General features: G+C 39.5%; 1 protein-coding gene across 3 annotated transcripts; it reads right to left on the bottom strand.

The window, feature by feature from the left end:
* Positions 1-555: 555 nt before the first annotated feature.
* Positions 556-202,895, bottom strand: CHN1 (chimerin 1). 3 transcript variants are annotated; one of them, XM_019460115.2, is made up of 14 exons: positions 202,764-202,895; positions 202,436-202,631; positions 154,951-154,989; positions 151,967-152,022; positions 132,366-132,397; positions 129,952-130,065; positions 87,789-88,077; positions 48,416-48,493; positions 23,473-23,557; positions 13,068-13,241; positions 12,232-12,309; positions 9,217-9,354; positions 2,123-2,228; positions 556-746 (listed from the first exon to the last, which is right to left on the bottom strand). In XM_019460115.2, exons 2-14 carry the CDS (start codon positions 202,452-202,454, stop codon positions 575-577), a joined length of 1,380 nt encoding a protein of 459 aa, XP_019315660.1. In that variant the 5' UTR covers positions 202,455-202,631; positions 202,764-202,895; the 3' UTR covers positions 556-574. The 3 variants fall into 3 exon arrangements, with proteins under 3 accessions (XP_019315660.1, XP_019315677.1, XP_019315690.1); XM_019460132.2 differs by lacking the exons at positions 132,366-132,397; positions 151,967-152,022; positions 154,951-154,989; positions 202,436-202,631; positions 202,764-202,895 and adding an exon at positions 130,142-130,287; XM_019460145.2 differs by lacking the exons at positions 87,789-88,077; positions 129,952-130,065; positions 132,366-132,397; ... (2 more) ...; positions 202,436-202,631; positions 202,764-202,895 and adding an exon at positions 85,692-85,715.
* Between the last annotated feature and the right edge of the window lie 40,898 nt (positions 202,896-243,793).

The raw sequence follows: 243,793 nt of genomic DNA, 5'->3' as shown, positions 1-243,793 counted from the left end.
CTGAAAACACATTTTGCTTTTGCTGGAAAGAAAGGACTATGTCAGAGAAGAACAGAGAGAAACCACAAATAAAGCATCGGAGGAAAGGAGGCTTATGTTATAGTCTATGGCAATGTAGCAGTCAGAGGTGCTGTTTCATCCATTTGTGTGCGTGTTTATAGAAGCGTCAGTAAACCAATGACATAGAACCCAAAAGCGAAGTCACGACAGATTTACTCTGCGAAACATGCTGAATTACAACCACAGACTACCCGGGACGAAGAGGCGGGTGCAGGCTTGTTGTCTCCTTTGTATGGGGTTCCCTTGCCAAAGAGGGGGCTAATCATGCAATAGCTTGAGTTTCTCTTAACATGATAAACACCCGGGATTACTAGAACTGGAGAGCGTGTGTTCACTGTTTTACAAGGACAGCTGAGCAGTGCTACTAAAGCAACGGAAAGTTCCTTCATTTTAAGCTGGCTATCTGCCGTAACGTCTAACCGAGAAATAAGTCAGCTATAAGAGCCAATTAAATTACTATAAAACATTCCTTCATCTGTAAAACATTTCTTCCCCCCCCCCCGCAAACTAAAATTTAAAATAAAATGTCTTCGTTTTTGATAAGCAGCTCCACCACCAGTCTCTGGTATCGTATATCGTTCAATGCGGCCATCGCGTCTAGTTCTGGAGATCTCATAAGGGTCGGGCCGAAAACAATGCCGAGGTTCTCTGCATTCATAAGATTCTCCTTTTCGTGGAGGGTCACTCTGAAAAATACAAGCAAAGGCGCGTGCCTTCACGTAAGCCACGGCGTTCTGCGCTGTGCTCGAGCGCTACGACAAAACCCAGGTCCACTTATCAACTCGTCCGCTAGCTCCTCTCTCTGTACTCCTCAACCTCCAAGCATGGACTTTCCTCAAAGCCGATTATATTAATAAGTTAAACTTCCGGTGATGACCGAAGCTCAAGTCTGAGTTCGTGTGTCAGGCTGTGTGGGGTCAGTTCTATCTGCGGATTCTATTGCAACGGCCGGCTGCAAGGGCTGTGTTGGCGAGTAGTGGAGAAGGGGCTGGGTTGTCTTGATTATATCAGCCCTCCTTCCACACTGGCTGCCAGTCTGCTGAATTTGTGTAAGTTGAACAGTTTATTGAGTATCTGGGGAGAGTGGTGGCCACGGTATGAAGAGATGGCCGAGGGCATAGTATAAAGATTATCTGGTCGGCGAGAATTAGCATTCGCCTTCTCTTTACTGCTACAGCAAAGGCACAGACTATAATTTGGGAGCTATTCCTTTGCCTTAGCGTGAAGGCCTTAATTGCATCCATATATGAAGCAAACTTGAATTTGCAAGTGAAGTTGTAAGCATATTAAAAGTTTTAGCTCATGGTGCTTTCAAAGAGGGAAAACATGTAAATGTTAAAAGCACCATCAGTTACATATTCATTTCTGAGTAACTCATGCTGAGAGGCATACAAAATAGCGTCAAGTTCTGTCTTTTTTGTTTCTAATTAGTTTTATATTTTGAAACTCCAAAACCACTGAAACTTGGTCATATAATTTAAAACCGTTTGCTTCAACTGATAGAGATGGAGAGCGACAGAGCAGGGAAATGAAGTTCTATCACCATCAATGTATTTACAACATTAAACCAGACGTAACCAAAATATTTTATTTTCTATTCCTCCCTTTACCCCTTATTGTACTCCATCATTTTTTTATAGCAGTTTTCAGGGTTGGAGACCTCGATGCAATAGTCTAAAATCCTGTCACCAAGAGCGAAGTGCCTATTTTAGAGCAAGAAGGAAAGTGAGCCTTCTGGCGAGTTGCTTTGCTCTTTATTATGCTAATGCTAATGTCCTTACAGCTACAACCTTTTCTCTTTCCACACAAAAATCGCTGCATGTCCTTGGCAGAACACTAGTAGTTCTAACCTATTTGCAAACCTACACGGGAACTGCAAATCCGTTTATGTCAGAATCGAGTCTGCATTCAGCGCTGTAGCGCAGAACATTTTTAGCATTCCTTCCCAACCTGTGCATTTCTTTATTCATGCAACAATTTGTCCTTTCTTTCACCTTTGGTTTCACTTGATTCTTAACATTTAGATACAGTGCAAGTAGAAGCTTCAAAGTCTGTAACTTGCCTCTTTAGATGTGCCATGAGGTACCGCAGGGTTTCGCAGTGAGCGGGCGGCAGGAGCTTCAGTGCCTCGTGAAGGGTTTCTAATTGCTCATCGGGATCCATAATTTCTAAAATAGCAAGTTGAATACCAAGGAGAAGAACTTTAACGGACAACTGGTATAAATGGTTCACTGAATTCTATTCTTGTGGTGATCTTCTAAAACTGGTAAGAAAAGCTTTCTCACAGATCCTTGCCCACAGCTTTGGAAAATATTTTTAAGGTTCAAGTCTTGGATTTCCAAAAGGCTTAGTACCATTGTGGCAACACCATTTACTGGGACTTTTGGGGGCAGCACCCACTCGATTGTCTTAAGAGTCTGGTAACCGTGGAATTTGGACACTGGATAGATAGGATGTGACTATAAGGAACTCAGACACAGCAACAGATTAAAAACTCAGACATTTTGGGGCGCCCAGGTGGCTCAGTCGGTGGAGCGTCTGACTCTGGCTCAGGGCGTGATCTTGCGGTTCGTGAGTTTGAGCCCCGCGCCGGGCTCTGCGCTGACAGCTCGGAGCCTGGAGCCTGCTTTGGATTCTGTGTCTCCCTCTCTCTCTGCCCCTCCCCTGCTTGCGCGCTGTCTCCGTCTCTCAAAAATGAATAAATGTTTAAAAAAAAAAAAGAACTTAGACATTCAAATGAAGTCATCTTACAGCATTACAGACATTTTAAGGGATGCTAATTTACTCAAAATATTTTGAAAAACCCTGTTCAGCAACAGTACATAAGCCATGCCACCCCATTGCCCCTTGCAGCCTTTGCCAAAGTCTTAATTGATATTGTTTTCTTTTTAAATGAGGAATGTATCATCCAGTATTTATTTCCTTGGTTTTAATTTACTTTTCTATAAAAAAGTCAAATCTACCCTCAGAGCACAAATATATTCTACTTCGGACATTCAGGAGAATGAAATGCAGAATCTGAAGGCAATTCCAAATGTTTGGAGTGACAACAGGGTCCCTGAAGTAAATGTGGCTCTTCCAAAGGTGTAAACTTTAAAGGGAACAATCTTCATTTGGGCATTTTAGTTCCGCTGTGTTGGCCAAAAACCCAGCACACTCCTTTTGAGGTCGCAGATGGCGTGGAGTTCATCATTTCCATAATCAGAAACAACAGACATGTTTGTAATTCTGAGCTCTCAAAAAGAGCACCCTAGCACATTCCTGCTTCTCAAATGTCAGGAAGACAGGGTGCCCTTAAATGCTGGGTTGCAGGGCAACCGGAAGGGGACCCCAAACTGTTGCGTCTTAATCAGGATAGCAGCCTTGAAATTCTGGAAGGCTGCATCTGACCACCAGTATCATTCAAGACACAAAACTGGGATTTCTAGTTTTCTAACTCAAAAGACAAATCCAACTCGATGGCAATGCACTGGAGTCAGGTTAAAACTTGTATGGGGCACCTGGGCGGTGCGCTTGGTTGAGTGTCCGACTTTGGCTCAGGTCGTGATCTCACGGTTCGTGGGTTTGAGCCCTGCGGTGGGCTCCACACTCCTGGTGTGGAGCCTGCTTGGGATTGTCCCTCTCTGCCCCTCACCTACTCACACGCATGCACGCGCTCTCTCTCTCAAAAGTAAATAAACATTAAAAAGAGTGATATAAAATGAATGTGAAAAGTTCCTAGCATTGGTAGCACAGATCGATAAGCTTCAGAACATGAAGAGTGACTGAAACTTTTTAACTCAAAGAAACTTCGGCCATTTTAGAATTTCTGCCCCAAGCTTATCCAGGGTTCCTGATTCTTTTCTCAGTAATAAACAATGTATTATTTGCCAGGATAATTGATGCACGGTCTTTGAAACTTTGGATCTTTAAAGAGTGTCAACTGATAACAGCAATACTGTATCAGATACTGAAATTCAATCATTTAATTTCTAGAATTAAAATTCCGTTTACTATCAAACTATTAGTATTTACTTACAGTTTTTTTTTTTTTCTTTTTATCATAGGACTAATTAATTTGAAACTATACTGTTCTGGAAGTTGAAAAAAGACTAACATAGTTTCCTTTTAGTTTTCATAGTTAGTCCTTGTAGGGAGAATCTTGAGATGGCATGAAATTAAGGACTGTGTTGGTGGGCTAGCAACAAACAAGACTCCCCATTCGTGGAGACCTTACTTTCTCTCTCGGGGCGTGGCTGACAGTAAACAAGGAACATGTATCTTCTGGTTTATACTAGATTAGAACAAAGCCAGCGCTGTGGGGAAAAAAAACCGAGTAAGGAGCACTGCAGGTGCTGGGGGATGTGATTTTAGATGGGGTGGTCATGACAGACCTCATGAGAAAGATGGTCTTGAGGGAAGACTCTCAGGGCGTGGGGGAATGACCACACGGAGACCTAGGGGAAGGGGTGCCAGGCAGAGATGCAGCCGTGCAAGGGTCCCCAGGGGCCAGAATGCTTGCGATGTCTGAGTAAAGCGAGAAGCCAACTGTGGCTGTAGTGGAGTGAGCCAGAGGGGGATGGAAGGGAGTGAGGGCAGAGAGGTAACGGGGCACTGCATTGTGTCAGGGGCTGCAGGCTATTCCAGGGACTCGGCATTTACTGGCAGAAACGGGAAGGTTCTGAATGAGGCAGAGACGTGACCTGACAGGGCTCACAGTAGCTCTCCTCTGTCTGCCATGTGGGAAACAGACGATGGAAAGGCAAGAGTAAAAACAGACCATTCTGGTAACTATTACAAAAACCCAGGTGACGAATGACTCTAGCTTAGACCAGTGGTGGCAGTGAAGGTAACGAGAAGTTGCTGGAATCTGGGTCTATTTTAACGGTAGAGTCCATAGGATTTCCTGATGAGGGAGGTGTGAAAAGGAAAAGAATCAAGAATGAGCTAAGCTTTGGGCTTAGGCAACTGGGAAGATGGAGCCTCCATTAAGATTATGGATGGGAGGGGTTTTGTGGGAAAGGTCAAGGGCTCTACCTGAGGTGTCTCTCAGACATCTAAATGATCATCCTGACTGTGGATTAATCCGGTGCTCAGGGAGAGGTCCACACTGGAGATATAAATCTGGGGACATATGACAAACTGCATTTGAATATACTGACATCAAATCAACACAGGCTCTTCCCTGGAGTTCGTTTCTTTTTTTTTCTACTTAAAGGAGTATTACTCATAATTTTTTCAGAGAACACAAATCTTCTGCCCTACGAAGACCACAGCATAATTTAAGAGAAAGACAGACAAAATGGAACGTATTTAGAGACGAACAGCATCAGCTGTTTCAAATATGTGAAAGGCTTGCTTGTGGAAGAGGGTCACATCAGGACCATCGGCAGCGGGAGTCGAGGGTAGGCTGATTTCTGTTGTGCACAAGGAGGCCTTTACGACGGTTCTATCTGTCCACTGGCGGCTGCCTACCGAGAGAGGCAGTGATCTTGCAGTTACTGGGTATTTCAAAAAAAGAGTGTGTTGTAGAAGGAAATCTAGTTAACGTGACCCTTTAGAATATCTAAAAAGTCTAAGATTCTATGGTTCTCAATATAAAATTATGTTTACTCATTTAACAAGACTTTATTGAGCACCTGTGATGTAAATGAAAGGACTGTCACAGGTGCTACAGGAAAATAAAGCGACAGAACTGTCCCTTGTAATGGGGTTAATCTAATGGGGCGGACAAGACATGAATACAGCCTTCCATCATGACGGAAAGAGTCTGTGCCAAAGGGCCAGGCGAAGTGTGACGGGAACACAGAAGAGAAAGTTGGCCTGGGGGCTGAGCGGAACCGAGAAGAGAAGAAATGGCCTCTGAGGAGCGTTTGGAAATGTGGACGTTGTGAGGGCAGGAACTAATAAGCATCTGAACCTGTGTCGACATTTAGTTAAAAGCTCTTTTAAGTATGTACTGCCAGTTCCTTGTAGAGACGTTCAAGTACAAGAAGAAGAAGAAGACGACTCAGCCAAGCGTAAGGGGTGAATCAGAGGCAGAGCGGAGGGGAACACTCGGCGAGTTCTCATCCCAGACCTCCCTTCAGGACACTTGAAGTTACTTGGGACAAAGAGCCCTGGGTTTTATGGCCGAGTTCATCTGACTCACTCAAGACTACATGCTGACTGAGTCATCTTTTCTGAGATCTTCTGGGAACAGAGCTCAGAGAGTTCTCGGCCAGAGAAAGATTTCCACACCGAGTCCAACCAGGAGTTGGGTCCTGGCAGTGCTGTTTTCCTCGGGGTCAGGAAGTGTCCATGCATATGCTGGGTTACCGTGCAGCCTGGGAGAGGCACCTTCTACATACACCTTGTACTGTCTGTAGGGCAGCGATCCCTTCACTGGTGGGAAGAGGCAGGGAGGAAAAAGGGCTAGGCGGGTCCCAGACTTCCAGGTAGTTCAAGGGGTAGTTTCCAGGATATTATGAAGATCTTTAAGCCTTAAATGAGAGGCCCCAGCCTCTACCACCATTGTGTCCTTTGTTCATTCCCTGTAGCCACGCACCTCCAGCTTCCGGGGTGCAGGTTGTGTGAGGGAGGCTGCAAGAGTGGAGCTCAGACAGCTTTTGCAGGAGAAAGCTTTAATATGCACTCTGAGTTTCTGTTGGCAAGAGATGCTAATAAGTGCCGGGGAATCCTGAGACCTAAAGAACAGGCCCCAGGTTTTCTAAGGGACCCAGTGATAAAAAGGCTCAAGAGCAGGTGCACCGGGAAGGGTCAGCTAACACCATGCATCATTTGGGAGAGGTTCCTGCCCTCCTGCCTTCCCTCTCTGGGCAGGTCTTCTGCTCCTGTTCCACCAGTGGAGGCAGGCAGTGGGCTGCATGCAGAGAGCAAGGGCTGTGGCGTCAGACAGACGTAGCTTTGAATGCCAGTGCCACCTCCGCTAGTGACGAGACCTTGGACAATTCACTTATACCCTATAACATCTCCTTTCTGTTTTTTTTTTTTTTTTTTTGAAGTTTATCTATTTTGAGAGAGAGCAAGAGAGACCGCACATGTGAGTGGGGGATGGGCAGAGAAGAGAGAATCCCAAGCAGGCTCTATGCTATCGGCGAGGAGCCCTATACAGGGCTTGAACTCGTGAACAGGGAGATCGTGACCTGAGCCACAATCAAGGGCCGGATGCTTAACCGACGGAGCCACCCAGGTGCCCCACGACATCTCCTTTCTAAAATGACATCGTGGTGGGGCACCTGGCTGGCTCTGTGAAGAGCATGCGACTCTTGATCTTAGGGTCACGAATGAATTGGAACCCCACTGGGTGTAGAGATAAAAATTAAAATAAAATATCGTGGCTATAAAGTGTGCAATGTGATTCCTGGCACCCAGTATATGTTCTATAAATCTTAGTTTCTCTCATCTCCCTTATCTACCTATAAAGATAAGAGAATGGCTGTATCTCTGTGTCTAAAGAATGGAACAGACTCTACTGCTGGAAGAGACATGGACGAGGGCACAATATTCCATAAACAATCAGATCAACAGCAAACACGCACAATAAACATTTATATCGTGTATGAGTATTATGCCACGGTTTTGGTGTCATGGAAGTCACGCATCAAAATAGGTGACACTGTAAGAAGGAATTTCTACCTTGATTTAGGAAAGTTTCTATCTTGCGCTTTGAAGAGCTCTCTAAAGTAGAACAGGGGGTTTGCTGATGTCCGACGGGGGCTGTTTCAGACACAAACCTCAGAATGCTAACAAATGTTTTGGAAGAATAATAGAGGCAACTGACATGGGTGTGGGGAAAGAAGGTGAAATAATTTGGGAGTCTGGAGGGCAAAAGGCCTCAAAACCCAGTAAGGAAGGCTTGGATGTTTCTTCTAAGTAGATAAAGCGGCTGTGTAGAGTTCAGAATGCGGGTCTGAATTACCGCTTTGTCCTCTGCTATTGGGGTGGCTTGGGCACAGAAACCAAGTTTTAATTTTACTCCAAAGCGACACGGGGACAGGAAGTCTGTCCGCTTGAGCCCCCACTGTCCTGAGGATCAGAGCAAACTGGGGACGGAGCAGCCCTCGGTGATGCAAGTGTGTGTCAAGTGCTTTCGACAGGAGTGGCAATCAGACTTCTCTCTCTCGGGAGGAAGCATCTGCCCCACGAAACAAGAACCCATAAGCTCCCTCAGACGGTTTTCGTGATCAGCACTGAATACATCCCCAAATGAGAAGAGCTAAATTCCCACGGAGAGGATCTAGTCTTTCAGGCTCCTAACATGGAAATTTGTAAAAATCAGTGTAACTCTCATGGCTGTTCCCCGCAAGAAATCAGGTCTCCATGGAGCCAACCACAAAAATTCTCAACAAAAGCACTGAAGGGGAAAGTAAAAATTAGAACAAAGCAAGTCTGTACTTCACGAAATTTCAAAGTCAAAAAGTAAATCAGCGTTCTAAGAAAGTGATGTTATTATTTAAAGATCAAGACAACATATGGTTTTTAAGAGAGAAGAAAAAGGACAGAAATAGCCTATCTTTTCTTAAAAAATGGCAATGCCAACACTTAAAATCTGTTAAAAATTCCTTTCTTTAAAAAAAGGAAGTGTGAATTACAGGTATGATTTTTGCACCATAAATTTGGCAAATGAGCCTTTGCTTTTTCTCATTTGCATCTCAACTAGAACTTAAAAAATCACTTCTTGATCTAAAACAGTGCTCCTTAAAGTATGATCTACGGACCGGTGCCAGTTTACAAACTGTTTGTTAATGGTCTGTCACAGGATATGTATAGAAATTGAAAGTAAGAATTTGGAAACTTTTATGAGATCTGACAGAGTAACTTTTATGCTGAGCTGAATCTAATAACAAAATAGTTTGGTCCTGTTCTTCAATTTTATTTTCCTAGTTACTCATTTTTATTCTGCAGAAGCATTGGTGCATATCTAAGGGGCACTGGCATAAGCCTTACTTTGGTAAATGAGGGTTAGCACATTACAAAGAAGCTTCTGATGGCAGAAGTCATAAATAACCTACACTGGAGAGGAGTTCGAAATTTCTGTGAGTATATTAACCGAGGGGAGAGGCGAGGGGGAAATACGTAATATGCATTCAAGAAACTCAGCAGGAAAAGCAGGAGAAGTGATTACCGTGAGGAGGGAGTCTGTCAGGTTATTGGAATGCGTGCCTTCATACTTACTCGCGGACTCTATAAACTTAGGGTAGGCGTCGTATGTGATGAGCGGAATTGGTAGATCCCTGAAGTACAGTTTCAGCGCACCAGTGATAATGTTGATATCTTCATACATGTTCACAGAAATATCCGCTTTCTCGCCATCTTTGAAGGATGTTAAGAAGAAAAATACGAGTAACTATCTGGACACACAGCACTGTTTTAGTAACACATTTTGTGTTACGGTGTTTCGAGATCATCAATGCGTCGGTTTTTTTAATATCAAATTCAGTGTGCCGATATATACAAGTGATCAATTTTCTGTGAAAAGCCAAATCTGTTTTTCTGAATTTTCTTTTCTGAAGTTACTTAGCTTTCCAGGTCTAATTTGAAGGGGGGGGGGGGGGGGGGAGTAGGAGAGGGCTGAGATCAACAGCAGTATTCGTAAATAACACGAGTACTTGAGAGCTCCTAGGGGAGTAATGTGGGATTGCTTTCTCTTTCTTTTTAAAATAAACCTAGAGAATGTGAAAAATAACAACAGAGGCACTCCTAATGTACAAAAGGCCACCTTTGACTCACCCCAGGCTCCTGACACATGACGTCTGGATGTTGTCTGAGCCCTACGTGTAGGCACACAGTGAGAAGTATGAGAGTAAAACGAAACAAAACTTGAGAGTCTTGAAATAACAAGAGAAGAAGTTATAACACAGAGGAGTATTTTAGGGTTGCTGGGCCTTAAGACTTCTTTTACTCTCCTGCATTTAGTAACTGGTTAAAATATCTGAACGTTCATCTACTGAAGATTTAATTAGTGCCGACTCTGAGCTACATCTTATACTAGGCTTCTTTTATTCCATTTGGCTTATGAACGAGCGCTATCCATTAAAAAGCAGCCTCGCCCCTACACAGATATTAGAATGGCTAAAATGACAACTGATGACAAATGCTGGAGACGATGCAGGGGCCACAGGAACTCGACGTTGTTGCTGGTGGGAATGCAAATGGGACGGCCACCTGGGAGGAAAGGCAGTGTCTTACATGTAATCCAGCCATCACACTCCTAGGTATTTATCCAGAGGAGATGGAAACTACTTGCATCTACACAAATACGTGCACACAAATATTTAAGCCACTTTCATTCACGATTGCTAAAAACTTGGAAGTAATCAAGATGTCCTTCAATAGGTGAATAAACTGTGATATGCCCAGACAAAGGAATATTATTGAGCAACAACAAGAAATGAGCGATCAAGCCAGGAAAAGGCATGGGAGAACTTTCGATGCACATTGCTAAGTAAAGGAAATCAGCCAAAAAAGGCTACATATCTTATGATTCCAACTCTGACATTCTGGAAAAGGCAAAACTATGGAGTCTGTAAAAAGAACAGCGGTTGTCAGGGTTTCAGCGGGAGAAAGGGAGAACAGGTAAAGCACAGACGATTCTCAGGGTAGTGAAAGTGATACCTTATAGTGTGACACCATAAGGGTGGCTATATGACATTATGCATTTGCCAAAACCCACAGAACTGTACAACATGAAGACTGAACTTTAAACTACTGACTTTAGTTAACGTATCAGTGTTGGTTCATCAATTGTAACAAATGTACTATATTAATGCAAGATGTTAATAGGGGAAACTATGGGGGGGGGGGAGAGGAACGAGAGGAGAGGTTATATGGGAAATCTCTGCACTTTCTGTGAAATTTTGTTAACCTAGAACTAATGTTAACCTAAAACTGGAACCCTAAAACTACTTTAGCAAAGTGTATTTTTCTTTAAAGAAGCCTCTTTTAAATGTGAAATACCATGGCCTATCAGACATTCACACTCCAGTGTGAATTAGATCACCAGTATCTGTTTTTCAGACTTGTGTTGAAATCACATACAATGGCAGTGCAAATTGGGGGTAGAGTGCATTCTGGGAGGAAAAAGCAATTAGATCACTCCACTGGGGGATCTTGGGGAAGTGTACAGGTGCCTAAAGACCTGGGGAAAGGGAGAGGAGAACATGAAGGCAGAAGAATTATAAAGACAAGTTATCATCTCTATCAAAACTTTTACTCAGGAAAAAAAGAAAGAATGCTGGTATTCTCTCCTGCCACATGGTTCCTATTTCCACTATCTATTTTTTTTTTTTATGAAAATCCAAATTTCAGATGTCCTGTCTCATTATAGGGTACATGTCTAATTTTGGGTTTGGAAAATAAAGTCACCAATCTTATAGTTCAGCTACATGATGTGTTAAACTGAATTTGGAGGTTGATCTGAGAACCTTCTACCATTCAGCTAATTTTTTCTATAGTAAGATAGTGTATCCGTTGTATATTAGTCCACTCTCCTTTCAGTTCCTGCTCTCTAAGTCCTAGCACTTTTCAGGGACTCGACAAGGACAGGCCTCAGGACCTCTGCACAGACTCATCTGTTGCCAGGGTCTTTACATATCCTGTTTCTTTGCTATTCAACCATTATACGGCCAACTTCTGTACTTCTCTGGAAAGCCTCTTCTGATCTCCAGCATCCCCCAACCCCACAGACCAGGTTAAGTTCCATAGTTACTAATACTTTCCTTTATGGCATTTATTAAAATAAAATCAATAATGATTCTGTGGTGGGGGAATCTAAGTCATTACACTGGGTCTCCACTCCATCAAATATGGTGATGGAATGCATGGACGACAGGCAGTTAGGTGGGCCAACTCCAAACTGGGAAATCTGAGATCTGCAATCACTTAGATTCCCCCAACCACCCTGCCCTATTTTCTCCATGGTATCTGGTAAATTTAATTGCTCTGTATATATTTTGAGGAACATGGACCAGCCCTGGATGCTCAGATACTGGTAATATAGTTAAATTTTATGTTTCTTTCTCACCTTGAAGTGTAACAGTTTAATATAGTAATAAAGTAAAATTACACGCTTTTTATTTGGTATAATAACCGATGACTTAGACAAATAATGAACAGAATAACATAAGAAACTGTGCCTCCTTGGCAGAGAGCATTGTTGTCCTAAGTTAACGGACATGCTAAAGAACATACCTCTGTCAAAAGCCATCTTGACATCTTCAATTAAGTCACTGAATCCTGATACTCGATACAGACCTTCAGAATTAAGACCTGAAAAAACAGAGCAAGAGAGCTAATTAGTTTCTTTGGAAATTATGTCTTTCCTTCTTCAAGTTTTAACTTCTTCCCATACTTCAGGCCAGGCAAGTAATGTGTCAGAAAGAATGATTAAATGTACTTGTCTAGAAACCTCTTCGCATTTTCTCCTAAAATAAAACCATTTCACTCACAGACTTTAAACTGTGGCTTACTGTTGCCTGAATATCTGTAATCTGGCTCATCACTGTGTCTAATTAGATCAAATACGTTGAGTCTTCAGGGAAATCATTCATCACCTCAATTATACCATAAATTCTTTTACATAACAGAAGACTAAGATAAACCATATTAATAGGCCTGTACCAGTCTTTCCCAAATGGGAAAGAATAATTAGGGTGCAGTTCTGTTTTTTGGTTTGGGACGGTCTTAATAGAGCATTTACACCTTTGCTTCTTGGACCTAAGAAAAATGTAAAAAGTGAAAAATGAATTGGTATCTACATGTCAACTTTTATAGACAAGAAGCATCATCATTCATAAAAAAATATTTAAGCATATTTCCTAGAACTCGCTCAATGTACCTTAAAATCACGCTGGCGAATTATTTGTTAACTTAATTCATTTCGGACTTTCAGATCATTTGATGTCTGAAATCCTCTCCCTCTAAACTTACTGAAGAAAACTGGGTTATGCCATGAGGTACCCAGAAGGGCATCAGAACTTGCATTCATGGTGAATTATGAGTGTTGAACCACACCGGCGACGCCTCACCTCTGGATTCAATTTCCCTGATGCACATGTCCACCACCATTGGCCGCTTGGTGACACGGGCTTTCACGAGAGTGGTAAGGTCACAACTGTATACCTTCTTGACATGTTTCAAGTCTGGCTTACAGTCGTTTGGGACCATCTTGGAACACTGCTTATGAACATTCAAACCACAGTCTAAATGAAGAATATAGAAAGGAAAAATTCATCAATGTTTTCAGACTTTTGAGCATTCTGGAGTGTTTAGTTTAGCAAAAGACACTCCCACCATCCAGCTTGAGTTAGGCTTTGAAGGGGGCTAGCTCCCAACAGTTTCTGAAGAGTGGAAAAACACTCTTCCCATCTTTTCTCTTGGAAAATTTTGGTTTTAAGTCAGAAGACGAGAATTCTAGCTCGTGCTTCATCATTTATTTGCTGTGTGATCCCAGGAGAGAACCAATTCAGACAAAGTGAAATTAGTAAGTGTTTAGATATCTACAAAATGCAGGCGACTAAAAGTTATCCGTTTCTTTAAACTTACACAAAATTATATTTGATGTGGGATACAGAATTCCATTTTAATATATTTGGTATGAAGAGAAATCAGACCTCCAAAAGTAAGAGCATCCCAGGGCCCTCTTAAAATTGTGCTACTCATATTCGTATCTGTTCATAACCCTGTAAATAATAAATTTAGTGGCTAGAAATAGCCACAGTTATTATCTTAATATTAGCACCAGTTCACTGATGCCAAGCACTATTCCAAGTGCTTTACATTGTTTCCATCAAGCTCACAAAACTCTACGAAACAGGGATCGTCATTCTTCTCATTGTATAAACCTGATGAAACCAAGCACAGAGGTGTTATGCAATTTACCTACGGCCGTGCATTTGGCATGCAGCGGAGCTGAGATTTAAGCCTACGAAGGATTCAGGGTCCACGGGTTTAGCACCCATACCACGTTGCCTCTATTGAAGTTTGTCCTCTGCTTTGTAATTTTACTGGGTTATCGCGTCGAAGATGCCAGAACTCAAACATCTTCTAGTGAATATTTTGAGACCTTTGATTGTCAACAAGAAGAGCGCAGCGGAATTTGAGAAGGGACAGAGGAATACAAATATCTTGCCAAATTAGAACGAAGAGGGGTAAATCACAGCTGAGTAATTAAAAGAGATGCCATCTTTAAGTTTTTAAAAACATAACTCATTGGTGGTTTTCATAAGAACTTGATGCTGACCTCTTATAAATCTGATGCAATTATATCCAGGTCTTTATCCAATTGGTCTATATCCAATTTGAAAATCTTACAGTGACGTGACTGCTGCCTGCGGTCACCGGGCGAGCTTAGTTTTGCTTGCTCTCTTGACAGAGAGGGGAGCACCGCATTTACCTCGCAAAACTGTTAATGGGCCAATGCATTCAAGATGCTCTGCACGGTATAAACCATGAGACAAACGTTGGTGACTATCATCATCATAATGACTTGGTAAAGCCGCAACCTTGTTAGGTAATGGCAGGAACAATAAAAAGAGAGGTAAGGAACGTTAGCTGAAAAGTCATGCCCGGAATCGTTCTTTCGTTAACTATGCAGACACTGCCAAAGTGCAATGAGAACTCGAGGCCGGTGGTGACGCTGAGTCACTAAGGGAGTGCATCTCCACCTCCTATGTGCAACGTCAGGCTAGGTGTAGAAGGAAACTAAGTTTCTGCACAACTGTGTGTAAGGGGGCAGAACTAGAGACGGCATGGCCAGTGCCAACAGGTGCGTGAACATGATCATCACTAGAGAGTAACAGCTGCTTCTCTGAATACAGAAAGGCTTCCAGAGCAAAGAGTTTGATCTGTATTATCTGAGGAAATGACCGAACAACATTCTCCAATAGTTAGACAATGTCCAAATGACTGCACGACCCCAAACCCCAATTCCTCTTTATATCTGTTAGCCCCAGATAAGATTTCTGACTCAATCATAAGGCAAATCAATGGCAAAATGGCCACTGAAAAGACCTTCTTTCCCCTGAACGCTGTAATGTTTTATATAACCTCTAAAACTTAGAATTAGATCTATGATCTACTAGCTATGTGATTTCAAGTGAGTTACCTTTCCTGTGTGTCAGTTATGTAAAACAGGAATAATATTTATTATTAGCTCTATTATCCATTATTAGGTTCACGTAAGGCTCTCATATTAGTATATGTACTTTCTGACACGGAGTAGATTAGAAGTGTTTACCAGGACTGTGTTGTCGTTGTCATTATTTAGAAGAATGGAAGTTTTTGAGAGGCCCTTTCTACATAGCGCCCCAGGGTTTGCTACACGGTATTGTTACGATCAGCTTAAGGTCAGAAGCAAAGTTGAATTCTGGGCCGGTTCTGTTTGTCACATGTGAATGCCAGGTCCTGAAAAGGACCTGGGTGACTGGAGTTATAGCTGCTTCCTCATCTATACTGTTCGGATACATTTCATTACATAAAAATGTCTCCAAAGAAGTACTGAATTTTTCTCTGCTTTTACCAAATTTGAGGAGTTTTCAGCCACTAATTTTTCCAGTATTTTTTCAGTCTCTCTTTACCCTCTTCTGGGACTTCAACAACACAAATGTTAAATCTTTTGCTATTTGGCTACAGGTCTCTGGGGTTCAGTTCACTTTTTAAAGTCTATTTTCTTTCTCTTGTTTGCGTTGCATAATTTCTATTGATCTGTCTTCAGGCTCACCAATTCCTTCCTCTATCTCTGGTATTGAGCCCATCTGGTGAGTTTACTGGTAATAAAGTTTTCAGTTCTAAAATTTCCATTTACAGTAGTTACTTTTTTATCTTTATTTTCTATTTCCTATTTATCACTTGTTTCAAGAGTGTTTATAATTGCTTGTTGGAGCATTATTATGATAGCTAATTTCCTTGTCTAATAATTCCAACATCTATGTCATCTCAATATTGGTACATCTGCTGTCTTTTCTCATCCGAGTTGCGATTTGCCTGGTTCTTGGTATTAAGTGTAATTCTGAACTGAATCCTGGATATTTCGAGTCCTCCAGGACTCTGGTTCCTTCCATTTTAGCTGATAGTTAACCTCTTTAGATTTAGAATGCATGTCCTGGCTCATTTTTGTAGGCCAGGGTTCAAATATCAAACTAGTTCACAAAGCCTCTGTGATGCGACTGCAATGCTATTCTGCCTACCCTACTTGTACGTCACCCTAATGGCAGGACTTTACCCCACATTCTGGGGAGGGAGAGGGCAACCTCCTAGTTACTGCGGGGTGGAGACGGAAGCCAGGGTGTGCCCAGAAACCTGGTTGAGAAGGAATGCCGTAGGCATGGGAGACAAGAGCTCTGATCATGGTCTCAGCTGCCTCATTACTGTAGGTCAGGATGAAGACAGGGCTCTACCCACAGGCTTGGGCTGACAGGGTGCTGCTCTTACTACAGGGTGGGGATGAAAGTCCAGGTCCTACTCACAGGCTGAGCCAGGAGGGGTACCTTCTCTTCCTGCAAGGTGGTGCTGAAACATAGGGCTCCACTCACAGACTGCCAGTACCCCTGTTATTGTGGGGGCGGGGGTGAAAACAGGGTTCTGCCCATAGGCAACGGCTGCAGCAGCAGCACTGTGGCTTTTTCATGACGTTCACCTCGAGAAGGGCAGGAATGGCTAAAAGATGTCTGCCTTGGCTGGCCTACCCTTTTCCCAGGGCTTTGGCTAGGAAAAGCAGGCTTTACTTGGGATTATTTTGTGTCTGTGCTTGTTGGCATTTATGGGTTGTGAGCTTCTCTAGATACATGGGAGGTTAAAGAAAAACAAAGACCACCAGGAAACTTGCTGCTGGGTTCCTTGAGTTGGCCTGCCTGCTTTTCTCCACTTCCAGAGTCTTCTGATAGTTGAAGTGTATGTATTGTGTACAGGGTCTTTTGTAATTATTGCGAGGAATAAAACAAAACATATTTGTTCATCTTGTCCAGAAGCAAGTTCCGGAAGAACTCCTACATAGTATTTTAAATGTATAAAAGTCAGCAAAGCTTCATAATTTAATATTCACGTCAATGTGCCTCGTACTCTAAGTGTACAAAGAAGTGACAGATCCAGTTGGAAAGGGCTGTTGGTAACAACCTATCCCAGTGTCTTTACTGGACAGACAAAGGCAACAAAGGTCCAAGAGGCTAAATGACTTGTTCAGATTACTCAGCCAGAAAGTGGTAGAACTGAGATGCAACCTTGGCTTCCCGATTCCCAGCCCGCGCTGCTCCCACTGACTGATGGGTGCCACTTTTCACCAGCAGTATATCATGCATTCTGAGAGACGGTTTCAGCACTGAAGATGAATTTGCTATTTTCAATCTCTTATTCAATAATGTTTATTTTATCCATTATTTGTCGTATATACTTTTTAAAAGACGTTGTATTTTACTGTTATATATGTATATATATGTACATATATGGCAAGGACTTTTTAAATATCAGTGTACTTTTATTTAAGTTTTTATTTAAATTCTAGTTACTTAACATACAAGGTGACATAGTTTCAGGTATACTGTATAGGGATTCAGAGCCTGGAGCCTGCTTCAGATTCTGTGTCTCCCTCTCTCTCTACCCCATCCCCATTCATGCTCTCTCTCTGTCTTAAAAATAAATAAAACATTAAAAAAATTTTTTTTGAAAGCAGAGATAAAACCTACCCACTATACTTTGTTTTTGTCATATTCTCTTCCTATGTATACACTCTACATGGAAAACCATTAGAAAGCAAAACAGTAAAATTCTGATGCAGCTATACAATATCAAAACATGAATGGAACTAGTGGTCCGATATTAACACCAACTTTTTTCCTTTGAATATCTGGAGCTATCTACCACTTTTAAACATAAGGTTCCTAAGATGATTTGTGACTCATTGGAAAGTGCATCAAGTGATGATTGAGCTCAGATTTAGGAATTCAGGAAGAGGGAAATGTTTTGTAAATTGATATTCTTTCTTCCATTTGAATAAGATTAAACTATGGGACAACATATTCTGCCCAATTTTAGAAATAAATTTCAAAGGCCACATTTTTGGCAGGATTGGTTATGAAGTCCGTCAGATGACCGAAGGACAGGGCAAAGTCATGCAAATAAAGCCTCTTTATACCCTTAAGTCGTGGTGCAATATACCAGCTCTGAGCTTCCTCTGAAAATCCCTGCTGCAGGCACTGGCAGTATGTCAGTATTTCAGTTTGCCATTAAGACTTTATTTGGTTATCATACTTATTTATTAAAGTCATATAACTCCTATATAGTTCCATTTCTCCCAAGGAAGCTCTACACTATAAACAACAACAACAAAAGTCCATAAAAGATCGTTTCATTTGTCGCATCTCTTGGTTGAGTAGGTAATTTTTATGTTACAATTAAACCACATTTCCCCCTCCCAGTCCTTCCAGTTAATAAGCATACACTAAACCATATGAAGGAAAAAAAGATTCAAATCACATTTTATTCCGTCCTTTATAAATGCTCTATAAATTACTTAGACTACTAACTTTAAGCTACTCTCAGATTTCAGATTTCCTGGGGCTTGATTTCTCCAAAAGATATAACATGATTTATATCTAGAAGGCACAAAAATCTATCTTTTGAAATAAATAGCTGATATTATTTATATTGATAGGATTAAGGGGAAATGTTAATGTGTGTTTTGAAAGGAAAGATAACTTCTCATTCTTCGAGTGTTTGTATATTATTTATTTTAAAAATCTTTTTTTAAGTAATTTCTACACCCAACATGGGGCTCAAACTCACGACCCCAAGATCAGGAGTCATATGTTCTACTGACTGAGTGTTCATATTTTTAATAATTGCAAATAAAAGTTTTATTCTAAACCCTATCTCTTAGATGTCCCCCCTCCCTGACTCCCCATCTAGGAAAAGTGGGAATAGTCTAATATGTATCAGAAGTCATTATTTTAAAAATTTTTTTTATAATTAATTTTTAATTTACATCCAAGTTAGCATATAGTGCAACAGTGATTTCAGGAGTAGATTCCTTAATGCCCCTTACCCATTTAGCCCATCCCCCTTCCCATAGCCCCATCAGCAACCTGTTCTCTATATTTAAGAGTCTCTTATGTTTTGTCCCCCTCCCTGTTTCTATATTATTTTTGCTTCCCTTATGTTCATCTGTTTTGTATCTTAAATTTCTCATTTGAGTGAAGTCATCTGATATTTGTCTTTTTCTGACTAACAGAAGTCATTATTTTCATAAGCAAAATTAAGGAATACTTTGCTCTTTGGGATATTGTGAAAATATCGCTACGTGAAACTTCTAGGCAAGTCTAATCAATTTCTCACTAGCTTGTAAGGACAGACAGAACTTTTTAGGTGCAGCCAATCATAGGAGTAATTAAAATAAATTACTTCCACTGCTCTTCTTCAACCTAAAAGCTAAGGGCTTATATACTTTAAGCAACGGATACACTTTATTACTAGGAAAGAGCAATTGCCGTTCTCTGTTGGGGGTGACAGCAATGGCTATGACACACTGGAAAAACAGAGTCTCTTGAATAAAGAACCAATACTAAGTTGATGTGTGATTTACAACGATTATTATCTGGCTTAATTCTTAGAATATTCTGGCAAGGCTAAAGTGAAAACAATTCAGGAATGCTGGTGGAATAATCGTGATCTTTTTGGTGGGAGGGGTGTTTGGCAATCTGTGATTATATAACAATAGATTATTTTAACCTGTAAAGCTTACATTTCATAAAGAAAGGAAAAATGGCTTAGGGAAACTATTGTCTGAATGACAGTCCTTTGAACTTTGCTTTTAAATTTTTTTTTCAACGTTTTTTATTTATTTATTTTTGGGACAGAGAGAGACAGAGCATGAACGGGGGAGGGGCAGAGAGAGAGGGAGACACAGAATCGGAAACAGGCTCCAGGCTCCGAGCCATCAGCCCAGAGCCCGACGCGGGGCTCGAACTCACGGACCGCGAGATTGTGACCTGGCTGAAGTTGGACGCTTAACCGACTGCGCCACCCAGGCGCCCCTGAACTTTGCTTTTAAAAACTAGTGTGTTCATAAATATTTTAGTGAAAGGAGCACCACTCCCAAGCTGCAGTTCCATACTCCCCTGCAACATTACTTTACTCTCTATAAAGAATGTTGGAGGGAGGGAGACATTGCAGATGAAGAGGACATTTAATGCCTGCCACTGAATCTCGGTGCCAGCTTTTAGAAAGACCATGTCTGCCCTGACTGGCCCTTGCTTGTCCTCTTTGGCTGCAGCGTGCTTAGCAGTGAAGCCCAGAGCTTTCAGTTCTGAAGGGCCAACTTGCCCGTTATTAGCCGGATACAGTCCGATTGCTACACTAACTTTGCCAGGCTGGTGACTGGAACACCACCCAACGCTTTGCATGATGTTTCAAAAAAGCGTTGAGGGGGCGGTGCGGGATACAAAACTGATGCTTTTGGCAAACGCTCCCTTAAAAATTCCTGACAGGCTCTTCTGACTTGGTGGATTTTGTAAAAAGAAACCAGGACAAAATGAGCTCTTGCAAGAATCAAAAGCAGATAAGTAAATCTCTTTTCGGATGGGCAGTTCGCCTGCCCTTTTTCTTTGGGAGTCCTATCTTAAATGTTTAGTGGCTGGCGTTTTTGTGTCCAATTGCTGCTGTAACAAATTAACTCAGTGGCTTACAACACTAGGAGTTTACGTTATAGTTCTGGGGGTCAGAAGTCCAAAATCAGTTTCACTAGGCTGATACCAAGGTGTTAGCACGTCTGTACTCCTTCTGGAGGCTCCAGAGGAGAATGTTTTCTTTCCTTGCCTTTTCCAGCTTCTAGAGACTGTCTGCATTCCTTGGCTTGTGGCTGCCACCTTCTATCTACGAAGCGAGTGGCATAGCATCTTCTCTCTTTTCTGACCACTGCTCTGTCCCTTTTTCTGACTCTGCCTCCCTCTTATAAGGACCTTTATGACTGTGACTAAACTAGGTCCACCCCAACGATCCAGGGTTATCTCCCCATCTCGAAACCCTTAACTTTAATCACAGTCCCTTTTGCCATTAAAAAATGACATAGTCACAGGTTCCAGGAATCAGGAAGGACTTCTTTATTTAACCTATTAGAGTTCATTCTCTCTCTCTTTAAATTCTTAATTCTTTGTATTCTGTTTTAAAGTGGATGGCTCAAAGGTCAGGATGAGCCACTTTGGATCTAAGAATTGTCACAGAAAACAGAACTAATTCAAATGCTAACCTCCACATTTAAAAAAAAAAATGAGTTGTTCTTATTAAACGTTCATATGGCTCAAATCACACAGAATATAATGCTTTTAAGGACAAGACATAACATAAAAATGAAAAATCTCCTCAAGGCTTTTCTTTCAATTCCTGCCCTTTATGCACAACAAGATGTGGAGGCTACTAATGCGGGTAGGTAGGGGAGGGGACAAATGATTTTCTCTTTCCTTTTCCTTCGTATTATTACTGTCATAAAGGTTCCAAAACATTTCTTTCAGACATGATTTAGGACTGTAGCGTATCATCAAAGATTATCTCCATATGTGTACCGATTTTCTGCTTATATAGCAAACTCAGAATTCTTATGTAGATGGGCTTCACTATTTCAGAACATAAATGATACACATCACTTCTCTAAGTAAAAGAAAAGCTTTTAAGTCAGGGACAGTCACAAAGTGTTTTATGAAACTGCTGCAAAGTCTCGGCTGGTCCATCTGGGTCATAAAGGCAAAACGTGCTATTACTGAGACCAACATTCCTTGAGCCGGGGATTTATGCTCTGGAAACTCCTCCATTTACCTTTGAAAACTCACAGTGTAGATGGTCTTAACGACACTACTTTGTCAACACCTTAGGTGCTCCCCTCCAGTTCAGAGACTTAGCCACAGCCTTCCTAATGATGCTTTTTCATCCTGACTCCATAACCACCAATTGGAAGGATGACAGGGTTGTCCTCATTCATTCTCTGGGCAGAGACTTGCAAACGGGGTTGTCATCCCTCTAGGATAATGGGAGTCAGACTGGATCTGAGCTGAGACTCTCCTTGATGGACACCTGTGCACAGTTCAGAGTCAACACATGGGGAATTCTTATACCCCTGCGTGGCAGGGAGGTCCTTGGACAGATCTGGCTAGTGATGTATGCCTGAAACCTGATCGCGCCTTAGTAATGCCGACAGAATAGTAACTGACAGGAGAAGGGCTTGGAACATTAATGTGCAATGCATATTGTACCTTGCTATTAAAAAATGCAATTTAGAAGAAAAATCAGACCCTAGAAATTTGTGCACATAATGGGGGCAACAAAAATATTCCACGAAACATCATGCCGCAGGGGACTTCTGGGGAAGATGTCAGAGTAGCAGGATCCTAGTATACTTATTGTGATGAGCATTAAGTAATGTACAGAATTGCTGAATCACTGTATTGCACACCTGAAATTAATATAACACGTGTATGTTAATTATCCTGGAATTACAATTTTTAAAAATCATGCCACAAAAGAAATGTGGGTTTTTACAGTGATAAACTTGACAGAATTACTACAGTTACCATTTTGAAATACATTACTCTTAGTATACATTTTTAAGTGTTAAGCTTCATGCTAAAAGACATGTTAAGAATGTAGTTTTTAGTTTTACAATTTAAATGGCAGAAATGTCTTTTAAATGTTTATTTTTAAGTCTATGTCAGAATTTAAAGTAGTCTGAATAAATGGCCAATTCTTGGTATAGTTCTATACAAATGAATTTCACATGATGTGAATAACTTACTTTCATAAAGCATTTCAATAAATTCCAGAGTTGGTTCTTCATGTGTCAATCTTCAAAGTTTCTAAATTTATATCTAAAAATACTATGGTCATATTTTATAAAAAGGATTTGGCATATTCACAATTTCAAAATGTCACAAACAAAATATTACTGACTAAGTGGTTTTTCAGAATTTGGAAACCATCTTTGAAGATAAATTCACAGATTTTTAAAGCTTCAATTTGATTTTGCAAAAATGCAGTAAGGACAATCCAGCTTAACAAGTTATCCTTAAAATTCAGTTCCCAAGGCAACAATCATAGGTCCCTGTACACTGCTTAAAAAAAAATCATTTTATAAATTTAGTTACTGTATCATCAAAGGCAAGAGTTAAATATAACTGCCTTACTTTTATCTCCTTTTATCAGACCTTTTGAACAGGCCAACTTTTTTTTTTTTTTTAATGGACTAATACCGGATCCCTAGTCTGCTGTCCATTAAGCACAAGAAGGTTAAAGGCAGACAAACTTCCAATTTCCGAAGCGGCTGCCTGAGAATCTAGCCTACCGCATGTGTGTTAAAAGCAAACCAGGATCCAGCCCGCGTAACAGCAAATCTCCTTACAACTTATTCCTTCTAACTTTGTAACTTATGCAATAAAGCAAAAAGGAAAGAGCTCTTACCTGCACATTTCACTCCCTGAGCGATAAGACCCCACATGAAATTGGCACAGTATTCACACCAGTGTGGCCCTCTGAATGTATGGACCTGAAAAAGAGTAGTGCGTGACAAAGCGGCCAGAGGGGAAACACATGGACGAGGAGATTGTTTTCTGTCAAAGCACTCAAATACAAGCCATGGTTAGCACTGGAGAGGCACGTTACGGTTACATTTAGAAAACCCTTGAGTGGAACCTACAAACAGTTAAGATTTCTTTCAGAGCTTGATTTCCTCTTTGTTTAAGAAATGGTGACAAATCAGACCAATATTCTGTGATTTACTTTGGAAAACCATTTCTACTGCGGTTTTCCAAATGGTCCCCTTCAGCTGTAAGCTGCCTCATCTACGTGTTCTACAAATCCTGGCGCTTTCCAAGTGCTAATGCATGAAGGAGGATAAGGAACAACGTAGAGTGTGTTTGGGTCCCATAAGGATTTTGTCAGGTGACCCCCATTCCGTTATCTGTGACCACAGTTAGGGCCACAGATGGTGAAGGTGATACTGAATCATCAAAAAGGGCCAATTTCTGTTCAAAATGATTTGATATTTACTGTGTTAGTTAAGGGAAAAAACGTATTTTAGAAATTGCAGAAGCTACAGTTAATCAGAAACCCTGAGTATAGTAATTAGGCACGTGTCATTCCAGCCGCAAAAATGTTTTGCTGCATTTGATTCCTTTATCCTTAAGAAAGGAATCTCCAAAGAAAGGGTTTAAATGCTAAGATACTTCTAGACTTTATGTATAAGAGAAGCCATTCTAGCTTAACTCAGATGAAAACGTACTGGTAGAAAAGAGAAACAAGGACTCCAAACCCCAGAATAAGAGAAAACAAATCTGGAATATTATCAATAACACTCAGATTTCCGAGCACATATTGGCTGAAAATGCTCCCAAGAAATAAAAAAGAGGGAGAGGGAACAAGCAAGTCACTGATCTGTATTTCAAAGTACACTGACTTGAGATCATGTCTTACATGTATGAGTTCCTCCTGCAGAAGACAGGAATGTAAGAGGGTGAAAATCACTAAGGGTGATGATTTGGCTCCAACATAAATACCTATTGCAAATAACAAAACTCACCACTAAGATTGTCATTTTTGCTACTGTTCTATTAATGTATCAGATAGGTCTTAGAAACCAGGTAAATGATTTTTAAGATAATATATAGAACATTTCTTCAAATTTAAGATGCTATTGAATACAAGACTTATAATGAACATAAGGCACATATATTCCATTTAGAAAAACCAAGCCAAGTAAATTATGACAAACCATTGATTAGAAGATAAGTCCCAATTCCAGAGATGTTAAAATGGGAAAAAAAAAGCATATATCAGAATCGGAGAGAAAAGGTATATCAGAATTCAATAATACTGGCCAAAATAGCCATAAAGCTGTCATGGAAACTTGGTTTTGGTTCCTTCCAAGTAGGTATGTGCCTGTGAGTCTGGTCACCGCCACATGAGCTTGAGCACAGAACATGTTGATTTTGAAAAGCAGGCCATAATCTCGCCTATGTCTTTTAAGGAAAAGCATCAGGAATGCAGACACGGTTGCTTCTGGATTGCTAATGATGCTCAGTGCCTGTAAACTGAAAGCATTTCCTAGGGTTTCTGAAGCAGAGCCCAAGATCAACATTCAGATAGTCTGTGAGGTCTTTGTGTTCGTCTGTGTTCCTCCGAGTGAATAAAACCGGATAAAGGATGCAATCTTGCTTTGCTTTGAGGGGAAGGAGTGAAACAGCACTGATTTGTATTTAAAAAGTTGCATAATCATGAAATAGCTACAGAATCACGATGTTAGTTTTAGGGAAAGTCTTTGGGATACCAACTGGCTTAAATGTTCCTGGATCTCGGATACTCCAGTATCACTTGACTTGGTGAGGTTAATAAACATGGACTAGAAGTGTAGAGGAAGTAAGTTCCAGTCCTGTACTGCCAGTTATCTCATGATACAGGATCTCGAAGTTACATTTGGGAGAGCAAAAACAGAGTAGATGGTGGGAAATAACTTAAAATCGGGCTCATGGCAAACAGCACGGAATAATGACAGGTTATGGCACAACCAATTCTCTTCCTCACCGTCACAAAAGCAGCAGTGAAAGTGGCATCTGGAAAATCTTGGGACATTTCTTCACATTATATATTGAAGGATATATATTCTTCACTATATATAATGAAGGAAAGGTTCAAAATGTCTGAGCAGGCTGGCTCTCTAACTAAAGGACCACACTTATATCTCAGAAAGCAATCTTTAGGAAATTATTATTTACACATTTCCTTCTTGGATGGTGTTTTACAAAGGCATCCTGAGCCGCGTGGGGCTGGTGTTGTTTTCTTGTTGTTTAAACCACTTGGAAGGTAGCTTATACAGCTCTCCAGGTTCTAGAAAGAGCATGGAAGCACCAGAAGCTAACTAAACTTCTATTTGTGTAACAGGGTTGAACTGGACTTCCTTTTGAATATTTATATCTAAAATTCGTACATCTTAAATTTTGTTTTATGACCTCTAGGACTCCACGACAAGGGACTGTATCTGTAAAAATTGAAATATTACATCCTTTTTGTCTTTTTCATTCCCCTTAGAGGTCATCAAAACGGTCATTTTTATTCATTCATGAACATTTTTAAAGTGATGACATATACAAAGATAAAAAGGATACTGGCTCAAGGAATTCACTATAGGTTTCTCCCATTAAATACAGTGTGAAAATGCTCCAGAGAAAGTGCGAGGGAAGCTGGGGGAGGGGCACTGCTCAGGCTTAACGTGTTGGGTGACCTGTGGGGCAGGACTGGGGTGTTCGTGTTGGAGGGATTGCATTAGGAAATGTATTCCGGGGGCACCTGGGTGGCTCAGTTGGTTAAATGTCTGACTTCGGCTCAGGTCATGATCTCATGGTTCATGGGTTCAAGCCCCACGTCGGGCTCTGAGCTGACCGCTTGGAGCCTGCTTCAGATTCCATGTCCTCCTCTCTCTCTGTCCTCCCTCGCTTGTGCTATCTCTCTCAAAAATAGACATTAAAAAAAAAAAAAAAAAAAAGGTGTTCCAAGGAAATCAACGCCACCCAGCTTGAACCAAACAATGGGATGTTTAGAGAATTAAAAGGAAGTTCAGCATGGGCACAGGTGGGGATGACTGCATGGCAGGGTCGAGAGAGGCAGTCAGGGCCTTTTCCATGCCTACAGATTCATACTTTGCCCAGTGAGCCATGCAGGGCCACTGAAGATTTCGAAGGTGAGTGACACAGTGAGATGGGCAAGGCTGGCAGAAATCAGGTAGGAGGCTACATGTGGCAGTAGTCCAGGTGACAGATGGTGTGGGCTGGAACTCAGGCAGCGGTAAGAGAAAGGGGTGAAGGACTAATGTGGGAGGCAGAATCAACAGGCCTTGGTAACCAACTGAATCAGAGGCACAGGAGAGGGGAAGAGGGCGTTAACAGAGGGAAACAAAAGCAGAACAGGTTTGGAGATGAGGGGGGAGGGCAATGGCAGATTGAAGGCTTCTGGAAAAGAGGAGGCAGCTGACAGAGTAAGGATCCCGAAGGTATCAAATGGACGTAGGATCCAGGGCAGAGGGATTAGCTTTGAATAAGAGGAAAATTATTTTTCCCATCCTCTGAGTTGGGAAAAGGGAAGGAGGGCAGTGGAGGGCTGTGCAGGAGTGATGGGGCCTGAAAGCCAGAAGGCTAAGGGAGTTCACAGCCTATAGTCTCTGCATTAAAACAGAAGTTTAGTTACTGAGCAAATGAGGAGTTTGGTGGAAGGGGGGACAGGAACTGGATTTAGCCAGAAGTTCCGAGAAGCAAGTTCCTTTCCCGGATGACACTAAAGTCCCGGAGTAAATGTCAAGCACATTGAAGAAAAAGTGAGAAATATTTTTGCAAGGGTGAATGTGCTCTACAGGTTTTGCTTTTACATGAAGTTTCACATAATCAGTGACGTTTAATTTATATCCTAATTTTTTACCAATCCTTAAGAAAAAGATACCTTAAAAAACTAATTGCACAAGTTATGCAACTTAGAGTGGTATGACAAAGAGCTATTCCATCCAGCACAATGGAAGCGGGCTGTTCCTGCAGACAAGGCCCTAGGGTTCTGACACCTGCAGATGACTGTGTTCAATAGATACGGTTGTGTTATGATTACCTGCCTTAAAATGACTGAATCAGAATGTATTCAAAATACAATCATTAAAAGGTCAAAAGTTGCACCTTGGGGATTTTTTCTGCTTAGGAGGACACTAAGAAAGAAGTGGGACAGATCTGGGAGAAGGGAGGGCTGGACCAGTTCTCAAGGGGTCCAGGCGCTCGGCCCGAAGGCCCACATTATACCAGATGGCAACTTTTGTCTGGAATGCCCTATAATATAGAAGATACCGCTTAGGGATCAGCAGCTGGTCGGCATTTGGGGAATCAGAATTATTGATGTCTTTACAGCAGAAACCACTAGCAGACGATGATTAAGTGACGTTTTCATAGGATTTTTATTCTAAATGGCTCCAGATTCTTATATTTCCGAATGAGAAATGAGTTTGAGTTTCTTCTCATTCTCCAAGGCTGTTGTGTCAGCTCTTTCTCCTCCTCCTTGCCCCCCTCATCCCTTTTCCTATTTGCTGATTCTTAGCTGCGAATGGGGTAACCTGATGAGAACTTTGCTAGCACTGGATGTAAATCAAGAACATATGTCATCTATATTCCTTTTGAAGGCCTTTTATTTTTTTAAGCTTATTTCTTTTGAGAGAGAGTGCGAGAGAGAGAAAGAGGGAGACACCCAAGCCCTGACGTGGGGCTCAATCTCACAAACTGTGAGAACATGACCTGAGCTGAACTCAAGAGTTGGACGCTTCAGTGACTGAGTCGCCCAGGCATCCCTGAAGCCTTTTAAAAGAAAAACACAAACTTCTGGTTTCTTGTCTGTGTTTCTTGTAGGTTGATGGACAGTGGTCTTGAGATGAATGAGGTATTAATAGCGTCTTACTTTATTCTATGACATCCACTAATCTTTAGTTACTGTTTCTGCTGTTTACCCTGTGACCTTAATGACAAACACTGGCTTTATAAGATGGGAAACTGACCAGACTATTTCTTTCTTAGAGTTATTTGAACAAATCACTTATTATTTTCCAAAAAGAAAAAAGGATTCCTTTGGGGAGAGTGTTTTGGTAAAATAATCCAAGAGAGCAGTCAGCATCGGTGTGTAACATGATCAGGGAGGTCAAGGATGGTCCGGAGAAAAGCAACCTTGTGACACAGTACATGGCATGAATCATATCTTCATGAACAAAGGGCACTGCAACTAGTTTTAAGGTTCTTTTCTCTTCTGCAACTGGAAAAAAATGCAACTTTATGGCCATGACATTTGAGATTGCTTTTCACCTGTGAACAACTCCCTTCATGTTAACACCACTGACATCATTTAGAAACAGAGATGAAGGACCGAGTTAATTAGTGGATCCCAAAAGTCTGTCACAGAGAAGGCATGATCAGGACCAGGCTGAGAAGGGCAGACAGGAAGGGAGGGAGGTGGGTTACTGAGGGGCCCACGTGGCATAGGCTAAGGGTCGCGTGCCTCCTGGATACGGGCCTAGGTAAAAACTGAAGTTCTTCTCAATTGGGCCTACTGTTATACTGCCCACACCCCGGCTTCTGTAAGAAACCCAGCGCATGTTCTCCTCAGGTTTCCGACATTTGCATCCAATTTGAATGTCAGTAATAGAAAGAGAGGAAAAGAAATCTATGCTATGGGAAGAGACAGAAAATTTCAGCCTATCTTCATCACCCCTTCCAAGTCATAACACTCCCTCTAGAAATAAGCCTGAATGCAAACAGTCACCGAGTATGCCTGCAAAGCCTGCTGCAAATGTAAACTATGTTGGAGGCGATAAAAACATTTGGGGAAATGAAATTTTGCTTTGGGGGAAGGGGACTGACATTTGGGGAGGCTCTGGTGAGTCAGCTGTGCAGCCTGTACTGGGTGATGAAGGGAGAGAACAGATGATCAAAATCAAAACAAAAAGCAATGTAGGTAGATAGGCAGCTGAGCAGGAAAGGCTTTTTCTCCAACCCCCCACCCCCATTTTTATCTTTAGGGCAACCAGAACATAGTCTTTGAAGTAACCACTTTTAGCCTCACCAAGATGCCTTAATTTTGATCCTAATATTTGAAACTTAGAATTTTGATCCTCATTTTGCCACTTCAGTTAAAGTATTGTGATTTACACCATTAAGTCATGAGCAGAGCGTGTGTAGCATTGGCCATGAGCATTAGCAACAAATCTATAAAACTGTGTAGGGGCTCCCTGCAAAACAAAACAAAACGGAACAAAAAACAGTGGGGAGTGGGTACTCAAAACAGGAGTATCTTTAGTATCAAGGCAACACCTTCTTATCACCTCGTTAAATCTAGTCAGAACTACTAGTGGCCTCAAATTCTTTCGGAAAAGTCTGGAGCAGTAAGGTTTGGGCACCCACTGCCCACGGCAGGCAGATGCGCGGAGGCGCTGGACGACCTGTGAAGGGGCGCACGTGCTAACGGCTTCTGTAACTCGCTGACTGAGCGGCACACGCATAATCTCACAAGACTTAACACAGTCCGAAGCATCATTTTGGAGCAGATGACCCATGACAGAACATCAGTGACCTAATGTTTCAAGAGTGAAAAGACACTGTTCAAAATTGAGGGAGATACAAAGTCTGCTAGACCTACGCTGGCCAGACCACGAGTAAGTGATGTCCCCTTGAACATGAGGAATAAGAGTAGGAAAAACAGTGCTATACTGTCAGACTACAGTAATCTAGTCTTACTTTACTAGTAGGGCAATATGATAATGTGATAATAATATAATGGGTTCCTCATCATACAAAATATTATACAATAAAAATGGTTTTTATCGATTGGTGTCTAAAATGGCACCTTAAGTGTACAGAACAAGAACAAATTCTTATCAATTCCACTCATATAATCCATTTCCCCCCAATTCTACGCAGGCCTTCTTCCAAGGGTTTAGATTTCCTTATGGCTTCCTTAATGATCCACTAGTCCTCACCCCACCTCCCAAATCAACACTATCTCAGTGAGGGAGAAATATCTCTAAAACCATAGCTGAGTTAATTGTGGTGTAGACAAGTGAACTTACTTAGAATCACACACAACCATATTAAGGCTCGAACATACACACAGTGTCTTGTGTCCATGTTCTGTTCTCAGCTGCCAGAGAGGCTACTTAACACAGAGCCAACAATTTGAAACCTAGGAATCAGGCAGTAGAAATTATCAAAGCTGTCAACGCATTCCATTTATTTATTTACTTTTAGTAGGTTACAAGGTACAGAGTATGTAATAAATAACATAAAGATAAATACAACCAGTAATTTTAAAACACTTTGTTTCAAAATATGAGTGTTTAAGATATTAGAAAATCCATGATTTTAATGTAGACTTTTTTTTTTAAGTTTTAGAAGCCAATCTCTTTTTAATTTCTTTTTTTTCCCTCTTTCCATAGAAGCTTTAATGAGAACTCTACCTCTAAACTGAATCATGGTTAAAGTTTAAAACTGTCAAATGTCATAACCTAAAACACTTCACTTTTGAAGCTGAGTTTCATTCCTTGGATGAATAAGTTTGCATTCAAATATCAGTAGTAAAAAATCAACACTGTGAATCAGTACTTCAAAACATCAGTCTCCTAAAGTTATATGATGAAGGTTTGATAGGAAAATAAATACATTGGTTGTGCAATAAAAATCACTTACAATCCAGAGCCGAGTGACAGATAATCTCTACACACACATTTTAGATAGGTAAACTGAACACCAAGAGACAAAGTAGCCTCAGTCCAATCCACATTATCTTATGACCCACAATTCCTTGAAGCCAAGACTGTCCCGCATATAACCAGGTTTCAACTTCTCCTTGGCTTAGTTGTTAAGAATGTCATCTGAAGTTTACTGTTAACATACATTATATTATGAATGGAGGTATTCCTATCATATATCAGGAAAAAGGTTAGAATAAAATGCACAAGAAATTATTAAACTGTAGTTAAAAACTTTTTTAAAACTCTAGTGAAAGAGAGTCAAATGTTCTTCATTGTTTTTCTTCTATTTCATGGGTTACTGCTCTTTAATATTTCTTTCCTTCTATTACTTGGTTTAATTGGGTCTTTTTCTAGTTTTAGGCAAAAGCTTATTAATTCATTGATTTAAGGCCTTTCTTTCCTAAAATAAGCATTTAGTGGTACAGATTTCACTGTAAGCACTATTTTAGCTATATTCCACAAATTTTGATTTGCTGTATTTTTCTAACGTCTCTTCTGATTTAATTCATGAGTTATTTAGCAATAAACTGTTTAATTTCTAAACATGTGGGAAATTTTTCAGGTATCTGTTAGTTTGAATTTAATTCTGTTGTGGCAAAAGGATATACTTTGTATGATTTCAATCTATTTACATTTGCTGACACCTGTTTTATGGGCCAGAATATTGTCTATCTTGGTGAATCTTTCATGTTCACTTGAATAGTATATGCATTCTGTTGCTGAGTAGATAGAATATGTCTGTAAATATCAATTAGGCCAAACTGATACTGTTGTTCAAGCCTTCTATCTCATTAATTTTCTATTCTATATTCTATCATTAAGAAAGAAGTTTCTACCATTGAGAAATCCACAGTCTACAATTGCGGATTTGTCTATCTCACTTTTTAGTTGTTGCTTTATGTATTTTGAACTTCTGTTATTAGGTGAATATAAATTTTAAATTATGTTTTCTTGATGAATTTTACCCTCTCTACTCCCAATATTCCTTGTTCTGAAAACAACTATATTTATTTAACATAAATATAGCCACTCTAATTTTCCTTGAATTACTGTCTACACGGTATCTCTTTTTCTTTTGACCCTTCTGGGTCTTTATACTTAAAGTGGGTTTCTGTGGATAGCATATAGTTGGATTTTGCCTTTTTATCCAATCTGACAACCTCTGCCTTTTAGTGGAGTGTTTGGGCTATTTCCATTTAAGGGAACTGTCAATATGATCTGGTTTAAAATCTGCCATCTTGCTTGTGTTTTCTATATATTCCATTTGTTCTTTTGTTCCTTTTTCTCTCTTCTTCCATACTTTTGAATAAATTGTATATTTTTATGAATCCCTTTTATCTCCACTATTAGCTTATAATTTTATTTTTTAGAGTTTGCTCTAAGGTCTATAATACATCTTTAACTTCTCAGTCTACCTTCAAACAATATTAAACCACTTCATGTATAGCGTAAGAATCTTACAACATTAATTCCACTTTCCTCACCCTATATGTATGTTATGCTATTGTCGTCATTTATTTGTATAAACTACATAATATTATTATATATATATAATTATATATAATTATTATATATTATTGTTATATAATAATTATATATAATTATATAATATTATTATTATATATAATTATATTATTATATAATATATATATTGTTATATATATCTCAGTTATATATCTGTTATATATTATATATTGTTATATAATAATTATATATAATTATATTATTATTATATATAATTATATTATTATATAATAATATATAATATAATTATATTATTATATAATAATATATAATTATATATTATTATTACATAATTATTACAGTGTCTTTATCTTTAAATTTTTTTTTTTCAACGTTTTTTATTTATTTTTGGGACAGAGAGAGACAGAGCATGAATGGGGGAGGGGCAGAGAGAGAGGGAGACACAGAATCGGAAACAGGCTCCAGGCTCCGAGCCATCAGCCCAGAGCCTGATGCGGGGCTCGAACTCACGGACCGCGAGATCGTGACCTGGCTGAAGTCGGACGCTTAACCGACTGCGCCACCCAGGCGCCCCTACAGTGTCTTTATCTTAAAGACACTGAAAGGAAAAAAAACATCTTTTACATTTACCCACATGTTTACCACTTCTGGCATTCTTTTGTATTGATCTAATTTTCCACCTGGTATTATTTTCCTTTTGTCCTGAAGAACTTTTTTTTTTTAAATTTTTAATGTTTATTTATTTTTGAGATAGAGAGAGACAGAGCATGAACAGGGGAGGGTCAGAGAGAGAGGGAGACACAGAATCGGAAACAGGCTCCAGGCTCCGAGCCATCAGCCCAGAGCCTGACGCGGGGCTCGAACTCACGGACCGCGAGATCGTGACCTGGCTGAAGTCGGACGCTTAACCGACTGCGCCACCCAGGCGCCCCTACAGTGTCTTTATCTTAAAGACACTGAAAGGAAAAAAAACATCTTTTACATTTACCCACATGTTTACCACTTCTGGCATTCTTTTGTATTGATCTAATTTTCCACCTGGTATTATTTTCCTTTTGTCCTGAAGAACTTTTTTTTTTTTAATTTTTAATGTTTATTTATTTATTTATTTATTTTTTTTTTTTTAATTTTTTTTTTTTCAACGTTTTTTATTTATTTTTGGGACAGAGAGAGACAGAGCATGAACGGGGGAGGGGCAGAGAGAGAATGTTTATTTATTTTTGAGATAGAGAGAGACAGAGCATGAACAGGGGAGGGTCAGAGAGAGAGGGAGACACAGAATCTGAAATAGGCTCCAGGCTCCGAGCTGTCAGCACAGAGCCCGACGCAGGGCTCGAATTCACAGACCATGAGATCATGACCTGAGCCGAAGTCGGAAGCTCAACCGACTGAGCCACACAGGCGTCCCTGAAAAACTTCCTTTAATATTACTGCAGTACAGGTTTTCTGGTGATAAATTTACTCAGCTTTTCTTTGTTTAAAAAACAAATATTTTTATTTTGTCTTCATTTTTAAAAGGTATTTTGTGTTGGATATAGAGATCTGTATTTTTTTAGTTGTTGAGGACATTGAGGATGTCACTCTATTGTTTTGCATAGTTTCTGATGAGAACTCTGTTGTCACTATTTTGTCATTTATATGTAAAATGTATTTTCCTCCCCATCTCCCCTCCTGCCTTTTATAAAACTTTGTAAAATACGTAAGAGTACCAGTGACAAAGGAAAATAATTTGTTTCTTCTGTTGACATATTTCCTTACATTGAAATGACCTTTAAAGATGTTAATAAACAGCAGTGTAAAAATCATTTCTCTTCTTTTTTAAAAAAATGTACACTGGATTTCTGTGTATGAGTGTGCACATGTAAGATCCTATAAAGCCATAGAATTATAAACACATTATGAAGCTGGAATGTGAAAATAAAATTCAAGAGAAACTGAATACATGTTTAATTTCTAAACCCCAGAGACTTCCTTCCCCTACACATTTTGATATCATATGGGAGGGATGAACAGGCTGAGGTAGAGTGTCACTTTAGGAATAAAACTTTTCTTTCCCATAGCCTGTGTTTTCTCCTCTCTGCTGCTCTTACGATTTTCTCTTTAGCATTGGTTTTCAGCAATTTGATTATGATGCGCCATGGTGTTTTCTTCACATATTTTTTTCTATTTGTAGTTCACTTGTAGTCCTTGGGTTTTCATCAAAATTACTATATCTTCAAAATTATTATATCTTCAAATAATTGTACTGTCCCCTGGGCCCTCACCACTGTTCCTTCTGATTCTAATTACACTTTGAAGTTAGAAGGCTTGATATTGTCACTGATGCTATGTTATTTTATTTTATTATTATTTTTTTTAGTTCTTTCTGGGAGCACCTAGGTGGCTCAGTGGTTAAGCGTCCAACTTCTGCTCAGGTCACAGTCTTGTGGTTCGTGAGTTCGAGTCCCTGCATGGGACTTTGCACTGACAGTGCAGAGCCTGCTTGGGATTCTCTCTTTCTCTCTCTCTGCCCCTCCCCCACTTACACACACACACACTCACTCTCTCTCTCTCTCTCTCTCTCTCAAAATAAAGTTAAAAAGAAAGTATTCTTCCTGGGGCACCTAAGTGGCTCAGTCGGTTAAGCATCCGACTTCGGCTCAAGTCATCTCACAATTCATGGGTTCAAGCCCCGTATTGGGCTCTGTGCTGACAGCTCAGAACCTGGAGCCTGCTGCAGATTCTGTGACTCCCTCTCTCTCTGCCCCTCCCCAGCTCGCACTCTCTTTTTCTCTCAAAAATAAAATAAACATTAAAAAATTTTTTAAGAAAGTATTCTTCCTTATATAAAAATATTCTTTCTGCCCTTCATTGTGGGTATTTTCTTTTGGTTCACTATTTTTTTCTTCTTTGATGCCTAATATGCATTAATACCATCCAATATGTTTTTCATTTCAGACATTTTATATATATATATATATATATATATATATATATATGTATGTATATATATATGTGTATATATATGTACGTATAAATGTGTGTGTGTGTGTGTGTGTGTATATATATATATATATATATTTTTTTTTTTTTTTTTTTTTTTTTTTTTTAAGTAATTTCTACACCCAATGTGGGGCTTGAACTCACAACCCCGAGATCAAGAGTAGCATGCTTCATGGACTGAACCAGCCAGGTGCTCCCATTTCAGATACATTTTTAATCTCTAGCTTCAATTTCTTTCCTCACTGCTGCCTCTAGTCTATTGCTAATTCAGTCATGCTACTAAGATGATAATGCTTTGAGGACTTTTAAACGATGTCTCATGCATTACCATGTTTTTCTACTCCTGCTGCAGGACAAAACTCTTCTCAGCCCTGAGTGCATTTCAGAAATTGTCCAGCCTATTGCTTTCTGGTTTTGTTTTTAAATATTCTCCTCCTTTCACACATATGTAGATAAGTACTTGCGTTAAGAGTCGAGAAGATCCCAATGCAGATCCCTAGAGCCCTTATGTATAGCTCTGTAATTCCAGGTACAGTGCCCCCCAAATTTCAGCTGCTTTTTTGCCTCACCAAACTCCAATCTCTGTGTCTTCCACTTAGCTAGGCTCTCTTCAGATTCTCTCCCCAGGTGTTTGGCCAAGAAACTGCCTCCAAACAATAAATGAAAACAACCTTATGAGCCCTCTTGCTGAGTTCCTTTTTTCAGGTATCACAGTACTGTACTACCTGTTCAATATCTGACTGTTGTCTTAGATGTTTTTTTCTGGTTTGTTAGTTGTTTAAGATGGGAAGGCAAATCTAATTTCTCCATGGTGGCCAAAAGTGGAAGTTCAGATTATATACTTATTTCTAAAACTGATCTTTCATGTGAGCTTGAACCTGGGACTTCTCTGGGCTTCAGTTTCTGCACGTGCAAAATTAACTTTATCAGTAATTCTCAATGTCCCTTATAGAAGCTCAACTTCTTCAGGATTCTTTTGTCATCATGCTCTAAGAATAGGTCTCTCCCAGCAATGTGTTATACGGACACCGTCGTATTCAGTAGGTTGTGTACTAGGATTGTGGAATTAGTGACCTCATTCTGTAATTTAATGTTGATGTTGGCATTTCTTATTTTTTTAGCTACACAGAATAAATGTCTTCTCTTTGGATACCAGTTCTCAACCCATATGAATAGTTTGGAACTGACCCCAGTTCCAGGAGAGAGTATGTGACCTGGATCTAAGCCAATCAACACATTCTATTCTGCCCAGAGTTACTGGTTCAGAGATAAGCATATAAGATAATTGGGCCAATGTCTGCCAGGCCCGGACTTTTTTGTTCTGTCTCATTGTGAGCTGACTAGAGTCTGAGAATATTTAGAGCTGGAGCTTCCGCAGGCCATCGTGTCACAAGTGGGAGACTGCAAATGAATACAGAGCTGGGAGGCAGGGTTCTGGTGCCATTTTAAGCCCCTAAGTCAAAGGATACCAACCACCACCAGACTTTTCCTACTATAAAGGAAATAAAGCCAATTAATCCCCTTTCATTGGGCCTTAACAAGCATAAGAGTTGGGCTTTCTGACACTTGCCACAGAAAGTCTCCAACTGTCCCATCAAATGGTAAATATCAATCATGGGTTCCAAATAGGTTTTTAAAAAGACACTAATTGTGGAGTAATGAGCTATACTGGCAACCATCAAAACAAAATCTCATGCTTCCTAGAGATGGACCTTTTTTTTTTTAGGAACAAGGGCACTATACAAGCATGTCAGGCAGAGTCACAAGCAGTGGTCTGGGTGTGGCACATATAAGGGCTGGGGCTCTAAACAGAGGGAGTTCTATAAGAGAAAGGAGTGAACTTAACATTTTAGGCCTGATTTGGGCAAATCCGTTTGCACAGCTAGCCGAAACAGGTCATTTCTAATACAACAGACTGTAGGATATCACCTAATATGACAAGAATCCCTGGACACCCATGACCTTAAAATAAATACATTTTTTGGTGTTAATTTTTATGTCTGCATAACACTTAAAAAAATTCACCAACTCTATTTTTCACCCCTTTATGTTCATCCCCCAACATAAAAATATTTTTTAAATGAGCTCTTGATGATGTTTCAGTGTAATACCACTGGGCTATTTTTCCTTTCCTTTCTAGCTTTCCTATTTTGCACCCAGAAGAATCTTAAGATAATTTAAGAAGAGGGGTTAAGAAGCCTAAAAAACAAAACAAAACACTACCAGCATGATGTTTGTTGGAAAAATAATTTGTAGTGGTTTCTCAGATACCAGTAGTACTAATAAAATATTTATGAAAGAAAAATCAATATTTTCATGTATTCACTTAAAATAATCTTTCCTAGACTTCTCTTCCACTTATGCATGTATCTCTTCTCTCTGTCCTTTGGTCTCTTTGATGAAGGCAATGATATTTTTGTGTTATGTACTATTACATAAGAATACTGAATGCTGCCTAATCAGGACAGTAAGTGTGCTGAGATATAGGGAACTCAACAGTACAGATAGTTACTGAGTAAGATGTTATGACCTGTGCATATTCTTCAGACATCTGCTTTGACCATCTTATTAAAGCCATGGTAGCCTTCACTCCCAAGGAAGACGTTCCTCTGAGGAATGTTGACATAGGGGGTCACAAAGAAGATGAAGTACGACTGTGTAATTTGCTAATTAAACAAGGTTTAAAAATTAGAGACATAAAATATTACATCTGTGTCCTACTGGATTATAAAATAAACAGAATAGGGGCGCCGGGGTGGCTCAGTTGGTTGGGTGTCCGACTTTGGCTCAGGTCATGATCTCGTGGTTTAAGAGTTTGAGCCCCGTGTCGGGCTCTGTGCTGACAGCCTGGAGCCTGCTTTGGATTCTGTGTCTCCCTCTCTCTCTGCCCCTACCCACTCACGCTCTGTCTCTCTCTTTCAGATATAAATAAACATTAAAAAATTTAAAAATAAAATAAGCAAAATACAAGTAAGACTCAATCCTCAATTAAATCGAAGGGGAGAAGGGAAGTATGATACAAGTTACTGCAAAAAGTTGCCTTTAACATACCAATGTGACTCAGACGTGGGAAAAACTGATCCTTGAAAGTAAGATTATTATGTGGACACAAAAAACATTAAGAACAGAATTTTGGCAGAGGTGACGTCATCATTATCATCATTATTATTATTGTGTGTTCTTCCTATGGGTTTATATCCTTTCATTGTTATTGCAATGAGAGTCACATGCTGGGCTGATTCTCTGCTTTGAGATAAATTTTAGAGATGCCAATTTTTTTTTAATTGAAAAGTAACTGACATACAGTGTTCTTTAGTTTTAGGTATACAACCTAGTGATCCAGTATGTGTATATATTACAAAATGGCCACCACAATATGTCTAGGTGCCGTCTGCCACTACATAAAATTGTGACGATATTACTTTCTAGATTTCTTATGCTGCACCCTTCGTTCCCTTGTCTTATTTATTTTATAACTGGAAAGCCATACCTCTTAACTACCTTTATTTTGTTCATCTCCCCACCCCTCTACCCTGTAGCAGTTTATTCTCTGTATCTATGAGTTTCAGTTCTGTTTGTTCATTTGTTTTGACTTATTTTTTTGATGTCTGATCTTATGTGTTACTTTTAGAAAATCTCATTTTTGATGGGTCTCAGAGGAAGAAGCTCTGAGGACAGCCCCCATCTCTGGGAAATCTGTTCCTGGCATTTTTCTTTCTGGCTTCCTTCATTCTCTTGACCAAAGGTTTAGCATATTCTGCAGCCCCTTCCTTATTTTTTTTAGTGTGCTGTTTCTTTAGACTTCAGAGCAATATGTTGACTTGTGCATTGGAGGACACATGGAGTAACAAAGCGCCGAATCTTGGGTGCTTTGGTCCTAGGTTTCTTACCTTCTTTGTTTAGGGGATTTCTCACAACATACTGGCGGACATCATCTTTTTTAGGGAGACTGACAAGTCTGTCGATTCTGCTAGCTCTTTTGGGCCCCAGGCAATGAGGCACAGTAGTATCCGTGAATCCAGGAGTATCTTTCTCTCTCTCTTTTTTTAACAATGATCAAGTTGAAAACACTGAGGTTGGCATCCACAAGGCAACCCCCAACAGATCGGCACCTTCTTTCCTCAGACCGTAGCAGGCACATCCCTTACCCAGCAACAGGCAGACATGGCCATGGATCAAGACACCCTGCTTCATGGGGAAGCCTTCTCATTGCCACCACTGATCTGGACCATGTAACCCTTCCATTGTTCACTCAGAGCATCAGAAGCAACTTCCGTGGCTGTTCGCTTCTCATAAAATGTTTGAAGTTTGCGTTCATTGTCTACTTCAATGAGTTTCTGGCAGCCCGTAACTGGGAAAGAGCTGTTCAGCTTCACCCTAAAGCAGGCTACTGCTGCCGAAGTGCCATGAAAAAGAGCTATTTTGATTTGAGCTTCCACATATAACGAAATCATATAGTATGTGTTTCTCTGCCTTGACGGACTTCCTTTCTGTGACTGATGTAGCATAATAATTAATTCATTAATTAACCTCTAGATCTATCCATGTTGTTGCCAATGGCAAGATTTCATTTTTTTATGGCTAATGTTTTATTTTACACACACACACACACACACACACACACACACACACACACACACACTCCACCCCACATCTTCTTTAGCCATTCGTCTATTGATAACACATAACACATTTAGGCTGCCTCTATATCTTTGCTATTGTAAATAATGCTGCAATGAACTTGGGGGGAATATGTCTTTCTGAATGCGTGTTTTAATTTTCTTTGGATAAACACCTAGAAGCAGAAATACTTTATCGGAAGGTAGTTCCGTTTTTAATCTTTTTTTTTTTTTTTTTTAATTTTTTTTTTCAACGTTTTTTATTTATTTTTGGGACAGAGAGAGACAGAGCATGAACGGGGGAGGGACAGAGAGAGAGGGAGACACAGAATCGGAAACAGGCTCCAGGCTCCGAGCCATCAGCCCAGAGCCTGACGTGGGGCCCGAACTCACGGACCGCGAGATCGTGACCTGGCCGAAGTCGGACGCTCAACCGACTGCGCCACCCAGGCGCCCCCGTTTTTAATCTTTTGAGGAAACCCCTTACTTTTTCCCCAAAGTGGTCGCAACAATTTACATTGCCACCAACAGTGCATGAGGGTTCGTTTTTCTCCACATGCTCGCCAACACTTGTTACTTTTTCTTACTGATTCTAGCCATTCTGACAGGTGTGAGGTGATACCTCATCTCACTGTGGTTCTGATTTGCATAGAGATAGCAAATTTCTAAAACATTAAATCAGTAGGATGGACAACACTGGAAATAGTACAATGTCAGATGTAGTTTGTTGGAGGATCTCACATTAGGGTATTAGTTGGGAATATGAATCAGAACTGGTTTTGGGAGGCAGCCAGGCTCTCTCTTAAGACGTTTAAAAGTGACAACCCTACATTTTAATTTCAAGGCTGGCTTGGAGTTCCTTTTTTTTAATTGCTTTTTAATTACATTAAAAAAAAACCAGTGCACTTAGTTCCACCAACAGTCTCCTTGTGAGAAAGACAAACTTCAAATCTCTCTCCAAATTTTAAAGCAGCATAATCAAAAACAGACAACTGGGACCACATCTAATGATAAATCTAATGCACTGCAAAGGAAACAATCAACAAAGTGAAAAGGCAACCTATTGCTGGATCATAAGGTGGTTTTATTTTTATTTTGGGGGGAACCTCCATACTGTTTTTCATAATGGCTACACCAATTTACATTCATAAACCATGTACAAGGGTTCTTTCTCCACAGCCTCACCAACACTGGCCATGTTTTGTCTTTTTGATAATAGCCACTCTAACAGGTGTGAGCTGACATCTCACTGTGGTTTTGATTTGCATTTCCCTGATGGTTCATGATGTTGAGCATCCTTCCACATACCTGTTGGCCATCTGTGTACCTTTTGAGAAATAACTATTCAGGTCCTTTGCCTGTTTTTAACTAGGGCTGCTCTTTGCTATTGAGTTGTAGGAGTTCCTTATATATTTTGGATACTAACCTCTTATCAGGTGTATGGTTTGCAAATATTTTCTCCCATTCCATATGTGCATTTTCACCACGTTAATTATTTCCTTTGCTGTGCAGAAGCTTTGTATGTTTTTTTTATTTTTTGGGTAGACAAATTGTGTTTTATTCATTCAGTGACATACTATTTAGCAATGAACATGAATAAACAATTGACGCAACAATATGGGTGAAATCTCATAATGTCCAACAACAGACACAAGGACGTACACATTGTATGATTCTGTTTACACGAAGGTCAAAAACAGGCAAAACTGATACATGGTATTAGAAGGGGTACTTTTGAGGGGAGGGAGAAGAAGTGGCCAGGGCAGGAGGATGAACTTCCAGAGTCCTGGATGTACTACTGCAGAAGCTTTTTAGTTTAATACAATCCCACTTGTCTATTTTTATTTTTGTTGCCTGTGCTTTCAGTGTCCTATCTGAAAAATCACTGCCCACACCAATGTCAAGAAGCTTCTTTCCTACATTTTCTACTAGTAGTAGTGTTATGGTTTCAGGTCTTATATTTAAGTCTTTAATCCATTTTGAGTTGACTGTTGTATATGGTGTGAAATAAGGGACCAATTATTTATTTTTGCATATAGACATCCAGTTTTTCCAGCATCATTTATTGAAGAGACTATCCTATCCTTATTTAGTGTGCTTGGCACCCTTGTTGAAGATAAGTTGCCTGAAGACACATGGCTTTATTTCTGGGCTTTCTGCTCTATTTCATTGGTCTGTATGTCTGTTTTTATGCCAGTACCATACTGTTTTGATTACTGTAGCTTTGTAATATACTTTGAAATCAGAAAATACTGATGCCTCAAGCTTTCTTCTTGCTCAAGATTGCTTTGGTCTTTTGTGGTTCCATGCGAATCTTAGGATTTTTTCTATTTCTGGAAAGAATGCCATTGGGATTATGACAGGAATTGCATTGGCTCTGAAGATCACTTTGGGTAGTGTGGACATTTTAGCAATATTAATTCTTCCAGTATATAAAAGATTAACATTTTAAATTCCCTAGCCTCATAAAATGGCTATGGAGAAGTATAAGCAACGATGTGCAAAACTTGCGAAACGTCTCTTTTTGGATTATTTCGTGGTAGTAAGTAACCTTCCCCATGACCTTTTGCTCTGGCCTTGTACTTGAGGCGTCATAACCAGCTCCTCAGCCAGCATTACAAACTGTAAGAAAGATCCATGGGGCCGAGGCTGAAGAGGTTACAATGCTGGGGGCAACGTAGAAGCCTGGAAATGCATGAGTCTTTGCGGCCCTCCTCACCACCGTTAGGGACAGAAATAAAAAGCAGAGTAGTATGTGTTATTTTTGGCTTCTGTAGCATCTGATAAGTACTCTACCAAATAACAACTGAAACAGTGCCTACAGGGATCTTATCGATGGTCTTGTCCAACCTCCCACTTTCCCTCCACGACTGCCCTAAGGAGAGAGAGCCCTTGCTCTGCACTGAGCTTTGTTATTTTTATCTTCTCTTGCAAGTGACCCACATTAAGAACTGGGAATTTGTCTGTGTGGATTTACAGATACATGTATTTGTATAACCTAGAAATATGTATATATATATATACGTGTGTATATATGTATATGAAATTCAATTCAGTATTCTATTTGGAGGAAAACACTTATTCCTTTAAAATGTCTGTTAGACACTCCATGTCATACCTACAGGAGGAGCAATGATGTTTAACAAGGAGACATTCCAGGCTGCCTTTTACATCAGTCACACTGCATTTAATTTCTTTTATAAGGCTTTTATGACTCAAAATGATATTCAAATTTTTGACCACTTAAAACGTGAACACAGATTCTCCAAATATAAGACCGCATGATGATATCAGGAGTTTTCTTGCATTTAAACAACTCACATGAATCTGACTGAAAGATTGTACCAATACAGGTCTTAAAATCGTATAAGACGCATTTTTACATTGAAATGTCCTGCTGCCTAAGAGGTGATTTCAAAATAACAGCAATCACCACCACCACCCACCACAACAGTCCCTCCTGTCATACTGTGTGCCCATTTAGTCCTTCAGCAGATGTTTCTGCTAAAGAAATGGGGCTGGCGGTGGTGCGACTGCTGGTGGGGATAATACAACGGTGGCCACAGTCCTTGACTGTACAGCGGACTGTTAATATAACCGGTTTAAAAAACTATCCCTCCATGGGTGCCAGGGTGGAGCATCCGACTCTTGATCTCAGTTCAGGTTGTGATCTCGCAGTTCCAGGGGTCGAGCCCCATGACAGGCTCTGCCCTGACAGCATGGGGTCTGCTTGGGATTCTCTCTCTCCCTCTCAAATAAATAAACATTTAAAAAATAGATTCCTTCATATATAGGTTATTTTAATTCTTTTTAGAAATCAACATATTAAAATTCTGTCCTCATATGGGCCTTAATTATGGGCCTTAGTAAAGCTTTAACAGTGGAAAACAAAGTAATTATATTAATAAATCTAATGATCTCGGTATTTAATCAAGAGACTTTTAAAGATTTTTGCTTTTATTTTTAATTTCTATATCCACCATGGGGCTCGAACTCACAACTCCGAGATCAAGGGTCACACGCTCCACCGACTGAGCCAGCCAGGTGCCCAAAGAGAATTTCAGAGCTGTAAAAGACCTTCTAGATCATGTAGTTTAACCCCATGTTTCACACTAACTCTATTTTTATTTGCTGGTTCATTTTGCATCTATTCTCAACAGGTATCAAATGAAGACCACAGGGCTTGGACCTGTGTCCTTCAGAGGGAAGGAGAGACCACTTCCAGCAGGACAGCTGGCCATTTCGATCCTTCAGTTTGTCAAACAGCAGAATGTCTGGTCTGTGTGCCAGGACTGGAGGTCTTCAATCAGTAATTTTATTAAATATTATAAGGTGCATGCTATAGTCTTATTTAATTATAGTATCAGTTCACATTTCGGGATTCATTGCCTGCATACTATCCCGGCAACATTCAATCCATTGATATGTCACATCTTTCATTTATGTGCAGAATGCAAGTTATCTGAGACTCTAAAGTGAACCAGTCGCCACGTCAAGACTACCTTGAAAAAAAGGACTAAACTCCTATTTTACAGTGTCCTCTCACTATAATTCTTAATGTTCTTTTCTTTTAATTATTTCATTTGCCTAAGTAGCCAGGTGTCTGTGGTTGTTCGCATCCTATAGAAGCTTTATTTTAGAGAGCTATTTGGATTATACCAAACGAAACACCAAATAGTTAAATTTGGAGGGAGGAAGAGGCATACAGAGGATTTCACTGTAGTCGGTGGTGCATGAACATGCAACTGCTCTTACGTAACATCTAACTCTGCCTGGGAGCGAAGAGAGAAGCAAGAGCTTTCTTTAGCCCCACAGTCATGCTAGGGTTCTCAATTGTATCATGACCTAGGTACGTGGGCAAGAAAAAGTCCTGGTATGGCTTCAGAAAAAATGCCCACTCAGGGGGTCAGTTGTAACAAAGACAGGAGCTACCGTGTACCTCACGCATACCAGAAATTCAATTTTTCCGAAGTAGAAGCAGTGGTGGTTCCAAGAGAAAGCGGTGTGCCCAAGGTCATACAAATGATCAGCTCCGGAGGGTCAGGGCTGGGTCTCAGTCATCATTGTGTCCAGAGAGCCTCGGATGGAGGATGTAAGGATGTAGTCACTGCTGGTGGAGTGCCTGTGTTTTACTTTTAATGTCAGAGAATGTTTTGTTTAGTTTTTAGTTTTAAGTTTGCTCAAGAAATTAACACTTGTTTGTTTCATCTCTGTCTCTCTTCCTCCTGTGAGGATAGGGGCAGTTCTTAAAATGAGAGGTTTGTCCAGGAAAGGGTTAAAATTATTTTCGTCCTATGTTGACAAATTATAAAGTAATCCGTTTTAAAGGATGTGGTACATTTATTTTTTAAATGATGACCTCTCTAAGAGAGACAACTATGTTACCTGTGATTGATTCTTCAGCAAATCCTTATAAATAACAATAGAAAAAATTTAAAAGGCCATGTTACATAACAGTAAATGGGAAGTCTTCCTGCTTTGTTTCACTTTTTTCTATTAAAAAAACAAACTCAAAAAAACAAAACACCTGTCTGGAGTTGGGCCCGGTTGATTTTTTTTTTTTTTTTTTTGGTATCTCACCTCGGTGAGTTTCACCAAAGGTATAAGGCATTCTTGGCTTCACCTTCTGAAATGAGATTTGGCAGCTGGTCAACGCCACAGAGCAATGTTATATAACCAGGCAGTTCAAGCAAAAAAGAAAAGCACATTGAAATGAGGCTTTGGAGAGTGGGCTTGTGGTCAGCAGAATCCACTTTTACCAACACAGAAAATAGTCAATGGCAAGGCCGTGTGAACGACTATCGCCATATAAATGCTCAGAGTTCTTCCCATTATAAATGTCTGAAGTGCACAGACTTACGTATCACAAGCGGTGACCTTCTAAGTGAACATTTGTGTGGGAGAGAAGTGCTCCTGCCACAGAGTCTGAATTCTTTCGGGGATGTTCTCGGAAGTCAAGTATGACTACCCCTCCCACCTTTCTTTTCTCTTTTTTATAATGCCACCCCACAGAAACATTTTTTAAAGAACAAAGAGTAATTTCAATGGAAAGAATCAAATTGTGAGACTTCTGACCTTATTAGCAACTATAAAAAATGTGTAACACAACTTCACCAGTGTGAACTCTTTCCTGAGCATAACTTAAAAAAAAAAAAAACAAAAAACCACTCGATTTTAATTTTTCAGCTCCGGTGAAGGAAGCAGACTTCTTTTTAATGTGCCTTCTCCTCCCCGCCCCCACACAGTTTGGGTAACAAGCTAAGGGTCACAACTGGTCCCAGAGCCAGCACTTTCTGGCTGCTCAAAATTTGCTCATTAAAGCCATGTATTAAATTAAAATTGAGAAATTACTGGAAGATAAAAACCAAACAGAGAGAGAATGTGCTTGTTTATGCAAATCCCTGAACAGACTTACTATTTGCTTTTAATCAATGAACTTGACTTAGCACTAAAATGGCTTAATAGGTCAATCTGTTCCTGCTGAACACACCAGAGGGGGCATCTTTGGAGATACATTTTAAAATCTCAGCCATTTCTGAACAGTATGCATAGTTTCTTGCTTAGGAACTTCAATGGCTATTTTTACCTAACATGCACACAACTTGATATCTGCAAAAGAATTTACTTGGGGTCATGCTCTTCATAAAAACCCTGTAAGACCAGTTTGTCTGTCGTGCAAGAAGCAGCCGAGGCCTACTAACTTGCATGTAGTTTAGGTTCATAAATGGAAGATATGGTTGAGACTAGATACACATACTGAATGGTCTCAATTTCATTTAAAATCAAAGATACTAGTTGAAAGGTAAGTTCCCTAAGAATCTGTTTAAAGAGGGAGAAGAAAATGCTATTTGGTTTACCCTGAAATAGTAGCAGTCTTTATACAACCCAAACATTTTAGAATTTACCCTTTATCCTCAAATGATCGGAAGATCAAAAGAATCTATTCCTCACTAAAAAAGTAGAGCATATTGGGGGCTTGGTATGTAGCATCTGAGTAAAATAAATGCTAGCGTTAAAAATCAGGATGAATCGCAAATCTGAAATGAAATTTTCTACAGAGCCTGGTACCTTCCAAATGAATACATCTGCTGAATAAATGAGTAAATGGAAGATCAGGGTTTCTCAGCCTATCACCTTTCGAAACCGTATACCCTCTTGTATTAAAACGAGTGACATTCTGTCTACACTGAAAACAGAAAACTTCATCGTAAAGTTGTGTAACTACTGTGAAGTTACTCTAGCATTGCTGGTGCGTCCACCCATGGAGTGTCGCTGGCTGTTCTCGTGCACAGCCTCACACTAGGTTTTCCCAGCCAGGCTGCAAACGACTGAAGTTCAAGGCCTTCCATCATGCTACACACGCAGGCAACTTGAATCAACACACATACCGGCTTGACGAAAGATGACTATAGTTAGTAAAACACATTAACACAATAATTGAAAACACATACAAGGGAAAGCAGTACTCAAACAGTAAAGAGAAGCTGCTTGTACGAGCAGTGACAGCCCGATGGTGGCCACCCTCCTCTGCTCGTGGTCAGTGCATTAACAGAGGAGAAAAGACAGAAACCGTGGGAAATGCAGACCATCTGCTCCATCCAGATGCAAAAACACACGCCTCTTACAGCCAAAGCTTTTCACCAGAACCGGACGGAGATCAGATCTAATCCTCTCATGAAATATCCGACAAAGGTAGTTAGACAGATTTGCATCATAAAAATAGTGCCAAAATCATTACTGAATGAGACCTTTTAAATGTCAGTCAAGACTTTACCATTAACAGAATACTAAATCAGCATTAGAGAAAATGGAGTTGGATTCTATTAGCTTTAGTCAGCTATTCCTTAAATAAAATCATGCTTAAAACATCTTCATTCCTTAAATAGTAAGAATATTTCAGTCCAGTCATCCTAGTTTGAAAAAGACATCAAAAGATATTCCTTTAATATTCGAGTAATGTGCATTTCCTTTCTTCTAAGAAAAGGTTAAAAACAAATATTCTTACCTTGAAATTGTGAACCTTTTCATATTTTGGAATTTGCTCGTTTTCTTTCAGAGTTGCTCTTCTAACAAGTGATGTCAACTGCGAATAAGCAAAGAGTTTCAGAGGTTGCCAGATTGTCACAGACGACTTTTGAGAACCCAGTTTCATTCCCAAGGCTGCTATCAATAAATCTTGCTGACGGCCCTCTTGTTTTGATTTGTGAACTGCAGCTCTATTAGTTTTCCTACCCGACCAAGACTCTTTGGATGGCATTTTGGAATTCGCAGGAAAGAAATAAAACCTATATTGATCTATGTCTGTCGATGAACTCTATTCAGCTAACAAATGAGCATTCTGCCAGCCAGCACAGAACCCTAATCTACAGAGAGCTGCAGAGAAACATCGCGGAGAGGTGGAGGAGGATGATGAAGCACTTCTTAAAAAGAGGTCGACTAACCAGAAAAATTCTTCTTTCTTCCTTTTTTTTTTTTAAAGGGCTCTATATTTAAGCTTCTGAAAACTTAAGAGTCTGAACAGAAATAAAGAGTCGATGCTAACATACAAAGCATTCAGCATCTCTCTGTCCCTTTTTAAAAGCCATGCAATTTTGACAAATGATACATTTCTAAAAGCTTTCTTCTCTATTCACTATATTACTGTCCATTCTGAATGAAAGATGCCTACATACTGCCTGTAGTCAGTTTCTAGCAACAGACACCCTGTGAAGCCCTTAGCAGGGAGGGTGGGGAGGGAAGGGATTTGACAAGGAAGGCTGGATTAGACTGGTCACCGTAAGAAAGGAGATAACCAATGAAAATCAAGCAACAGTATTTAAGTGTTGTATTCCTCAACTCTGTCTCTTTTCCTCCCTCCTCTCATGTAAGATTTCTTGCTGGCTCAAGGCAGGAAAAAAAAAAAAAAATCAGTGGGAAGACAATGAGCAATGAATGAGTCATGCATTATTAAAATATGGAATATTTCATTTACCTATTAAAAGCAAAGGATGATTAACATACAGCACCAGAAGAATTTACCATCACTGCCTGGTAAATTTTGAGAGGCTAATCTATATCCTCCTTTGTGCTTATGGACTGAAGTTAACAAAAACCCAATTTTATTTAAGATGAGCAAAAGCTGGTATTTTGATGAAAAAGAAAAGGAGTTTAACTAGGTAGCATATTATTTTCATGCAGAACAAGGAGCGTGCATATAACACTGCTAACACACCCTGGAGTGGTCAGTTTAGTCTCCCTGCAAGGAGGAGTTTTGTTGTGAATCTGTACTTAAATGGATCCAATCGTTAATTATTAGTCTCAACGTTCTTACTTCAAAGAGCTTGAGGCCAGATCATCGTGGGAGACAGCTGGGAATAATTTCTCATGTACACAGGTCCCAGATGTAACTGTGCTTATAGGACCCATGGATACTTGTTTGCTGATATAAAAAGGTGGGAGGGGTGCTGGGTAAGAGACTCAAACCCAGCTCCATTTAAGAGAAGTACCTATACTTTTTTTTGCAAAACTGATATAAGAAGCTCACATTTTCCCATATTGGTTCCCTAAACATCTCCCATCTGTTTCCTCAGGTTACAGTAATTAAGTTGAACCCATTATGATTCTAATTGTTACACTGCATTTAAAGAATCAAAACCCATATTTAAATGAATTCAGTCCGTTTGCTTAGCACAGACTGTTTATCTCAGATTTCATAAGCGATAGAGGGTAGATGCCCAATGTGGATTATTAGGGCACGAAGTTGTCCTTAAACCATGCTGAAGATTAGAAATACTGAATGATTTTCTGAACATCCCCAAATATTTTTTTATTTACTTGAGTCTACAGTACCTTCTTTAAAAATGTCTTAACTCTTGGGGCACCTGGGTGGGTCAGTCAAACATCCGACTCTTGATTTTGGCTCAGGTTATGATCACACAGTTTGTGAGATTGAGCCCCACGACAGTCTCCATGCGCTAACAGCACGGAGCCTGCTTGGGATTCTCTCTCTCTCCCTCTCTCTCTCTGCCTCTCCCTTGCTTGTGTTCTTAAATACATACATACATACATACATATTTTTAAAATGTCTTAATCTTAAAAAAAAAAATTTCTAGGGCATCTGCCCGGCTCAGTTGGAAGAGCATGCGATTCTCGTTCTCCGGGTTGTGAATTTGAGCCCCATGTTAGGTGCAGAGATTACTAAAAAAATATATACTTAAGAAAAAAAAAAGTTAAAAAAATTTTTTCTAAGTGAATAAAAGGCAGAAGTTAATATTTACACCTATAGATGTTTCATTTCCATAAATTTATATCTTTATGTGATTAATAGAAGACAAAAAAAAAATGCCGTTCCAAGAGAAAATACAATGTAAAGAACTTTCCTTGCCTAACCTAAATTACTTTTCAGCTTAGACCTAGTTTGTCATGTGATGACTAAAAATATAAACGCCAGCCAACTCTTTAATCATGTACAATGCAAGGTGAAGTTTATCTGATTCTCAGTAGACCCCAGAAAAACAGATTTCAAGGGCAAATTGAACACTAATTTTTTTTTCTCTACAGTGTTTAACACTTCATGTTTACATTACTAAGTTAAAGCAAACAATCACCCATGTACCCAAAGTAGTTTTTTTTTTTTTTTTTTTTTAATTTTCCTGAGTATTTCTGATCAAGGTTCTTTATTGTAGACCATCCCCAGTCCTTCAGCTGTGGTAACCAGAGTTCAATCAAAGCATAAAGAGACTAATAATGGTAGAGAAAATTCTTGGCTGGGCAAGAGTGGACATTTGTCATTGTTCACTGAGTGAACATTTGACTTTGCACAGTCACACTGTTCTTCCCGAATAATTTTTGTGGCTCATTGGGACACACTGGGTTAACTGCAATTTGTGCAGCTACCTGGGGCAATAAGGAGATAGAAAACAACAGCTCAGGAAGAAGTTCTTAGCTACCCTCAAAGGGCTAGGGGTTTGGTCACTACTTGCCATAATGCAATTTCTGCATTAATTTTGCTGAACGAGCTCTCAAGTCATTAAGAACTGCTAATTCTAAAATTTAGAACTAATATCAATGCTCTGATGTCCCAAATATACACCAGTCACTTATATTTATCTGGTCACATTTAGATACTAGAGCATCTGTTAATTATGGTTGCCTTTTATTAAGTATCCATGTTCCAGGCACCTATCTAAGCTAAGCACTTTACATACAGAAGCCCATTAAATCCACCGAAAGATTCCCATGAGGCACATATTATCCTCACTTTACAGCTGAAAGAACTGAGGCCTCCAGCAGTTGGTAGAAAAGAGTCGGGCTCTTAAGCATTATGTATATCCATCCACCCAAATGAGAAAATGAGAGGAAATTTTAAAGTCTGGGTAGTTGTTTTCCTCGCAGATTCTCTTCAAGGTGGTTCCTCCAGTTATTTTCTCCTTTCGACTTTAAAGAGCGGCAATAGATGGTAAGACAGAGTAAGCAACGAGTAACAACGGATGGTAAGAAAAAGTAAAAGTAGCTAAGATCCCTAGATCTCAAGTTCAGTGTGCAGTGCATACAACAGGCAACGCAACCTGCAAGGCTCCGTCCACACACATCCTCCTTCACTGAACCTGTGATGATCACCAATTAGATGTGATTTTACCCCTCCGTGCGCCTCAGGGGCCTTCACTTGTTCGTTAATTATGAGATGTACCACATTCTACCTCCTATCACAGTTCCTGTGAAGCTACTCACATAGATTGGGTCTTCTACATCTTTGTATAAACCCTGAATTTAGCATAGTAGCGTGCACAAATAAAGGTCCGTTAAATACTTGGTTAAAAAAGCAAAACCAGATGAAGGGAGCCATTCTTATTGGCAGCCGGTACATTAGGGGGAAAAAAAGATAGGATTTGAAATCAGAAACACTATAGTTTAAATCCTGACCTTGGGAGATTTGCTTAGTGCCTTGGTTACCTTATTTACATACATACACTGGGCAGTTTACAAGAGATGACATAAAAGAGGAAAAGACTGCAGATAGTTAGAACTCACTAAGTGACGGTATTACAGGGGTGCCGGGCCAAATATGAGCTGCAGGTTATGCTGTGGAGTATAAGACATAGGTTCTCATCCTCGAGGAGTTGGTAGATTAATCTGCTTTTGGTTTATACCATATAGACATGCTTGGAAACTCCTGACCTTCCCTATGGATTATGGTCTTTACCAAATCTCCCAAATTCTAGTCCTAATCCTTTTTTTTTTTTTTTTTTTTTGAAAAAGAGAGAGAGAGAGAGAGAGAGGGAGAGAGAATATGAGAGAATCTCAAGCAGGCTCTACCCCTAGCATGAAGCCTGACGCAGGGCTCAATCCCATGACCCTGGGATAATGGCTGAAATCAAGAGTTGGACACTTAACCAGCTGAGCCACCCAGGCACCCCCCAATCCTATCTTTTAAAAGGGATCTGATAACATGGATATTAGCTGAGGGAGCAGGAATGGGGGGAAGCAGGGTGGAAAGTGTAAAAGATTATGAGCATTTGGTTAAGAAGTGAGGAGCACTGTTTCATATTTCATACTGTCCTATTTATTCGCAACAATCCCAGGAGTTTGTTGTATAATGAATATTTTATTGATAAGGAAATGCTCACGGTCATAGTCAAGAAGTCAAAACTTTGTTATGTGAATCCCTATGTTCGGTCTCCAAAGTCTGGAAGCTCTTTCTGCTAGCTTATAATGAGAGTGGGAGATAAATCCTAGGTGTTAGGGATACAGCCCCCTCACATTCTGGTTCGGTAAAGTGGCTTAGCTGGGTGGGGATCTAAACTGGCAGGGCACATCTCCCACAAGGTCATTCTTGCTGGAAACATCAGCAGTACTTAGCTTTTCATTTTGACTGCGACTCTTTGGCCTGCCTTAGACCTAACTCTGGCCATCATTGATACTGATACCACTTTTGTACATTCACCCGAATGAGGGAGACTAACCTGGAAAAAGAAACCGGCAACAGGCAGATTCCACAACCCTCTCTGTTTCTACCTCTGTCCATACCGTCTGTAATATGGAGAAGTGGACTACAAAAATGGCGTGTGTGGAGTGGGAGACAGTTGTGTGAGGAATAAGAAACAGAAGTGGGAAACAGGTGACCTTGGAAGGGAACACATTTGCTGTTTTTCAGAGAAATTTCCACCACTCACCCATCACACTGTTGTTTGTCTAGTAGTAATACTGAATTTATGCTAAACTAGTCTCTCATTTCCACCAAGTGTAGTACAACAGGATCAGGGAGGGGATCAGAGCCAGACAAATGTGCTGATCTTAACCCTGTCATTTACTGGCTGTGGCCTATCTTGGTCACATTACTGATTTCTTTCAGTCTTTGTTTCCTTATGTGTAAAACGGACTAAAAATACTTCCGGAATTATGTGAAATAATATATGGGAAGCATTTTGCATTATTCCTGGCACAGACAGCGATCGATAAATAGAAGTTTCCCTCCTTTCTTTGTATCTAGGGACTTTTATCTCCAAGATCGGGATTAGTCTACTGGGACTCTGAGACACACAAAAGGGCCAAGGCCACTGGCCTAAGCAATGTGAACTTCAGGTCAAATTGTAACGAGATGCTTTAAGGACACATCATAGGCATCACCATTCTGCAATCCTTACACCTTATCCTGTCTTGGCAATCTCAACCCCCGGGCTCAAACTCTGAGTAATCCCTGTTCTCTCCGCCTTCCCACCTCAAAACCTGCTTACAGGGAAGAGACTTATCAACTTATTCACACTAAAGTACAAATGACAGATTATACTTCTTTTTCCACAAATACCTGGTTTTTAATATGGGACCCACACTTATGCCAAAGGAATAAATCTGTAATTACTGAACGTCAGAACTCACTAAGAGTGTTCTCTAGCAAACTGGTAGGACCTCACACAGCCACCTCCTCTGTAACATCACTATGATACCACAGACCCATGAACACAACGTTCTAGTTAACTAAGTCAGCATTCCATCAGAAAAGCACCATAAAGAAATGTTCTAGCTGGCATGGCCCAGAAGCTTGGAAAGGTGAGGAGGAACTGGATTAACTATTTGGTAATCCTGGTTCAGGTTTAGCAAGATTCTGCAAGTTCTATACAATGGTAACATTCAGATACTAAAAGCACAGCTTTGGATTTTGGGGTCCAGAATGGTAACATAGGAAGGCCCTGAATGCACCTCATCCATGGACACGCCACATCTACACTTATTTATAGAGTAATTCCTCCTGAAGGACTGTGGACTGACCGAACAGCTTCAGCACAACAAAAGACCGCATGGAGAATAGCAAGAAAGACAGACAGACAGTGACGACGGAAACTGCTACCTCTGAAACTGTGTACTGCAGTGGGAAGGGACAGCACCAGGGACTGTGAGCAGGCTGGGGTTTAAAAACACACAACTAAAATAGCCCCAGGACTCAACTAAATGGCCAGGGAGCAGACAGAACCCTCTGAGTGGAAGGGGCTGGTGAGAGCGTCCACAGTTTACATTCCCCCTCCACCTCGTAGCACAGACAGGAGCGTAGCTGACCTGCCATCTCAGCGATGAGACTGGGCCCGTCTCACACCAGCCCAAGCTGTGCCATCAAGGTCCAGCAGGGTGTACCCCAGGCTACCCCTGGTCAGCGTTCACTACAGCTGTAGCTGTCTTACCAAGGTGACACAAGCAGAGAGCACCCTGGAGCACACCAGGCCTGCACCACTTCAGCTCCAGATGACCTGTTAGAGCAACGCCAGTGGAGAGTGCTCGGGCACCTCCTGGCTCCCGCCTCCATTGGCTTCAACTGCCCTGCCAGGGTGCCCTCTGTACTGGGCACCCCAGGACACCCCAGGCTGCACCTACTTCAGCTTAGCTGTCCTGCCAGGCTGCCCTTCGCACAGTGAGCCCCAGGACAGTCCTGGTCTACGCTCACTTCGGCATTAGGTGTCTTGCCACGGCATCCTCTGTGCAGAGAGCCCCAGGACCTCCTGGCTTACACCTACCTCAGCTTCAGCTGTCCTATCGGGAGCCCTCTGTGCTGACAGCTCTGGGGCTGCCGCAGCCCACTCCCTCTTCAGTTCCAGCCATCCCACCGGGGAAGCCCCAGCATGAAGTATCCCAGGACCTACAACCCATGGCAATCACAGATCTAGCCAGCCAGCCAGTCACCAGGCACACACAGTATACACAGGGGGTGACCACACACAAGACCATTCCTGTGAGTTTAGAAATAGTTGTGCTGCCTAATTCATGGAAACAAAAGAAGTCCAGCAAAATGAGAAGACAGAGGAAGACGCTCGGAATGAAAGAACAAGATAAAATATTAGAAAAAGAACTAAATGAAACAGAGATAAGCAAATATGCCTGATAAAAAGTTTAAGTAATGATCATAAAGATGCCCAAGGATCAGAGAGAAGGGTAGAAGAACTCAGTGAGAACTTCAACAAGAGAAAGAAAATATTAAAAAGAGCCAATCAGAGTTGAAGAATACAACAACTAAAATGAAAAATACACTAGAGGGAATCACCGGTAGGTTAGCAGATGAAGAACAGATCAGCAATGTGGAATACTGGATAATGGAAAGCACGCAAGCTGAATAGTAGAAAGAAAAAAAGAATTAAAAAAAACGAGGATACGTTAAGGGGATCTCTTAGACAACATCAACTGAACAAACATTCACATTACAGAGGTCCCAGAAGGAAAAGAGAGGGAGAAAGGAGGAGAAAACTTACCTGAAGAAATGATAACTGGAAACTTCCCTAACCTGGGGAAGGAAACAGCCAGGTTCAAGAAACAAAGAGAATTCCAAACAAGATGAACACAAGGATGTCCACACCATGACAAATAATAACTTAAATGTTAAAGATTAAAGATAAAGAGAGAATTTTAAAAGCAGTAAGGGAGAAGGAAACAGTTACATATAGGAGAACCCCATAAAGCTATCAGATGGTTTTCCAGGAGAAACTGTGCAGGCCAGAAGGGAGTGGCATGATACATACAAAGAACCGAAAGAAAAAGCCTACAACCAAGAATATTCTACCCAGCAAGGTTATCATTCACAACAGAAGGAGACAGACTGAGTTTCCCAACACAAACAAAAGTTAAAGGAGTTCATCACCACTAAACTGGCCTTGTAAGAAATGTTCAGGGAACTTCTTAAAGTGGAAAAGAAAAGGAAATAATTAGAAAAAACTTATAAATGAGAAGATGTAAAATAGGGATATATATACACATAAAATGTGGCAGAGAGAATATAATAGAAGTTTTTATGTGTTTAGTTGAAACTTAAAGTGACTATCAACTTAATATAAACTAATATATACTGAGGACGTTAACTACGAACCTTACGGTAACCACAAACCCAAAACCTATAATAGCTACACAAAAAATAGAAAGGTAAGAATAACAGTAAAGACAGGCATCAATCAAAAGGAAAGAGAGCAAGAAGAAAGGAGCAAGAAGAGCTACAAAAACAACCAGAAAGCAATGAATAAGAGGGCAATATATATTTAGCTATTAATAATTACTTTAAATGTAAATGGTCTAAATGTTGCAATTAAAAGACATAGGGAGGGGATGCCTGGGTGGCTCAGCCAGTTAAACGTCTGACTTCAGCTCAGGTCATGATCTTGCGGTTCGTGAATTCAAGCCCCGTGTTGGATTCTGTGCTGACAGCTCAGAGCCTAGAACCTGCTTCAGATTCTGTGTCTCCCTCGCTCTCTGCTCCTCCTCACTTACACTCTGTCTCTCTCAAAAATGAACATTTAAAAAATTAAAAAAAAAGGACACAGGGTGGCGAAATGGATAAAAAACAAGACTCATCTATAGGCTGTCTATAAGAGACTCACTTCAGTCCCAAACACACATACAGACTGAAAAGTGAAAGGAAGGAAAAAGATATATCGTGCAAATGAAAGTGAAAAAATAAAGCTGAGGTAGCAAAACTCAGACAAAGGAGACTTTATAAAATAAAGACTGTAACAAGACAAAGAAGGGCATGAAAGAATGATAAAGAGGTCAGTCCAACAAGAGGATATAACAATTGTAAACATCTATGTACCCAACATTGAAGCACCTAAATACATAAAGCAAATAGTAACAGACATAAAGGGAGAAATTGAGAGTAGTACAATAATAGTACAGGACTTTAACATCCCAGTTACCTCAATGGATAGATCATCCAGGCATAAAATCAATAAGGAAACAGCATCTTTGAATAACACATTAGACCAGATAGACTTAACAGATATAGAAAGACCATTCCATCCCCAAACAATAGAATAACATTCTTTTCAAGTGCACATGGAACATTCTCCAAGATAGATCATATGTCAGGCTGAAAAACAAGTCTCAATAAATTTAAGAAGACTGAAGTCATACCATGCATCTTTTCTGACTATAAAGCTGTGAAACTAGAAATCACAAGTAAAAAAACTAGAAAACACTCACAAACATGTAGAAGCTAAACAACATGTTACTCAAAGACCAACAGGTCAATGAAGAAATACAAAATACATGGAAACAAATGAAAATAAAACACAATGGTCCAAAATCTTTGGGACACAGGGAAAGCAGTTCAAAGAGGGAAATTTATACTATTACAGGCCTACCTTAAGAAACAAGAAAAAGCTCCAATAAAAAAAATCTAATCTTATACCTAAAGGAAGTAGAAAAAGAAACAACAAAGTCCACAGTTAGTAGAAGGAAGGCAATAATGAGGATCAGAGCAGAAATAAATAGAGCCCAAAATGCAATAGAAAAGATCAAAAAAATAAAGAGCTAGTTCTTTGAAAAGAAACAAAAATGATGAACCTTTAGGCATCAAGAATAAGAAGGAGAAGACCCAAATAAGTAAAATCAGAAATCAAAGAGGAAAAGTAACAAGGAACATCACAGAAATACAAAGGATTCTAAGAGGATACTATGAAAAATTATATGCCAACCAATTGGACAACATAGAAGAAATGGATAAATTCCTAGAAACATACAAACAAAAGTGATCATGAAGAAATAGAAAATCTGAACATACCAATTACTAGTAATGAAAGAGAATTGGTAGTTAAAAAACTCCCAACAAACAAAAGTCCAGGATCAGATGGATTCACAGGTAAATTCTACCAAACATTTAAAGAAGAATTAATATCTATTCTCCATAAACTATTCCAAAAAATAGAGGAGAAAGTTTCCAAATATGTTCTATGAGGTCAGCATTACTCTGATTTCAAAGCCAGACAAAAGCACCACACACATACACACACAAATTATCGGCCAATATCCCCGACATAAAACATCCCTGAACATGAAAGCAAAAGTCCTCAACAAAGTATTAGCAAACCACATTATTCAATACATTAAAAGGATCAGTCATCACAATCAATTGGGATTTATTCTAGGGATGCAAGGATGGTTATATATTCACAAATCAATCAGCATAATACGCCATGTTAACAAAATGAAGGATAAAAATATGATCATCTCAACAGATGCAGAAAAAGCATTTGACAGAGTGTAATATCTATTCATGATAAAAACCCTGAACAAAATCGGTTTAGAAGGAACATACCTCTAAACACAATGAAGGATATAAAAAACTCACAACTAACATTATACTCAGTGGTGAAAAACTGAGGTCTCCTAAGACCAAGAACAAGACAAGGATATCCACTCTCACCCCTTTTATTCAACACTGTAGTGGACGTCCTAGCCACAGCAGACAAAGAAAAGAAATAAAAGGCATCTAAGTTGATAAGGACGAAGTTAAACTGTCACTATTTGCAGATGACATAATACTATACATAGAAAACCCTAAAGACTCCACCGAAAACCTATCAGAAGTAATAAACGAATTCAGTAAAGTCACATGATACAAAATCAATATACAGAAATCAGTTGTGTTTCCACATACTAACAACAAAATATCAGAAAGAGAAATTAAGAAAACAATTCCACTTAAAGTCGTACCAAAAAAAAAATAATTAGGAATAAACTTAACCAAGGAGGTGAAAGATCTACACTCTGAAAACTATAAAACGCTGATGAAAGAAACTGAGGACGATACAAACAAATGGAACAATATTCCATGCTCATGAACTGGAAGAATTAGGATTGTTAAAATATCCATATTCCCAAAGCAATCTACAGATTCACTTCAATCCCTATCAAAATAACAACAGCATTTTTCATAGGACTAGAACAAATAATCCTAAAATTTGTATGGAACCATAAATGACCCCAAATAGCCAAAGCAATCTTGTGAAGGAACAACACTGGAGGTATCACAGTCCTAGATTTCAAGGTATACTACAAATCTGTAGTAATCAAAAGAGTACAGGACTGGCACAAAAACAGACACACAAATCAATGGAACAGAATGGAGAACCCAGAAATAAACCCATGCTTAAATTGTCCATTAATCTATGACAAAGGAGACAAGAATATACACTGGGGCAAAGACAGTCTCTTCAACAAATGGTGCTGGGAAAACCGGACAGCTACATGTAAAAGAATGAAACTGGACCCCTTTCTCACATCACACACAAAAATAAACTCAAAATGGATTAAAGATCTAAATATGAGATCTGGGGGGCACCTCAGTGGCTCAGTCAGTTAAGTGCCTGACTCTTGCTTTTGGCTCCGGTCATGATCTCATGGTTCATGGGTTTGAGCCCCATGTCCAACGCTACACTGGCAGCATGGAGCCTGCTTGGGATTCTCTCTCTCTCTCTCTCTCTCTCTCTCTGCTCCTCCCAGTTCACATGCGTGCACATGCATGCTCTCTCTCAAAATAAATACATAAACATTTAAATGTGAAGTCTGAAACCACAAAACTCCTAAAAGAAAACATAGGCAATAATCTCTGTGACATCCGCCTTAGCAACATTTTTCTAGAAATGTCTCCACGACAAGGTAAACAAAAGCAAAAACAAACTACTGGGACTATACCAAAATAAAAAGCTTTTGCACAGCAAAGGAAACCATTAACAAAATAAAAAGGCAACCTACTGAATGGGATAAGATATTTGCAGTTGACATTTCTGATGGGTTAGTATCTAAAATATATAAAGAACGGATACAACTCAACAGCCAAAAGCCAAATAATCTGATTAAAAATGGGCAGAGGACCTAAATAGACATTTTTCCAAAGAAGATAACAGATGGCCAACAGACACATGAAAAGATGTTCAATATCACTAAATCATTAGGGAAATGCAAATCAAAACCACAATATTACCTTGCACCTGTCAGAATGACTAGAATCAAAAAGACAAGAAATAACAAATGTTGGTGAGAATGTGGAGGAAAAGGAATCTTCATGCTCTCTTGGTGGGAATGTAAATTGGTGCAGCTACCCTGAAAAATAGTATGGAAGTTCTTCAAAAAATTAAAAATATAAATACCATATGATCCAGAAATTCCACTACTGGGTATTTATCCCCAAAGATGAAAACATCTAATTTGAAAAGATACATGCACCCCTATGTTTACTGTAGCATTATTTACAATACCCAAGCTGTGGAAGCAACCCAAATGTCATACATAGATGAATGGACAAAGAAGATGTCACACACACACACACACACACACACACACACACACACACACACTGAAGTATTACTCAGCCATAAAAAAGAATGAGACCTTGCCATTTGCAACAACATGGATGGACCTACAAGGTATTAGGTAAAATGAGTCAGGTAAAATGATTTCGATGACATGTAGAATCTAAAAAACAAAACAAAACAAAACAAACAAAAGCAGAAACAGACCATAAATACAGAGAACTGACAGACGCTAGAAAGGGAGGGGATGGGCAAAGTGTGTGAAGGGGAGCGGGAGATACAGGCATCCAGTTATGGAATGACTAAGTCACAGGACAGCATGTCAATGGTGTTGTAATACAGTTGTATGGTGACAGACGGTAGCTACACTTGTGTCGAGTACAGCATGACATATAGCGCTGTAGAATCGCTATGCTGTATACCTGAAGCTACTGTCACACTGTAACTATACTTCAGTAAAAAGCAGAACAAAAGCAGCTTTCCTAAAACTTCCAATATCAAGTTATATTGGAAGAAGATTTGTGGATCCAAGCAAAGCTCACCCTAGATAAACAGATTATTCATACCTTTCCCCTGAATTATAATTTATAATCTAATTTCTCTCCATTAGAGACAAGAATGGAATATATTCCGAGGTGCTTGGCAATAATATGTCACCTTACATTTACTAACTGACAACTGCATGGCTCTACAGTAGGAAATGGTTTACATGGATGATGTAGTTGTTAAAACATTCAATAAGGTAGGGGCACCTGGGTGGCTCAGTCAGTTAGAGCGTCTGACTCTTGATTTCTGCTCAGGTCATGATCTCGGAGTCATGAGATAGAGCCCCATGTCGGGCTCCACGCTGGGTGTGGAACCTTTTTAAGATTCTCTCTCTCTTGGGGCCTGGGTGGCTCAGTCGGTTAAGCGGCCGACTTCAGCTCAGGTCATGATCTCACGGTCCGTGGGTTCGAGCCCCGTGTCGGGCTCTGTGCTGACAGCTCAGAGCCTGGAGCCTGTTTCAGATTCTGTGTCTCCCTCTCTCTGACCCTCCCCCATTCATGCTCTGTCTCTCTCTGTCTCAAAAATAAATAAACATTAAAAAAAACAATTAAAAAAAAAAAAAAGATTCTCTCTCTCTTCATCTCTCTCTGCCCCTCCCCTGCACACACATGCTCTCTCTCCCAAAATAAACAAACATTAAAAAAACAATCAACAAGCTATATATTATAATTCTTACTTTGCAGATGATGGAACAAAAGCTTTGAGAGGTTAAGTACCTTGCCCAAGGTCACTCAAAATGTGGCGGCAACAGGATTTGAACCAGGTCTATATGACTTCAAATTCTGTGTCTTTCCTCTAGAATGTCTTGCTTCCCATATCATCTATTGTTAACATGCAATTCTGAAAGGCTATCATTGGAATAAATTTCTACATCATTTAAATTCTAATACCCTTCAGATCACGAGCCATTTTAGTACTGCTTATATTTGAATTTATAGTAGCTACCATATTCATCACTTAATCAAAATTTTCAAATGCATTTTAGGTCAGGCAGTAACGACATCTATACAGAATTCTATAAATTCCTTAAGTTACATTGGGATAAATAACGTTTTATGTTGCAACGGGAAACTCTTACATTCTTCTAAGGCTGTACATTTTTATGCATCAGTCACGTCATAATTCCTAACTCGGTCTTCATTACATAGCTTTTCTAGCGTTAACATAATATCCAGCTAAACAGATAATGAAGCACATCAATGCATTCATCTCCGTGTCTAACAAATTTAAATCACACTATACTAACACCGACACCACCAAACTCTGTACACTCTCTAACAGGTTCCCTGACTGACTCGTATGCAGTAATTTTAAACGTAAGGCATTTGGAAACATAATGCAAACAAAAAAAGGACAGCCTTGCATTCCTTAGAAACAACAGAAATGATCAAATTTTCCAGGCACCAGTTCTGAGGGAGTGTTTTGCACTCTGCACGAAGAGCACCAGGCCCCGAGAGGGGGTGGAGTGCTGCACAGCCTGGTTTCCAAGCCTGGCTCTGACTGATACCAGCCAACTCACTGAACTTTTCTAAGCCTTCGACTAAACGAACTCCATGGCGTTCTCTAGATTTGTAATGGAAAGCCAAGGAAAGATGAAGGTTCGTACTCCTTCAGAACACAGGGATATGAAGACTTGGTTGTGTCGATTGGGAAAGACCAGGTTGGCCATCTCCAGTGAGTCCCCACAAGGCAGCCCTGGCTAATTTGGTACAGGCTTTTGTCTGGTACCTAGTCTTGTAGGCTCAGAAACTCAAGGTGATCATATATATTTCTCAAGAGTGACATTATAATACCAAGTTCATAAAACTGATGGATAAAAGCAGACTGACAACAGTCTATAGTAAGTATGAGATATAATGATCGTAGAGTAGGTGATCAACATTCTCTTTTCTGGTAACATACCTATACTGGAAACGAAACATAATTAGGATGCTGATGAGAAAGAAACCGGAACAAGTGGAGCGGGTTAGGTGAACGGAGTACTGAATGCAGAGTTAAGCCATTTGTTGAATCCTCTACAATTAAGATGGCCCTGCTAATTGACAAGAACATTAAATGTCTAGTTAGTGGGAGCCCCCCTCATTTCAAACCAGTGCTTAGATGGACCTGAGCAACTTCCACCTCTTTGAGTCTTTTTCCAGGTGTCTGTCTGTCTGTTTCTCTGTCAGAGGGAAGAAAAGTGAGTGAGCTAGTGAGCAGAGGGAGAGACAATCTTTTTTTTTTTTTAATTTTTTTTTACGTTTATTTATTTTTGAGACAGAGAGAGACAGAGCATGAACAGGGGAGGGTCAGAGAGAGAGGGAGACACAGAATCTGAAACAGGCTCCAGGCTCTGAGCTGTCAGCACAGAGCCCGACGCGGGGCTTGAACTCACGGACCATGAGATCATGACCTGAGCCGGAGTCAGCCGCCCAACCGACTGAGCCACCCAGGCGCCCCGAGACAGAGAGAATCTTAAGCAGGCTCTATGCTCAGTGCTGAGCCAGATGCAGGACTCAATCTCACAACCCTGGGATCATGACCTGAGGTGAAATCAAGAGTCAGATGCTCAGCCAACTGAGCCAGGTGTCTCTTTTTGAAGGTTTTGCATATTTCTGTTCAGATATAAATGGTGATTTTAAAGTCACTTCCTAAGACACAGTCTTATGTTTTCATTTACAAGTTCTTAAAGGATACTAGATTACAGCCCCAGTATACTGATAACAATTTATATAATAGGTGCTTTGGGAAGATAAAATAAATGGGAAGATGTTTCCTGTCCTGAGTTATGGAACTACAAAGTAATATATACATGTAATATACATAAAATTACACAATAAAGCATTCTAGTCTGACACTCTCCAATATTCAGCCATTGGCAATGATTGGTTAGATGGTAATGATTGTAACAACAGTCTTTCTTGATTCTTCCTAATCAAAAGCTGTATCGGCCCCCATGGGAAATTCTCAAAATGTTCTCCCTCAATAAACCTGAGGGGCTAATAGGAAATGTATCATTGGCATTTTGATTTTTTTAACCCATATTTTTGGCACTTATTACCTGCAAGACTTAAAGAAACACTATTATTGTTCTGTAACAGAGGAGATGAAATTAGAGGAACTCTAACACCTTGTGAACAATTAGGGATTTTTAAATCTACTGCAAAACTCTGGAATCACAGACATTTCACTTTTTCAGAAAGCTTTTAGTTAGAATGTATATTTGGAAAATACAACTAAAATGCCAACTCACAATGATATTAATAGTATTTTCAGATTTTAAACTGCCATGTGAGGTTATTTCAAGCTATTATAGTCCAGCGAACATTTTGCAATCACCAATTTAACAGAGGCAAGCCAGTGTATCACAATAAAAGCTAAGCATGATATTTTTAGCTTCCTCATTCTTCCAGTGACTTCTATGGATTAGGCTGGGATGAAGTCTGTGTGTTTTGGTTCTTTTAACAAGGGCCTGTTACCAACTTACTTAAATTTAAGTTATAAACGCTTATTTCCTATATGTGTAATTGGATGAAAATATTCAAATTGTGATTTATTTTAATACTGTTTTTAAGCCTCGGGGCACCTGGATGGCTCAGTTGGTTGAGCACCCAACTCTTGATATTGGCTCAGGTCATGATCCCAAGGTTGTGGGATCGAGCCCCACATTGGGCTTGGTGACGAGCATGGAACCTGCTTAACTTTCTCTCTCTCTCTCTCTCTCTCTCTCTCTCTCTCTCCTCTGTCCCTCTTTCCAACTTGTGTGGTCTCTCTAAAATAAAAAGAAAAATGTCTTTTTAAGCCTCAACAAAGATAAATGTTGATTCATGGTATAAAGTATACTTGTGAAGTTCAAGCATACCTATTTTGAAAACCTGTTTTTATTATTTGAAAATGGTAATAGTGGCCTGAAGGCAAAAAATTTAACTTTCATAGCAATTACCTTGAGAAGAAGTATAAACATGAGCATAATTTATAACCTCACTGTTAGACACTAACTTGTGTTTTCTTGTAACGACACTGCCATGTGGCATGTTTTACATCAAGACAATGATGTTAAAAAAGTAAAAATAGCCTGTATCTGGGCACTTTCTAAAATCAACTTTTTATATCATGTCCATAGTATTTCATTTTCTGAAATTCCTGTTAGTTCACAAGATCCTAAGGAAATTAAGAGAGAACTTTAACAACCCCTAACTTATAAAAGATATATATATATATATATGTGTGTGTGTGTGTATACACGTATATATACATATGTGTATATATATACATATACATGTGTGTATATATATACACACATACATGTATATATATATGAAGTTTGACATCTTAAGAGTAATTTGAAGCATCTGGACGAGGCCCAGAAATTATCAGTACATTAGTCAGTAAGACACAGAAAGTCAGACTACAATCAACTTCCTGTGAGCAGGAAGAAGAAAAGATTAAAAAGGATAACTTAACATCTATCTTTCAGTGACATTTTAATATACTGGGAAGGATCCACCCTGCCGCTTTCCTCTTCTTCAAAGGATAGGATAATGTGGGATAATTTAAGTGAAGATCTTCAGTTGGTAAGGTCAAATGTTATTTAAGGCTCTCCAGTGAGCTTAGGCTAGAGCTTTACTACCTTTTCCACTAAAATGTCCCCAAGAGCAACCAACAGTAAGCAGGGGTGGAAGCCACCCAGGGGTGGCTAAGCTCCCCCATAATGCACCCACATAAACATGTTTAATATAAAAATGTTTTCAGTCATTACTACTGGGTAAAGGTGATGTTCTAGGAAGATGTTTAGCATATTCCTGTCTTGTTTCAGGAAAGCAGGCCTGGGTGACCGAGGGAGATCCCTTCCAGCAGCAGGACTGGTTCTATAGCCGTGTGACACAGCACAAAGTAATCTGTGAGGTAACTGGCTTAATGATCCTATTCTAGCCTTACTTTACAAGAACTTTCATTACCGTATTCTTCTGCATATTTTGGTTAAAAAAAAATCCAAGTCTGGCTCTTATGCACTTTAGCACTTACACAGAGCTTTGGATTCTACAAAGCGTTCTGTCACACACACTACTGCATGGCATCCCAACAATCCTGTTTTTCGGAAAGAAAATTCTGTGATGTTCAAGTATTTGCAGATAATCGGTAAGCAAAGGAGCCAAGATGGAGACCCAAGACTCCTAACTTCACTCCATTTCTCTCTACTCCGCTCTGCTTCCCTGGGACCAGGCATAGGATCGCTTAACATGTGATGAGACTGACTCTGACCTTAGGAAAGCCCAGGGTTACGAAGACCCAGAACCAACAGCAAGCAGAAATGTGGACAGGTGAACATGGCCACCCCCAGTTCAGTTCTAAACCTGACAAATGGTTTACCGAGAAGGTCAGCTTTGGTGATTAATTTCTGGCAATTTAAAAGCTTTCTTGATTATTTTGATGGCGGTGAGTGCAGTGATGTGTTGCTTTTAATTAGGTGTATGCAGAACCTCTGTCCAATGTCTACCAAGCCTGCAATGAGAGTTACGGAGCAGCTTGCCTTTTTATTTTTATTTTTGTTTTGGCATTGGCTTTTCGTGTTCCTTAAATAAAAACAAATCAACAAAAGCACCCTCCAAACCAATGGATTGAGAGAGTAGTCAGTCTCCTGAGCAACTAATTAAGCTGTCTTTAGAAAGAGGTAATTAAACTTTCCATTAAAATTCACCAAACAGACATACATAATTTATAAGGTGGCAAGCCATTCCAATCTCATGGGTAAATAATTAACTAAGTCTTATATTTATAACAGAGATTCCACAAGCAGGCTAATGCAGGAATTTCATAATTAGATGCATTTTATCTTTAAAAGAATATAGTATAAATAACTAAGAATTTGGAGTTTTTGACATGTGGCCCAAGAGTGTATAAATACTTCATACAGCCCACTAATTCATTAAAAGAAAATACAGAAATGGTCAAAGTATATATGTACAATACGCAGTTCTAAATAGTCTTCATTCAAAAGATATTTTATTGACGGACGCCTGGGTGGCTCAGTCGGTTAAGCATCCGACTTTTGATCTAAGCTCAGGTCTCGATCTCAGGGTCATGAGTTCAACCTCTGTGTTGGGCTCCATGCTGGGCATGAAGCCTACTTAAAAATATATATACAAATAAATAGAAATAAATGAATAAGTAAAGAAGTATTTTATTGAATATCTACTATGTTCTAGGCATTAGTGAAACTGGTGAGTACCAGAGAATAGAGCCCTAGCTATTTTCATAAGGACCTGATATTAAACAAATAAATATATATTTAATGAACCAATTATAACTGGGGTAAGTACTGGATGGGTAATGGCTTTATTCCATCCTGTGTGAATCCCAAAAATTGTATTTTCTAACAAAAGTTGTGTTTACTCATGAAATCTACGTCCATGTCCTCCTTCCAAGCTTCTTCCTCCTTTTATGAGAGGGTGACTTCTACATGTCTTTCCATCCCAGATCTCTTTCTTCTCCCAACCTGGAGGTACCTTCAGCAGCTTCTAACAACCAAACCACAAGGCAGTTTGCTGACCACCTCGTAACAGTCCTCTGATTGTCAATAACAGGCAGGGAGCTGCCGCTTATAAACCTTCCTCCTCAATCTGCCTAAAAGAGTTAAACAGGGATTCCTGGGTGGCTCAGTTGGTTAAGCATCTGACTCTTGGTTTCGCCTCAGGTCATGAACTCATAGTTTGATGAGTTTGAGCCCCACATCGGGCTCCTTGCTGACACTGTGGAGCCTGCTTGGGATTCTCTGTTTCTCCCTCTCTCTCTGCCCCTCCCCTGCTAGCCCCCCTCTTCAAAATAAATAATAAAAGAATAAACATTAAAAAAATAAAGAGCTAGCAAAACAAATTTTAACTGAAATCCAGTGTTATCTACAGTTGAATAGCTAAAAGCTTGGCTCTTGAATAAAGACTATCTGTAAAAGACCTCAGGTCCACCTGCTATCGTTATGGGACCTCAGGGGAAATTTCAGTTTCTTCAGTGTAAAATTGAAATGATGACAGTATCTTAGCATTGTTGGGAGGACAAGATGAGGTGAGATCACGTAGCAGAATGCATGGAATGAGGACACAGCACGCATTCTCAGCACCTAGCATGCAGAGAGCTCCCCGAGACTAGGTGTCGGTGGTTATACCGATATCTACTATCATTGGCCATCAGTCTTATCACCTAACAGTGTTTGGAACCCAGCAGGTGCTAAATGTTGAAAGCATGACCGTAAATAAGGAGATAAATGTTGAAAAAAGGCGCACACAAAGTTCATGGCGTATTTGCAAGCCTCAGTGAATTCTTCAGACTCCTAAATGAATGCCTGTCTGAAGGATTCTAGCCTCCTGTCCTTATGATACTGTCAGAATATATTTGACACAAAAACAAAAAAACAAAAAACAAAAAACAACCGTTTTCTTCTAATGACCATTCCTTAAAATATCTTATATCATGTGTTTTAAAAAAGGAACCGTCGGCCAGGGGTGCAAAGAAGGGCAGTTTAAATGCTGTTTCCTCATGTGACAGCCAAACTGTATGCAAATGTGAACTGAAAACATGTTGGGAAATTTGTGACAACATAGGTATCTTAGCAACCATAGCTGACTAAAGGATGAGACTGCATGAAAACCACAGGTTGTGTGAGGAGAAGAGGTGCCAGCTGAAACAGAAAGGATGCTCGGGATTCATGGACTGCAGTTTTCAACTCTCAAGATGGCTGAAGCGCTGTGGTCTAAATGATATGCAGGAACAAAACAATTAGTATTGAGGAACAAAGTGCAGTGAATATTTCTGGATTAATAAAACCCTTCCGTAATGATGTTAGAAAGAAAAGGGAATTTGGACAGCATCTACCACTAGTAAACCTGGTTTAAAGTTTGATTATTTTCTTCCCAAGAACTCAAACCCACAATTTGCCATAAAACTGTAAGATGAAACTATTTTCAAATGCATGTCTTAATAAGGAAGACATTAAAATAAGAAGTATGATGTTAAAAAAAAAAATAACTTGCCTAAAAATATCTCCTCCTGCGGGATCAGCTGTAGATTTTTTGCCTTTGGATGCCTTTGTTACATTTTTCACTGTTAGAAATATCAAACCATGTCATCAGTTGAATAATGTTTCCTTGTTTCCATTTTTAAAAGAACCAACTCTCTGAGATACTAAGTACAGCATTTAATGCAGTCTTTTATACCAAAGGTACTGGTTTTAATGAACAATAGCGTGTTAAATTAGTTATTGTGGGTCATACATTTAGATTTTTTCTCTCCCCCCCCCCCCCCGTGCCAACTCTGTCTCTTCTGTTGTTTCTGTGGTAGATTACATTTAGAGTTTTACACCTCAGTATTTTTAAAAAACTCTCCAAAAGAGAGTCTGCTTCACACAAAACGATGTAAAAGATATGTGGGTCCCTTTTAGGGATGGTTTTCTTGAGGAAAAGTATTGTTGGAGTTGCAAGCTGAGCTAGCTGCTTTTTCCACAGAACAGCATTTTTCACTTGGAAGAATGATTAACATAAATATTAGTTATTCAGACTTGGCATTTTCTCAAAAATGAAAAAAATGAGCCAGCCACCTCAAGGAAAACAACTGACTGTCAATGATAAAATTCAAACTGTCAAGTGAAAATAAGAATTTTGGAAATTTTATATCTGCCATCCTGAACATATTACCAGCTTCCCACCACTTAAATGACTCTTCTGATAAGTCAATGATGATATTAACAAATGTGATTTTTTGATATCGTATAAAGAAATGTGTCAATGTTTAGAAAACCTGTATAACTCTGTGAACCAGTATTTTCCAAATGGCCAACGCATGATACTATAGAATTAGGCACAGTTGCAAGATCCATTTGGAGTTCAAAACAGATCAAGGGATTTTAGTGTAACAGAATATAAATGCTTATTGTGAAGGTTTCAGATAATACCACTGCACGTTAACCGTTAAGAAACTACTACTTATCTAGGTGGACACACACACGTATACACACACACACACACACACACACACACACACACACACACATCTGTATACACACATACACAAGCACTTTAATATATATATTATATATATATAATATATATATGGAATATTAGTCATAAGAAAAGAATGAAATCCTGCCATTTGCGACAACATGGATGGACCTAGAGGGTATTATGCTAAGTGAAAGAAGTCAGAGAGACAAATACCATGATTTCAGTTATATCTGGAATCTAAAAAAAGAAAATAAATGAGCAAACAAAACAAAAGAGAAACAGATTCATAAATACAGAGAACTGGTGGTTGTCACAGGGGAGGGGGTGGAGAGATGGACAAAACGGGTGAGGGGAATTAAGTGGTATAAACTTCCAGTTATAAAATAAATAAGTCAAAGTAAACATAGGGAATATAGTCAATAATATTGCATTAACTTTGTATAGTGACAGATGGTGACTAGACTTCTCATGGTGATCATTTTGTAATGTATATAAATGTTGAATCACTATGTTGTATACTTGAAATGAATATTATTATATGCTAACTATACTTCAATTAAAAAAAAATTACCATTTATCTAGTTTTGGTGAGGTACCAAAGACAAATATCCACAACTATCTAAAAAGGCTATCCAAATACTCCTTTCTTTTCCAAATGCATATTATTTCTATGAGGTCAGGTTCTCTTCATATGCTTCAACTAAAATAACATATCACCACAGATTGAACACAGAAACATTTATGGGAATCCGGCTGTTTCCTAAACATTAAGACATTAAAAAAAATTTTTTTTAGTGTTCATTTGTATTTGAGAGAGACAGCCAGAGCATGAGTGGGGGAGGGGCAGAGAGAGAGGGAGACACAGAATCCAAAGCAAGCTCCAGGCTCTGAGCTGTCAGCACACAGCCCAACGTGGGGCTTGACCTCATGAACTGGGAGATCGTGACCTGAGCCAGAGTCAGACACTTAACTGACTGAGCCACCCAGGCACTCCAATATTAAGTAAGACATTAAGGAGAATAAGAGAAATGCAAAAAATGCCACTCTTCTAACTAAAGTTGTTCAACAAAACATGATCTTAATAATGCTATTACATTAATATGTATTGGGCTTACTGTTTTTTAAATGAATTAGCAGCATTGAAAAAATCTGTTTTAATTTCCAGTATAGTAAATATCAATAGCTATGATTCATATAAATAAAAACTCTTTAGCGCTTCAACAATGTTCAAAGTGTAAAGAGCTCCTCAGTCCAAAATGTTTGAGAACCACTAATCGAATCCATTCGCTGTAATCTTTACTGTGCAAAAGGATCTGTGAGCTCCATGCATGCAGCTTCTCTCTTTCTCACTTGCTCCCTCTCATATATTAATGGGTGTCTGGGCCCCACACTGAATCTACTAAATCAAAATTTCTGTAGCCACTCTATTGCATATAAAGTGTCACTGATGAGAACTTTGATCTAATTTGACTATTTAACTTATTATTGTTTTTTAATATAATTTATTGTCAAATTGGCTAACATACAGCGTGTAAAGCGTGCTCTTGGTTTCTGGGGTAAATTCCCGTGGCGAATTTGACTTTTTAATCAAAAACTCTTTATGATTTTGGGGCGCCTGGGTGGCCTGGTCAGTTGAGCATCCGACTTTGCTCAGGTCATGATCTCACAGTTTGTGGGTTTGAGCCCCACAATGGGCTCTCTGCTGTCAGCACAGAGCCTGCTTTAGATCCTCTGTTCCCTTCTCTCTCTCTGTCCCTCCCCAGCTTGTCCTCTCTCTCAAATAAATACTTAAAAACAAAACTACTTATGACTGCGTATTTTAGAACTTCCCCCAAAGTTTTATTTTATTTTATTTTTTCAATATATGAAGTTTATTGTCAAATTGGTTTCCATACAACACCCAGTGCTCATCCCAAAAGGTGCCCTCCTCAATACCCATCCCCCACCCTCCTCTCCCTCCCACCCCCCATCAACCCTCAGTTTGTTCTCAGTTTTTAAGAGTCTCTTATGCTTTGGCTCTCTTCCACTCTAACCTCTTTTTTTCCCCAAAGTTTATTTTATATTAAAGATTTTTTCACTTTCTTTATTACTTTCTCAGAAGTATGATCATTAGCAATAATATCTTTTTATCTTTTATAGTCACGAATGCTAAACCTTATTCATTGTTACTGATTTCCCTGTTTCTGAGAGATAAGACAGAAAATGACAAATTGTCAAACTGTGTTAAGAAGACGAGAGGGTTTTGGTTTTTGTTTGTTTTTCTTTTTTTGCTTCTAAATTATAATAAACTCTCTATAGTAAGTTTTACATATGGTCTCTAGAGTATTGATTTGAAAAACACTTCAACTGCCTTCACAATCTTATTTATTTAGGAGGTGACTGTCAACTCAAAGGTCTTTTGTCAGTTACAAAGAGCTAAGTAAGCTTCAACTTTGACAAGGAAATGCTAATAAGCACTTTGAACACTGAAATGATGGAAACCTCAAGATGTCAACGTGAGTCTTCGTCAACTGTTGAAAATGGAAAAGTGTACAGACTTTTCTTAAATATAATAAATACAAATGCTTTTCATAAATCTTAGTTGCAAGTATATTTCATTAATATACAAATAAGCTATGTTAATCATTTAATATAGTTCGATAATAAAAACTTTAAAGAAATTTATGCAGAGCTCATTCTATTAAGTACACTGTGATTTAAAATTCACATGTTGAATTGTTGACAGCTTTGCACATTTATGTATAATTTACACTATCACCTAAGTATAAAATCCTTTCTTACTTATTTTTGTTGTTTTTTCTATGAAAGGAACAAGCCTATTTGGATTTGTACATTTTTTGTGATGTAAAGAAAGGAGGTAGCATTTGACACAAGCAGCCCTCAGAGAAGTAAGCTACAATACAGGGAAGACTATTTTGTTTCATGTTTTTTATACTTAAAAACTCAATAGTTACAGGTTTCTTATTCTGTAAATTGGAAGCTTTTTAGTCTTTTAACATTGATAAGAGTTTCTTTAAAAACAGAACAAACAAACAAACAAACAAACAAAACAAAACCTAAACCTAAGCACTATAGTTCTAGCATAACATGCCTCAGTGGGTGAAGGGCCCATCTAGACCGAGCTTCAACTATCTCTGGGCAGGTTCCAAGGTGTTTTAATTTCTTCATTTTAAAAAACATTTTTTTAATGTTTTTATTTCTTTTTGAGAGAGAGAGAGTAAGCAGGGGAGGGGCAGAGAGAGAGAGGGAGATACAGAATCTGAAGCAGGCTCTAGGCTCCGAGCGTCAGCACAGAGCCTGACATGAGACTCGAACTCACGAACAGCGTGTGATACCGTGACCTGAGCCGGAGTCGTGGGACGCTTAACCTACTGAGCCACCCAGGCGCCTGTAATTTCTTCCTTTTTGAGTAATCCAATTACTCACAATAAAGTGATCTACCTACTTTAAATACGAACACAGTCTATGGTTCCATCACTATGATGACACCAAAGGACATTTGGTGGATCTGGTTGTCCTTTGTGATTTCATTCTTAAAAATAAAGCATGCACTATTAAAACATGCCCCCCAGAATCCCTTTGATAACTCCCCATACACCTATCATCCCTAAAGATACCCATGTTATTATAATCCCTACCTTCAAAAGAATTGCTGTGAAAATCAGAGCAGATCCTCTGGTGAAACACCCAGCACACTTTCTGACGTAGAAAGGCTCAATAAATGTTAGTTATGTTTATTATTATTTGTAGTCTTACAACCCTTAGACATGGTTTATTGGGGAGCTACAAAAGACCTTCAATTTCCTGAGGCCAAAGGAAATTATGTCACTGGCTCGACAACTTACAATCCTAGTTAGTATGAGTCAAGCCTGTACTGAAATGTGCATGTTTTCAGCCTGTCTTCTTAACATAGTAAGTTCTCAGAAGTACAGAATCTTAAGTCTGAAAAATCTCTTGAGGGTTACAAAGAGAACTTATTAGTTGTGAATCATGACTGCTAGAAAGGACCTGAATGGCATCTAATGAAGCGGAAGCTGAGTTCTTCAACTCAGTCCTGAAGAGGTTAATGATGTGCTTAAAGTGACATCATTAAAGTCATAAGACGAACAGATATCCTGGCCCAAGGGGATGTCTAATAAAAAAATTGTTTTGAGTGTGTCAGAATGTCTGGATAAGTAGAAGATAATATGATAATTAAAGCTCCCTTTGAAATGCTTTTGTTTGAGGAGCAAAGGTACATCTTCCTGGAAAACAAATCTCAAAAAATAAGAAATTAAAGAAAGAAATAGAACAGATTCTAAATAAAGAGAACATTTGAACCAGATGCTGTGGACTTCTCCAAAGCTATGATCAAACACTAGCATACATGGCTACAGAAATTCTTTGATGAGTCTTAACATCAGATCAGATGCTAAAGATCCATTACCATTTAAGTTCTGTCTTGAAAAAATAAATAAATTTAGCTTAAAAGTTTAGGGGCGCCTGGGTGGCTCAGTCGGTTAAGTGTCCGACTTCGGCTCAGGTCATGATCTCGTGGTCCGTGAGTTCGAGCCCTGCGTCGGGCTCTGTGCTGACAGCTTGGAGCCTGAAGTCTGTTTCAGATTCTATGTCTCCCTCTCTCTCTGACCCTCCCCCATTCGTGCTCTGTCTCTGTCTCAAAAATAAATAAACGTTAAAAATTTTTTTTTTTTAAAAGCTTAGAATATTTTTTGTATGAAACCAAAAGTGAAATATTCCAAACACTTGTTTATAATCTAATATCACTATGAATTAAAAATATATATGAAAAACTTACCCCCTCCTCAGGAACAATAAACAGTTTCCAAATAAAAGTATTTGTCACATTTACTAAGTAGGCAGGGGCATTTTGGGGGGCTTTGTCCCCCAAAGATGAGTAATTGGATTGGATTACTCAAAGATGAAGGGAATTCACTATTCACATTTGAAATATACGGTAATTAGAATGTTACGTCCACAAGATATCAAAATAGTTCTTTCTGACTTAAATAATAGTTTTAGCTAATCTCACTTCCCCATCCTCCGGTGCACACTGCAGATATAAGTTATGGACATCCTTTCCCCTCAAATTGCTTCATTAATTTAGAACCAAGGAACTTCAAAGAGCAGACAAGTGTGGCTGTGATTACATACGAAGCTAAGATGCAACTCTCCATATTCAACAAGTGGAGAAATATGCTTTTCACATGAAAGTCTTCTCCATTTTATTTATTTACTTATTTTTTGCACGTAGATTTTTTTAAATTTTATTTTTAATTTTTTTTTAATTTACATCCAAATTAGCATATAGTGAAACAATGATTTCAGGTCTTCTCCATTTTAAAGATAAAGACTATTCCAACTGTGTATGTTTTTTTAAGTTACCCCCCAAATAACTTATAAATTTAAATTTTTTGGTTAGTTATCATTATTCCTGAAGAAATACTGATTTTTAGAGCATTAAATATTCTGGGGAAAAAAATCTCATATTTGAAGGGGAAAAGCCATTTACAAGAATAAACAAAAATCTAAATTAGAAAATCTATTAAAATGACTAGTATAATCTAAATTATGCTAATCTGAATAAGCAAAGGAACCATTTTTATTTAATATTTTTAAAAAATACTTAAGGAAGATTCATTATTATAAAAACATAGCATGCAGGAAAAAAACCACTGGTTACCAATCACTTAACAACAAAATTTCCTGGCCAGAAGAATTTTCCTCTCTGAACCAACATATCATCATTTAAAACATGAGGATAATCTTCAAGTTTCTTTTTAATACTCTCGGTGTATAAGACAGAAAATTAGCTTCATGAGAAGATCCAAAGTTGTCTTGATTGGTATTGGGCACGGTAGCCCAAATGAGCTGTATTCAATAAATATTCATAAAATGAGTGAATGAAAAATACATTAAGAGATTGGTTGAATAATTACTGCATATAAACACAATGTAATGTTACACAGGGGCGCCTGGGTGGCTCAGTCAGTCAAGCGTCCGACTCTTGATTTTGGCTCAGGTCATGATCTCGTGCTTCGTGAGTTTAAGTCCCACATCAGACTCTGCTCTGGCAGCGTGGAGCCTACTTGGGATTCTGTCTCCCTCTTTTTTTGCCCCTCCCCCACTGGCTCTCTACCTCTTTCTCTCTAAAAAAATAAACATTAAAATAAAGGAATGTTATGTAGACATTTAAAACAATTGAGCATTATTCGCATGGAAAGATTTTTCATAACCTAATAGTAAAGCAAATTACAAAGGAGTTTATATAGAAGAAACATGTTTTCTCTCTCTCCTCTCTCCTTTCCTCTCTCTCATACAGACACACACACACACTCTAGAAGAATAAACAGAATATTGTTGGTTATGTTATCCATCAATAATGGGATTTGGTGTGAATTTAATGCTAGTTTTTAAATGTTTTTTTTTTTAATTTTTGTAGGAAATGAACAAGGATTACTTGTACAATAAAAATATAAAAATTTAAAATAATCTGTGCACAGGAAGGCTTGAAGGAAATCTATCAAAATGTTGACATACACTGTGGATGGTGAGGCTATGAATAATCCTCTTTTCTTTTTAGTTCCTATTTTTCAGATTTTTTATAAAGAACGTGTATTTCCTTAAAAGTAGGGGAGTAAACGCTCTTAAATTCATTAATTAGATACATCAACACATGATTCTTTTTTTTGAAATTTAAGGACAGTTTTAGGTCACATGAGTGGACTGGTTCACAAATACCACATATACATATACAGGCATAACATGGTATACTAGTCAGTGTACATAACACATTTCTACAATTCTTCTCTACTCTGCTTCTATTCAGAAGTAGAAGCATAAGCAGAACTCTAGTGCTCTTCCCCCTCCACCACTATACCCAGTCCTCCCAGCCTTAAGAAGCAGCAGACCTCAAGAAGGTGGCCAACAAACCATGCCGAATTCTAAAAGAGGGTCACAAGGTTTTTGAGTTCCTGAGGCTTCGAGAACAGTTCTGGTTCACTGGAGAGCCTACTCTAGTCAAACTGCATTGCAAGAGATTACTAAAATTCCTATGTAAATTCTTAAATCTACTTTTAAGGAATTAGGGTGGAGTCAAGGTTCTGCATCTATTAACATTCCCCCCATTCACTCATATTCCAATAGTTTTGTCTGAGGGTGCCAGGAGAAAACTTAAAATCATTTCTCCAGGATTTTATACAACCCACAGTCCACACACAGGAGTTTGTCAGACAAGAGATTATCACTCTTCACCTGGGAACGAGAAGAGCAGAACTCCAGTCTTCAGGATTCTTGGGTGGGTTGTACCTGCAAGCTTTCAAGGATCATAGGGAGACATGTCTAAATGCTCTAGTGGTCTCAATAAAGCTGGGGAAAAAAAGCTTCAGCGGTATTCCATAGGGAATTCTGAAATCATACCACTGCCACAAAGAACGCCTTTTCCCATCTGAGCAAACTGCAAAGAGGAAGCAGAAATGGTAGTTTTTCTCATTGTGATACTTGGTACCATGTGGTACGCTTCCCACTCAGAGAGTCGGGGACGCTGTACTTCCTATCAACTGTGACTGTGACTAGCATCTGCCATGGGACCTATTCCCGAGAGGAAGGGCCAAGAGATGGCAGTGATTAAAGGAGAGCTGGCTGAGTGCTTCTGTCTCAGGTCCAAGATCCCAACAGAGCAGAGAAGACCTTCCTCCCTAAGAATCCTCTCTCATTGTGTTCCCACATTTTTGAAGTTCTTATCATAGATGAAAAAGTGAAAAGCCCATAATGATAGGAGTGAAACCATCAACAAGTCACAGTGCCTTGCGATCGGTACTAAACATCCGTCATTCTTTTGTTGCCCATATTTCTCTAAAATAATATGACTTGAGAAATTTTACATCTAAAATCAAGATAAGAAGGTAGGTATTTACGGGCACCTGGGTGGCTTAGTCAGTTAAGTGTCCAACTCCTGATTTCGGCTCAGGTCATGATCACGCGGTTCATGGGATCGAGCCCCACAGTGAGCTCCACACTGATAGGGCAGAGCCTGCTTGGGATTCTTTCTCTCTCTCTCTCCAAAAAAAAAAATAAATAAATAAACTTAAAAAAAAGGTAAGTAAGATGATGTACTTATAATAAATAGAAAATGAAGGTAAAAAGTGCCATACATGTGGAAAACTAAAACATTAAAAAGAATGCCACCTTCATATCAATACTTATAAAAATAAGTTCTTGTCCTGATAGAGATCTAATCAGTGGTTGCACTAGGACCAGGGGTGGAGGTGCGATTTTCTACAAAGAGACACTAGGGGAACTTCATGGAGTAATGGCATGTTCTATATTTGATTGCAGTGGTGGTTACATAGGTATGTGTATTTGTCAAAGCTCATCAAACTAGACACATAACTGTGTGCATTTTATTGCATATAAATTATACTGCAATAAAGTTGACTTACAAAAAATTCTTAGAAAATAAGCCTATAAAGAGATATGGGCTTGTTCATTTGCAGTTTCCCCATTGCGAGGAAAAACAGAACTTTCTCCAGGGATAGGGGAACTATATAGTTTTTTTTTCCTGACTATGAACTTGAGCAGCAACCCCAAGTCATTCTAAAGTTATTAAGCAAACTATACCCATGACGAGGATCTCCTTCTGCTGAGTGGGTGAAAGAAAGAAAGGTGTAAATCTCTTAGATGGTGCTACATAATCTGCAATTCATATAAAAACTTCTGCTTTTGGAGAGGAATTTTATACTAAAGGTGGTTTGTTTGTTTTTAATCAAACAATGTTGGTCAATAAGTACAAACTGGACTAATTTAGAAATTATCAAAGATGACCCTCATGCACTGTTGGTGGGAATGCACACTGCTACAGCCACTGTGGAAAATGGTGTGGAGGTGCCTCAAACAGTTAAACATAGAACTACTCTATGACCCAGTAATCACACTACCGGATATTTACCCAAAGAATACAAAAACACTAATTCGAAAAGATATACGCACCCCTATGTTCACTGCGGCGTTATTTGCAATAGCCAAATTATGGAAGCAGCCCAAGTGTCCACTGATAGATGAATGCATAAAGAAGATGTAGTGTACACACACACACACACACACACACACACACACACACACTGGAATATGATTCAGCCATAAAAAAGAATGAAATCTTGCTAATTGCAGTGATGTGGATGAAGCTAGAGGGCATAATGCTGAGTGAAATTAGAGAAAGATAAATACCATATGATTTCACTGATATGTGGAATTTAAAAAAACAAATGAAGAAAAAAAAAACAAAGCAAAAACCTATAGAGAAACTATCTTTTAACTGTATACAACAAACAGATGTTTACGGGGGGGGGGGGTAAAGGGGGGGGAAACGGGTGAAACAGGTGATGGGGATTAAGAGTACACTTATCATGATGAGCACTGAGTGATGTATAGAATTATTGAATCACTATATTGTACACCTGAAACTAACATAACACTGTATGTAACTACACTGGAATTAAAATTTGAAAAATAAAACCAAAAATAAAAGAGCTTCTTAAAACAGGAAAAGAAAGAAATTACCAAAAATAATGTTTAAGTTGTAAAATTTTAGTTCATCAGCAAACCTACAGCATTTAGTGAATTTTCACTGGATGTCTTTAGAACCTGAGGAAACAGAGGATAATAGAGCTGATTCATTCAAGTTACTGAGCAAAACAATGAAATAACATAGCAGCACACTCAAAAGGAATCACATAAACAAGGGCACGATCAGTTGATTATAGAGGTCTAGAACGTCTTACTGAAAGAATCTATTTTTGCAATATAATGCTCAGGTTTGAGCATTTTTGACCAGGTGCAGTAACTCAAAGGAGACCCAAGAAGAGTTAAGGACTAACTTATGAGGCCATTTAAAACAATTAAGGTCTCACAACTCGGGTAAGGAAAGGCTCAGGGCATGATCTGTGAGTCTCTGAGAGGTCTAAATATTAGGGAAAGAGAAAGTACGCCAAGGATAAAGGGAAATAGGATGGAGCAAAAGGCCCAAGAAAAAATTACAGATTTTTCTGTAATCCTAAAAATTACATTTAGGATGAGATCTAATGTAAGGATTTATTGAAATGAGGGGCACCTGGGTGGCTCAGTCGGTTGAGTGTCGGACTTCAGCTCAGGTGATGAATTCACAGTTTGTGAGTTTGAACCCCCGTCAGGATCTGTGCTGACAGCTCGGAGACTGGAGCCTGCTTTGGATCCTGTGCCTCCCTCGCTTTCTGTACCTTTCCCGCTTATGCTCTCTCTGTCTCTCTGTCTCTCTCAAAAACAAATAAACATTAAAAATTTTTAAAAAAAAGCATTTATTGAAACTGGAAAGTTTTATTTTAGAATTGCCCAGAGAATTGGTTTGTGGGCAACATGGGAAAGCCAGATGATTGCTTGATAGTCTCACTCACTTTGTACCCAAATGCTATCACTCCTAAAGCCACCAGAGCTGATTTCTGTTTCAGAGTTAAATGGAGAGGCCACCAATGATTCTTTCCTCACGAAAATGCTGGAGACTCTGAAATAGCAATTGTGAAACAATCTCTAACAGCTTCCTTTTCCAACCCTCAAGCCAGTAATTTAAGACTTATTTTATTTGTTAAATTGGCTCATATACAGAGATCTTCCAAAACTGCAGCTGGCTTGGTAAATTACAATTTGGTCTTCCGTTGGCCTGGTTTTTGGAGCTGAAGATTTGATGTTTACTTCCGTTTTCATCTTTCCATCTGGTTTTCCCTAATGGCTTTTAATTACTAATCCTTTCTGTGGGTGATAAGATGGAGGAACAGAGGAGATTCATGCAACAAATGTCCGGGGCCCCCTTTGAGTTTTCTTTAATCATTATAAGTATGAGATTCTCTGGTGGGGTCCACACTGTCCCAACACATGACTGATATAACCATGAGTTTGGGGAGATGCCACTTCTCTAACCATCTTGGCTTCTTGGCACATATCCCCGAAGACGTGCATCTAGCCACATTTCACAAACTATTTCATATCACAATTTTTCTGTTCCTCAGATGCTCTAGCTATGGAATAAGGAATGGCCATCCCTACCTCACAGAGACATCCTAAGGATTCTGAGTTCTTAAAGGAAAAATAATATAAAGTATCAAATCAACTTGAGTGACTATATTTTTCTTTCTCGGATTTGGCTGAATTCATAAAATACACTCATTTGTTCATGTAGTCAGTCAACAACCATTAATATAAAATCCAAAGTGCTGAACGAGAAGTGTAACAACACGGGGGGTTTAAAGCCTTGAAACTGGAGTGGAATGCCAGAATGTCCTATTAATTTCTGATCTATGATTCTGAAAAAGTAGTGTTCTTGTCTACAAAAGTGTTTTCTGTGATCTGCTGGGCTATTAGAGAAGCAAACTCACATCAGAGCAAGTCCAACTTAATACTTACTGAACTGCAGTACTCTTCAGATGATATAGGCAGGTAGCCTCTTGCTATCAAGATGCCTAATTGCTAATTAATTAGGGTGGAAACAATGAAAACATTAACATATAAGGCAGGGTTTCTTTGAGGCAGGGCTTCTATCTTGTACATCTTTTATCCCTTCCAGAGTCTAGCCTGTTTCCTTACAAACAGGAGGCATGCAATAGATGTTGAATTAAATGCAATTAATTTTCATAGGAGATGAGTCAGTGTTCATGGATACTGAAGAAGACATGGGGATGATATTTTTGCAATGCTCTTTACTTATTTATGTTCCAAGATTACTCTTGAGTAAAACCACAAATCTATTTAGATAGATAGCTCATAGAAGACTATCTAGAAAGTGAAACGTGAAGATGTTAAGGCCAAGGAAGGAGAGGGTTTGCCTAGCTGGAGTTAGGAGAATAATCAGAAGTTCGGGGAAATTTGAGAGATGCTTGCTAATGGACTCAACATGGGATGCACCTTCAATAAAAGTTCACTGACAGGCAGAGAAGCAGAAGACTTTAATTGTCTTACATTCAGGGAAAGTAGAGTTAAAATACTGGTCAATACTAAAATGCAAATACCATAAAAAATAACATATTCTAGCCTTAAAAATCCTTAGCATATTATTGGGCAAAGACATGCTTCCTGTTTAGACACAATTAGAGGCATCCTAGTATTACTAAAAGAGAAACTCCACTGTTGGATGAAGCAATTTGGAGCTGTTTGATGTTATGTTGTGAACAAGGAGGGCACTTCAAGCAATGAAAAGATGGATCCTGAAGAGAAACCTGAACATGCTGTTTCCAGCAAAGGCTGGGGGAACAGTACTCAGACCCACAAATGGGCATCTGGTTGGTGATGGCTCTGATCCCAAAGTCAATAATGCATTACATACGAGGAAGGCCACTTTATAAAATTTCATGAATATTCATAACCACCAGTATAACGGAATCCATAATCCTCATTTTAGAGACCGAGGCAAATTGAGACCCAGGGAGACTTAGGGCTTGCTCAAAACCACACAGACAAATATATACTTATATACTGACTATGTAGGATTTTTAACTCTACTTGATTCTTAAGAAGGATACTTAGAGAAGAGAAACCCACTATTAGACGTTCTGTAGGGCAACTATAGTCTTTCTCACAAATGACTAAATTGGCTTCTTTATACAAATAGGTGACCCTGGGCAAATCTGGCAGTTCTCCGAGTGCCTGTTCTCCCCTGGAACAACTCATCCTAACCTTCAGCCACAATGGAAGTGTGAACATGTAAATATGACCAGGGGAGAGAGGAATGGATATGGATAAAGGCAGGGTTAGGAAGCAGATGAACAACAGGAGCACAGGTTGGGGAAGAATAAGGACGAAGAAGCAAAAGACAGGCTTTATTTTTTTTAATGTTTACTTATTTTTGAGAGAGAGAGAGACGGAGAGAGAGAGAGAACGAGCAGGAGAGTGGAAGAGAGAGAAAAAGGGAAATACAGAATTGGAAGCAGGATCCAGGCTCTGAGCTGTCGGCCCAGAGCCTGACGCGGGGCTCAAACCCACGAACTGTGAGATCATGACCTGAGCCGAAGTCGGTCTCTCAACCAACTGTGCCACCCAGGTGCCCCGGAAAAGATAGGCTTTAAAAAGTGGTAAGGTATAAAGTCAAAGAACAGTTTTCTGTAGATTGCTTCATGGTACTCCCTCCTCTGATATGGTTACTTTCGCAATGATTAAGTATGGCTTTCCCCGCTGATTTCTACACTGAGATTATAGGGATACAAATAATGTGCTAGCTACATATTTTTTAAGCAAAGTAAAAACATTTAGGAGAGCTGTTTCGTGGGAGAATAAGACAATTAGCAGACCAGACTGCCTGGGCCCCTTTTGCCATTCCCAGGGACAAAGACTCCTATCATTTTATGGAGATGCCAAAAGAAGTCCAGTAGTTATAGCAGTTTTTTGGCAGGGCCCTGATTACATTTAAACTTCAAACTTCACAAGGTTTTTCAGTACATATGCAGTCTGGTGATTCCCAAAGAAGTCTTTAAAAAGTGGAATTTAAATGTAAAAGAAATTCCTGAAGAATAAAATAATATGACAGTATGCCAAGCATTGCAATCATTCCAAACTTCCAGGGGAAGAAAAAAACACATATATACACACACAGACACATATAGGTTATTTGGCTTGGTGAAGTTCCATAAAACCAACAAATGGATTTTGCAGCCCCTTGCCATCACAGGTCACTCTTACATGTGAGGCAGGTTTGGGGCTTAGAAGACTAGATTCTAAAGAAATGAGGTCCTGGCTAGATTCTGAGTTCTGACTCCTAGCACAGTTTCTGAAATGCAAATTAATATATTTTATTTGGCAGTTTATATTATTAACAGCTATGAGACATGTTCTAAAGCAGGGCTTTGGAGAATTTGAAATTACATTATTAATAAGTATAAAATTATCATAAAAATTGTTGCATTCAACCATTGGTCCAATATCTGTTGAAGCAAACATATGACATTTACTACTTGGAGAAAGAAACTATTCAAATACAGTTCCAAGATAAATTTTGAAAAAGTAACTAATAAAAGCTGGGTTCATGGCCAGTGTGGATACTACAGTTAAGCCATTTTAGAAGAGAAGGAACTCTGGCTTTTCAACAGGCTACCACTTCATGACTAAACTTCTCTTAATACTTTTTGAAAAGAAATTCAAGTTTCTGATTGGTATTTCAAGCTGGAGAAGGAATTGGAGAGTTAATGAAAAAATGACACAGATGTCACTTGGAAAAAAAATCTCCGCCCTCAGAATATGCCACGAGCTTTCCTAGGGACAGCTAGGGACCTTCAGGATTCACTTCCTGTAGCAAAAAACTTTAAGGCCATCAAACCATCCTGATAACCTTCCACAAAGCTCAGATGCTCAACTTACACTTAAGGACTGAAAAATAAAACATGCATGGCATTCTCCTCCTTTAATTTTAGAAGGAGGAAAGACCTTAAGAGATATCTGATTCAGAATTTCCCCAAGTGGATTTCGTGAAATATTATTTTCCTGAATAATTTTCTGAAGAGTGGCGAGGCGCTTCAGGGAAGTCTGGGAACACTCTTGGAGAGTCATAACACATATTATTAGGTCATTAGCGAAACTGAGAAGACTACAGAAAAGAAATAGGTAAGTTAAAAAAATTTTTTTTTCAGCAAGCCTATTTGAGCACAGAGCCCTTTTTGCAGTAAGCAAAATTGTAACAATTGTAAAATTACTGTTTTAGAGAAAAACCCTTATCTGTGAAGAATCTGAAGTCCAGACAGGCTAGGGGATTGTCCCAAAGTCACACAATTAGTTGGTAGATAAGCTAAAAATAGATCTCACCTTTCAAGACCAGACTTCGGTGCTATTTCTGTCCTATGTTCTCTGCCTCTTACAACACCTCCACTCCTTGAAGGATCACAGACTATAACAAGAACCACATCTTGGAGATCATCTGGCCCAAAGCCCTCTTATTAAAGGCGGGGAAACACAGTCTCAGAGAAGTGAAGCAGTCTGTCCAAAGTGACACATGAAATCAATTCCTGTAGCAGAACTGGAACCTAGCTCTGAACTCCAATACCAGCAACCTTTCCACACCAGCATCCTAACTCCTGCGAAATCACCACTTTTGCCTCTGAGGAAAAGGTAAGCCCCTCCCGGACAAGAGGGACTTTAGCTATTCAGGATCCAGTAAAATACTTATTAAATCATACTTGTGTCAAGCGATATTTGAAATCAATGAAACACGATTGTCTTTACTTACAAATGTCATCAACTGTGACAGGGAATCAATGTTTCAAGCTCCTGAACAGGTCATCATCCCTGTCCTGTTGGATGACACCTATAAATAAAATAAATCTATTTTTGAGTGAGTAGATTTTAAGCCAACTAGATTTAAGATGCATGCAGTTTAAAGCAAAGAGAAATTTTTTTTTTTTTTTTCCATGATCCTTAACTATGTACCGCTGGAGAGAAATACTTTCCGGTGCTAGCTACCTCACTCTATGTGGCCATCAGTGGCCATCAGCAGCAGGCAATCCAGACCATGTACCATCACAGGTGCTGCTGCCAGAATACATGGGGAATCACGGATCCTAGAGCTAAAAGGGTCCTCCAGACATCGTCTACCTCAGTCTCTTTCCTCTGTGAATGCTACTTTCACTTTGTAGGAGGGACAACCAAGACTCTAGGAGGTGAAACGACTAGCCCACTGGGAAACAGCTGTGTCTTTAGTTCGAGTCTCTTGATTTTGAAAAGTATATCCAGAACACATTAGCAAAGGTAATCATTTGGCCGATCAACTCTAAAAACCTCACATGGACACATTTTAAACACATTCACAAATGCTGACTTAGAATATTCTATCACATCTGCATAAAATGCATTGTCAGTATTAGAGATACTTAAATACGAGCATGACTGAAAAATACCATGAATAGAAAATAACCAAAAGTGAGAAAATGGGAACTAGAGAGTGAAAAGAACAATATTAAATATGGCAAGCAATCAGGATTCTACATTCTGGTTACTTCCAAAAAAGATTAGGGTTCCTAACAAACACGAATACATGAAAAACCTTTTTCTACAAATTTTCTACAGTCTGTAATTTAAAATGTTGGGTTCGCTGTAGCCGCAAAATGCTACTTTGAGTTAGATTTGCCAGAAACTAAAATTTAGGCTAGACAATGAACATTTTAAATTTCCATTCTGTGCCTAAATACTTCAAGATAACTGCAAGTATTTTAGGATACCGCCTTGAGGTAATATAGCTGTCACAGTAACGTCACCACCAAACTCATGAGTGCTTACTGTGTGCCTGTCGCTGTTTGACTATTTTGCACATACTATCTCCTTCAATCAATCCTCACAACAGTTTGATTATAATTTTACAAATGAGAACATCAAAGCACAGAGAAATTCAGTGACACGAAGTAAGTTCACACAACTGGTAAAATGGTAGAATTTGTGCACAAATCTATTTGGTGACACAATCCAAGCTCAAATCACTATATAATACTGCATTTCTTTAATATGGCCGCGGGAGAGCCTCAAGAATATTAGAGTGAATAACACAATTCCAATTAGAATACATAAAATTCTCCCAACTAAATCCCATACAATGTAAAACATCAAGAAATTCTCTCACTCTTTTTCTGAGGGATAAAGAGGCAGCTAGGGATCATTTTCCAAAGCAAATAGTAATGCCAAGGAATTGAAACTTCTGATGTTAACTTTAAACATATTACAACTAAAATGTGACAAAGGAAAAACTTAAATTGTCTCTTGTAATTAAAATAAATCTTTCTGATTCAATTAATTCTTAAGGGTCCCGAAGGAGATAAACACTCCTGTTACTCAAGACTGACTGATTCCCAAAATAGTAAAAGTTATCGATAGACTGAATTTAATCCTATGTACTTTAAAGCATGGCTATATATCATTTTGCTAAAGAACGGAACTATTTATAACGGGAATAAAAAAGTAGTTTTGATAGATTATGCGACCCCCTCAATTTCTCATGTAATACAGCTCTCTTTTCTTGACCGTAGTCATGCTTCTGACCCAAAGCCCTGAGCTTTTTTTTTTTTTTTTTTTAATCAGGGGACATTTTTTTTTCAACATAGTTTTAAAACCATGAAACTGATAAAATAGGAAATAATACGGAGCACAAATATATACCTGACATAACTGAACAAGAATTAGATATATGCAAAGTTCAGCACCACAGAAACCAGTGACATTAGGGAAACGCACATCTTTTTCAAAGCTCTGTGGAGAAGTCAATCTCTTCTGGCAATAATGGCTTTTTTATACGGACCCCAAACAGAAGAAGATAAAGTGTGGTTTCATGGTAGCTTACCCTTTTCTCTGACACCCCATCCTGGCCTGTAGAATCTCTCTCATCATGTGTCTCTTTCAGGACTGGCATATGTTTTTGGTATGCTGGCTCTCTGTTTAAGGTTGTGTATCCTATGTGCTCATAAATTGGGTTTATCGTCATCTTGGCAATGTATTCTGCTGCCTTGGTTTCAATATAGAGAGTAATCAATCCATCAGTCACCAGATCGTGGATGGACTCAAAGCGCTTCTCCCCAACGAAGTGCTTTCCATCGTAGTAGAGCCTGAAGTTTCTGGTTTGACTTCCAAATCTGCCTCAATGAAATGGGAAAGATGTTTTTAAGAAAAGTAAGCAAGTGAATTCTTTCTGAAAAAAAAAAAAAAAAGAGAAAGAGCAAAAAAAAACTATTGCTTTGTGTGTGTCTTCTTTGTTAAATAAACTGTGGCTAATCTCTATGAATCGTCTGGAATACAGAAAATAAAACTTGTGAACACAAAGAATAAACTTGCAACAACTAGGGATAACTAGCTAAAAGCATGCCTACTCTAGAGGGGAAACAATGTTCTTGTTTATCTTTTTAAACCACTTCATTAACCTGTAGGAAAAGTGAAGGAAAATAAAGCTTATATCCTATTAGAGCACATTCTATATTCAATTAGTCAACTCCATAATAGATGAAATTTCTTTAACATGTTCTCTTCAAGTCGATCAATAAAAATATTCAACATGCTTTAGACCCAGCATTCATGTCTTTTAATGAGAAAGCCCCATTTAATGGGCTCACGTAAGTACAATGCCAGCAATCATTTAAAGCACAGCTGAGTCCAGAACCTGAACCACACAGTAAGGCAGGATGGCAACAGAAACATACTTCTGCGATTTCTAGCCATGAGTCAATGACTTGCTCTTTCCTTTTATATAGTCATTTTTCTGTGTCTGCATGTTGAGTCGAGGCAAGAAACGTCAGCAATATATATAGGGCACAGAAGTCATAAACGAATGGACTCTAGATCTGTTCTCACTTTTGGGTCATGTTTTGGTGACATACTTTAAAAACCGGAGAATAATGGTTTACTCTTCTGATAATTTCAGTATTTTGCCTCCTGATTTTATGAAAGGGGATGCCAAAAGGCACCAAGAGCCAGTATCATGGTCTCCCAAAGGCAATCCCAAGTGAGCCTAATTAAAAACAAAACAAGTCAGAGAGGATGTATTTAATTTCACTGTTAAAAATACACAGAACAACAACAAAAAAGACCCCCAAATACACAGAACAGAGGTGAACTTAAATACCAAAATAATACCGTGTTTAATACCAAAGTAAAATGTTTAATTAGGACTCCAAACTTTCACAACAATATTATTCTGGTATTGATTATATTCCAGAAAGACAGGACTTACCAACTTAAGATTCTACTTTTAATTTATCCTTAAAAAAGGAAACAAAATAATTTTTTATAATGGCCTGAGGTATCTGTTTCTGTAGTTCAAATTGAACTTTAGTAATTATTGAATCTAGAACCTGGCATTCTATCCATGATGGTCCTTCTACTATAATAAAATTTATCCACCTTTCGTCCTTTAAAAGCAATTATATTTTGATTTATACTCAAGTGAATGATCCATATAATTCCAATTTCCCACTGGTCATTTTCCTGTAATGTTATAGACATATTTCTCCTAAGTAAATTTTCATTATAATGTAAGTCTAAAAAAGTAGAAGGTAAAATTTCTACACCAAAGTTAAATATAAAAGTTTCTTTCAGTTTAATATACTGTTTTTATTCTTTCCTTTCTGTTAAGACATATTATCTGTTTTTTGAGTAATAAACATGGAAGGCCACTTTATAATTTTTGTAAGAGTCTTAAAACAATAATCACTCAGCACTGTTAAACATTAAGTCCTTTTATAGCTCAGGTGTGTTCAGAGACATTTCAATGAGGGATTAGACCATTTTACTCCTTCAGGGGTTTATGATTTCACAGTGCGTGTGGCACTTAAACTAAAGACTATCCAAGCAATGGTGGTAGGCACTTGTCACTCACATTTATTCTAAAATCTGAACAGTATGGGAGTGTAGGGCAGAAGGGATGATGGCGTTCTTGGCCTCACCTGGGTGAGTGTGGGGAGACTGAAAGAGCTGGTCTAGGACGCTTCACAATGGGCCTATTGCTACCCCAGCTAAGGAGAGGATTTCCTGGCTACCTCTAGGCATCGGGCAAAAAAGACTAAGTAAGTTTGTACTTTTCCGTTTATCACAGCAACCTGAAGAGACCCAGCGCGCAACTCCCAATTCCTCCTCAACCTGCACGTCAGCTCTGGACTTCCGGTCCAGTCGAACTTGCAGTCTTTTTTTTTTTTTTTAAAAACCTTTTTTTTAAATGTTTGTTTATTTTTGAGACAGAGAGAGACAGAGCATGAATGGGGGAGGGGCAGAGAGAGAGGGAGACACAGAATCGGAAGCAGGCTCCAGGCTCTGAGCCATCAGCCCAGAGCCTGACGCGGGGCTCGAACTCACGAACCGTGAGATCGTGACCTGAGCTGAAGTCGGACGCTCAACCGACTGAGCCACCCAGGCGCCCCTCAAACTTCCAGTCTTAAAGAACCTGATCCAATAACTAAAGTAACTCATAATATGGGCTGATTAAAATGTAACCTCAGAGGACAAGAAAATGAATTTCCATTTTGGAATTATGATTGACTTTTTAGGAAAGCTGCATTATTTTTACTAAAGGAGCCACACCCTCTCCTTGCCTAGCCTGTACAGCCCTCTCTTTCCCTTGGGAAGTTACATAAAGAATAGCATCACAGTTTACATCAACGGAGTCTCCTTCCCTTCTGTGATTTGAAAGGCATGATAGAAAATCTTTGAGCAAGTTGGGGAATGGATGTGTCTATTCTACAAAAGAGCCAGAAAAGCAGAGATGCTGAATCTAAAGGCAAAGAAAGGATCCTTTCTTGGAAAAGTTTACCACTTACAAACTATCATTCAACCACACACCCAGGAATTCTGTTAAATATTAGGTGGTTCATAATAAAGTTCCTGTTCCCTTGATTACCTCTACAGGATATAGACAAACACAAAGATAAGATATATATATATATATATAACATAACATATATATAACATTATAACATTATATATATATAACATAACATACATATAACATATATATATAACATAACATATATATAACATTATATACATATATATGTATACATATATATGTATATGTATATATATAGAGAGAGAGTTGCATGCTCTATCAAGCACCCTGGAATTTAAAGAATTCATCTTTATTTATTTATTTATTTATTTATTTGAAAAAAATTTTTTAATGTTTGTTTATTTTTGAGAGAGAGAGAGTGAGAGCCAGGAAGGGGCACAGAGAGAGAGAGAAGGAGATACAGAATCCGAAACAGGCTCCAGGCACCAAGCTGTCAGCACACAGCCCCATGTGGGGTTCAAACTCACGAACCATGAGATCATGACCGGAGCTGAAGTCAGACGCTTAACTGACTGAGTCACTCAGGGGTCCCTAAGAATTCATCTTTAGTTTGTTTTTTAAATCTTTTTTGTTTTTTAAGTTTTTTTTTAAGTTTATTTATTTTGAGAGACAGAGTATGTGCAAGCACATGCGAGTGGGGGAAAGGCGGAGGGAGAGCAAGGGAGAGAGAGAATCCCAAACAGGCTCCACACCAGCAGTGTGGAGCCAGACACAGGGCTCAAACTCATGAACTGTGAGATCATGACCCAAACCAAACCAAGAGTTGGATTCTCAACTGCACCACCCAGGACCCCCTAGTTTGATTTCGAAAACATCATTATAAAAAGGTACATAACCTTATATAGAAACATTACATTTTTGTGCAGTGATTCATGAAACCAAGCGAACCCAACAACTCCCCTCACACTATGAAAACCAAGGAACTCACTGCTTACTAAGGTCTCAGAGCTACTGCTTATGTCCGGTGCAAAAGCACCTTTGCAGTCTCGAAACAGGGTTTGACCAGGAAAGGCAAGTGTGGGTCCTGAGTGTTTAACAGAAAACCTCAGACTTTGGTATAAGAATAGGTTTAAATCCTGGATCTGCCACTTTTTAGCTGGCTGATTTGAGAAAATCATTCTTCAGATTCTGCATCTAGAGAACAGGAATAACATTATCTTTCTCCACATGGCTGGGAGGATTACGTAAGCGTATTTAAGTCAAAGCTAAGTACATACTAGGTTCAATGAACGGTAGTTCTCTTTCTCCTTCTCTGTTAGTTAGGCCTCTGCAGAGAATGACAGAACATGTCATGAAACAGTAAAGTAGAACAGAAAAGAGAATCAATAAACATGCACTGAAGGGGGCTCCACAAACAACCGGTAACACAAATAACTTGTACCGGAATATCTCTGCCCTGGCTGATTTCGCAGTCGACACAAGGCAAGGAGGAGCTCTTTGTGAATTGTCTTCAGATGTCCCTGAAAAGTTTATACTGCCTGGGTGGACAGACAGGAACTATAGCAGAATGCAGAGTGGGGGCTGGTGGAGGAGGGAAAAGCAATGAGTCTTTCCACTGTGACTTGTGAGTCAGGTCTCTGAATTCAAAGGCAAAAGGTCAGTCAATGTAACCATACTGACGGCAGGACGTGTTCCATGGATCTGGGGACAACTGCTGAACTCTACACTAGAGAGCACTGATATGTCAAAACTGTCGAAGCTAAACCATTTTCCTCCATTTTTACAGGAAAATCTTCTTTTCATCTTTTCTTGTGTTTATTACCTGCATCTGCCCTCGCTTTTTAATAGCTGTTCATTCTTTGGTGAACATGTCTGAAGCTGTACAGGACCAACTCTCTCTTAGTTAGAGTTCAACAAAATTCATTTTCTCCAAAGTGGTACTGTAGCTCACGAATAGAAAAGAGAGACTGGGATCATCTGCTTTGAACTGCTACTATTGTACATAATTACCACTTTCGAGAAGTGTCTTTTTCTCCTGTGATTTCAGGTTTTGGTTTTCATGTTTAAAAAAGCTGTTTAATGCTGTGCCCAATTGCATTCAGATGAATTTCAAAATATATAATTCTAACATCTAGCTTTCAAAAATGAACAAAACCTTTAATACCATCCTTTCTATTTTTTAAAAGTAAATCGTACTCAAAACATTCAGTCTAGAGGTACAAAGTGATGAAAATATGTGCAAAGAATAGCCTTTGGGATTTTACTTTACTTTTTCTAAAACCAAGATTACTTCTGATTTGAGGTCGAAGTATTGGGAAATAGCTCTTCAAAGGAAAGTTCCAAGTTAACAGATGTTTTCTGTTAAACAAACAAAGAAACATATACAACACACTTGTCTAAGTTAACAATAAGATGTTAGAACTATTTCCAGAAACCAACATACAAGAACAATTTTATTTGTCATAAATATATATTTGTGTATTGTTTACCCAAATCAAAGATGGTAATCTAATGATGAAATACGAGCATCTCATAAATTTATCTAATCGTAAACACACCCCTGAAAAGCTAAAACAGAAACAAGAATATGACGAGGCATTCAGTTAAATACTAAAAAATGAAAGGCTGAGGAAGAGAAAACATAGCTATATACAATTTAAAAATATTTTTTTTTCCATCTGAAACCTTTGTTAGGGTACTACTTTTGTCTATCTGGTCATTGAATTCTGGATGGTGAAATGGGGCAAAAGTATTAAAATACGCGAACTCATGATGACATTCCCTTGGCACAGTAAATTGCCTTCAGTGAAAGAAGCAAGTCAATGTGCCTAACTAAACCTGGCACGCTCTGGAAGGTGGGATGAATACAGATGAATTAGTTGAAGGTCTGTTTAAGAAGCAGTGAGACATTCCCCCCCACCCTCTCCAATCCTGTCTCCAGTCCCACCCCTTCCCGGCTCTGGTGGAAGACTGAAGTCTGGTTTTCTGGATAGGGTAAAACAAGGAGATAGTGAACAGAGGGACACCAGACAGAGTTGAAGGCAGAGGTGCTATCCTGAAAATTAAGCGAAAAGTTGTTAATACTGAAGATTGAAACCTCCATCTTTCTTTGTCACCTGATTCTCAAAAGGGTTGTACCTTTTCATGGTAGGAGACTGGAGAATTCTGCTCTTAGAAATCTGATCCACCCAAATGAAGACTTAAGAATAGAAACATCACCGTCTACTTGGCTGGTTTCTTTCAAGCTTTCAGAACTACCAGTCAGCTTTTTAGTGCCAAATAAATATGAACAGTTAGCCAAGGACCACCTGACATCTGAGGAAAGACTCTCTGATGAAGGACAAAGATGGATAAACAAAGAGAATCAAAGAGAGCTGAAGGATAAACACTAGGATGCTGTAAGAAAGGGATGAATATAGAGTATGCAGAAAAAATATAGCATATTTAAAGGAAGAAATGGAAGATAAAGTTGAAAAAATTTTCAAGATCAGTAAGATAGAAAATAGGAGAGAAAAAGTAAGATAGAGAATCAATTCAGGAAGTCTAATATCTAAAAGAGTTCTAAAAACAGAGAACAGAGAAACTGGAAGGGGAAGAAATCAAAAAAGACAATTCAAGAAAATTCATCAAAGTTGAAGGATACAAACTTATACAATGGACAAAAATAAGCCCACGTCAAGAAGGTAAACATGAAAAGGTGTTCAGTGAGTAATCCAGTAAATGCAAATTAAATCTTTAGGTTGGTAAAATCTAACAAGTCTGACAATACCAAGCACTGGCAAGGATACAGAGCACCTAACATAACCAGTACCCGGCATACCATTTAACAAAAGGGTTTTGTATTTTCTAGTAAAGTTGGATGTATGCATTCCCTAGGATTAGCAATCCTATTGCTAGGTAATATTCTAGACAATACAATTGATTATATGCACTAGGAGACACACACACACACTGTCTCTCTCTCTCTAATAGTAATGCTCATTAATGCCTAAACCTAAAAACCACACATTTCCACTAAAATAGAAAAACTGTAGTACACATATATGATAGTTAACTTTATGTCACTTTGGAGGGTGTTTTCAGAGAAGATTAGCATTTAAGTCAGTGCACTGTGGGTAAAGCAGATTGCTCTCCCATAATTGGGTGGGCCTCATCCAATCAGTTCAAGGCCCGAATAGAACAAAAAGACTGGCCTCACTGAGCAAGAGGGGGTTTTCCAGCAGACTGCCTTTGGATGTACCTGCAACATTGGCCCTCCTAAGTCTCAAGCCTACCAGCCCACACTGCAGATTTAGACTTGCCAGCTCCCATAATCACATGAGCCAATTGCTTATAATAAATGCCCCCCCACACACACACACATACACACACACACACACCCTATTCGTTTTGCTTCTTTGGAGAACCTTGATTAATATAATGAAATACTAGGGGTGCCTGAGTGGCTCAGTCGGTTAAGTGTCTGACTTCAGCTCAGGTCATGATCTCACGGTTCATGAGTTTGAGCCCCACATCAGGCTCTGTGTTGACAGCTCAGAGCTGGAGCCTGCTTTGGATTCCGTGTCTCCCTCTCTCTCTGCCCCTCCCCCACTATCTCTCTATCTCTCTCTCTCAAAAATAAACATTAAAAAATTAAAAAAATATAATGAAATACTATATAGCAAGGAAAGCAAACATATACATGCAAAAACATGGATGGATTTTTACAAGAATAATGTGGGCAAAAAGAACAAGTCACAAAAGAATACATACAATGTGGTCTGATTATATAAAGTCAAAAGGCAGGCAAAATCTCAATATATTATACAGGAATATATATACAGGTGGTAAGACTATAAAGAAAAGCATGAAAAAGATAACTATAAACCGAGCACAGTAGTTAACTATTGTGTGGAAGTGGGGGATAATGACAAGCAAGAGAAATATGGGGAATTTCTGAACTACCATTAATGTATATTGATGTGGTAGGGATTACATAGATTTACATATATTTACATGTAATCAATTTTTAAATTGGGTATATCAGTTTTACATACTTTCCTGTATGTGTTATTTCACAATATGTATATTTTTAATTATAGCATTCAAGGGGCACCTGGGTGGCTCAGTCGGTTAAGTGTCTGACTTCGGCTCAGGTCACGATCTCATGGTTCATGAGTTTGAGCCCCACATCGGGCTCTGTGCTGACAGCTCAGAGTGGAGTCTGCTTCCCATTTTCTGCATCTCCCTCTCTCTCTGCCTCTCCCCCACTCAGACTCTTTCTCTCTCTCTCTCTCTCTCTCTCTCTCTCTCTCTCAAAAATAAGTAAACATAAAAAAGAAAATTAAAAATAAAAATAAAATTGTAGCATTCAAATGACAAAGACCTAAATCTGGAAGAAAAAGCAATCAGAAACAGATTCCCTCTAGGTGGTTTACGCTATAGACATTAAGGATATAAATTTTATAAGAGAATTCAATGGTGAGTTTTTAAAGAGAATAAAGTGAGAGTATAGAGCTAAGAAAAACAAATTAAATACCAATACAATTACTACAGATCTAATAAATAACTAGAAATGACAGGAAACAGTATCGATAGGACTGAAAAGCAAATCAATGGCATAGAGATAAGTCTTAAATAGTCAACTGGATGGCTAAGGAAAAGTACAAGAGTAAATCAATTAAGGCATATAGGATAAACACTGAAGACTAAGACAATCCACCAAAAAAACTGTGCCTCAAGTTCAGATGCCAACAAATGGAACAGAAATACTATTCAGAAATAGAATTTGGGGACATATTCCAGGCAAGGAAGAAGGAACTGAATCTCAAGACTGAAAGAACACACTGTTTCATGGATGAGCTTATAAAAAAACTATCAACATTAAAACAAATCCTGGTTGGGTGCTTGGGTGGCTCAGTTGGTTGAACGCCCAACTTTGGCTCAGGCCTGATCTCACAGTTTGTGAGTTCGAGCCCACACTGGGTTCTCCACTGTCAGCATGGAGCCTGCTTTGGATCCTCTGTCCCCTTCTCTCTTTGCCCCACGTGTGCACGCACGTGCTCTCTCTCTCTTAAAAATAAATAAACATTTAAAAAAGAGAACAAATCCTGGTTTAAATTACTAAATTTGAAGAGTAAACAAAGAATTTTTTAGACAACCAGGCAGGAACCAGTGTCACTTTCATATAAGGGGTTGGAAGCAAGATTGTTTTCAGACTTCTTTACATTAACAATAAATGTCAAGAAACAATGGATTACCATTAAGTACTAAGGATAGGAAAAAATACACTGAGGATATTCTGTCCAAACAAGCTGTTGTTTAAATTAAAGATAACAGGGGTTCCTGGGTGGCTCAGTCAGTTAAGCATCCGGCTCTTGATTTTCGCTCAGGTCATGAACTCACAGTTCGTGAGTTCGGGCTCCCTGTTGGGCTCTGCACTGACAGCATGGAGCCTGCTTGGGATTTGTCTCTCCCTCTCTCTCTCTCTGCCTCTTCCCTGCTTGTGCGCGCTCTCTCTCAAAATAAATAAATAAAATTTAAAAAATAAGATAAAGGCAACAAAGGGACATTCTTGTTATAAAGTTATACCTTCTCTAAGTCTTTAGAAGTCATTGAAGAGAATGTTAGTCTTTTGAAATGCCTTTTTTTTCCTTTATAGTACTGCACTTAGCAGCAGCGATTTAACATTTTAGCATACTGATGGCTTTAAGAAATGTTTAGAATTTTGCTTAAGTTAATAAATGACCATTCTTGTACAACAGAACTATAGTTACTAGAATTTCACTTCCATGAAATGCAGTGACTCTTTCTTGATCATGCACTGGTGAATGAGCTCGCTGTGTCTTTAGGATACAATGAACAGAACTGTTGTAATGAAACCCAATTCAAGTGAAAGCCTTGTGAGTGGAACCAGTCTTGATGACCTATTCCATTTTACACTGCATGGTCTTCATAGGGATCCAGAGGATCAAGCCTTGTAAGTGCCTTAAATTCAGGGAGAAGCTTATTCACTGCTAACACCTCTGTTGAGTAAAGAATTTGGTGAGACTACCTTGCATCTTTAGATTTATAAAACGTCTCCTAGTCATGTCTTCCTCCCATACCTACTCAGTCTTGCCAACCCCCAACTTGCAGCCTTCTTCATTGCTATCATAATCTCTTAAACCACAATCATCATACAGAAACAGAATGTCAAGGATAAGTTAATGGATGTCACCGCCAAATACATGAACAAATAAAAACTCACTGCTATACGGTACTTGTAACACAGTCACTGATACGGTTTTATCTGACTAGTGATTCAGTAAGGTTAGGAAAGATCATTTATTTTTGAGCAAGTATGTCAATGTCATTCCAAAAGAGAGGTTTTGTGCCATCTCAAAAACACACCTCATATTTCAGTGTACTATTCAATCTGACAGCTAACTAAGTTATAATAAAAAGATTTTTAAAATGAGAACATGTTAGGATAATAAAATGCTTATGGCCCAATCAAACATACGTGGAAGGAGAGAGGATGACTTGATTTTCTGGAACCATAATACCTGGCAGAGCTATTAATTATGTGCTTTGTTAAACTTTACCTACAGCTGCTGGCTTATCTACCAATCATGAAATAAAACTGTACGTTGAATGAGTTAAAGTGTAAGGATTCTGTCTTCTCTTATTTTACAAAACTCTTGGGTCTAAAAGGGAAGACTCAAAAGACAGAAGAGATCTTTGTGATTGTCGAATTCTTTGTTGTAAATCAGGCCCCCAGACTCCATACCATCAGATTCAGAATCTGCATTGTTAACAAGATCCCGAGGTAATCCCTATATGGCTTAAAGTCTGGGAAACACCCGTCTAATCCAATCCCCTCACATTATCGATGTAGCAAGGAAGATGTTCAAGTTCCTCCACAGTGAAATAGAGAGGCTAATAAAAACCCCAAAGTCCCAAACAAAACAAAATTATAATCAAAAAAATCCAACCCACTGTTTAAAGTCAAATGGTTCTTTATCTGCATTAGTACTGGCTGCTTTATAGCTTTTTTCTGGAAAGCCTCCTGGCTCAACATGAGTCCGCACGTACTGTGCTCCCCACTATTGCTAAGCACTGTCAGACCAAAAAGGTCTTCAACCAAATTCATCCTCTCATCTCTTCTCCCTTCAGAAAACTGTTCCTTCTCCAACACCCCTTAAGAGAACCGCCACCCACACAGTCAACTCCTGCCTAAACTTTCATAATTATCTGAGATTCTTCAATCTCCCTCTACATTTAAACTTTTATTGATTGACTGATCTGAGTCCACGCAAACTCTGCCCATTCTGCCTACAGCCACGAGAGTTTGTTCCAAGAGAGATCCTATCATACTATTTTCCCTTTTGAAAATTGTTAATTGTTCACTATTGCCATAAGAAAAAGTCCAAACACTTTAGCAAATCCTGAACCCTTGAGAATCAGTTATTAGTTTTATTTCGAAAGCACTAGAGACTGACATAGTGTGTTGCACATATTAGAGCCTAACTAATCAGCTGCTGAATAGAATTATTAGAATAGAATTAATAAGGGCTTGATTAATGCTTTTCATAATTTACCCCTAAGATGGCCAACTGAATGTAACAATAAAAAAGATTCTAAAAAATACATGTGAGTAAACACAGAATTGCCAAAATGTGAGAAGGTTATTAATTTTGTCGGACATAACTAAGAAAGATGTGGTAATTATCAGGCATAGTGTTTGTCACTTACAGAACTGTAATGTTTTCCATATTGACAACTGGGAGCAAATAAATGAAAAACAACTTTTCTAATACAGTGAACCAATTAAAATAATTTCTACTACACTATTTTCATTTTACTATCAAAGACACAATATTAAGTATTCTATCCAGCCAATAAGTAAATAAATGCATGTGCACTTACAGAACATATTATACACACATTTTAATCTTTTTAAAACAGGATGGGTCCAGAAATGATGAGTGTATTCATATAATTAACAACAGATTTGGCTTATTCAAGAGCTGGTACTTAGTGCCACTAAAAGCTTATAAAACCTTGTTTCCATGAGTCCACTACTTCAGGATATAAAAAAAAAAAAATCACATTACAACAGAAGTTTATAAGAGCATGGAGTTATGTATGTGAATGCTTGCAGAATTCTATACATATACATAAGTGTGTGTGTGTTTACACACTCATTTATGTGTTTTACAGATTCCTACTACTTAATCCTCTTAAACAACAAAATGTTTTCTTTAACCATTTTTTGTATAAACAATTCTAGGTATCACACAGGGACTATAGTTTAATATTTTTTAAATGTTTATTTTTGAGAGAGAGAGAGCATGCACATGCATGTGCACAAGTGGGGGAGGGGCAGAGAGAGGGGGACAGAGGATCTAAAGCGGGCTCTGTGCTGACAGCCCAATGTAGGGCTCAAACTCATGAATCACAAGATCATGACCTGAGCCAAAGTGAGACGCTCAACCGACTAAGCCACTCAAGCTCCCCTAACTTAATATTTTTTTAAGTTTCTTTCTTTCTTTACTTTGAGAGAGAGAGAGCATGAGAGGGGGAGCGACAGAAAGAGAGGAAGAAAGAGAATCCCAAGCAGGTTCCACACTGTCACTGCAGAGTCCAACACAGGGCTCAATCTCATGAACAGCGAAATCATGACCTGAGCCGAAATCAAGAGCCAGATGCTTAACCAACTGACCCACCCAGGCTCAGGCACTCCTATAATTTTTTATTTTTTATTATTTTATTTTTTTAAATTTTTAAAAATTTTTTAAAATGTGTATTTATTTTTGAGAGAGACAGAGACAGAATGCGAGTGGGTTAGGGGCAGAAAGAGAGGCAGACACAGAAGCAGAAGCAGGCTCAGGCTCTGAGCTGTCAGCACAGAGCCCGATGCGGGGCTTGAACTCACAAACTGCGAGATCATGATCTGAGCTGAAGAAGGATGCTTAACCGACTGAGTCACCTAGGTGCCCCTACATTGCCCATTACTGAACTTTCAGTTCTTGAATCAAGTTTTATATATATTTTAAAAACTATTTTATTTATTTATTCATTTTTAAATCGCCTTGCATGTTATCGCATGTGTTCACCTTTTAATTTGTTACTTTTTTATCTGCTGTAAGCTTGAAAAACAAAAAGGGAATTTTACCAATATCTGATAGAAAGCTGTATTAAGTAGACTCTAATGGGGATTACTGACCATTCCTTGGCCATCAACACATGGGCTCCGTAGCAGCTCTTTAGCCACTCAAAGGCCTTTCCCCTCATTCCCAGCCTCCTGGCTGTATTTTAGAGACCTTAGGCTGCCAACGATCTGACTTCCAGACAAGTAGGATGTTGTTGTAGACGAGCAGAAACAGGCCTAAATTTGATTAAATATATACCTTTAAGTTTATCACCTAGTGGTTATTAACAATCAGCAAATTACTACATAAAGTGTAGCATAAAAATCCCTCACTTTAAAAAATCAATTTCTTAATGTATAATTCATACACAACAAACTACCTCCATCTGAAGTGCACAATTCAATGAGTTTTGACAGATACTATCACAGTCAAGATTCAGAACATTTCCCAACATCCCCAAAGTACCCTCATGTCCTCTTGTGGCCTATTTCTTTGTCCCTTATTCTATTCAACCACGTATCTGCTTTCTGTCACTATAATTTTCTATTTCATGGAAATGGAATTATGCAGCATATATTCTTTTGTGTTTGGATGTCTCAGTTTTTATAAAGCATCACTTTTAAACTGATGGATACTGTTCTTGTCAGATTTTGAATGCAACTAGACTAGGATTTCAGGCTGTGGCAAAGCAATAAATGAAATTTGTAATTGCTTTTTTTGTTTCTGGGGTTGTTCTGAAATAGCCTCTCATGTCTAATTAAGATGTAAGCATCAGATATAATCAACCTGTTAGTTGGAAACAAAGAATTATCAACATAGCCCTGGTTGCCACTCATTGACTTTTAATGCTAATAAGCAAAAGGTTTAAAATGTAATACACAATGTATCTGTGTGTGTTCATTTTTATAGTACTATTTGCTATTTTTGAGTGTTCTGTGCTAGGTACTATGCATGCCGTATCCCAAATAATCCTTCAACTAGTATGAGTTATTATTATTACATCCTCATTTTATTGATAAGGAAACAGACTTAAGGGAAGTAAGTAATTTGCCCAAAGTTATGCAGAAAATACTGGAACCAGACTATTAATCTAGGACTGTCTGACTGCAAAGCCACATTCTGAACCACTGACCATATCTACTGATTAAAAAAAAATTTTTTTATGTTTATTTACCTTTGAGAGAGAGAGAGAGAGAGAGAGAGAGAGAAAGCATGAGCAGGGTGAAGGGCAGAGAGAGAGGGAGACACAGAATCCAAAGCAGGCTCTAGGCTCCGAGCTATCAGCACAGAGCCCAACCTGGGGCTCGAACCCATGAACTATGAGATCATGACCTGAGCTGAAGTTGGGTGTTCAACCAACTGAGCCACCCAGGTGCCCCCCATATCTACCGACTTAAAACCACAGGGCTGGGGTGCCTGGGTGGCTCAGTTGGTTGAGTGTCCAATTCTTGATTTTCAGCTCAGGTCATGATCCCAGGGTTGTGGGATCAAGCCCCACGTTGGGCTCGGCACTGAGCATGGAGCCTCTCTCTCTTGGGGTGCCTGGGTGGCTCAGTTGGTTAAGAATCCAACTCTTGATTTCAGCTCAGGTTATGATCTCACGGTTCATGGGTTCGAGTCCCGCCATTAGCCTGTTTGGGATTCTCTCTCTATCTGCCCCTCCCCCATTCGTGTGCACTCTCTCAAATAACTTAAAAAAAAAAAAAAAGATTCTCTGTCTCTCTCCCCCTCTGCCCCTCTCCTCCACTTGCATGAACGCTTGCTCTTTCTCTCTAAAAATAAAAAAATAATAATAAAATAAAAAATAAAACCACAGGGCCAGAAATAAAGCCCAATGATTGGGTTATGTATCTTTTAGAGCAAAACAGCAAAAGAAACATGAATCTGTCCACTTAAGATATCCTTAGTTAAGAGCAATAAATAGAATGAAAAATATCTTTCTTTAGTTCCTACTTATATAAGGAAGCATATCACAGGGAGGCATTCTAGGTCTGACAGTTCTCTAATGCAATTTTATTAAATAAACCCAGTATGCACCAAGCAGTGCATGAGGTTCAAGGAAACCAAACAAATAAGACTTAGTTCCTGCCCTGAAGCAATTTACAATTCATTTGTAAAGACACACATGTAAATAGATTATTACTGTAGGTGGGAACTTGTTCTTAGGTATACTCTGGGAACATGTGAAGATCTTTTCTGAAAATAAGTTAATAACCATGTGATCAACAGTACCTGGCATAAATATATTCAGTAGAGACTCAAATATAATCTTGAACATTAGGTACCATCCCTAAAAATAAAAACACCTCAGTCATGAATAGATTTCTAAGTGAGCCTCAAAATCTGACAGCAAACATCAATGGAACCCTTAAGAAAAATTTTGAAAGACTTAGCAGGATGAGCCAATTTGTAGCTTGGAGAATGGCCACAATTGAGAACAGAAGCAGGGCCAAAAGCTAACACAATTGTCTGAAATGAGCAGATGAGGAACAGGAGGGAGAAACATTCACGCAGAACAATGACAAGAGCCAGAGGGCAGCTATTTTAGCCTAAGGACATCATAAGATACTCATAGGAGATCTGTTCTACTAGACTCCAGGAACACAGGACACTTCAAGGGGCAGGGGTGGGAAGACAAACCAAAAAAAACATGCAGTATATTTAATAAGATAAGGATAATGTATATAAAAGATATGTAAGAGCAAGATGGAGGGAGAGGAAGTCCCAGACCGCACTCCACAGAACCACTGAATTAACAACCTATGGACTAAGATTCTCTTATGACAACTCCAGAACCCATTTAAGAAATTGCAGTACCCCAGGCAAGTGCAAAACCATGAAAGCCTCACTGAAACAGGTAAGAAGGGCTACTTCATCTTATCTATGAGTGCCCCTTCCCCAAGACAGCACCGTTGAGCTTGGCTTATGGCTTCTCCCCTAAGGGTGGGTGTGGAGGAAAAAGAGTGGAACATGTTTCCAATATCCTGGCTTTTGGAGGGCTGCCTGAGGGACTGGTTACTATCTCACCTGATTCAGAGCACTAAGATAACTGGCACAGGTTAGATGCCCGCGGAGGCGGGGAGGTTCTGAAAACAAGGGAGAGTGTCCAATTTGTTACTTCTCCCTCAGGAGAAGGGAGAAGAGTGGGGCATGTATCCAGTGCTCTGGCTTTTCTGAGAGTTGCCCAAGGGAATGGTACCTGTCTTGCCTGATTTGGGAAACTTCCAGGGAGCTGGTATACTTTAGACGCTTGGAGGCTGGTGAGAATAAGGAGAGACAAGCAGCTTGTTCCTAGAGCACCCAAGAACCTGCAGTACCAAAGACAGATACCAGATGGTACAAAAGATTACAAGGTCCTGAAAAAGAAACTGGCAAGCCTCTTTTTAAATTTTTTTTAATGCTTACTTACTTTTGAGAGAGAGAGAGAGAGAGAGAGAGAGAGAGAGAGACAGAGCGTGAGGTGGAGGGGGCAGAGAGAGAGGGAGACACAGAATCCAAAGCAGGCTCCACGCTCTGAGCTGTCAGCACAGAGCCCGACGCGGGGCTCAGACTCACAAACTGAGAAGCTGAAGTCGGATGCTTAACCAGCTGAGCCACACAGGCGCCCCACCTCTTTAATTGAGAAATGCACATAGCCTTGAGAAGTTATACCCTCCAAAAAGTGTCAGGCCCTCCAAATCTCTACCTGGGCTGATTGGAGAAGGTCTTCCTCTGTATGAGGCCAGTCTGTAAAGACTAGGAGAAGTGGTTATATTTACAAATGCTCATAAAATTCAGAAAACAAACAAACAAATACAAACTACATGAAGAACCAGGAGAACATGTCCCAATCAACAGAACGAAAGAAATTCCTAGAAACCAACCCCAAGGAAACAGAGATCTATTAAGTATATAACAACGAATTAAAAGTAATTTTCTTAAAGAAGCTGAATGATCTAAAGAGAGCACAGACACAAAACTAAACGAAATACGGGGCACCTGGGTGGCTCCGTCGGTTCAGCGTCCAACTTTGGCTCAGGTCATGATCTCACAGTTCGTGGGTTCGAGCCCCACCTCGGCTCTGTGCTGGCAGCTCAGAGTCTGGAGCCTGCTTTGGACTCTGTGTCTCCCTCTCTCTCTGCCCCTCCCCTGCTCACACTCTCTCTCCCAAAAATAAGTAAACATTTAAAAAAAAATTTTTTTTTAATAAAACCAAATGAAACAAAATCAGGAAAATGATACGTGAAAAAAAAAGAGTATCAACAGAGAGCTAGAAACCCTTACAAAGAACCACACAGAAATTTTGGAGCTAAAGAATAATTAGAAAAGTTTGGTCAACGAATCTTCAACAAAGGATCTAAGAATACCCAATGGGAAAGCGCAGTCTCTTTAACAAATGATGCTGGGAAAACTGGAGAAACACATGCAGACCAATGAAATTGGGCCTCTATCTTACACGACTCACAAAAATTAGCTCAAAATGGATCAGAGACTTAAACATAAGAACTGACACCAAAACCTCCTAGAAAGAAACACAAGGAAGAAGCTCAATGATACTGGCCTTGGCAATGATTCTTTTGGACATGACACCAAATGTACAAACAACAAGAGCAAAATTAACAAGTGGGATTATATTAAATCCAAAAGCTTCTGTACAGTAAAAGAAACAATTAACAAAATAAAAAGACACCTACAGAATAGGAGGAAATTTTTGCAAACCATACGTCAAATAAGGGGTCAATATCCAAAATATATAAAGAACTCATAAAACTTTAAAAAACCCAAAGAATCCAATTAAAAAATGGCCAGGAGAGCCAAAAAGACATTTTTCCAAAGAGGACATCAAAATGGCCAACAGGCAGATGAACAGATGTTCAATATCACTACCATCAGGGAAATGCAAAACACCACGAGGAGATGTCACTTCACACCTTTTGGAATGGTAGCCATCAAGAAGACAAGAGACAACAGGTGCTGGCGAGAATGTGGTAAAAAGGGAATTCTCATGCACTACTGATGAGCATGTAAATTGGTCCAACCACTACAGAAAACAATACGGAGGTTCCTTAAAAAAAATTAGAAATCTGCCATACAATCTAGCAATTGATTCTCGATATATACCCAAAAGAAATGAAAACAGGATCTTAACGAGATGTATGCACTTTCATGTGGATCACAGCATTTTTCACAATAGCAAATATATGGAAACAACTCAAATGTCCATCAAATGGATAAATGGATAAAAAAAAAAAAAGATGTGGTATATATACACAATGGAATATTATTCAGCCACGAGAAAGGAGGATTTCTTGCCATTTGTGACAACATGAATAAACCTTGAGCACACTGCAGTAAACAAGATACATCAGGGAAAGACAAATGCTATAGGAGATGACTTATATGTAGAAAAATTCAAACCTGTAAAAAGAGTTGAGCATCCTACTCTTGATTTTGGTTCAGGTCACGATCTCGTGGTTTGTGGGACGGAGCCCCACATAGGGCTCTACACTGACAGCGTGGAGACTGCATGGGATTCTCTCTCAATCTCTCTCTTTGCCCCTCCCACCCTCAAAAGAAATAAAATAAACATTAAAAAAAAAAAACAATTGAAAAACAATCAATGAAACAAACAGCTGGTTTTTTTGAAAATGCCACCAAAATTGACAAGCACTTAGCCACACTAAAGACAGACATCGAGACAAATGGAACAGAATGAAGAACCCAGAAAGAAATTGGCATGTATGTCAAATGATCTTTGACAAGGGTGCCAAGGCTATACAATGGAGCAAGAATAGTCTTTTCAACAAACAGTGCTGGGAAAACTGGATATCCACATGCAAAAGAATGAAGATGGGCCCTCATCTTATACCATCTACACAAATTAACTCAAAATGGATTAAAGACCTAAACGTAATACCTGAAAATAGAAAACTCCTGTAAGAAAACACAAAGAAAAAGCTTCAGGACAGTGGAACATGCAATGGTTTCTTGGCTAGAACACTAAAAGCACAAGTAACTAAAACAAAAATAGACAAAGGGGATTACATCAAACTTAAAAACTTCTACACGGCAAAGGAAGCAATCAACAGAGTGAAAGGTAACCTAGGGAAGGAGAGAAAATACACACAAGCTGCATATCACATAAAGGGTTAACATCCAGAATATAAAAAGAACCCATACAGTGCGATTTAAGAGATAATAGCATGATTAAACAGTGGGCAAAGGACTTGAATAAACAGTTCTCCAAAGAAGACATAGACAACAAGCATATGAAAAGATTCTCAACTTCACTAAACATCAGAGAAACACAAATCAGAACCACAATGATGGTTCTGATTAACCACCTTATACCTGTTAGGATGGCCGCTATCAATAAAACAAAATGGCAAGGGTTGGTGAGGATGTGGACAAAGTGGAACCCTTGTGTCACTGTTGGCAGGATTGTAATGGGGCAGCCGCTATGGAAAAACAGTATGGAGGTTGCCCAGGAAATTAAAAAGAGAACTACCACATGACCCAGCAACCTTATTTTCGAGTATATGTCCAAAAGAACTGACAACAGACTTCCAAGAGATATTTGCATATCCGTGAACACTACAGCATTATTCACAGTAAGCAAGATGCGAAAGCAAACTCAATATCCATCAAAGATGAATGGATACAAAAGAAATCTGAGCCAAATACCAAAAAAAAAAAAAAAAAAAAAGCAAATACTACATAATTCTACTTACATCAAGTATCTAAAGTAATCAAACCGATAAAAACAGAAAGAAGATTGGCGGTTGCCAGCGTCTGGGGGAAGGAAGAAAGGGAGAGTCATCGTTAGGTGGGTACAGAGTTTTAGTTATGCAAGATGAAAGAGTTCTAGAGAACCGATGTACAACAATGTGCACAAAGTAAGCAATAATGTACTCTACATTTGAAAATTAAAAGAGTTTAAAAACACATGTATGTGTCTATACATGTAGTTCAGGAAAATGAGGGTGTAAATTATGATTGCTAAAAAGATAATCCACTGAGACAAATAACTCTCTTTCTTAAGTAAATCCCAAAATATTTCTTCATACAAGACAACAGAAGTTATTATTCTTAAAAAATTTTTTTTAACGTTTATTTATTATTGAGAGACAGAAAGAAACAGAGCACGAGCATGGGATGGGGAGAGAGCCGGGGGGGGGGGGGGGGGGTGCGGCGAGACACAGAATCCGAAGCAGGCTCCAGGCTCTGAGCTGTCAGCACAGAGCCCGACGCGGGGCTCAAACTCACGAACTGTGAGATCATGACCTGAGCCGAAGTCGGTCGCTTAACCAACTGAGCACCCAGGCGCCCCTAGAAGTTATTATTCTTAACCGATATAATGTACATGTGGCTATTTGAAAAATACAAAGTTTCTGAAATCTGAAAGATTCTACTATAATTATTGAGTATACATGCAGAGTTTCCATTTTCCCCTCAAAGCAATTCATGGAAATTGTTTATTTTTATTGACTGTGGAAGGCTGAATATGTATTTTATCTTCAGTCAGTAGAAGACAGAAATGAATGTGACCAAAATCTAGACACTGGAACATTTCCAATACAAGGAGAAAACAAAAGGCTTCACCAATTAATTAAATCAACTCTAAAGCTACATCCACAAATGCTTTATGAAGGACATTTATGAAGTCCTCGACTATTTTTGGCTGCAATATTTTTTTACTCATAGAAGTTGGAAAATTTAAAAATTAAGAAGTCATTAAAGCCAAATCTAAAATTAAAAAAAAAAAACCACCATGCTCTTTTATGTAGGATATATGAGATAGATAGACAGATTTCACCCCAATGGAGTATAAAGAACCTAGTTTATATTCCTGAGATAGAACTGGATCTGCTACATAACTCCTTAACTTCACTATCTATTGAATATAACAAAGATTAAGTTTGTAAGAGAAAAAACCACAAACCTCGTTTCTTCACATCTTCATCCATATTCTCTTCCTTCTTCCCAATCATAAGTACAAATTTGATTTCTTTCTGTTTTCAAGACATAATGTCACCTACTTGTCATCTCTTCCTAACCTTTGTTGGAAGGTGACATTTGGCTGGGGCAAGGAGGGCAGTTTAATTAGATTGGTGCAGGAATTTAATATGTACCTGCTTCTAACATCACTGTACTTAATTCTGCTCATCAGTAAATCGTCAAAACTCATTATTTGTTGATCAAATGTCAGGCTCAACTAGTCAAATTTTAGTGTATGTGCTGCTGAAGCAAGCACTCAACTAGTTAAATTTTAAAGTATATCACCACCATATATATGTATACATGTATACACACACACACATACATACATGTATCACGTAATGGTATAAATCATACTTAATCTGCACCATGTCAATATTCAAATCACATATATACTTTAGTAAAATAGCTTATAAATAAATATGAAAGAATAGGGGAGTGAAGAAGGAAGCAGAGAAGATATTTTCCTTTCCCATTTTCTATCAATATATTCTGGCAAATTCTAAAATTGGTGTGTTATGAAATTCTGAAATCTGTGTTCTGGCAAAATCTGACTACAGAAAGTTGGGAGAATTATTTGGAACTTTGTACTTATTCAAAGACTCTTTCTTATTCCAAATGGATGTTCCAGCTTCTGAAATCCACTGAAATTTAGAGAATAGACAGTTTTTCCTGAAAAAAATATTTTAATCACTTTGTACACTTACTGCATTTTTATTACTTTATACATTATAATCTGAGAGAACACGCATTCATTCTTTTGTATATTGGCAGAGGAGAAGCCTAGCCTTGGACAACTGGCAGGATAAGTGAAGAAAGATTGATATTTGTCTAAGAATCATGGCAAAATTATCTTTAGAGAAAGAAATCTGGGTATATGTGGGGCGGTAAGTGTGTGTGTGTGTGTGTGTGTGTGTGTGTGTGTGTGTGTGTGTATGATATACATATACCTATGTGAATTTTTTCCCCAGACATTTCTAAAACATGTTAGTGCTATTGGCACAAGAATTAAAAAAAAATTAAAGCACTCCAAAGCTCAGCTTCATCTCCCATAGTAGTTCATAAAGCAATGAAAAGTTTCATCGACCTATCTAGTGGCTATCTAGAAGTGTTATGTACTTCTATTTTGGAAAGAAAAAAACCCGTAACTTGATAAAAATACAAAAATAATCACAGTAGAACTGAAAGCTTACTAGATGAGATAGCTCTGGCAAGCTAGAGACCAGGCTTCTCTGAACTGATCACAAAGTATTCTCTTCTAGGACTATCAACAAAAGGAGATGTGTGTGGTGAAAAGGGTAGGGGAGGAGGAAGGAAAGAAAACCCAGCTTTTCATATTTCCCAAAATGAACAATGTGCCTTTAAGACAAAATCTGACAAAAACTCATCTTTTGCTTCTGCATCAAAGGCTACTGACGATCTTCCATTATCTTCCTCCATAACAGACCCTCACTCTTCAGGTGTGAACCTGGCTCCCTACACTGCAGACCACATCTCTCAGCTTCCCTCGCCTTGCTTTCAGGAGCAACCAATGAGAAGCGAAAGTGGTATGAATTTTCACCCCTTCTGCCTTCTCAGCGGGAATGTGGATATGAAGTCTGGTGTCACGTGAGATAAACTTGGAAGCCACACACGGGAAAGCAACAGGATGGAACTAGTCTGTATCCCTTACCTTGTTAAAAAGGGCCACACCAGCCTTGAAATACCTCCAGATTTCTGGAATGTGGGAGAAAAATAACCATCTATTCTGTATAATACACTTCTTATTCAGTAACTTACAGTCAAACCTAAGCCCAATTCTCAGTCCTCGCTGCACAGAGAGTCTACTTTTGTTTCTGGTATTTGGGGGATTCTCTTATAGGAGGTTATGTTTTCCTGAGTATAATATAAAATTTTTAAAAAGTAATACTATGAAAAACTTTCTTCCAGCAGCTGCCACTACTGAACCTTGTCTAAGAATTCTACAACAGTAACAAAGTAAGAGCCAAAGTAACATATAAACAGGAAGTCCCTAAAATATTTTTCACTATCTGAATATTACCACCCCAAAATATGCTTTTGTTTTGTCTGTTATAATAATATGGTAAAAATCATAATTTATTTTGCTGGAATCAAATTCTCAAGAAATTTCCAGGGAGTCAGAACTTTAAACTTCTTGGCTTGTCAGTGGGACAGGGTCCTTTGCCTCTTAGGCTCCCACATTTGTTGCTATTTTTCTCATTTCTTTCCAAATGTGCATTTAAGCCAGTAGGATCTTTTTGCATGAAAAAGTGTTACAGGAGGCCTAGCAGCGGAAAAATTTTGGCAGTTGAAAAGGTAGGGCCACAGGAGAGAACACACACGGTATACTACAAATTAGAGTCATGGTTTGGATGAGTTTTCAAATTACTGTTAATTGGTTTTAAAATCACTGATAAAAACTTAACGTGTTAAAATCACTGATAAAAATAATAGAAACTACATTTGAACAACAAAAGCAAAGTGAAAGTAAAAACATTAACATCCTGTAAGTATCTTCTCCTTGTGGCCCTGACCCAGTATGTGTCAACTCTAGAATGCACAAGGAGGCCAAAAATTGGCCGAATGTAGTGACGATAATACAGAGAGCAAGCAGTCTACATCAGGGGCCAGCAATATAGCTCACTGGCTAAATCCAGGCTCTTACGTGTTTTTGCGTGGCTAATAAGCTAAAAATGGATTTTATATTTTTATATTTTTAAATGGTTACATTTTTAAATGGCTAAATAAGTATCTACATAACAAAATACTCTCAATTGGCCTGTAAAGACTTTAATATTTACTATTGGATCCTTTACAGAAAAAAACCAGTACCTGATTTACATGACTAACCATGTCTTTCTGACTAAGGTTTAAGGATAGTTAAAATAAATTCAGGGGCACCTGGGTGGCTCGGTCAGTTATATGTCTGGCTTTAACTCAGGTCATGATCTCGAGAGATTCATGAGTTGGAGCCCCGTGTTGAGCTCTGTGCTGAGAGCTCAGAGCCTGGAGCCTGCTTCAGATTCTGTGTTTTCCTCTCTCTCTGCCCCTCGCCTGCTCATGCTCTGTCTCTCTCTTTCTCAAAAATAAAATAAACATTAAAAAAAAAGGATATTAAAATAAATTCAATTTTGAGAAGCTTGTGAACCTCCATAGTACCATAGTCCGTATGATGTTCAGAATAATCCCCAACAACCACGAAAGAAAGTACTACTCAGAATTTGAACCACAATTAGCAAATAAATTTACTTAGAATTATCTATGGTATTCTGAGATGTCAATAAGTGCTATTTGCGGTCAAAAATTAGGAAAACACAAAAAGTTGAATAAACTATTGTTTTGTATGCATATGTTCATTTTGCTTTACTCTAAGACTTCTCAGAACCTTAAAATCTTCTAGGCAGGGATATAGTATACACCAATTTTTGAATTTATTTTACCTTCCTTCTCTGACTTATTCGTATCTTAAAGAAAGTATTAGCTAGAATACAGTTTGGGAAACATGTACCTCATTGATATCAAAATAAGTTAGTGGGCAATTAAAAAGTTAAATGTATAAAATACACCATAAAATGCACAAGAGAACCAGTTTAACTATCAAATATCTTATAGAGTTAGTACTTTCCACTAAAAAAAAGTGGAGTAAGTCATTAAGAAAAAGATTCACTGAAACTATGACCATGTACAATTAAAATAATTTCATGTCAGAACCAAGAAAGGGGAGCCTGGGTGGCTCGGTCGGTTAGGCATCTCACTCTTGATTTCAGTTCAGGTCATAATCTGACGGTTCGTGCAACTGAGCCCCGTGTCAGGCTATACGCTGATAGCGTGGAGCTTGCTTGGGATTCTCTCTCTCCCTGTCTCTTTGACCCTTTCTCTCTCTCTCTCTCTCAAAATAAATAAACTTTAAAAAATGTTCAAAGCAAGAAAAATAGAGAAAGCACACACAATAAATATGATAAATGTTTGCATGCATAATATATTAAAGAATTAATAGGGCAATGAACAGGTCACAAAGAGAAAATATAACAAGTAACTTGCTTGTGTTGCCTGAACTAGTGATCCCCTTTGGCTGTTTTTCCTACTGAATCCAAAAAGAAATTCAAACTTGGGCCATATGACAGCCCAGCTTAAAACTTGGTCCAGTTCCCTACGACTCGCGGGATAAAGAGCAAACTCCTTCATATGGCGGAGAGGAAGCAGATCAGGCAGCCTCATGCCTTCACTCTCGAAGCTCCCTCTCTGCCCTCCTTGCCACAGAGCCACAGGAGACTCCTTCTGCCCCGTCTTTCTCTCCCCACCCTCCTGCTCTTTTACCTTAGTTCATTTGAACATAGCCTTCAGCTCTCATATCAGGCTTGCCTTCTCAGAAGGGCCTTCCATGACTGCAATTCCACAGACTTGGATCAGATTCTTCATACAGTCACAGCACCCTGCACTTGCCCTCTACAGCACTCACCTCCGGTTTTAAATATACATTTGTGAGCCAACTGCGTTAAACTGAATCCTCTCACTACCTGATAAGCTCCCCAAGGCCAGGGATCTTATTTGTTGTGTTGATCCTTGTATCCCCACCACCCAGAAGAGTATCAGAACAACTTTTCGAAAACAAAGCAACAACAAAAAATACTTCTGAAAAAGGATAAAAATACTATTTATTTGGGGGGCAGCGAGACTATAAAGGTAGTATTTTTCTTTTCCTACTTTTATGCATTTTACGTATTTTCTATAGTGCACATTAATAAAAAAAAGTTTATGGTGGACCCAAATTTAAATAAGTAAATATAATAAGTGAAAATAAAAAACCAGGGGGTGAAACTTTACCTTATGAAAAATTAATTCAAATAGCAAACTTATCGTATATTTATTGACATGGAAAATGTTCCTGATGTACCGCTAACTGAAGAAATATACCATAAAATAGTGTACTTGACATGAAACCATTCAGTCATTATATAAATCATATAACCATTATATGATTATTTTATGATTTATGAAACCCTGGAAAGTACCAGAATTTCATACACCACAACTTTTAACAGTGATTATCTTTGGGTAGTGAAATTAAAAGGTTATTTTTTGCTTTTCTACATTTTTAATGTTTTCTGTATTGTATACGTGTTAGGAAAAAAATGTCTAAACAGCTAGTTCTCTTGTGCATTTACAATATAGTTCAATTTGCAGCCCATTTTTAGGAACACATCTACCTTTTTCTTTAAGTTTATTTATTTGAGAGGGAGAGTATGTGTGCAAGTGAGTCCATGCATGAGTTGAGGGGTGGGGGACAGAGAGAGAAGGAAGAGAGAGAATCCCAAGAATCTCATGAACCCTGAGACCATGACCTGAACCAAAACCAAGAGCCACCCAGGCACCCCATCTACTTTTTTCAAGTAAGGAATGCTTTCAACTAACCACTCCTTACTGGGTCATATCAATTATTTTCTATAGTTTGTTTTATTAAAGCATATTTGACCTGAAGTTACTTCATATAAACTGAAATATTTTTTTAAAAGCTCATGGCCCTGATAACATGGTATTACATGTTTAAGTAAATTATCCTATCCTCTTTATCAGTATCAATTTTCTGATCTTGTAAGACTTCTAAATTCTATTGTTGTCATGTGATTTATCACCTACTCTTATATCCAGAAAATTTCCAAAAAGTGATCATAATCTTAACTAAGAGAAGCAGGAAAACATTTTTGAAAAATTATTCTGCAGAACATTATTTTCCACTTATTCCAAATAGCACAAGGTTTGCGGGAAATGAAATGAAACCATGGTAACCAACTAAACCTATCATGAGCTATCAGATCAAAAGAACACATAGTACATTACACGTCAACGCCTACCAGCAGCATAATCTTTCCCCGGTTCCTTTTGATCTTTCTTCCTATACATGAAAAAAAGCTTTCAACCAATTTTCATATTTAAAAAATGTGAAAGCCCCTTTACCAGTATCTACTGTAATTCTCTGACTTTAATCAGAAACTCTGGCTGAGTTCACTTTTAAGAGTCAACCTAATGCTCTGAGATTCAATTAAGAGTTACTGGTTTTTTCAATCACCAGCAAATTACATTTTTTACTTCAACGAATTTTATCATTTTCTAACACAGTAGTAATAGTTTCTTCATACTAAATCTTCATCTTTGTAAAGATAAAAACACATTCTCACAGGAATTTCTTCCTCAACAGAATCTTAGCAGCATTCCAAACCCAAAGCCAAAATAAATCACAATCGCACATGATAAAGAAGAGCCCCATTTTGTCATCTGGTCCATTTTATCACCAATCATCAACCCTCATCATAGGAACTGAAGCTAAATTCACGAACTCTAGCCCAACATGTTCTTAAATTACCAACCATCAGCTAAAACTAAATACACAAGGTAGTGATGGCTTTTGTGAGACATTAACTGTTTATTCCACAACTTTTTAACTAGACAGACAAGAGGGCAGGCCTCTGCAAAGACTCGATATGATCTTTACGGCTATGGTTAGCCACTCTCTAATAATGATCACTTAAAATAAAATACAGTATTTTTTTTACATAAAAATATATGCATATGTAAAATATCATAAAATATAATGTATACCTATCAGAAAAACATGTATATTTTATGCATGACGAATTTCTGGAAGGATAGACAACTAATTGTGAATGACATAATCTCTAAGGAGTGGAACCAGAAGAATGTGCTGGGAAAGTAATGTAATTTACCACGGTATAAATTTCTCTTACTTAAAAAAATTTTTTTAACCACATCCATGTATTGGTTCATAATCATAATAGATGTAACAAATTACATAAATGCAAATAGGTATTATTTTAATAGATAACTTGCCATTTTTCTTTACCCAAGCTCATTACAAAATTATTTTTATAAGCACAAATGATGACCAAATGATTTTATATTAAAATTTTAGCCTAAGTAATTAAACTTTATATATACTTAATTTGGTTTTTCTTTTTTCTTTTTTTGAGGGGGGTGTCGTGGTGAAAAGTTAACCCTTGAGGATTAGAATAAGTCTTATCCTAAAAGGCTTTAAACAAGGTTGATAGGCTTTATAAAAAAAGGAAATGTGTTCACTTAAAAGTCTTTATTAAAGAGGCACCTGGATGGCTCAGTCAGTTAAGCATCCAACTTTGGCTCAGGTCATGATCTCGAGATTTGTGAGTTCAAGCCCCACACTGGGTTGGTTCTGTGCTGGTGGCTCAGAGCCTGGAGCCTGCTTCAGATTCTGTGTCTCCCTCTCTCTCTGGCCCCTCCCCTGCTCTCTCTCTCTCTCAAAATAATAAACATTAAAAAAAAGAAATGTCCTTAAAAAAATCTTTATTAAAAATTCATTAATTCAAAAGCTAAGAGTTTAGTTTTATGCCACACCCTTTGTCAACTTAGAGAAAGTGCTGCATGGTTTATTGTTATTTTGGATGCTGTTTTTAACAAGTTATATCCTCTATTTCTTAGCTTTTTGTTCTTTAGCAAGAGAAGCCTTGGTTTCTTTATCTGTAAAATTCAGAAAATATAGTATCTACCACATGGGCTTATTTCATAGATAAAACGGAGTTTTTCAACCTGTATGCCATGAATAGAGGTTACAGGTTATAAGATATCAAAAATGTCCAGCCCTGGGGCGCCTGGATGGCTCAGTTGGTTAAGTGTCTAACTTCAACTTCAGCTCAGGTCAAGATCTCGTGGTTTGTGAGTTCAAACCCCAAGTCGGGCTCTCTGAGGACAGCTGGGAGCCTGGAGCCTGCTTCAGATTCTGTCTCCCTCTCTCTCTGCCCCCTCCCCACTTGCACTCTGTCCCTCTCTGTCTCAAAAACAAATAAACATAAAAAAAAAAAAAAAAAAAAGTCCAGCCTTTTCAGAGGCCAGAAAGGTATGATGCGGCTGAGGCCCTTGGGTTGGTCACATCTGGCCACAGTAAGGTAAATATGGTACATTTACTTTAGTGTACCATGGAACACCATAATTTTCATCGGGTGCCACAGTATGAAAAAGTATTAGGAGTGCCTGGGTGGCTCAGTCGGTTAAGTGTCTCGGCTGAGGTCATGATCTCCTGGTTCGTGGACTCAAGCCCAGCATCGGGCTCTGTGCTGACAGCTCGGAGCCTGGAGCCTGCTTCAGATTCTGTGTCTCCCTCTCTCTCTGCCCCTCCCCCACTCACATTTTCTCTCTCTCTCTCTCTCTCTCTCTCTCTCTCTCAAAAATAAATAAACTTAAAAAATATGAAAGAGTAATAGAAAATATTAAAAGATAATGCACATAAAGCATTTACCATAGTGCCTGCCTGACACAGGAAATACTTAGTAAATGTTAACTCTTAATATATTTGTAACACTGTTAATCCATTAAAAAGATATTTATATATGCCAAATCATTCACAGGAAAGGAGGCGCATTATCAACACATTCTGGGACTGTATCTGGTTACCAAGGAACAGATCTTAAATTAAGAGAACCTGGTAGGTTTTCTAGCGCACCTTAAAGCAGATACATAAATCAGATTCCAGTTTCCTTTTACAAAGCAAGTAATCAGAGTCAGAGTTCTCTCTCTCATATCAAAGTTCCTGTCAATAAGCCCCAAACTGTACTTGAAATTCAACTCCACCCTAAATGAAATGCTCAGTGGAATTTGCCTTATGTTGTGCCTGAAGAATACAAAACCCAAAAATATCTTGAAATCAGCTTTTTTGATTTCTCTACCTTCGGTTTTAAATCCACTGCAATGTATGCGTATTTCTGAGATGGGAACTAAAGCTTGAATAGGCCGTGTACTAGTGAATAAAAACCATACCGAGCAGAAAAATATGAGAAATGAAGTACCATTCAAGAGTAAGGTACAAATCAAAACCACAACGTGGTACCCCTTTACACCCATTAGGATGTCATACCTCCTGTTTAAATCAAAGACATAATAACCAGCGTTGGCAAGGAGTGGAACACTGGAACCCTCATACACCACTGGTGGGATTGTAAAACAGTAAAACTACTTTGGGAAAAAATTTGGCAGGTTCTTAAAATGTTAAACACAGGGCCACAATATGATCTAACAATTTCACAATTTCACTCCTAGGTATGTACCCAAGAGAAATGAAAATATATGTATCTACACAAAAACCTATACCCAGCATTATTCATACTGTCATTATTTACAACAATGTTATTCTTTTTTTTTTTTTTAAATGTTTTACTTATTTTTGAGAGAGACAGACAGACGGACAGAATCCAAAGCAGGCTCCAGGCTCCGAGCTGTCAGCACAGAGCCCCACGCGGGGCTCAAACTCACGAACCGTGAGATCATGACCGGAGCCGAAGTCAGACACTTAACTGGCTGAGCCACCCAGGTGCCCCAACAATGTTATTCTTAATAGCCCAAGAGTGGAAACAACTCCAATGTCCATCAACTGTTAAGCAGAGAAACAAAATGTGGTATATATCCATGCATTGGAATATTCTTCCAATATTAGGTTAATAAAAAGGAATAAAGTGGTGACACATGTGACAACACAGATAACCTTGAAAACATGCTAAGGGAAGAAGTCATTCACACAAAAAAAGTATTATTTATGAAATACCCGGGAGGTATATATCTATAGAGACAAAAGTAGGCCAATGGTTCCCTGAGGCTAGAAAGGTTCAGAATAAGGGAGAAGTGACTACAAATGGGTATGGAGTTTCTTTTTAGGGTGATTAAAGGTTCTAAAACTGACTACATTGCATAACTTTGCGAATGCATCAAAACACACTGAATTGTACACCCTAAATGGGTGAACTGGTGTGTTAATATAATTTTTAAATGGTTTTAAAAAAAGAGTAAGATGTAAGAACATGCAAAGGCCAAGTCTGTAAATAAAATTGGGGGGGGGGGGGGGGAGTTGCAATCTGTAATACATAGAAACTCCTTGGTTGCTATAGGTAGAAGTTTCAGAACACTCTTTGGACAGGAGGTAAATCTTTCTCGGTCCAGGAAAACAACAACAACAACAATGACAACAACAACCAGAAAACAGGAAGAAAACAAATCAGTGAGTCAATTAGCCCTGAACTTTTTTCCTCTATCAGCTTAATACTTTAGCAAGAAGTCATTTAGGTTCATTTATCCAAAAGGGGTATGAAAAAGAGAAAAAAATGGGGTGGGTGTCAATCTGAACTCACCAAACAGAAGAAACCTGGTAGATTTTTTCCCCCTTCTTTTTACCTCCTCTACTCTCAGCTTTTAATTGTAATTTGTTAACTGAAAATGAGAAATATATCAAAGGCTCTTAATACTGAAACTATGTATCTAAAGTTTTCTCTCCCTGTAGACAGATCACTTGAAAAGCCATTTAATCAGAGTGCTCGGTGAGCGTGGAGTCCAAAACAAGAGAAACTGAGTAAATCAAATATTTACTGGAATATTTCTCAAAGTGTGCTCCACAGAGAGATTTCATGAAGAGGGTCTCATAACCAAATGAATTTGGGAAATGCAATCTAGTTCTTAAGCCATACTCACAGGCTCTGAGAAGCACTGTAAGAAACAAATCCAGTTGACTATGTTTAACGGCAAGACACTCACATGGTTCCTCAAAGCGATCGCCATAGTAGAGAGAGTGCTGTCAATGTTGGCCAAGATTCCCCTGTTCCACAGACCCTGAACTCTAGAACACCATCTTCTAGAATTTCCCTATTACCCCCAAAGCTGACCAATTCCTCTCCTGACCAATTATTTAAATAAGCTGATACATTCCATTGAGAATGAAACCTTCAGAGATTTGGGACTCATTACCTTCCATTTTGACCCAAGGCTGCAGCTAGTATCTCCGATTTTTCCCAAAATGAAAGTAACACTACTGAATTTTGTGTGTGTGACTGTAAAAGGGATATGCATGCATTGTAAAAACAAAATCAGGCAACTCAGAAAGGTTGTTTTATTTTTTTATATTTATTTACTTAATTTGAGAGAGAGAGAGAGGGAGAGAGAAAGAGAGAGAATCTTAAGCAGGCTCCATGCTCAACACAGAGGCTTGACCAAAGACTCTGGGATGGATCATGACCTGAACCGAAATCAAGAGTCGGATGCTTAACTGACTGAGCCGCCCAGGCACCCCAGAAAGGTTCACACATCTCTCTGCTTACATTTATACCTAACAGATACGCAATTTTACTTAAGCAGTGTAATATCATACATATACGAAAAGTGAATTTCATTTTTCAGATTAACATAGATGAATCCATATTTCAATATTTATCAGATAAAATGTTTTTAAAAGAAAATATAATACGTATGTTCAAACATAGTTATAATGGCTTTCTCAGTTTTTAAATTCTCATTTGTTCCCCATTATCAAAAGTTTTTCTAAATAATTCTTATCTTAATGGTCAGCACAGAACTAACAGGGAAGTGCAAGAACGGTGGGTATAAAGCATTCTCTGGAATATCCACATACAGAATTTGGGGATTATCAAGACTCCTGCACATACGTCATCTCGCTCTTCTCCCAATTTAGAGAAGCTAAAATGAGTCAGACTCAAAAGAAATGTCTTTGGAGATGCCAAATCTGTAGTTAACATTTCTCCTCAAAACAAGCCTTTCAAAAATCTATAAGATATCTAGAAACCCTTTTATTTTGGTTTTTTGTTTTTATTTTAAGTAGGCTCCACACCCAACGTGGGGCTTGAACTCACAACCCTGAGATCACAAGATGCACACTCCACTGACTGAGCCCGCCAGGTGCCCCTCTAGAAACCCTTTCAAAGGTCAGTTTTCAGTAGCCAAAGGAAAAATGCTTACTAAATTAATTACCGAAATGATTCTGGGAAAACTTAGGTCCCACCACACTTTCCACTCATTATTCTTATTGCTCTCACAATGATCCTTCCAAATTACAAATATAATCATCACCCTCTTCTATTAAAAGTCTTCAGTAACTCCCATTTCCTTCAGATAAAGTCCAAATTCTTAAGCATGAAATACCAGGCTTCCCTGGCACACTTCTTGCTCAAACTTCCTGCACCCCCAAGCCCTAGCAACCTGCCATACACCAAATGTTCCACACTGTTCTATATATTACTTCCTTGGCTGATCTTCCCCAAATGCTTGTTTTTTCGTCACATCCTATTCTTCTACCTGGCAAACTTCTAGTCTACCTTTAAGAGCCAACTTAAATGTCTTCCTTCTTGACCCATGTAAATAGCACTGGCAGAATACAGAAACTCAAAAAACGCTACTGTTTTTGAATATCCAGTTATCTGAAGGATTATTTTAATTCCCCCATTTAACAATGAAGACCAAGCCCCTAACAAAAGGCCTTGGTACATCTGTGACACACCAGGGATAAATATTTTAAGGTATATATTAGTCAAAGTATGATGGATTTCACTGTGCTAAAATTATATATTAACATAATTAGGTTTTCCAATCACCTTTAAAATACTGACTTTAAAATCAGCTTGGAAAATATATATTTTTTTTAATTTTGAAAATAGTATAGCCAACAGAACATCATTAAAACAGAATTTACAAAACTCTGGTGCCTGGCCTCATATAAAACTTTCTTTGGAGCTAATACCATATTTTCTTACTATTTACCAAAGCTAAAATTGGATATACTACTTTAATAAGAGACTGATCAGGATGGAAAGATTTGAAGAATTATATCATAGAATGACCTTCACTTTCTAACAAGGAAACTACTTTAATGACTACCTATTATGTCCTATTATGTAACTGGTATCCATTTTCTCTCCCCACTCCACCTTCTTCCTTCTTTTAATACAAGAAAAGAGGGGCACCTGGGTGGCTCAGTCCATTGGGCAACCAACTTTGGCTCAAGTTGTGATCTCACAGTTTGTGAGTTCAAGCCCCGCGTTGGGTTCTCTGCTGACAGCTCAGAGCCTGGAGCCTGCTTCAGATCCTGTGCCTCCCTTTCTCTCTCTGCCCTTCCCCCACTCATGCTCAGTCGCTCTCTCAAAAATGAATAAACATTAAAAAAAATTTTTTTTAATAAAATAAAATAAAACAAGAAAAGAAAACCAGATTTTGTTTGGTCATCCAGACTTCCTCTCCAGCCTTATCTTGAAGAAGAGACTGACCCTATCTCCCAGCTCTAGAACCATGTGGTTAGACAAGCAATTGGTACAGCATTTCCCTGCATATTATTATTGGCTCAGGGATGGAAAAGGGAGACCTGGAGAGGCCTGGTCAACCTTAAAGGAAGGCATACTACCTGAGAAAAATGAAGTTCCCCTGTCCTCCCCTGCCAGGCATAAATAAGGAGGCATACAACTCTAAATGCCCTGACAACCACCTTTTGACCACAAGGAAAGCCAGCCTGAGATTGGAGCTGATGTTGTGAGTGGCCATGAATAAAAACAAAAAGATAATAAGTCCTTGATAACATCACTGGGATACTGATCATCCATGTTATTGCATTTCTAAATTTCTCATTATATGAGGTATTTCCTTAAGTAATTTATTGTTTGAGCCAGTAGAGTTTACCTATTTTGAATTTTTTTTTACATTTACTTATTTTTTTTTAAAGTTTTTATTTTATTTATTTTTTTTTTTTTTTTGAGACAGAGAGAGACAGAGCATGAGCAGGGGAGCGGCAGAGAAAGAGGGAGACACAGAATCCAAAGCAGGCTCCAGGCTCTGAGCCATCAGCACAGAGCCCGATAAGGGGCTCAAACTCACAGACTGCAAGATCATGACCTGAGCCGAAGTCGGACACTCAACTGACTGAGCCACCCAGGCGCCCCACATTTACTTATTTTTGAGAGACAGAGACACAGCACAAGTGGGGGATGGACAGAGAGAGAATGAGACACAGAATCCAAAGTAAACTCTACACTCTGAGCTGTCAGTACAGACCCCAGTGCGGGATTATAATTCCCACTTCACAAATAGGAAACTAAAGCTCAGAGAGGTTAAATATATATAATAAGGTCAGGCAACTGGAACTCATGTTTGTCAAGCTCTAAGCTACTACAGCTATTTCCAAAATTCCAACAGTGAGAACAGGGAATTGCAATCATATTTTGTGACAGATGTTTTAAAATCTCAACTCCTTATTCCCTCTAACTGTCTTCTCTTTCAACCTATACTTTAACTGAAAAGTTTCCTGATTAGATCATTAGTGTTTTATTTATTTTTTTAAGTTTGTTTATTTATTTTGAGAGAGAAAGCACAAGTGGGAGAAGGGCAGAGAGAAAGGCGGGGGGGAGAGAGAAAGAGAGAGGGAATCCCAAGCAGGCTCCTCACTGTCAGTGCAGAGCCCAATCCAGGGCTCAAACTCACAAACCAAGAGATCGTGACCTGAGCGGAAGTCAGCCACTTAACCAACTGAGGCCATCCCACCACCCCTATAATTAGCATTTTAAATGTTTCTTCTTCCAGCATTATTTTCTAGTTTTAGTAAAATACAAACGTAAGATTATATATTTCTTGTCAGTAAAAATGAACAAATTTAGTACATCAGGCCACTGAGAAAAAGGGATATTTCATATCAAAGGGAACCAATGTTATCAGAGAGCACAATAAATCAATGTAATGCATAACTTTAATCCCAACACCATATTAAATGCACAACATTGATATAAAGACATGTTTTCATATTTCTAAGAAAATTCTTGGATGGAATCCAAGCGAGTGTGCCCCACATTAAATGAATAGCTTAGGAAGAATAATAGTAAGGTCCTAGAGTTGAGCAACGACTCACCTCTTGTACACTTAATGCAGACAAGATAAACAGCTACTGGGGATCACAATATTATTTATAAATTTGTTGAGATAGTAAAGACCTTTTTGCATTCACATCAATGCCATAAAAAATATGTAATTTTCAGGGGCGCCTGGGTGGCTCGGTCAGTTAAGCGTCCGACTTCGGGTCAGGTCATGATCTCACGGTCCATGAGTTCGAGCCCCGCGTCGGGCTCTGTGCTGACCGCTCGGAGCCTGGATCCTGTTTTGGATTCTGTGTCTCCCTCTCTCTCTGCCCCTCCCCTGTTCATGCTTTCTCTCTGTCTCAAAAATAAATAAACGTTAAAATTTAAAAAAAAATGTAATTTTCAGATAAACCTGTTGAAAAAACTAGTTTTGAATGTGTTGGGATTAGACCTACATACAGAAATTGTTTGCACCCTTATCAGCAGGTACAGCAGTGGCAATGAGAAAACAGATACCAAATATTTAAAAGATCATTTCATATGATCACTTATATTAGTCTGCACTAGTCTTTCACCTTCTTATTTCACTATTTCCAAGAATTCATGGTGCAGTACTCATGTAATTCTACATTATTTGCAGCCAACAACTGTTTTGATAAGTCATTACTCAAGAATATCCTGGAAAATATGGGAAATTTCACCTGAGAATTAGAACCTTAAAAAAAGAAGAATGAAAGAAAGAAAATTCTGCATCTAAGTAACACAGTATATGAAACAAGGAACTCAATGGATGGATTTAATAGCTGATAAAAACAGCAGAATACAGGACTAGTAAACTGAAAGGTCAATAGAAAATGTCCAAACTAAAGTTCAGAGAAATAAAAGTCAGAAATTTCGTTCAGAAAGCAAAATAATTTTAGAAAAGTCAGAAAATAATTTATCCTGAATAAACATACAGTCAGAGAAATACTAAAAGAGTTTTTCAAGCAAAAGGAAGGTAATTCTAAGAAAACACAAAATTACAGGAAAGAATGAAAAACAATGAGGGGGTAAATATGAGTAAATATGGAAAAATACTGACTAAATGTTTTCTGTTGAAACAATAATAAGGTACAGTAGGGTTTAAGATACATGTAGAAATAAAATATCTAAAAGTAACAAGACAAAAGGTAGGAGGGAGGGAAATGGAATTTAGAGGGACTTAATTTTCTGGCAGTATCGGGAAAGTGATAGAAGCCATCATTTATATTAAATATAAACGAGTCAAGGGCACATGTTTAACCATTAATCTTAATCATTAATCTTTTAACCATTAAAATAACAGTAAAATAATGTATAGCTCAAGTTAACAGGGAGAAAAAAATGGAATAAAAAATGGACTTATCTAATAAATCAACAAAGAAAAAGAAACATGAAACAAGTTAAATAGAAAATAAATAGAAAATAAATATTTAAACCAAAATATATCAGTAATTACGTTAAATGTAAATGGGTAATATACTTTATCTAAAATTGAAACTTAAAAACACCATAAATAGAAATAAGGGACAAGTCACAAACTTGAAGGAGACCAATTCAATTCATATAGAACCCAATGATTAGTATCCAGAACAAATGGACTTTCATGAGTCAACAGGAAAATGCCATGCAACCCAAAAGAAGAAAGGGCAAGGGGTTTGAGTGCACATTTCACAGAAAAGAAAATGTGAATAGTAAATAAACATGAAAAGATTCTCAATCTCATTTGGAATCGGAGACATTCAAATTAACCAGCAGATACCATCAGACTCACATAACGTCTGACGGTATTAAGTGAAAACAAAAAGGAAAACAACAGGAATTCTCATACAGTGTTGTGGAATAAACATCAGCACAACTACTTTGGAAAAAACTGTCATTATTTAATAAAGCAAAAGTAGCAATTTTACATCTAAGTAAATATTCTAGAGAAAATCTTCATGTATACCAGGAGACATTTACAAGATTATTACACATGGCAGGACTGTTTTTAACAGCACCAAACTAGAAACCACCCACCTGTCCATTGATAACAGGATGGATAAACAAATTATACTGTATTTATTTAGTGGCTATATAGCAGTGAAAATAAATGAATTATAGCCATATTCTACAGTAAGAAGAAATACCGGGAATACAATGTGGAGTGAAAAAAAACTGAAGAATACATACTACGTTTTCTATTTACTTGAAGTTCAAAAATGAACAAATGTAAACAACGTGTTATGTAAGGATACAAACATAAATTATAAGCCTTTAGAGAAAAGCAGGGGGCGGGAGGCGCCTGGGTGGCTCAGTCAATTAAATGTCCGACTTCAGCTCAGGTCCTGATCTCATGGTTCATGAGTTGGAGCCCTGTGTCAGTCAGCTCGGAGCTGGGAGCTGCTTTTAATTCTGTGTCTCCCCTCCCCCCCTCACTCCCCCCGCCTCTCCCCCGCTCACATTCTTTCTCAAAATAAACATTAAAAATAATTTTTTTTTAAAAGAAAGGTAGGGAATGATAATCAGGGTAAGTTAGCTAGTGTGATGGACAGGAGGCAAAAGGAAGGAATAGGGGAGGCATATACAGTACAAAGGAGACTCCAAAGGCAATGACTTTTCTTAAAATACAGGCTGAGCATGTAACAGTTATAGTAACATGTTATTTAATAACTTTTATATTGCTTGTAAGTATTCATTTGTATATGTTTACATTTAATAAAAAGGACAATATAAAACATGCGCTAGTCCTATCCCTTTTCATTTATCACTCTGTATGTACAACACTGAACCTAATTTTTTTCTTCTAGTAAAAAACATTATATAATGACGTATGTTTTTAAAGAATTAGTTCTGGGGCGCCTGGGTGGCTCAGTCGGTTAAGCGTCCGACTTCAGCTCAGGTCATGATCTCGCGGTCCGTGAGTTCGAGCCCCGTGTCGGGCTCTGTGCTGACAGCTCAGAGCCTGGAGCCTGTTTCGGATTCTGTGTCTCCCTCTCTCTCTGACCCTCCCCCGTTCATGCTGCCTCTTCCTGTCTCAAAAATAAATAAACGTTAAAAAAAAAAATTAATTAAAAAAAAATAAAAAACTGTAATCTAAACGTCGTCAACATCAATACACAGAAAACTCCAAAGTCACTTTGAAATACTTCATGCTTCATGATACATAATCTAGTGCTTGGGCCAGCATTCTACCTTCACGTGGATGCCTGTCTGTATGCCTTCAGTGTATAAAAAACTTTCACTGAGCAACAATCATTTTCATGGAACCAAGGGGTCAACATGAGCAAAGGCCAAAAAGCCAGACAAATCTGGCCTGAAATTCAGGCTGGGACAGGGTATGGGAGAAGATGCTGCTCAAGAGGAAAGTTAGATGTTAACTACGGAAGACCTCCCACGCTGTGTACTGGGAATCTCTTTTCTGATTACGGGAAAACTGGTATTGTGACAGCACACACACAATACATAGTCCCCCTATGTAATACCTCACATTCTACACAAAGATCATCAGTGAAGGATTAGGCTCCACGATAGTGGGGAGATGCCAGCGATGGAGGGAGGTATGTTCTTTGAAAGCTTGTGCCCCACTCGACACCACAACTTTGCTGACTACTGCAGCAGGTTTTAAGACTGGTCATGAATGATACTGTGTAAGACACATTCAAGGAAACAAAGCTGGATGGAGGGAGATTTCCAAGCAGTTATGGCACTAATCTTGAAGTCAAAAAGAAGGGTAAAATTTGAGACACCTGAAAAAATAAAAGACTGTTGGGTTTGGCCGTGTGAGATGAGCAAGAAGGAAAAGTCCTCTTAACCATGAGATAATACAGGCACGGTACCTTGGGCTTTCCAGTCTATGAAAAGCTATGCAATACGAAGGAAAAAAAAAAAGGTGTGCTCCCAAATACAAAAGGTAAACTCGAAATTAAAGTTAATTTTAAAAGCATTAATTTTTAAAAAAACCTAAACAATCTTAACACCAAAAAATATATATCTGATATGGGATATAGCATTTGCTGTGTGATATGAGGGGAGGGCCTCTAAAGGGAGTAGTGCCGGGGCCTACAAACATCTTAAAATAGAGCTAAGAGAAAAAAGAAAAGTGATGTCTTGGTTTCAGTCTTATGGACTGACTAAATCAGAGTGTCATCAGCTAACAAAGGGAATATAGATGTTACAGCATATTTGGGAGTAAAACTGGTGAGTTCAGTTTTGGACACAATGAGGTTGAGGTGCCAATGGGGCAACTCGCGTTCAAGGACGTGTTCCAAACTTAAGGGCCCACGGTTAACACAGTAAAAGCATAATGAACGCTGATGCCTGTAAATTATAAAACTGGTTCCCGAAGAAATAGTGCATTACGTTAAAAACAAAACAAACTGATGTGAATTGGGAGAAGCACCAGTTGAAACGGGGACTATCAGATACATCAATACGACTTATTTTCATATTCTCCTTAACACTTCCCTGCTGTACATCTAGCTCAAAGCAAGGAAGATCATATTTTAGCATATAAATTACTCACAATGTGTACTCACAAATTCCCTACTCCCACTACCACCGCTTTTACTCATTACTATTTCTTTTCCATGTGACAATTTTATGGTCATTTTCAATAACAAAAGGAAGGCTGTAGGGTTCCCCAAGACATATGAGTTAAAAACATTCCCAACAATCTAATCTCCTCTATTCTCTATTCTAGGATTTCCTGGGCTGGAGTGGATGGAAAGTGATTCAAAAATGACAGTTAGGGGTAGCATGAGAGAGGGTGAGAGGGTGGCAAAGAGGTAGAGCTTGAGGGCCTTGGGTGCTACTTTTCTCTACAGCGAACCCTTGACCCTAGGGTGTTTACTGATGTCCTTCAGTGAAAACTGAGTGACAGCCATGCTAGAAGATGAGTGGCAAAATGGCATAATGGAAAGTACCTGAACCTGGCAATCAGGCAAGACTGAGTTCAAATTCAGTTCTGTAACTTACTATGTGATCTCAAAGGGATTTAGGGCAGATGGCAATAAAGGGGAAAGGAAGAAGAGTGTTGTGCAGACACCTGTCTCCCCCTCACCCCCACCCTTCCTTCTTTGTTATTCTGGTCTATAAATCTTTACATGTACACTCGTTTACCCTAGACACACAGATGACCAGACTATTTGGAAATGAGGTGTTGCAGAATCCTAGAATTACAAAATGTTATGAGTGGAAAGAAGAAAAAACTGACTTTAGGAAGTTCTGTATGATTTATGCCGAATCAGTCTTTAGTTCATTTAGTGGTAATAAAATAACTATCTGAATTCCCAGCCCAGATTTTTTTCCCCTGTATGCCACAATGTAAACCTGAAGAACAATATAATTAAATAATTGAAGGGGGATTTACACTTTATAATTTGCCATAAAAAGCCGATTTCCACGCATGCAATGAGCTTTATTCTGCAAGTACACAATTAATCCAGAATTCAGTACAAAAAAGTACTGAATCATATTGTTCTCCTTGTCAGAAAGATTAAGTCTTGTGGATGAAATTAAGAGCAGTCCCTGCTCGCTCAAACAGGCATAAGTGATTGGAGAAAGCATTCAACACGCTCATATTACAGCAATAACATCATCTTTCTGTTCTCTCCTAGTGGCTACCAAAGGAAATTGTCATGTCTTTGACCTTTTTCTTAGGAAGTTTCTACTTTTAAGTCTTTTCGAAAGAATAGATGAATGAATGAACAAAGACAACAGGTAAATATTCCAGGCCTTTGGAGAGGCAGCAATGTAGAGTGAGTAAGAACACAGACTCTGAAGCCAGATTATTTGGGTTCACATATCAGCTACACAAATTATTAAATGTATGACCTTGGCCAAGTTATTCAATCACTATGTCCTCAGTTTCCTCATCTGCAACGTGGCGATACTGACAGTACATATATCCTAGAGTTGCTGAGAAGATTAAATGAGGGTCGAGGCGTGACGTAAGGTAAGCCCAATGGATAAGCATGCTACTGTATTACTGTTCTGTTTTTATTGCAGGGTCAATGGAAATATTTGTTTCTGGGCACTGTACTATAAGCTAAGAACAGCCAAAATACTAGGCAAAGTTTAGTTGACAGGAAAGAGCCAAGAGCTCTCAAGAAAAGCTGCTTCAGCCAAAAGCCATCCGAAGAGAAATGATATTGGCTTTAATTTTATGAGTTACAAAGATCTTTTCTTAGCTCCTTTCCTTATTCAAGAAATAGATGGGAGCTGACACAGCAGGGGAGACGGGGGAGAATGGGTAAGATGAAATAGAAGAAAGCAGCTACAATAAAAATGCTTTAAAAGTTTTTCAATTCTTAATTACTGAGTGCTACCATTCATGAGGAATTTTTTAAGGGTCTCAAAGCTATTAAAATGGTAATTAGGTCCCAAGAAAACAAGAACCAATTCAATTACATGCTGGATGCTTTTAAAATTTAAAGCCCTCTATTAAGAGGGTTTTAAATGAAGCACAGTTATAATTACAGGTCCATGACCAACCTTAAAGCCAAAGTGTAGGTTCCTGGCTGACGCTGGCTCTCGCGAATGAGGTAACTCCCCTCAGCCACACTCAAGAGCTGGTCTGCTTCTTCTCGGGAGATCATGCCGTGAAATCTAAGAAAAAAGTCATTTCAGAAACTGAATGCTTTCCACCTTTCTCAATAAAGCAAGATAAAACAAAACCCTCCACCTAGACAAAGTACTGCCATATAATCGAAGGGGAGCAGTTGGGTTTAACTCTGCTTGTGTTTCTCTGGGCCTGGCTCCTGGCCAGCTTCTCTGCGGTAATGAGAACCGCACCAAGGTAGTTCTCCAATCCATTTAACAATTGTGAAATCAAAATTCACATCCATCTAAGGGAAGATCAAACCACCTCTCTCAAGAGGACAATCTCCTTCTTATGTAGCCAGCTGACCATATGGACGTACTAAAAAATATACAGAAATGTGTCCCATTTCCTTCCTTCACGCTAGTGGCACTGCTCCAGAATTTTGGCTCACAGTCTATGTTGGCAAGCTGCCAGGACCCTGGGTTGCCCTTAATTGGCATGATTGCCCAATAATGTGCATAATCTGCATCACTGGATACTCAAGCCAAAAGCAAACAACAGGAATACTTGCTTTCGCTCCCTGCTAAAACCCTATTTTTGATTAACGTGGAAAAAAAGCACGAAGAAAAAAAACATAAATAACACATTCTTTACCCAAAGGCAGTGGATTCATTTATAGCATTCGGACAGGAAACACTGACAAAGAAAGAAAATGTTAGCGGTGACTGCTGATTAATACTAAAAACTAAAAACCACCTTGTATCTGTATGGTGACTTACAATTTACAGAGAACTTACACGGACATTACATCCTTTCAGTAATTCAAGGATAAGTGAACTGAGAGACTGCTCGAGTGAAACCGCGGTTTTTACTGGTATGAAAGAAACAAACGTCATCTGATTATGGAATGATACATTTAAAAGGCCCTGAAACGGCACCTTAATAATTTAGGAACTATACTAGCGGGTAAGTGCTGAGCTTCCGGAGTCGTTCTCGGGGGAACAGTTCTGTCTTTCTCAATTCAAGTCTTAAAACAGTTCATGATACAAATGTTCAAGTCATAACAATCAGGGCAGCTAGGTCTGAAAGGAGACTCCAGGAATTTCTTATTTCCATATATTCCTCAGTCGTTCAGAACCAGGTCCATCAGACTCTGCTGGAGGCAAGAAGATGGTAACCAATCCCTGGTAGTTGCACATTCCATTAGATTAGCATACTGGCATTTTGTTTTACGTTTAAATGACATTAATTAATCAAATTAGTAAAATTTAGTATTTATTTGTTTTTAAAAACTCAATTAATTTAATCTGATGAGAAAATCTCATTAAAGGACACAAGTTTTGGAAAAGAACTTGACAACAAGGGTATTTAAAGAACTGTAAAACTGTTCATATCAGTTGAACCAAAATTTCAACCCCAGAAAAAGCTTTATGCGCTAAGATGTTTCTGATGGTGTTATTTTTAATAATATAGTTTAAAAGCAAACTAAATGCCAGAAGCAGCAAAGTGACGAAATCATGGTACAACTATAAAAACCAGCAGTGGCTCTCCCCAACTTATGTGTCTGTGTTCTAGTCACAAAAGTCTTGAAAACTTAGAATTTTGAAAACATTTAAAATATTTGCTATATACATCACTGTTTATCTGACACGATCATAAGTCTTGAAAAACAAATGATTTTATTTGAAGAATGATGGGATTCTTCATTTTTAGGTGATTTTTATTTTTCTTTCCAAAGGCCTATATTTCTCTTTTTTATATATATACTCAGAAAAATTAGTAGGACTTTAAAAATTATTACATTTTTCATAAAATAGAAAAATGCTCATTAATATTAAGTGGAAAAATCAGGCTGTAAAATTGTAATACCTAATTGTTGTAAAACCATTAGGAAGACAGAGCCTCAGAAGGTAATATTTCAAATTGTGAACATTAGTTATTTCTGCACAGCATAAATTCACTTTTAGAAAATTTGGACAATAAAGAAAAGTGTTACAAAAAGCCACCCATCCCACAGTACATACATATGTGAATATGTATTGATACACTTAATATATACATACACACACAAATATATCCATTTTCCTCATACACATCTAGTATTACTTATCTATATGAATTGCATCTGTATTTTAACATCATTCCATATATACATTTTTCCATGCTATTTTCTTCTCTACACTTATCTTTATTTTCCATATTTTCACTAATTAGAAGAATTCTATTTCTAATGAAAAAAACAATTTAACTCACTCAAACTTGAATACCTCCTTCATCTTGCTTTTATTTTTACTAAAAGCATCCATTTACCTGCCTCTCTTACATATTCCAATCTATAAAATGTTTTCTCATAATCCATACTCACTCTCTTCCATAATACTTTGGTCTGTTTTCAACCTATTTGGGAAGAAAAAAAAAAGATATTTGTGAAAATGCAAATGTCCACAACCTAACTCAAAATTTTGCATTTTGTATTTGTGGCAAATTAAAGCATATATATATAATTAAAGCATATATATAATTAAAGCATATATATATATATATATATAATTATGTATAATAATTATATAGTATAAAACTTATATATATAAATATAATTAAAGCATATTCATATATATATATATATATAGTTACACACACATATATATAATTACTCAGCCATAAAAAAGGATGGGATCTTGCCATTTGTAATAATATGGAGATATTATGCAAAGTGAAATAAGTCAAAGACAAATACCATATGATTTCACTTATAAACAGAATCTAAAAAACAAAGTGAACAGACTCTTAAACACAGAGATCAAATTCATGGTTGCCAGAGGGGAACAAAAGGGAGGGGATGGGTGAAATAGATAAAGGGGATAAAGAGGTGCAAACTTCCGGTTATAAAATAAGTCATGGAGATAACAGGGAATGTAGTCAATAATATTGTAGTAAGGTTGTATGGTGACAGATGGTGACTACACTTATTGTGTTGAGCACCGAGTAACCTACAGATTTGCTGAATCAATATGTTGTATACCTGAAACTAATGACATTCTATGTCAATTACACTTCAATAATTTAAAAAAATAAAAAATAGGGAGCCTGGGTAGCTCAGTTGTTAAGCAACTGACTTTGGCTCAGGTTGTGATCTCACAGTTCATGAGTTTGAGTCCCACGTCGGGTGAACTCGTACCGTGCTTTGGATGAGCTCCAGCCCCATGTCGGGTGAGCACGAGCCCCAGGTGAGCCCCGCTTCAATCCCTCTCTCTCCATCCTTCTCTCTCTGCCCCTTGTGGGATTCTCTCATTCTATCCCTCTCTCTCTCTCTCTCTCTCTGCCCCTTGGTCACTTGTGCCCTCTCTCTGTGTCTCAAAAGAAAAAATTCAAAAATTAAATTACAAACGTTTTAAAATTTTTACTAAAAAATTAAAAATGAAAATAAATATATTTATGCCAATATACACCAATAGAGGAATAAGTAAGCTGATTTATAGTAAATGCACAGCTTGGAGGAATGTGTAGCTCTACAGGGACTAACATGAAGAAGTCACCAAGACAAACCATTAAATACAAACATAAGTTAGGAAATAATTATACAGTATGACACCATTTAGGAAAAGCACATTTACATGTAATGCTTTAATATGTGTTCATAGATATATAGAGTTGTGGAAAAATATATACCAAGTTCCAGTGGTTTCCTTCCAGGACAGTTGGGGAGGAAATGAACTGATAGGCCCATTAGAAAGGCAAAAGAGAGGTTTTAGTATTATCTGTAATATAATTTTGTTTTTCTTTTTTATATATTAAAATTTTTTCTATTGGAGAGAGAGTGAGCACAAGTGGGGGAGAAGGGCAGAGGCGGAGAGAGAGAGAGAATCTTAACCCAGGCTCCATGCTCCGCATACAGCCCAACATGAGGCTCGATCCCATGACCCTGAGATCAAAACCTGACCCAAAACTAAGAGTCAGATCTTCAACCGACTAAGCCACCCTAGCACCCCTGTAATATAATTTTTAAACGAAGAATGCATTCATGCATTGCTGATATAGCCGATATCACCTTTAAAAAACAGAAATCAAGATTAACTTTTGTGTAATTTAATATTAGAGTCTTGGACACATCAGGATCTATTCCCTCAATGGAGTCCCTCAAATCGTAAGATCTTTGGCTGAAGGTAAAAGCGCTTTATCAAGCCTATGGGAATGAAGTAAAATGAAAGGAAAGTTCTTGAATGCACCCTACTCATGGATGAACATTCTCAACAAGTACAAAGTGGCATGGCTGAGGAACTGGTGGCCATAAATGGTGTACCAATCCAATGGTGTTACAACCCAAGACAAACAGTGATTATGTCCTACATTAAATGCACAATAAGCTTCCACTGATTGCCTAAATAGTCATCTTTGTAACACAAGTGATTAGGTTTTACATTGCTGAATAATTATTTTGCTTTACTCAAAGATTTTTTGAATTAAAGGAAATTAGGTAACTTCCTTAGGATGATTAATATTACTGTTAAAATATACAACAAGCCCCAAATAAAACTGACAAACCCATTGCACCTTGTCTGCATTTCTATAATGGAAATATCAAATAAAACAAGTTTAAACTAATTCTTTTTCGCTCTTATCTAGATAGTGAAGGGGTTCAGAACATGCCATTTTAGGGTAAGGATTATTTTGCACTGAAGGCAATTAAGAAACAGCATGGAAGAAACAATTAGCCTGCCCCCTTTCCAACTCAAGGCAGGGCATAAATTTCCCTTTGTAAAGGGAGGGGATAGCTTTACAACAAGGAAGAGATAACAGGGAGAGAAGAACACAATGACTCGGGGAACAACTCTTATCATCTGAGATGACTTGAGTCTGCATAATAAACCTTACCAAACAACCCTTATTTACTAAACATTTCCCAGTCCCCTTCCCACGACTCACCCTAACCCCTCTAAAGCCCAAAACACTTCTGTCTGGTCTCTTCAGCACACTTTATCATCCTTTGTTCAAGTGGTATAGAAGCCACTGGGTGAAACTGCCTCTTTGGGGTTTTCAATTACCTGCTGTGAGCCCCTCCTCCTGTGTGCATATGAAATAGACCTGTTGTATTGTTTTGCTTTTTTTTTTTTAAGTTTATTTATTTTGAGAGAGCGAGCAGGGGAGGGGCAGAGAGAGACGGGGGGGGGGGGGGAGAGAGAGAGAGAGAGAGAGAGAGAGAGAGAGAGAGAGAGAGAGAGAGAGAGAATCCCAAGCAGGCTCTAGGCTGTCAGCACAGACCCCAAAGCAGAACTCCATCCCACGAACTCTGAGATCCTGACCTGACTGAGCCAAAATCAAGAGCTGGACGTTTAACTAACTGAGCCACCCAGCCTCCCCAGAACTTTTCTACTGTTAATCTCTCTTTCATCAGTTCGATTTGTTGCCCCCAGGCATTGAACCTAAGAGGATAAAGGAGAAGTTTTTCATTCCCTACAACAGCATTTAGATTTTTGCTGATGTCTAAGATGTCAATACTTAGGTGGTGAGCTGGAATTGTCTCTTCAAACTCATAGGATAGCATTACTCTGATACATAATCAAATAAAAAAGGGTTAGTAATATAAGTAATGATTATTAATGATCCCAACTGATATACTTTCAAATACATCAAACTGGGAATCTAAATGTCACATGCAATAATAGAAATGTATTTATATGCTTATACAAACATTTGTATAAGCATAAGCTTCTAAGTTTCTAAAAAAATAATTAAAAAAAATAAAGTTCATAATAGTAGTTGAGGGACTTTTTACAGTCTGACATCAATATGACTAAGTAAGACCTGATTTTAAATTAGTACTTATGTTGAATTATTTGCTTTGCTTTCTCTAATTTTCTGTTTAGTTAACATTTTTTTCATGATACCATATCATGGCTACGTAGGAAAAATGGCAAACAAGGGGAACAAAAAAGATTCCAACTAAAAATAAAAGATGTTCATAAAATGCTTTGTAGCTTGGCTGTCATACCTCAGAGACAGAAAGTTTTAGATTAATCTACCATTATTAAATATGACATAAAGTGCAAAGTACAAGAATTCAATAAATAGTAGATGCCATTTTACAATATTTGAAACATCAATGGAATTTGTTACATTAACATTTACTGTAGTTTTGTAACTAATGAACTATTTTTTCTTTTTTTAATGATTATTTTTTAATATACAGTGTTATATGGGGCGCCTGGGTGGTGCAGTCGGTTAAGCGTCCGACTTCAGCCAGGTCACGATCTCGCGGTCCGTGAGTTCGAGCCCCGCGTCAGGCTCTGGGCTGATGGCTCGGAGCCTGGAGCCTGTTTCCGATTCTGTGTCTCCCTCTCTCTCTGCCCCTCCCCCGTTCATGCTCTGTCTCTCTCTGTCCCAAAAGTAAATAAAAAACGTTGAAAAAAAAATTAAAAAAAAAATATACAGTGTTATATATTTTCTTTACATATATATACATATATATACGTATACATATATATACGTATACATATATATCTATACGTATATATATATATACAGATATATACATATAGATATATATGTATACGTATATATACATATAATTTGAGAGAGAGAGAGAGAGAGAGAGGGAGGGAGAGAAAATCTTAAGCAGGCTCCACACACAGTGCGGAGCCACATGGAGGGCTTGATCCCATGACCCTGAGATCATGACCTGAGTTGAAATCAAGATTTGGATGCTCAACTGACTGAGCCACCCAGCCACCAAGAACTATTTTCTTCATATGTAAAACATTTTAATCAAATTCACCAATCACACTCTTTCAAATTAAAGAAGTCTTATTTCTTATCTTATTTTCCACAAAAATAAGAAGAGCTTGTTTAATATATGTTTCTTGCTCTCCAAAGGAAATCTGGAAACTGTAGAAATAAACACTAAAAGCATTATAAATGTTAATTCCCCCCCCTCCTCCCCTACAACGTTATAGACTGACCTTTCAGATTAGTTTTTTTTCACTAAGGCAACTTTATCCCATGACTATAAATCAGAACAGTTGTTCCCCCACCCACAAATTTTTCTAATTTAAATTCAAATTTGAAGAACATGTAATTCTGAAGGCAATGTCACGAGAACAGTGAAGCAGAAAATTCAGAAAATTTCCAAAATGTTTAATCCTGCTCTTTTCTAACAGTGGTATTGACCTGGTTAGAAGTTACAGAAAATTATTATCTCTTTCTTGTTCCCACTGTAAAAATAGTACTTGGAGGCAGGTACTTTAAACCTAGTCTGGAAGTCTATATGATGCTTGTAAAAGTTAGGGTATACATATATGAAATTGTAAGAAATAACAGAACCCTGGCCAAATATTTACTATTTTTTTCAGGCAGCAGTCTAGAGTATATATATAAAGTCTACACACAAAGTACAAATGTTTACAAGTGTCAAGATTTTGTTTTGCATTGTTTTTCAAAGTGGCTCAGTTGTTTAGAGACATAGAAGAGGGGAAAAGGGAGAAAAATACACATTTGGTATTTGTTTCCTACAATGGTAGATTCCGAATTAGTAAGTCACTCAGTACTCTAACTTTGGATCTATTTTAGTTTCCTGTATTAGTCAGGCAGGAGGAAAGGGAGAAGGAAGTGAGAGGAAGAACAGGAGGAGGAATTTTACAACCGCTCAAGGACAATCAAAGACTAGAAATGGAGGGGCGCCTGGGTGGCTCGGTGAGTTAAGCATCCAACTTTGTCTCAGGTCATGATCTCGCAGTTCATGGGTTTGAGTCCCACATCAGGCTCTGTGCTGATGGCTCAGAGCCTGGAGCCTGCTTCAGATTCTGTTTCTCCTTCTTTCTCTGCCCCTCCCCCACTTATTCTCTCTCTCCCCCCCCCCCCCAAATAAATAAACAAAAATATACACACATACATACATACATACATACATACATACAAGACTGGAACTGGATAACCCGGAAGGATGTGCTACATGTAAACAACGCACAGTTTTCCACTGAAGTACAATTTTTTTTCACTACATTTTCTAAATTACTAGGTTTTTTGGACTGCACTTTATACCACAGAAAATATCAACATGGGTAATAGTTAAGCTTCAACAAGCCATAATAATTTAAACTTACAACAACTTAAAAAAAAAAAAAAAACAGTGCCAGCATAGTGGAAGAGTAAGTACACATCAAATAACTACATGGCTGGAAATGACTTCTAGGGAAGAAGTGAGAAAAAAGAGATCAGAAATGTTATAGAACTTACAAAGACTGTTTAATTTTTTATCCTCCATTAACAGTAAGATAAACTTCTAGGTACCTGCCGCCCTCCTCAATTCTGTAGCATTCTTGATGATATTTAGATCAAAGTGAAAAGCGCTAAGAATGCAGCTTCCTTTTCATTGTACTTTAGACTTAGCCAAGAAAACCACTAACCTTCAGCATGCCAAATAGGTTATTTCTCTATTTACTGTCAGATTTCACAAATTCAATGAAGAAAACGTACTTACAGGGGTTTTTTTAAAGCTCTGTAATTACTACTCAGTGACTTGCTAAACACCAGTTATTCAGCTTCCTGATATTAGTTTCTTCTTTTATTAATAGACTGAACTAAAAAAGGATAACAGATAAATTTAAAAACACAAGGTTCTTTGTTCACTACTTTCCCACCTTAGATTAAAGCAATTTGTAGGTTTTGGGAATAGAGAGGTAGAAACCACCAATCTGTTTATGTAACAGTTAATGTGGTAAAGGAGCTCTTTTTGGAATTGTAGTTGTGATCTCCAATTTTATAAATATACTTCTACATTAGGGCATCACAGATTGTGACATCAAAGCATATCTTACTACCCAATTGCTTACGAACGCTGAATTTTAAACAAGAGCAAAAATGACACAAAAAAGGGGCCCTTTCAAAAGTAAAATAAGGTGAAAACAGGCTTCTGAGTGACAGCCTGATTTTAAAATAAATAGTTGGTTTTACTAATTCAACAGGACTAGTCAGCATTCATAAAACAATACTTTCCAGCCGCATACTTTAAGTGTTAAATAACGAATGGTCACAACACCCAAGAGATCTATGAGTATGATAACCTTTATTTTTAGAACCCGAAGTTCTAAAGCTATATATAGCCTGTCAGCATATAGCAGCAATCAGTTGTGAAGCTACAATTGCAATTCAGGTGCTTTCTTCCCACTTCTGAAACAAACTCTTGTGCTCCCACCCAGCAAAATAAGTCCTCTAAAACAGAGTAAACATAAAACAAATGCTTTATACCCCCAATTCATTCACATAACCAATGTCTTTATTAAGCACCTACTTATGTGTCAAGCACTGTTCAAGGCACCTGGGAAATACTGCTGAACAACACAGACCAAGATCCTACCCTCACGGAGCTTATATTCAAGGAAAAGGGTATCGCAATAAACAATAAAGATAATAAATAAGTAAACTACATAGTATGTTACAAAATGAAAAGTGTTATAAAAACAACGTAGAATAAGTAAGAACTGTAAATGCTGGGGGGTTGACACAGTAGAATTTTAAATACAGTGGCCAGGATGGGCCTTACTGACAAGGGAAGACTTAAAGACTATGAGGAGAAATATTAGAGAGAAGAACATTCCAGAAAAAGGAGTTGGTGCAAGGGCTTGGAGAGAGGAGCACAGCTGGAGTATGTGAAAAACAAGAAGGCTGGTCTGGTTGAAGCAGGATGGGCTAGAGAAGAAGAGACAGGGAAACAGTAGGAGGTAAGCACAAAAAAAAATAAAGTGGATGGGGAGATTATATAGGGCTTCAGAAGCCCTTGTAAGGACTTGGCTTTTACTCTGGGTGAAATGGGGAGCCACTGCACGGTTCTGAGTAGAAAAGTGACGAGATCTGACTGAAGTTCTAAAAGGAAACTTCTGTGATGAGAGCAGACTACGAGGGGAAAGATCAGTTAAGGACTATTTCAGTTACACAACTGAGAGATTACTGTATGTTGGGGCAGAATAATTTACGATGACAAATTGGCTTAAATATATACCAACTAGACACAACAGAAGTTTATTTCTTGCTTGTATAACATCTCTAGTGGATTAGTATTCAGGTGAGGAACACCAACATCCAAGCAGCTTCCATCTTTTAGCTTTGCCACCATCTTTTTGAGATCCCCTGTTTTTATCTGAATCCAAGCAGAAAGGAACATAACACAGAGGAACTTAGATGGGAAGGTTTAACGGATCTGGCATTCAAGTTCACTTCTATTCCACAAGAGAACTGTCATATAGATGAAGATGGAGAGATTTAGTCCAACCAGGTTTCTAAAGAAAGGAAGAATGAATTTAGGTGGTTATCTAGCAGTTCTCACAGTTCATACCCAAATGGCAGCCATGGAAGTAAGTGGTAGGATTCTTGACGTATTGTGCACATATTCTGAAAATAGACCCAGTATGGTTTCCTGATTAATCATGGGTTGGTGAGAGGAGGAAAAAAAAAAAAAAAAGAAAGAAAGAAGAAGAAAAAAACCTCAAGGATGATGCATGGTTTTTGATCTAAGCAACTGGAAGGAACAGCCATTAACCGACACGTGGAAAGCTTTGTTTGGTAAAGCAGGTTTGGGGAGGAGGGTAAAGTTCAGTTCTGTTTTGGATGTGTTATATTTGAGATGACATCAAGGAAGGATATAGAAGAAGCAATTGATTACATGGTCTGGAATTTGGGGAAAGAAGACTGGACTGGGAAATGTAAGTTTTATTAAAACCTGAAACAGCAACCTCACCAGGGAATAAATAGAGGCAGAGAAGAAATGAAGATCAAGGATTGAGCCCTAGAACACCTGAACACTGAAGCCAGGGAGAAGACGAACCAGCAAAGGTGACTGTGAGGGCAGGAGAAAAACCAAAAGGCTGTTGTCCTGGAAATGAAGTGAGGAGAGGGTATCGAGAGTCATCATCTGTACCACGTGCTGCTGACTGGACAAGCAGGACTGGCCATTAGATAGAGCAAATTGGAACTCATTGGTGACCTTGCCTCCTGCAGTTCTACTGGAGCGGTAGTGGGTTAACAGCCTGACTGAAGTGGGTTTAAGAGAAAATAGGAGGAGCAGGATTGGAAGCAGCAAGTATAGGTAACAGTTTCAAGTGTTTTCTACAAAGGGGAACAAAGAAATTGGGCAGGGCAGATGGAAAAAGTAGGGGGTCAAGACAATTCTTTAAGATGGGAGAAATAACAGGATGCTTGTGGGCTGATGTAAAAAGCAAAACACTGCTGATGATAAGAGAGGGGAGATTGCTAGGACTGGGTCCTCAAGGAGATGAGAGGAAATGGAATCGAGTGTAGTGGACAGCTTACCATGATTTAGGACAACAGGCAAGAATGCAGAACACGTGGACCCAAACCCTGACGGCTGGGTAGATGTGGCACTGAAAGTTTGTGGAAATCCTCCTCTGATTACTTCCATCAGGAATAAAGTAGGATATAAAATTATGAGCTGGGAATTAGGGGAGGAAGAAGGTATTGAAGGTTTGAGGGGAAAGCATGGTATGATTACCAGTGAGCAGGAAGTAGCAACTTGAGGTTCATAAATTTCTTGTGAAGCCTATTCAGCACTTCGTTTTCCTCCAGCCATATACGGTTTCTTGGAAGTACATGAGGAGTAGGCAGAAGTAGATTTTAAACAGGGTTGTGGTTTTGCCAAGCAAGTATGACATTAGAGAAGATCGCGAGAGGGAAGCAGACTGGCTCGCCATCATCTACCTAGACTTCTCTCTCATTCAGCTCCGTGACTCTCTACTCACCAGAGTCCTGTGAATTCTACCGCTTCACCTATTCCCATTCCCGCCCCTCTTGGTTATTTTCAGGAACAGTGTCGTATTATGTGCCTTCATCGCTTTCCCCTAGGATTATTGTAACCCCTCCTAAACCAGGCTTTTTGTCTCTAAAATGTCCATCTTCCTTTCCAGTCCATCTTCCACACTGCAGACAGAATGTGCTTTCTATGTCTAAGTCCAATCGCATGAACATACTTTCAACTCTCCACAGCTATCAGGATAAACACCCAAGGTCTATGCTTGGAACACGCAAGTTTTTATTAGCGATGCTTGCTTAGCTCTGCGGTCGCATCTGCCACACTCCCACAAGAACTCTGCACTTGCCCTCAGGAACTGCACACGCGTAACCAGGCAACTGCCACCAGATCTGCCGTAATGCTGGATTCATTGCTCCATCCTCTAGCTAGACAGGAAGCTCCTTGAGGAGAGGGGACTTGCTTTATTTGACCTGAATCTCCAAGACTTAGCAGACAGAAGCCCCTGAGAGAATACTGATTCAATGAATAAATACACACAGGCCACAAAAAGAGCTGGAGCCTCTCTAAGAGCTATAGGCATTAATATACGTATTTTTGCAAACCATGTAACAAGAGCATTATGTTGCAAAATAAAGTACGCAACAATATTCATTCATCCAGCAAACATTTATGAGCCTTTATTACGCAGAAGTCATCATAGCCAGGTGCTGAATATAATCTGCCGGGGTGAGACAGTAAGTAATGATTACCGTCAATTTCATACTTCTATAACCAGATTTGAAGAGAGACTTTTTAAAACATGTGCTGGCAAAATGTGTATCAAATATACATCTAACCGGTACTGTGACTAGAATCAGAATACAACGCGAAATGTGTAACTTTCTCTGTATTTCTCATTACACTAACAGCACTGAACTTGAGTTTGATGCATTCTGTCCTGCCTTAGCCTGCCTTACCCATTACCCTGGAAAACACAACTGGTTGTTTTTTCAACAGTTTCAAGAAGCAGCGTCCTCAGAAATGCTATCCAGCTCCCTGCAACACCAGCTCCAAAATGTGTCACAAAGAGCAGAGATTTGGTTTTGCGCACTTAAAAGTCGTAACTACATTCCCACTCTTTGGCTGCCAGAAAAAATAAAAAGTGTATCCATTTTAAGACTTAGTGTTCAAGGATGCTCAAATGCCAAACTAGTTTGATTTACATCATATTAGTACAAATCAACTAAAGATACGGAAGTTCTTTGATATCTCTACTCAAATATACATATTGTGTACCTGTATAATTTATACCTGTATCTGTCTCTCTCTCTCTCTCCCCACCCCCCCCCCCACACACACATTTACTTGAATTCAACCAGGTGCTTGACATAAAATAACAAAATCAGGGTGTCTGGGTGACTCTGTCAGTTAAGTGTCTGACTTCAGCACCTACTTCAGATCCTCTCTCTCCCTCTCTTTCTGCCCCTCCCCTGCTCGCTCGCTCACTCTCTCTCTCTCTCTCTCTCTCCCTCAAAAATAAACATTTTTTAAAAAATAACAAAATCACTTTACATAACTGAAAATCTCATAAGTATATATGTGATATATTTATTATAAGCTATATTTCATTGCATTATATATTTATACATTTCTACATTGACCCAGAGCTGCATACGCAAACATATACACTTTACAGGTGATAAGCGATTTCTAGGGGAAATTCTGATTATGTAAGACTTTTACTTCACGTGCTAAATTCTGAATTCACTCCACTATAAGATAAAACTGCACTCTAACAATATTATTAAGAATCATTTTCAGGTTTTTAAGTATTTGCTTAGTCTCTAAAGCATGCCTAAAATACTTAGTTGTGGACCTGGACATCTTTCCTTCAAAAAGAACTATTTATATTTAAATTTCAACATTTTTCTCCTAACAAATAGCCTTTAATAAAAAACGTTCTCTATTTCAGGGCACTGGGGTGACTCAGTCGGTCAAGAGCCTGACTCTTGATTTCAGCTCAGGTCATGATATCACTGTTCGTGAGTTCGAGCACTGCATCGGGCTCGGTGCTGACAGCAAGAAGACTGCTAGGGATTCTCTCTCCCTCTCTGCTTCTTCCTACTTATGTCCTCTCTCTCTCTCTCTCTCTCTCTCTCTCTCTCTCTCTCTCTCTCAAAAATAATTATTTTTTAAAATGTTCTATATCTTAACACTCATAACGCCAATTGGAAAGATCTTCTGAAATTAGAAAAAAAAGCATTACAATTTTATTTTCTGTTAAATTATGTTATTTCTTACTACCAGATATACTGTGTTTTACGAGTTCTGTCTTCGATAATTTATGATTTGTTTGACCAGTAGAATTCAGGTTTTAAAAAACAGTGTTACGTGTCTTGATCTGATGAATGCTAATAGCAATTCAGCTGAGAAAGTGCAGAATATGGAGCTCATCACCGGGTAAGGGCTTAGACCACAAGAGAAGGTCACAAAACATGGCTGGCAACTAAATGGGAACTCCCTCTGGGTGTGCCTAATTCCCCAGTCTCTGAATTGATAATCTGCAATACAATGCTACAGTTAGAAGAAAAGGGAAGGGAAATGTTCACGTACACATGAACAGGGTCAGTTCTCCCTCTCTTATGACTGCAGACATTTCCTTAAAGACAATGTCATTGGACCATTTTTATAGTTATAATTAGTGCCCATCGAATTTAATAACCTTTATTTAAAAGAACCATCAGTTTATCTACCGCATTAACTTCTCTCTTTTTCTCTCCACATTTCAGTGGTAATTAAATCCTGTTTCCTTTTCCCCCTTAAAAACACAGTGGCCTCTTAGTGCTTAATGTCCCAAATCCAATTCCCCAGTTAAATATTTGAGGTTGAACATCAACTGGTTACTCAGTACATTTTTATCTTTAGTGCTCATCACTCCCAAGGACCTTTAATTCTCCCACACTATTTATCATTTAATCAAGACTAAGACTGAAACTTTCTTTATCCGAGAGGTATTTTACATTAGCTCCATCTCACTGATTAACGCTTTACTTTCATTTCAAATAGATATCTAAGTTATTTGATTGTTTTACAGGAATTTAATGAGATTGAATATTGCTCAAAGTAGGTTATTAGCGTTAGTGACATACTCTTGATATCTATATTTATAAATTTAACATTACAGCAATATTGAGTGGGAATGTCATGTCTTTCAAATGAGACCATTTCTCACTATTATTAATTGTCCATTAGTTATCACCTGGTGAAAACAGAAAGATGTTGTTATTACAGAAGTTGGTCACATACAGAAATATCACTACTGACTTGCTAATTAAATATGCATATTTTATGCATGCATAACTACCCTTTATTAAGCAAAGTTGAGTAGCTAATAGGTTATCAGTTTTGAACAATGTGTGACGGTGGTTACAGTCTGATAGAAGGGCCAGTCCACAGTAAATCCTTTTGCCCACAAAGCAGCATTCCTTGCCCACCAATTTTTTAAAAAATTTTTAAAGTGTATTTGTTTTCGAAAGAGACAGAGCATGAGTGGGAGAGGGTCAGAGAGAGAGGGAGACAAAGGATCAGAAGCAGGCTCTAGGCTCCGAGCTGTCAGCACAGAGCCCAAAGTGGGGCTCAAACTCACAAAGTGTGAGATCATGACCTGAGCCGAAGTAGGACACCGGACTGACTGAGCGACCCAGATGCTCCCCTTGCTCACCAATTTGCCCTTAGAACATGATTACTAACTTCCTGTGAAAGAAACCTAAGCAGACTGAAAACAATTTAAATAAGAAAATTTAGGGGCACCTGACTGGCTCAGTTGGTTAAGCGTCTGACGCTTGATTTCAGCTCGAGTCATGATCTCACAGTTCGTGAGTTCAGGCCCGACATCAGGCTCTGTGTGGGCTAACAGTGTGGAGCCTGCTCGGGATTCTCTTTCTCCCTCTCTCTCTGCCCCTCCCCTGCTCACACACACTCTCTCTCAAAATAAATAAATAAAACATTTAAAAAAAAAAAAAAGAAATTCATCTTTAAAAGAAAACGGGAAAATTTAAGTAAGAAAATCTCAATTGTATCCCTTGTTTTCCGGTACTTATATGCCTTCCTTTAACCAACAGTATAGAATATGACTCTCTTGTTTTTCAGGGCATGGCAGGATTTTGTCAACTACGTCACAAAACTAAATCGAGGGAAATTATTTTCAGAGACTCTAAGAGCCATCCAATCTCCTAGCATTCTATGTCGTCTCTTTGTATCAAGGTGGATCATCAGAAGGCTACAGTTTAGCCCTTTAACAATTAGCTTCAGTAATTTGTTGCTCCTTAATGTTATGCCAGCTGCTATAAGAAACGATCATACAACTACTTTTGCTGTAAGACTGTAGCTGCTCAATGTAAGTAACATCAATAAATGTATTTCATTTAGTAAGCTACATAATTTTTTTAAAGAATTTAGTTCAGGTAAAAACTGGATCTTAGTAGCCTTTCTGATCCTTAAGAATTGCGTACTTTATTACTGTGATTCCCTTTTCACACAATTTTATTGATCCTTAATCAGCACTGCAATCAACCGGCATATATGTGTTTTTTATTTTCCTCAACTTTTCTTTCTGAATTCCTTTTCTTATGTCTTCATTTAGGTGGCCTCAAATTCTGAGAAAGGCAAAGTACAGATATTTCTCAATAAAGATAACTGCGTTAATAACACTTCCAGACTTTTCACAGAACTACTGCCAATATCTTACTTTCTCTTAAAAGTTTAAAAAGTTGTGTCTTGCCAGAGTATAACAAAATGAAACATTTTACTAAATAGCATTTATAAAAAATGTCCACTACTGGGGTGCCTGGGTGGCTCAGTCAGTTAAGCGGCCGACTTCGGCTCAGGTCATGATTTCGCGGTCCGTGGGATTGAGCCCCGCGTCGGGGTCTGTGCTGACAGCTCAGAGCCTGGAGCCTGTTTCGGATTCTGTGTCTCCCTCTCTCTCTGACCCTCCCCCATTCATGCTCTCTCTCTGTCTCAAAAATAAACGTTAAAAAATTTAAAAAAAAATGTTCACTACATATAAAATTATTTCATCATGCTTGATCATGGCACAGTAGCAATAAAATGCAATCATCAAGCACTACCCCCTACACACAGACGTGCAGACTGGATGCCTACAAATACTTAAATTGCAGCAGGACACTTAAAAGATAATCCCATGAAATCCCTGACTAATTTGATAAATTAATTTTACGACTATATGCTTTCAGGGCTGTTCAATGTTTAGCCAGTTTTCACAATAACAGAATCCATTTCACATGTTTTTAAACAATGGAGAAGCCATTCTTTTTAATAGTATATCATCTGAGAAAGTTGTTAGGATTCCCTCTTGCCTAATATATAGTTCATATTCAAATTTCTCTAATTATTCCCAAAACGTGCAGCCTTAAATAGAGAGAGAGTTCTCTGTCTCTACGACCCTCTCAAGGTAGACATACTGCATACGTGGTCATATCTCTTTAGTCTCCTTCATTTTAGAATGTTCCCACCACTGTTATTTCTTTTATGAAAAGGACATTTGCAGGACCGATGTCTTATAGAATGCACACACTTTGGATCTGTCTGATTCATACTTCACAAACAGATTTAAGTGAAGCATTTTTGGCGTAAGTACTATCTAGATGGTATTGTGTTTGCCTCATTACATCACATCCAGAGACACGTCAGTTTGTCCCAATACAGGTAATGCTAAAGTTGATCGTGTAGATAAGGGTGAGCGTGCCAGATCCCTCCACTATAAAAATATATCTTTCTCCTTGCAATGCATAAATAATTAGTAGGGTGATGCCTTAAAACCATGTAAACATTCTCTTCACCTACAGTCTTTTTACTCAATGGTTTTAATGTCCAGTGATGATCCTTGCTTGACTCAATTATCAGCACAATCATTATCACTCCTTCTACATGTTTAGCTATGTTTCTGCTGTAAAGGACTTTATACTCCGTCCCTCTGTTGTTGTTTTTTCTTTGTATTGGGGTAGTTTTTTTGGTAAGCATCATTATGCACCAACAGATTATCTTTTCTGTGTTATCTGCGATAACCCTTCAAGTGGGCTCCTAGGGTCTTTTGACATGTCCCCATCCGTTTGAGTTCTTCTTGCTTTCCGATATAAAAGGTTCTAAGAAGTCATTGCCCCATGTTCTGGAATCAGGAATTCTTGTAAGGAACACTGGCTCCTTTCAGTAGGAGATAGTACTTGGAAACCAAATTTGGGCACCGAGTATGTTTACTCTTACGAGGGCATCACTGCTTCTAAGCCCTTTCCACGGACTGCGATAGAAAATATACTTTTAAAAATCTGTGAATTCACATTTATGCCTCCAACTCGAATTCAAAGCTCCATATTTATATCTCCCACGAACACTGGCTCCCCAAAATCTAATATAGTTACTCATTTGTTCTATCCTGTATCACACACAAAATAATTTCAGAATTACCACACAAAGTGCTACTGACAACAACAAATTGCTAAGTATAAAGATCTCTTTGCAGGTTATGATTCTTAGTACATTTCCCTCTAAGTTTGTATGGTCAGAATAATGTTTATAAGCTATGTAAATTAATTTTGGGGTGAGGATGCTATGAATTTGTTAGGTTCATTTGTTTCTATTTGTATTCAATTTTAGGGTTTGCTTTTTAAATCATTTTTTACTTAATTCTGTTGTTTGGATATGTGAAATATTTGCATAGTTCAAAAGTTGCAACTATATAAAAACATCATCAGAGAGGTCTGACTTCCATCCTTATCCTCCCCACTCTGCCCCCCCGCAGCCCCACCCCTGCCCCACTCCTTACAGATAACTATTTCACCGGTCTCTGGGTTAATCCTTCCCGTGTTTCTCTTTTGCACAAAACGCTTAACTTTCTTCCTATTTTTCCCTTTTTTACTACTAAAAAGGGACCATAATTACCATACAGGCACACCTCATTTTATTGTGCACTTGACAGACACTGGGGATTTCACAAGTTGAAGGTTTGTGGGAACCCTGCATCCAACAAGGCTGTTCATGCCATTTTTCCAACAGCATTTTCTCACTTTGTGTCTCTGTGTCACAATTTGGTAACTCTCACAATATTTCCAACTTTTTCACTATTATTATGTTTGTCATGGTGATCTGTAATCAAGGATCTCTGATGTTAGCATCATCATTGTTTTGGGACACCACAAACCTCACCCACGTAAGACAGCAAACTTCATCCCTACATGTTGTGTGTGTTCTGACTTCTCCACCAACTGGGCATTCCCCATCTCTTTCCTACTCCTTGGGTCTATTCCCTGAGACACAACAGGATAGAAAGTAGGCCAATGAATAACCCTACGGTGGCCTCTAAATGTCCAAGGGAAAGAGTCACACATCTCTCACTTTAAATCAAAAGCTAGAAACAATTAGGCTTAGTGAGAAAGGCACGTCAAAAGCTGAGAGAGGCCAAAAGCTAGGCCTCTTATCCCAGTTAGCCAAGCTGTGAATGTAAAAGAAAAGTTCTTGAAGGAAATTAAAAGAGCTACTCCAGTGAACACATGAATGATAAGAAAGCAATAATGGAGAAAGTTCTGGTCTGGATAGAAGATCAAACGAGCTACCACATTCTCTTAAGTCAAAGCCTAATTCAGAGCAAAGCCCTAACTTTCTTCAATTCTGTAAAGGCTGAGAGAGGTGCGGAAGCTGCGGGAAAAAAGTTGGAAGCTGGCAGAAGTGGGTTCATGAGCTTTAAGGAAAGAAGCCGTCTCTGTAAGATAAAAGTACAAGGTGAAGCAGTGAGTGCTGACGTGGAAGCTGTAGCAAGTTATCCAGAAGATAGAGCTAATGAATGAAGGTGGCTACACTAAACAACAGATTTTCAGTAAAGATGAAACAGCCTCATATTAGAAGAAGACGTCATCTAGAACTGTGAGAGAGGAGAAGTCATTGCCTGGTTTCAAAGATTCAAAAATCAAGCTGACTCTTGTTAGGGGCTAATGCAGCTGGGGACTTTACGTTGAAGCCCATGCTCACTGACCATTCTGAAAATCCTAGGGCCCTTAAGAATTCTGCTCATTCTACTCTGCCTACGCTCTATAAATGGAACAATAAAGTCTGGATGACAGCACGTCTGATTTACTGATTAATTTAAGCCCACTGTTGAGACCTACTGCCCAGAAAAAAAGATTCCTTTCAAAATATTACTGCTCAGTGATCATGTACTTGGTCACCCAAGAGCTCTGATGGAGATGTACAATAAGAATGATGATGTTTTCAGGCCTGCTAACACAATATCCATTCTGTAACCCATGGGTCAAGGAGTAATTTTGATTTTCAAGCCTTATTACTTAAGAAATACATTTCATAAGGCTATAGCTACCATAGATAGTGATTCCTCTATAGATCTGGGCAAAGGAAACTGAAAACCGTCAGGAAAGGATTCACCATTCCACATGTCACAAAGAACACTCACGATTCATGGGAGGAGGTCAAAATACCAACATTAACAGGAATTTGGAAGAAGTTGATTCCAACTTTCATGGGTGACTTTGAGGGGTTCAAGACTTCAGTGGAGAAAGCAACCACAGATGTGGTGGACACAGCTGAAGAACCAGAATTAGAAGTAGAGCCTAAAGATATGACCGAATTGCTGAAATCTCATGATAAGACAGGGGAGTTGCTTCTTGTACATGAGGAAAGAAAGCGGTTTCCTGCGATGGAATCTACTCCCGATAAAAATGGCATGAACACTGTTGAAACGACAAGGATTTAGAATATGACCTAAACTTAGTTGACAAAGTGGCAGCAGGGTTTGAGAGGATTGACTCTTGATTTTCAAAGAAGTTCTGCTTCTTTCAAATGCTCCTCAACAGCATTACATGCTACAAACCGTACGTGAAAGGAAGAGTTCATCAATGTGGCAAATTTCATTGTTGTCTTATTTTAAGAAACTGTCACAGCCACCCCAGCCTTCACCAGCCACAACTGATCAACTGCAGCCATCAGTATTGAGGCATGAACCTCCACCAGCAAAAAGATTACAACTCACTGAAAGCTTACATGACAGCATTTTTAGCAATGAAGTATTTTTAAATTCATGTGTGTAAATTGTTTTTAGACATGATGCTATTGCATGCTTAAAAGACTATAGTATAGTGTAAACATAACTTTTATATGTACAAAAAAACAAAAAAATTCATTTGACTCTCTTTATTGCAATATTGGCTTTATTGCAGTGGGTCTAGCCAAATCTACAATATCTCCAAGGTATGTCTGCGTATACACTTTCTATCTGGAAATCATTCTGTATCGGCTCACAGAAACTTCCTTATTCCTTTTAATATCACAGTTTATTCACAGTCTCCTATGGACTGATATTTAGGTTTTTTTCCTAATATTCTGCTATTACAAATAATCCTCTAATAAAAAACTTTGGGTGTATATAATTCCATATTTGTACAGGTAATTCATCAGGGTAAATCACTAGAAATTGGGACTGGTAGGTAAATGCAGGTATCGATTTGTCAGATACCACAAAATTCTCATAAAATGTAACACTTCACATTCCCATCAGCAATATATGAGAGTGTTTGTTTCTTCACAGACTTACCAACTAAGCATAGTCTAATCTTTTGAACTTTTGCCAATCTAAAAAGGTGGAAATGGTCTCTCTGTGTATTTTAATTTGCATTTCTCTTATTGTTTGTGAAGTTGAACATCTTTTCAGTACTGAAAATACGGTGATAAGTACCGTTCATGTCCTCTGCTCATTTTCAAAACCACAATATAAATCTTTCTTTTAATGGAAAAGTTACTTCAATAATGCCTTCAAACTTTACTGAAGAATGTGTGACTTAACCGAGAAGAATACTAACATCACTTGAAACTACACTGTCACATTCTATACTCCAAATAGTCCATTAAAAAGTGACAGTGCAACTGAGGAGAACGTTAAGAAAGATGCATTCAAGTACAACTTTATGAAGCTAACTAACATAACTGGCCAATCCCACAAATAACCATGCCACGGGAGGAAGGTGAAAGTTTGGTAAACAGATGACCGAGAGACATTTTGGTTTTTTGTTGGTTTGTGGTGGTTGTGTTTTTTTCAGATTTTAATTTAAATTCTAGTTAGTTAATATAGAGTGGAATATTGGTTTCAGGAGTAAAAGACAGTGATTCATCACTTGAGAGACACGTTCTTATAACAGTCGCATCACACCCACCTCATTAGTACAGGTAATTCTTCGAGGATGAGGGGCTTCCTGCTGCAGCTGATATACTGTAAAGACAGAAAGTAAATCATTCCACATCAGCTCACAGATATCTTCCTCGTTCTTTTTGGTGTTATAGGTTGTTCAGTTAACCTATGTCTCTCCTATGGCAGACACTTAGGTTTTTTCTAATATTCTGCTATGACAAACAATTCTAAATTGCCCTTATGTAGAAAGCATAAATATATTAGGAATCACAAACTGGCTGCTTTTTACAGAAAACTGTGGTACAGTTCTATTTGTTATTAAATTAAAATCTGTTAAGAGCAACACGAAGAAAATAAAACAAACTAAACTTAGTGAAAGCCCAAAGGCAAGCATAAATAGAAAAATCATAATCCACACAAATGTCTTTTTACCTTGTAACAAATTAGTACTGGGTATTTGGCTGTGTTCTCCAAAATCTGGCCCTTTATTTTCCTGAATTCTTGGTGGTTGTATTACATAAGGCATGTCTCTAATAGAAGCAAATAATGGTTATATATGTGTATATTTTTTAATTTTTTAATGTTTGTTTATTTTTGAGACAGAGAGAGACAGAGCATGAGCAGAGGAGGGGCAGAGAAAGGAGACACAGAATCCGAAGCAGGCTCCAGGCTCTGAGCTGTCAGCACAGAGCCCGACGAGGGGCTCAAACTCACAGACCAAGAGATCATGACCTGAGCCGAAGCTGGACGCTTAACTGACTGAGCCACCCAGGCGCCCCAATGATTATCGATTTTTGAAGCACATTATTACATGTCAAACTTGAAACTAAAATTAGGATTATGGTAGAAGTAACAGATGTGTTTTTCTCCCCTATTTATATTGCAAACATCTATCTTCAAAGATAATCTCCCCTAAAAACAAAATTTCTGAGCCAAAGTTACCACTTCTTCAAATAGAGTAAATGCAGCAAAAGAAGGAATTCAGATACTGAAATAATTTGCCAAGGAAAGGATAATTTTCAGAGTATCTGAAAATGAATCAGTGAAAATTACACCAATACCACGACATTCTAGCCTCACTTCCGGTTGATTTGTAATGAAGAAAGAATGAGAATAGAACACGGTGGTCATCAGAGAAAGTATGTTTATGTATATCTAAGTTTATCTCTGGGAGGGAATTTTTCTTCTCTTTCTACATATATAATCGCATATTATTGAATTTAAGCGTGCTTGGGTGGCTCAGTTGGTTAAGCCTCTGACTTTGGCTCAGGTCATGTCCGACTTGGGCTCCGGTCATGATCTCACAGCTTTTGAGTTCGAGCCTCGTGTCAGGTTCTGTGCTGACCGCTCAGAGCCTGGAGTCTGCTTCGGATTCTTTGCCTCCCTCTCTCTCTGCCCCTCCCCCACTTACACTCTTTGTTTCTCTCTCAAAAATAAATAAACATTAAAAATTTTTTTGTAATAAATAATAAAAATCCTCAACTTAGACTTCTTGCTAGTTCTATTTTCCTATTGGTTCATATTTGTAAAGTTTTAGAATTATCCTGCGGGGAGCTCAGGCATTGAGGTTACTAAAAAAAAAACCAAAAAACAAAAAACTGAAACTCAGTAGCAGAATTGTCTCCAAAAATAAAAATAAAAAAAGAAATATGCCATTTTTTTAAAATGATGACTACTAGGAGACATTTGGAGATACAGAAATACAAACTGCCTATACTACATTTAGTGATCAATATTCTTCAGAGGAAAAAAAATCATCACCATGATTCCATAACAGTGTGAGGCTTCATAGATGCTCTTACATAAAAAATGTGCAAGGTACAAGTCAGAACAAAGAGAACAAAGGTAAACTGAAAACCAGAAAATGCAGACAAGAATTTTAAATAGGTTTTTAGCCAATGATATTGCGAGACAAATTTTTAAGAAGAACATTAGTCATTTTTATACATTCTTTCAACTATACTTCCCATAAACAAAAAAGGCACAGGCAGGGGTGGGGAAAAAGTCTCTATGGCAATATTTCTAGAGATTATTCATATTTTGCTTACTATAAGTAGCCCAAAGTAGCAACCTGCTGAAATAAAACTATCTGTTGTTCTGGGAACACAAAACCAAGAATCTGAATAGCTGATCCTGCAGGCGGCAAATTTCGGCAACTTACAAATATCAAAACTTAGGATAACTCAACACTTACAAAGGTGTTGATAATGTATGTCTAAAGTACAGGTTTCTCAGGTTGCTTATGCAACTCCATACATAAACAAAAACTTACAGTAATGGTGTCAGCGGTAGTGTATTCATGGATTTCTTTTTAAGGCTACTTTGATTGTATTAATCCCATTTCCACTTTTAAAAAATCTGAAATATCTTTTACTTGAAGAAACAATATTCTCAAAGACAAGGAAGGGGTAATAAAGGGCAAAGAGCCTAGACTCTTTTGAAAAGATTTTTATTCTAATGCAAAGTTTAAAGAGCAAAATAGAATTCAAAGGTCTCTCATATGCAGGAAAGCAATTCCTAAAACAAAACAAAACAAAACAAAACAAAACAAAACAAAAAAAACAAAACAAAACAAAACCACTTTTGCCTGTTTTCATCCATTCATTCTATGAAGACAGCCTCCTGACTTATCATTTATATAGCCCATAGTTCTTTTCCATATAAAGAATTAGGATCTGAGAATAATTAGATTGCTTGAATTCTCAGTTAGCTTCTCTTTTCATTAGTTTTTATCAGCCAATGTCAACAAGTGGCCTCAAGTTCAATATGGAATTTAATGCAAGCTCAGAGAGATGAGATGCATTCCAGACATGCAAACCATAGACAGACCTTATGGAAACACTCCTGTTTTCCCACAATTACTACCTCTACGCTGTTCCCAAACCCTGCTATAAATTAATTTTTCAATAATGTGTACAAAATGAATCTTCATACCTAATGATTTTAATATTTCTATATCACTTATAAAGCACTATAACCCACCCAATTTAAAATTATTTGCATACTTACAGTAAGATTTCCAAACAGGAGGTCTATATTCATCTGTATCTGGAAGAATAAACACCAAGTTAACATTACTGAATATTTATATCTTAATCACATATGGTTAATATACATTAAATTAAGTTATATTAATATATACTTAATATATGTTTGTTGATGTCTTTGTGTTCTAGGCATCGTGTTAAGACTCTAAAGGACATTCAGAGGCTTTTTAGTCTTGATCTTTATTTTCTTGGGAGTACAGTTTCACAAAGATGTTCAAAGAAAGTGACTGTATTTATTCTACTGTTTAGCACATAAAAACACCAAGGTTAATTTTTACAGCATGCACTCATTTCTCACAGTCACTGATAGTCAATAAAGTCTTTGTATCTTTGGGCTTAATTCTACAATTAAGGGATTCTCAGATCCCTGAAATTATTGGAATTTTTTCTTTTTCAGTCAAATTCACCAGATAACAGTTTTAATCCTCATAAGTGTATCTCCCCATCGTATCTGGAGGATTCCAGTGTAACTGGTTTTACTAACTTCAGGAGAGAAGAGCAGCAAGGTACTTAATGTCTTCATATATCATGAACAATCAAAACCAGGAAAGGAGAAACACTTCAGTGGAGGAGAGTATCCAGGGAGCCACAAAGACCATGAGGTGAACATCTGCTTCTCAAGTCCATTTCCCCTCACTCTGCTTGAATGAGGGTTTAGGCGACAGTGTAAAAGAGGATGTGGAAAGAGATGGAAATAAAAACACGTGCGGGAGATGGGGAGAGTTAGAAAAAGGAGAGGTACCAGTGTGGTCTGGCATCTCATCAGTAAAGCACAGCTCAGTAATAATTTTGCTGGTCAAAAGCTCTGCCTGCAATACCATGTAGCTAAATCGGCTGACACAGCGTCTCGGCGTGGGAATACGTGGCTAGCTACCTCACCTGGTTCTGCTACCACCCGACATGAACCCATTAAGGAATCTGGTCCAAAAAATCCTGGTCTCCACGGAGGTAAGTAAATTTACGAAAAGTTTATGTAGAAGGCTGAATCTAGCATATGTAGGTCAAGTAAAAATGATCATAGACTCAAAACATTCCCCTCAACCTTTAAAATGGCAACACTTCACTTATGTTATCGTAAACCACACAAATATTTGGAGTCAGAGGGCTACAGCAAGACTATTAACGATAGGCATAAGAACACACAAAGGAAATTCTAAGTCATGTAGAAATTGCTTGGCACCCAGGAGTGTTCAAATATATCTTTTAATGAACAAATAAAAGATGACATGAATAAATGAGTAACGAAGTAAAGCAGCAAATACAGTTGCTTCTCGTTATTTCAAGTTCTATTCTACAGAGTCACCTTGAACACTCAATTAGTGAATACTGAACCACTGTTCCTTGGGGAAAACACAAAGTTAGGTTCCTATATGCCTCTGGTCACAACATTCTCATCAACCTATGAATACATAACCTTGTTTATTTGTTTCTGTTTAAAGACACCTTATTTAATAAATATTGTGATTCATTAGCACTGAACTCACAGCCAACAGCTGTATACTGTAACTCATGCCTCAGTGAAACTTATCCAACACATGTATCTTCTCCGTAAGAGGCATCACAGCCTTCTTGAGCTTCGGAACCTCAGAAAGCACTTCATCGCTATGTGTGGGGGCTTTAAACAGAGAGGACAAGGGGAGCTCCACGTTTTGTCCTTCTCCTGGTCCTGGCTGTACATGCTTCTTCCCTTGGCTGATTACAATTTGTACCTTTCCCTGTAATAAATCCTGACTGTGAGTGAGTTCTAGGAGTCCTTCTAGTGAATTATCAAACCTGAGGGGGTGTCAGGATTAAGGAAGCCTTTGGGACTGTGCCCTCTAACTTTGTAGTTAGCCCTAATTCCTCACAAACGCTGTACAAAGCCTGTACCCAAGCAGTGATAGATAGCCTTCTGCAGGTTGCTTTGACTTTGGAGAAGGTGAGAAAGAGGCTAATTCTCAAAATCCTGCCTCTGGAGAATTGTGTATCCAGTCCTAGATAAGACTTTCTTAGGGAAACATCAACTTTTACCTAAAGCTGTGTGGCTTTAGGAAATTCACTACCTCTCTGTATCTTATTCTTTATCTATAAAATGGAATAATATCATCATCTGAAATGGGAATAGTGACAATACAGGTTTCTTGTGAGGATCAAATTAGGTGTCATACATAAAGCACCCTACGCTTAGGAGAGCTTTAGTAAATGAGTACCCTCTTCTGCCCTCACCAAAAGTGAATTTAAAAACATAATGATGTTACCATATTAGCCTCAGGCCACTGCCAATGATTTCAGCTGTGCGTTCTCTTCTTATTATTTTGTTCTTCCCTGTATACCTACTATATTACAGAAGGCATTATTATTCAAGATGCTACAGATCACAATTATGTGGCCAAATAAAATGAGCATTTAGCAAATAACCAAGAAATAGTGGGAGAAAAGTTTGAGTTTCCTTTAATATTAAAACAATTCTAATGATTTAGTGACTTTTAACAGTGAAGTTTGGGGTTGTTTGAATTTTTTTAAGGTCTATTCATTTTTGAGAGAGCGAGACAAAGCGCCAGCGGGGGAGGGGCAGAGAGAAAGGGAGTCACAGAATCTGAAGCAGGCTGCAGGTTCTGAGCTGTCAGCACAGAGCCCAATGCGGGACTTGAACTCGTGAACGGGTTGAGATCATGACCTGAGCCAAAGTCAGACGCTTAACCAACTGAACCACCCAGGCACCCCTTGAGTGAAGTTTGGGTTTTAAAAGTCTTTTCCTAGCCATGTATTTTTCTGCTGATGGGAGTGTCAACTGGCACAACCTCTCTGGAGAGCAATTAGCAATACTTATCCTAAGCCTTTCAAAGTGTTTAACAGGCACCTGTTACGACAGAGCTCAAATAAGATGCTCTTTGAAGGAAAACCCTTAAAAATTATGACAATCTTTCTAATGCTCAGGGAGCCTTAGGTCACCTTGGTCTTTTTGTTGACCAAGTTAGGCAACGGGCAGGCACCACTGTCCTCAGAATCAGGGGAAAGCAGCCCATGGAGGGGGCATGGCTAGATGACTTAGAGAAACAAGCCCCAACCTCTTAGTGGGCAGAGTTAGTTGCTAGAGTTGGGGAGACGGATTTTTCTAGGACGCTAAGTCCTTCTAGAAGGGAAGAAACATCACTCCAATCTTTGATTCCTCAGATTCAAAGTTAAGGAATTCTGCTCCAGAAGAAACTCATAATCCAAACCAAGTTCCACTGGCAGGAAAAGGCAGAGACACTCCTGAAGTAAAACGACCTTGAAAATGGATTAACTGAACCGGTGATCTGGGGCCACACAAAAGTGCTTATGGGTTTATTGGGGAGGACAGATTCTGACCCAGCAAGAGACTGATGAACGAAGCATCCTCATCCTCCCTGGTACACTGAAATCATTGAGTATAAGAGCATGAACTAGCAAACTGCAATCCGGACCTCCACGTGGGGTCACTACTGTGATCGTAGCAGGATTCTCGCACAGAGTGGTGACACAGAGGCTCTTCTTCCCAGGAAGCAACTTTATTCCTGCCGGCATCGCTCAGTCGGGTTCGTACCCAAAGAACTCAGCCCCGAACGCCACGGGTGTAGTTTTTTAAATATATTGTTTACTTCTTTGTCTCCCATATATGGTAACACACAAACATGTAGTCTGATTAAGTGGTCTCATGTTACAAGGTCGTGAAGGATGTTGTCAAGTACACAAATAGCAAGGTTGCCTTGAGGGTTTTTTTTCCTTTCCTTAGGGAGGGGACCCTACCACATGACCTGGGCCAAGTCTGACCAGAAACAGGATCCCAGCGGCATTAGATAAGCAATTATCACAAACAATATGGGGCTAGTCTTCAACACTGACAGAAACTGATAAAAATAAGGAAGACAGAGAGTGTACTGTTACACTGCACCTCTCCTTCTGCATTTGGAAGAGGATGGGACCACTGTGGGACTAAGACTTCAGGGGCTCAAACCTACAGGAAGAGGCTGCCTAAAGAGAAAGACCCTGGACTTCCTGATAACTGGGGCACTGATTACCAACACCAACAACAAACAGGGGGGCATACTTGGCCCCTGAAGTTACATAACAGGTCATGTCAGTTCCTTCTGCATACCTTCTGACCCAGCAGTTCTGTTCTCGTTCTAGGAATTTACTGTAAAACAATTAAGGATGTCTGGAAAATAGCAATATAGAAGAATATCACTGCAATATTCCTTTAAGACTGAAAAACTGGACTCAACCTAAATGCCCAGCAACTAGAAACCAGTATGTTCAATTACTGTATATTCCAGCTTGAAGACACCTTGACTGCATCAAAAGGACTTTATCTTGTAATTTGTTAAAAGTCTGTTTTCTTGGGGCCCTAGGTGGTTCAGTTGGTTAAGTGACTGACTTCAGCTCAGGTCATGATCTCACAGTTCCTGAGTTCAAGTCCGCAATGGTCCCTCCACCATCAGCACAGAGCCTGCTTTGGATCCTCTCCCCCTCTCTCCCTGTCCCTGCCCCTCCCCCCGCCCCTTACCTCTCTCTCAAAAATAAAACAGACATAAAAAAGAAAGTCTGGGGTTGCTTGGGTGGCTTAGTTGGCTAAGTGTCCGACTTTGACTCAGGTCATGATGTCGTAGCTCATGAGCTTGAGCTCTGCATTGGGCTCTCTGCTGTCAGGGCAGAGCCCGCTTAGGTTCCCATCTCCCCAACTCTCTCTCTCTGCCCCTCCCCGGCTCTTGCTTTCTCTCTGTCTCAAAAATAAATAAAAACATCCACAAAAAAAAAAGTCTGTTCTTCTTTAAATATTTTACATCTCTTAAACCAGTGGTTCTCAAACTTTTGGTTTCAAAAATCCAGATTCTAAAGAGCTTTTAATATCTACTGATACGAACCACATTATAAAACTGACAAATTTTAATTTGTTTTCATTTGTTTTAATAAAATTTTTAGTTGCTAATTTGTTAAATAATAAGGGCATTATATTTTAACACTTTTATGAAAAAGAGCTATTTTTTCAAAACCAAGTATTTGTTTTACATTTTGCAAATTTTTTTCGTGTCTGGTCTAATTGAAGACAGATTCTCATACCTGCCTCTATATTTAACCTATTGTAGTATCACTTGCCATGTACCTTCTGGAAGATTCAAGCAGACACTTGTGAGAGAAGAGGAGTGAAAAAGGCAAATAATGTTGTCTTATTATTCTAATTTAACTTTGTGGAAACTGAAAAAAACTTGAGGAACCCCAGAGGTCCCCAAACCATACTTTGGGAAGAACTGTTTTAAATCGTGATCTTTTTGGCATATCTAGGATATGGGGTATGGTGGGCTAAGATACATTTCAACTAAGAAAAGAAATACAAAAGGTAGCGAAGAAAAGAGAGGAAATCGTGTGGTCTTTTAGCACTTTAAAGTCCTTTCAGCCTGTTGAAAGGAAGTTACAGGCCAATAAGTCCCAAATGTCTGTGATCTGCCTTCAGCTGGCAGTCTCTAGGGCTCCCCTCCCCCCTTTTTGATTCCGTCAGGGAAACCACCCACGCCAAGCTTATAAACGTGACAAACTTCCATCACTAGAGCATGACTGAGAATGACAGCCAGACAACATATGATTCAGGGACAGCTCACCTTAAAACCATCTTAAAAACTCAGGGACAGCTGCTTAAAATAACCTTAGTATGGTATGGACGAGTCTTTAAATTAAGTACATACCTACAAAATCCATTAGAAGATTTTCTCCATCACATTTAAGTGTCAGTAATACTTTTCTATCTACACAAAAGAAAATTTTATAAGAAAAAAAAGTTATGCTGCCACAGACAATGTTAAAATAATCAGAAAGTTTCGTTCACTCAGTAAATATGTATTAAACACCTTTGGGTAAGAATGTCAGTTACAAGGTGGGTCCAGATGTAATTTATTTAGGAAAATAAGGTGGACATTATTACACAAACAAGATAATAGAAGTAAAACCATGATTTTGTCAAAATTCCTGGCAAGAACAGGTCCCCAATAAGTATCTGCTGAACTGACAAAAGAAAAGAAGGAAAGGAGGAGTCACTTTTAACCAGAGCGCCAAGAAAGAAAAACAGAGATGGTATCCTCTGATGAGAGTTTTCAAAGACCGATGATTTTTAAAGTCAAGGAGCTAAGGAAAGGAGACTGGAGGTAAGAGGAAGAACACCATTCTGAACAGAGGGAATACAGTGATAAGGACACAGAAACAAGAGAGTTCAGAAGTGTTTGAGAAACCACGAATAATGCAGACTGGTTGAAATAAAAGACATGTTGAGGAAAGCTTGAGATGCAGGCACTGGAGGGATCCTGGGCTGAGTTGTCCAGGAAGCATCCACAAGTAATGAAATGTGTTTTCTTCTGCTTGGTACTTACTTCCCACTAAATACTCAGATGTCTGCCGAGAGAGGGGTGCTACCGTCAGGCCCAGACCAATTCTCAATTCTCATGAGGTAGAAGAAATAGCCAGTAAAAAAAAAAAAAGAGAAAGAAAAGAAAAGAAAGAAAGAAATAATACTTGCCAGTAGTACTGACGGAGCAAAGACGCAGAGGTGGGGAATAATGGGCTCAGAAGTCACAGGTGCGTCTAAGCAAGTGGAAAAGTAGAAAGGTTCTGTTCGAGACATTCTCCTATGTGACTGTAAGCAAAATCTAAACAAATAAATGCAGAAAGCCAAAAGAAAAAAAGAGAGATCAGTAAACTGTATGGAAAATGAAGACCAAGTTGATTAGTATGTACCGTCTGATCGCACTTTTAGAAATGAAAGAAAAGATGTGTGTGTGTACATACATATGGGGGCAGAGAGCCAACGAGACAGAATATGAAAGATCTAGAATAACATACCATCATTTAAGTCACATTCATGAGCTCTACATCAGCCTTTCTCATTCAGGTTCCTCATCTGACCCACCTAGCACAGGAAACGTTCTGAGTGACTATTTTCTCAGTTCCCCCACGTATGGTAGATAACCAGTGTCTCCCTAGAAGCACAGGAGAGAAGTTAACTTATTACATACAATGGATGCCCTAGGCTGTGGGGGCATTATTTTTTCCCAGAACCAGGAAGAATGAAGTTTCTCTAGATGGTGTTTTTTACTTGTCTTATAAGACTATGTGGTTTTTTAAAAAAAAAAAGTATTCAAGGAATATATTACATTTGTGCTAAGGAGGGGAAAAAAAACTGTTAAAAACTAAAAGTGTAAGTTAACTATCTGTAAGAAGAGAAAACCGTAGAAACTGATTCAGATAAAGAAAAGTCCCATTCAGGGCGCCTGGGTGGCTCAGTCGGTTGGGCGGCTGACTTCGGCTCAGGTCATGATCTTGCGGTCCGTGAGCTTGAGCCCCGCATCGGGCTCTGTGCTGACAGCTTGGAGCCTGGAGCCTGCTTCAGATTCTGTGTCTCCCTCTCTCTCTGCCTCTCCCCCATTCATGCTTGGTCTCTCTCTGTCTTGCAAAAAATGAATAAATGTTAAAAAAAAAAAAATTAAAAAAAAAAAGTCCCATTTAACAAACTCCACAAGACTAATTTTTTGAGTGGGCTCTTGAAATGAACACACTACCCTAGAAATCATACTCTCAGTCTCAGAGGCCTGGGAATCAAATATAAGCTTTGCGGCAAATGTACACATTTTGAGGCATCATCTTCCTCTACGGTCTTTGAATTCCCCTCAGAATCTCGTTGCAGGTCCTCATTTCCCTCTTCTCTCTGTTCTAATCGAATCTGCTGAATGGGAAGCTTTCATTAAGAAAAAGAGAAGTTGCATAATTAAATTTTCTTTTCTTTTTGGTTAACTGCTAGAATTGTGTCAAGGAAATCTTACTTTTACATATTTTGTCATGTCTATAAAAAATTATTCCAATTTTTTCTTGCTTTTCAAAACTTGAAGATACAGATTTTAAGCAAGTCCTAATGTTAAACTTATCTTTGCTATAATTTTCTTCTGTGCTTTTCTCTCTAAGTATTAATATTTTCAGGACATTCAATTTTCCTTTAATATTAAAAATTTCAAAATGCTCATCTGTCTCTTTAAACAATGATTAAAAAATCTTAAGAAAATATATCTAGAATAATATCTTTGATAGGATATAATTTACAATATTAGGGCTATTTGGGAGGTACTCAAAATGTTCATTTATTGACATGATTAAATATATTTATAAAATATCTTAATATGCTGAATTTTTAGAATAAATATAAAACATTGTATGACTGGAGCACCTGGGTGGCTCAGTCGGTTAAACGTCCGACTTTTGGCTCAGGTCCAACTTTGGGTCATGGTTCGTGGGTTTGAACCCTGCATCGGGCTCTGTGCTGACAGCCCAGAGCCTGAGCCTGCTTCAGATTCTCTGTCTCCTTTTCTCTCTGTCTCTCCCTTGCTCGCACTCTCTCTCTCTCAAAAATAAACATTAAAAAGAAATTTTTAAACCTTGTATGATTGAGTAAATCTTTGTGCTCTCTCCAACTGGATCCTATTTATATCCAGTATGTCTATGCATATTGTTCAAAATGACTGACTTTAGAAAACAAAACAAAATTTTTTCACTGTTTATGTGAATAGTTTGTGTATCATTATATAGTTATGTTAAATGAATTCTTTGGCTTAGAACAATATTTTTATGTTAAGTTTAAATCTGCTTAACTTTTTATTTAAAAGATAAATAGTTCACCATAGAACAGACTCGAATGTTAAATTTAAGCTGTTTGTTTTAGGCTCAAACCAAAAGTTTTTAACAATATGATGGATTTTTCTCAAAAAGGACTATGTTGCATTTTAAATGAGGTTTAGACTAATGAGGCATGAACACTCAAAAACTGTGATTAATGTTTTAAAGAACATTTGTTTCAGATTGTCTTTGGTTTGAAAATTAGCAATTTTGATTTCTGTAAAAAGAATGACATTTATTGACAAGAAAAAGAGTTTTTCTCCCCTTCAAATGAAGACCCACCTTTCAACCAACTGGCAAGAGATTCCCTGTCCTGCTTTAATCAGAAAATGAAAGGCATTAATGACATGTTGCTATTCTGTTTCTGTACCAAATTCTGGCATACTAAAATAATGAGATGCTTGTGATCACAAAAGTCTATTTTACTATAAAGTGATCTTTTTAAAAGAACAAGGGCATAAAATCCACAATAAATACCAAATAATTACTACTGCTAATATTTGAGTCACAAAGAAAACCAAACTTCTTACTCTAAAAGAAATGTATTTCTTAGAATATGAAAATTCAGAGGAAAAAAAGGTTCATAATAACATAAACAATTTCAACAAGGAACAAATAAAAAAGTGCTTCACTAGGTTTCTAGGTATCTCCTACCTTGACTAAACTTCTTTCCTAGAAAATGCTTCAAAACGTGGGAAGGAAGCATTTCAACTAAGATAATTAAAATTCACTCTGGAAAGTGATGGCCAAATCAGGTCAGTTAAATTCACCCTTAGAAAACACAAAGTCATTTAAAACTGTTCCAAGTTGAGAACTGATGTGTCATGATACAATTCTGACAGAAATAAACTATTTTTAAACCCAAAGATAATTGTTTTTAATTCTTCAGAGAATAATGACCCAGAACTGCTAATACATGGAAGAACATTTCTGACTGTAACTACAGTGCTCACATTCTGTTTCATCAAAGATCTCTAAAACCAAATATTTTGCAAATGCAGCGTTCATCTCTTCACCATGCACACACAGCATGGGGCCAACAAAGCCTCCTAAATGAGATGTGAACCAAACTTGGAAACCTCTCCTTTTTAAAACTCAAGTTTGGCTTTTAATGAAGACCTAAGCAATGTTTCCTCTAACCAACTTGGCAGACCTCGCAAGCAGACTACACAAACAAAGTCTTTCTGCTTACTCAAAGTTTTCACTATAGGCTTGGAAACTTTGCTATACACGGGAACTGGGTCATTCAGCTCAATTCAAAGGTAAGGGTTGTCATTTTCCAACCTACTGTTTCTTCTTCTAGACAGCAAGTCATATCTCTCTGAGGTTTTCTCTTTAAAGAATATGATAATTTCTGATACTGTTTATCCAACTTGTTGGCACATTAACAGAAAGTCCTCAGATAGGCCTACTTAACACCAGGTTTCTAACGGAGAACTTCAAGAGGAGACTTAACTGCCACCAAGCCTCCCGGTAACTTCTCAACATTCTCAAATGGCTCTCGTTTGGATTTTGTGAAGTAAAAAAACTCACCTTTAATAACAGGACATTATTTCCTAAAACCCTCTTCCACAAAAAATAGATGACACGAAACTCAATAATAGCAAAAAAAAAAAAAAAAAGTATACCCTTCTACTTGATTTCTCTATAGCTCACACACCTAAAATCAGACGGCAATGAATTAACTTTTTATGAAGTCCTTGTAATTCATCCTTAAAGGAATATACCATATGGCATAGACATTTCACCACACACACAAAAATATACCTGATTAACACTTCTTCCAAATCCAATAACTTAGACTTTTAACCATCCACAGCACTTGAAGTTACAGACAATAAAAATGTAATCACATGAAAACTCCTGGCAGAATTTTCACTTTTTATAAATACAAGTTCTGGAAAACAACCAAGTAAAACTATACTTTTACTGGAGATCTTCCCAGATAGTTATCTAAGAACCATAACCCTGTTGTCTCAAATGCTCTCATTTCCTTCAGTAGAAACAGTACAAAGTTGATCCTTGAACAACACAGGTGTGAACTGTGCAGGTCCGCTTATACATGGATTTTTTTTTTTTTTTTGATAACTACAGTACAGTACTGTAAATGTACTTTCTCTTCTTTATGATTTTCTTAATAACATTTTACTTCCTCTAGCTTACTTCATTCTAAGGATACGTATATAATACATACAACCTACAAAATATTTATTATTAGTAAGGCTTAGTAGTTAAGTTTTGGGGGAATCAAAAGTTACACTTGTATTTTCAACTGTGTGGAGGTGGGTGGGTCAGCACCCCTATCCCTGCAACCACCAAGGGTCCACTGTGTATCTTCCTTGTTCTTTTCTTACAGGAAAAGCTGCAATGTTTTTCTCTTAGTTGTTATTCATCCTTCAGACAATTATTCCCAACCCATGCATTTCCCATAAACCAACATAGTTTTGTAGCAAAAGGAGTCTATCGCCATTTTCTCGGGCTTAGCAGTTGCACTAAAATGTGTTTATTAGAATGTGCATTTTTTTGGACACAGATTCCATATAATAGTTAGGATTCCTTAATGATGAGAGTCAACATATCATTTTGCCAGCAAGCATTAAAACAGCAACCTTTCAAAATCTTGCCTTATATCAGTGTTTTCAAGCTTTATCAAGAAGACAGGTACTCAGAGCAGGGATATAATAACCCTTAAGTGAAACTCTACTGGGAAAAGAGAGATAATGCTCCTATTAGTAATAATTTGACATCACAGATAATGGAGATGGGAAAAGATAGCAACATATTTTATCATGATAATTTCCTACTGCATTTCTTTTAAACTGGACTTCTCTGGGAAAACCAGTCACCTAAAGAAAAAAAAAAAAAAAAAGCGGATTGTGAAGAACACAGAGAAGTTTGCTTTAGATTACAAGACGTGGGGCCAAATGTGGAAGAAGGCAGCTCAGAGCTGTAGGAAAGAAAGCAGAGTCTGATATGGAAGTAATATTGTGTTAACCACAAATGAGCAGAGCTGGATAATTCTAAGCACATGCTAACTGTCCCAAGGTATAATAAAATGCTCAGCGTGTTTTAATTAAATGTGCTTTGACTACACACATGACAGTCCAGGCTGCCAAGATGAAAAAACTCTTTGGAAATGAGAACTTGTGTTCCAAATTGATAGGTACCTATTTCTCTTCCTTTGAGAGCAGGACCTGGGGCATGAAAGCGCTCTCTTGTCCACAGCTGCATCCAACAAGGCCTGAAATGAACATGTAATAGACTTATTTGTCTTAAAAGTTCCTGCAGTGCAGGGACAGGAAGAGCAACTACCTGAAAGTATAATAGATACAAAGGTCTATCTTTTCTCAACTCTAAAATCCAAGTGTTTTGAAAAGTAAAAGTATTTTTATAACTCATCTGGCAGCAAACCCTGGTCTGTCCTAAACCTAAAAGTATTTTCATAATTCTTTATAATTCATTTGATGGCAAAAACCTCACCTGAATGGATACAAGAATATTTACAGTCTTAGGGCACCTGGGTGGCTCAGTTGAGTGTCCAACTCTTGATTTTGGCTCAGGTCATGATCTTATGGTTCGTGGGTTCAAGCCCCACGTCAGGCTCCACACTAATAGTGTGGAGCCTGCTTGGGATTCTCCCTTTCCATCTCTCTCTGCCTCTCCCCCACATGCTCTCTCTTTCTCAAAATAAATAAACTTTAAAAAAAAAAGAATATTTACAGTCTTTATTTATTCTGTTGAGTGTGACTGTTCATTTCACTGCAGAAATATCAATGTATGACTACAGAGTGTTTTCTCAAACATTGCTGGAGTGTCATAAAATACATATATATGAAATGTATTACCATTCTAAAATCTGAAAAATTCTAACACACATCTCTTGATAAGTGATTACAGATCCACTACTGTTACTATTATTTATAGCTGACCATGTTAAGACACATGTGAGAATAGGCCACTGTTCTGCTAGATTCTCTCCAATGGCTTCCTACGTCACGCAGAATAAAAGCCAAACTCTTTACAAATGCCTACAAGATTGCTACTCAAAGAGAACCACAACATTGACCTCACCTAGTAATTTGTTGGAAATGCAGAATTGCAGGACCAATTCCCATCTATGAGTCAGAAACAGCATTTTCACAAGACCCCCAGCTGATGTGCATGCATGTGATTTTTTGGAAGTGCTGACCCACAAGACTCTGGAGGGTTCTTCGTACCTTGCTAGGTTCACCTCTTCTTTCCTCTCACCTACTCCTCCCCAGTCTCTGGTTTCCTTGCCATTTATGAAACATAACAAGAAACACTTCCAGGTAGCTGTTTCCTAGAACTGGAATGTCCTCCCCGCAGGTATCTCTCCTGACTTGCTCCCTCACCTGCTTCAGTTCTTTCCTCTAAATGAGGCCTTCTCTGTCACCCTATCTAAAATGCTCAAAACCCCCTGACAATTCATATTCTTCTATTTCATTAGTTGTCATATTTTTTCTCTTTAGTACCTGTAACTATCTAAAGTACCAACACTTTACCAAATTCTGTTTTTTGTCTCTTCCCAATAGAATATAAGTTTCATGAGGGCAAAGAATCTGTTTTTCACAGTGCCTGGAACAGCAATTTTCAGTGTGGTCTGTGGACCTCGTGGATCACTGAGACTCTTTCAAGGGGATGCACAAGATCAATTTTCGTAATTATACTGAGAGGTTATTTGCTTTTCTCACACTCCGTGCAAAAGCTGTGGTGGGTAAAACTGCTGGGCTTCAGTGCAAAGCAATGCAGTAGCACCAAACTATCAGTTGTCACTGTACCCTTCACTACCACATGCAATCAGGCTTTAAAAAAATTCAAGGGGCGCCTGGGTGGCTCAGTCTGTTAAGCGTCCCAGCTTCGGCTCAGGTTGTGATCTCACAGCCCGTGGCTTGGAGCCCCGGGTGGGGCTCTGTGCTGACAGCTCAGAGCCTAGAGCCTGCTTTGGATTCTGTGTCTGCCTCTCTCTCTGCTCCCCCGCACCCCCACACTCATGCTCTGTCTCTCTCTCAAAAATAAACAAACATTAAAATTTTTTTTCTAATTCAATTTCACTTAATATTCTTGATGAAGGAGTTTAAAAAGCATTAATTTTATTAAATCTTGACCATTGAGTATGTATCTTTTTAATATTCTGTGTGAGAAGAAGAGAGGTGTGCACAAGGCATCCCTAAGGCAGGATATTATCTTGGGGAAAAGCATATGTGAGATCATTCAAGCTGTGAGGTGGACTAGCTGCAATTTTCTTCAACGCCATTTCACTGGAAAGGACTGACAAACTGTGTCTATTCAGACCTGGCTATATCTGGTAGATATCTTCCTGAAAATGAACAAAGTTACTTTCTCACGTCAATGACAATAACTGACCGTATTTATTGCCAGGCATAAAATCCAAGCTTTCAAATGAACATTAGAATTTGGAGCAAACTGTATCCACCATTATGAGCCTGACAGTTTGTTAATATTTAAAGACTTATCTCATAAGATTGATAGTGATATTAAAGAATGTGATTTGTTAATACACTGTATAGTGAAATGTGCTAACATTTGTAAAATCTGTGTAACTCAATGAACTAATGTTTCTGAAATGACAAAATACATTATAGTACAAAACCATGCATGGGTGAAAGATCTAGTCAGACAAGATAGACCAACGGATTTTTTTTAAAGATTTTTTATTTTATTAAGTAATCTCTCCACTCAACGCGGGGCTCAAACTCACAACCCTGAGACCAACAGCTGCATGCTCCAACTGAGCCAGCCAAGCACCCCTAGACCAATGGATTTTAATGTAACACCATGAAATGTTCACTGATATGGTTTCAGAGTCTACATTTCAACTGACCTTGAAGAAACTACCACTTGTCAAGTTTTAGTGTAGTATCAAAGAATAATCACTATTTTAAAAGATTATTGGGGCTCCTGGGTGGCTCAGTCAGTTAAGCGTCTGACTTTGGCTCAGGTCATGATCTCGTGGTTCGTGAGTTTAAGCCCGCATTGGGCTCTGTGCTGACAGCTGGGAGCCTGTAATCTGCTTCGGATTCTGTGTCTCCCTCTCTCTCTCTGCCCCTCCCCTGCTCGTGCTCTGTCTCTCTCTCTCTCAAAAATAAACAAACATTAAAAAAATTTAATAAAATAAAGATTATTAAATACTTCCCTCTTTTCCAACTACATACTTGTATAAGTTTTCTTCATATACTCCAATCAAAACAACACATCACAACAAATGACTACAGATATGAGCTTTATTTCTTTTAAGCTAGACATTCAAAGGGTTTGTAAAACTGTAAAAGAATGCCACTCTTCTCACTACTTTAAACATATAGTTATTTTCATAAAATTTTGTGTTAACATGTAATGGGTTTATTATTATTTTAAAATCAACTGATAATTTTTTTTTTTTTTTAGTTTCTCAATTCTATTTTCAAATACAGCAAACAGCAATACATGTGACCCACATAAACAAATGCTCCTTAGGTTCCGCGGTAATGTTTAAGAGCATTAAATGGGTCCTGCGATGAAAGAGTTTGAGAGCCACTGGCCTAAGACAATACCTAGTAGGTAGCAATAAATTTTGTTGCACTGAACACTTACATTGTGCTTGGCTCTTACTAAATGCTTTCACACTTACTTCGTTTATACCTCAAGAACAACTTTATAAGGTACTGTTACCATCACCATTTTCTAGATAAGAAAACCGGTACTTGAGAGAGACGAAGGCATTAGCTTAAAGTCGCAAGCAGTGGCGCCAGCACTTGAGCTGAGGTCATATGACTCTGGATCGCATGCTCCTGGCCACTACCGCTACTATGATAAAGGCGTGCTAGGTCAGAAACAAGACCAACGGTGTGAAGCCAGATGACTAAACTTAAAAATATGAAGGCACTAAGAAGGAGTCAACATAAAAAGTGAAATGCATTAGGAGGAGAACATCTAAGGAGGTTCATGTGAGCAGAAGAAAGGCCAGGCCAACTTCTTGGAGGCAGAATGCAAATGTTTCAGGAAGTACTTCAAGCACAGACCACACGGCACAACAACTATCACAGGCTGAAGAACGGACAATAAAAACCCTAAGATGTCTACTTGGTTTCCAGACTGGCTTCCAAGGATAATAAATCCCTTCTGGTCAGATTCACTCCTGACACTATTAAAGTCATCTTACTGCTGTTGGTTTCCCTGTAGCTCAAGCTTGAGTATAACCTTCAATGAAATGTTCAGCATGCTCTTTGGTTGCCACATCCAAACAGAGTTTCCACTTATCAATTTGGGTTGCCACCTATAAAAAGACTAAATCTATTAACTCCAAGAAGTGCCTCCTCTCAAGCCTGCAGTAAAGTGATATCCTGAAGTTTTGACATCTTTTAAAAAACTTTTTTAATGTTTTTATTTATTTTTGAGACAGAGCATGAGCAGGGGAGGGGCAGAGAGAGAGGGAGACAGAATCTGAAGCAGGCTCCAAGCTCTGAGCTGTCAGCACAGAGCCCAACGCAGGGTTCGAACCCACAGACTGTGAGATCATGACCTGAGCTGAAGTCGGACACTCAACCAACTGAGCCACCCAGTCGCCTCTAAAGTTTTGTCATCTTGATTGGATTAGTGACAAGAAGGGCATTTAATGTCTGCATTTTATGAAAAAGTCCTGTAAGGCCAAGAACAGTAATTTCTTCCCAGCTTCAAATTTTCCTAAGCTAAAAACTGCTGCTAGAATATGCAGATACACTTTTCCACAGTCTTGAAATTTCTACTTCCTGTAATATTTAAACCATGAATCACTCTTGCTAAGGATGATTAAAAAAGGAGTGAGCTAGGTTTGGGAAAGAAAAACAGAAGATGAAGTGGGTGGCAGATCAGCAGCCATGATGTAGCAATGTAGCATTCAGATCCACAGTGGAAGTCCGGGGGGGAAAAAGCAAAGTCAAGTCCTGGAACTGTTTTCCCCACTCTATTGGGACAGAGGTCAAAAGTCAGTTACAGTGTTCACTGCCGTGCTAATACGTTCAATGTTGAGACTGTGACAAGTTAAGCTTGACAGCCCGAATCAGGAGGTTTGAAAAAGTTCGACTCAACTATACATAGGGAAGACCTGAAATAGAAAAGTATAACCTCTTAATATGTATAATATCTGCAACAATGAAAAACAATGAATTTATATGCATATTCTCAAAATTTGGGGAGATCTTAAAAAGCTCCTAGGATATAAGGAGGTAAGAATAACAACTAATGTTCTTTCTCTGGTCTTCTATCTTCATTTTAGTTTAGTGACTATAAAAAGAAAATGAAGAGGGCTTTCATAGCTTCACCAGTGATCTAGGATTACCCTAACACTGGAAACCTTCAGTTCCTCAAACACCAATTCTTCTACATGGGACCATCAAAGTAAAAGTATAAGATCAGTAAGAGAATGCTAGATAACAGTGACGATGCTCGTTGGTATTTTCCAGAGTTGAGTGGGCTGGTGTCCAATGATCTTGCCTCCTTCCATCACTGCCTATGCTTCAACGTATGATATACAGGACTGCAGCAATTCAACATTTTGCTGGATCATAAGACAGAAAACATGTAAATGAAACACAATTATTAGTATTTAAGACTCCACAGAGTACTGTGGTCTTTTTGCACCACAGCAATGGACCAACTTAGACTGCTCAAAGCCCATTCCCAAAACACAATTTTCTTAGGAAGGGCAGAAACCAGGAACAGAAGCTAACATTATATCCACTAGTGTCTGGGAAACTAATGACTGAAACAAAGTTGCAAGGTATTTTTCCATGAATAGATCAAACACTCAAAAGAACCAGGATGGGTGGGTGCTTCACCCAAGAGTACTCAGGGGGAAGAGGAATGATACATTGTCTGCCAGGCCAGTGTTAAGTTTCAGAAAGGACAAGAGGACCTGCCCTATACTAGCTTTGTCAGAACTGGTTACAAGTATGGACTCTGTCTGTTGGACTAGTGCTTACTAATTGTGTCTCACCCTGGGCAAATGAATACTAGCTGTTATTATTAGAAAAAAAAAAATAACTTGATTCCTGAGGTAACAGACATTAAGGAAATTCGCAGGGAAAGAAATGTAGATGTCACTAGGAAGATTTTCATAGACAGTCTTCAGAACATGTAAGATGCCATAACCTAAGCCATTACCTAACAATATTCCTTTTTGTCGTTCCGCCACGAGCATTTCCTAAGCTACTGAACATCTTCTGTAGCATAAGTGGCAAAGAGTTTAACAGAAAGTGATCATCGGATTTGGAGTCAAAGATGTTTAATTCAATTCCAGCCACCATTTATCTGTTAAGACTTCACCCCCCATGAACATGACAATTATATATATGACAACCTATGACATATATGCCAATATTACATATCATAAATATATAGTTATATATATTACAAACATTTAATTTATATATATATACATATATGTGTATATGTGTGTGTATTTATTTATATATATATCAAGCATGGGCACAGTAAAAAACAGGTTCTGGTTAAAACTGTATACAGAAATGTCTGAGTTAAACCAGTGGCAGGGATCCCTTATACAAAGACACCTAGGACTCCGTGAATTCCTACCAGCTCTGATGGGAAGTGAGGACTACTACCACGTAAACAGAGAACCTGGAAGTCTCTCAAGATACCACACTTTCAATGCCCTTATGTAAAAAATGTCACTTCTTTTTTCCCTCACTTCTACTTCAGGATCAGAAAGAATACTGTGTCAATGCCCCCACACACTTCACACATGAAATGTTACAGTTCAATAGTTTTACCAAAATGAAAAGCAAGATGATCAGTTTATTTTTAAATATCTAAATAGAGTCTTTTTTTAACTCCAGACTTGATACAGCTTTCTAATAAGCAATATTATTTGTTACTCAAAAAGCAGACTGAATGATTTATGTCATGCAGCTGTGAACAAGCATTTTGTTGGAAATACTGTGCATGCTTTACTGCACTAACATTGTTAGAATGCCCTCAAGGATGCTGAATACTACGGATTGGAAAACAAAAGGTCATTGTCACAGGAAAATGAAAAAAGACTTATCTGATTCAAACCAACATCAAGCACAGAGAAATGACAACAATAGAAAAACATTTCATGTGCCTTTATCAGTCTGTAAAGGAGAGTTATTTATCTCTAATAAGACTTACAATTCTTGTAATATATCATAACAAAAATAAATGAATTCATTTAATTGTTCACAAGTGACAATTAGATCACATTCTGTTTTCTCATAAATTTAAAAATATTTGGTGTACCTTTGAAAGTCAATGCAAATATGCTGGTAGTAAATGTTTTCCCAACAGCAATGAAATGCTCAAATTTAAAGGTAAAGTAATTTCATTTATATCATTAATATATACCCATACATGAGACCAGATTATTTCACACATACTATATGTGTATATGAAATTAACAATTTCAGGGGCGCCTGGGTGGCGCAGTCGGTTGAGCGTCCGACTTCAGCCAGGTCAAGATCTCGCGGTCCGTGAGTTCGAGCCCCGCGTCAGGCTCTAGGCTGATGGCTCGGAGCCTGGAGCCTGTTTCTGATTCTGTGTCTCCCTCTCTCTCTGCCCCTCCCCCGTTCATGCTCTGTCTCTCTCTGTCCCAAAAATAAATAAAAAACGTTGAAAAAGAAAAAAAAAAGAAAAAAAAAAGAAATTAACAATTTCAGAAAATTTGAGTCCTCAGTATAAAATATGTGCCTGCAATTTTTTTAAATGTGTATTTATTTTGAGAGAGAGAGAAAGACAGAGTGTGTGTGTGTGCACTCGTGCGAGCGGGGCAGCGACAGAGAAAGAGAATCCCAAGCAGGCTCCATGCTTTCATGCTGTCAACATAGAGCCAGATGTGGACCCTGATCTCACCAACTGTGAGATCATAACCTGAGCCGAAATCAAGAGTCCGACACTTAATTCATGAGCCACCCAGGCACCCCCTCTGCCTGTAATCAAAAACAAAAAAACAAAAACAAGAACAAAAAACCTCTTGATTTTCTATGTAAATAGGCCATAAAAAATGATAAAAATAACAGGTGACATACTGACAGAAGCTACACTGGCCACTGGGCATTAACTGTCCTAACAAAGTTGTCTAACAGACAAGGAAGGTAATTTCTGCATTTTACTGGTACATGTAGTATCTTCTGAAAGCACAGGAAGTTATTTTTTGATAATTTTTTTAATGTTTGTTTATTTTTGAGATAGAGACAGAGCATGAGTGGAGGAGGGACAGTGAGAGAGGGAGACACAGAATCCAAAGCAGCCTCCAGGCTCTGAGCTGACAGCACAGAGCCCAATGCGGGGCTTGAACTCACAGACCACGAGATCATGACCTGAGCTAAAGTCAGATGCTTAACCGGCTGAACCACCCAGGTGCCCCTGAAAACACAAGAAGTTTTAAGAAAACTCCTGGTGTCAAACAAATGCATGTTATTAACCTCACCATTTTATTCCCCCTACTACTCAGCAGTAAAGGGCTGATACAATCAGAAGCAAGCTAGACTAATAATTAAAAGGTATATATTTGTGTTTATTGTATAAATACAAGTCTTGCCTCTAAAAGAAAAGTGTGGGGAAGCAGGGGGAATGGTTTGTTTTTCATATATTTGAGAATTCTTATTTCTGTGAATTTTTTTTCTCCATTTTTTTTTATTTTGAGAATATCCAAGCCTACAAAAAAAAAAAAAATGAAAGAGTAAGTACATTGTTTAGTGCATCTTTCATCTAAATTCACTAATTGCTAACATCTGCCCCATTTGTTACCTCCTCCCTCCTCTAACCCCCCAAAACAATTTCAGAGTAAGTTGCAGGCATCACAAAACTTCACTCATACGTAGTTTAGCATGTATATCCTGAAAACAAAAATTCTCCCATACGCACACAATACCATTCTCACACCCAAGAAATTTAACCCCCTTGTAAGCCAGGAAAAACAGTCATCGCTATTTACTATCTGGGTCCATGAAACTTTTATTTTACTTTTTGTGTATTTAAGTCATTTTTTAATAGCCTACCAGTTCAAGACTAAAAGGAGAGTGAAAAACAACCTATTATAAATTTAATAAATATTTAAACATGGCAAGCCCAAATCTGATTCCATATTTTTCTGCTTCGAAAATAACATGTCTTGACATTATTTTTTGAATACAACTAGTTGCTCACCAACAGTCCTACGTGAACCTACATATTCATTTTGTAAGTACTGACTCCAGGTCTCAACTACATCTGTAATACAATGTAGCTTCTCATTGAGCTGGCTCTTTTTCTTGCACTTACATTGTCAAAATGCAATATTTCACATTTTAAAAATATCTTCTTAATGTTCTAGCTTATAACTATTTCTGGTTCTTCCTCTTACACTTACATCTTCAAAACATAACACTTCTGAAAACTCAGATGGCTCACAGTTTTGTCGGAGAGAGGAGAGTCATCTTCTTTGCTCCATAATTGCAAAACTTTTTAGATTTGTAAAAACTAATTAAAATGACCAATCCAATAAGTTTGTCATTTCCACACCATCTCTTTCCTTCCTGTCACTTCTGTACACATACCCATCTTAACCTGTCCAGTTAAGAACTGTATCAGGTGTATTCAAGTGCACAGGCATCGGGAAAGATGAAAACACTAACACCCTCTGTCCTAATAGCAAAATGGGATGGTCCCGATTCTTGATGCAAAATATGATGCAATGAAATGTTTCCTGTTGAATGACTAACTGGATATTAATACCTGATTTCCCTTTTTCGTTAGACACATACTGTTCGTTGTCAATTCTTGAGTTTGAGAATATTTGCCTAACAATTAGTTGGCACTTTTTTTTTTCCTATAAGCGGCCAGATAAGGAGCCAAATATCTTCAGCTTTGCAAACCAAACCACCCCTGTCTCGACTACGTAACTCTGCCTGTACAGTTGGAAAGTAGCCACAGACAACATTAAACAAATACGCATGGCTTTTCCCAGTAAAATCTTATTTTGGGAAACAGGCAGTAAGCTGGCTTTCTGACCCTGGACCTTGGATATCATCACTTGATAATTTACGTTCTTGGATTTCTTCTGTATGATAAATTTAACCATCATCAATAAACTCTAGGGGACTATGATATGTTCATCTTCTCATTTATCTATGAGTTGTGAAATGTCTTCCTCTGTCAAAATACTTTCCTTTGCCATTATGCGCAGGAAATAAAAAACTCTAAATTTCTAATTGTGTTCAGTGAAGTGTGTTCAGTGAAATTTTAAAACACAACTACAAAGATAGTGACTCCAAGCTTCTCTTATACCTTCTTAAAAGATGATGCAATACTTTGGGCAGCACAGTAAGAAAACTGGACAATGACAAAACAGCAAGCATGTATTCCACAACCACAGTGTTCCTCTGTTTTCTTGTTAATTTTAGCGTTTTTTAGCATAATTGAAAATAAAACTGGTAAGTAATGATGAAATAATTCCTAGGATGAGAAAGTGGCAAAATGTTTCAAGATACAGGAAAAATAAGATCATAAAAATCCCTTAATGTATCTTAGATTTATAAAGAAACCCATATGGTAATGGCAAAATATTGTTCTATTTTTTAAAAGGTAAAATTTCCTTTGTTCTTTAGAAGATCCCTAACAAATAGCTAGAACTTCCCCAAAAAGAAACTCAATAATTAATACTGAATAAAAAGGACCCTGACGGCATGTCAAGATTCAAACACATCATCAAATATACCCAACTACGTGAAAATGTCCTTTTGTTTTTTGATCCAGGATCCAAAGTTCATGCATCACATTTGGTTGCTATGTCTTCTTAGTGTTCTTTAAACAAGAACAATCTTGCTCTCTACCTTTTTAAAAAATCTTTCATGACAGTGACATTTGTAAGAAACCTGTAACTTGTCTTGTAGATGTCCACATTCTGTATTTCTGTGATTACTTCCTCATGATTCAGATCAGGACCTGTTACATACTTTTCCAGTCCCTTGTTTAAAAATTATTAAGAATTGCAAGATGGCAACGGCACAGCATTAAACCCAAAGCAAGGTTCTTCGGAGTGTGGAGCCGTGTGTGACTGCTCACCTCCACACACCCACCAAGCCAGTAAGGATTCGGAATAAGCATTTCTGCAAGCCTACCACACAGATGATGATTTAGACTCCCCACTGTATCACATAGGAGACATAGCCATTTTGTAAATATTAATTCCAGACTTCAAATACATCTCTAATCAGTTCTAGTTTATCAGGACTTCTGGTTCATTTTTTTAACTAGCATTTGTCAAAATGCAATAAAGACTCTAGATTTAAAATACATCTTAATAGGGGCGCCTGGGTGGCTCAGTCGGTTAAGCGTCCGACTTCGGCTCAGGTCATGATCTCACGGTCCGTGAGTTCGAGCCCCGCGTCGGGCCCTGTGCTGACAGCTCAGAGCCTGGAGCCTGTTTCAGATTCTGTGTCTCCCTCTCTCTCTCTGCCCCTCCCCTGTTCATGCTCTGTCTCTCTCTGTCTCAAAAATAAATAAAAAAACATTACAAAAAAATTAAAAAAAAATACATCTTAATAAACTGTAGCTAATGTGAGATGTAGTTAATGATACACAGTAATTTTAAATTGCTCCCAGCATACTATCCTTACCCTTCCATGCTGACTGGAATAAATTCATAACATAAAATAAAATGTTTTCAAAATATCCTGGAAATAAAAATGATAGCCAAACTTTTAGTGACTCAAGAAAAGAAAATGTGCATCATCGTCAATCAGATAAAATCTCACCCATCAAACACATACCAAGTGCCAACTATGGATGAGATCTTGGACTAAGTTATACAGAAAGGAATATGAGTAGAACACAGTCCTATACTGGAGAGTTCCATAGTTTAGGGCTGACAAAAGACATGAAATATTCACAATGCAGTGTGAGGAATGCTACAATAGAGTTACTAATACCAGGAGAGCCAATTTCAAGCCCAGACTCGGCCATTTACTAAATTTTAGGAACACCCAGCACATTTGGCATAGGGTTCAGTGGAGTCACAATAAAAAAGGAAGAGCTCTGGAAACAAAATTATTAAGTGATATAGAAAAATGACAGGTATTATCATTATCAAGCATAATAACTTGTTCTTGATACACAAAGTGATTATTTCATTTGATAACATACTCATGAGTCATGGGTGGTTTCCCAGATGATACGCTAGGTATGGGTTTTTAACGAAAGCAAGATCAACTTAATAATGTCACCCAAGCTAAAATCTCTGTCCTCTCTGTTCTTCTTTCTCTACAGTCAACCCAGATAGGCAGGTTCTGGCCACCCATAACCCGAGGGTACGAGGCAGTATTTGGACCGTACGTAGGATTAACATGGCACATCTTTCTAAAGCAATTTGACACTAAGATTTATAATTCTTAAATTTTTGTATTCCCAGCTGACTCTTGCTCTTCCTTAGGGCAAGGGGAGGTTACAAAAGTCCTAAGAATAGAAATGCTTCCTAACAAAAAACATAACTGGAACCGTTGGCACTTTTATGTTATTAGGGTATTATTCTTGCTGTCAAGTCTAAGTGAACAATAAAAGCTAATGCTCTGGGAAAAAGACAGGCTAGTAACACTAACCGACATCACCTCTGCTATCTTCAGTTCACCAAGAAAGTAGAAGGACCCAACAGCAAGATTTAGAAGGGGGAAAAAAAAAAGTTTTCCCCTAGGAACCCATGTTTTGTTTGTTTGCTTGTTTAATTGAAACAAAAATCCTCACAAAGTCCCACACATCAGTTCAATTTCCTGCTGCAACTACATTTCGTCAGGTTTATAAACACTCCTTCTCTGACACTGTGAGTTCCTGTGATATAAAAATAGCTGATGTCCTGTTTTTGCATGTGAAAACTTACAGTATTATGATTTTAAAACAGTTTTCAAACAAGAGCATGGTTAAAAAGGAAAAGGGTGCAAGATTAAGCTTACAGCACATGTGGAAGTACAAATGATTACTAAAAAAAAAAAAAAATTCAGGGACGCCTGGGTGGCTCAGTCAGTTAAGCATCCAACTTCAGCTCAGGTCATGATCTCACAGTTCGTGAGTTCAAGACCCACATTGGGCTCTGTGCCGACAGCTCAAAGCCTGGAGCCTGCTTCGGATTCTATGTCTCCCTCTCTCTGTCTCTGCCCCTCCTCGGCTCACGCTCTGTCTTTCTCAAAAATAAATAAACATTTTTGGGGCTCCTGGGTGAGCTCGGTTGAGCGTGCGACTTCGGCTCAGGTCATGATCTCACGGTCCATGAGTTCGAGCCCTGCGTGGGGCTCTGTGCTGACAGCCTGGAACCTGCTTCAGATTCTGTGTCCCCTCTCTCTCTCTGACCCTCCCCCATTCATTCTCTGTCTCTCTCTGTCTCAAAAGTAAATAAACGTTAAAAAAAATTTTTTTTAATAAATAAATAAATAAACATTTTTAAAAAAGAGAGAAAGAAATTCAGAAAATAGCTGGTTTTCTTTTTTTTTTTTTAGTGCTTGTTTTTGAGAGAGAGAGAGCAAGAGAGAGAGAGAGAGAGAGAAAGAGAGAGAGAGCGAGCTCGAGCAGGGGAGGGGCAGAGAGAGAGACAGAGACACAGAATCCAAAGCAGGCTCCAGGCTCTGAGCTGTCCACACAGAGCTGGACGCAGGGATCAAACTCACAAACTGTGAGATCATGACCTGAACTGAAGTCAAATGCTTAATGGACTGAGTCACCCAGGAGCCCCTACACCTGGTTTTCTAATGGTGATTAGGATGCTATGTTTTTCATCACCACAACTAATGAATCAGTCATAATTTGTAGTCATCATCTCAAAAGGCATAAGATGTACTTAAAAAAATGACTTTAAAATGGACAAATTGTTGTGAACAAATGAACCTGAATAATTTACTTATATTTGCTATATGCACACCCTCCTTAAGATGGTTCATCTTACAATTTTTCAACTTTACGATGGTGGGAAAGCAACATGCATTCAGTAGAACCATACTTTGAGTTTTGAATTTGGATCTTTCCTGGGCCAGCCATGTACAGGAGGATCCTCTCTCGTGATGCTGGGCAGTGGCAGCCGCAGCTCCCAGTCGGCCAGCGAGCACCAAAGGCAAACAACCGATAAGCTTCCGGCCATTCTGTTTTCCGCTTTCAGTACAGTACTCAGTAACGTACATGAGATACTCAGTGCTTTCTTACAAAATAGGTTGTGTGTTAAAGATTTCCACCCAACTGTAAGCTAATGTAAGTGTTCCGAGCACTTTTAAAGTAGGTGAGGCAAAGCTATGACGTTAAGTAGGGTAGGTGAATTAAATGCATTTTCAACTTACAATGGGTTTATTGGGAACAAAATCCTATTTAAGTGGAGGAATATCTGGATAAGAAATACCTGCAAATGAAACTATCACTCTCGGAGCACCTGGGTGGCTCAGTTGGTTAAGCGTTCAACTTCGGCTCAGGTCATGATCTCATGGTTTGTGAGTTTGAGCCCTGCATCAGGCTCTGTGCTGACAGCTCAGAGCCTGGAGCCTGCTTTGGATTCTGTTTCTCCCTCTCTCCCCACCCCTCCCCCGTTCGCTGCCTGTCTCTCAAAACTAAACATTAAAAAAAATTTTTTTTAATCAATAAAACATTAAAAATGTTTTTAAAAATATCACTCTTGTAATGAGTTTATAATCACGTAAATTTGGCAGGAAAAACCTCAAAGATATTTTCCAACTAAACCACTAAAAACTGCCATAAAAGTCAGTTTAAGAATCATTGTGAAACGTAAAATTTGGCCAAACTCTGTGCTTTGCGTATAGTTGAATCCACATTTGGCAAAAGGAGGAAACCAAATTAGAGCAAGGTGCCATCATCAAATGACATCCTTCAATGTGCTCAAAGATCTATTTAAGCAGCTGGTTGAAGAAGCTAACCTGGTTCTTCAACTTCACGTTGGATAAGAATTTTAATAATCCGGTATTTGTTCATCTTCTTATAATAATATCTACACGGATATGTCATTTTGTGAAGTGCTTGATGACAGAGCACGAATTTTGAGACCTACTAAAAAATTCATGGGCATATATCCAGAAATTGGGCTAAAAAGAAGACAGGCTAAATTATGGAAAGGTAGTGAGCAGCAGGGCCATTGAGCACCCCAGAAACCACTTTATCATTCACAGAACCATCATCTTTAGTCACTGAGTATTCCTTTAACAAATATTTTTGAGACAATAAAGAATGTTAACTTACGAATAAGTGACTTTCAGTTTTCCATACAACAAAGCAGTTTACCTTCTCAGCAGATAACGCAAGTATTGAAACTCTTAACTGAAGCACAAAAACACTACCCAAGGTACTCAGCATCCTTCCTGATGGCCGCCTGAACACATCTCACAAAACAATAACAATTCATCCCATTTGAACAGATGTATATGAATCTGAACACTCTAATTCAATGCAGTTTTCCAAAAGTGACAATTCATCAGCATTTTGTCCATTAACTAAGGAAAGCAACAGTAAATACTTTTTTTCCAACAGGGAAGAACATTATATTAAAAATAGACAATTATGGAGAATATCAAAATTCCCTAATGTTTTTAAATGTTTATTTCGAGAGAGAGAGAATGCACACGCACCCCTACAATCAGGAGAGGAGCAGAGAGAGAGGAAGAAAGAATCTCAAGCAGGTTCCATGCTGTCAGCGCAGAATCTGATACAGGGCTCCATCCCATGAACCGTGAGATCATGAGCTGAGCCAAGATCAAGAGTTGGAAGCTTAACCGACTGAGCCACCCAGGCGCCCCCCAATTCTCCCAACTTTTAAGATAACATTTAGTTCAAAGAAATATCATGCTTATAGTTACATCACTTTATGACACAGAAATGTCCCTCAGCAATCGCTAACTCCATGCATTCATTCTCCTCTACCTCTGGTGGCAAGTGTGAAAACAAATGTAAGGGTATGTTGCTTGCTATAAGTTACTTTTCCCATAGGCAACAGCACATCCCTTCACCTGGTACCAATCTCTTTCAGTAGTTTAAAATAGTTATATACCAAGAAATTCTATGTTCATTTGTCATTAAAAAATTTTAAAACACAATGTTCTTTTACATGTACATATCCCCTCCCATGATATTCACAAGTATTTTACTTGGTTGAACTGCATTCCACTAAAGACTCCAGTATAAAAAAAAGCATTTCAACATCACCAAAAAGAGAAAAAAAAGCTGTCTAAAGAAATGGGCAAAGCTAGTCTCTACTATTAGATGTTAGGATTGTGACAAACTTTGGGGAGACATGCTAGGATAGCCGGGAAGGAATTCTAAGGGGGTCTGTCTATGAGGCTGGTAACGTTCATTTCTTGACCAGAGTACAAGTTACATAGGTGTGTTCATTTTGTAATAAAGCATCAAGCTTCTGACTTCTGTATTTTACTTGTTTACTTATTTGTGCATCTTATTTAAATATGCTCATGTATCATGTATTTTTAATGTATCATACACTTTAAAAATGTATCATGTAACATACACTTTAAAAATGAAGAAAAAAAAATCCCTGAGGAATAAATAAATATGGCTCCTTACAGTTCCATTGTTCTTAGTATAAACATCAGTAGTTCTACTGACCGAGTCTGAGGAGGGTGCCGTAATTACCTCGAATAGTGCTCGTCACAGGCCAAAAAATCTCAGGGAGGCTCCACACGTAAATTTAGCATTCCACAGTTACAGAATAGAAGAAGAAATAAGAAAAATGTATCTAAGCCTAGAATCAAGCTTCCAAACTCCCGCATTCAGAAAAAACAAGTCAATCAGTCAACTAACTTTAAAGGCAAATCCTTGCCTTGACTATTACATACATACCTACAATTTCAAAACATGGGATGAAAAAGAACACGAACACATTTCTGTTTAAGCTATTTAATTTTCCCTTGTTTTCAAATGTGTACTATGAACCTAAAGACAGAAGGAAAGAATTCTAGTCCTTTTTTTTTTCCATTTTCAGAAATATTTTAGAATTTAATTCTAGAAAAACAAAGTAACTGTTGTTTAAAAAAACCAACAGGCCTAAAATGGAGTCACATGTGCTAAGTCCACGTGACCAAACCCAGACTTAACACCTAAACTAACTGCCGTTTCAACCTTCCCCAAGAATGAAAACTTAACCCATCAGTCTGGAATTTTCCTAGTCAGCACTGGTTAGATAAACCATCTGATAGCCCCTATGTCCCCAGCCCCGCCTCCCAAAAAGGTGACCCTGCCGGAAATAATCCTTTTTTTTAACCCATCTGTGACTTCCTGGCCCTACCCCTTTCTGCCTTTAAAAACCTTTCCTCTTCTGCAGCCCTCTGGAGCCTTTGTATTTGCTAAATGGTATGCTGCCTGATTCATGAATCTTTGAATAAAGCCAATTAGATCTTCAGATTTACTCAGTTGAATTTTGTGTTTTTAACACTGGAAACAGGCACATTTGAAAGTGCAATCTTCATTTTATCAATGGAAAATCAAAGCACTTTAAAAATAAAATCTTAGGATCTCAGTATTCAAAGATGCCAGTGGATGAATCAGCACTGTGTGCTATGTGTACATCCGCTCCATCTGCTCCCCTATTCCATTTCTCTGACCGATGTTTCTCAAGAAGTTCCTTAGCTCAGAAACTAAGTTAGCTTAAATTCAATGTTTACATAAATTCAGCGAAAATTATTGACTTTAAAGAGACTGTGTTTTATAAGCCCATGCAAAGCACATCTTGCGCAAAACAGTATGATGTAAATGATGGCAACATGAAACTCGACACTAAACCCTTGATACAGAAAAGGGCAAGCTAACAAAGGAATGGGTTCACTGTGCAGCCTACCCACAGAACATATTTATTATGCAAGCTTAGCAGCCAGCACATACAATAATTGTTTTAAAAAAGAACCCTTTAGTGATTCTTTCTTCACATATAATAGATTCCTTCTTCCCAAACCCTCACAAGAATGGTGAAAGAAATGACTACTTTCACAACCATCTAGAGTATTTGGTTTAAGCCTTAATTTAATTTTTCAAGTCTGACTTCCTTTTCAACAGAAAGTTCCTTTTATTGTTCTTATTCCATAATATGCCTTTGATTCTATTGCTTGACCACTTGTCTGATGAGGCTGAGAAAAATCAGACCAATGGAATGCTACAGACCTAAACCTAACTTGCTCTAAATTCTACTGGATATACTTTCCTGTCTTAGTCTTTTATGAATATAGCTCTTTTCGTTGAAACTATGATCAGGATTTCAGGAAACAATTAAAAAAATATAAAACTTCCTTCGGCAAAAATAAATAAAACTTCCCTTAGCAACCTCAACACAACTTCAGTATAATTCCCTTCCCTGACAACGATGTTAATGTGACCAGTAAACATGTAAAACAGTGCTAATTAAATGCTAAATATACAGGGGTAAAAAGGAGCCTAATGCAAACCGTGTTAGGATGGATTCCTGTTACCCTTCATTACTGTTCCACTTATTAAATTTCATTCTTAATTAGAAATTAGAAATTATATTCCAAGTGTAGCTTCCTGATTTTAAACTGACAACAGAACAATTATTTTAGAACAATTACTAATGGCCAGGTCCTCATAAATGCCAATATTTTAAATGTTTAGAAACCATGCATGTAAACTACCTCTCATAAGTCATATATATTCTTTAAAATAAGTGTTTAAAGGCAAATGGAATGGAGGCAGCTCTTTGTATTACTCAGACGCTAGCATTTTCAAAATAACCTTAAAATCTTCAACAAATACTCTTAATTCCTGTAATAGAAATGAACACTTTTCAAAATGTTCAATTGAAACTCATCAATTTTAAGGAGTCAAGCCTTCTGGAAACCTAAACTTTGAGAATAAATTATTTACATGTTCCTTCTTATTTTGTTGCTGAATTTCCTTCCTTATGCTAAGGAAAAACTGAGGAAGCAGGTTGGGAAGCGCCATCTTGTGGGCTTCTTAGGAAATATTTTCACTCTAATCATCAGTACAGTTCTAGAAGCAAATTATTGTAATTATTCAATACAATATTTTTAACATTCAAAATGTTACTTGAATTTAAATCAAAGTATTCCATAATGGTTAATTTTCCAGGGTCCAAATACCAACAACTATAATAAAGTGGCATTTGTAGATTTGGGATAAGATCTTCTTTCTAAAGCACTTGATGATGATATATTTATAGCCAAACCATCACATTTTATCTTTACAACATCCTCAGGAGTTAAGGCTGGAGAGAGAGATATGTTACACAATAATGAAGCTTGAGAATCTGCATACCAAAGGAATTAAAAAAGCATCTAGGCAGTGGAGAACTTCTGAGTCTTATAATTTTGTAGTGTGGCAAAGTCATACAACAGTGCCTCACAAAATAGAAGCCTTTTGTTGTTTATAAAAACTAAATCGAGAAAGTTATCAAGAATTCTAAAATTTAGTGGAACTAATAAATCCACTGTGTGTGTGTGTGTGCGTGCATGCACGTGTGCGTGTGTATTTGTGTCTTATGTCCTGTAAGTAAGTTTACAAGTTGTGTTAGGAATTAAGGTACATAGTATATGAAGATGAAAAAACACAGAAACAAAAAAATGAAAGAATAGGAAAGAAAATGCCCCCAAAGTCACGTTTATATGATTCTCTTTAGACTTTAGAAATAGTGTGATTCTCTCAGTTTACATATTAAGGAAGACATTAATTAATATTCTAAATTTACAAGTGGCCTGGAGTTGCCTTGCCACCAGCCCAAGGATATGTGTTCTTTGCCCCACACAGTGCTTTTTCTAAAGGCCCAAATTAAACACCAACATTTAAAATCAGGAACTTCCTCAGCATTCCCTATTGTCTGTTACCCATCTGCCCACTAAAGGCATCTGAGCTGTGGGCCCTGGCTTACATTTTTGTCTTTCTAACTTAACTTTTCCTTCAGGGTTCTTTTTCCTGGCACTTTTTGGTGGGGGAGTGCGTAATGACATTCAAGCTCGGGCTATGTCTGCTTGAGGGTTCTTCCCCAATTTTCTACGCGGAAGGGGCTTCGTCTCAGTCCTGCTAATGGCTCCTGAAGCAGCAATGCCTGGAGGTTTACAGAATATTCATCTGTTTTAAACTACGTTCCGTTCCGAGATGCAAAAGTTTGAGAGAGCTTTCTGCTTCACAAAGGGAAACCCAAGCCTACTGCTGGTGTGAAGGACTGTGGAGATTTGTGTTATGGTTTGACATTTTCTTTGTGGGAGGGGAAAGAAGTCCAATTACTTAGGGGAAAGAGGGGAGAACATCACTTCAGTAGAGGCTAGGCTGATTTAAGATTTGATAGCATCTTAATTTCTATAGCCTCCCACATCTGTTTTAATAAAATTAGCCCAGAACACATCATTTTGCTAATGTTGCTAATTATTTTTTCCATCAGCTTTTGATTAAGTGAAAATCATTTCCAAAAATTGTTTCTAAATTTTCAAATGCCTCTGTTTTCCTAAGGGCAATTACTATACTTCAAAAACAAGATAAAAGGAAAAAGTTTTGATTAGGAGAGTGAAATCAGAAGGCACCTTGAGCTGAATGAGGTCTCACCCCAAAGGAGTTACATCCTGAGACCCGTGTGCAGTCACTGCTCCCTCCCTCCAGTACCTGAGAGAGAGAAAGTGAGAGAGAGAGAGAGAGAGAGAGAGAGAGAGAGAGGAGAAGACGAAGGAGGAGAAGGAGGAGGAGGAGGAGGAGTGGGGGTGGGAGGCGGATTGAGGGACACTAAAAGAGAGCAAGAGCTCCTCTGTCTGGAGACACCAAGAACAGCAAGGGAGGGGGCAGCACGACAAAGAGGCTCCCGTCTCTCCAGAAAACTGCAGAGCCATCTGTCTGAAAAATTCAGGATGACAGGCCTCTTAAGTATTCTGCAAGTCTCCCTTCTGTATAGTAATGTCTGTTTCCTTTTTTTAATTACTGTATTAATCCTTCTTGTTCCTTTTTTCTTATTTTAAAATAACTTATCTTTTTAATTTCAACTAAGAGAGTGAACAGACAAGTTGAAAATCCTTTCTCATTCAAGGAAAATAACTGAAAGTGTTCAGTCAACTTCTAAATATTATGATGGATTAAAAAAAAACATGAATTGTGCTTTTGTGCCTCTTATGTGTAACTATATATTTTGCACACATATATAATGAACATCTTTAAAACATTCAAACCTGAGAATATCAACAAATGCCATCCGAAGACTTAAACAGGCACTATCACCCAAAACAACTTATAGTAGTAGATATAGAAAGCAATCTCATCAAAAATTTTTTCACAGTTAAATAAAATACTATTAGCAATCTGTGAAATGTCCCATAAACCAATGATTTCATCTTTTGGGGGGGGGGGGTCAGCACATTCTGAAAAAAAATCACTAACATGAGCTTTTTGGTCCACTGCTTTGTGCCTTCTATTCAGCAACTTTAAAGACACGTAATGAGCCATTTTTTTTTAATTTCTCAAATTATTTATTTTGAGAGAGACAGAAACAGCATGAGTCGGGGAGGGGCGCAGAGAGAGGCAGACAAGAGAATCCCAAGCAGGCTCCGCACTGTCAGTTCAGAGCCCAACACGGGGGCTTGACTCCATGAAACTGTGAGATCGTGACCAGAGCTGAAACCAAGAGTAGGGCACTTAACCAACTGAGCCAACCAGGCGCCCCAATGAGTCATTTTTTTAATGGAAGACTAATATACAAAAGTCCTGTGAACTTGGCTAACCCACCAAGGTCTAAAAGGGAGGCTCAAACAAGCAAAGGCATTCCTTCACACTTCCTTGCTAATAGCCTGAAAAGGTCTAAAAGAACAGAGAACAGATAGCAAACCAGAAGTACCCATCATTCCCCCTACATTTAGTGCTGTCTGTCCAGAAGATGGTTTCTGTCTCCAGTTAAATACTGGACACCCAGCAACATTAAAAGGGCCAAAAAATGAACCTGGATTCACAAGCCCTGTGTTTGCAGAGCCTGTTTAGTGTTCCTTGTCCTTTTGCAAAGTTGGAAGAAAGATGACGAGGCTTTTTTTTTTTTACACACTATAAAGCAGTATAAAGCCAACCAGAATTTCACCAGAAACTTTTCAAGAATTATTTATTTTTTTTTCCATTTTTTTAACTTTTTTTTTTAATTTTATTTATTTATTTATTTATTTATTTATTTATTTATTTTATGGGTAAATATTTGTGATTTTATTTTTTTTTTTTAATATATGAAATTTATTGTCAAATTGGTTTCCATACAACACCCAGTGCTCATCCCAAAAGGTGCCCTCCTCAATACCCATCACCCACCCTCCCCTCCCTCCCACCCCCCATCAACCCTCAGTTTGTTCTCAGTTTTTAAGGGTCTCTTATGCTTTGGCTCTCTCCCACTCTAACCTCTTTTTTCCTTCCTCTCCCCCATGGGTTTCTGTTAAGTTTCTCAGGATCCACATAAGAGTGAAACCATATGGTATCTGTCTTTCTCTGTATGGCTTATTTCACTTAGCATCACACTCTCCAATTCCATCCACGTTGCTACAAAAGGCCATATTTCATTCTTTCTCATTGCCACATAGTATTCCATTGTGTATATAAACCACAATTTCTTTATCCATTCATCAGTTGATGGACATTTAGGCTCTTTCCATAATTTGGCTATTGTTGAGAGTGCTGCTATAAACATTGGGGTACAAGTGTCACCAGAAACTTTTCAAAAAAGTTAAGCCAACAAAAGAGACCAATCTCTAAGTAAATTGTATGTCTGCCCTTGACATGCAACAATACTGCAGGAATATATATATTTCATCCTTTAAAGACTCAAGATAATTAGACAATGAAAACAATATGAGAGATTATGAGATATGTTTACTACTGCTAACTTGATTAACACATTATAAAGTTGTAGGAAAAATTAATGAGTGCTCTATGTTTCTACTCTGGAAATTGCTAAACTACAGAAGCACTGGGACTCCTAGCTTGCTCAGTCAGTGGAGCGTGCAACTCCTGATCTCTGGGTTGTAATCTGGAGCCCCACACTGAGTGTAGAGATTACTTACAAATAAAATCTTTTAAAAAAATAAACTACAGAAGTATCATGGTTTAAGAACTATTTTATTCACTTAATTATTTTTTGAGCACCTACGACAAGCAAAGCACTGTGCTAAGCACTGTGAGTACAAAATAAGAGAATGAATCTTACCTTCAGACACCATCAGCCTAGAAAATTATAAGGATAAATAACTACTGTGAGAGGAACACACTGGCCAATGTCACAGGAGATGTGCACATAAAATGGTAACGAATTCAGAAGACAAGGGATTCCTTTTGAACGGGTGCAGGCGGCGGGGGTATGGACTGAATGAAGTACTGGAAAGAAGGGCAGAGTAAGAGCAGGAAATACAGAGCAGGGGACAGATATGGAAGAACTGGCAGGAGCTGGCAGTTGACTGGGTGCAGAGGCAAGGGGAGGGAGGCTGCTTGAAGAAGGAAAGTTAAGGATCTGGCGCTGGGACCGTGTGCTGTCTGGAGTCCGAAGGAAATCCTGACAGAGATTTAGAAGGGGGACCAGGGCGGGGCTGGTGTCAGAGACTCGGGAATCACCCACGGAGTGTGCAGTATTGAAGCCGACATACTCCCAAGGGAGAAAGGGAGGCCTGGTCTTGAAAAGCAGACATTTTGGGCAGCAAACAGAGGAGACTGAAGAACAGTGAAAGGGAAGAGAAGGAGTAGCGGGAGAACACAATGCCCTGAGAGACAAGAGAAAGAAGATTCCAGAAAGAGGCAGTCAAAAATAGCAAAGAGTGCAGAACGATCAAATATGAGGACTGAGGGGAAGCCACTGATTACTGGCTACTAAGTGATAAGGCACTTCCGGCCCAACAGAAGCCGAATATGAGGTGGTGGCTGTGACAGGAAGCTCCCCTTGACCAAACCTGAGTCAGGCTCTGCCAGGCCCTCTTCTTGACTAGCGTCAGCCTTGTCCCCAGGTCTTACTAGGCCTGCAACAACATTTGAGAATGAATTCTCCTATGTCAGTTTGGAAAGAACCCTCCCACCTTTGACATCTGATCGAATTCCTCACCCTCACCCTTGATATCTGATCACCCTGACCTGCCCTCATCAAGAATCCTGTTAGGTCAGGTTAGCAAGAGTTCCCCCTACCTTGTCTCCTCTTAGTACTTTTCATCCCCTGACATACCCTGCAACCTGCTCCTTGGCTATAAATCCTCTCTCGTTCCCATATTCGGAGTTAAGTTCTCATATTCCCTCTTTCCTACTGTGTTCCTACCATAATAGTCTTGATTAAGTCTTCCTCATTTGTTTGGTTTTTTTGAGAGGGGTAGGAAGGGCAGAGAGAGAGGGACAGAATCTCTGTCAGGCTCCGCCACCCAGCATGGATCCCGACATGGGGATCAATCTCACAACTGTGAGATGACGACCTGAGACGAAATCAAGAGTCAGATCCTTAATCGACTGCACCCAGGCACCCCAAACAGGTGTCAGAATTTTTTTTTCTTCAGTCTTGCCCTTTTCCCTAGGGCTGGATGACATTCCCAAACACCTAAGTACAATCAAACACTGTCTAGGAAGAGATGGTGTAGACAGGGTTAATGAGTAAACAGCCACCCAAGAAGAGGAGGTGGGACATACAGAATGCTCTTTCAATAAACTTCTGCCAAGAAATGGAACACTAGTAACTCAGGCTGGTACCTAACAGGGTTCCAAAGCTGAGGAAAGGCTTTCTCACCCTGACCAGGAAAGCATGGCTCTAATGTAAGGGGAACGAGCCAGGGGAGAGGAGGAAACTAATGAGACAAGACGGAGAAAAACAAATTCCCATGCTGATTATTTTCAGTCCTCTCGCATTTTATATATATACATACATATATATATTTGTAAATCACCTCATTTCTTTCTGGAACAATGAGAGGTATTAATAAATAACAAATGAAATTTTCTTTTATGCATTCAGAAATATGAATGTTTAAATCTGTAGCACATTTAAATCTGTAGCTCATGTAGGACACAGATTTACTATTATGGGAGAAAGACTATATTGTTTTTATTTTCAGACCTCTAAAAGGTTGTTAGCCATTTTCATACTGAATTCCTATTCAATTTGATTATGTTCCCTTCCGTGAGGGTAAAACGTGAACAAACCAAGCTAATTTATGTGCAATTCCTTTGTACCACTGAAATGAAAAGGAACAATAGTTTAATGAAGTGGAATCTGTTATCTAATTATGCCAAATAATTTAGAAACATCTGCTGATGGTTAGTAATACTATAGTTAAACCTCAAAGAATCTGCTCCCAGGGAGATTTCCATTTTATTCAAGCCCTTGTAAGCTTCCAGTTGGGAAATCCATATTAGACTATGGAACCAAGAGATGACATAATAGCACCTTTACTGTATTAAAAAAATTAACAAATGAACAAAAAAATAAAGAGAGGGTGTGCATCATATTGATTTGGGCCCTGAACTTAATTCCCAAATTTAAGAAACACAGTAGCCTACTGTAATATCCAACATTCATTCGAGTATTTATTGAGTAGCTGGGATGCATCAGACACTGTGGCGGCTGTTGAGGATACAAAGAAGAAAGCTACAACTTTCCCATTATGGAACTTCATCTAAAAGGAAAGACAAGAGAATATGTCTACCAACCACTATGTCACCACATAATAAGTGGTAGGACAGAGATGTGCACAGGGTACAATGGATGCAGAAAAGGTGTAACTAACTCACAGCAGCAGACTACTTAGAAGAGAAGCCTATTCAAACTGAGTTTTGCAAGATGTGTAGAGATATGTGAGTGCAAAGAAGGGCCTGGTAAATGACTGTGCCAAAGGCACACCGAGTATAATCCTTTCTGGAAACTTCAAGAAGTTCAAGATGGCTGAAGCACATCCTCTTACAGAGGAGACAGTAAGAGATGAGACCAGACAGGTAAGCCAGGGTCCTATCCTAACAGCCCAATATGCAAACTAGGGAATTTGGGCTTAATCTTAACGGTGATGGGGACCCACTGCAGAAGTAGGGAAGTAAATTGTTAGACTAACCAAATCCTTTTAATTTGTTTAATGTTTACTTATTTTCGAGAGAGTGAGAGCGCGCAGGCACATGAGCAAGGGAGGGGCAAAGAGAGGGGGAGACAGAGGCATCCAAGCTGACAGCGCAGAGCCCAATATGGGGCTCGAACTCATGAACTGTGAGATCATGACCTGAGCTGAAGTCAGACACTTGACCAGCGAAAGCCACCCAGGCGCCCCTAGACTAACCAAATTCTAAGAGACAGGTTTAAATTTCCAATTCTGGACTCTAACACAAGAATAACCCAAAATAATAAAGTTAGAAAAAAAGATAAATGAAAGCAAACGTTTAAACTGATTCAAGGTTGCTCACAGGATAAGTATAGAGAGTGACGGCCCGCTAGGAATTCTTCATTCGTTCATTTATTCACTCAGTAAACCTGGACTGAGTACCTATGACATAGCAGACATTGAGCTTACAATCCCTGATATGTTTTAAGTGCTAAAAGGGCAGGGGCTAGATCTGACTATAGTCTGGATTACTCCCCGAAGCAGCAGCACTGGTCAGTGTACTTTTCACAGTTTCAGAGTACAATAGGAAGTATCAAGCGTCCAGCACTATTACAAGTCCATCTGGTTGTTCAACGTATATCCCCGAACTGGGTCTCCACCAGAGCATCCTCAAAGTACAAAATGGCACATTTAGCAACACCCATAAACGGAAATATTGTAGAGCCACTTTCTCAAGTGGATCTTTCTCTTGTGGATCTTTGTTAACATCAACAATAACAGTGATACTGACATCAGCTACTGTCTATCTTCACCACCGTGTGAAGAACCTCACACACACGATCTCATTTATTTCTGCACAAACGGAAGGAGGGAATTACTCGCCTATTTATATATAAGGAAAATGAGACCAGAACGTACAGCTGACACTGTATTAACCACAACTCTTTTACACCCAAATCTGAGCACTTTCCTCTACTCCACGCACTACGGAAGTACCCATCTCACAAGAGTAAAACCTGATCTTTATCACGGCTTGTAAGGCCCTGCATAATCTGAGAGCCCAACGCTCCTCCACTCCCCAGGGACAGCTCTGTCTCATCTCCCACTGCTTTCCCTTAGCTTACTCCGCTCCAGCCACATTGCCCTTCGTTCTGTTCCTCAAAATCGTCAAGCGAGCACACCCCTGCCTCAAAGCCTGTTTCACGAGGTGATGCCCCCACTTCACATGACTCATCCCCTTGCGGTCCTCGAATCTCTGCTCAAAATCCACCTTGGTCGTGAGGCTTTCCCGGACATGTTGCTGGACAGCCAGCCCCATCTCCTCACTCGGCTCTGTACTTCTCCACAGCACTAGGCACCGGGCACACCATCCATTTTTTTATTGTCCGTCCGCCTCCACTGCGAGCCAAAGCTTCCTGAGACTAGGAACTGAATACATACCTGGCACATTTAGGCCCTCAATTCACTGAACAGATGAGTAAACAAATCACAAAATAAGAAAACACATCCCAAGCCTCAGAGCTACCCTCAGAAAAATTCTGAAATAGTACAGCTCTTGTTCCTACTCCCTTCTCTCACTCTACGGTCCTATCCTTTCTTGCCCCTAATCCCAAATGCCCTAGGCTTTTACACTGTTCTGTTTATTACACTCCCCCCTTCTTAGTCATGCCTCACCCTCTACATAAAGGCCACCACTTTCTTTTCTCTGACAGCACAGCTCCCTCAGTCAAAATGCTTGCCCTGAGTACTTTAAGATCTTTAGTTCATAAATTAAAATCATTCTTTCATGCTATATGAAGACACGTATCTATATCCAGCATGTTCTTCCTCATAATTAACAGGCTAAGAATCCATGCTTTAACTGAAGTCAAATGGTGTAAAATTCATTCATCAAGGAAGGACTGCAGAGGAAACATTTCAGTCAGGCAGATATTTACATACCCCTTAAATGAACGCCTACACCACTTACCCACTGTCTGTCCTACCTAGCACAAGCTACTTCAAATCCTGAAATCACTTCTCACGAAGTCATTTCACGGCATTAAGGAGCTAAAAAATGATAACAAAGTTCTATATAAAAGGTGAAGATAGAGGGGCACCTGGCTGGCTCAGTCGGTAGAACATACAACTCTTAATCTCAGGGTCGTGAGTTCAAGCCTCACATCGGGCATGGAATCTGCCTACATACATACTCACGTACATACGTAAATACATATATACATACATAGATCTATTTAAAAGAAAGAATATACCGTAAGGGCTGAAGACAAGTGCTAATGGCACAAATGGGAAATTAGATGTGATTAGCAGTTTAAAGAAGAGGAACGGTTGCTCAGTTTTTGAAATGTTTGTGGTCATGAAAATCTATTCGTGCAGGGAGATGTTTCTTGGACTACATCTTCTCTTCTACTTGTTTTACACCATGAAATATACACGGTCCAAAGAAATTCAAAGGTAAAAATCAGAGTGGAGAGGATAACCTTTAGTGTGGCCAGAGGAAACACAAAGAGGTGGCCCCCTGCCAGGGCAGCCAGCCACACAGGGGCCTGACTGACCTTCCCTTCTCCCACAGATCCCCCAACTGCTGGCATCCTTTCCAAGAAGTGCTTACTTTTCTAAATTTAAAACAACTATTCAAAACAGGCACGGGCATTTTTAAGCTATCAATTTTTGATTTTGTTTTTTGATTCTTGGAGAATGAAAGAAAAAAAAACTGTCTAAAAACATGAACACTTCTAAAACATTCCTGGATATAAAACCATTATTTTAAAAATAGTAATTTCTGTTTTTTAGTTTAAATAAACCTTTCTTCTATTCAATCTGGCCTCCTTACTCCAGGTAATTTTTAAATTAATAACAGCTTCACTGAGATAGAATTCACATACCATAAAATTCACCCTTTAACATACACAAGGCAGTGGTTTTTAGTATATTCACAAAGCATTCATTATGGTTTTTAGAAATAAGGAGCCAAATTAAGAAAGTATATTTATAACTCTATTTTATTAGACAGGTTTTTTTTTAATTCTATATGACTTTTCAGTGTAAAACACAGTCACACCATTGTTTCTTAATTTCTCCCTATTTTGTTTTTTTAAGGATAGTAAGACTATATTAATAAATAAAAATCAAAGCTTTTAAGAATCATTTTCTATGTAAGAATGATTTATGGCTGGTAATTCGGTCATAAGGCCAGGCTCAGGGACCTGTCTTGAGTTGGGTTTGCAAAGAAAGTTCAGTGACTTCATTTATATATGGTGGACAAAAAATGAAGTTTTTTAAAGGTGCTGTTACTGATATTTTATATAAGACTGAGAAAACATCAAATATCTCTATCAAAGGATATTATTACTAGAGGGACTTGGACAAAAGCTACACAAAACCCAGCCTGGGGTTTCCCTAATAAAGATTTCCCTAAACCTTTTTTATGGCTGCTCTCAAGATGATAGTAAATTAAGTTTACTTAATTCTTAGGGTGAACCCAATCCAATGAAAAATGTGTAACTTCTTTTACTAACATCATTCCTTCAGAACTATTATTATTTTTTTTTAATTTTTTTAACGTTTATTTATTTTTGAGACAGAGAGAGATAGAGTATGAACAGGGGAGGGGCAGAGAGAGAGGGAGACACAGAATGTGAAGCAGGCTCCAGGCTCTGAGCTGTCAGCACAGAGCCCGACGCGGGGCTCGAACTCACAGATCGTGAGATCATGACCTGAGCCGAAGTCAGACGCTTAACCAACTGAGCCACCCAGGCGCCCCCTTCAGAACTATTATTATATGCCACACAAAGCATGACCAAACAGTATTTTTCTGCCTATTTCTCTTATGATTGCTTTAGATTAGTCTAAAACATGTATTCTCATTGAAGGTAACCTCTGTTTTCAAGGGAGAAAAAATTAGCTTTGGGGGATCAAAAACCTTACTCTTTGTGCGTAAGGCAGATATACATACACTGTGTAAAGAAACCGTGTACCTCTGCTTTTAAAGTTTCACGAAGAAAACAATTAAGAAAAAAATGCCTAAAACTTCTTGTGAAGGGTGATGTTTTTTTAAAAAGTGGACAAATACTGATCTAAAAGAAACTGCAACTCTTCTTGACAAATACGTCAAAGTTTTACAATTATACATATCACTCTATCTTCAAAGATCAGGCTGCTTATAGGACTGTTACTTGCAGGGACAAATGTCACTCAAAAGACAGCATCACCAACAATCCTTTCACATTGTACACAGATGGTAACTATCAGAGTTACAGCAACTATAATTCTTTTATCTCTCTTGCACTATACCAAGTCACCACACATCAAGAGAAAAATTTTAAAGGTGAAATATTAAGTTTTTGATACCAGCAAGAGAACATGCACAAGCATTTAAATAAGGATGGTGATTTTTCTTTAGAGAGAGAGAGTGAGCATGAGCAGGGAGAGTGGCAGAGGGAGAGGGAGAAGAGGAAGGAGAATCAGAGTGGGAGTGAGAGAGTGAGAGAAAGAGAATCTTAAGCAGTCTCCACGGTCAGCACGGAGCCCGAGAGGGGTCTCGATCTCATGACCATGAGATCATGACCTGATCTCACCACTGCTGCTTAGGTAACTCCCTCTCATATTCTTTGATGAGCAATGTCCGAAAAATAAAAATGTTTAGCATAGAGTGTATTCAAGTGGAGATGCCTACAAAATTGGCTTTTGGTCAAATAAATCATACTGAAGATGCAGAGTGGATTTGTCTTTTTAAAAACCAATTTTAACGTCAGGGCAGTCACAGAAAATCAAAATTTTCCTAACCGCATCACAAAGAATACACCATTACCATTTAACTGCTCAAAGGATCTCTACAAAGAGGCCCAAAGGCAGGTGTGCCCGGCAGCATAATAAAAAGGTTTCTATGACAGTATAAAAGTCTGTGGAAAGGTCAGAAATTACAGTGAAATCCTAAGTATTAGGAGTGATCTACGGCAGTGATGACAGTGACAGGTAATGAAAGAAGAAAGAAAAAAAAAAAGGGGAGGGGAGCAATGCCAAAGCTAATTCTACACAGGGAAGAGAGTTATTCAGGGTTTAGCCAGCCCAGCTGGACTGTCACTGAGTTCCTAGCATTTGAGCTGTAAACCACAGCCCCGTTTAGCTATAAATGACAGACATTCCCGCCAAAGGATAACCTGGCAGGATGCTTTTTCACCCAGCTCTGTCAAATAGGGTTTTACTGGTGTGGCCAGTCAGGGAGTTCTGTGAGGTAGACCAGCTAGAAAGTCCTAAATTAGATGATCTGAGAATTTCCTCTTGGCCCAGCAATAATTGGAGAACATGTGCTTCCCAGTCAGGGAAGTTCTAACGAATCCTACTGGAGATAAGTAGTCCGGAGCTTACACTACAGTTCTGGAACGTAAGCTCTAATGAGACAGGGTCATGTCTCTTGAACGTGCTATAGAGGTATGTTGGACAAATGAGCAAGGTGAGTGAGCAAAGCATGAATTATATTTGGATTATTTTTAGGATTTGAGGATTTAAAACTTATTTGTATTGATGCTGATGATTGAGAGGTCTAGTCATCTACAAGGGGAGAAAAATGCTAACAAATTCCTGAACTCCCAAAAATGCACATTTTCAACTCCCAAATGAGCCACAAAATCAGGAAGGATTGGGGTCTGGTTCTTTTGTCACAGATAAAACAGAAATTTGCACAAAAATATCCTTTCAAACAGCAAAGGTGATTAATAGTGACTATAAGAGATACGACAGTTTTTACACTTCAGCTTAATTTGACAGGTATTCTGAGTTGCTACAACATACTATATGCTAAACGTATATAAATGGAAAACTGTATTGGGTCATTTTAGTGGCTCTCATTTTTTAAAATGAAGCTAACTAATGTCCCATAAAAAGAATATTCTTTACAATGATTAAAAAAAAACCTGAATGGAAATGTAAAACATAAAGCAAAACAGAAAAAAAAAACTAGACTCTATTGCTGGCTGCTAAGCACTGAACTGTGTCTTCCAATAAATTCCTACGTTGAAGCCGTAACCCCCGAGGTGACAGTATTTGTGGAAACGAGGCCTCTGGGGAGTTATTACGTTAGATGATGCCACGAGGATGCAGTTCTCCAGAGGAGTTCAGTGCCCGCAGAAAAGACCAGAGACCTTTCCTACAGACATGCTGGTCTTAGAATTCCCAGCCTCTAAAACTTCAGGAAATAAATGTCTGGGGTGTAAGCCACACAGTTTATGACATTTCTCTCCAGGAGCCCAAGCTGACATAAGACACTCACCTTACCAACTAACACACCCAAGATGCACAAGATGGGATCCTGGCAGTGGTTAGGGCTTTCGTAGAAACCTACTGAGCTCTGACTTTGATGACTGTTTAGTTACGTTCGTCCAGTTTCTTGTTCCTATCTTCTCCTCACTATTGTCTCACAGAACTTTAATACCTCATTGCTCCTCTGCTATAAGTTGGTTATTAAGAGTAAATACAAAGGGACAGGAGGTACTTCTGACTAAACTAGCTAAAAAGTAGGACAGGTGACTCTTGAACAATAGATATGAACTGTATGGGTTCAATTATATAAGGATTTTTCTCAATAAAACTAGTACCGTACTTATAAATGTATTTTCTCTTCCTTGTGACTTTCTTAATAACGTTTGCTTACTTTATTGTAAGAGTATAGTGTATATAATACACATAACATAGAAAATACATGTTAATCAACTGCTTCTGTTATCAGTAAGGCTTCTGTTCAACAACAGACTATTAGTAGTTGCATTTTGGGGGAATGAAAGGTTAACACGTGGATCTTGGACTATGTGGGGAATCAGCACCCCTAATGTTGTTGTTCAAGGGTCATGTTGTTCAAGGGTCAACTGTAACTTCCGAAATAAAATCCATTTTGGGGCACCTGGGTGGCTCAATTGGTTAAGTGTCCAGCTTTGGCTCAGGTCATGATCTCGAGGTTTGTGGGTTTGAGACGCGTGTCAGCTCCATGCTGACAGCTCAAAGCCTGGAGCCAGTTTCAGATTCTGTGTCTCCCTCTCTCTCTGCCCCTCCCTGGCTTGCACTCTCTCTCTCTCTCTCTCAAAAATAAATAAACATTAAAAAAATTTTTTTAGGGGCGCCTGGGTGGTTCAGTCAGTTGGGCCTCTGACATCGGCTCAGGTCACGATCTTGCACTCTGTGGGTTCGAGCCCTGCATCAGGCTCTGTGCTGACAGCTCGGAGCCTGGAGCCTGCTTTGGATTCTGTGTCTCCTTCTCTCTCTGCCTCTCCGCCTCTCATGCTCTCTCTCGCTCTCTCTCTCACCCAAAAATAAATGAACATTAAAAATTAAAAAAAAAAAAATTTTTTTTAATAAAAATGCATTTCTTCTAACTGTTGGGGACTGCTCTTTATACCAAGGCTATTTTGAATTGGGCAAATTTGAGAAAATCTCGTATTTATCTTTAATACAATAGCTCTCAAACTTGAGACCGGCAGAAAAGGGAATCCCTTTTTTTTTAACATTTATTTTTGACAGAGAAAGAGAGAGAGAGAGAGAGAGAGAGAGAGAGAGAGAGAGAGAGAGAGCATGAGCGGGGGAGGGGCAGAGAGAGAGGGAGACACAGAATCCAAAGCAGGCTCCAGGCTCTGAGATGTCAGCACAGAGCCCGACGCAGGGCTCGAACCCACCAGCCCACCAGCCATGAGATCATGACCTGAGCCAAAGTCGGATGCTCAACCAACTGAGTCACCCAGGTGCCCCGCAGGGGAATCCTTTTAAAATCCCCTTCTAGAAATGCAGATTCTGTGGCTCTGTGGCCAAAGGAATCTACATTTTTAACAGAGAGGAGATGACTGAGGAGTGGTGTGCAATGAACCTTTGAGAACATCTACCGCTCTATCATTACAGGAAAACAGCCTCCGCACACAGGTGTACTTTGCTTTGTAACAGGAAAATATTCTTAAAAACTGTCACCAAATTAGATTTTGTAAATTAAGTTCTATTTTTGCACAAGTTGACTTTAAAATTTTAAAGACACTTTATTGATTCTGAGGGGTGAGAATGGTTTATCCGCTTCTAGAACTCAAATCCGTGCCCTTCTTTTCCTCATCTCTACTTCAGTAAAGATTTAATAACTTAGGAAGCCTTTTAAAAGAACCTTATCACTCACTGTGCTTATCCCCAATTTATCAGTTTTATTCACTGAGAATGTCAAGCATTCAAAAAGTGGTTGATTTGTAAACCTTACCTTTGAAAACCATGAAAATGCAGACTCTCTCTTTAGGAAGGAAAATGAATTTAGTAAAAAAAAAAAACAAAACACAGTTTAAGGGGATATTTACTTCTGGAAATATTACTGCTATGTATTAGCTACAACAGTGTAAGAGAAATGCTTCTTCGACAGAAAATACCAATTATGACTTAAGCCTTCCACCATTTTTAAATTTTGTACAAAAAAAGTCCATACTTAAGAAAAAATGCTTCTTCTAAACGATGCAGATTAGACGCAAGGTATTGGAAAACAATAGTGAGATTTTTCCTTCAGAAAAAGAAGAAACATTTTTTAAAGCATCTAAAGAGAACTAACACCAAATAAGAAAAGTCATTTCTAGTACTGTGGGTATTTTGGCAAAGTAAACATAGTGTAGACTGGCAAACTGTGTTCTGGGCTCAGTTTTGCCCCAAAAAAGGGCCATGTGACCTTGGAAAATAATCTCCCTGCATCTAATTTAATTTATAAAATAAGATGATTAAATAAATGTAACTTTCTGATTCCAGCAGATTAGTTCAGTCTATCTACAGGAAAAAGCATTTGTGGTATATTATGCCTACAATGTGCTTGATCAAATGACGCAATTAAAACGTAACTGGAAACTTGATATTATGAGTAACTTACTAAGACCATCCTTGTAGCTATCAGCTTCATAGTAATATATATCAGTACATATCATACTACTTTGAATATCTACATTTTCACATATTGAGTTTTCTTAAAGGGAGGTACATGTGTACCATAGACTGTTTCTGTAATAGGAAACAATGTATCTTTTCAGCCCTTCTTCCCAGCCCATTGTCATTACACACTCCAGGGTAAAAAACAAAAATCAAAAACAAAATAAAAACAACAAAAAACCTTGAAATCTTAACCACTGAAACAATAGTGTTGCAGTAATTACATCATAGAAATAACATCTTTCCTAAAATACTCAAAGTTATTCTCCCGAGATCACTTATCTTCCAGAAACCAACTTTCTTCTGTCTGCTCCTGCATTTGTTAGAACAAACATTTTCCATTTTAATAACTATTCAGTTCATCACTTATTCTTCTTTCCAATGAAATATGCCGACTCCAAAAATCACCCCCCAAATCCAATAAGACTCAATACGTGCATTTGGCAATTCCGGGGAGGTTGGGATGCACAGACATCTTGTTCAAAATAAATAAACTTTGCAGGATCTTTATTTACTGACTTGATAAACGTAGGTTTGGAAACAACCAGCTAACTTCTCTCCCAAGTTGGCATCTTAAAGAATCCTCCGTTGACAAAACACCCAGGACCTCAGAGACTCCCAGCCCAGAATTGGCCAGGGGAGCACACGCCCATCGGCCCTGCCTGGAGAGGAAACAATGGGAGAGGCGCGAGGGAGCAAGCCCGGCGCCCCAGGCTCCCCAACTCCGCCGCCCCGGCCCGCGCCCGACTCCGCGCGCGGCATCCCCTCCCCGGGCGCCCCGGGCCCCCGCCCCCCCATCCCGGGCGCGGCCCACCTGCAGGGGCGCGGTCCGAGGGCTGCACTTACCAAACAGGGTCAGGGCCATTGTAAAGGCGCTCGCCAAGTGCTCGCCGCCGCCCGCCAGTCCACGCGCTCCGCCCAGGCCGGCCGGAGATCACCGCATCGGCCCGAAGCGCTCACACCTCGGAGGGAGCGGGGAGTCGGAGGGGCGTGGTGGGGCGCGGGCGCGCGGGGAGGCTGCAGGCCGGGGCGCTGGGGGCCGCTGCAAGAAAAAGTTATTTACGCGTTATTGTCAGGCGCACCCGCACAGGGGCAGACCCGCTAGCCCCAGGCGAGCCGGCACTTGTCGCTGCCATCTGTGCACTGCGCGGAGCGCGCGCGCGGACGGCGATACCTGCGAGGCGGGAGGCTCGGCCGCGGCGCAATGGCAGGCGGAGAGGCGGCGCCGCAGTGGCGGCGGCGGCGGCGGCGGCGGGGAGACGAGCAGCCTCGCGGGGCCCCCGGCGGGGCGCGCTCAATCCGCATCCCGCGGCCTCGCAGACGCCATCTTGCGATAGCGTCTCCCACCGGATCTGCCCCTGCGCCTCCTCGTGTCTGCCCCTCGGGCGGCCGAACCCGCTGCGTTCCCATGGCAACGGGCGCGCGCGGGGGCCGGGGGCGCGCGCCCCTCCTGGCCCGGGCCCGGAGGAGCCGCCCCGGGTCGCGCGGGAGGCGGCCTCCCGGAGCCCGGCGGGGGCGGGGGCGTTTTAGGCGAAATCCCAGGCATTTTTCTTGAATGGGATTTGCGGAGGCGCGGAGGGGAGAAACCCTGAGCTGTTACTCGAAAGAGGAAGAGTGGCAGGAGGATGCTCCCTGAATACACGTCCCCAGCCAGGGTCATCCGGGGATCGGGTTCGTTTGAGGATAAATCTCCCGCCCGGCGCCCTCGGGGTTAACGGAGAGTCTGGAGCCCGTGACCTGAAGCTATAGGATTCGGGAAGGGAGCCTGGAGTCCAGTGGAGACCCTGGCTGTTGCCTTCCTTTCCCCTTGGATTTAGAGCCACTGGGGCAACTGCTCAGGTTGTCGTAACTGAGGAAACAGGGGTCGTTTAAAAAGCATCTGGAATTGCCTAAAATAATGTTACAAGGCCAATGCTTAAACCTAATTTTCTTCCTTTTACTTTACACCTCTTTGATATTGCCTCGGGAAAAATCAACATTTGTCACCGATTGGCACCTCTTCTTTACCACAAAAGAGTGTTCCCCTGAGCTTTTTGCATTTATCTGATAATCACTGGCAACATCTTTCTGTGATGTTCTCTGCTCGCCTCTGTCTTTGCCTTAATTAACAAAAAGCCGTGTAACGCCTTGAGATTATCAGCCAGAAGATGTTCTTGAAAAGCTCGGTAGTGGTGTTTTGGTGCCGTTTTCATTTAATGTATTCAAAAATTCAGCGTTCTCTAGTTGCTATGTTTGTTCCCTGTGTAGAAAAATGCCTCTCCTTTCCTTGTTTCTGTTACGGATCTGATACTGTTTCAGTATCTAATCATGTAGATTTTCTCTTTGGCTCTCATTTCTTGCTACGTGCATCTTTCCTCTTTCGGTTCCTCAGATTCCCTAATGTCATTTTCTGCTTCTCTCAAATCTCAACTAATTCTTTTAAGAACATTATATAAATACCTTCTATTTAATGTATCTTGAGGATCAAAGCTTTACAAAAATGAAAATTGCTACTACAAATAGAACCACAGTTAATTCATCATCATTTCACAGCAGATTCTAGCATCAGGAGAAAAAGAAAAGCCGGTTGAGGAGGAGCCAAGCCTTTGTTTCATGTCAGTTAACTCAAGAAAAAAGAAATAGTAAAATAATTCAACATGAAGAGGCAAATGTGTAAGATGCTGTATGCTTGAAATTTTCTGAGGTAGTAAAATCGTTCTCCTCTAGCCACGAATATCAAAATAAATCTTGAAATCCCCACAATTTTAAATCTTTAATGAAAAGGACTTGATTTTGAGCAGCCTTCCTGCTCATGAAAAATTACAAACGCAGCTCATGAAGATAAATGAGCTACTCAAGAAGGCTTTGTGGGACAGATTTTATAACCATGTAAAGATTGCTGATCTGCTCTGCAATCAGATAAATCAGAAACTAAAGACACCATTTGCTGCCTCAACCAGTGATCTTCAACCTTCTGGGGGACTTAATTTCCCTTTAAGGCTCTGATGAAAATACATCCCTCTTCCTGGAAAATGCTTATGTATGCACACAGACTCACCAAAATTGTTTCACACAATTTCAGGGGGATTGTGGCCTATTCGGGGACTCTAGGTTAACCCCCAGATACCCTTTGTAATCTCAGAAAGTTATACTTTGTAACTAAAATGTTTTACTTCTCACATAGAAGCATGGAATTTTAAACAGAAAGATACCCAACTCCCCTGGTTTAGAGAGAGGGCAACTTGAGGGCCCAGTGGTCAAAAGATTTTCCCAAGTGTGTATATACCTTTTAGGGGCAGAACTAATAGGAAAATATGAGGCATCTGGTGTTCTCCCTGACCACCTCCCCCACTCTCCATCCCCCACCAATTTAGACGGTACATGGTTTGAATTTAAAAAGAAAAATCTGTTTAGTATTAGAAGCAGAGTGGCAAGGGGGTATTTTGTCCTCATTTTGATTGTTGGGTCTCTTACAGTTTGGGAAGTTGAATTTTGTCTCAAAGGGCCTTTATTCACATGCTTTTCAACTCAGAACTATGTGTCCAATCAGGTTGAGAGGAAAAGTGCTTTTCTCTTCTATTTGTTAAACTCTCTTAGGGAGGTACCAGAGCATCAGTGTTCTCTGGTAAGTCCCTCTGTCCCCTGGGGGTTTATCCTGGGGGGGATGCATCCCAGGGAAATTAGCAATCCTGTGTTCAGACTCACACTCCCAATATACAGCCAAGCTTGAGCTGCTGGATCAGCTTTGCACCCACAAGTTGTGGCTGAACACAGCTGAATCTTAGTGATAGACTGAGCTCAGGCTCAGGTGGGGACATTGTACCCTCCCCTTCCTCTATCTATACAAGTCTGGGCCCATATCCAAAACACACACACACCCACACCCACACCCACACCCTCCCAAGAGAGGTTTTTAGGATACTATTTGAAAGAATACAGCTAAATGTCACTAATGTTTCTAGTTTTTCACAAGTGATTCCTTTTGATTGACTTCCTAATAACAAAATGTTTCCTATATTTGATCAAAGTGCCAGGTCTTGAAAAATAATATTAATTTTTATAATATTGTATTATCTAATGAGGAATGGAGTGTTGCTTTTCTCACCTTTTGGTGAGAAATAAAGCAATAGCCTTTTGGCCACAGATTCAATGTAAGGAAGGGCGTTAACCCCTTGGGGGTGATTATTATGGGTGGTACCTTGGATTGTTTATTTAAAAGGGTGAAGAATGAGATGACTTTTAAAACATTTATGTTTTCATTGAAAGATTTAATTTTGTGCTGAACACATAAGCACCTAGAATGGCCAGATTTGTTTGCTGTTACTTAGTTGTTAGATTTTCAAACAAATGTTTTATTCTTTCTGGTTCTTCCTCATTTGTAAAATGAAGGGCTGGGGCTACATTATCTCTAATGTCCTTTTTAGTTAGCTGTCATCCTGTGATATTTTAAAATATTTAAATTAACTGGATTATGGATAAAACAGAAGGTATTTTTATTTGAATATTCAGTATGTCACTTATTTATGCATTCAATACATTTAAAGTCCTGATATATCTGGTAAGTCTGAGTCATATGTTACATTTTCATAAAGACCTAGTACAGTAAAGAAGTCATATTTTATTAAAATATCAATACTGTGATGTCATCCTCAGTATGGTACTCCAATATTGTATTTATTGTGCACAGAGCAAACCCCTTTTCAGGTTTAATAGGATTAAAATTAAAAGTACGCACTGAACAATCCAGGCCAAATTTACTAAAACAGTTTCTCGTTTTTTTTTAATATTTATTTTTGAGAGAGAGAGTGCAAGCAGGGGAAGGGCAGGGGGGTGGGGCAGGAGATCTCAAGCAGGCTCCGCACTGACAGCAGTGAGCCCATGCCGGGCTCAAACTCACAAACCATCAGTTCATGACCTGAGCCAAAGCTGGATGCTCAACTGACTGAGCCACCCAGGCGCCCCAAAGAGTTTCTCATTTTTATGTAGATTTTGTGGATTAGACAGAGTTTAGGAAACGGTCTAAAATTTTTTTCTACATTTTAAACTAATGACATATTGCAAGTGTTTGGGGTTTTCTTTTTGTTGCTCATTTAGCTTTGTTCCCGCTGGAAAACATTGATTTGTTCCTTAGTTTTGAATGAAGCAGAAATTAATGAGGCGGTTTCTGCCTCGCGATAACAAGTTGAAATTATAGCACTTTATCATGTCAACACAGCTTTAAACACTAGGAATACCAGTGCTGTTAGCACTGTTCCCAAAATAGTGCAGAAGTTTGCTGTTGAAGAAAAACTTACATAGCATATTTCTGCTAATGTGATAGAAACATTTTTTATGCCTCAGTTATACTAATTAGGGTTTAAATTATTTATTTAAAATAATCGCCATGTGTGACATTCTCTCCATCCAGTATTTATGTTGCCAGTTAGAGTATTTATTTCCACAGTGAATTTGTTTAGAGTGGGTTGGGTCTGCTTTTAATGTTTTCCTAGTAATGTTTTCCTTAAGGTTTTTAATGTTTTAGTAATGTTTCCCCTAATCCAGATGGGTCCCCTGCTTTTATATTTCTGAAGATAAATTAATCTTTATCTTTCTGAATTAATATCATACCTGCTATTTACATGGAATTTCGTGACTTATAAATGACACTTTCATACGGCAAAGGCATATTCATACAAGTAATGGAAGCAGTATTTGCTTTGAGTGCAAAAATTTAGACAGATTTAGACTGTTGATGAAAAAAAGGTATGCAGGCTTATTTGCATAAACTGTAAATTTGGCCGTTAAGCTTAAATAATTCAAATTAATGTTTTGGAGAGTTAGTTGTGTTTTACTGACCACCAGAGGGTGCCTGAATTATATCCATAGGAGCAATCTTGGATCTTAGAAATGAAGTAAAATTTGAAAAATACATAAGAATCCTTAAGAATTGAAAACTTTCTCAGCTCCCCTACATAGCGTTTCTTATGAAGTCGCAGAAAATAATCCCACCAAAATTATGCTAAAAGGGGAGGTGCCTTGTGACAGGTTAGGCACAGATTTGAAATTGCATATTACTGAGCAGTGTTTGTTGAATCCTTATTTTATCGCTTCCAAAGTGAGATGAAAGTGTTTGTAGAAGGTGTGTGTGTGTGTGTGTGTGTGTGTGTGTGTGTGTGGGTGGGTGTGTGGGTGGGTGTGTGTGGGTGGGTGTATGTGTGTGTGCGCGCGTGTGCGCGCTGCGCGCAAACATGTAAGAAGGGAAGGGAAATTGGAATTCAAAAGTTCTTCTATCCCTGACCCAAGATAATGGATTTCTTGTTAATTGCTGAGTCTGAAGAAGAAATTTTAGTTTAGGGGCACCTGGGTGGCTCAGTCGGTTGGGCGTCTGACTTCAGCTCAGGTCATGATTTCGCGGTCCGTGAGTTCGAGCCCCGTGAGTTCGAGCCCCGTGTCGGGCTCTGTGCTGACAGCTCAGAGCCTGGAGCCTGCTTCAAATTCTATGTCTCCCTCTCTCTCTGCCCCTCCCCTGCTTATGCTCTGTCTCTCTCTGTCTCAAAAATAAATACAAACATTTAAAAATAATTTTTTTAAAGAAATTTTAGTTTAGTAGGTGATAGGACTACAGGTATTACAGGGTTAGAATCTTCTAAATGCCACAGGTCCTTTTTTTTTTTAACTTTGTTATAGAATTTATTTTGAAATGTCAAAATGACCACTGGTTTGGAGTGGCCAAGGAAAAAGAAAGGGTAAAAAGAGGTCTGTTTTTAATACCTGTTTAAGAGAATACTTATTTCCTGGTAAATACTGTAGCAGATCTTTTGGAATTTTTTATAGGCTTAAAAGCAAATACATTTTCAAGCGCACATTAGCTAGAAGTACAGCGATTATGGCTGCCCTCAAGTAAAAGTTTTTGTCTGAACTATAATCATATTATAGTACTTTAAGCCAGCATTTCCATTTGTGTGTATTTTTCTGAGGTCACCGGGCATATCTAATGCACAGTGTAAGCTAAATGTCTATTTGACTTGAGCAGTTGGAGTTCTGCCAGATTTTGTTTTCAAGAGGGTAGAAGGAGATTTGGCTGCAAATCAAATCTCCCTAATATGGCCATGGTTCTTCTGGTTAATGTGGGTGTCCGAAATAAGATGACTTATTCAAGTTGATTACATTGTGAGTTATAAATCAGCTAAATAGCTATGAACTCTGGGTGAGAATTACACAATCTCTAATTAAATAACAGAGCTAAAAAAGAAGTGTATTTCCATGATTAAAATCACAATTTGAGCTCAAATTGTGTCTACTCCTGTGAGGGATTTTTCATAAAGCTCCTTTGTGTACTGTTGTAAAATAGAACGTATATCAGACATTTAGGACAATGCACCAATTGGAATTCATCCAATCATCCTTCATTCAGTCTACAAATATTTACTGAGGACCTGTGCTGTATCAGGCATTGTGCTAGATCCTAGCAAAGGAGTCAAAGATGAACCAAACGTGTATTCAGATCTTTAAAAATGTGCAGTCCTTTGGGATAATCCTTATAAATGGACAATGACAAGAGCCATAAGAGGGGTACCGATTAAATATTGTGGACATTCAGAGCAGAGAAAAATTACTTCCAGCTGATAAAATGAATGAAGGCTTCATAAAGAATGAAGCTGTGCTTCGAGGTATGGACCGAAATTGAGCAAAGGGAACAGAGAAAAGGGAAAAGCAGGGTTTAGGTAAGAGAAAAGAACATGGCGAACATCTTGGGGAAAGAGGTGGGAAATCATGAGAGGAGAATTGCAGGCAGGACAACTTGGCTGTAACAAGGACTTGTGGGAGGAGAGGCTAGACATGTAGGTCAGGGACATATGTAGAAGGCTAACCTGGTGCCTTGATACTTACTACATTATCTGAACCCTGTGGGCTTTCTACACATTCTTGAGGCAACTGGGAATTTGTATTCATTATGTGAATGTCTGGTCTCAAAGTTTTTTATGCCCTATTTTCCAGTAACAAGTTTTTGACTGACCACCAATACATGAATGATCCGTACGCACACACACACAAATGTGCTATTGTTATAAGCTAATAACCCAAGGCACAATATACCCTTAAGGTGACATCTGTCATTAATGATATAAATCCATGTTTTAAAGTCTCCCTGATAATTTCTAAATTTTTAGTCAACTCCTAGCCTGTTCTTATTATATGATCATTATTTTGCTTCACAACCTGGCTAATGAAGAGCCTGCACCAAGTAGGCAAGGGTAGGAGGCATGTCAGTTCTGTCATTTCTCTTACATTTACTTGTGTTTATATTATTAGTATGCCTGTCAATGCCTGATTTCTTTGAAAGGAACTTTTAAAGACATCTGTTCATTTGGTAGGTTTTAGTTTTATTCAGAAGCCTATAATATAACCCATAAAACCAATTAATTTGAGGGGCGCCTGGGTGGCTCAGTCGGTTAAGCGTCCGACTTTGGCTCAGGTCATGATCTCATGGTTCGTGAATTCGAGCCCCACGTCAGGCTCTATGCTGACAGCCCGGAGCCTGGAGCCTGCTTTGGATTCCATGTCTCCCTCTCTCTCTCTCCCTCCCTCACTCACGCTCTGTCTCTGTCTCTCTCTTTCTCAAAAATAAGTAAATAAAGAAAACCCCAACAATTAACTTGGCCATGTAAATGACAGTGAGTTGGCAATGAGCCAAATGGGAAAAGATGGGTCACCTGTGCTGTCCGTGCCACCCTCTCAGCCCCCAGGGTAACTTGCACATGATGTGGGACTTTCCAACATACAAATTGAATAGGGGAGTCTGTGTTGACCTGTATATAAAATACTAATAAAGCTGAATTTTCTCCTCCCTTGTGACAATAGCTAATAACTATACATGGAAGTTCTTCTTTTTCTTTCCATAAGACAATGGAAATCTTGGGGTATGCACACTCTACTTTGGATGTTGCTGGTATGGACATTAGGAAACCAGGGCAAATATTCGTGAAGTGGTGTGGTCAGGGCTGACTCTCAGCAAGATGAACCTGTTATCTGTGCGTAGAATAGGTTGAAGGGAGAGGAACTGAATTACGGGGCTCCTGCTTCAAGCCCTACCTACCTATTACTGCAATTGTCCTCGAGTTCTAAGAATTCTGGTGTGAACTTTGAGAGAGCCTAGCCTTTAAGGAGCTCCAGGGGACATCACCCAGCACCTCTGCTATCCTTGGAAAATGAGGCTGACGTTTAGAGAGTGAGGAATAAAAACTACTCGCCATAGAGAGAAGACAGGGCTCGTACCAGAGTGGACCATTCTACAACTTAGAAACCAAGCATGATGAAAGAAGTTCTCTGAATGTTCTGTGTCCTCTTAATACTGAGTGGAAGCATAGCCTATAAAACAGCTTCTAAAACACTGAATGTCGACGACTCTGCGGTTGAGAGTGGGGAGTTGTTATCTGCCCCATAGTCCTTCACCAGCGCCACACTACGTCCTGAAAAACACTGGTGAGAAAGATGTGGCTTCAAATGTTGGCTTCACCTCTCACTATCTATGTGACTTGAGGCAGATTTAAATCTTGTAGGATTTCAGTTTCCTCTTCTGCAAAATTGAGGTACTGTCTGTATCACTTGGTTTGCAACCTTTTGGTTGCAATTGACAGAAAACAGCATTCAGCCTGGCTTGAACAGAGGAAATTTACTCATGGACAAACCCAGAGTCAGGGTGACTTTCTGGGAAGGCTGATCGAGCAGTGCAAAAAATGTCCCCAAGGACCTCATTTCTCTTTTCTCCAGTCGCTGTCTTTAACACAGAATCCTTCCCCTTTCACAGTATCTCCCTGACTCTCCCCTTGTGGTAGCAAAATGGCTTCCGAGGTTCTAGACATCACATAGTCCCACCTCTCCATCTAAGGGAAGAGAGAGTCCTGGAACATCTCACTCTCGTTGGCGTGAGTTGGGATATGTGCCCATCCATGAATCATTGCTGTGGCCAGGGAGAAGGGGGTGAGTATAGGCCAATCACAGGTTACCCCTTACTGGAGTGGATTAACCCTTCCAAATTTCATGGCTGAGATGAATTCCTTAAAGAAAACCCACTACATAGCTTGGAGGACAGAGAAGGGGCTGGGCAAGCAACTCACACATGTCTGCCTTTTAGGGTCACTTTGGGGATTAAATAAAGCACAGGTTGGACATGTAACAAATAATGGCTTTTCTTGCTCTCTCTGTGGATTATCTTCCTCAATCCTCCATATTGAGGAGGATCCTCAATCCTCCAATATTGAATTACTCAATATTCAGTAAAAGTCCAATTTTCTCTGAAAGTAAGCACCCAAGTCTTGCGCTAACAAGTCCTCTCCTCACTAAGCCATCTTTTCCCACATATAAAAACAATGTCCAACGCTTTAACCTCCTATATATTTGCTTCCCAGATGATTTACATCACTGACACGACCTGCAGGGAGCTAAAATTGTAGTTGATTATTGTGCAAAATGTGCTTGTCTATTATGCAAGGCCGACAAAACTATCGGATTTTTTTTCTCATTAAATCGGACCCTTGTTTTGTCATCATAGTTTCCACTTTCAAAATAATTTAAATCTCTTGCAAAATATACAATTGATTCAACATTAGGGAAAGTCTTTTCTGGATGTTTTAGGATCTCCAGCTGAGCCTCAAATGGGATTCCAAGTCTGGTCCTATGCGGTGAACCAGTAGGCTTTACATTTATATAAACACTATTCAGGGGTGGGTAAGTGTTCATTTATGTTAATAAATGGCTTAAAATGGCAGGGCTAATCATAGGATGCATCTCTTCCAGGATCCCAATGACCTAGTCTCTGCATAGACTGGCATTCTGAGCAAGAGTCCATCTGGCCAAAGTGATTAAAAAGGAACGATAGTCTTTACTTGCATTTCATGAAAAATCTTATAGGGTAGCCACCACATCCCTCCCAGGAACACTTCTTGAAATCCCTTTTCCCCTTTTTTTGTCCTCTCCCACAACCGTTTTGGAGCAGAGCACTCTTGAACCTCTGAAATTCTCTCCCACGCCTTACTATGTGGGCTTCCTGCACTTGCCTCCGTCGCTATTTCCCACTGCGCAGACTGGTCTGTTTCTGTTTACTCTCCTTAACCTTCAGCTGGTATCTAAATTCCTCACTATTCAGAAGACCCAGGAACTGGCCCAGCAAGCAAGAATCTCCCTCCCTGTCCTCCTGCCTCTCAATTCTAGTCTTTCTCTAGCCACTAACCTTGATTCTAAACCACACACAAAAAGGCTGAGAAATCCAGACTTCTCATTACAAAGTGAGACGGGCCAAGACAAAATTCTGATAAATTTTGCCCTGGCTTACAATGGCAGGCAACTGTGTGAACTGCTTCGTGAACATTTTCTCATTTGAAACTCCCAGCAACCTTGTGGGGTAAGGTGGAACTTTGAGTCCGGGATTCCTCCTCGGGGCTCCAACGCTTGGTTAACTAAAGCACACCACCATTCTCTATAGAAGGGTCTAGCTACAGATTTTTATCATTAGCATACTCACATACACTTGCTTAGTTTGCATGTTGAGGACCCTTTATGATAAAAGTTAGCCTGATACCCTAAACAAATATTTTGCTCTTTAAAAAATTGAGTTTAGAATTGGTGCTCCAATTTTAATCCAGTTTAGAATTTAAATATGTTTTCATTTGGTGAAACATTTAGTCATGATGATAATGTACCAGGAGCTCAGATACACAAGGAGACAGAGTCCAATTAATAAAGCAAGCAACGTGTATATCCCAAACACCTATTATGAACTCAATATTTTGCAAGATGCTTTGACAGGAAGTTTTATATGTTTGGGGCAGATCAAATGAAAGAAACATTATATAATTGAAGGGGAGCTACATTTTTTAAATGCCGGGAGAGGGTTAGCCTGCCCTGAAATCTTTCTGGGGGATGGTGACTGGTAGGGGGCAGCTGGCTAAACAGTAGAAAGAAGAGGTAGAAGGAAAAGGGGTCCTTACAACCTGCCTGGTGGGGCGCCTGGGTGGCTCAGTCGGTTAAGCAACCGACTCTTGTAAAAACCCGATTCTGGCTTCCAGCTCAGGTCTCTCCTGGTTTGCGAGTTTGAGCCCCGAATCGCACTCTGTGCTCATGGCACAGAGCCTGCTTGGGATTCTTTCTCTCTCCCTCTCTCTCTCTCTCTCTCAAAATAAATAAATAAACATTAAAAAAAACCTGCCTGGCGTTGGACTATCAGTGCCACTAGAACACCCAGACATTGCTCGCCCGGTTACAAGTGTCACTTTTAAAAACTTAAAAACGTAACAGTTTTTTGTTTTTGTTTTTAATTTTTTTTTTAACGTTTATTTATTTTTGAGACAGAGAGAGACACAGCATGAACGGGGGAGGGGCAGAGAGAGAGGGAAACACAGAATCAGAAGCAGGCTCCAGGCTCTGAGCCATCAGCCCAGAGCCCGACACCGGGCTCGAACTCGCGGACCGAGAGATCGTGACCTGAGCCGAAGTCGGACGCTTAACCGACTGAGCCACTCAGGCGCCCCAAAACGTAACAGTTTTTAAAAGGAAAGTTAAGATTCTTTAGCAGATGAGGGTCAGGATGAAATTTATTTCGCTCACAAGTAAGATTTTACAATTTTAATCCGAGGTGGAACGAACAATCTCCTGTCGAGCGTTTATTGCATTCATGAGTGGCTTCATTAATTGCTCCTCATTTTCTGGGTTAGTCTGATTCCCAGGCTTTAAAAATGTAAGTGCCTGTTGCCTCTGGAGCTGGGAAGGGAAACCAGCCGTCTTAGGGTATGTCTTCCTGTGTTTCCTGTGTTTCTTGTGAAGAACAATGCACACTGCAGAAAGATAACCTCTAGAGACAGGGTGAAATAAAGCACTGGTCCCAACCAAAAGAAGAAAACATCCAGAATGCAAAACAGCTCTCCTCTCTGCTCTTCATCAGCTCTGTGCTCTCCACCCCTTTCATCCTCAGGCATTAGCACATTTAGTTTGTCCCTGCAAATTGAAGCAAAGTCTCCCTTTAATCCTAAAAGCCTCCCCCCGCCTCCCTTCCCCAACTATGATGGGAAACATTAAGCTTTCTACCATTCAACATGCATTTTTATCCCATTACTTAATGGAATGAAACACTAATTCATTTCTCCAGCTTTTTCTTTTTTTTTTTTTTTTCTTTTTTTTTTTTTTACCAGTAAGATCTCCTTCAGGGAAGAACTGGTGTTTGCTTGTCTTACAGTAATCAGGGTCAGATAGATCCAGGCATCTCTCAGAGTCAGAAAGTCAAGCTGGAGAGCGTCCACATTCTACAGTCCTGTCCACTCTCCCAGACCCACGGGGCCTTAAAACTCCACCCTACTTTTCCCTCCCCCAAAGCTGGCGTTAGGGTTTTATTCAACTGAAAATATTTAATGTCACTTCTTTAGGGCTCTCCTTTTAGTTTCCAAGCCTGTGCAGAGACCGTGGCGGTATAGTGATATGCTAATACGGATGCTTGGTTAAAACAAACAAAACCTTTCGGATTCTGTGTCTCCCTCTCTCTCTGCCCCTCCCCCGTTCATGCTCTGTCTCTCTCTGTCTCAAAAATAAATAAATGTTAAAAAAAAATTTAAAAAAAACAAACAAAACCATTCAAACAAACAAATATATAATGATATTGTTCAGCTGAGATCCCAAAACAATCATTTAAATTGAAATTCTCCGTGAAGCCACCCACCCAGAAGTAACCAATCCTTCTAATTCCCAGAGAACTGTGTTTCAAGTCCAGGTATGGGTCTAAATACATTTTGTATTTTTGTACTAATTATTTGAATACATATATACACCCAAATATATAACACATATTTGTCAATATATATTTATGAATGATACATACACATGCATGCATTCTACCTTTCTACCTACCGGGTCCTTAGCTCATTAAGAGTAAGGTTCTGTTGTGTTTTTCTTTATCTTTTGCAGCACATAGATAGCAAACTCACCTGATGGTGAATACATTAACTAAATATAAAAGCTGATATAGGGATTCCAAATAGGCTTTCTGGGTGCTGGACCTCCTAGGGGGCAGCATGCAGGATATTGATAATATTCCCATCAAAGGTTCACATTGCCCTGCTCCAGCCTATATTTTTGCAAAAGCAAATAGAAAGTTTTGTTACAGTTTGTGCTTATGGTGTGGTTGCACATTAGAGGATTAAGAAGCCCCGGTTAACATCTTAGTTTATATTCTTTAAGATTTTTGTCTGGCTTTATGGATGTGACACATGCTGGCATGGATTGGTCCCTTTTCCTGCCTCCTCGAACCCGTACGGTTACGACATTCTTTTTTTAAATTTTTTTAATGTTTATTTATTTCTGAGGCAGAGAGAGACAGAGCATGAGTGGGGAGGGTCAGAGAGAGAGGGAGACACAGAATCAGAAGCAGGCTCCAGGCTCTGAGCTGGCAGCACAGAGCCCAACGCGGGGCTCGGGCTCACGGACCGTGAGATCATGACCTGAGCCGAAGTTGGACGCTCAACCGGCTGAGCCACGCAGGCGCCCCCCCATTACGACATTTTTATGCCACGTGCTTTTCCCCTCTACCATCGTCGTTTGGCAGGTCGGCGGATGGACACTGACCCAACCTGCGCTATTCTGAGTTACCCTCTTTCTGAGGATGAAGCTGTGAAGTTTAAATTAGGGGCTGCTGGAAACAATCTTTGACCGTGTAGAGTAAGAAACGGAAAACAGCCCAGAGTGGAAGAGCTGCACTGAAAAGAGTAAAGATGAGAGAGAGAGAGCCCGGACGGTACCCCAGTGTCTGGTTCCAGTTATTCTAAGGCTTGGAAGAAAAAATGCAAACTTGAAGTTCTATAGGTAGAGTCCATGCTGTGGTGTACTGTCCAGATCCTCCCACCAGGACTGAGGTATCGGTTCTCCCAGATGCCAGGAATGTCTGTTGCTGATGGCTCACAGCTGAGTCACTTCTCAGGCCCTGCCCTTGGACTGAAGCGGTTGCTTGGATGAAGGTCACACCCCCCTTCCCCCATAGGGGCAGCCTCCATCCAATGATTGTTTGTGGGTGTAAAAGCCTGGGTTCCTTGCCTCAATCTGGGACAACTCCAGAGCTCCCCATGCCATTGACTGTGGCATCGATCGCAACTGTATCACAGTTCAACTTTGCCCTCTGCCCAGTCCTCGTTTCCTCACGCTGTCACAGGTATTGATACAAAGAGCACTGCCCATTAACTTTCTGCGTGAAAAGCTCTGCCTCCAACGGTTTCCTGGAGAGCCTTGACTTAAGACAGTGGGTGTGACAGAGATGTCTAAATGCCCCACATCATGCATTCTCCCTTTCTTCCTTTGTAACATGGCGTATAACGTACTTTTGTAATAAATCACTCTACCATTATTACTCAAGCTAGCCTGAGGGCTTCTCGTGTTTTGTCGCCAAAAAGGTTCTAACTAATACGTTATTTCCTTATGATAAATTTCTAGAAGTAAAATTAATGTTATACAAGAGATACACATCTGTAAGGCTTTTGACCCCTGTTGCCACACCACCCTTAGAAACATTGCACCAATTTACATTCTCATCGATAGGGTGTGAAAGTAACCACTTCCCAGACTTGGCACAACACTGATATTATCCTTTTTTTAATTGGTTGATTCATTCAGCAAATATGGATTGAGTGCTTGCTACGTGCATGGCTGTGTGCTAACAGCTAGGGGTAAATCCCTGCCCTCCTGGAGCTTGTAGTCTAGGTGTGAAGAGAAAGGCAATTAATGAAATTAATTGAAATTAATGAAGTTAATTGAAATTAATGAAATTAATTGAAATTAATGAAATTAATGAAAATCTTGTGTACCAGAAGGTGGTGTTACAGAGACATGTGAAACACGGGAGGGAGGCAGGGGATACAAGGGGTGAAGGGGGTCCACTGTAAGTATGGGGGTCAGGGGAGCCCTCACGGAGCCAGAGACTTTTCATAGCATGAGGATGTCTGGGGGAAGAGCATTTTGGGCAGAGGGGACAGCAGGTTCTAGAGGCTGAATCACACCTCATGTGTTCAAACAACAACCTGGCAGGAGGCTGACGAGGAGGGAGTGAGGGCGAGAGTGGGAGATGTGTTAGTGAGGTAATGGGGGATGCTACATGGTCGTGGGGGGTATGGATTTCTCTAGACAAAAGGGGAATGAGGGGAGCCTGGGTGGCTCAGTTGGTTGAGCATGTGACTGGGCTCAAGGTCACGATCCCACAGTTGGTGGGATGGAGCCCCGCGTCAGCGCAGAGCTTGCTTGGGACTCTCGTTCTCCCTCTCTGTCTGCCCTCCCCTCTCAAAAGAAAGAAATAAACTTTAGAATAATAATTTTACAAAGACAGGAACCAGACGTGGGATTGGAATAGAAGTGTGACTTGTTCTGACTCATGATTCAAGAGGCGCCCTCTGGCTGCCGTGTTTAGAAAAACTACAGTGACGAAATTGGAAGCGGGAGGCCTGCTGGACGAAAAAATAGTGTCATTGTTGCTGTAGATTTTTGCACTTGAACATTTTTTATATAAGTCGATAGTTTGTATTTCTTCTATAGGAAATAGGGACCTATTTTGAGATCTTTGCTGATGTTGCCATTAACATATTAGCTTTCTGTTATGGATTTCTAACGATGTTAAGAATGTAACTCTTAGTCTGTCGTATATGTAGTTCTCTGACCCCAGCTTTCTCCTAATTTAATCATGTTTCTGATTTTTTTTTGATACAAAAAGTTTTTCATTTTCACGAGGGCAAATTAGAAAACATTTTTTATGCTTATTTATTTTTGAGAGAGAGCAAGAGAGAGTGAGAGAGAGGCAGAGTGCAAGCAGGGTAGGGGCAGAGAGAGAGAGGGAGACACAGAATTCGAAGCAGGCTCTAGGCTCCGAGCCATCAGCACAGAGCCCGACTGGGGGCTGGAAACCACGAACTACAAGATCATGACCTGAGCCAAAGTCGGACGCTCAGCCGACTGAGCCACCCAGGCACCCCACGAGGGAAAATTAAAAAAAAATTTTTTTGCATGTTTATTTATTTTTGAGAGACAGAGAGAGAGACAGAGCATGAGCAGGGGAGGGGCAGAGAGAGAGGGAGACACAGAATCCGAAGCAGGCTCCAGGCTCTGAGCTGGACATGGAGCTCGAACCCACCAGCCGTGAGATCATGACCTGAGCCAAAGTCGGACGCTCCACCGACTCAGCCACCCAGGCGCCCCACAGGGGAAAATGTTGTAAGAGGAGGTTTCTGTTAGGGATTCTGATTATGGTGTCTTACTTAGAAGGAATGTTGACAAGAGTATTGCTTTAGTTTAGTCTGTTTTTATTTGCAAGCAATAGAAGCTGGTTTAATTAAAGGGAAATTCATTATAATACTTGGGATCTAAAATGGAACCTGGGGGTAGGAGATTTAAGCAGGCCACATGAGAGTCAGGAGCTAGGAATTAACACCTTACCTGGAACCAAAACATCTTTTCCATTTTTCTGAGCTACCTGTTCCACTCACTTCACTTCTCTGCTTCTCTGTGAGCAGCTGCTTTCTTCTTCCCTCTTCTTCTCTGATACGCTGTTCATCCATACTGTGGCCACCCTAGTTTTGGCACCACGGAAAAATGCACTAGCATCTCTGTGCCTCAATTTTAACTCATGGGAAAGAGAAGCTAATTCATACAGTCTACCCAGTAGATTGACCCATTTTGCTTCCCTCTTTCCAACCCAAAAATACAAGCTATGTCCAGCGAGTGTTGGAGTCACAAACTATAAAGAGCTCGTCTTGAGGGGCATCATGTGGAGAAAGGGCAGTTCTCAAAGGGAATAGGGAATGTGCGATGTGCATATACCATAAAAGAGGTGTAACCAATATTCATCTATATTTTATTCTACTATCTTTATGGCTTTAAATTTTCCATACTTCTGAAATCAATTTTTGTATAAGATATGCTTTAGAAGAATCCTTTTATTGGGGTGCCTGGGTGGCTCAGTCAGTTGAGCATCCGACTTCGGCTCAGGTCATGATCTCAAGGTCCGTGAGTTCGAGCCCCGTGTTGGGCTCTGTGCTGACAGATCAGAGCCTGGAGCCTGCTTTGGATTCTGTCTCCCTCTCTCTCTGACCCTCCCCCGTTCATGCTCTGTCTCTCTCTGTCTCAAAAATAAACAAACATTAAAAAAAATTTTTTTAAAGAATCATTTTTATTTTATTTTGCAAAGGGTTAATTTTTTTCTATTAAATTTTGGGGATGAGTGTATCCCCAAAATTTAATAGAAAAAAGTTGAATAGAAAAAAATTTGCTATTGAAATGAACCAGATGTCTTATAATGCTTAAAGTATTTTGATGACTATTGCTATTTAAATAATGTTTATCTAATCGTTGCAAACTCTTGGTTATATGTTTTGTTGTTATTGTTGTTCTTTACCAATTAAAAAGCATGCTAAAAGCATATGAAAAAAACACACAACCTGATTTAAAAATGGGCAGGGGGGCGCCTGGGTCGCTCAGTCGGTTAAGCCTCTGACTTCTGCTCAGGTCATAAGCTCACACTCAGGTCATGATCTCATGCTTGGTGGGTTTGAGCCCCAAGCCGGGTTCTGTGCTGACAGCTCAGAGCCTGGAGTCTGCTTCGGATTCTGTGTCTCCCTCTCTGTCTCTCTGCCCCTCCCCTGCTCATGTGCACATGCTCTCTCTCTCTCTCTCTCTCTCTCTCTCTAAAATATAAATAAACATTAAAAAAAATTTTTTTAATGGGTAGAGGAACTGAATAGACATTTTTCTAAAGAAGACACGCAGATGGCAAACAGACATAGGAAAAGATGTTCACTATCACTGATCGTTAGGGAAATGCAAATCAAAAGCACCTTGAGATATTACCTTCCACCCATCAGAATGGCTAAAATAAAAAAAAGATTAAGAACTAGGTGTTGGCAAGGAGGTGGAGAAAAAGGAACTCTTGTGCACTATTGGTGGGAATGCAAACTGGTGCAGCTACTATGGAAAATGGTATGGAGGTTCTTAAGAAAATTAAAAATAGAGTTATCATATGACCCAGTAATTTTACTTGTAGGTGTTTACTCCTAGGAGTTATCAAACCCCTAGGTTATCAAAGAAAATGTAAACTCCTAGGCATCAAGGAAAACAAAAACACTATTTTGAAAAGATACATGCATCCTTGTGTTTATTGCAGCGTTATTTACAAAGGTCCAGATGTGGAAGCAAACTAGTGTCCATCAACAGATGAACAGATAAAGAAGATGTGCGATATATATGTATATATTCATACACACAATGGAATACTACTCAGCCATAAAAAGGGTGGGATCTTGCCATTTGTGACAATCTGGATGGACCTAGAGGGTATTGTGCTCAGTGACGTAAGCCAGACTGAGAAAGACAAACACCATATGATTCCACTTAAATGTGGAATCTAAAGGACAGACGAATAAGCAAACAAAAAGCAGAATCGGACCTGGAAATACAGAGAACAAGTTCATGATTGCCAAAGGGAAAGGGGCGGGGGATGGGCAAAATGAGTGAAGGGCGGTGGGAGATACAGGCTTCTAGTTTGGGAATAAAGACATCATGGGAGTAAAAGGGAGAGCATAGGGATTATAGCCAATGATATTGTAATAGCGTTGTACGGTGACAGAGAGTAGCTACACTTTTAGGGAGCATAGGATAACATACAGAGAAGTTGAATCGCTGTGTTGCACACCTGAAACTAATGTAACATTGTGTACCAACTATAATCTTATTTAAAAAAAATTTTTTTAAGGCCAAAGGATAGAATTAGACAAACATGATTACTCTACCTAACGGTTCATTGGCACAAGGAAGATGGGAGCTACCATTAGGCCACCATGTTTGAGGAATCCTTGACTACACCTTCATGGAAAAACAGCTGAATTCAGAAAGGCATTATCAGTCGAGTGACTGCCGGGTCCTTCCCAGCCATTCCTCCTGTGGGAAAGGAGTGTCTCTAGACGGGATATATACCAGAGATCGTTGAAGAGGTAGAAATCAGGCAAACAACAACACCAAAAATCTGTCAAGATAGAAATCTGTCAAGGTTGTTGTTAGCAATTATTTTGAAGGGGCTTGCCATTTGCCCAGTAAGGTAATTTTTTAATTAAGTAATTATACCATGATTTTTTCACTAGCCAAATAACTGTAGGCGAATTATTGCTTTGATTCTCAGTTTTTTTCACTTACAAAATGTCACAGTTGAACTAGATGATTTCTAATGTTTCTACAAACATAAACATTCTAATTGACTGATTTACTAGTTTCTTATGTAGAAATGTGTGGGCCGTAGGAAACCATTAACTAAATGATGTCTTCCGCCAAGGTATTTCACACTCACTAGTGCCAACACTCCAAAGACAAACTTACCAAAGACATATTAAAAAATCAGCATACATTTGGGCGTCTGGGTACTCGGTTGGTTAAACATCTGACTCTTGATTTCAGCTCAGGTCATGATCTCACGGTTCGTGAGTTCAAGCCCCGCATCGGGCTCTGTGCTGACAGCATGGAGCCTGCTTGGGATTCTCTCTCTCCCTCTTTTTCTGCCCCTTCCCCAGTCATGCTCTATCTCAAAATAAATAAACAAAAATGACGGTACTGAATATCAGATTCACTGTTTTTTAAAAAAGAAATTAGTATGCTTTTAATGATTTTTTCCAATGGTGGTGATTGGGAAAGGAAAATTATCATCTCTTTCTTTAAATCTGTAGTGGAGACTTTGTAGAGAACATTTTTAACAGCTTTTTTGAAGTATAATTGACATATGACAAACTGTACATATTTATATGCCCTGATACAATTAAACATATGTATATACCCATGAAACCATCACCACAGTCAAGATAATAAACATGTCCATCAACGCAAAAAGTTTTCTTGTTCTCCTTACTAATTCCTTCTTCTAACTGCTCTCCCTAGAAAACTACTGATCTCTTTTCTCTCACTATCCAGCAATCAGTTTCATCTTTTAAGAATTGTATATACATTGAATCAAATGCTATGCAACCTTTTTGACTGGCTTCTGCCATTCAGCATAATTATTTTAGATTCATCCATGTCGCTGTGGGCAGTAATAATTCCTTCCTTTTTATTGCTGGGCAGACAGATACCCGTTTGCTTATCCGTTCACCTTTTGGTGGATATTTGGGTTGTTTCCCCTTGGGGGCTATCGTGAACAAAGGGCCATGAACATTCGTGTACCCGTCTTAGTACACACGCATGCTTCCATTTCTCTTTGGTAAATACCTACAAGTAGAATGGGTGGGTCAGACGATAAATGCATGTTTAACTTTTTGAGAAATAACGAGACTGTGTTGGCCAGGATTTGTGTGCTTTTGCACAAGTTCCCACCCAGCATGTACGAGAGCTCACATTTCTCCACATGCTCGTCAACGCTTGGCATGATCAGTCTTTTTAATTTTAGCCATTCTCATACGTGTGCAGAGGTATCTTACTAATCTTGAGCGAAGAGACACGAGGGGGGAGAAAAAAAGACTGGTGCTGACGCATTTCAGGAAAGATGCCTGTCGGTTAATGCCATGCCCCTCGAATTCCCTCAAGCTGCCTCGGTTATTGCTCCTGCTGATCCTGGTTCTCCAGCTGATTTGATGATTCCAAAAGCCACCCTATACCTTCTAATACATTTCTTTTATCTTCAAGGTCTGAGAATAGGCCTCTGTTGCTTGGAACCAAAGACCTCCCTCTGCCATCGGTGGCTTTGGTTTACGTCCCCCTGGCAGGCTTTCCCTCGCCACTTTCTGACAACAAGCCCCACCCATGCCCTAACGACAGCATCTTCACCTCCAATGTTTATTTATTTTTGAGAGAGGGAGAGAGAGAGAGAGAGAGAGAGCACATGTGCGTGCATGAGCGGGGGAGGGGCAGAGAGAGAGAGGGAGACAGAGAATCCAAAACAGGTTCCAGGCTCTGAGCTGTCAGCACAGAGCCCGACTCGGGGCTCGAACTCACAAACCGTGAGATCGTGACCTGAGCCGAAGTCAGATGCCCAACTGACTGAGCCACCCAGACGCCCCTGGCATCTTCACCTCTAGATCCTATTGCCTCTAACCCAAGATCTATTCCTCTTACACTTCTGGATTTATGAGCCAACAAATCTCCCTTTTTCAGCCTCATCTAGTTTGAGTCAGGTTTCTGTCACTGACAATTGACGGAAATCACCCCGTGCCCAGCCTTCGTCTTGTCTGTCCTGTACGTGTATACGCGGAGCTAAGCATAGGCCTGGAAGTCAACAAGTGCTGAGCGAATCAGTAAACTACCTCATTCTTACAAATCAGAGACGTTTGGGGCGCCTGGGTGGCTCAGTCGGTTAAGCGTCCGACTTCGGCTCAGGTCACGATCTCGCGGTCCGTGAGTTCGAGCCCCGCGTCGGGCTCTGGGCTGATGGCTCAGAACCTGGATCCTGCTTCCGATTCTGTGTCTCCCTCTCTCTCTGCCCCTCCCCCGTTCATGCTCTGTCTCTCTCTGTCTCAAAAATAAATAAACGTTAAAAAAAAAAAATTTAAAAATCAGAGACGTTTTTATAAAGCTGTAATAAGAAACGGGAAAGGTTGCTTTGAGAGGCTGAATGGTTAAGTAGACCGCTGCAGCCAGACTACCTGGGAGTGAATCCTAGCTCTGCCATTTAGCAACTCTGTGACCTTGGAATTGATTATTTCTCTGTGCCTCGGCTTCTTGAACGTGAGATGTGGGTGATAATAGGACCTACCTCATAAAGTCATGAAGATTCAATTCGTTGATTTACAAAAAGCATTTAAATAATGCTTGATACATACAAGGTTTTTTTTTAAGTCTGGTTTTTTTTTTTTTTTGTGATGCTGATACTCTTTTGGATGAAGGAGTCAATATTGAAAAAGACTTTGATGTGCTATTAGTTACCAGTGATGGGATCTTAGGTGAAATGCCTACTTTCCCTAAGAGTCACGTTTTTACTGTTTAACCAGGCACATATAAAGACCCACAATCTGACTCAAATAACTGACCGTAAGGTGGTTTAGCAGCAGTTCATGTAATAAAGACCTTGAATTTGGGGAGTGGCATGGGTTAGCTGACTACAGGTTCATTTGGAGCTAGGAGAATGGCAAGGCTATCATAAAACGAACTCCCCGAGATTAGACTGAGTTCCTAGCAGCAGTGTCCATTAAAGAAGATTATAACCCTTGGATCCTTCGCTCAGCTCTCATCCAATGAAGAGTGCGTACTTAGCACTTGGTCAGGCTGGAGAGCCTCTGATAGAGAGGGAGAGGAAAAGGAGCCAGGTGGCAAACGTGTAATTTGAAGAACAGTTGAGAGCCCTCAAACGGCTTGCTCTGAATACCAGGAGACTCCGAGAAGAGGACATAACAGTCTTCGGATACTTGAAGTGTCCTGTGCAGGACTTCATCTGACATGCTCCAGAAGCCCAGGGTGGAATGCCTCGGGGGGCAGACTCCGGCTCAGTGGGAGGACGTGCTCTTTTCCCGGGGAGTGCCTGTCTGCTGATGGAGAGGGCTGCCTTGCAAAGTTGCATGCAAGCTGGGTGAACGTGAGTTTAGGGACACATTTGCAAAGCATTGTGGGAGGGATGGATCATACAGGACTGGTCTGTTTCATTTCACACTCTAAAAATAGACATGAGTCTATTTTTTGAGGTTTTTGTTATTTATTTATTTGAGAAGAGAGAGTGTGTGTACTTGAGCGGAGGAGGGGACAGTGGAGGAGAGAGAGAGAGAGAGAGAGAGAGAGACAGAGACGGAGAGACAGAGAGAATCTTAAGCAGAGTCCACGCTCTGTGCAGAGCCCGACACGGGCCTCGATCTCATAACCCTGGGATCATGACCTGAGCTGAAATCAAGAGTTGGACGTTCGGGGCGCCTGGGTGGCTCAGTTGGTTAAGCGGCCAACTTCGGCTCAGGTCATGATCTCGCGGTCCGTGAGTTCGAGCCCCGCGTCGGGCTCTGTGCTGACAGCTCAGAGCCTGGAGCCTGTTTCAGATTCTGTGTCTCCCTCTCTCTCTGCCCCTCCCCTGTTCATGCTCTGTCTCTCTCTGTCTCAAAAATAAATAAATGTTAAAAAAAATTAAAAAAAAAAAAAAAGAGTCGGACGCTCAACCGACTGAGCCACTCAGGCACCTCAAACGTTTTCAGATTTCTTACTTTGTACAATTTTTTTTTAAGGAGGCTCCATGCCCAATGTGGGGCTTGAACTCACAACCCTGAGATCAAGAGTTGCCCAGAGGCCCCACAGTACAGAAATTCTTAATTAAGTACGGCTGTGTATCCAAAGAGAGGCAACAATTTAAATTTATTGGACCTCTATTGTTGCTTTTTCTGGAAATTTTGTTTTTGTTTTGGCGCTTGCTTTTTTTCTGATTTTTCTGATTAAAGTAACATATAGTGATTGTAAACCATTTTGGAATATTTGGAAAAAAGTTATGAAAACCTTTCTAGATTCAGAAATTACATATAAAAGTTAAAAATGCACACTTTAGGCTGTTAGTTTTACATTTATTGGATGTGCTTGAGCTGTTTTTACTCATAACACTTCTGACACCAAATGTGTTGGGTTTTTTTTCCGCATCAATTGATCCTCCAACTCTCTAGACATCATATGCTTGTTCCACAATTCAATTCTGACGCTAACTACCAGGAGTCAGCACAGAACTTATAGGACTGCCCAGTCAAAAGTCTGAGATAGTCACCAGTACTTCTTTCTGACCAAACAACCAGCTACAAATTGGGGGGTCCCATGATTCCTTCCTCAGGTTCGATAATTTGATAGAGTGGCTCACAGAACTCAGAAAAACACTTCACTTACTGTTAAGGATTTTTTATAAAGGATACAACTCAAGAGTAGCTAAAGAGAAGAGATGCATAGGGAAAGATATGTGGGAAGGGGTTTCCATGCCCTCCCTGGGAGGGCCACCCTCCCAGTGTCTTGATGTGTCCACCAACCTGGAGGCCCTCTGAACCCCATGGTTTTAGGGTTTTTATGGAGGTTTAATTATGTAGGCATGATTGTTGAAATCATTGGCCATTGGTGATTGAACTCAATCTCCAGCCACTCCCCCCTTCTCAGAGGTCAGAGGTGGGGGGTGGGACTGGTGGAGGTAAAAATTCCAACCCTCTAATTATGTCTTGGCCAACCCAGCACCCATCCTGAAGCTATCGAGGTGCCCCCCACCCTAGGTACCAGTCATCTCATGAGCGTACAAAAGACACTTAGCACACTCCAGAGATTCCAATGGTTTTAGGAGCTGTGTGTCAGGAACTGGAGACAAAACCAAATATATGTTTTTAATTAAGTCACAGTGCTTCTTTTAAAAATGTTTAGGGGTATCTGGGAGGCTCAGTCGGTTAAGCGTCCAGCGTCCAACTTCGGCTCAGGACCCTGAGGAATCTCACGGTCTCTTAGTTGGAGTCCCAGCTCAGGCTCTGTGCTGACAGCTCAAAGCCTGGAGCCTGTTTCAGATTCTGTGCCTCCCTCTCTCTTTGCCCCTCCCCTGCTTGCTCTCTGTCTCTCTGTCTCTCTCAAAAATAAAATGTTTTAAAAAACCTTTCTTTAAAAAAATAAAAATGTTTAAAATGTCCCAACAATAGGTGCTGACTGGTTCATCTTCTGAGGATTTCAAAACAATGTACAAATACCACTTCTCTGACTATAAAAAGGTAAAATGGGTCTTCTAGTTTTTAAAAGCATACTGATTCTTTTGAGCTCTTTGGGTTTGTACTGATCTAATCTATGCTTATAACTTTGTTGGCCTCTTGGCTAGAAACAGACTGGATCATCAAAGAGTTCTGGGTCAGACAACCAAGGCCGGAATCTAAAGACCATCAGCCAAATACGTCTAATTAAAATTGTTCTGTTAATGGGCTTTCCTCCTTTGTATGGTGATAAATACCAGACACCTTAACTAACATTTATTGGCAATTCCGGACCCCAGGGGTTCACTAAGTGTGGCCCTGAAAGGCAGCATCAGCATTACCTGAGAACTTGTTAGAAATGCAAATTCTCAGGACGCCTGGGTGGCTCTCGGCTCAGGTCATGATCTCACAGCTCATGAGTTCCAGCCCCGCATCAGGCTCTGTGCTGACAGCTCAGAGCCTGGAGCCTGCTTCGGACTGTGTGCCTCCCTCTCTCTGCCCCAACCTACTCGCATTCTGTCTCTGTCTCTCTCAAAAATAAATAAACATTAAAAAAATTATTAAAAAAAAAAAACAATGCAAATTCTCGTGGCACCTGGGTGGCTCAGTTGGTTGAGTTTCTGACTTCAACCTAGGTCATGATCTCGTTGTTCCTGAGTTCAAGCCCTGCGTTGGGCTCTGTGCTGATAGCTCAGAGCCTGGAGCCTGCTTCATATTCTGTCTCCTCCTCTCTCTCTCTCTGCCCCTTTTCCACTCATGCTTGTGCTCTCTCTCTCTCTCTCTCTCAAAAATAAATAAAAAATTAAAAAAAAAAAAAAAAGAAGTGCAAATTCTCAACCCACCCCAGACCTACCGAGTCAGAAACTCTGGGGTGAAGCCCAGCAATCTGTGTTTTAACAAACCTTCCGGGTGATTGTGACGTACAGATAACGTTTGAGAACCACTGCCTTAGGTACCTTCCTCCCCACCAAATCATGAGGAATTTGCTCTAATTGACTCACACACTCAACTCCAGTCACATGTGTATCTGGATCCGGGTGGTGGTTACACAGGCACATAACTCCATAAAAACTCCCCGAGCTCTACACTTAAGATCTATAAATTTTCCTTGATTTAAGCAAACCTCGATTTAAAAAAAAAAAAAAAAAAAAAAAAACACAGTCAAACTGTACTTCTAGAAAGCTGGTTGGGGCTGGGCTTGTCCCTGTAAATGAAGGTCATCAGACCCAGGGACCTTGGCTAGAGTAGCACTGTTCTCTAACTTACCATGGTGAGCCATTCCTTGGGTCTGACAGCCAAGGAGGCCTGTCTGCAGCAACCTCAAAGGGGTTTATTGACGTCATTTAGCAGTGAGTTAGCCCCCAGGTGATGGCCTCAACTTGTTCAGTATCATCGCAGGTATGTCCCCGAGACAAGACGTGAGGCACAGACACAGGAAGCCCTAATGTGATCCTGGCAGCAGATAGGCGGAAGCACTGGTCCTTCAAGCAGCACAAGAAAAATAAGAGGAATCCAGGAAGCAGTGATAAAACCCAGCTGATCGGGGCTGTACATACAAGTCTTGGGCAACAGAGAAGCCATGGCCATGAGTCACATAAGCAAGAAGAACAGACCTGCTGAGGCACAGTCCTCAGTCCTCTCCTGCTGGCAGAATCCTCAAGAAGCTGAGATAGGGGGCGGAGGGAAGCACTGGCCAAGAAGTGTCCTGCAAGGCCACAGCTTCTAGCAGGCGACTGTCCTCTTTTCTGCTTGTAAAAGTGAGGCACGGACCCTGGAGAGCCATGATGTCAATTCTGCACCGAGTCTCAGAACCGCAGAAATCCTCTGCCCCAGCCCTGGGTTCCTTTTGTGTCCTGAAATGGAAACAAAAACAAAAGCAAAAACAAAAACAAAAACAAAAACAAAAACAAAAACAGCTTCCAGTCTCCCTGACCCATCAGGAACTGCCTTCTTGATTAACCACCCTTCCTCCATTCTTATTTGGGGAATCCTTGCTACACTTTGCATCTGGACCCACTCCTGCTGATCCCCACACTGCTGGGAAATGCGAGTGAGCCTGGCGGCAGCGAATGCTCACTAAAAAGAAAAGCAGAAGGAAAACTGCACCAGCAGGTGGACCCAGAGTCCAGACTATGTTGTGCTCATGCGCGGGCACCTTCGGCTCTCCCAGCTAGCCCGGGTCCTCTCAGTTGTTTCTACATCCCTGATCTGTCTCTGGGCCTCTTGAATGGTGTCAAATGTGACGTTTTTCATTCAAGTACTCTCTATGATATATATATATATATATATATATATATATATATATATATATATATATATATTTAGTCCAGCCTTACCCAGTTGAAATAGAAACAAATTTAAAGCCATTCTTATCTAAATCAGCGAAGTTTCCATTTCCCAGACCATTTCAGGCTGGGAAGCAGGTAGCCTAGGCAGGTCACTTTCCAGCTCCTTTTCAGTTTTGTTTCTGATACTTTGCACTACTTTCACTGTGGCGAATGCTCATTTGTTCTTTTGGCCACCCAGCTTCCAAACTTTACTTCTGTGTTGGGTGACTCTTTCATTGTCTTAAGTGTTGGGGGGGGGGGAGGCTTCCCTCCCACTACAGAACCTGAGGTGGACAGGTCACCCCTGTCTCCATCCCCTGGGATTTAGCCTGGGCAGCTGGGGACCTGAGCTCAGCCAATCAGATGCTGCCACCGGCGACTTTAACTCTTGAGCAATAATGCGAAGAGGAAGGGACCGCTGAGAAATTATTCACTGGGACAACAGAGCATTGTGCTGACGTGTGACCTTGTCAGGTAACTAGTCAAGGCTAGTTTCTGTCCTTGGTCTCTTTGGGCCACTTTAGTGTTTGCTGTTCACTCCCTGCTTCTGTGAGACTTGGGCTCGGAATCCCCAGATCCCATGGACACCAAATAGCGTTGCCATCGCAGGCTCTGTAACCCAGTAGTGCAACCCTGGTGGGTTGCCGAGCCCGGTTGTGTTAGGGGCTAGATTTCCTGGTGATTCCTGCTTGAATGAAGGCAGGGGAGGTGGAAATACATTCATTTTTACTTTTATTGATAACTCACTCCTTTCCTGTCACTTCTCATGAATACATTCAAGAGGTATTAAGGAGATAAAATCAAAGTAATTTTATGATTCATTAGATGTGCAAATCAAGATTGAGTCCCAGGACTCTTACTCAGGCAATTATATCAATAGCTAAAACTTCCTGAGAATGCAATACGTGCCAGGAACTATTCCTGGTGTTTTATGTGTATTCTACCATTTAAACTCACCACAATCTTCACATATAGGAAGTATAATCATTCACATTTTAGAGATTAGAGAACCAAGACACAAAGAAGTTAAGTAACTTGCCCGAGGTTATCAGCCAGAAGGTAGTGGAGAGGTGCTACAAACCTGATGAATCTGCTTTCAGAGCCATTGTGACAAATGGGTGCCATTTACTGAGATAGGGGAAATGAGAAGAACTGATTTTATGAAGGATGACAGTGGGTTCAGTTGATAAGCGTGTAAGTTTAAGGTGCCTGGGTCATGCCCAAGTGGGGTTGCAAATCTGGGTCTAGAGCTTAGGAGAGAGATTGAGATACAGATACAGACATAGGAATCATCAGTGTATAGAAGTAATTGGACCCGTTAGAAGTGGAAATGATCCTCCAGGGAGAGTAGGAGAAACGTTGAGAGCAGAAGAAAAACAAAGAGACTTTGGGAATATAAGAAGAAAAGTCTATCGAGGATACTGAGAGAGGTAGAGGAAAAACAAGGAGAATACAGTGATCTAGAAGTCAGAAGAAATGGTCTTAATAAGAAGGGATGGCCAGTGATATGGCACACTTCCAATATGCCAAGTGTATTAAGAGTGGGAACTATTCATTAGATTTGGCAACATGAAAGCAGTTGGAAATCTTGGCAATAATCTTGGATCAGTGGAAGGGCATCAGTAAAGGCCAGACTGGAGCGGGCTCATGGATATAAAGGAAGGGCAATGGAAGATAGTAAAAGCAGATCACGTTAAAATTGTCTGATTAAGAAGGGGAGAAGTAACAGGGTGATAGTAGATCAGAACACTAAGAGAAGGCTTTTGTTCACAAAAAGAGAGAAGTGGAATTATTTAAATAATAATGGTGGTCAGCTAACGCTGTGTTCATGAAGTCACAGGAACCAGCCTTCTCTGTGTGTGGAGCTTCTGGTCGTGCTCCCTAGGCCGGATGTCAGCATGTGGAGATGGGCGGCCATTGGAATGCAGGCTTGGAGTTCTGCCAGGCCGGGCAATGGAAGTTAAGAACATGAGTTTAGAATCTTGGAAAGAGTGTGGTTGAAATGACAGGCACAGCATCTTAGAAGAGACGGTGTAGGAACAGGAGGAGGGGCTGATCAGAAATACGTAAGGGGACCAAGTGTGGTTGGAGGAATTAAAGTGAAGTGCGGAGGGAATAGGAGGTTAAGGCCAGAGAGAAGGGTGTTTGAGCAGAAGAGTTCCAAAGTGGGGCAATGTGGGTTGAGGATGGCCCACAATGGAGCCATGGAAGGGTAAGCTGAGATCTCAGGATGAAGGTAAGTCCCCCAGTTACCAGCCTACACTTTTGGGTTAGAAAGACAGAATCTTCATGTCCTGCCAAGAAACATAGTAATAAGATAAGGCAGCTTGGTGTATAGAGACTTAATAATTTCCAAAGACTGGAAGAGATATCGTTATGGGTTGAATTGTGTCCCTCCCAAGTTCACATGTTGAAGTCACTCCCAGTACCTCAGAAAATGACCTTATTTGCAAGTTTTGTCTCAACAGAAGTAACTGGATTACAATGAGGTCATGAGGATGGGACCTAATTCAATATGACTCGTGTCCTTATAGAAAGGGGAAAAATTGGACAGGGAGAAACACACAGAGGGAAGATAATGTGAAGACATGGGGAGAATGCCATATGAACATGAAGATAGCCATCTATGGGCCAAGGAGAGAAGCCTGGAACAGATCCTTCCTCATATCCTTCAGAAGGCACTAGGCCTGCCCAACATCTTGATTTTGGACCGTTAACCTCCAGAACGATGGGACGACAAATTTTGTTGGTTAAGTCATCCAGTTTGTGGTCATTTGCTACAGCAGCCCTACCAGGCGAATACCGATGCCACCCCCAAACTCTCTCAGGACCTCCCCAACGGCCATTGCTTTATGTATTATCGAACAGAAGTTAGGCCATCACTGAAGTAACCACTGCCCAAGGGCCTGGGATTACAGTGATTGCTCTGGCTAGGGGGCAGAGTTCCCTGAAGCACACATATGCCTGATTCCTGAACAAAGTCAGGACTCAATGGACAAAGAAGAGGGGTGGGAAGGCTAGTGGGTAGACAGCCATGGTGTCCGCTGCGTTACCTGAGGGTTTACGCCTTATGACTTGCTCAGCATGCTGGTTTTGGCATTGTGTTAAGCATCCATGTACCTTTGGGTCTCGAGGAATAAACACACACAGCTTCTTTACGCCGATGAAACCTTGAGTAAGGATACTCTTGAACATAAGCTAGAAGAGAGACTCAGGGTGTTAGGGAAGAACTCAATGGACACTGAGAGGTGAAGCCAGTTCCTTGTACTTTAACCTGAGCTGTTTGATTACATCCAGAAATAGTCAACAAACTTTCACAACCCACGTTTCAAAATAGCTTTTAAACTTTATTTCGTAATACCCGAAAAGCGTTTTGACACCCAATCTTCCAAACAAAGCATAAAATGAGTAAAAACCAAATTTAATATGAACCGCAGTGGTGAAAGTCTCACTCCACCTATGTCCAGGTCAGGTGTCCACCAGCCTTCCTGTGATGGTCACTGCAAGGGACAAAGCAGGAAAACAAAGACAGCTCCAGAGGACAGGTGATATGGGGGACTTTTCCTTGATCCCACAGGTCCATGCCTAGAATTTTTATCTCACTCTTGCCTAAATTCCTCTGTCCTGAGCACCAGTCTCTGCTAAGTTTCTAGCTTTCCTTGGCATGTTCCAAAAGCTGGAGTGTTCCAACTTGCAGGGGATTTTCCCTCCTCCGTCTTGCTATTCCCAAGTGACTTTTTGGTGCAGGAGGAACCTTAAATTTCATAATGGTGATGATGAAGGATGGCCCAGTCCCTAAGCTGTCATCCTGTCTTTGTTGCTGTCCCCTGAGGTCTTGTCTCTCTTTTGGGCGGGGGTCACCTGGCCTTTGGCCACTGTACACGGACTTCTGCTGCTGACATTAGTGAGTCTTGCCTCCCATTGTCCCGACCCTACCACTTTTCTAGGCTTTCAAGCCTCTCAGCACTTCTGTGTCCCTCCTTTGCAGTCCCAGACCCCCTAGCTGCATTCCTTGTCCTGTTCTGGAGGGTCTGGGCCTCTGTGAAGCTTCCCTGGGGCAGAGGAAGTAGAGGGGCATCAGCACATCCATGTAAACTGTCCTCTCACCCACTGCTAATCCACTTCCTACGATCGAGTTGTTCCGGCACCATCCCAATCACGGGCATCTCTAGGAGGCTTATAACTTTGCCATGTCCTGGAAAGCAGGAAACGAACCCATCTGCTTTGAGTTTCTCTGCACCTCTTTGCCGGTCATCATCACTCCCTTACATCAGAATGTTCGCCCCAAAGTGGGGACCAAGGAACAGACCCTCACATGTGTTGAGTACTTACCTCCCTCAAATCTCTCCAAGCACCTTCCCAACCCAGAAACATGACCTGTATGTCCCATTCTGCAGTTGCTGTCCTCAACGGCTCTTCATAAGCTCTATGATTAATCTTCTAAGTTTAATTCTCGGCATTTGGAGGCATTGAGAGAATCCTGTCTCATTCAGGTGCTTCATTCTTCCAGTAGAAAGTCAGGCCTCTCATCACTATTTTTTCTGCATTAGGCTTTAAAATATCTGTTTTGAAAGTCAAAATTGAAGTGTAATTTCTTTGTTCTAAACTGGTTCCATCATTCCTCTGCAGGTCATGCACTTAGAAAACTATTCTGAGGGGCGCGCGGGTGGCTCAGTCAGTTAAGCGACCGACTTCGGCTCAGGTCATGAGTTTGAGCCCCGTGTCGGGCTCTGTGCTGATGGCTCGGAGCCTAGAGCCTGCTTCGGATTCTGTGTCTCCCTCTCTCTCTGCTCCTAACCCATTCGCATTCTGTCTCTCTCTCAAAAATAAATAAACATTAAAAAGAAAAGAAAAGAAAACCATTCTGAAGAAAAAAGAAGAAAGAAAAAAGGGCCGCCTGGGTGGCTCAGTTGACTGAGCATCTGACTCTTGATTTCAGCTCAGGTCATGATCCCAGAGTCGTGGGATCGAGCTCTGACAGTGCAGAGCCTGCTTAAGATTCTCTCTCTCTCTGCCCCTCCTCCCCCTCAGATAAAAAAAAAACAACAAACCCAAAAACTATTTTGCTTGATGGTTGGGGGAAGAGGGTCAGGGTAAAGAAATGAAAAGCATATAATTTAACATTAAACATTACCCCATTACAGAACCTAGCTCTCTTACTTTCTAACTGTGTGACCTTGGGAAAACTATTTATCTGCCTAAAGCCTCAGTGATGATTTGTAAAATAGAGAAAAGAAATAGAACTTTATCCATGAGTTTGTTGCAAGAATTAAATAATTCATTTCAAGTGCTCAGTGTAGTGAAGAAAAAATAAAGTGCCCAGTGTACTATGCAGTACAGAGTGCTTGCTTTTTGCACACACAGTTACCCCTAAATTCTACTTTGTGACAATATTTTACAGCATATAAATGAACAATTAAAAGCATGTACTAGATATTTGGAACAACGATGAGGTGGTTATATATGTGACAGGTACTAACAGGTTGCAGACTCCTTCAGCCCTCCAGTAAATTAGGCCACGTGAGTGGATTAAACACCCAGGGACATGTATGGAAGAGTTGAAGCCCTTATCCAAGGCACAGCAGTGTTCAAAGGGTGAGCAGACAAACAGTAAACTTCCAGATGAGAGGGGTGGGGGAAAGCAGGGGAGGGTGACATCATAGAAGGCAAGGCACTAGGGGAGCCTGGATGGCTCAATGGGTTAAGCATCCGACTCTTGATTTTGGCTCAGGTCATGATCCCAGGGTCGTGGGATTGAACCCCGCATTGGGCTCTGTCCGGACAGTGCAGAGCTTGCTTGGGATTCTCCCTCTCCCTCTCTCACTGCCCCTTCCCTGCTTGCACACACACACACTCTCTCTCAAAATAAATAAACTTAAAAAAAAAAAAAAAGGTCAAGGCACGAAATCCTTTCAGTAAGGAAGGAGTGGCCAAGTGAGTAAATGCTGGAGAGGGGTCTTAGGAGCTCCTATTCCACCTGGCTAAGGAATGAAGGCAGATGAAGAATTGGGGACAGAAAGTGCTGACAACGTATAAAGAAGGAAAATAGGGCTAAAGAGAGGTGGTCACTGAGTCAATCTGAGATTTGTCTGCTTTTAGGATGGGAGAGACATCCCATCCTAACGGTGCCCTGGATGAGCCAGTGGGGAGGGATCTGGAGAGGGCAGAGAGAGGACCATTCTGAGCTAGAGGGGGCAGAGAGAGGACCATACTGAGGCAGCCTGAGGAGAGATACCCAGATTCTGATGGGAGAAGAAGGTTCGAGCTCTAACTGGAGAGGGAAGGAGACTAGCTGGGTCCAGTTGTAAGCGTGCAGAGTCAGTGGCGGGAAGTTGGGTATGTTCCTAGCTGTTGGCTTCTCTTTTCTCTGTGAAGTCATAGGCAGAGCCATCTCATTCAGAGAGAGGGCGCGATGAATAAAGGGCTGGAGAAGGGTGGAGGGGACATTGGGGGACCATACAGAGAAGGTACACCACAGGGCTCACTGATCTATCCAGTAACACAAAGTATCATCACACGGAGCTCTGAAAATGAAAAAATTGAAATGTGAGAAGGATATTTTTGGAGGGCTTCAAAGTAGAGGGTGTATTTATGCCATCGGCTCTAAACACTATTTTGGAACACGTGCATGAAGGAATGATATTTAGTGAGACGGGTTTTTATCTGCCCAGTTTTTTTATAGTTGTAACCCCTCCCCAAACCCCAACTACGTAAGCTCTTTAATATTTTAGGGTTTTTTAAAATATAATTTATTCTCAAGTTGGCTAACATACAGTGCATACAGGATGCTCTTGGTTTGGGGTGTAGATTCCTGTGATTCATCACTTACATACAACACTCAGTGCTCATTCCAGCAAGTACCCTCCTCAATGCCTGTCACCCATTGTCCCCTCTCCCCTGCCCCCCTCATCAACCCTCATTTTGTTCTCTGTTTTTAAGAGTCTCTTGTGGTTTGCCTCCCTCCCTCTCTGTTTGTAGCTATTTTTCCCCCTTCCCTTCCCCCATGGTCTCCTGTTAAGTTTCTCAAGTTCCACATATGAGTGAAAACACATGAAATCTTCTTTCTCTGACTGACTTGTTTCACTTAGCATAATGCCCTCCGGTTCCATCCACGTTGCTGCAAATGAATATTTTAGTTTTTTAAACGTTTATGCATCTTTGAGAGGGAGGCAGAGTGCGAGTGGGGGAGGTGCAGCGAGGGTGGGGGACAGAGAATCCCAAGCAGGCTCCACACTGTCAGCACGGAGCCCAACGCAGGACTCAAACCCACAAACCGTGAGATCATGACCTGAGCTGAAGTCAGACACTGACCTGACTCAGCCACCCAGGCGCCCCATAACCTCGTTAATATTCTAATATTAAACGAAGGTTACCTGGTAAAATAAACTGATAGTGAATGGATTCCAAATTTTCTACAAGAAACTTCTGCTCTCTTCACTTTCAAAATCTGTTCATTTACCACTAGGTGGCGCTTTGTTCAATTCGTTGAAAAGTAAAGTTTTCATTGGATTCCTATTTCAGAAGGAAAGTGTACTGAAAAGCAAACATGCTACCAGCTGGATTCCAGTCCTAATATTTACTTTCCAACTAGCTCCAGTTTTCTAGACTAGCTGTGGTATAAATGCAAACTGTGCTTTCCTCAAGTGTCACACACTGTTGTATTTGTCTCTCGATGAAATGGAAATTTCATCCCATTCCCTTGAAAGGACCCCGGAATGAGATGATGCAGGAGGCAAGCCCTGTGTGGAAGAGAAGCCCGATGTGAATAGCGCCTGAGGGATCACTTTGTGTTTATAGTTCTTGTGCTTTCTTTTAAAATAAAAGTTTTGGAGGGCGCCTGGGTACTCTGGGTTTCGGCTCAGGTCACGATCTCACGGTTGGCGAGGTCGAGCACCTCATCGTGGGTACAGAGCCCACTTGGGATTCTCTCTCTCTGTCTCTCCCCGGCTCGCGCATACACACGCCCGGGTACTTTCTCTCTCTCAAATAAACTTAAAATAAAATAAAACTTGTGTATTAAAAACTCAAAGTCCCTTTTAAATGAAAAATATTGACTAGCTTTTTCATCCCCTTATTTAAAAAAAAAATTTTTTTTAATGTTTATTTATTTTTGGGACAGAGAGAGACAGAGCATGAACGGGGGAGGGGCAGAGAGAGGGAGACACAGAATCGGAAACAGGCTCCAGGCTCCGAGCCATCAGCCCAGAGCCCGACGCGGGGCTCGAACTCACGGACCGCGAGATAGTGACCTGAGCTGAAGTCGGACGCTTAACCGACTGAGCCACCCAGGCGCCCCCATCCCCTTATTTAATAGTGCCTACCACCCCTAGTGCTAGACATACTTAGCTAAGTCTTCTGCAAATTCATTACTTCATTAAAAACAACTTTGTTAGAAACTGAAATTATGGCTCTCTTATGAAAGTGCTCCCAGCTAGAATAACTATTTAAGTAAAATACATGCCTTTTTCTCTCATTAGAAGTGGTAAAATAGGATTTTATGTATCAACCCAAAGACTTCCTTTCCTTCTGTGTCCAACCTGGGATGGAACCCTAATTCTGCTACTTACCCACTCCATGACCTTGGACAAGCCTCTTCCTCTCTAAACCGAGGCTCTCCAGCCCGTGATACCAATATCTATCTCCCAGGATTAGTATGGTGGGCAGATTTTTTTTTTTAATATTGTGAAGTTTTTGGTATGTAGCAGAATGCTTGGTAAATAGCAGATATTAAGTATCAATTTTAGATTAACTGAGTTCTGCTCGAAAATTACATTACATACAGGAGCTTCGTAGGATACCTTGTTTGCGTTCCCCCTTCCGTTTGGTTCAGGTGTGGATCAGACTCCCTCCCTTCTCCATCGTCCTAAGAACTGCCAACACCTTCCACATCCTGTGATGCTCTGTGACTTTGCTGAGGAGTGGGGGTGACATGGGCGGGGAAGCCATAGCTTCCCACCAACTCCAGCCATCTTTACTGCCTCCCAAAGCCTGTTTCCCTCCCCCAAGGAGCCCCCGGTATCTATCATCTCATGTCATCCAACTCACTCGCTCCCCAGCTCCCACTCTTTCTCAGATTGGAATACCCATGACAGCTCAGTCTGTTTTCCTCAGTCCCGTCTGGAATTCCAGGAAACAAAATCATCTGATCTCTTTACCCTTGGGGAAAACAGGCTTAGCAAAGTCCTGAAATCATACAACGTACTCCACATTTATGCTAACTTCTTACCTCATCTCGTTGACAGTGATGCCCATCCTATTCCACAGCAGACGCTGGAGGGGTGCACAGTTTGGGAGCAGTTGGCAAGAAACCAAAGGGCTTTGAGACCCATACGTTTACCCCAGGACTTTACCCCAAATGCCAGCGTGGTGGACTCGGGGCTTTCCCACCTATGTACCCAAACGCCACTTTTACACTGTTTAAAGAGCTCTTCTAAATCCATGATTAAATACCTCTTCAGCCCCCTCCCCAAGTGAGCAAAGAACACAATCTGGCTATAGGAGAAGCCCCGGCCCAGAGCTGTGGGCACTCTGCCTGGGGACCTTTTCGTCTTGGAGCAGGACGCGGGCTGGTGACGAGGTCCTGGGCCCGGAGCCTCTTTGGCCCAGGGTGATGGCAGGTGACCACAGACCCAGAGCACCAGGCCCAGCCAACCGCCTGTGGCAATGGAATCTGGTAACAGAGTCCAAAGAGGCCTCAAGATGACAGGAAAGCTAAGAAGCCACAAGGACTCTCTGATGGTCACTGGCCACCTCAGCCTGCTAATGCGGGCTGTGCTCTCTGGCTGCTGCCCTCCCCCTATACTAGCTTTGCCCCAGTCGCCCATAGTGAAGGCTGAGACCAGGCAGGAACATTTTAAAAGACTTAAGGAGACTTTCTTGAAGGTCCGGCGATAATAGAAAAAGCACTATTCGGAAGAACCCAAAACGCACAAGGCGACCCTGCAGCAACAGCAAAAACCTTCCTTCTACGCAGGCCCAGACCTTCCCAGGGCCCCAGATCTGAGTCCCCTTCCCCACTCTCAGCTCACCTGAGCCAGGAATAGCCCACGCGGGCAACGACACGCCAGGATCCCAGCCTCTGGTTTCCTGGGACACTTCACCCTCCAGCCCAAAGCCTTGTCTCTGCCCCGGGCTGAGCTGTTCCTGGGATGATGGACGGGGGGTGGGGGGGATATTCATCCTTTCAGGGAAAACCCAGTCTCCTCACAAATGCTTCAGAGACTCAAATGGGAATGGATAACCACCCAATGATTACGAATGGATTTCTCAAATTCTGGGCTGGTCTCCTGTATACGAGTATGCTTAGAATACCAAACTGAAACTGAGTTGTGTAAAGCTAAGTCCAATTTATTTTCAGTTTCTCTTCAAAAACTAAACATTCTTGTGATCTAGCTTATCCAGGCTTCGCTTTGTTACTACATATTTTGGTGACGTGTTCTTCAGAATGAGAGGGCTTGTTAACATTTTTGATAGCCATTTTTTACCATTTTTAATGGAATATTTTCATTTCAAGTAGTACTTTAGACTTCGAATGCTAGTTTTCCTGATGTTAATATTTCTCAACCTCCAATTTGATTTTTTTCATGTTTTGAAATTTATTTTTGAGAGAGAGAGCGTGAATGGAGGAGGTGCAGAGAGAGAGGGGGACAGAGGATCTGAAGTGGGTTCCGTGCTGACAGCAGAGAGCCTGATGCGGGGCTCGAACTCATGAACCGGGAGATCACGACCTAAGCCAAAGTCGGACGCTCAACCAACCGAGCCATCCAGGTGCCACTCAACCTCCCATTTTATTAGTTTCCATTTCCCTGCCATATCTCTTTTTATCTTTTTATTTTTAACCTTTCTTTTTGTTTGTATTTATCTCTTGTACAGATAATAGAATTGGAAGTTTGGTTTTTCACCCGACTACATATTTATTATGTTCTATTGTTATTTTCCTCCCCTTTCACCCAATTTCATGATTTCCCCTGTATAATTTTTTTTTCCTTTTCCCATACCATTGAAATTGCCTAAGCGTTCCAACAAGCTGATTTAAGTCTCTGTTTCTTCATCAATGTGTAATGACTCTGTGATTTCACGGGCCCAGGCCCTTCTGATAATCCCACTGCTTCACCATCTGTAAGATGTTAAGTTCATCTACCTGGTGGCCACAGTTCACCTCCACGTGGACACTGCAGCTGAGGACAGGGAAAAGAGGAAGGGCGTGACTCAGGAAATTGCACACGTGATTTCCATTCATTCAACGGGCCGGAACTTTATCACCTGCCACACCGGTAGCAAGGGAGCCTGGGAAGAGCAGTTGTGGTAGTGACTCACTTGTCTCTCAGACCCATCTCTACTCTGGTTTTCGATGCTGGGATTCAAACTCTGCAAACTACGTTTCTCAGCTGACTTCGTGATAAGTTCTGCCAAGAAGAGACAGTAGAAGGAAAGTGGAAGGTAGGAGAAGGATGTTTATTTCCTCAGTAACGTTTGTGCGACCATATAAAAGATAATTTGGACGTGGGGTTCTAGGGTCAGAACACTGTAAAGATTACTCTTAGATGTTAGCCGGAATTTCTTGTGTCTTTGAGAACCGTACGAGATCAACTTGAACTTTGGTGTCCCATCCTGCATATGTCCAGAGCGCTTCAAGAGCTCTTCAAATTCCCAGGGGATTTGTGTAGCATAGTGGTTAAGGGCGCGGGCTCAGGAGCCAAACTGCTCGTGTTCTAATTCCGACTCTGTTGCTTGTGTAACCGTGTGAACTTGGTTCCTTAAGCTTCTTTTGGCTTATCTGTAAACTAGGAAAGTAATATACCAACTGGGTTGCCGTATCTTTTCAGTTCTCTACTGGTTCCCTTGTATTTAGGTCAAGCTATGAGACTAGTTGTTGGTTGTGAATAGAAATGATGTTTGTGATTGATTAGTACTGCTGGTTTGAGACCCTCAATATTTCTCTCCCTATTTCCTCCCACTTTGGCACAGCCACAGGCGATGTTCAAGATACTAAGAATTGGCCAGGTCTAAGACCCAAGTACAAAAGGAAGTATATAGACCCGCTGTTTAGATATTTGCAGGTTACAAGCCAAGATCACAAACTATTACGTATCATAAAATATGCTCTTCTACCTTCCTTGGTACATCCACCTTGATAAATCTATTTCCATAATGAAAAAAAGCAGCTAATGCTACTTTTTATGACTGAGAGTCAGCAAAATATGAGAGATATCTGAATATAATAATGATTGCACATATCTTGCGTGTTCTTTGGGCCAATTATAATTACACGAGTAAGAAAATTAAGACACAAAATTTATGACATTTATTTATTTTTTTAAACGTTTTTATTTTATTTTTGAGAGAGACAGAGTGTGAGTGGGGGAGGGGCAGAGAGAGAGGGAGACAGGATCTGAAGCAGGCTCCAGGCTCCGAGCTGTCAGCACAGAGCCAGTTGCAGGGCTTGAACTCACCAGCCAGGAGATCATGACCCAAGCCGAAGTTGGATGCTTAACCGACTGAACCACTCAGGCACCCCTATAACATTTATTATATTTATTCTTGCCTTAATTTTAATAAAATCACTAATAGGTTGCTATAAGATTTTCATATAATTTCTATTCTTTTTGACAGTAGGGTTAAAAGAAAAGTAATTCAGCGGTGCCTGGGTGGCCTCAGTCGGTTAAGCATCCGACTTTGGCTCATGTCATGATCTCATGGATCGTGGGTTTGAACCCCACATGGGGCTCTGTGCTGACAGCTCAGAGCCTGAAGCCTGCTTCAGATTCTGTGTCTCCCTCTCCCTGCTCCTCCCCTGCTCATGCTCTGTGTCTCAAAAATAAATAAACATTAAAAAAAAATTTTTTTAAGGAAGGTAATTCGAAGTGTACCCAATTTAGATATAATTTTATCAAAATGGAAAATATGTAAATGCATTTGATATTATTTAATTATTTTCAATAAATAAAATTTAAAAATTGTTTTCAAAAAACATTATTTTCTCCCCAAAGAGTAAAATTATCTTTGAAAAGGTCAAATAAAGTCATAATTAGTAAATATCAAACATAAATCAAAATTAAGCAAAATTAGTTAAGCAAAATTAATCAAAATTGAAATTTTAGTTAAGTTTTATGGGTATTTTATATTTTTTATCGCAATTCTGGTGTTGAATGTTCACTGGTTGCCAATATAAAGGGAAATGGTATCACCTCATGCATGCAGCTGGACCTGATATTTGTAAATTTAAAAGTAACATACATTATTAACATTGCAAAATGTTTCTCAGACACCATGTACATCTTCTGACAATACTACAGATTGGAACAAGAAAATGGGCATTTGACATCACTGGGAAATAATACCTTTTGCACAACACGAATCTATTGCATTCATGTGGAGAGAAAGGATTTGACAAATTAATGTCTTTTTCATAGCTAAATGCTTTTAATACTCAAATCTCCCTTGAATTACAAGCTAGTGTTCATCCCTGACACCAGCAGTGACACAGTCCACAAAACTTCATGACAGTTACTTTTGTTTTAATGACCAATGAAAGAGATGCAGAGAAGTGTGTTTCTGGAGGCTGAATGGTATAAGTTATGAGAGCAGCTGTTTTAAGGTTATGGGTCAAGCTGTGCCAGGACTGAGTATTGGATCTCGAAAGTGTGGGCTGCTGCCTGGACCCCCTTTCGTCCAGGTGTGAGGGGACTAGAGTGGCACAGTTGAAGAAGCCACCTGCTCTTAAACTCCAAAGGAAAACAAAAGTTGGAATGTGAAAAGCCAGTCAAGACTGAACCCAGCAACAAAGAAATGTGTCTTCTCACTTAGTCTGATGATTTCAACTTGCCAGTGATTAGAGAGACAAAGGGGCCCAGGACAGAGACATTGAGATGTTTGGAAAGATGTCTAGGAACAAATGTTGGGTGTGTCCGCTGGCGCATGAGACTGACTTGAAGCAAATAGATCATAAGTCAGTTGAGATTTGGAGAAAGTTACATTGCAGAAGAATCCATGAGCCTAGACTAAAAAGGCTTTAAGAGGTGAAACAGTCCCTGGCTGCCAAACTTATATAGGCAGGAGGTAGGCTGTGAAGTCTTGAGTCTCCCAAGGAGAACATAATCTCCTACACCCACCAAAGATGTGGCCAAAGAGGATAATGAAGGTGGAAGATACCTCCAGAAAGGTGACCTAGGGGCCACAAAGGATAGAAGAATTCCACGAATGGGTGGGATCAGGTCTAAAAAGGAAGTTCCCCAAATGGCAGAAAAGGGGGCCCTCAGAATGCCTCT

This window comes from Panthera pardus, unplaced genomic scaffold, assembly GCF_024362965.1.
Source record: "Panthera pardus isolate Hobbes unplaced genomic scaffold, ASM2436296v1 HiC_scaffold_10, whole genome shotgun sequence".
In the NCBI taxonomy this organism is placed as follows: Eukaryota; Metazoa; Chordata; class Mammalia; order Carnivora; family Felidae; genus Panthera; species Panthera pardus.
This window is presented reverse-complemented; position numbering and strand designations above follow the sequence as displayed.

Excerpts from the sequence above, each read along its gene's own strand:
- CHN1 (XM_019460115.2), bottom strand. Across the intron at positions 48,494-87,788 it reads ATGGGGTGTCAGAGAAAAGG|TTGACATCACTTGTTAGAAG; the intron begins GTAAGCTACCAT and ends GCTTATTCGCAG. Across the intron at positions 747-2,122 it reads CTCATGGCACATCTAAAGAG|AGTGACCCTCCACGAAAAGG; the intron begins GCAAGTTACAGA and ends TGTATTTTTCAG.